The following is a 285,889-nucleotide window of genomic DNA, read 5'->3' as shown; positions in this document are numbered from 1 at the left end:
TACACATTGGCCACAATTATTGGTACCCTTTTATTCAATACTTTTTGATACCTCCATTTGCCATTTTAACGGCATTCCTATAATGCCTGATGAGGTTAGAAAATGCCTGACAAGAGATCATAGACCATTCCTTCATCCAGAATCAGTCCAGACTCCAGACCCTTTAGACTCCCAGCTCCATGTTGGTGCTAGGGATGTAACGATTAATCGTGTGTCCCATTAAAAATGCCTGTTGGAATTCGATTCTGAATCACAAGGCTGAGATTATGTATTTCATGCACAACTTGTGCGTGTACTATGGCATTTGGTCAGCAGGAAGTCCTTATCAATCTAAAATCATTATGAGTCTGAGTCGTTTATAATGTGCATTTAAAAAAGCAACACTCGTTAAACACAATCATTCAAAATATTCTTTATCTTAACAAGATGTCCAGGATCTGCAGCAGAAATATAGTACACATGGGGTACTTTTTTTTCTCTGTGTTCACCAAATCTTGAGTGTTTGCTGCTTAAAGCTCATTTTTTTGTTTCATCTGATCATAGAAGCCATTCCCAATTAAAGTTCCAGTCATGGCTGATAACTGAATATGCTTTAGTTTGTTTTTGAATGAGCTAGGAGAATTTTTCTTGTAACCCTCCCAAACAACATGTGTTGATGTTGGTGGGGAAAGAGTTAAAGTATTCCCACACTTTTGATCGCATTCTGGATGCTTAGTATAACACATGATTAGGGCTGTAACGATTAATTGTGTGTCCCATTAAAAATGCCTGTCTGAAATCGATTCTGAATCGCATTTGCACAGAAATCGTTACACCCCTGCACATGATTGTCAATCACTCGGAGCTGAAGTCACCATTGTTTTAAAATGTAAACAGTACAACACATTGGTGCGTTTCCAGCAAATTAATGAAAACGATTAGGTTGACGCATTGTTCCAGCCCTACTTTGAAGGATCCATTCGTTCTATCCTTAACAGCGCAGAGAAAAATGGTGCATTTTGAGGCTTCATTTTTAACATCCTTCGAATTTATATGGCCTTACTAGCCTTTAGTCGCGCAGCTGTGATGCAATCGGTCTTACGCCGGTTTCACACTGCAAGCGTGAGCAGCGCGTATGCGTAGCATGAGCAGCGCCTGAGGAGAACGTTGCTGCACGTGCCCATTGTGCTTTCATACCGGCTGCGTTTGCAGCGCATACTGTGCAGTTTAATAACACTATAAAAATCTCAAGTTCACATTACTCACATATTTTACATGCATTAATGAGCAAAACATATAACTGTGTTTATAAAACTGTGATTTGTTTAACCCACATTGATTTCGTGCTGTTCTGGTCCGTGTAATGACAGATATAGACACAATACACAATTATAGACATAAAAAGCCCATGGCACATTATTAAATCTGTTTAAAGCCTAAAGCAGTCGATTGTGTTTCCCTTCAACAGTTTAAGCATAGATTTATAGATGTATGTCTCTATTTCTCTGAAGATTATAGATGGGGAGTCATTTAGTGCTGGGCAGACAGTGAATGACAGCGCAGTCTTCTGGTGTTTTTAAATATTTCATTGCTTTCTTTTAAATTGCTCAAAGTCATGACTGTTTGAAACACACTTGGCGTCACATTTATTATTTTATGGTTAAATGACACTTTTTCGCGTCAATCCACGACCATTTAAAGCATAAACAATGCACTGTCACTTTAATTGAGCGTGAGCAGCGCAGCAAAAAACGAGCTGACGCCGAAACGATCACAGCACTGCTGCTTCAACGACGCTCCTGCCACGCGAGCACACGCTGCTCACGTGTGCAATGTACATGCTTTAACTTGTTAACATGGGCGTCGAAAAAATCACGAGCCGCTTATGCGCTGCTCACGCTTGCGGTGTGAAACCGGCGTTATGCTGAGTTTACACCAACCGGGTTTCGGGCGTCAAAATCGTGTCTACCACGCGTGGTTTGCCGCTTGAACAATTTGGATGCATTCGCGCATGTAGAGCGGAGTAGATGCGCGGAAAAAGAAAGCATTTGACGCGCGTCAGAGGCAAACTCCGCTTCTTGTGGGAGGGGCAAATGCTATGCGGTTGTCTGTTTGCAAAATGATTGATGTTGATTGTGCATTTATCGAGAGAGTTACCAGTTTGTATTTTGTAACCTTACTATAGGGGGAAAATAAACGGTGCGGGTCGATAAACGTCACGTGACTCAAAAGTAAAGTGTGTATTACAATTACCAGGTTGCCCTATGTCCTCACTGACACTCTTTCAAGCGAGGTCCTTTTTATTCCTGTCTCCTCTATAGAAATAAGAACTTGTGTCATATAGCTCCGGGTGACTGCTTATGAACAATATCAAGCGTTGGTTGAATGAGTGACTCCGGGCGGGGCTGCCACCACAGCAGCAAGCAGGCTCCTGATTGGTTAACGTGGCGCGAAAATTCCGCCAAAGTTAAAATTTTTCAACTCGGGCGTCAGCCGCAAATTTGCGTGAACCGCAAGATGCACAAAAAGCACCATTCGCGCTTACAGCGCACAACGCTCAATTTGCGCCTTGGGGGACCTCCTGACACGCGTCAACGTGTCTTCACATTGACTTAACATTGAAATCACTCGCGCTTCATGCCTCTACCGCGGTTGGTGTAAACGCAGTATTAGAATATGTCCTTAGAAGGTCGCAGCCTTCGAATTGGGACACAGATCAAGAGTGTGTCCCTGATTGTGTGTAGGACCTTGCACATGCTGGGTCAGATCAAGTGTGTTTAAAACATTTAACAGAATGCGTGGTCTACCTTTTTTAGAGCAGTACACAAATATTCAAAAGAATGGTAATCACCAAGTAATGCTTGCATTGAAAGGCATCTTTGAATAAAGCAGCTATTCCTCCACCTCTTTTAACAGCTCTACAGACACTTATAAAAGTAAAGTTGGGTGAGGCTGATTTATTGAGGACTGTAGCACTGCAGCTGTCATCTAACCAGGTTTCATTTAGAAACATGAAGTCCATGATGTTAGTGCTGATGAGATCATTAACTAAAAATGATTTGTTCTTTAGTGAATGGATGTTCAGTAGTGCTAGCTTAACAGTAACTGGTTTTGGCCCTTTATCAATCACAGAATGACACATAATAGGCAGTTGATTAGATAGAATTGCTTTGCGGCTGGAGAGGGCCTTCGTCTTTCTATCACATATCAGGACAGAGATAGGGAAAGCTAAAGGGGCATTGGGCTCCCGCTTGCTTTGTAAACATGTATGATTGTTACTAGGGCTGCACGATTAATCGGAAAAAGAATCACGATCTCGATTCATACATACACGCTTTTGTAAATGACAGCGATTCTCTTGCATGTACTGCGTTCACGTATTTACATTACAACAATCCAGATGTTATGTCATTTAAACTTGCTTACACTTGCCGTTTCTTGGTTGATATTTGGGGACTCGTAGCAATAGAGTGGGAGAGCTTTGTTCTAGCAAATACCATTTTCTCCATTTTCTCTGAAAAGCACAGAAGTGGTGATGTTGGAGAGAAGGGGAGAGAGTGTGACGACATCAACTGTGATTCTGGTTTCCTGGAGGCTGAAGGGTGTTCTCTTGCCTTTCCTGGTTGTTATCCATAGAAACGTCCTTGGGTGTTGATTCAAAATTCAGCTGTAGCGAGGTCTGTGGGCAGGACTCAGCCTGAGCTGTGAACAGTAGTTGTTGTGACTGTAGAGTTTTATCCTTGTCACCTGAATGTCCATCCAGGTGCTGGTGTGAAATCCTGTGGTCATTTAGGCATTCAGGAGTGGACTGGAACACTTAGCTGATAAATAATGAAGGATGAAAAAGATATTGTCTTTAAGCAACCTAGCACCTAGTTTGTTTGGTTGGATAACATCTTTGTTAACTCTTTCACCGCCAGCGTTTCAAAAAAAAGTTGCCAGCCAGCGCCAGCGTTTTTCATGATTTTCACCAAAGTTTAATGCCTTCCAGAAAATGTTCTTTTTTAAATATATAAACATACAATATACCAAATGAAAGAACAGACCCTCTGCTTTCAAACAAAAAAAAAACCGTTTCATCCTACCTTTAGTGGTTCTTTTGCAATCAGCTTTTGAATATGGGTAGGTTTTTGCAAAAACACCATATTTTGAGCAAAAAGCAGAGATAATTCAATTTTTATGACGGACTTTTCATAGAGATCCCATTCAGAGCGATCTTTAAAACAGACACGGACATGCAGCAGCTTGTCATAGGGCAATACTTCCGGTTTTAAAAAGTTGCGGAAGGGCGCCACCTGGTGGATAATAGCGGTATTGCGGAAAGACTGAAAATCTCGTCATTGGCGGGGAAGCGTTTTCTCTTAATTGACGAGATATCTCGTCAATGGCGGGGAAAGAGTTAAAAAGTTGCCTTTGACTCCAGAAGTTATTGAAATTGTCAATGTAATTCAGTCCTCTCATGGTGCAGGTTTTTTAGTAGTCGAGAAAACATATTTGTTCAAAAGATGTCCACTGATGAATGATTGAACTTTCAGTCTTCCAAGTGTTTCAGAAAGTTCATTATAATCCCTCTTTAAGATAATCTATAATATAATATAATTTACTACTAATAATAAACTCTCCAACACTCTGCTTCTACTACTCCTGACACCTATTACACCTAAAAAGCCACAACACCCACAAGGTGGCGCAAGTTTTCTTTGTCATTCATTGGTCACATGATTTCTACATTAACAACACAAGCCCTGAATCAAGGCTTCATCTGATTTATTCTTGACACGCTCTCCGAACCCTTGCTTCAAATATCCCATCACTAACAGTGACCCAGCTGCAATAAGACTGACACCTTCAACTGTCTATATGTGTGAATCTAGAAAAAGATACAGAATCTCAATTCGTCATCCTTATTTGTGTTAATAAGAGTGAAAAGACAATTTAATTGTTTCATGTTTCTTTCAGATGTGAAGAGTGATTCATGTTTGGATATAGAAATAACGTCCTCAACATCAAAAGAGCGACTGACAGCACAAACTCTTTCCTGCATCACCTGTGGAAAGACATTCAGCTCACAGAGACATTTAGAGAGACATGAGAGAAAACACACAGAACAGAAACTCTTCACCAGATTTGAGATCAGCTTTACTACCTTACAAGAGAAGAAACGTCATTCAGAAGACCACAGAGAGAAGAAAAAGAAGCAGTTTCACTGTGAGCAGTGTGGGAAGATTTGTGTCTCTTCCTCTGATCTAAATGTTCACATGAGGACACACAGTGATGAAAAGCCTTTCTACTGCACTGAATGTGGAAAATACTTCAGAACCAAAGACAATCTTAAAATTCATCAGAGAGTTCACACAGGTGTAAAACCTTACGAGTGTCCTCACTGTGAGAAGAGATTTAGCCATAAATGTGTTTTGAAGACGCATATGCTTTTGCACACCAATGAGAGACCGTATCAGTGCAGTGAATGTGACAAAACCTTTAGGGATTCACGTTCATTAAAAAAACACCAGATTACTCACATTAAAGAGAAACTCCATCAGTGTTCACACTGTGAGAAACGTTTCTGCCATAAATATCAGCTGATAGTCCATGAAAGAATTCACACTAAAGAAAAAGCTCATCACTGTAATGTCTGTGGGAAGAGTTTTAATCGACATGGTAGTTTAGTGACACACCTGAGGATTCATACAGATGAAAAACCTTACAAATGCTCTCAGTGTGACAAGACGTTTGCTTCTTCAGGTCACTTCAAATACCATCAGAGACTTCATACTGGAGAGAAACCTCATCACTGTAGTGTCTGTGGGAAGAGTTTTTCCAATTCATCTCATTTAAGAGTTCATCAAAGAGTTCATACTGGAGAGAAACCTTATCAATGTAGTGTCTGTGGGAAGAGTTTTTCTGATTCATCTCAAGTCAAAGCCCATCAAAGAGTTCATACTGGAGAGAAACCTCATCTCTGTAGTCTCTGTGGGAAGAGTTTTACTCAAGGGTCTACATTACTATATCACATGAGAATACATACAGGTGAAAAACCTTACAAATGCTCTCAGTGTGACAAGACCTTTGCTCAGTCACGTTACTTAAAAGACCATCAGAGAGTTCACACTGGAGAGAAACCTTAACACTGTAATGTTTTTGGGAAGAGTTAATAAACAGTCAAACTTTGTAAGCATAAGTGACCTTACTAAGGATATGACACCAAAAACTTGTAACGTATAAAGTTTTAAATATTGTTAAAAACAAGTTGATAGTAAAATAAGAACAAATAATCAAATGATAAGCAATATTGTTGATAAATACAACAGAACAAACATACAAAAAAAATAAACAGTGCTGTTCATGTTTTTCAGATTGATCTCAGATTGATCTAACAGTACTGTATTATGGAGGATGAAAAATGACATAAAGGTCTAATATTTCAAAGCTTTCTAGATTTCTTTATTTTAGGTTATGATGTCCTTACCGTGGGTTCACAACAGCCGCGTTTGAGGCGTCAAATTCGCATCTACCGTCTAGTTTCCCCCTTGAACATTCTGAGTTTACTTGCTTCATTCACGCGTGAAATTCTAGTTAACGAGACATTCACGCGAAAATTCACGTCATGGGAGGGGCTTCTGCGACTCAGCTCGCTTTCTGTAATCACGTCACTACTAGAGCAAGCCCCTGATTGTTAACGTAGCACATTTATCTGCCAAAGTTCAAATTTTCAACTATCGCCATTCGCGCGAACGAGGCGGAATTGCATCTACCGCGCCGCACTACACGCGTCATTTGGGCCGCAAGACCTCCAGAAACGTGTCTTTACATTGACTTAACATTGAAATCACTAGTGTGAAATCACCTCAACAGCGGCTGGTGTGAATGCAGCATAAAAGGGATAGTTAACGCAAAAATGAAATTTCTGTCATCATTTACTCACTCTCATGTTGTTACAAACCTGTATAAATGTCTTTGTTCTGATGAACATGAAGGAAGATATTTTAAGAAAAGTTTTAAATCAAGCCACTTGTGAGCCCCATTCACTTCCATAGTATTCTTTTTTTTCATACTTTTATGAGTGAAATACACAGTTGACATAATGTTACTCATAGAAGTACACTAAATGTTAGTTTCTGTACACTAAATGTTAGGTTAGTAAACCAAGAGACACAGAGACTAAAAGATTTTAATCTTACCATGTTTAACTCAATTAAAACAACAGCAGCCGGTGTCTATAACTTAAGAAAACAAACAATGTCTGGTTTCCAACAAATATTTTATCAAAACATGTGGCTACCAAAGACTTTAGTGTTACAAAACAACACCTTAGCATCACATAACCTTTTACAATATATAATTTCAGTTTTCTTAGTTCATAATGTAACTTAAAATGAGAGCTGCACGATAAATCGCATGCGATTGTCTCGCGCATCTCGTCAGTAAAGCCGCCTCCTTGATTAGTAGGAAATCACCATCACCTGCTTTCAGAAGTGGCAGTTTTGGGAAGGTGCTTTACTATTATCTATAGTGGGTTATCTGTGTATGGCGGATAAATCGTGCAAATAATAAACGTCCGACCGACTGACGAATGGCTACTCAAACATCTGACCGAACGTCTTGAACTTTTAACACCTAGCAGCGTGTGCGACCCACGTGGCAACTTAACATAACATAAACGCCTTAAAATGAACGATTTAATGTTTTTTTAAAGGCTCTCTAAGCGAATCTGCGAGACGTTAGTTATTGTTGACGTTTGAACTGTTTTCAAACAGACGGAGCGTAGCTAACTCCTCCCCCTCCCTTCCGTGCTTTCATGAACGCGCCCAACCCCCACCCCCAAATCCTTTTTGTCGTTTATTGGCTGGAATACTTTGTTTTGTTTTGTGATGCTAGGTTTGGCCACTATGTTGATATTGCCGTTTGTGGAGCCTGGGCTGTCTACAGAGATCGCGTTTTTTTACAGTTTGATCAGCAGACAGGCAGCAAGCAGATAGTGAGGAGATGTTTCCGGTATGTAACAAAAAATGTTTTATGGTCTAAAACGCGTCAATTCGCTTGGAGAACCTTTAAATGAGGTAAGATGCCAAGCTGTTAAAGAGTGTGTGTGTGTGTATGTTTCCAGGAGCAAACACTGTTCATAACTATATACAAGTGTTAATTAATGTTGTTTTTCATATTTTATTTACACATTAATCAATTTTTATATAATCTCTTTTATAAAGTCTTTTGTTATGTGTCAAACTTGTTTATTTTATATTGTGTGGTGGGATGTGATTTTACGAATTGGTTTCAAGTGTTTATGTAATGGGACCAAAATGTAATTTAATTGTTCATTAACTTTGCTTGTTTTAGGACTTTGAGGATTATGATGATTAATTGCCTGTTTCATTGCTTTGACATTTGATTCTCATAATTTTTTGTTAGTTCATGAAATAATTTTCACATTATTTAAATTAAATATTTTGCAAGGTTTACCTGGCACTAAATATTAATACACATAACACACATTTAAAAGTAATTATTGAATGAATATATCTTTCAAAAACTGAAAATTCTTAATAAGAAATGCACAATAAAGTTCATATAAAATGCAATCAAAATAAACTGACTATACCCGAACAGGCCTTAAATAGTAGCCAATACTACTTAGGTGATATATTAATACTGGACTACATGTCTGTAGTGTCTGCAAAATATCAATTCCTTACAGATCCTTAAGAATATGATCCATCACTTCCCTAAATTTGGATTTGCTGTTTTGTTTTATTTTGCAGTTCATACTGCTTATCAGTTTTGCAGCATTTTTTTAAAGCTGTTTTTTTCCACTGTATTAAGTGGCTTTGCAATGTATCGCGTTACACTGTCAGTTAAGGAGCGGCATCTGATACCGTCTCATTTATACAGGCGCTGCAGCTTCCCCTTGTGAGACAGATATGCAATCACTGCGGTGATCTAAAATCATCGCGATAAGGCCAAACAATTGCGATGAGACGATTAATCGTTGTGACAGCCCTAGGACAAGCTTGTCACACTTCACTGCACAGACACCAGATATAGTATAACAGGTTTCTTTTTACTTTATTATTATGACTATCACAGTTTAATTTAATGTGGTAATAAAATAGGAAGTCATTGTACATGCATCTATATAGATGAAAATAAAAGCTTTAAACTTAAACTGCACTTTTCATTTGCATATTCAAGAGAGAATAATTTATGTAATTTCTTAAAAAAAAAAATATTTTATCTTAGCGGAGAAAAGGAAACCGTAGAATTCATAATCTTAAAACGTAAGTAAAGCAATGATAGAAAAGAAACTGCTGTGCTACTGTATTTGTATATAGCCATGTACTTGTAGTAAATCAATCACCTCCATGTTTATTTTTCATAAGGAAGATTTTTAAATTTTTAAAAAGATAAATTTAGGTCCTATAAATAAAGCTCCTGACTATAGTTCTCGCAGAACTTTGTCATCAACTGTATCAAGACGAACACATTTGGTTTGCCTGCGTCTGTAAAGCACGGTGCTCTGAATGTGACCGATGCAAACCAACTATGCATGTTACAGTATCCACTTCAAATTCAGGGAGAAAAGGTTGCTGTGGAGTTTAGTAATCAATAATAAATCTCTATTAAATGTTCCCACTATTTATACTATCATTTTTGTGTGTCATATTATCACTATTCATATACAGTGAGGAAAATAAGTATTTGAACACCCTGCTATTTTGCAAGTCCTTATAAATCATGGAGGGGTCTGAAATTGTCATCATGGATGCATGTCCACTGTGAGCGACATAATCTAAAAAAAATCCAGAAATCACAATGTATGATTTTTTTAACAATTTGCAGCTGTATCATACAAATAAATAAGTATTTTAACACCTGAGAAAGTCAATGGTAATATTTGGTACAGCATCCTTTGTTTGCAATTACAGAGGTCAAACGTTTCCTGTAGTTTTTTACCAGGTTTGCACACACTGCAGGATGGATTTTGGCCCACTCCTCCACACAGATCTTCTCTAGATCAGTCAGGTTTCTGGCCTGTCACTGAGAAAAACAGAGTTTGAGCTCCCTCCAAAGATTCTCTATTGGGTTTAGGTTTGGAGACTGGCTAGGCCACGCCAGTGTGGTTTAGATCATTGTCATGTTGGACGACCTGACCTCGACCCATCTTTAATGCTCTAAATGAGGGAAGGAGATTGTTCCCCAAAATCTTGAGCAATACATGGTCATCCTCTCCTTAATACAGCGCAGTCACCCTGTCCCATGTGCAGAAAAACACCCCCAAAGCATAATGCTACCCTCATGCTTCACAGTAGGGATGGTGTTATTGGGATGGTACTCATCATTCTTCTTCCTCCAAACACGTTTAGTGGAATTATGACCAAAAAGTTCTATTTTGGTCTCACCACATGACTTTCTCCCATGACTCCTCTGGATCATCCAAATGGTCAATGGCAAACTTAAGATGGGCCTGGGCATGTGCTGGTTTAAGCAGGGGAATGCATGATTTCAAACCATGACGTCTTGGTGTGTTACCAACAGTTACCTTGGAAACTGTGGTCCCAGCTCTTTTCAGGTCATTGAACAGCTCCTCCCTTGTAGTTCTGGGCTGATTTCTCACCTTTCTTAGGATCATTGAGACCCCACGAGGTGAGATCTTGCATGGAGCCCCAGTCCGAGGGAGATTGACAGTCATGTTTAGCTTCTTCCATTTTTAATGATTGCTCCAACAGTAGACCTTTTTTCACCAAGCTGCTAAGCAATTTTCTCGTAGCCCTTTCCAGCCTTGTTGAGGTGTACAATTTTGTCTCTAGTGTCTTTGGACAGCTCTTTGGTCTTGGCCATGTTAGTAGTTGTAATCTTACTGATTGTATGGGGTGGACAGTTGTCTTTATGCAGCTAACGACTTCAAACAGATGCATCTAATTTAGGATAATAAATGGAGTGGAGGTGGACATTTTAAAGGCAGACTAACAGGTCTTTGAGGGTCAGAATTCTAGCTGATAGACAGGTGTGCAGCCGTATCATACAAATAAATAGTTTAAAAAAATCATATATTGTGATTTCTGGATTTTTTTTTATTATGTCTCTCACAGTGGACATGAACCTACGATGACAATTTCAGACCCCTCCATGATTTCTAAGTGGGAGAACTTGCTAAATAGTAGGGTGTTCAAATACTTATTTTTCTCACTGTATGCAACCACGGAGTTAACTAATAGAGCACAACATTGTTTACAAGAACATAAAATTCCTCATAAATCTAGTGACTTATTTTTTACTTTCAAAATGTACCACATTGATGTATTTATATTTAAATGCACAAAGTGACTGAATTTGTTCAGTCTGATGGTTTACTTTGTGGCATATAATAAATTATTTTTATCAAAAAAAATGTTTAACAAAAATATTAGTATATATTTGTAATTTTGCAAATTAACAAGTACGGTATGATTAATCTGAAATAGTAGGGCCTACAGGTTTTTTTACATTTAAGTACACATTAAATCAAGTAGACATTCCGTAAAACTACTCAGAATTTGCTATTAATCACTGATCTTGCTTTCCATTATTCATTGTCAGATCTACAGTTTATTGTATTTTGAAATCTAACTTTGTTATTGTTAAATCATTTTTATTGTTGTTACACAGGCCTGCATGTTGTTTTGTTCATTTATTGTAATGCTTTATTATGCTCAATGATTCATATTTGAAATACACTGATGCACTTGAGAAATAGACATTGTGACTCTGGCGTTTTACTGTGCTCCTGGTCCCTGGGCATTAATTGGGTTATTTGCCCTCTAAGGTGGTTATTACAGGAATATTAAACAGTGAATTATAAAGTCTGCCAAACACGTTTTTTATATTAATTTATAATTAAATCACTGTAGTATTCTAAAGTGATAATCATGGTAACTCACTAGTTACTACAACCATAATTTGGATCAATATACTAAAGTGAAGATCATAGTAACCCACTATTAATTCATTTAGAAGGATGTAGTAACACTTGAATTATATTCATAGGTTTTCATATTTAGAATTTCTCTCTCTCGCTCTCTCTCTCGCTCTCTCTCTCGCTCGCTCTCTCTCTCTATGGAGCTAGAAGAGTCTCAATAAAGATAAATGTACACACTACATTCACATATGCACACACAGGATTCATAAATACACACGCAGGATACACAAATGCACACAAAATTCACAAATGCACACACAAAATTTAAGAAGCACAGAAGATTCAGAAATGCACACAAAATTCAGAAATGCACACAAAATTTATAAATACACAACCAATTCAGAAATGCAAACAACATTTACAAATGCACTCAAGATTCACAAATGCACAGGACAAGATTCAGAAATGTATTTCTGATGCACACACAAATATATCTTGATTTACAAACTGTTTTTGGTCTGTGAACTTTACTGCATTTGTGTGTGAATTTTGAGACTCCCCTGACTTGGCTTGACACACAAATGCCTTTTTTAAAACAGGGAATGATCTGCAACCAATTAGATATCTCACTTGTTTTAGCCAATCACAAGAACGCACCCCACGTGGGGGATTGTTTACTTATAAGCCAATCACATGACCTTTAAGCTGGTTTGCCAACCGCCAATAAAACCGATAAAGAAGTAGTTTACACAGCGTGATATGCACGTGGTGCGGGCGCGAGCTAACGTTAGCGCGGTGAAGTTCTGCCTGTCAGTTGGTTGGTTGAGAATAATTGCAGATTATTCACATTGATATTGTAATCACGATTATCTGTATTTGGTGTCCAAACATACGTCCGAAACGCACAAAAATAAGCACAAATGGATAGTTGTAATTGAGGCTTTTGGCGATCATAACAAGGAGATAACTAGCTAAACACTTTAAGTTCTACATACCGCTCCCCTGTGGTTGCCAGAAGCCATGTTGAGGTCTCAACCAACCAACTGACAGACAGAACTCCACCGCGCTAACGTTAGCTCGCGCCCGCACCACGTGCATATTACGCTGTGTAAACTTCTTCTTCTTCGGTTTTATTGGCGGTTGGCAAACCAGCTTAAAGGTCATGTGATTGGCTTATAAGTAAGGAATCCCCCACGTGGGGTGCGTTCTTGTGATTGGCTAAAACAAGGGAGATATCTAATTGGTTGCAGATCATTCCCTGTTTAAAAAAAGGCATTTGAAATGCAAATGAAAATGCAGTAAAGTTCACAGACCAAAAACAGTTTGTAAATCAAGATATATTTGTGTGTGTATCAGAAATACATTTCTGAATCTTGTCCTGTGCATTTGTGAATCTTGAGTGCATTTGTAAATGTTGTTTGCATTTCTGAATTGGTTGTGTATTTATGAATTTTGTGTGCATTTCTGAATTTTGTGTGCATTTCTGAATCTTCTGTGCTTCTTAAATTTTGTGTGTGCATTTGTGAATTTTGTGTGCATTTGTGTATCCTGCGTGTGTATTTATGAATCCTGTGTGTGCATATGTGAATGTAGTGTGTGCATTTATCTTTATTGAGACTCTTCTAGCTCCATATCTCTCGCTCTCTCTCTCTCTCGCTCTCTATACAGAGATACACAGAGGTGACAGTAATTTTAAATATTATTATGAAAACCTTTAATGAATATAGCTCAGCCCTTACAAAAATTAACCATGGTTTTACTACAAAAAAAAAAAAAAACATGGTTACTGTAGTAAAACATTTTGAAAGTTAAACCTTGGCTAGTGTAGTAAAACCATGGTTTTCACTACACAAAAAACATGGTTACACTTTTACCACAATAAAACTGTGGTTATTTTTATAAGGGAGCTACCGTAATGTGTGTTATTAGTTGTTCAATTCACAAAATTCCATTGCAGTTCAATCGTCTCATGTAGGCAGTGTTTGAATCAACAGTGACTATCTACATATATTTTAATATTTGGTGCAAATCATTACACTGTTTATTTTATATCGTGTACACTCTCACTCACTGTACACCCTACTGACACACAAGAAACAACCGAGCCGTAAATCTGCCTCCAGATCTGCAGCCTCCTCATACTCACTTGTAAAGCAGTGAGGCACCTCAGAAAATGAACATAAGCATTGTAGAGACTGAGAAAGATCCAATGCAGATTGACAAAAGTCTCTTTTGTATCATTTATAGTTGAAGTGGTTAACTGTTCAGCACAAACAGTATACGACCAAGTTGTGCTCCATACTCCAATCCAGTAGGTGCCTTCAGTTGGTTTGCCACCCGCCATTTAAACATCAGAAGACGAAGAAGAGCTAAAGCAGTGAGCGTTTTCTGTCTCCAGTACAGCAGGAGGCGCTGCAGCTCTTTAGTCCGCAGATAAACTCACTAAAGAAAGAAAGAAAGAAAGAGCGCGCGTGTGATGTGTTTGTGTATCCTCAGTGTTTTTCTCTCTTGCGTGTTTCGTCGAGTTTTAATAGAGTCTTGTTTCTGTGTACCGTATTTTGGACTGTTATACTTAGTCAAAGCTCACAGACACTCAGGACACTACAGTGTGTGACAGTAAACAGAGCTTACAGGAGGATCAAACCTCCACAGAGTCTCTGGATTCTGTCTGTAACGCTGGAGAACAGCAGCAGATCCTGCAGACCAAACTGAAGATTTGTTCAGTTAAACTCATCGAATTCACGAACCTGGTGATGAAGATTAAAACTGAACCCACGGAAATCAAAACTGAACCCACGGAAATCAAAACTGAACCCACGGAAATCAAAACTGACCCCACGGAAATCAAAACTGAACCCACGGAAATCAAAACTGAAACCACAGATCGCATTGATGATGATGATTTTAGTCCATCAGGTATGTCTCCTTAATTATTGTGTTTTTTTAACATTTTTAACTGTCATGTGAGCACCTATTTTGGGTTTTCAGTCTCAAACTCACTAATCAAAAGAACAAGAAATATAAGTGTTTCCAATTCATTGGTTTATCTGTGGCGGGCCGCCACAAATAGATTTTTGATGATTCCCATTTACATTTTAATTTTACTATTTAAAAAATCTTAATTCATTGTAGGGATCGCTCAGCGCGCCTCCCTCTCTCTCTCTCGTTGCTTGCAGCACCTCATCTAGTGATGGGCGATTTCGAAGCACGCTTCATGAGGCTTCGAAATATTTACGAATCTTTTGTTTCGAGTCATTGGTTCGGAGCTTGTTTCAAACTGGCCAAAGTCACGTGATTTTAGCAAACGAGACTTCATGTCGTCATAACTGTTTCTAAACGTTTCGAAAATCTGACGATACACCACTAGGGGGAGTTGATCACAAATTACCAGTGTAGATAAACTTGGGTCAGTTTTATTGTAAAAGTTTATAAAAACATTCATCCTTCTGACTAATAACACTACCATTTTCTCTACTTTTTGTTTATAGACAGATTTAATTACAAAAATCTACATAATTAAAAAGGGAGTTCGTTTTAATGATTTGTTTGCCATAAATAAAACTAAAACACAGCATACACTTTTAATCATGTCTTAATTAAATAAAATAATTAATTTTTCTTATAGAAACATATTTTTTAGAACAATCGTGCTGTTGTAAAAAGTGTAAAATGTTTGGATAGATCTTGCTGCTTTTACACGGTTTTGACCAGCAGGTGTCGCCAGCGTGTACGGGTGTTTCGAATGCTTCGAAAAACTGAATCAATTTACGAAGCAATTGGTTCAATTGATTCAAAGCTTCGAAAGCTTCGTTTCTCCCATCACTAGCCTCAACAGACCTTTCTCACAGTAACCGGAAATACGTAATCGTCGTGTAAGCAGAGTTCCTGTCAATCGTCAACACACTAGAAAAACATAAACCCGGGCAAGTTTAAAATGGATCAAAAAGTCTACACAACTTCGTTAACGGATTTGCCAAATATTACATTTGCTGATGTGACATGATGAATGGAGGAAAACTTTTTCCATGAAGAATTTGTCCATAAATTTCTAGGTAAGTAGAGAGCGAGTCTAACTGTTACTGAACTGTTAACTAAAACGACACATTATAAGTCTCGCTGAATAGCCTGAATCCACTTCTGTCTAACTTCAACATCAACAGGGAATTGATGGAACAGATACGGCTTTTTACATTGCCTTGACTGCGGAGGAAGTAAATTTCCGCGACGATTGCGTATTTCCGGTCATAAATACGGAAGTTGTGAGAAAGGTCTACAGCGCGCACCCCCTCCTCTCTCTCATGTGACGTGCAGCGCCAGCGCGTCTCTCTCACATAACAGTGAAAAGTATTTTAACTCCGCATACTTTCTTTTTTTTTCTCTTAAAAATCAACAGTCACAGATGTTACTGACAGAAAAGACTGCTTATCGAATTCATCATGAGTGACTTAAAGGAACACGCCCAGATTTTGGGAATTTAGCTTATTCACTAAATCCCCCAGAGTTAGATAAGTCTATACATACCTTTCTCATCTCTGTGCGTGCTATAACTCTGTCTGACGCAGCCCCCGCTAGCTTAGCTTAGCACAAAGACTGGAAGTGAATGGCTCCAGCTGGCATACTGCTCCCAATAAGTGACAAAATAACGCAAACATTTTCCTATTTATGTGTTGTGATTTGTATAATTACACCGTGTACAAATAACAAGGTGATATGAGACACAGCGATCTTTTAACAGTATACAAACTGGAAACTATATTCTCAGAAGGCGAAGCACTGCTACTTGGGCGGAGTGATTTGCACAACTCTGACCGAACTCTCTGCTCCTCACCGGGGGGCTTCTCGGTGCTGCGAGCAAATCACTCTGCCCATGTAGCAGTGCTTTGTCTTCAGAGAATATAGTTTTCAGTATGTGTAATGTTAATAGATTGCTGTGTTAAAAGATAGTCTTACTGTTTATTAACTATTTTGAGAAGTACAATGACTGTCTTTGGATGTTAAAGGCGATCAGTGTTCCGCCACGGAATCAACACTGGCCGCCACGAATAGATTTTTCATGATTCCCATTTTTATTTTACTATTTTAAACGGCTCAATTCATTGTTGCGAGTGCTCAGCGCGTCTCTCTCTCGCTCATGTTGCTTGCAGCGCCTCGACAGCACGCGTCTCTCTCTCAACTTGACCGTGAGATGGTGGCAGTGTTTTTAATGTACGTTCCGCCGTATACTTTCTTTTTTGCGTAAACGTCAACATTCACGGATGTTACTGACAAAGACGACTTATGGAGTTAACATGACTTGAATAAAGATTAGCAGTAGTGTGAGTCTGTGTGCGAGCTTTCTCCCTCCCTATGATGCTGTATGCCTGTGCACGTGTTCTGTAGTCTGTGTAACAACAACAACAGTGTATTCTCTCATATTTCTGAATTTTTACCGAATTGTCTGTGCTATCACTGGCATTTAAAATAAAACAATGTCTCAAAACACAACAATTATGAGAAGAGAAACAGCAGTAAAGCTACAATGTAAATGTATAGACGTCTTCACCTTTTGAATCGCGCTCAGGCGCGATTGCGCTCACACCACAGCCTTCCGCCCCTGAGCCCAAGTGAACTGCTCCGGCCCACCTCTGCAACCTGGCCGCGGCGCGATTAACCAATCAGCCCGGGCGCGGAACAGAGCGATCACACTAGTTGACTAGTCGGTCTGTTCTGTGCCTGGGCGGATTGGTTAATCGCGCCGCGGCCGCGTTGCAGAGATGGGCCGGAGCGCGGTTCACTTGGGCTCAGGGGCGGAAGGCTGTGGTGTGAGCGCAATCGCGCCTGAGCGCGATTCAAAAGGTGAAGACTTCAGCCTTGTTTATGGTCGAGCTTTGGTCCGCAACGCAAGCCTCCGCGGATCGCGCGCGCGTCTCATCAAACGGACGAGGCGTTTATAGTTGACGCGCTCGCTGTTGCACTATTTTTTGAACCACCAGGGGGCGACGCGAGCAATAAAGTCAAAAACAAACACAAAGAAGAGGATAGAAGAAGTCGTCCGCTGGAACAACCCTGGTGCTTTTAACATTAGAGTTTGATATATATAAATATGAGAACATGAATAAAACAACAATATTTTAAATATGTCTTTATTAAACATTATCATTTCATTAACGTTTTTACTAAGCAAACAGTACAGACATCTTAAGGTTTGTATTTTATTCCTCGTCCAGTAGTTCTTTCAATACAAATATAAGCCAAACATTCTGAATCATGTAAAAGAATTCGTATTTAAAACTGCAAAGTGTCAGATAAATATATACATTGTTTTGCTTGGATTGATCAAAGAGATACGTCACAGGCTTGCCTGCTCGGACAGAATCGCCGCGAGTTCGGTCATTTTTGGATGCGGAGCCGCGCGGAAAGTTACAAAAAATGCCGTGCACAGCGCCACGCGAAATGGGGTCTCGCGCACCCAACGCCCGCCACCGCCCACTCCGCGTTGACGTCTTTTTTGCCGCGCGCACCAACGCGCCCGTGCGGACGCGTCGAGTATAAACAATACTTTCAGTTGCGCGACCACTCACCTTCATCTGCCTCTGTAAAAACCTTTTGATGCGCGCAGCGGGGTGACGTGAATGTCCGAGCTGCACACGTGACAGATCAACTAAGCAATATGATGACATGTGAGAGGGCTGTCTGTAATCGCGCACCTAACGACTTTGAATAAAAAACACAGACTTATCATTACGGTGGGTTCCAGTGTTAAGAGAAAGCTTTACTTCCTGCTTTTTTCAAAACAATCGTATCTTAATGACGAAAGCACGCCCGGACTCGGATCGATACAAGTACAGTGTGAGTGCGTGCATCTGTGGGAGTAGGGAGGGGTGACAATCGCGCTGGGGCTTGGTTTGGTTTGGTTTGGATAATGTGAGTGCGCCCTAAGCCTGATCTCCTGTTTTAATGTTACAACAAATGCGCAACTTGCTTGACACAAACAATGTCAACTTGTCTGCTGTTAGAGAATGTTTCCCATAATCAGCAGCATCAGTTTTTCATGAGTGTCTGTAACTTAGCCAACAGTTTTACAGACTGTTCACTGACAACACCTGCTCAAAACATGTAGACTAGGCCTAGTTATATTTTCGTTATCACACTATGACTGACATTTTGTCACATTAAACATCTCTCTACAAATAGGCTTAATAACTTGATAAGCAACTGCTTTGCAACCAAATTAAGTTGTAGCTTACCTGAAACTAGGAAACTGTTGATGATTTCAAGATCTTTTAAATAATAATTATTACACTTTATATTTCTTGTTGTTGTGTAGTCATTTTATTGTAATTTTAGATTTCAGCATTTGCTTATTTACTGGGAACCATTTTCTTTCTTTTTTTTTACCACGGAGGGCTGGTGGTCTACGAAATTTCCCGGTAGATTTTTTTGGTCCCACTCTGCCCCTGGTCATGCTACTTTCAAAAGTGCATCCGAACCGATACAAAAGTTGCTGTATCGATGCGCACATCATCAGGCGGTAGACCGAACTGAGGCCTCGTTTGTCATTGGTTTCGGGATTTCTACATAAACAACACAAGCCCTTAATCAAGGCTTTATTTGGCACCCCCATTTATTCTCGACATGCGCTCTGAACCCTCTGGTGTTGGGCGATATGCCCCATTATGAGATCGTCCTATCGTCAGCCTGTGAGATCGGCGATACACGATAGTATCGGGGGGCGGGGCAGTAGTTTACTCATTTATTTATTTGTTCATTTATGACAAGACTTGATTGGTGGAAAAAAGAACAAGAGCAACACCGTCATGAATGCATCTTTCTTAAAACTAATGCCATTAATCTGAGTGCGTCATTAAAGCCCAGACGCTCTTTGCGTGCCAGAGAGCGAGAACAGGACACGCGCTGGTTTTAACCCTCTGCGCGCTAACAACCTCTCTAGTGCAAGGAAATGTCAGAGATAGGGCTGCTCAATTATGGGAAAAATCATAATCCTGATTTTTAACACGATTACTTAATGACTGTAAAAACATGCACCTGCGCAGACACACGCAGCGCACATAAAAATTATTAAATGCATTTGTTTAGTGCTGTTGCAGAAGGTTACACGTGTCAAGCAGTGGTGCTCTCAGAGGTGCCTTTTTAAACACACTGGTCCAGCGGAACACAATCATATTTTAAACACGAGGGATGTATTGCTAAAACTCCTTGAAAAGCATATCATAAACAGGATTACTATCTGACTTCAAGTTCAGACAGAGCGCAGCTCTCTGCACGTACGCGAGAGTGGCGCCAATATGCAGCGGGTTATATTTTAAACAAAAGGAATAGTTTGCCTCAGCTCGCATGAAACGCATTAAACCGCACAAATACATAAGGATTACTACTTCAGTTTATGTTTAGACTTCGGACAGATGCGAGAGCGCGTGCATGTGAGACAGAGGGAAGCGTAGCTTCTCATCCACGCGCGTGATTTTGGTGCTAGAACGAGTCCGAGACGCGCGTATTAAGTGCATCTGCGTGCAAGAAGGAACTCTCTCTCTACAAGCTCTCCGCGTAAAGTGAAGCACAAACCCTCATGCGAGGAAAAGCATGCAAAACTATGATGATGATGATAATAACAACCATTCGCAACCTATCGTCATGACTATCGCCATGAACGCCTGCCATTGGCGATATGTCGGACGATCGTCGATACACGATACTATCGTCTATCGGCACAACACTAGAACCCTCACTTCAAATATCATATCACTAAGAATGACCCAGCTGTAATAACAGGATTGACACCTGTCTTCTGTCTATATCTAGAAAAAGATACAGAATCTCAATTCTTCATCCTCTGTGTAAATAAGAGTGAAAAGACAATTTAATTGTTTCATGTTTCTTTCAGATGTGAAGAGTGATTCATGTTTGGATATAGAAATAACGTCCTCAACATCAAAAGAGCGACTGACAGCACAAACTCTTTCCTGCATCACCTGTGGAAAGACATTCAGCTCACAGAGACATTTAGAGAGACATGAAAGAAAACACACAGAACAGAAACTCTTCACCAGATCTGAGATCAGCTTTACTACCTTACAAGAGAAGAAACTTCATTCAGAAGACCACAGAGAGCAGAAGAAGCAGTTTCACTGTGAGCAGTGTGGGAAGATTTGTGTCTCTTCCTTTAATCTAAATCTTCACATGAGGACACACAGTGATGAAAAGACTTTCAACTGCACTGAATGTGGAAATTACTTCAAAACCAAACAAAATCTTAAAGTCCATCAGAGACTTCATTCTGGAGAGAAACCTTATCACTGTAGTGTCTGTGGGAAGAGTTTTAGTCAATGGGGTTCATTACGAAATCACAAGAGAATTCATACAGGTGAAAAACCTTTCAAATGCTCTCAGTGTGACAAGACGTTTGCTCAGTCAAGTTCCTTAAAATACCATCAGAGAGTTCATACAGGAGAGAAACCTTTCGTTTGCGCTCAATGTGGAAAGAACTTCACTATTTCATCTCAATTAATAGTCCATCAGAGAGTTCATACTGGAGAGAAACCTCATCACTGTATAGTCTGTGGGAAGAGTTATAGTCAATGGGCTTCATTACGAAATCACAAGAGACTTCATACAGGTGAAAAACCTTTCAAATGCTCTCAGTGTGACAAGACGTTTACTCAGTCAGGTCACTTGAAAGGCCATCAGAGAGTTCACACTGGAAAGAAACCTTAACACTGTAGCGGTACATTCACACTGGGCGAAATCGTTACCGCTTGACGGCAACGTCTGTAGCGTGGCCAACGGCCAATCACAGTGGCCGCAACACGTGCTCCGGTCTTCCATAAATGTAATTGGCTGGCTCTGCCTAGGTTATTTGCATAAGGCGATCTGATTGGCTGACGCATGCGTTGCTGCTTGAAATATTGAGAATTGTTCAACTTCTGCCGTGAGCAACAGCACTGGAGCGGCGCCGACGGTTCCACAAGTCAGTTCAGCAACGCATGACATCACCCATTAATGAATGGGAAGCATTAACGCTTACGCACCGTGTGAATGTACCGTAATGTTTGTGGGAAAAGTTAATCAACAGTCAAACTTTATAAAGCATCCACGACCTTAATAAGGTTATGACATCACAAACTTGTATAAAGTTTTAAATTTTGTTAAAAAAAACAATAAATTAAATAATAAACCAACAATTTGCAAAATAAATGGAAAAATATGAACAAATAATTAAATTATGAGCAATATTACAGATTAATACAACAGAACAAACATAAAAATGAAATGAAACAGTGCTGTTCAGGTTTTTCAGATTGATGTAATAGTAGTTCTGTATTATGGAGGACGAAAAATGACTTTAAGCTCTTATATTTCAAACTTTCTAGAGTTTTATTTTAGGTTATGATGTCCTTAAAGGGATAGTTCACACAAAAAAGAAATTTCTGTCATCATTTACTCACTCTCATGTTGTTACAAACATGTATACATTTCTTTGTTCTGATAAACAGAAGGAAGATATTTTGAGGAAAGTTTGAAATCAAGCCACTTGTGAGTCCCATTCGCTTCCATAGTATTCTTTATTCCTACTATGAAAGTGTTGTTTTTTGACTGTTGTTTTATGAGTGAAATAAACAGTTGAAATAACGTTACCCATGAAAGTACACTGAACGTTAGATTCTGTACACTACTGTAAATGTTAGTTTAGTAAACCAAGAGACACAGAGACTAAAAGTTTTTTACCTCACCATGTGTAAGAGCCCTATTTCATAGTTTTATTGTTAATTCAATCTTATATATGTGTTTAAATCTGCGATTAATGAGCAAAATAAATGTGTAATTTGATATTTTGGAAAACTTTTATCTTGAAGCTCCAGAAGATAATTGGTCGAGTTGACCCAAGTTTTGAGAAAGAAAGAGCTCATCAGCTAAAAGGGTGTTTGGAAACTTATAGCAGAACACAGATAACAACATGTTTGCTTGAGACCGCGCAAGCTAGCAGTAAGCTAAAGCTAATATTTACATTATAGAGATGACGCTTCTCTCAGACCAATCAGTGACCTACAGTGTTTTCGCGTCACGTTTGGTATCAGCTCGGGTTGCTTTGAACCCCAACCGATGTGGTACGAAAAAAGTATCGGGTACTACGTACTGCACCCAATGGAAAAGCTCCCAAAAGTAAGCTGACCCAAACTAAACCAAACCAAACCGTGGGGTACTATGCAATGGAAAAGTGCCATAAGATGTCATAAAAGTGTGGACTCTGAGGAGGAGGACCACAAGTCCGGAGTGTGCCATTTGGGACAGGGCCTCTCTCGCTGAAGGGGAGTTGGCCCTTCTTGTTCGCTACAAAGAATCGGCTTTTAGAGCCGGTTCGTTTGCGAACAACCCATCACTAGACGTAACGTCAATGCCGTAAAATTTGAATTTTTTAACCAGGTTAGGTGCCAAGCTTATGTCAAACTCTATACATCTTAATGGTACAACCTAGAAATTGAAGGTAAATTCCAGACAGGCATGTTATGCCTACTCTTAATCACAGTCAAGTTTAATACACAAAATAAACGATAAGGCAAAATATCATCCAATACCGTTTACTAGTGTTTCCTGGGATGATAAACTCCCATGTTCATCATCACAGTATTTTAATGACAATCACAGTTGAATTTAATGTGGTAGTGAAAAGGAAAGTAATTGTACTTGTATCTATAAACGGGTTTCCTGTTTACAAACATAACAGGGTGCACGTGCATCCTGGAGGCAGAAAGCTAGCCCAATTGGTGAGCTGGTCCGCTACCGCAACAACCTTAAGCTTTGAAGCTTTCTTTATTGTTTGTATATAACTGCTGACTAAATAAAACTTCCTGAGTTCCTGTCTCATCTTAATATGAAAGAAAATAGCCAGGTATCTGTGGCCCTGGTACCTTTTGTTTCATTGTTTTGAGTTGATGGCATATTGTTTATGCATGGGCCAAGGGTCTGAGTCAAATGTGAATGGTAAGCCTAAGGTCTGAACACATTTCTATGATAATGAAATGGTCCGAGTGAGACAGTGGGTAAAAGGGTAATGTTGATGGGATTAAGGGTTGGTGAAACTGAGGGATTGGGAGTGGCAGGGTTACTTCCTTTCAATGTCTCAATGTTCAATCGCTTAAGAGCGATTCGGGACTGATCTGAGAGCAACTCTGAGTAAGGAAAAGACAAAAACTTTAATCTTAGTGAGGAGGTGGGGTTGACCCTGGTGCTACGTGTGACACAATCTTTGAAGACTGTGATTGGTTGGTTGTCCAAGAAGGAAGAGATGAAAAGTTTCATCAATTTGAAATTACAGGTATACTTTTAACTATTATATATATATATATATATATATATATATATATATATATATATATATATATATATATATATATATATATGTGTGCGTGTGTGTGTGTATATATATATATATATATATATATATACACACACACAGAATAAAAAATTGAGTAAATATACAATATAGAATTAATATATAATTAATATTTATTATAAAATAAATAAAGTAAAAACTTATATATAAGTGCTGTTAATGTCAAACTTAACGTATTAGATAGAAAAAATTCACTGAGACACATTGGTGTAACAGACCTAAATCATCTTTGCTGCATAGTTGCATTTTTTCTAGTTACCGAATCTGTTATTGTAGTTAGTGATTTCTTTATCTTGCACTATATTATATTATATGTCTCTAATAAGATCGGTCACAAACATGATTTCTATACGATCTAATGTGTTGCATGTTATTAACTTACTGTCATGCACTGTGCAACATTTTATGTCTCCCTCTTCGTGTTTTGTCCACTTTCCCAGTTGCTAAAAAACTCTTAAGCCTCTTAAAAGTCCTCATCCGTACTCCTATCAATTTTGACCTTAAGACCTCTTTTAAGGGTTAAGATGCTTTCTGAATTACTTTTTTCTTTACTAGGATTTTTTCTTTAATTTTAAGAGTAAACGCCCACAATTCTAAAAATTGTCTTAGAATTGCGTCAGGAGCTACTCTTTGCATTAAGATTCTTTATGAATACGGGCCCTGGTTGTATATGGTCAATTGGTCATCATGATGTTCTTTAAAATTCTTATTTGAAGTTTTAACAGCTAAACAACCCTGCTAAAAAACCAATAGACACCGAAATTCTATTGGTTTTATTGGGAATTGTATTGGTTCTAATGGAATATGGCCCAAAACACACTACAGTGTAGTGGTTTTAATGGTAAAAGCTAATGGTTCCTATTGGTATTTTAATGGAAACCATTAGAATCTTCTGTAATGGTTTTGTTGTTTTTTTTCAGCAGGGAAAAAAATATCACAAATGTTGCATTTTGGTCTGGTTTTATTTTTGTAGTGAACAGATGTGATTTACGTTTTTTTACTACCTAAAGAAAACGTGGCAATTAGGTATTTTACAACGTTTATAGGGTGTGGTTTTTAAAACGTTTTTAAAATGTTGTGCTGCAACATTACCTAATTGAAAATACAACGTTGTGAAAACTTAAGTTTGTGATTGTATTTTTAATCTGATAATAATATATTTTGTCCTACGGTGTATATCTTTATTACATTTAAAGCTTGATGTTTTGTTTTTATTCTTCAGCAATTATTTTCCCACCCTTTCTTTTCATTAAGTCATTACTTTATACAATAGTTCGTGATGATTTCTGGCCATAAAAGAGACGCATACTTGTTTTGCTAAATCCATTGTAAAGCAGTGAGCGTCTTCTGTCTCCAGTACAGCAGGAGGCGCTGCAGCTCTTTAGTCCGCAAATAAACTCACTAAAGAAAGAAAGAGCGCGAGTGTGATGTGTTTGCGTATCCTCAGTGTTTTGCTCTCTTGCGTGTTTCATTTAGTTTAAACAGACTCTTGTTTCTGTGTATTTTAATGTTAAGATGTACTGTGCTGTAAATCCGTCGGAAGTGATCTGTCCATGCTGGATATATTGATGATTTCATCACAAAAAACTCTCAGGTGAAGAAAGAGGTGGCGTTACTGGAGACAAAGCTGAGGTCAAGAGGAGATTTAACAATGAATCGAGAGGTTTGTACAGCTTAAACATCATTTACCTGAATCAGACAACATCAAATCATTTCTAATTTTACTTTCTGTGTTGTGTTGTCAGAATGTGGATTGTTGTGAATCTTCAGTGTATGTGACTGATGATGGAAGGCTGGATTCAGTGTGGATGAGCAGAGATCAGAGCCGCACACCACAGCCACTGCTGGACTCTAAACTCTCTGAAGAGAAATCCAGACACACACAGGACTCCGATCTCAGTCTGACTTTACTCTGTTATACTGAGTCAAAGCCCACAGACACTCAGGACACTACAGTGTGTGACAGTAAACAGAGCTTACAGGAGGATCAAACCTCCACAGAGTCTCTGGATTCTGTCTGTAACGCTGGAAAACAGCAGCAGATCCTGCAGACCAAACTGAAGATGTGTTCAGTTAAACTCATCGACTGCACGAACCTCATGATGAAGATTAAAACTGAACCCACAGAAATCAAAACTGAACCCACAGAAATCAAAACTGAACCCACAGAAATCAAAACTGAACCCACAGAAATCAAAACTGAACCCACAGAAGTCAAAACTGAACCCACAGAAGAGAAAGATCGCACTGAGGAAGATGATGTTTTTATTTCATCAGGTATGTCTCCTCAATTATTTTCAAACATTTTTAACGGTTATGAGAGCACCTATTTTGGGGTTTCAGTCAAAAACTCACTAATCAAAAGACCAAAAAAGTGCTAAAATGTTAAAGGAGTTTATGATATCTTTAATACTTATTGTGGAACATGCATGTAGGCTTAATTGTTTAGTTCACCGATTCTCTTCAGAACACATTTTTAGATATTTTTGATGAAAACTGGGAGCCCAGCCAGATATAATAGTATAATAGATATAATAGTTATGATGACCAAATTTTCACATATATTGTACGTTAACATTCTCAACAAACAAAGCACATTAATTAAAATAAATAACTATAAGACAGATAAAAAATAAAATAATAAAACAAAAATTCAGTCCTTCAACATGTTAAGTTATCTAATTCCACTTTTCAGTTTTACTCTTTTTAAAGATTTGCAGTCAATTTCAAAATTATTTTTGAAAAACAGAAAAAAATGGCTTCATTTTCATATATTTACATTTATGAATATAAAATTTTCCCATGATAAACAAAATTGTTCAATAAAATTTAATTTGTTTATCTCTCATAAGTGTACCAAAAATAATATCATTTTTAGAGAAATCTAAAACAAATGTACTGTTGTTTCAATCTCAAAATCACAGAAAGTACAATTATTGTGATCAATATTAAATCTATATTTCAGCAATTCTAAGGAAGGGTAAATATCATTAAAGATTTTAAAATGTACTTCCTTGGCTTTAGGATATAAGGGAAAAGAAAGATACATAGCCCTTAGCTGCTAACAGAGCTCTTGGAAACAATTTGAAATACATTGTTTTGATTATCTTGAATCGGGAATTTCTCTTGGGTTTGCAATTTACATATAAATTTATTTGATATCTTATTCCTAATAAAATCCTGGTCATTTATTTTCAATGTGGGTAGATGAGGGACCACAGATAAATTGGGCAGTGCATTTCTGACCAACATAACAAAACACTTAGGAATACTGTTCAAAAGCATATCATACTTCTTGCACTCACATTGAAAATTATATTTTTCACAAAAGGTCCTTTGACTCATAAACAGGCCGCCTTCATTTAGCAGGTGAACCTGCAGGCATTTGTTATAATACATAATGCTGGTTTTCATTACGAAGCCTACTTATTACTGTAATGTGTTTTCTTGTTTTGATACTTTATTTGAATAAATTATTATTGCATCATCATTATTATGTCATTTTATGGTATTTGCTAAATTGGGTCTATTTGGGAAACTGCACAACTGACAGACTTTGAGCGCACCAGCGCGTGTGTGTGTGTGTGTGTGTGTGTGTGTGTGTGTGTGTGTGTGTGTGTCCATGTCTGGGTTCCCTGAAACCTTCTTAGCTTTACATAATTCTTAAGTTGTACCTTATCGTTAATACGTGTTTTCCCCGAAACGTTCTTAGTTACGCATCCCTTCTGTAAGTCAGTCATTCGGAAGGTTGGTCTGGAGCACTCTAGACTCCACTAGGGGCCTTTCTTATGATAAAAGGTTGTGTAGATTGTCTATATAACTAAATATCTGTAAAAAAAAGTTGAAGTACACTCCGTGTTCAATTAGGCTAATTTTTTTATTTAAAGAACAAAACATTCACATAATTAGACATCATTACATTGATGGTTGTTAGTTTTTTAATTATGTTTTCCAAAGGAACATCAGCTGCAAACTATTATTACAGGCTTAAGAAACTATTTAAAAAACAAGGATTTTGGGTGGAGGAGTTGGTGAAACTATGGCAGGCAGCTATACAGTGAATCTTACTATTTCATTTGTGCATTTCATATCCATTAAATCTTTAGTTTACCGGCTATTTTAGCTGCAAATAAAAATCAACATCATAATTGTTGATTTTCCTTATTATTATATAATTATACAATAATATTATTATTGATGTTTTATTCGACTGTGCATCAAAGTTTTTAAGTTTTTTTCTAACTTAAAGGCAACAGCATATTCTTTATAAACATTCCAAAGAAATTGCTCTACTTGATTACTGTTTATATAAACGGTTTCATCGGACGCACGTGATACACGTCTGGATCCGAACCTTACTTCCGGTTGTTTTTTTAATGGTCTGACTAGTTGCTAAACTGATCTCCTGAACAAATGCCTCGTCGAATATAACAAATGTTTTGGTTTCCTAGGTTATCTATGTGTTGTTTTTTGCTTCTTATATAAATGAACTACGTTTAAAGAACTTTGTTGTTATTTATTTTTAGCGGAGTTTACCGGAAGTTACGTGCGGACCGCGACAGCTGCTTGTTTGTTGTTAATGCTGAAACCGTCTATAGCATAGACATTATATACGTAGACACCTCGTAGACTGAGGTGCCTATTGGAGCTGACGTATCGGGCGGCCGCCATCTTGGATGGGTCTCCAGTGCGCTTCCTTGCATTCATTTCTAATGAGGAATAATCATAACTCCCCTAGTTTTACCGGATTTTCACACGGTTTGAGTTGTTATAAGCGGCAGAGATTTAGTTATGAAACAGGACGCTGCCACACATTGAAAAATACTGTTTTCATCCTAAAATACTTTGTATTATGCTCTTTAAGTATGGCATATTGACAGAGGCAGACACTACTTAAGTGTTTTACTTTCTACATAAAAGTAAATTTTCAAGTATCTATATTTAATCAGTGTTTATTTTGGAAAACTTATATTCCAAAGCATATTTTCATAATTTTTACTCCACTACATTTCATAATTTCAATTTTTTGGTTTATATTTAATATTTCAGTACATTAAACATCTACTTTTTTACTTAAACATTTTGTACTAAAGTATATTTTACTTAAGTAATTTTTACGTATTTAGGTATTTTATGTAATTAGGTATTAAATTAATTTTAATATGAATGAATTGAGAATGAATTGGCTGTGAGAATTTTCATTCCTATGGCGGTCGCGCTACTGAAGCGCCATCTAGTGGCTGTTTCCAAAAACGAATCAGAGTTTCCCCTCTTGTTCTTCTATGAGCTTTGACGACTCTGTTACAACAAAACCCTCCCGTTTTATAGCAACTTCCCATTGCCTCCTCATGCCTGTATCACTGGTAAACCTTCAAATGTGAAGAAAAAACAGCGAGAGATCATGAGAGAGAGTACCAGTTCCTGCTGAACATTGACATAATATTATAAATAATAACGTAAAATAACCAAAATGATTGTTCAAACTTACTTGTGAAATGTAATCCCATGTGATCTGGAATCAATACTGCGCCGGTTAATGCAACCGTAAGCTGCACAAAATACGGCCATAGTATGGCTTTCTTACCATTAACTCCCATTGACTCTGATGCTAGCTTACAGTGAGGAGACCCATCCAATATGGCGCCGGCGCTTGATGCGTTCCAGCACGTCATGAGGTGTCTACGTATATAATGTCTATGGTCTATAGACCGTTTCAGCAGTAACAACGTAAACACGCGGCTGTCGCGGTCCGCACGTAACTTCCGGTAAACTCTGCTAAGAATAAATAACAACAAAGTTCTTTAAACGTAGTTTATTTATATAACAAGCAAAACAACGACACGTAGATTACCTAGGAAACCAAAACATTTGTTATTTTCGAAGAGGCATTTGTTTAAGAGATCAGTTTAGCAACTAGTCAGACAATTAAAAAAACGAAACCGGAAGTAAGGTTCGGATCCAGACGTGTATCACGTGAGTCCGATGAAACTGTCTATAGTCTCCTAAGGTCAACAAATGTTCCACATTAAAACTAATCAAAGCTTAAATCTAAAGCAATCATAATATATATTTATATATTATATAAAATATATTTTTATTTTATATTTAAGGTAAACAGACAGGCGCGGCTCCAGAAATGCGTCCATTAAGATTTATCTGCATTGTAAATGCGCTGCTTGCGCATCCAGTTTCCAAGCACAATAAACGCGTGAACTAATGAACAGCAGTTTGTTTTTATATAGTTTTACAGTGTAATGTACAGCCAAGCCAGGTGACTTAGATGACCCACCTTATTCCCCTGTGCAAGGCACTTATTGGGAACCCCTAATATAAATGAGTATACATTGGAGCAGTTTATGCATTCTAGAAAAAGATACAGAATCTCAATTCTTCATCCTTATTGTTGTGTTAATAAGAGTGAAAAAGACAATTAAATTATTTCATGTTTCTTTCAGATGTGAAGAGTGATTCATGTTTGGATATAGAAATAACGTCCTCAACATCAAAAGAGCGACTGACAGCACAAACTCTTTCCTGCATCACCTGTGGAAAGACATTCAGCTCACAGAGACATTTAGAGAGACATGAGAGAAAACACACAGAACAGAAACTCTTCACCAGATCTGAGATCAGCTTTACTACCTTACAAGAGAAGAAACTTCATTCAGAAGACCACAGAGAGAAGAAGAAGAAAAAGAAGAAGAAGCAGCAGCAGTTTCACTGTGAGCAGTGTGGGAGGATTTGTGTCTCTTCCTATAAACTAAATCTTCACATGAGGACACACAGTGATGAAAAGCCTTTCAAATGCACTGAATGTGGAAAATACTTCAGAACCAAATCCAATCTTCAAGTCCATCAGACAGTTCACACAGGAGAAAAACCTTACAAATGCTCTCAGTGTGACAAGACTTTTTCTCAGTCATATCACTTCACAGCCCATCAGAGAGTTCATACTGGAGAGAAACCTTACGTCTGCACTCAATGTGGAAAGAGCTTCTGTACTTCATCTCAATTCAGAGATCATCAGAGAGTTCATACTGGAGAGAAACCTTACGTCTGCTCTCAATGTGGAAAGAGCTTCTCCAAGTCATCTCAATTAAAAGTCCATGAGAGAGTTCATACTGGAGAGAAACCTTTTCACTGTAGTGTCTGTGGGAAGAGTTTTAGTCTAAAGCATAACTTACTTAATCACCAGAGAATTCATACAGGTGAAAAACCTTACAAATGCTCTCAGTGTGACAAGACGTTTGCTCAGTTAAGTTACTTACAAGCCCATCAGAGAGTTCATATTGAAGAGAAACTTCATCACTGTAATGTTTGTGGGATGAGTTTTAATCAACATGACAATTTAGTGATGCACCTGACAATTCATACAGGTGATAAACCTTTCAAATGCTCTCAATGTGACATGAAGTTTACTCATTCACGTAACTTAAAAGTCCATAAGAGAATTCATACTGGATAAAAACCTCATCACTGTATTGTTAATCAACAGTCAGTTTTTGTAAAGCACCAGTGACCTTAATAAAGTTATGACAACAAAAATGTTTAAATATTGTTAAAAAACAAGTTAATGGTAAAATAAGAACAAATAATCAAATTATGATCAATATCACAAGTAACCAGGCTTGGGAGGGTTACTTTAAAAGTGTATTCCGTTACAGTTACAAATGACTTCATAACAAAGTATTTAGTAAGCACAATATAAAAGTAATGTAACTGATAACTTTTCGATTACTTAAAACAACAACTTTTATTATTTAAAGGACTATACAGGCATCGGCTACAGTGTGGTATTACAGATTAGAAGGAAATAATAAAAACACAACATTAAAAAAATTCTACACAATCTATATATTAGTTTATTTTAATATAGGCCTACTATACATGTTGACTAAAGCCGTAATTTTTCTTAATTTGCCTGACTGAACTTGAACTATTGGCAGTGGGAGTTCCCCTGCGTTACCTAGCAGTGAAAAATGCGTCAAGTGAGAAGAGATTATGAACGGAAATTTAGGTACTAAAAAAGGTACTCTCCTAATTTCTACAGATTTCAGCATCACTAGAAGACTTACAATTGCGATCATACAAACCACTACATTTTAAAGCAGTAATAAACACATACTAGGGTCATTCTACAGAAATGTCCACTTTTGGTATGTCAAGATGTTTTTTTTTCTAACATTTAAACTTGGACCACATTATTAGATTACTCTTTGACTATATGAGTACAAATGACAGCTTAATGATTTTTTATTTTTTGTGTGCATGTACTTAAAGACTGCATACACCATTTTTTTGTCACTTATGTTACCTTAATTCTTTAGCAATATTAAAGGTGTTAATGAAATATTATTTATAATTTTTCAGCTTTAAAGCTTAATTCTTAAGTGTAGCAGAATTCAATGCATTTAAGATTATCATCATGTCACATGTGAAAGATTTTATTTAATGTGAAAGAAAACAAACACAGTAACACCAGTGACACAACAAATCACCAGTGACAGTAACACCAGTGACAATTTTCATGAAAACTGCATTTAACAAAATTGCCTCTTCAAAGTATAAAACCACATGTTGTCAATTATGTTATACTCAATAAATTAAATAGTTTAATCCATTTTGTATTCTAGTTTTTTTGCAATTCCCAAACAATAAAGGAGTCATACCAGTGACTTAAACTAAAAGCTTCATATGAAATCATGAGATGAATGAGAAGATTTCTGAAAACTGAAAAGAGACAGTGGACTTACCATGGACTTCTCTTCAAAGATCTCCAGGAAAGTGAAAGAAGGAAGTCAAGTGATGTTATCAGTGTGATTTTGATTTAAAAATAAAAGCTTTTTTGTTAAACGGTAACACCAGTGACACAACTCCAGGGGACCACTACTTTCATTATATATTTTATAATATTTAGCCTATATAGCATTTTGTTTTTAAAGTAATTTACATCATGTATTTGATAGTTTTGGACACATTATTGTATTTTAAATGGAAGAAAACACTATTTTTGATCTCAAAATAAAGCATTTTCCCTCTGTATACATAGACCCTTTTACTGTTTGTACACAATGATGACGTGGCAGCGTATGCGCGCGCATTTAGGCAACGGAAGTATCGTAAGAATCAACAGTGAAGCAACACAAACAGTAAGTTATTTTAAAAAAAATGACTTTATCAACATTTTCACTACAGCTACCAGATCCGTGTACTATAGTGGAGTGGATAAAAGACGTTAGCAGATGGCCAAAAATAAAGTTGCCAGATACATATACGTATATTAGTATATTATATTAGTGCAACCAAACGCAACAACGGGACATTTTGATGTTGAGAAACCGTTTTAATAAACTTTCTGAGTTGCTACCACGTTAGAACCAATGGGGAATAACACCACTTCTGTTGCCCAAATGCGCGCGCAGGCTATTTGATCACGTGAGCTGTAAAAGGGTCTATATGAGCACTTCTGTGGTGCTTGGAATTCTAATTAATTAATAAAAATCAAATATTACATTGATGGCTCAAGAAAGTGTAATTGTTCAAATAACATATTGTTTCATTTTAAAATATAAAAAATTTTAACCCTAAAGTGTTATATTTCTGTAAAGGCTAGGGACAGAAAAAATGACATTTTCGTAAAATTATAGAAAGTATCTGTCAACGACTCAGCAGTGATGAATTTATGAATTTTACTTCAAAATTAGTAATGTTAGAGAAAAAAATAAAATCATGCAACCGCCTTCTACGCTATGGCATTAGATTGCACTAGTTAACCCAAAGATCAACTCCTATTTATTACAATAACTAAACAAGATTGCTCAAAAATCATCTAAAACAACATGCTTGATCCTAATCCTACCAATCTATTAAAAGAGAAGATTGTGTTCATTTTACAAGATTTTTGGATATGCTGTTTGATTTATAATTATTAGATTATTTTCACAAATTTCATTTACTCTTCTGTGCATGAACAAAGCTGTTCCTCAATTTGTGTTTTTTCAATTTGAAAGCTGCTGCTTGCACTGGGACCTATAGACTTTCTCTTAAATTTTGATTCAATTATTTAATCGGCTGCATATTATGTTGTGAATATATTTCTTAAATGTATACTGCAGTCCCTTTGGTCTTGCTATTTCACCTGTTCACCAAAAATTACCAATTATTTCCTTGGGAATGTCTGACCCCGGTGCAAACATACTGTAATTGGCAATTTGTTGATGCTTCAGTTATTATAAGGTGTGAACCCATTTCTATGATAATGAAATGGTCCGAGTGAGACAGTGGGTGAGATGGTAATGTTGATGGGATTAAGGGTTGGTGAAACTGAAGGATTGGGAGTGGCAGGGTTACTTCCTTTCAATGTTTTCATGTTAAATGCTTTCAAATTTGAGTGCTTTGTTTTCCATTGAAGGGTCTGCCTGACCCCTAAAATGTGTATGAATGCAATGTAGGGCTGTGAGTCAGACTTGGGCTTGGGCTCTATGCTCTGATTTGAAGATCGCTTCTGCAATAAAGACTACAGCTCGAGGAAATTCAAGTCTCTTGGTCTTCGCTAAAAAGATTTACAACACAAGAGAACGCAAAAATTTTGCTAGAGAATGCAAAAGCTGTTCAAATAAAATGTCCTCTCATCCCAAATATTTACCACTACCATGTCCTCTAGGGGCTCTGTACAAGTATGGCCAGAAATCATCACAAGCTATTTTATAAAGTAATGACTAAATAAAAAGAAGGGGTGAGAAAATGTGCTGAAAAAAGAAAATAAAGAGAAAACATCAGACTTTTAAAGTTATAAAGAAAGGAACATAAAAAATACAATTATGATCAGATTAAGAATACCAGCACAAAATGTTTTTACAACTTTACACAATGTTGTATTTTGGTTTTAATTAGGTAAACATAAAAACCACACCCTTAATTTAAAAACGTTGTAAAAACATCTAATTGGCTCATTTTCTTTAAGCGGTCAATAAACTTTATCACATCTGTTCACTACAAAAACAAAACCAGACTAAAATGCAACATTTGTTTGACCTTTTGTTTAGGTGTTAAAATAACGTAATCACAATGTTGGAATAAGACGTTTAAAGAACATCATGAACATACCAAAATACAACCAGTGTAGACGGTTTCAGCAGTAACATAAACACGCGGCTGTCGCGGTCCGCACGTAACTTCCAGTAAACTCCGCTTAGAATAAAAACAACAAAGTTCTTTAAACGTAGTTTATTTATATAACAAGCAAAACAACAACACGTAGATTACCTAGGAAACCAAAACATTTGTTATTTTCGACGAGGCATTTGTTCAAGAGATCAGTTTAGCAACTAGACCATTAAAAAAAACGAAACTGGAAGTAAGGTTCGGATCCAGACGTGTATCACGTGCGTCCGATGAAACCGATTGGTTTAAAAAAAAAAAATTTTTTTATAATGGTAGGCAGGGCTGGATTGGTAATACTGGGCATTTTCTTGGTGGGCCGACATACATTTATACCAAAGTAACATAAACACCTGGCTGTATTTTGGTCATGATGTTCTTTAAACGTCTTATTCTAAGATGGTTAGTTTCACACCTGAACAAAACGTCTCAGAAATGTTGCATTGCGGTCTGGTCTTGTTTTCGTAGTGAACAAATGTGATTTACGTTTTTTATTACCTAAGGAAAACCAATCCAATTAGGTATTTTACGTTTTTAAAACGTCCTTTTTGTTTTTATTTAGGGTGTGGTTTTTAAAACGTTTTTTAAATGTTATGCTGCAACATTACCTAATTACCATGAAATACAATGTTGTAAAAACTTCTGTGTTTGTTTTTTTAATCTGATCATAATCTTTTTGTCCTACGATGTCCTATCTTTATGACTTTTAAAGCTTGATGTTTTGTATTTATTCTTCAGCAATTATTTTCCCACCCCTTCTTTTCATTTAGTCATTAGTTTATACAATAGTTTGTGATGATTTCTGTCCATAATTGAGACGCATTCTTGTTTTATTAAATCCATTGTAAAGCAGTGAGCGTCTTCTGTCTCCAGTACAGCAGGAGGCGCTGCAGCTCTGTAGTCCGCAGATAAACTCACTAAAGAAAGAAAGAAAGAAAGAGCGCGTGTGATGTGTTTGTGTATCCTCAGTGTTTTTCTCTCTTGCGTGTTTCATTGAGTTTAAACAGAGTCTTGTCTCTGTGTATTTAAGTGCTGAGACGATGATGTTGAGATGTGCTGTAAATGAGTAGGAACTGATCTGTCCATGCTGGATATATTGATGATTTCATCACAGAAAGCTGAGGTCAAGAGGATATTTAGCAATGAAACGAGAGGTTTGTACAGCTTAAACATCATTTATCTGAATCAGACAACATAAAATAATTTCTAATCTTACTGTCTGTGTTTGTTGTGTTGTCAGGATGTGGATTGTTGTGAATCTTCAGTGTATGTGTATGTAGGATTCACAGAAATCAAAACTGAACCCACAGAAATCAAAACTGAACCCACAGAAATCAAAACTGAACCCACAGAAATCAAAACTGAACCCACAGAAATCAAAACTGAACCCACAGAAGAGGAAGATCTCACTGAGGAAGAAGATGATTTTATTCCATCAGGTATGTCTCCTTAATTATTGTTGTATTTTTAAAGGGGCGGTGAATTTGTCGATTTTATTGTTTTATACTGTTGTCTGATGTCTACTTATGATGTTCGCGTGGTTTTTACATTCAAAAACATCAAAAGCAATAAGTAATACGCTATTTTGTAACATGGATTGGTGGCTCTCTGGAGAAATGGTTCGTTTGAAGGGGCGGGCCGCATTGAAAACCTGGACGTAAACGCCCACTGCTATGATTGGATGGGGCTTCATTTCCCGTCATTACATGTGGGCAAATGTTTTAAAAAACATTAATGATTAAAAATTGCAGCAGAACACATATGTTTGACCCACAAAAGATTCTGGGTGCTAAAGATGATACACATAAATTACAATACGTATAGTAAAGTAGAAACAAAACTTTACACTCGACGTGACTAAATTACCGTAAACAACACCGTAAGCGCGCATCAGAATCTAAACTGCGGCTGATAAATCCTTATCAATAACTTTGTATATTTCTATTGTGTTTGTGAGTTTGCTCTTAGATACACGTAACGTTACATACCACAGTTATATGATAAAAAAGCTTTGTTGAGTGTTGGACCATTCAAACGCAACGTGCCTAAAATTACCGTATACAACACAGTAAACGGGCATCAGAATCTAAATTGCGGCTGGTAAGTTCTTCCTTATCACTAACTTTGTATACTTCTATCGTTATATTACAGTCGTATTGTTAAGTGTTGTACCTTTTATTAATAGTTTAATGGTTTAAGTAAATTAAAACAGTCAAACATACGTGTTGGCATCGAGCATCGTTGTGATCATAGCTAGTAGTTTAACTTTTGCGCTCGCTTAATTTTCTTTTCTCCGACTGTATGTGTTTTGCGCAGGCGCCGAACACACGTGCATGATCTTGTTTTTCAACAATCGTTAAGTTTTATCGAGTAAATTCTAATTAACATCCCTAAACAGGACATATCAAGTGATCTCTTCTAACAAAGCAATAGTGAAAAGCAGTAACTTAAATAAAGTAAAATGTCTTACTTGCTGTGTCATTTTCGTCAGATCCAATATTAGTGGTGCTTTTAATCACAGTCTCTCTGCAAATCCAGCATCGACTTGCTTCTTTACAAGGGAATCCGCACAGTACACAAGGTAATCAAACACTCCCCATGCGAGCTGGAACTTCTTCAAAAACAACCTTTATCCACGCATTCCTAATGTTATGTTCTGAGCCTCCGAATTAAAGTATTCAGCTTCTGTATTGTTCCCATGTGGTTCTTCCACAACCCAAGACTTTTGTTTCAATGGTTACTCTATCATAACAGATAACCGCGTCAAAATAAAAGTCTCTCAGAAAAAATTTATTTAAAAGTCATTTTGGTTACATTTGGCAATCTTAAGACATGTTTACTGTTTGTTGAGACACACGTGTGTCACGCGAAGCTGTGGGCGGGGATACAAAAGTGATCGTTGTATATGGCTTGTGGGAGGTGCTTCAATTCTGCTTTGACATCATATTCCTCCGAATTCCACGCCTGGTTGTAATACTGGCTTGGTGCCAAAAACTGTTATATTTCAGTGGCACGGACGTTTTCAGTTCTGAAACTTGCAGGATGTTCATTTAAGTATGATGACCTCTTATATAACAAATTATCAAGTTAAAATTGAGTATTTGATTCACCGCTCCTTTAACATTTTTAACTGGCATTTGAGCACATATTTTGGGTTTTCTCATCAAAAGAACAAGAAATGTAAATATTAAAATGTTAAAGGAGTTTAGGATATCTTTAATACTTATTGAGCAACAGGCATGTAGACTTAAGGTTAGTTCACCCCAAAATGTTAATTTAATCGGCACTTGTGTCGTCCTTTACCCCCAAGTGCTCCGATTGTCTTCAGAACACATTTTTAGATATTTTTAATGAAATTTGGGAGGCTTCTGTCTGTCCCATTGACTTTAGTAAGTTTACAATTCTTTTCCCCAGAAAATAATGAAGGACATCACCAAAAAGGTCCATCACTCATTCAATAATAATATTATGAAGTGACAAGAACACTTTTGTACACAGAGACACCAAATTGAATTATTTTATTCAATAATTTGTTTTCCTCTTTAGTTGTTCTTAAGCAGACTATGACACCTCACCTGCTGACATAGTTTATCCGCTTTTTTATTTAAGCAATTATGCAAACATTGTAAACAATACTTCAAAAAGCCTGTATAAATGCACAAATTACTTGCCAGTGTATTCTGTGTCTGTATGCTGGCAACTCCGTCATCAGGAGACGTCATCAGCATGCGCTGTAGTCTGGTTGTGAACGCACACTGAACAACCAAGGAGGAGAACAAATTGTGGAATAAAATTATTTGTTTTCTTTGAGCACAGAAATTTTTATATTATTCCTAATATATTATTGAACGAATTATGGACCTTTTTGGTGATGTCTTTCATTGTTTTCGGGGGGAAAATAATTATGAAACTAACTGAGGCCAATGGGAACGACAGAAGCTTCTCGGTTTTTATCAAAAATATCTAAAAATGTGTTCTGAAGACAATCTGAGCACTTGGGGTTAGAACGACACAGGGGTCAGTTGTGATTTATGATAAAATTAACATTTTGGTGTGAACTAACCCTTTAAAAAACACTTAATCTCATTCTAGAAGTGTCACCATATAATGCAACAAGAATTCAAAGTCTCTGTACAAAAAATATTGCTCTATTTGACTCCAACAAAATTGTGGATTAATCACAAATTATCATGCATTACTTTATATGTTTCTTTGTCTTTGTCGATAACTTATCAAACTAGTTAGAAAATTATTATTATTGAATTATCGCCCAGCACTACAATATATACAGGTGCTGTCATATCATTAGAATATCATCAAAATGTTGATTTATTTCACTAATTCCATTCAAAAAGTGAAACTTGTATATTATATTCCAGGGATGGAAATTAAATTTTTTGTCCACCGGCACTGTGACTGGTGGATTTCAAAATCTGCCAGCGACTCAATGTTTTTACCAGCCACTTTCTTCCAACAATGTGTAACTGCATGTGAAAATTAATACTACAAGATCTACCATACTGTTCATTTAATCTCAAGTCTCAATGAAATACTGATTTTCTCTTATAAACACACAAACCAAGAACTGATATACATTTCATTAAATGAGTAGGGCAGATAAAGTTAAACCAACACCTTTAAGATGTTGTCTTTATATGTGAAATATAAGAGCAGAACATTGTCAGACTTGTCTCATTGGCCTCGTACACACTGCAAACTACTTTCGGGAGTGACAACTGCATTTAAATGTATCGCTTCTCATCACTCACAGCTTTGACCAAAATAATTTAACAGCGTTATGTTTTGCAATTAACCTCCGTCTTAAGCCGAAAGTATACTAGGGACTTCTGCGTATGCACGCCGTCCGCATGACGTTTTAATGTACTGTAAATGTCGCCAAATCAGTGCTGCCCTGACGGCCTGTTAGACTAATAATTTGAATAAGAAATAATTTGTATTGCGTATAGTGTCAAACGCAGCCATCCGCGTTGGGGGTAAAACTATGGGGTATGAGTTCCAGGGAACCAGCATGGGGCAGCCTCATCTCGGCAAGTCATTCAGAAATTTGCCGCTATCTCAACATGAAATATTCCCTTTGGATATATCAAACTGGCATTTTTTTTTGTCTCAAAAAATAAAGTTAAAGTTAAGTTTCATAATTTAAATGACATATTTTCTGTATTTCATTAAAAATACATTAAAATAAGAATAGTCAGCCCAGGACTGCACGTATTGGGAAAGACTGGTACTCTGCTGTTCCATTTGCAGTATAACCGCATCCTTCCGTCCTTGGGAGTTCGTTCTTCTGAGTCTGAACTTGCAAGTCCCAACTACAAAGGACGCAAGTCCGAACTTTGCATACTTGGTATTGAGAAACACCCTAGTTCTGTAGGCTACACAATCATGGGGAAGACCATTGACACCTTGCATAAGGAGGGCAAGGCCAAAAAGGTCATTGCAAAAGAGGCTGGCTGTTCACAGAGCTCATTAATAGAGAGGCGAAGGAAAGGAAAAGATGTGGTAAAAAAAGTGTACAAGCAATAGAGCTGCACAATTAATCATTAAAAGATCGTGATCTCGATTCAACCCCCCCCAAACGATCTTAATCCAGCATTTCGAGGATTCAGGTAATTATATTTTCAAGGAGGAAAGACGCAGTTTCGTCAGTTCTCTCGACAACACGCAATCACACCGGCCGCGATCACGTCTTGACATCGCATTTATTATTGCGCAAGCCAGATGTGCTCGGTTTCAATCCACTGGTACAGCAGATGGTTTCGCCGAGAAGTAAGACAGAAAGAAACAAAAACTTAAGAGAATAAGTGAGGCAGAGCAATGCGCAGGAACGGCCGACAAGAACCTTTACGTTGTTTAAGTACCAAAAAGGGATCTTATTCCAGATCTTATCCCTTCAGAAAGGGTTTTTTGGCCCAAGTCTTCTAGTGGGCGTGAAGATTAAGCGTGCATGTAGATTTTTTCATCCAATGGACGTTCACGCCGCCAGCGAGCGCGTCAAAACGATCTGACGCTCAAATGCATTCTCTGGAATCCTCTGAAGCAGAGGTTTCCACCTTCCGATTGGTTGCTGATGAACGTTTCCGCCTTGCGATTGGTTGCCGCCGAACCGCTTCATAGTTCATTACCATAAAGTAATGTCAATCCATTTGGCAGTAGTGTGCACCAAAACATATTCGTTTTTTTTATTTAGGCTACTTCAAATTTATATTTTCATTTTTCTCTTTAAATAAAATGAATCAAGAACCACTACGCACAGACGTATGCAAGACATGGGTTTCAGCTGTCGCATTCCTTGTGTCAAGCCACTATTGAATAGGGCTGGGTATCGATTCAGATTTTTCAGATCAATTCGATTTCGATTCACGAGCTACCAAATCGATTCGATTTCGATTCTCGATTCAATTTTCGATTCTGGCTCTCAGACCAGTTTTTATACTCTATTCAACTCTATGAATATAGATTTAATACAAATACTATATTAATAAAAAGAACAGCGAACAGCAGGTTACAAGTGGGTAATTAATAAAATCGACGAAGCACCTAAAACCGCCATTTTAAGCACTGAATGAATGAAAGACAGGCTTGCCTCTTGCTCCTTGGTAACATGCGCTAGGCAAAAAAGAGGGTGACATCTAGTGAAGAAGACTAGTAATTCGATTAATGTTAATCTTTCGTTCAATGTTTGCAGAAATTAATATGAAAGAAAAAAATCGATTCTGCTCTTTGAGAATCGATTCTGAATCGACCACGTTTTAAAAAACGATTAATCGAAAAATCGATTTTTTTGCCCAGCCCTACTATTGAACAACAGACAGAGTCAGAAGCGTCTCACCTGGGTTAAAGACAAAAAGGACTGGACTGCTGCTGAGTGGTCCAAAGTTATGTTCTCCATGAAAGTAAATTTTGCATTTGGAAATCAAGGTCCCAAAGTCTGGAGGAAGAGAGGAGAGACAAACAATCCACATGGCTTGAGGTCCAATGTAAAGTTTTCACAGTCAATGATGGTTTGGGGTTCCATGTCATCTGCTGGTGTTGGTCCACTGTGTTTGATGAGGTCCAAGGTCAATGCAGCCATATACCAGTAAGTTTTAGGCTACGTTCATACTGCAGGGCATAATGGTCAATTCCGATTTTTTGAAAAAATTAGATTTTTTGCAAGGCCGTTCACATTTCCAATTAAATGCGACCTTTTGTGATCTCCTGTGTGAACGTGAAATGACCCAGAAGTGACCCGCATGCGCATAAGAGTACTCAATGGTCAAGGATGTCACTTGTAAGCTAACGTTAAACATGGAAGTCAACAACGGTGTAGTCAACAGCAGAGCTCTTTTTGCAATATTAAAGTTATTTTCCCAACGGAGCCAGCACAATTACAATCTTTTAGGGGTGTCCTCGACTAAGCATTTACATATTCGAATCAGAATTGTCGAATCTTTCCATAGTCTTTTCCATAGCCAAACCAGGTACAAATTGGCAACTTTTATTTTCTTTCACAAGCAGCACACAGAAACAACTTTCTGATAAAGTGACCAAAACTGTCTTTCAAGTGATGAACGAATTCAAAACTGACGATGCATATATATATATATAAGGTAAAATTTGTTTAATTATTCCTCATAACATAACAAGCCACGATCTACAGAACATCACACAAAAAACATTTTGATCACTAAACCTAAAAAAATAACAAAGGTGATCCTGCCTGGGAAACTCCGGCTATAATTCAGTGTTTTTATTTAATTTGGAGAATTAGCGCGTCAAAGCAGTCATGACCAAAAAAAAAAAAAAGACAAATGAGAAATTACAAATATTTAGTGATTGTTACTGTAAATGATAAAAACTAAGCTTTATATACAATTCATTAAAAGTTAATTTATAACAAGAAAAACACTGAAATTAATGATTTTATAGACACTTCGCGTTATTATTTAGCACAGAAATACCTGCTTGCTTGCTTTGACTTTGATCATCTCTGTATTCACTTTAGATACAGAAAGACCTGATGATATTATTTATTTCAGGAATCTCTTTGCTATCATTTGAAAGTGAACACCGACCATAATATTGAATCACAAGAAAGACAGTTGTGTCAGGCATAAATATAGGTTTGGTGCAGATATTTTCCGTTTCAGCACCGAAATTTAAAGAAACGGCTTACTTGTTTTGTAGTTTAAGTTTTGACAAGATAACCAGTCTGTTTTAATTACATTTTAAAAACTTATACCCGTCGAAAAACATCCGGTTTTTGTATGTTTAGTTTGATGAACTTCTAAATGTGAAACGCAGAGTACCTAGCCCGTTCGGCTAAATTGCATGCGCAAGCATGGCCAGCACGCAATAACGCAACATCGATACAACAAAAAGCAATCCAAAATTTACATACTTAAATTAGATCAGAATTTACGTTTATAATAAATTCATTTTTTTAATAAAATAAGCTCAGAGGTAACAAAGTGCAGAACAATTGTGCAAAATGCCTCAAGTGCACGGAAAGAAAAAACAAGCCAAATAGATAAATCAGATAACCCAGAGTGGTTTATAAATAAAATAAAGAAATTATTAAAAGAACGAAAGTATAGTCAGAATTGCCAGCTTTGTCTTTTAATGTAGAAACAAAAAGGCAATGGTTTATAAACATAGAAACCTCTTATGGACGTGTAGACAGGTCACAGGGGTTGTTGGATTTATAAACGCATTTTAAAAAATATTTATTGAAAGCTGCTACTTCACATATTATTTGCGGCATTATAATAATATGCTATATATTAATATATTGGGAGAAAGCTGTTATATGTGAAATCATATAACGTGTGCACCCATATGGCCAAAATTTAATGATGTGGAGCAGTCAGTGTTAGCAACGTCCGCCATGGCTGTTGTTTATCTTCTCGTTCCCATCTACTTCAATGCAGAATTATGAAGTTTGTAGCGTGTCAATGACGTACGGGTCGGATCCATGTGGCCTGGCCATTCAGACTGAGGTCGCATTTCAAAAGATCGGATTCAGGACCACATACCCAAGTGGCCTGGGTCACATTTGAAAAGTTTGGATCTGTGTCGTTCAGACTGTCATGAAAAGATCAGATACAGGTCGCATAGGGGCAAAATTGGGTCGTTTCAGCCTACAATGTGAACGTACACTGTTAGATGTCGCTGTAGATTTAGCAGCACTGTACTGTAAAAATCCACAGTACTATACTGTATGTGTACATTACAGTACAGTACTGCAGTTCATAATGCATTCTGGGTAAATTTGTTTGAGCGGGAAAATTTTACAGTATATTTTGGTCTTGATGTAACCTTGCTGTAGCCATTGCTGTAATGTGCCAGGTGTACTTGCAATAATCAGTGAAAGTGCGCCAACGTCAAATCACACAGACAGAGGGAGAGCACAACTCTTGGCTGCAGCTGAAGGAGGACGATTGATTTCTGTCAGTTCGGTAAGTTTGAAATATTTCTGTTTCATGAAAACTTAATTTTTAGTTTAAGAATGTTGTCAATAGTTTGTCACAATATTGTTTTAAACGTGCAATGAGAGAGAAAAACGGTCGCCAACAAAGTTTCAATCTCCCTCAGAAAGTAAGCTAACGTAAACGTTACACACAGATGTCTACCGCTGCTTTAACTCGCTTTACACCTTTTTTAATGAATATAGGGTTGTTTTAACTAAATTATGACGGTTTGGTGAGTTTATATTGTGTTGAAAGTGTGGTGACAATGAAACTATTTTTAACGAAATGGACAAAGACAACCCGCCAGCGCGGTCTTGCGGTCCCAGCATAACGGTCGTTGACGGCGTTTCATCCGTTCAGTTAGCGTCAGAGAAAAGTATGAAGTTCGACTGTTTGGTAAGGCTGACTCGTGGTTGTAAACAGATAGGACTTGACACGCCGTACACAGCATACTGTAGTACCGAACTCCTCCACAGAAGTGAAAACAAGAAACCTCATATTTAACTGGATACATGCATCGAACTCATCGCAGCTTTAACTTCGACCAAATATAATTCAGACCTGGGCTCATCTTAATATCGGATGAACGAAAGGGATTGCCGCGCTTATTGTTGTTGTTATTATATTACGGTAACTTATATCAGCAAAAGCAGAGAATATCTTCTCTTAAGCGTTTTACACGCCCAGTAAGTTGTCCAATACATTTTTATGGCATATTGTTTCCACCACTTCAGATGCATTACACGCTGTATATATAAGTTTCCAAAACACATCAAATCAATGCACGAAAAGAGAATGGGCTCCGCATTTACGTACCTTTGTCTTCTCGTCTCTGTCATCTGATCCTTCATCTCTTGATGTAAAAATAGTCCATTATAACATCGTGTAGGAAACTGGCATCACCAGGATTGCTCAGATTTAGGCGATCATGTTTATCTTTAAAGTGAGCAGCTAGCTACTAACTTGTTAAAAAACTTTGCGTGAAATAGTGTTACACCGCAGCCGTCCGGGTAAAACATTAAAGGGACAGTCTTTTTACCTTGTCACTATAAATCGCTATTTTCTGCACTAAACGAGACATTTTCAGAGATTTTCTGTAGACAAGATGTTATAGAATAATAATTTAAAAAAGACTTATTTAGATATTTATATATAATATATAATATAACAACTTATATATATATATATATATATATATATATATATATATATATATATATATATATATATATATATATATATATATATATATATATATATATATATATATATATATATTTGTTTTACAACTGACTTAACACTTACAGTAATGTTTTATTTGTTAGCATAGCATGATATTAGATTTAAACACTTAATACATTTTTAAATCAATCACTTTGTCTCTGCACAATGAACATTATCAAATATTATTAATGTTGTAAAATATATTGTTCATTGTTAGTTCATATTAGCTAAGGCATTACCAAATGTTAAGGAATAAACTCTTATAGTAAAGTGTTACTAAATTTTCTTTTACCATTTCCTTCACAATGTCTACTTATTTCTATGGCTAACAGATTTTGTAACATTTGTCTTTTTTACAGTCTTACCATTGCTTGTAAGCTGGATTGGGTAAGATGGATCATCTTTAAAGGCACCAGGCAAGTACATGATGTACAGTTACAAGTCATGTATTTTTTCGACTGCAATATTAAATGCTTTCACGTCACATGTAAAAGTACACAGGAATGTGCTGATCACTTTTTATTTGTAGTTTACATGAGTGTCATTGCACTTTTCAGGAGTTAAGGCAGATGTGGAGGCACAATGGGTGACACCAGACACACACCAAGCACATTATGTTCGGTAAGTTTGCACTTTACCACTACAGTTTCTTTAAATACCCATGTATACACTCATTCACAATTCCCACACACAACACTGTAACACGACCATACACAACATGTACACAATTGTCTTAGTTTGCCATGTAGAAATATACAAACAGAAATATTCAGACTTTGGTTATAAGAAATTTAATTTAATAATTGTATTTATTTAGCAGAGGTGTCCCTGGACTTTATTGACAAAAGATTTTGTTTTCAGAATAAAAAGTTGTGTCCAAATCAGTAACAATTTTACTTTCTGTTCAGGACATTCAATCATGACAGGATCCAGGTGGATGCTGTCCATTGATGAAAGAGTTTGTTCCGAGGTAAGTGAATCTTCTGTATTTTAATGTAATTAGGTGTGGAACAGTAGAATAAGAGCAAAGGTTTCAGAATAGGGGTAAATTCAAGGCTGAGTTAAATTTTTTAAGAATCTTTTTCTATCTTATATTTGTTGACTTAATGTTTATGATATTTCTAACAGGTTTCTGGATAGAATTAATTCCAAAGATGGGAAAAAATGCACATCCAGACAAGGAGCAAGCAAAAAGACAAGGAACTTGGTGCAGAGAAAAGCTGTGGCCATTAACCCCCATGTGAACAGCTTCATGCAGTCCCTGATTGAGTTCGAATGGACGACTTCAAAGTAAAGGCCACTGTGGTCTGTCTGCCAGTTTAATGCATTTATTTTTAGTGTTAAATGAAATTCAAGTAGAATATTTAAAACTATGGGCCAGTGTTCTTTTTACCACAGTGAAATGTTACCTTTTAGTCGATGATGGACTTTAAACTGAAAACTTCAAACTATGCAACAGTGTTCTATTTGCCAGAGTTAAATATGTTACAGCAGGGGTCTCCAAACTTGTTTATACTTGTTGATTTTATTTTATGTTACTTGATTATATGTTTATTATTGTTTAAAATCTTGTTTTAAATGTTTTGTTTCAATTAAATGTTTTTTTAAATAAAATTTTGATACAAACATTGCTTGGATTGCCTTTTAATTCATTATGTCATGTCAAGGATAGCATTTTTACCATATTAATAACTATAGATTTAAACCTAAATCTCTATCTATTTTATATAATATTATTGTATTAACTGTAATAAGTAATAAATAGTATTTATGGGTCAATATAGACATTACAGTAAATTACTGTAAAAATAGACTACTGTAATAATAAATTACAGTACAGTACTGCTTTGTAACTATACAGTACTAGTTTGTGTACTGTAAAATGGTATTACAGTACAGTACTGTAAACCCAAAATACAGTAACTTACTGGCAACCGTGCTGCCAGTACCGTACTGTAAAAATACAGGGAAATCGTTAACAGTGTAGCCTTAGAGTACTTCATGCTTCCTGCTGCTGACCAACTTTATGGAGATGCAGATTTCATTTTCCAACATGACTTGGCACCTGCAAACGGTGCCGAAACTACCAGTACCTGGTTTAAGTACCATGGTATCCCTGTTCTTAATTGGCCAACAAACTCACCTGACCTTAATCCCATAGAAAATCTATGGGGTATTGTGAAGAGGAAGATGCGATATGCCAGACCCAACAATGCAGAAGAGCTGAAGGTCACTATCAGAGCAACCTGGGCTCTCATAACACCTGAGCAGTGCAACAGACTGATGGACTCCATGCCAAGCCGCATTGCTGCAGTAATTTAGGCAAAAGGAGCCCCAACTAAGTATTGAAGCTGTACATGCTCATACTTTTCATGTTTATACTTTTCAGTTTGCCAATATTTCTAAAAATCCTTTCTTTGTATTGTTTTTATGTAATATTCAATTTTTCTGAGATACTGATTTTGGGATTTTCCTTAGTTGTCAGTTATAATTATCAAAATTAAAGAAACAAACATTTAAAAAATATCTGTCTGTGTGTAATGAATGAATACAATATACACATTTCACTTTTTGAATGTAATTAGTTAAATAAATCAACTCATTGTTGATATTCTAATTATATGAACACTCTGCTTTAGTACTCCTGACACCTATCAAACACCCACAAGGTGGCACGAGTTTCAAAACTCCTTTATCCAGGTTCGATACTTAGACCGAACCGAGGCCTCGTTTGTCATTGGTTATGTAATTTCTACATAAACAACACAAGCCCTGAATCAAGGTTTTATTTGGCACCACATTTATTCTCGACACGCGCTCTGAACCCTCGCTTCAAATATCCCATCACTAGCAGTGACCCAGCTGTAATAACAGGACTGACACCTGTCTTCTGTCTATATGTGTGAATCTAGAAAAAGATACAGAATCTCAATTCTTCATCCTTCTTTGTGTAAATAAGAGTGAAAAGACAATTTAATTGTTTCATGTTTCTTTCAGATGTGAAGAGTGATTCATGTTTGGATATAGAAATAACGTCCTCAACATCAAAAGAGCGACTGACAGCACAAACTCTTTCCTGCATCACCTGTGGAAAGACATTCAGCTCACAGAGACTTTTAGAGAGACATGAGAGAAAACACACAGAACAGAAACTCTTCACCAGATCTGAGATCAGCTTTACTACCTTACAAGAGAAGAAACTTCATTCAGAAGACCACAGAGAGAAGAAGAAGAAGTTTCACTGTGAGCAATGTGGGAAGATTTGTGTCTCTTCCTCTAATCTAAATGTTCACATGAGGACACATAGTGATGAAAAGCCTTTCAACTGCACTGAATGTGGAAAATACTTCAAAACCAAAGACAATCTTAAAATTCATCAGAGAATTCACACTGGAGAAAAACCTGTCAAATGCTCTCAGTGTGACAAGACTTTTTCTCACTCAGGTTACTTAAAAGCCCATCAGAGTGTTCACACTGGAGAGAAACCTCATCACTGTAATGTTTGTGGGAAGAGTTTTAATCAACATGAAAGTTTAGTGACACACCTAACAATTCATACAGGTGAGAAACCTTACAAATGCTCTCAGTGTGACAAGACGTTTACTTTTTCGAGTAACTTAAAAGTCCATCAGAGACTTCATACTGGAGAGAAACCTTATCACTGTAGTGTCTGTGGGAAGAATTTTAGTCAAGGGTCTTCATTACGAAATCACAAGAGAATTCATACAGGTGAAAAACCTTACAAATGCTCTCAGTGTGACAAGACGTTTGCTCAGTCAAGTTCCTTAAAATACCATCAGAGAGTTCACACTGGAGAGAAACCTTTCGTCTGCGCTCAATGTGGAAAGAACTTCATTAATTCATCTCAACTAATAGTCCATCAGAGAGTTCATACTGGAGAAAAACTTCATCACTGTAGTATCTGTGGGAAGAGTTTTAGACAAGCGGCTACATTACTAAATCACAAGAGACTTCATACAGGTGAAAAACCTTTTAAATGCTCTCAGTGTGGCAAGACCTATTCTCAGTCAGGTTCCTTAAAAGCCCATCAGAGAGGTCACACTGGAAAGAAACCTTAACACTGTAGCGGTACATTAACGCTTTACTGATAACCTATGGCGAATTATCCATATGGTGGGAAAAACGTGGAAATAATAAACGTTGATCAATCGACCGAACATCTTAATCTTTTAGCCCTTAGCAGCTTGTGTGACCCATGTGATGACCTGTCGTGATGGGCAGTCTGGCTTTTTCATAGATTCGGCTCTTCTGGCTTGGCTCTTCATTTAGCAATTGTGAAGGGTTTTTGTGTTGGGATGCAATTTTTGTATTAATTGTTTTTATAAAAGCCGGCCCTTTTTTTGTATGAGTTTTTTTTTCTTTAGAAAAAAATACAGTTAGTAAATAAAACTTTTATTCTCTCTATCGCTCTGTGTACCTGGCCTCACTAATTTAGACCGTCTATCACCCTTTCTTCTTTCACATAACTGTATAATCCTATAATACATTTGTTAAAAAGTCCACATGCATTGATTACATATGACAGACAATCAGACTACATTTTGGGTTCCAGTCGTCCGGCAGTGTTGGAGAAAGTTACTTTTAAAAGTATTCCATTACAACAGTGCTTCCCAATCCTGGTTCTCGCGCACCCCCTCCCAGAAAGTTTTAGATGTTACCTTATTTAAAACACCTGATTCATCTCATCAGCCTCCTTCCAGAATGGTGAACGTGTCTCCCTAATGAGCTGATGAATTGAATCAGGTGTTTTAAATAAGGTAAGGTCTGAAACTTTCTGGGAGGGGATGCGCAAGGACCAGGATTGGGAAGCACTGTTGTAATGGAATATTTTTAAAAGTAACTTTCCCCAACACTGTCGACTGGTGCACACTTTATTGACTTTGCTGCTATAAAACTTGAGTCTAATGAAGGACCAGAAGATTTGTATCAAAGATTAATGGCTTTTTTGAGGATAATCTACTCTGGCATTAATCATGGTGGCGAACCCATTGCAGAGGATGAAGTGTGCACAGCGGTGGCGTGCACTTCACAAACTATAAAAATATAAAGTACAGTCTCACCCAGCGAGATGTCTTCAAGTTCGCGTGAATGCAAACGGCCATAAGACTCTAGATTTAGTGCGCTATAAACCGATATCAGTGTGACCCGCTGGCTTGGAGGCGGAACAATGAGGTAAGATGTTCTCTCTTGGTCAAGGTTTGCTTTGATGTTGTGACGAGCAACCTCCGGCGGAAAAGAAATGGGCGCATATGAACACACATGTTTGTTAAGAAACGTATATCTGATCCTCATTTACATTTTTATATTTCAAAATATATGTATGCATTATATATAAACCTATATGCATCAATGACAGCATGCACATACAAAAACTATTACTTGTACCGCAGCCTTTGCAGGATATATGACAAAACACTTGGTCCAGCATACATAAATATCAAATCATATGTTTGAGAACTACTGCTTCTTACATGTCCACTTTACCAGATCTTACAAGGACTACTTCAACAAGAATAAATTGTATAGTGACTGAAAATATTAATTCACTTTACATTTTAAAATATTTTGACAGTGATTAATAAACACAGATTAAATTAATTAAGTATTGTGCATTATTTTTATTATATGGAATTGGAACCGGAAAATTTCTTACGATACCCAACTCTACCTTTCACGGGCACAAGCTCTTTTTCGACACACTTGTGGTGGATAACCTGGATTCAGACATTCTTGTCGGCATCCCCTTAATGGAATGTAATGACACTTTTATCCACCCTGCTAAACGTAAGGTCTGTGTGGGGTCAAACACTTATGAGTATGGCGACAATCGGATATACGGAGACGGACATGCTATTCTACGTGCTCATGTACTACGTGCCACTTCATCTCAAACTGTGTGGCCAGGGGACTTTGTCGAACTGGAGTTTCCGGAAGAACTAGTGTACGTTAGGGAGCTGCTCGCTGTCGAGCCACATGAGGTCTGTACGCACTGGCTTGCCCCATCGTTGTCTGTGGGGATTTCGAGTAAAATCAGTATTCCCCAACTTAAGTCTAGCACAGTATACATAGCCATTTTTTGTAAGAATGTATAGTTAGAGACCAGGAAAAAGAAAAAGATAGTTAGTCTTATATTAGGAAGTGAGGTAATGGTGGAAGAGATGGGTTTTTAGCTGGTTCTTAAAGACAGCTACAGAGTCAGCAGATCGTGTCGCGACCGGCAGATCTCTCCTATTGCTATCTAGAAAGTTATTTTGTGTGAAGAAAGAGGAGAGCTGGTCGAACACCACGCGTTCAAGAGTCTTGGCAACGAAGGGAAGAAGAGAAACGGTTCTGTGGTTCTTTAGCATAGCAGGATTGAGTGTGGGTTTCTTCAGCAGCAGGGTTATTCGAGCCTCTTTAAATGCTGCGGGGAAGGTACCAGTGGAAAGAGATAAATTGATAATGTGGTTGAGAGCAGGGATAACCGACGGAAAGATGGCCTGAAAGAGATGGATGGGTATGGGATCTAGTGAGCAGGTAGTCGGATGGTTAGAAGCAAAGACCTTGGAAACATCCGCTTCAGATAGAAGAGAGAAGGAGAGGAGCGAGCATGCCACAGAGGTTTGAGTGTGTGCAAGCAGCGGCTGGAGAACTGCTGATAGTATTTGTTTTCTTCACAAAGAAGGAAGCAAAATCATCAGCCATTAAGTCAGATGAAGGTGGGGGGGCAGGTGGCCAAAGAAGAGTGGAGAAGGTCTTGAAGAGAGTGTGAGAGTCATGTGAGTTGTTGATCTTTGAATAATAGTTTTGGGTCTTAGCAGAGGAGACATCCGTGGAGAAGGAGGTAAGAAGAGACTGCTAAAGACAGAGGTCAGCAGGATCTTTCTATTTGTGCCAATTCCTCTCTGCAGCCCTGAGTCTAGGCGATGCTCACGGAGAACCTCAGATAGCCAAGGGGCAGATGGTGTGGCAGTCAGGGTGTTGAAGTCAGCTGCCTGTGCTTTCTCAAGGTGGACCACCAAGTATTGCGTAAGGAGTACCATCCTCTGGGAATGAATACAGAATACATCCAACTCCTCCAAGAGGTGTCCAAGTTGACGCATTCGTATGACCTACATTCCATACTCACAACCCATGCAGACCATAGCAGAAGCTCTTCAGGCTTCCAGTGTTAGAAACTCCTGAAGATCGTTCTCCATCGCAAAGATTTATGTGGTGTTTAATCATATTGAAGTTTGTTTTATAATTCTTAAATTATAGTAGTTATATATCTACAAACAGCAGACATCCATGATGCCATTGCCTAATGAACTGCCTCAGGTGATGCTGTGAAGTGCTGTGGTTACTCGCAAAAACAAATGGTTTGGAATAAAAATACAGCAGGCTCTTTTTATGAGGGAACGCAATATCTTTGCAATTGTTGAAATATAATTTTAAGTCATTGTCTTTATCTTATTGTATATATATATATATATATATGTGTGTTCATCATGTTTGAGAGCAAAACCAAGCTACACTGTCCTGTAGATGATAATGTAAGTGTGTTCCTACAAGTTCCTGTCTCATCTTAATTTGAAAGAAATTAGCCAGGTAACTGTGACCCTGGTACCTTTTGTTTCATTGTTTGAGTTGATGGCCATTTGTTTATGCTTGGGGCCAAGGGTCTGAGTCAAAGGTGAATGGTAAGCCTAAGGTGTTAACCCATTTTTATGATAATTAAATGGTCCGAGTGAGACAGTGGGTAAAATGATAATGTTGATGGGATTAAGAGTTGGTGAAACTGAAGGATTGGGAGTGGCAGGGTTACTTCCTTTTAATGTTTTGATGTTCAATGCTTTCAAAGTTGAGTGCCTTGTTTTCCATTTACGGGACTGACCCCTGTATGAATGCAATGTAGGGCTGTAAGTCAGACTTGGTGACTGCAGCGCCTGGACTATGCTCTGATTTAAGGATGGCTTTCTGCAATAAAGACTACAGCTTGAGGAAATCCAAGTCTCCTGGTCTTCACTAAAAAGGTTTCCAACACAAGAGAACGCAAAGTTTTGCTAGAGAACACAAAAGCTGTTAAAAAGAAATGTCCTCTCATCCCCAATTATTGTCCACGACCATGTCCTCTAGGGGCTCCGTACTAGTATAAACAGAAATTGTTACAAACTATTGTATAAAGTAATGACTAAATAAAAAGAAGGGGTGGGAAAATGTGCTGAAGAAAGAAAACATCAAGTTTTTAATGTCATAAAGAAAGAAACAGGAAAAAGACAATTATTAAGAATACAAGCACAAAACCTTTTTTACAACTTTACACAATTTTGGTTGTTATTAGGTAATATTTCAGCACAACATAAAAACCACACCCTAAATTTAAAAACGTCATAATACCTAATTGGTACATTTTATTTAAGCAGTCAAAAAACGTAAATATCACATCTATTCACCACGAAAACAAACCAGACTAAAATGCAACATTTGTGAGCTCTTTTGTTTAGGTGTTAAAATAACGTAATCATAATGTTGGAATAAGACGTTTAAATAACCTCATGACAATATACGATTTTACTGTTTGTACACAATGATGACCTGGCAACGTATGCGCGTGCAGTTTGGCAATGGAAGTATGGAAAGAATCAGCAGTGAAGCAACACAGACAGCGAACTTTATCGACTTTATTGACGTATCAAATTTTTCAAGACAGCTACCAGATTCATGTACTATAGTGGAGTGGATAGAAGATGTTAGCAGATGGTCAAATAGTGGCCAGATACATATATACGTATATTTGTATATTATATTAGTGCAACCAAACGCAACAACCAGACATTCGACGCTGGGAAACCGTTTTAATAAACTTTCTGAGTTGCTAACACATTAGAACCAATGGGGAATAACACCACTTCTGATGCCAATACGCGCGCACAGGCAATTCGATCACGTGGGCTGTAAAAGGGTCAATACCAAAATACAACCGGTGTATGCATTGGTTTAAATGTATCTCAGCTTTATTAATAGTATAGTGTATATAGTGTTTTGTTTTAAATGTTAGGCAGGGCTGGATTGGTAATCATCAGGCATACCGGACATCTTCTTGGTGGGTCGACAAACATTTAAACCAAAGTGACATAAACACCTGGCTGTATTTTGGTCATGATGTTCTTTAAACGTATTCTTCCAAGCTGGTTAGTTTAACACCTGAACAAAACATCTCACAAATGTTGTATTTTGGTCTGGTTTTGTTTTCCTAGTGAACAGATGTGATTTCCCTGCTAAAAGAATAATTAAACCATTACAAAAATTCTAATGGTTTCCATTAAAATACCAATAGGAACCATTAGCTTTTACAATTAAAACCACTACACTGTAGTGTGTTTTGGGTCATATTCCATTAGAACCAATGAAATTCCCAATAAAACCAATAGAATTTCTGTGATGGTGTCTATTGTTTTTTTTAGCAGGGTTACATTTTTTTACCTAAGGAAACCGTGCCAATTAGGTATTTTACAACGTTTTTAAAATGTTATGCTGCATCATTACAATGAAAATAAAATGTTGTGTTTCTACTTTTAATCTGATCATAATCTCTTTGTCCTACGATGTCATATCTTTATGACTTTAAAAGTTTGATGTTTTGTTTTATTGTTCATCAATTATTTTCCCACCCTTTCTTTTCATTTAGTCATTACTTTATAGAATAGTTTGTGATGATTTGTTTGGCCAAATCCATTGTAAATCAGTGAGCGTCTTCTCTCTCCAGTACAGCAGGAGGCGCTGCAGCTCTTTAGTCCGCAGATAAACTCACTAAAGAAAGAAAGAAAGAGCGCGAGTGTGATGTGTTTGTGTATCCTCAGTGTTTTTCTCTCTTGCGTGTTTCATTGAGTGTAAACAGAGTTTTGTTTAAGTGTTAAGACGTTGATGATGAGGTGTGCTGTGCTGTAAATCAGTAGGAACTGATCTGTTCATGCTAGATATATTGATGATTTCATCACAGAAATCTCTCAGCTGAAGAAAGAGGTGGCGTTACTGGAGACAAAGCTGAGGTCAAGAGGAGATTTAACAATGAATCGAGAGGTTTGTACAGCTTAAACATCATTTACCTGAATCATACAACATCAAATCATTTCCAGTGTTGGGGGTAAGTTAACGCATTACAAAATATACAGTAAAATACAGTGGCGAACCGTGGGTACTTCAGCTGGGCCTTCAAAATATGCAATGAAGTGCAAATGCCTCTCCATCCATAATACTAGGCTATTCGTATTTCGTTAAATCATACAGTGAACGTGTAAAAATTCTGAGCACGCAAAGTTAAATTACAGAATGGGCATTGTCTGCCTTTAAATGCAGTTTTAAAGTTTAAAATGACTTTAACTGATAAACACAAATACAGACTCTGCTGCTCTGTAATGACAGGGGCTCTGTAAATTTGCATTTAACATGCTTAAATGATGTTCTTTAATTTATTTTTTATTTTTTGGAAATATATATTTAGCTGTAGGATACCTTGTTAGTCTTTTTCCTAAGGGGACATATAGCACCCTGCGTTCTCAGTGCACCTCCTTGTGGCTTATAACTGTTGTTATAATATATCCAGGGCTCGCAAAATCTCTAGCCCGAGCCCCGAGGGCTACCAAAATGTATCTCCGCCCTGCCCATTGGGTATAGCGGGGAAAAAAGATATTTGAATGTTTTCGCATTCTCTCAGATTTAGTTAGGAAATTATATTGTATGTAATTCGGCGTCGTCTGTCAGTCATTACTATCCTCACGTAACAAGTGAAACTGTCAGGAAGTAAAAGTGTAATTAAACCCATTATTTTTCTCGCTCGTGTTCGCGTCATATGCACAGGCTCCTCTGCACGCGCTTCTACAGGCTGTGCTCTTCACGAGTACGCGCTTAAGTAATTTCGTTTTTACCTCAAGCTAACCACAACGTCAATCACGTTTTCCGCCATTTACCTCAACCACTCTCACCGCAGAGATTCGGGCCATTAGACTGTATTAATATTAACGGTCTATGATCTTCGTCTTTGGTGTTTCACGGCAGCTCGCATCCAGTTTGTTGCATGATTAGGACTTCATGAAGGCTTACAATGTTTTGTTTTTTACCCGCCCACTTGAAATCAAAACGTGATTGGTCGATTTGCCCGTCACTCTCCACACCAAAACACATAGCTTGGCCTTCCCTCGGATTCATGAGGTCCTAACCAATGAATGAGCCAGATAACCGGGCCTTAATAGAGACAGACGATTCTGATTGGATTAGATGTTTTCATGACATGAATCTGACAGTAAGCTTAACGTTAGAACATAGATGAGAGAAAATATATAACATGTATTGTATTAAATTGAATTAAATAGAAATGTAAAAAAATAAAAACATATTTTTATTGAATACTATATTATTTATTTGTATTATTATTATTATTATAAAAAAATTTTTTTTAAGGCCTTCTCTGAAGGCGTAGAAGGCCCTGAAGGTTCCCCACTGGTAAAATATTAGTTTTCGCCGTAACGCAGTGAAATAACGCATTACTAATAAAATTTTGGTAATATTGTACTCGTTACAGTCTTAATAACGCGCGTTACAATAATGCATTTCAAAATTAGACCCTGTTATTTTTATTTTTGACCAATGCTGCGCGACCAGCATCCACAGAGGAAAAAGCTGCGGCTAAAATAGTATCTGTTTCCGGGTGCTGTATGCAGCATGTTCATTTTTACTAAGATTTTGTATTTGAACTGCGATTTGGACGCGATTCGCGTCAAATATAGAGCGTATCTTAAAGAGCATTTTCTGGGAAGTCCGCGGCTGTATAAGCATTGAATAAAGTGGTCGCAATCGGGTCCGGTAGCGCGGCAGACGCATGCAGTGAAAAAAAAAAATAATTCTGCGAACGAGCGCACTAAGTAAAAGCAACAGAAAGTTTATATCGATCTCCCATGCTGCTCAAACCCCAGAAGTAGAGACTTAAAAAAAGGTTGTCAGTAAAATCCATATCAACACCAGCAATGACAACGTTGCTATGGTTACAGTCCATATATATAATAGATTGCTAGGTTGTTCCTATGCTATCTACAGTTTTATTACAAACAGCAACCTAAACTACAACGTAATGTAGACTTAAAGGTGCTCTAAGCGAATTGAAGCGTTTTAGACCATAAAACATTTTTTGTTACATACCGGAAACATCTCCTCACTATCTGCTTGCTGCCTGTCCGCTGATCAAACTGTAAAAAAACGCGATCTCTGTAGACAGCCCAGGCTTCACAAACGGCAATATCAACAAATGGCCAAACCTAGCCAGCACAAAACAAAACAAAGTATTCCAGCCAATAAACGGCAAGAAGGATTTGGGGGTGGGGGTTGGGCGCGTTCATGAAAGCACGGAAGGGAGGGGGAGGGGGAGGAGTTAGCTACGCTCTGTCTGTTTGAAAACAGTTCAAACATCAACAGGAAGTGACGTCGCACATTATTCGCTTAGAGCGCCTTTAAACATGGTTATCTAAATATAATTTAGTACCGTTTTTACCAGCCTTTGTATGGTAGCCTATATGCATTGTTTGGCAAAAAGCAGTGTTCCTCTGTTTGTTTGTGTTTTATTAAGCAATTATTTGTTAGCCTACATGTAATCCGATTCCTTATTGTACTGAAATGAGCTGTATATATTCCTTGAGGCCTGATCCTCCAATAGCACTTTTTGATATGTGTCAACTAGGGGTGTCACGATTCTCCAAATCCTCAATTCGATTACATTTTCGATTCTAAGGTCACGGTTCGATTCGATTCTCGATTTTTTTTATGATTATTATTTTTGAAAAAAGACAAAAAATGATATGCCTTTATTATTATTATTATAGTTTCACATTAACATGCACATTGCATGTTTTTCCTCACATGGGGGTTTGTGGGCTTCACTTTACTCGAGAGAGCTTGTAGAGAGAGGATTCCTTCTTGCACGCACATGGACTTAATGCGCGCGTCTTGGACTCCTTCTAACATCTGAAATAAAACCGGTGCGTCATAAGCAGCTGCGCTTCTCTCTGTCTCACGTGCACGCGCTCTCGCATCTGTCCAAAGTCTAAACATAAACTAAAGTAGTAATCATTACGTATTTATTCAGTTTTATGCGTTTCATGCGAAGGCAAACTATCCCATTTGTTTAAATATAACCCGCTGCATCTTGGCGGCTCTCTCGCACACGTGCAGAGAGCTGCGCTCGCTCTGTCCGAAGGCAGATCACTAGGTAGTAATCCTGTTTATGATATGCATTACAAGGAGTTGTAGCAATACATCCCTCGTGTTTAAAATACAAATCGCATTCCGCTGGACCCATGTTTTTAAAGGCACCTCTGAGAGGTTTAATTTTCCCCGCTTGAGAAGCCGACCGGACGTGACATGGGAGCGTGGCAGCATCGACGATCCCATTTTTTAAGTCGAAGTTCGAGGTTGTGACTTAATTTCGATCGATTTCGATTTAAAATCGAAATCGTGACACCCTTAGTGTCAACCCAGTGCATGCCAGGTTTGTGCTGTGAGTCTGAATTAAAAGTGAATTAAAGAATAGAAATGAAAAGAGGTTGTGTGTCTTGCCATGTTATTAGGCTATAGGTTGCATTATAGTGGGCTCTAGCTCTAGTGTTTGGTATGTGTACCATAATTTACCAGACTTTTACCAGATCATTTGTCTATGTTTATGATTCTGACAGTGATCAGGGTTCCCATGGGTCCTTGAAATCCTTGAAAGTTTTTGAATCTGGGGGGAAAAATTCAAGGCCCTGGGAAGTTTTTGAAAAAATACATACATAGATACAGTTCATTGAACGTGCTTGAATCTATTTTATGCAAAAAGTTTTCTGGAAAAAATTCCATATTATTCTCTATGTAGTGTAGGATAATATAATACAAATAGACTTTTTAAGCACACGTGCTAAACTGTTTGCTTTAAATGCTTATATCTTCTGTATGCGAATGTTGATTCATTCTAGGGATATAACGATTCAATTGCGTGTCCCCTTAAAAATGCCTGTCTGAAATCGATTCTGAATCGCAAGGCTGCGATTCTTTGTCTCATGCACAGCTTGTGCGTGTACTACGGCTCTGTGATCAGTAGGAAGTCCTTATCAATCTAAAATCATTATGAGTCTGAGTCATTTATAACGTGAAATAAAAAAAAGCAACACTCGTTAAATAAAAATCATTCAAAATATTCTTTATTATCATTAAATACCTGAAACAATTTGAAGAACAGCGTATAAATATTCCTGTAGACATTTCCTGGAATAGCGTTTGTAATGCTACTTCTTCTGTGGCACAAAGGGAGTTTCTGCACAAGAGCGCCCCCTGGCGTTCGGATGTGCTGGGATTTCACCGTATTTCATTCAGATTCATTCATTGAGAAAACGTGCATTTGCACGGTTAATCAATACACCCCTAATTCATTCCAAAATGGTTTTTTGCATAGTTGTGTTTGACACATGAAAACGTCTCGGGTTACGTATGTAACTGTTGTTCCCTGAGAAGTGAGAAGTTGTTTCCTGCGTCCCTGTAACGCAGTCTTTGGCAATATTTCAGATAGCGATATACTTCCTGTCCCGCATCACCCTGTCTTTGTCATTAAACCTCACCATTGGTTGAATTTAATATACACATTCAGACACACTTACCACTGGAGGCGTCCCCAAAGTGTCACCACAGTGATGCAGCACGAGTTCCCTCGAAAGGGAACTGTAACAATGTATCTTAAAAGGTAACACGATGTAATCTTGCTCTCACTTAAAATGTGTCCGCACATTTAGTCCTTGCATTTGAGGGTTTTGGATCTGGAAAGTCCTTAGAAAGGTCTTTGAATTTGAGGTTAACTAAGGTGTCGGAACCCTGAGTGATTGTTACTGTATTTTACCATAAGTCTTTACTGTGCCTATTCAAAGCTCTAGGGCCAACACATAACTTCTAGATTTATAAGCAGCAATAAACTATATTTTATCATGCCTAGTCATAATTCTGCTATTTTGATGAAAGTAACTCAAAAGTAAGGCAAAAGTAGTGTAACTCATTACAGTTCATAGACAATAATATTGTAATGTAACTAATTACTTTTAAATGACAGTAATTTGTAATATATAATGTATTACACTTTGGAAGTAACTTGCCCAACACTGATTAATATTACTGTCTGTGTGTGTTGTGTTGTCAGTATGTGGATTGTTGTGAATCTTCAGTGTATGTGACTGATGATGGGAGTCTGGATTCAGTGTGGATGAGCAGAGATCAGAGCCGCACACCACAGCCACTGCTGGACTCTAAACTCTCTGAAGAGAAATCCAGACACACACAGGACTCCGAGCTCAGTCTGATTTTACTCTGTTATACTGAGTCAAAGCCCACAGACACTCAGAGCACTACAGTGTGTGACAGTAAACAGAGCTTACAGGAGGATCAAACCTCCACAGAGTCTCTGGATTCTGTCTGTAACGCTGGAGAACAGCAGCAGATCCTGCAGACCAAACTGAAGATGTGTTCAGTTAAAATCATCGACTGCACGAACCTCATGATGAAGATTAAAACTGAACCCACAGAAATCAAAACTGAACCCACAGAAATCAAAACTGAACCCACAGAAATCAAAACTGAACCCACAGAAATCAAAACTGAATCCACAGAAATCAAAACTGAACACACAGAAGAGGAAGATCGCACTGAGGAAGATGATGATTTCATTACATCAGGTATGTCTCCTCAATTATTGTTGTATTTTTTACATTTTTTAACTGTGTAAGCACCTGTTTTGGGTTTTCAGTCACAAACTCACTGATCAAAAGACCAAAAAATTTGAGTACAAAAATTTTAAATGAAGTTTAGGATATCTATAATACTTAGCGCAATATGCGTCATAATCTGAAAACCACGCACACCGGGAGGAAAAAATCCATCCGTCTGCATTGACTTTGTATTGCGTGAGGCTGCCTCCTTGTCATTTCTCTGGCTTATAGCAAAAATGTAAGATGACATAATTTTCAAAAACCCTAAAGCTCAAAATGTATCACATGACTAGACAGAGCAGACATTTCCTTACCTGGATTGTAAAAATCCATTGAGTATTGAGAAAGTTATGATATTTTTAAGATTAGAAATCAGAGAAAAAGGTTATGCAGTTCGGAAAATAAGTATTTGAACACCCTGCTATTTTGCAAGTTCTCTCACTTAGAAAAAACATCACTTTACTCGTCTCCGTTTTTATATGTGAACTTACCCTGTACATTATTACAACACAAACGTCCAAAGCATGTAAATAGTTATTTACTGAAAGTTGTACATTTTGCGTTTTAATCAGTTATTATACATTCATCTTTATTACAGTATCAGATCAGCAGACAGACCGCAGCATATTTAGTATTAATGACAATAAACATGCTCATTCTGAAATCAATAATTAGCTTACAAGTTACCTAAACTTATTTAAAGAAATAACGCTGACCGTCACAGTGTAGCTGAATGTCAAAAAAAACTTTATTTATACCTGTGTCATTAACAAATGCAACAGACACACTCACCTTAACGTTTTTTTATAAATCCATTATCCTGCCCGATTAAAACATAAACATTGCAAATAACACCAGAATTAACAAATAATTAACGTACACATATCCTAAAAATTAACCTTGTGTAACTGATACAATGTAAAGGGGAGTAAATTTTGATCATGATTTTCTCATGGAAGTCAATGACGCTCTCTGCCGGTTAGGTATACCAAGATGGCGGCTCGAACTCTGCGCTGGCTTCACCTCACGCAGTTACGTCAAGCGTTCTATGCGCAATCCAGTCATTTATATAGATCAGTGCACAGAACCCGCCAGTCCCAAGCAGAGCAACCGGCTACTTCTCCATAAAGCGCTGCTTGAATGATGGGCACAACAACAAAACGATCCCGCTTATATTAAACTTCATATATGTGTATTATAACAAAACGAGTAAGCACGTGGCTTCTGCTATCATCTGGTCAGTCAGATCGTCTCGCACACTCTGATAAGAATAAATTAAATCTGACACCTGCTGCTCTGTGACGTGACTCGCGTTCAGCTCCGCTGAATTCAGGCAGCAGACACATTCAGTTGTTTGTTTGCTCTCTCTAACGAAACTAAATGATTTAATTACACGAAAATATCAAAACGACGATGAAAGAGGGTGTCGCGGTGGGCAAGTGATCTAACTGGTGAGAGGTTGAAGCACAGGTTATCACTGTTTCACCGACTATTGTGGCAAGCCAATGTTCAGGAAGCACACCATAGTGTGTGATACATTTTGAATGTAGTTGCCGCGATGAGATGTCCATAAATGGCAGAGAATGTCTATAGTTTGGTATTATTACATTCTTTTCATTAAATTACATTCAGCATCTGAATCGAAAACTTCCACTCCTGTTTCAGCAAGCGTCGATGAAGCAAGGTAACGTAGCCTAAGCCTATTGATGTTCGCTGAATTTAATCCCATACTGATTTGTAGCCATGTCGTTATGCGGTTTGACTAGATATGATGTTTAGATTTTATGTTTTTAAGTAGTAAACATATTCACGTTCCATTGCAAAAAAAAGAACCATTTCTCACAGACACACACACACACACGCATGCACCCTCGTCTCTCTCACGCACCAGTCAGACCAATTGCGGTAATGCATCACATATGCTTAAACTTTTATGTAGCCACGCAACAATAATTTCCGCATGCATTCACTGTATACACCGGGACGTGATGTTGTGATGCAATTTTTCAAACGGATGCTTCACCTAAAATGCACCGCAATGCAAGTGATGCAAGCCTAATGCAGTGTTCTATTGAAAATAAATGTATTTCTGCTGAACCAAACTGCAATGAAGCAACTTCCTCATGCACAGCACGCGTGTGCCTGCACACACACACAAAAATTGTTAAATGTGTATAGTGCTTTCTGCTACATCTAGTATAATTTTAAAAGTAAAAACCAATAATTTAAAATGAGTTACAAGGACATTTATTAATAGTAATTATTAATCATGGCGGTGTTAAGGAGAACATATAATAGGTACGTTTGATCAAATAAGTATGCTAAATATATTTTCCTTAATTGTGTAAAACTGTCCTAGTAAAAAGGCTTTAGTGTGCAGATGGTTATTTTGGGAATTATGCGCTTAACCGGACCTTTAATGCACATCCCGGGTGCATGACAGGTTAAAAAGACTTTGAATATAGTGCATAAAAATGTTTATGGTGCTTTTATAATACTTTTTCCTTTTAATAGCTTGTCAGTTACCGCCACGGCTAAAGCACAGTGTAGTGGCAATCTGTCCACAAAAAAAAAGCCACTACAGGTATTTTGAAGCCATTTCCAACTCTTGCTGTTGCAAATAAATGAGGTCCTCCATCGTTGTACAATTAACTCTTCTTTATTATGTAAATTTAAAAACATATACAAACGACTGACTTAAACGTTTAAAGACGAACAGACTAAAAACCATCACCATCGCACAGCTGAGGTTGAAAAACTGTGTGGCTTCCTCAGCTAACTTACCCCTCTGGCTTCCCAGTGATTCCCTTACTACCCTGGCTGATTAGCACATACAGGTGCGCAGGTGACGTAACGGACAAATCATTCACGCCAACCTAACGCCCACCCACACACACACACACTATACATGCACACACATTCACATTGGCCACAACACACCGGCCCCTAATTGTTACTGTATATTAACACAACAATTCATCAAATTAATAATGGAGCCAATGACAAATCATTCAATAATGTTCATGGTGCAAGTGTGCATTTTCAATCAATAATGTTCATAGTGCAAGTGAATGTCCATGGAGTAGATAACCTCAAAATTGAGGTTACAGCATTACAAAAGTCTTAATCAGCCTCCAACAAAAGACAGATCTTTGTGATTGGTCTCAAGTATGTTGCATTTAGTCAGGACTTTGACAGAACGTACCAGTCCCTGTGTGTCTGGAAAGGTCTGCAACACCTTTCCTAACAGCCAGGATCCACGAGGGGCAGTAGAATCTGCCACAAGAACAATGTCCCCTACAACAAAGCTTCTCTTGTCCTTTGACCACCGTTGCCATTCCTGTAGTAGTGGAATGTACTCCCGAACCCATCTGTGCCAGAAAAGATCAGCAAGAAACTGAACTTGCCTCCATCGCCGTCTGGTGTACAGATCACTTGTGTCAAAAAGTCCTGGTGGTAAAGCAGGTTTGCCCTATAACAAGATAATGTGATTGAGAGTCAGGGGTTCCAAATCATTAGGATCATCTGAACTTTTTGTGAGTGGACGGTCATTAAGAATAGCTTCCACCTCACACAGAAGAGTTTGCAATCCTTCATCATCTGTAGTTTGCTGATGAAGTACGGAATTCAGCACCTTCCTGACCATACAAATGATTCTCTCCCATACCCCTCCATGATGTGAAGCACTAGGGGTGTTGAAAGTCCATTTTACTCCAGATTGAAGTAATGTGTTTTGAATTTGCTTGTGATTCAGAGCAGATAGAGCTTGTCGCAGTTCACGTTCTGCTCCGACAAAGTTGGTTCCATTATCAGATCTAATGTGTGACACTTGGCCTCGTCTTGAAATGAATCTACGCAATGCATGGATGCATGAACTGGTGTCCAGTGAGTACGCCATTTCCAAATGTACTGCCCTGCTGGCCATACAAGTGAAGATAACTCCATATCTTTTGATGCGGCTACGGCCTGCCTTCACCTCGAAAGGACCAAAATAATCGACACCCGAATTTGTAAATGGTGGAAGATCTGGTTGGAGTCTTTCCTTTGGCAAATTAGCCATCTTTTGCTCACCCAAATTTCCCCTATAGCGTCTACAAATAACACAGGAAGAAATTATCTTTCTGGCTGCAGAATTAGCACTGGTGATCCAATACTGTTGGCGGAGTCTGGAAAGCAGATGATTTCTTCCACAATGTCCCAATTGCTCATGAATGTGGCGCAAAATGAGAGTTGAGATGTGCTGATCTTTAGCAAGAATGACTGGGTGTTTCATGTCATCAGGCATGGCCGCTTTACTGAGTCGTCCCCCCACTCTCAAAAGCCTATTTTCCAGCACTGGATCAAGTTTGTAAATTGGACTATTTTTCTTAACTCCAGATATTCCACTTTTCAATGCAGTTATTTCATTGCTGAACTTTTCCATTTGGCAATACTGAATAATGGCACTTTCAGCAGTGTTAATATCATCCAATGCCAAAGTCTGACCACCCAATGTGGCTTTGAAGCCTTGCATCTCCTTTTCCACTTTGTTCTTCTGTTCAGATAGGTCAAGTCCACTACCAGACACACACTCTTGTATTTCCTGTCTTTTGTGACACAACAACTGCAACACCTTTCTCCACCGATGAAACCAAGCAACTGAGGTCTTCAACCTTTTCCATGACGAGAAGTTTGTAATCAGCTGGGTCATTGCATTTTGTGACTCTTTGAGGATTATAGTATTCACAACAGCCTGTCCTTTGACCTCAGGGTCATCACAGCTAAAAGAAGAAGTAGGTTCCACAATATTTATAGGCCAGTCACCTTCATTCTTGAAAAGGAAGTCTGGACCATGGATCCATCTGCAACATGTATGTAATGAGTTCTTCAGCTTTTAAACCCCGGGAGGCTTCGTCTGCTGGATTCTGGTTTGTGTCAACATACCTCCATTGGGAGACAACATTGGCTTCTCTGATTATGGAGATCCTATTTGAAACAAAAATTTCGTTTCATTCCTGATGTACTTTAGCACAGTTGTGCTGTCCGTCCAGAAAATTGAACTTTCCAGCTCTAATTGTAGCTCTGCTTTCAGCATTCTGTCAACTCTGACAGCAAGCACAGCAGCTGTTAGTTCCATCCTTGGGATTGTCACCTTCTTGACTGGAGCAACTCGTGCCTTTCCTAAAATGAAGGCTAGATGAACTTTGTCCTGATCATTTTTTAACCTCAGGTATGAAACCGTGCCGTAGCCATCCTCGCAAGCATCAGAGAAGTGATGCAGTTGGACACTTTTGAGCTGTCCAAAATCTTTTGGTTTGATGCATCTTGGCATGCTGAATGCGCTAAGCCCTTTTAGGTCTTCCAGCCACCTGACCCACTGCTGCTGGTATTGTTGAGGAATGAGGTCATCCCAACTGTAGCTCAACCTACAAAGGTTTTGCAGCATCAACTTGGCAGGTAAGGTAAAAGGTGCCAGGAATCCAATGGGGTCGTATACAGAACTCACAACAGACAAGATGCCTCTTCTTGTAAATGGTCTTTCCTGGACTACCATCTTGAATCTGAAGGTGTCAGTTTCTGCACACCATTGCAAACCCAATGTTCTCTCTACAGGGAGATCGTCTCTGTCGAAATCCAGACCTTTGATTTCTTTAGCTCTTTTCTCTACATCAATGGACTCCAACACTGATCTGTTGTTACTGACCCATTTCAACAACTGAAATCCTCCCAATTGGCATAGAGCTGTCAGGTCTTTCACCAAGACCATTGCTTCTGCCTCTGAAGGCATTGACTTCAAGCAGTCATCTACATAAAAGTTCTGCTTGATGGTGTTGATCACATGTGCTGGAAATTTTTCTGTGTTGTCATCAGCAGTCTTTCTTAGGGCAAAACTAGCACAGCTGGGTGATGATATTGCACCAAACAAATGAACAGTCATTCTGTATTCAGTGAGATGTTGTGTCAGTTCACCATTTGGCCACCAGAGGAAACGAAGAAAATCTGCATCTAGTTTTGCCACTTTGACTTGGTGATACATTGCCTGTATATCCGCCATCACTGCTATAGGTTCTTGACGAAACCTTATGAGAACTCCAAGCAAAGAATTTGTCAAGTCAGGTCCCTGGAGTAGTTGATTGTTGAGGGAAGTCCCTTTGAAACTTGCACCGCAGTCAAACACCACTCTCTCAGGGTTCCTTTTTTGGGATGATGCACGCCATGGTGCGGGATGTACCAGACCTTTCCTTCTTTTCCTTTCAATTGATGTTCTGGCACCCTCTTTGCATAGCCCTTGTCTATGACATCACCAAGGAACTGAACATATTCCTCCTTAAATGTTGCATTTTTCTCAAGTTTTCTTTTCAGGCAGAGAGCCCTTTGCTCAACAACATGGCGGTTATTGGGCATAACAACATTATCCTCTCTAAAAGGTAATCTCATGCAGTAATGTCCACTGTTGAGTTCAGCTGAACTGTTCATGATTGCCATAAAATTGAGATCTTCTCTAGACATTTCTAGCTTGTCATCTGCCGATTTATCATTGAAATCATGATTGTATTGCTTCACCAGTAGTTCCTCTATATGAGCAATAGTTATTCTATTGGCTGTAATAGTGGGACAGCTAATCTCAGTCTCATTGCCTCCTCTCACTGGTCCATTGATAACCCAGCCGAGTAGGGTTTTAACAGCATAAGGTCCTTCGTTGTCGCTGTGTAACACTTTCCATGGTTCCAATGCCTTTGGAACATTGGTCCCAATTAACAGCTCCACATCAGCATCAATTACAGGAATTTCCACAGAGCTTAAGTATGGCCATGCACTTAACTCTTCCTGTCGTGGGATGTTGTCACGAGTCACAGGCATTTTACACTGTGTGTAAACTTCTGGCAATTCAAAGTAGGTGTTACCATTGAGTGCAGCTATCTCCAATCCTGAGATAACATGACTGTCAACAAACTTTTCTTGATTCATAGTCCTTAACAAAATTTTGGCACTCCTTCCTCTGACTTTTAGCTCCCTCATGAGTCGTTCAGAGCAGAAAGTGGCTGTGCTGCCAGGATCTAAAAATGCATATGTAGTTAACACTTGGTTACCTTTCTTAGCCTTAACCTGAACAGGCACAATTGCCAATACACTGTCCTGTGCTCCGGCCCCTATATGGCCACATGTCTTGGGAGAAACCTTATGACTGTTTCCTGATATTTCCTGCTGTGTGTCCTCTGAATTGGTTTTCTTCTCCTTTGAATGGATGTGAAGGATGGTAGGATGTTTCAGATTACACAATTTACAAGACAGACGCCTATGACAGTCCCTGCTCATGTGTCCAACAGATAAACACCCAAAACAAACACCTTTCTCCTTCAAGAAGTTAATTTTTTCATTGTGTAACTTCTTTTCCATTTTGGGACACAACTCCAATTTGTGACCCTCTTCACACAGCAGACAAATTACCTTATTTGGTTTATCAGTTAAGTTTCTCTCATTTTGCTTTTGAGTCACAGGTTGACAATTGACAGCTGCCACAGAAGTAGCAAAACTGCTTCCTTTTCCTTTAAAGCATACTCGTGAGACTTTGTTTCTCTCCTTACACTTAGTCGTTGAAGTAAATGTATCCTGAATGTTTCCAAAGAGTGGACTGGAAGCAATAGACACTTGCCTTTCAATTAAGTTGACCATATCACTGAAACGTGCTTGACGACTATGCTTTTCCTGCAGCTCATAAGCAGTGCTTCTCCACTTTTCCCTCAATTTATATGGTAACTTCAAAACAATAGCACGCATGTTGGATGGCATATTCATCTCTGACATATAGCTGATGTTCTCCATAGCGTTACAACAGACACGTAAATACAAAGCAAAGGCTTGCAAAGCTTCAATGTCTTCAGATTTTACTGATGGCCATCCAAGAGCTTTTTCCATGTATGCAGTGGCTATTTTTTGTTCATTTCCAAAACGTTCTTGTAAGAGGGCCTTTGCTCTTTTGATATCCTCTGTCTGGTGGCATGTGCTGACAGCTCTTAACCAGCTCCCTAGGTTGTCCTTTAGTATACTGCTCCAAAAAGTATAAACAGTCAATGCTGCTACCAGCCTTTCCCTCCACTCCATGCTCGAATGCTCTAATAAAGGTGCTGTTCTCTAGCGGATCTCCATCAAAGCATGGTATATCCCTTGGAGGTAATGATAATGAAGAATGTTGTTGCACTAATAAAGCTGTTATGTCATTTTGTTGTTTCATAATGGAAAGAAGATTGCCCTGGTCCACATTAGTTTGCATCAGGTCAACATGTTGAATGGGTTCCTTTGTATGATGTGTTGCATGATATGTTTCCTGACATATTTGAGGTATGCTTGGTTGGGGATTCAGAGCATGAGCTTTTGGTACAACATACTCTGAAAATATTTCCTTGCGTCTTCCTCCCATTGATATGACAGTTTTGTCACCTCTTATTGATGGAAGATTGAACTGAGAATTAGAATACTTAGGCTGAGCCTCTGTTATCCCTGCTGCATTGCTGCCTCCTGTTGGTGGAAGATTAAACTGAGGATTGGAATACGTAGGTTGAACCTCTGTTTGCACTGCCGCATTGCTGCCTCCTGTTGGTGGATGATTGAATTGAGGCTTTGAACTTTGTGGAACAAATTCCGTAGCAGAGAGTCTGAGAGAAGATTTTCGTTTAGATCTTCGCAAATACGAATTCATTCCATCTGAATGAGCTTGTGAGCTCTCCACATCAGATCCTCTGTAAACATTAACCTTTGCAGTTTGTACAGCAATTTGACTTTGCAATTCCAGCAATTCCCTTTTTTGCCTGAGTTGCTCCTCCTGAGCGTCCAGCTCATGTTTTTGTTTAAGGGCAGCTGCCTTGGCAAGAAGAGCGTCTTTTTCCGCCTCTGCTTTTAAGCATGCAGAGGAAATTGAAGACCTTGAAGACCTATTGCTGTAACGGCCAGTTGATGAGCCTGATTTACCACCAACATTAGAAACGCTGTCCCCTGGACTAATGTCATCAGTGACCACAGTGGTGGCTGGTGCAGCTTCATTTAATGCAGCATCATCATCATTGTCCCTTTTATCAATCAAACACTTTTCCATGTTTTGCATTATTGCTTTATTGTTGTGCATTTGAGTTTCAACCTATTCATTTTGCTTTGACATTTCATCATCAGGCAGTTTTTGTTTCAATGCGTCGTGAAACTGTTCAATTTCCACACAAAGTTTCAAACACATTTCATACTTTGTTTGTACATCAGACACATTTCCCTTTAAAAGCATCAGTTGCTTAACATCCTTTGTTGGTTTGTATAATTTCTTTAACCTGGAATTCCTTTCCTTTTGATTTGATATGATTTGTAATTGCAATGCTTTGACCGTTAATTTGACCGATCTTTTACCACTTTCATTTTCGGTTTCATTTCGATTGACAGCTGCAGACACATCACTCATTTTCATATTGATATAGCAGAACTGCTGAAGGCTTTATTAAGAATTGTAGCAGGACGTACCTGTATCCCTTTTGTGAGAAGGCCAATCTCTTCCACCCCCGCATGTAACAATCCTTATTTTGTACTACCGTGATTCCCCTGCGAAGCTCTTTCCCAGCCTGTGTCTGCATTCAGTTGAGTGGATTCAGCTGGCACTCAATCAATGAAGCGCGGCGCTGTCCTTCGCGTGGCAAATCCAATCTTTCAGTCCTTTGAAGCTAAGTTTTTCAACAAAATGTAGTGGCAATCTGTCCACAAAAAAAAGCCACTACAGGTATTTTGAAGCCATTTCCAACTCTTGCTGTTGCAAATAAATGAGGTCCTCCATCGTTGTACAATTAACTCTTCTTTATTATGTAAATTTAAAAACATATACAAACGACTGACTTAAACTTTTAAAGACGAACAGACTAAAAACCATCACCATCGCACAGCTGAGGTTGAAAAACTGTGTGGCTTCCTCAGCTAACTTACCCCTCTGGCTTCCCAGTGATTCCCTTACTCGCCTGGCTGATTAGCACATACAGGTGCGCAGGTGACGTAACGGACAAATCATTCACGCCAACCTAACGCCCACCCACCCACACACACACACACACACTATACATGCACACACATTCACATTGGCCACAACACACAGTATTGGAATTGGATCCGTCCTGTTAACATCCCAGATACCGATCAAAAAATGGGTCGGGACATCTCTACTAGTGATCAATATGTTGCCCGGCCAATATATCGGACTGATTTTTGATGGTTTTACGTTTATCGGCAACGGCCAATACGCGGCTGCTGCATTTGCCGATAGTTTTTCCCCAGCATTATTTACAGACAGGTGTCCACAGACAGCTCTGTGTTGTTGGAGATGCTGCAGTTCATGTGCAGCCCATTTACTGCCTCTCCCCAACTAGCAGAGTGCTGGAAGCTTTTAAACTTTCAAAGCATCTTTTAACTGTTTGACTTTGCTGAAATATTGCCATACACTTTGAAAATGTAAACACATTGCTCTATATGTGCGTCCAACTAAAGCTAAGAAAGTTTGGGGGTCCAAATAAAATAACGCGAGTGCTGAACACTTTTACTTGTTCTACGTCAAGAAAATCGGCAGCCTGTATTAGTCATCGGCTAAGGCTGATGAAAAAAATCGGCATTCGGCACAAAAAAATCCATATCAGTCGATCCCTAATTTTGGCGCTCCCTCTTGCGCACAGACTTTCGCACAATTTGGCTCTCGCTCGCGGCATTCACTTCACATTTGTCCACAACAGCGGCTCATATTTATGAGGGAGAAGAAGGGAGGTGGACGCCCTTCACTATCGCTGATTGGATTAGACCACAATGTATGTGTGTCTGTTGTTGAACCTAAAGGAGACTTACAGAGTTGTGGAGACACTTTGTCCTTTGAACAGCTGGTTGCACTCTAGATCCCTAAATTACTTTTTTTTTCTTCATATGATTACAAATTTTGGTTTATTTGATGTGCAATGACCCAGCTGTATTAACAGGACTGACTGTCTTCTGTCTATATGTGTGAATCTAGAAAAAGATACAGAATCTTACTTTATTCTTGTTTGTGGAAATAAGAGTTAAGAATTGTTTCATGTTTCTTTCAGATGTGAAGAGTGATTCATGTTTGGATATAGAAATAACGTCCTCAACATCAAAAGAGCGACTGACAGCACAAACTCTTTCCTGCATCACCTGTGGAAAGACATTCAGCTCACAGAGACATTTAGAGAGACATGAGAGAAAACACACAGAACAGAAACTCTTCACCAGATCTGAGATCAGCTTTACTACCTTACAAGAGAAGAAACTTCATTCAGAAGACTACAGAGAGAAGAAGAAGTTTCACTGTGAGCACTGTGGGAGGATTTGTGCCTCTTCCTATAAACTAAATGTTCACATGAGGATACACAGTGATGAAAAGCCTTTCAACTGCACTGAATGTGGAAAATACTTCAAAACCAAACAAAATCTTAAAATTCATCAGAGACTTCATACAGGAGAAAAACCTTTCAAATGCTCTCAGTGTGACAAGACGTTTTCCTGTTCAGGTCACTTCAAAGTCCATCAGAGAGTTCATACTGTAGAGAAACCTTATCACTGTATTGTCTGTGAGAAGAGTTTTAATCAACAGGTTATCTTAATAAATCACATAAGAATTCATACAGGTGAAAAACCTTACAAATGCTCTCAGTGTGACATGACGTTTGCTCAGTCAGGTCACTTAAAAACCCATCAAAGAGTTCATACTGGAGAGAAACCTCATCACTGTAGTGTCTGTGGGAAGAGTTTTAGTCATCGGCCTAATTTACTTATTCACCAGAGACTTCATACAGGTGAAAAACCTTTCAAATGCTCTCAGTGTGACAAGATGTATACTTATTCATCTGCCTTAAAAATCCATCAGAGACTTCATACTGGAGAGAAACCTTACATCTGCGCTCACTGTGGAAAGAGCTTCTATCATTCATCCCAAATAATAGTTCATGAAAGAGTTCACACTGGAGAGAAACCTTATCACTGTAGTGTCTGTGGGAAGAGTTTTAGTCAAGGGTCAAACTTACTTAAGCACCAGAGACTTCATACAGGTGAAAAACCTTACAAATGCTCTCAGTGTGACAAGACGTTTGCTCAGTCAGGTTCCTTAAAATCCCATCAAAGAGTTCATACAGGAAAGAAACCTTAACACTGTAATGTTTGTGGGAAGAGTTACAAGGATAGTTTGGCCAAAAATTATATTAAACCCATGATTTACTCACCCCCAAGCTGTCCGAGTTGCATATGTCCATCGTTTTTCAGACAAACACATTTTCGGATATTTAAGAAAATGTTTTAGATCTTTCAGTTGATTAAATGTAATGTTACGGGGTCCACGACATTCAAGTCCAAAGAAAGTGTGTCCATCCTTCACAAAAACAAATCCAAACGGCTCCAGGATGATAAACAAAGGTCTTCTGAGGGTAATCCGCGCGGTGTTGTTGTAGAAATATCCATATTTAAAACTTTATTAACGTAAATAACTACTTTCCGGTAGTGCCGCCATCTTAGTCGCGTCCGCATTCAGGATGAGAGCTTACGCAGCCTACGGAGGCTACTCTGCTGCTGCTCTGTGCCCCCACCTTCCGAATTTGTCATACGTCACTAAGAAAAGTGTGTACACTACGCTAATACTCTCTCCTGAATACAGAGGAGTCTAAGATGGCGGCGCTACCGGAAGGTAGTTATTTACGTTAATACATTTTTAATATGGATATTTCTACAACAACACCGTGCGGATTACCCTCAGAAGACCTTTATTTATCATCCTGGAGCCGTTTGGTTTTATTTTGTGAAGGATGGACGAACTTTTTTGGACTTGAAGGTCGTGGACCTCATAACATTACATTTAATCAACTGAAAGATCTAAAACATTTTCTAAAATATCCGAAAATGTGTTTGTCTGAAAAACGATGGACATATGCAGCTCGGACAGCTTGGGGGTGAGTAAATCATGGGTTTAATATAATTTTTGGCTGAACTATCCCTTTAATCCACAGGAAAACTTTGTAAAGCACCAGTGACCTTTACAAATAGAAAAAGTACAAATAAAAAATTAAACAGTGCTGTTCAGGTTTTTCAGATTGATTTTACAGTACTGTATTATGGAGGACAAAAATGACTTAAATGTCTCAAATTTCAAAGCTTACTAGAGTTTTATTTTAGGTTATGATGTCCTTACAGGGATAGTTAATGCAAAAAAGAAAATTCTGTCATTATTTACTCTCATGTTGTTACAAACCTGTAACAAACTTTATTTGTTCAGATGAGCACAAAGGAAGATATTTTGAGGAATGTTCAACAGTGAAATGTTTCTGTACACTACATGCTAGGTTAGTAAATGTCTCAAGTTAAGTATGTAACCCTGGTTCCCTAAGAAGGGAACGAGACACTGCGTCGCCATAGCAACGTTTTTTCTAGAATGCCTCGGCGTGACTGATTTGAAACATGTGTAACACACAATCAATGATTCGATGATTGGATATAGGCTGGATGCTGTGCGTACTAGGCGTATAAGAAGGCATCCCATAAATACGGGCTCGCTATCAAGTGCCGAAGCAAGTGCCTACAGGGATGCAGGGAGTATGGCATGGAGAAGCAGAACTGCGTATGTATGGGATGCCTTCTAGGCGTATGTATGGAATGCCGCCTTATATGTATGGGATGCCTTCCCATACGTAACCTGAGACATTCCCTTTCAAGGAATTCGAGCTGCGTCGCCATAGCAACACTTTGGGGAACGAGATGCCCACGCTTTCATATTACCAAATGCCTGTAGTGTGTATAACTGAACCCAGTCAAGGCCAAAGAACCTGGGACCCTAAAGACGGTTTAAGTCTAAATAATAAAATCTGACGAAGGTGAGCGATGAAGACCAACCGGCCGCATCACATACTAACTGTAGAAGAAGCAAATGAAAATAAGTGAACGGTTTCGGAAACTGATGTAATCACCATGCGTCGTAGAGCTGAGAGATTCGTCATAAACCCTTACACCTGTGTGGCTTTATTGATTGTACTGTAAAACACTAAAGTCTGATTTCTTACTGTTTCTTACTTTGTCATGTTTATTGTATTAGTTGATAATAAAGAGAACAAAACAGCTTTAATTACTGTTGTTAATTACGGTTACTGTTTTATTAAAAGTATTATTTTTTAAATAAAAGATAACGCATTTATTTTGTTTATTTTTAAAAAGTGGAAAATAACTGATAACAAGAACTAACAAAAGTGTATAAACATCAATTTTTGGTGTTTACCGTCAGTGTCTTTTAGCTGATTCCAGTTACGCGTTCGTCTCCCGTTGATTCATGGAAACAGTGAGTGAGCGAGTGTACATCAAATGTACCCTCAAAATCATTGAAGTGCATTGTGGGTAAAAAGTAGTGAACAAATGTATGGAATGAAGTTGTTCACTCAGGTTTTGGACCCCACTACAAAATGGCCAACACCCAATATAGTGCACTATATAGTGGATAGGGAGCGGTTTCAGACACAGCTAGAGAGTAAAAGATTTTAACCTCACCATATTTTAACTCAATAAAGTTTGTAAGAAAACAAACATCTGGTTTCCAACAGATATTTTAACAAAACTTGTGGCTACCAAAGACTTTGGTGTTACAAAACATCACGTTAGCATCACATAACCATTTACAATATAATTATTATTATTATTATATAATTTTAGTTTTCTCTGGCTCCATAATGTAACTTAAAATTAGCGCTGCATGTAGGGTTGCCCGACATTGTGACACTGCTGTTTACTGTCCTCCTGGTCTCTGGGCATTAATTGGGTACCTCTCTAAGGTGGTTATTACAGGAATATTAAACAGTGCATTATACAGTCTGCCAAACATGTTTTTTTAAATAATTTTATAATTAAATCACTGTAGTATTCTAAAGTGATAATCATGGTAACTTACTAGTAATCACTCAAGTGTTACTACATCCTTCTAAAGTAATTACTCATAATTTAAATTAATATTCTTAAGGGATGATCATAGTTACCCAACCAGTAATTCCTTTAGAAGGATGTATTAACACTTGAATTATATTAATAGATTTTCATATTTAAAATTACTGTCACCTCTCTCTCCATGTATGCATGTATACAGAGATACACAGAGGTGACAGTAATTTTAAATATAATTATGAAAACCTATAATGATGAATATAGGTCCTGTACCTCCCTTATGAAAAGTAACCATGTTTTTTTTTTTTAGTAAAACACAATTTAAAATATATTTAAACTTTGGCTATAGTAAAACCATGGTTTTGCGGATAGTAATCACTACACAAAAACATGGTTACACTTTTACCACAATAAAACCATGGTTAATTTTCATAAGGGAGGTACAGTGGATCAAAATGTGTGTTATTAATTGTTCAGTTCACTAAATTCCATTGCAGTTTAATTGTCTCCTCTATGCAGTGTTTGAATTAACAGTCATACATATATTTTAATATTTGGTGCAGATCATTACACTGTTTATCTTATTTCGTGTACACTCTCACACACTTTACACCCTACTGACACACCAGAAACAACAGAGCCGTAAATCAGTCTCCAGGGCTGCGTTCAGCCCCGACAAAACGTTGCACAACGTTTATAAAACTGAATCGGTGATGTATTGAACACCCTGTTGTGATGACACAAGAGTTGCAACTACGGTAGCTGAGAGGACATTCTTTGTGTACTTTTTTAAATGTTTCTAAAGCCTGATGAAATCGTTATAAATGTGTGTTTAATACTGTAAAATACCCTCGATGTTACAATCACTGACCTTGCTGTCCAAAATGAAAGACAACATTCCAACTTGAACCCATTGAGAGAGCTGTCTCTTTACTATCGCGTGGTTTTATACATCTTGCCGCTGATTGGGCTGACATTTCTGACACACCCACCAAACAAGAGAAAACGCTTCTAAAACCTGTTGCATTCCGTTGCACACCGTTTCCAGGAAACATGTCGTTCAACCCGGAAACCGTAGCAAAACGTTGCGCACCGGTGTGAGATTGAACATGCCCCAGATCTGCAGCCTCTTCATACTCACTTGTAAAGCAGTGAGCGTCTTCTGTCTCCAGTACAGCAGGAGGCGCTGCAGCTCTTTAGTCCGCAGATAAACTCCCAACTGAAGATGTGTTCAGTTAAACTCATCGACTGCACGAACCTCATGATGAAGATTAAAACTGAACCCACAGAAATCAAAACTGAACCCACAGAAGAGGAAGATTGCACTGATGAAGATGACGATTTTATTCCATCAGGCATGTCTCCTTAATTATTGTTGAATTATTTTTAAAAATTTTAACTGTGATGTGAGCACCTGTTTTGGATTTTCAGTCACAAACATATATACTAATCAAAAGATCCAAAAATGTAAGTACTAAAATTTTAAAGGAGTTTAGGATATCTTTAATACTTATTGAGGAACAGGCATAGGCTTATAGTTCACCACAAAATTACATTTATTCATTTAGCTGACGCTTTTATCCAAAGCGACTTACAATTACTATGTCAGAGGTCGCACGCCTCTGGGGCAACTAGTTACATCAGGAATATCATGATATAGAGTTTAAGGGAATGTTATCAGAACGTTGAGGCAACGTTAGCAGATAGTTAGCACAATGTTCGCACAAGGTTATGTGGACGTTCCCTAAACTTAGAAGGAACATTCTATTGACGTTAAGAAAACGTCTTTCCAGGGGAACCAGCTGGGAACGTTAGGGTATCTCTTCTTGGAACCAAAAATTGCTAGGAGGAAGGCTTCAGTTTGTCTCATTGACTTTAGTTAATTTCACAATTCCTTTCCCCAATGAAAGACATTGCCAAAAACGTCCATCAGTCATTCAATAATAATATTATGAAGCGACGAGAACACTTTTGTGCGCAATGAAAACAAAACAAATGGTTTTATACAACAATTTGTTTCTTCCTTGGTTGTTCAGAGCACATTCATGAACAGACTACAGCGCACGAGTCTCCATGACTCAAAGTTTTCCTGTGGTTCAACAACAGACACACATTAGGTCCATGTCCTGGTATAAACCAATCAGAGATAGTGAAGGGTGGACCCCTCCCGTTGATTGGCCATGGTCCAGATATTCTTGTCAGTGTTGCCAACTTGGCAGACCCCTTTAGCGACAAAACAAAATAAACATGCAGGTTGCCTTATCTTACACATTCGCTTTGCATCAAATAAAATTTAAAGCTTTACCATAGAACATGGCTATTCGTGTATCAAACAGTTAAACAAAGAAAAAAAGTCTATTCTCAACCGTTAACGTTACAGGAAGAAGTCTTTTAAAGATTATTCGCAGTATTTAAGGTTTTAATCTAGTTCTCCATTTTTCCTGATGCGCTGAAGGTCCTGCTGCTGGCGGAGACGATAAACACTGTTGCAACAGGTGCATTGTGAATGTGCGTTGCGGACTCGTGCAATATGTTAAACATCTTTCTTTTACAATTATCTAAATTAGTGCTGCGCAAAGATTAATCGCGATTAATCACATACAAAATAAAAGTGATTTTTGGCATAATGTATGAGTATGTGCTGTGTGTAATTATTATGTATAAATAAATACACAAACATTCATGTATGTATTTAAGAAACAATAAATGTTTATATATATTTATTTATATTTTTATGTATTCTATATTAAAAATACATTTTAAAAAATTATGTATAAGTAAAACAATTCTGAAATGAATATATGAATGTGTGTGTGGTTAAATATACACAATTATTAGACACAGTACACGCACATATATTATGCCAAAAATCACTTTTATTTTGTATGCGATTAATCGCGATTAATCTTTGCCCAGCACTAAATTAAATTAAAATATAAAAAGATGGAGATGCCTAAAAAATCCAGAGGCCTGGCCAACGTATCAACTGTGAAGTTAAAATTGTCCCAAAACCCGACCCGAGGGGCGTAAAGGGTGAAATGCAGCGCTCTAATATATATTTATATCAAATTAGAATTCAACTGAAATAAAAACAAAACATTTTTGGAATAAAAAGTTAATTCTTTTTTGCTAGCATATGATATGCATTTTATGTGGCAATCATTTTTAAACCCTTGCTGCTCACGGTGCTTATTGGACACATATCCTTGGCTAACTTACATAATAGGCGATCCGTTATTGTTGTCTGTGTCGTGGATGGTCCGAGATTTTTATGGCTGCGGTTTGTGTCTTCAGCTTTTGAAACTCTTGATATTGCACGTTTGGACGGAACAGGAGCACGTTTGCACAAGACTCGTAACTTACCTGATCAACATCACTTTCCTCAAATCCGAAATATACAAACAATGAAGTAGTTAATGTTCGTTCAAGGGGAATGACTGTAAATTTTGTGATGCTAACGTACTTCTACCATAACACAGACTGCGCTTTCAAATAACCACTTCATATACACTGACTCCGCCCATAACAATGGTCTTTACACATTAATCGTGATGATTGTCATTAATTAATCGCAGGGCACAAATATTGTTATAATGATAAAATTATGATTAATCGTGCAGCCCTACTAGAAGCTGTAATCACCAACAAAGGCTTATTAAATAAAGTGTGTTCAATACTTATTCTCTGTCTCATTTTACTTTATTTATTATGACTTAACTTGAATATTTAAAGGTTCTGATTTCTTTGTATGAATTCAATATTTGGCTTGATGGCTACATCTGGTAAAAAACTTTGTGTCAATGCCACTTAGAAATCCTCTTACTGACAAAAATGCTGATTTGTCAAATACTTATTTTCCCCCGCTGTATGATCTCAATCGTGACCACATATTTAAAGTTTATTCATCTATGTTCTAGACTAAATAGCTCTTAAAACTACATTTTTTGACACAGAACAAGTAATATTATATTTTGAATATTTTGAATTCATTGCCATTGACGCGAAATGCATTCTGGGAAACTTGACTGTCAGAAGTCCGCACAAGTCACCTCCTGATGCATCCTCCATAAAATGGGTGGATCAAGAACACATCCGAGGATGTTATGTGAACTTGGCTTGATGCGAACTTTGATTTGGAACAGTACTTGGGCCGCGACTGATGATGTTTTACAAGTCCACAAGAACGCATATTGAGAAACGAGCCTAATCTTTGACACTACTTTTTCATTGAATTATGAGTGTCATATGAGACTGTGTGGCACAAGAGCGCCCTCTGGCTTCACGTATGAATGAAATGAACAGAGTGTAAATGGCTGTAGCCTCCAGTACTGCTCATATTGTCATTTTTGGAATAAATATGGATTAAATATTACCCTTCCCTGAAGAAATTTGACGTTAACATATAAAATGAAAGCAATATTTATCCAAATATGCACATTTTGAATTAAAAGCCCCAAATGACTTTCATGACAACCATGCAGGAGTATTTATCTCAATGACTGTGACTGAGGGTTATATTTTAAATTAAATACTCAAATTAAATACAAATTCATAACTCCTAACAAAAATTAAGACATTACTGTCACAATAGAACTTTTTGTAAAAATAAAGCTCAAAAACTGAATCTTATGTCTCAACCCTTTTTAATGATGTATAGTTTTTTTAGGTAAGTATTTAAACTAACAGTAACATTGATTTAATGTGAATAAAGAAATCTTCAGGATGCCAGCAACCTTGCGCAGGTTAACAGGTTTAGGTGCTTGTAAAACTACAGTGTTAGTCTAGAGCCCTGCTGCTGCCGTTGTTTTTGGTTTTTATCCACTTTTTATTTAAGCCATTATGTAAACATTGTAAACAATACTTAAATAGTCTCTATGAATGCGCAAATTACTTGCCAGTGTGTTCGGTGTCTGTATGCTGGTAACTCCATCAGCAGGAGACATCAGCAGCATAAGCCATAGTCTGGTCGTGAACACGCTTTGAACAACCAAGGAGGAGAACAAATTGAATAAAATATTTGTTTTGTTTTCTTTTAGCACAAAAGTGTTATTTTCTCTTCATAATATTATTATTGAATGACTGGTATGGCGTGTGGTCCTTTTTGGCGATATCTTTGATTGTTTTCTAGGTAAGAATTGTGAAACTAATTGAAGCCTCCCCGTTTTCATCAAAAATATTTAAAAATGTGTACCTGAAATTAACATTTTCGGATGAACTTTCCCTTAATCTCAAATGACTTAATCTCATTCTAGAAGTGTCACCATAATGCAACAAGTCTCTTTACATATTAAAGATATTGGTCTATTTGACGACTCCTACAAATAATGGATTCATCACAAATAATCATGCATTACATTATATGTTTTGTCTTTGATCACTAGTTACATTGTCTTTATTTTAATAAAATATTAACAAAAATAATTTGATTTTTTTTGCTGCATATGCTGCATAACAATTTTTGGTTTATTTGATGTGCAATGACCCAGTTGTAATAACAGGACTGACATCTGTCTTCTGTCAATAGACCATTTCAAATGATGTAAACAATACTGGTCCAGAAACACTTCCTGTTACAGTTTGTGACCGTTTTTTTTATTTTTACATATATCATTATCTTTAAGATGTTTGTTTAGCTTCAGTTAATTCAGGTTTATATGTTCTGTTGGTTTATTTTATCCCAACGTTTATCTAGTGTTAAAAAACGGAAACAGGAAGTGCTTCTATACCAGTGTTGTTTACATCTTTTGAAATGGTCTATAGATACAGAAGATACAGAATCTCAATTCTTCATCCTTCTTTGTGTAAATAAGAGTGAAAAGACAATTTAATTGTTTCATGTTTCTTTCAGATGTGAAGAGTGATTCATGTTTGGATATAGAAATAACGTCCTCAACATCAAAAGAGCGACTGACAGCACAAACTCTTTCCTGCATCACCTGTGGAAAGACATTCAGCTCACAGAGACATTTAGAGAGTCATGAGAGAAAACACACAGAACACAAACTCTTCACCAGATCTGAGATCAGCTTTACTACCTTACAAGAGAAGAAACTTCATTCAGAAGAGCACAGAGAGAAGAAAAAGAAGAAGAAGAAGAAGAAGAAGAAGAAGCAGCAGCAGCAGCAGTTTCACTGTAAGCAGTGTGGGAGGATTTCCTCTAATCTAAATGTTCACATGAGGACACACAGTGATGAAAAGCCTTTCTACTGCACTGAATGTGGAAAATACTTCAGAACCAAAGAAAATTTTAAATCTCATCAGAGAGTTCATACTGGAGAGAAACCTCATCACTGTAGTATCTGTGGGAAGAGTTTTAGTGTAAAGCATACATTACTAAAGCACCAGAGGCTTCATACAGGTGAAAAACCTTTCAAATGCTCTCAGTGTGGCAAGATGTTTATTTGTTCAAGTAATTTAAGAGTCCATCAGAGAGTTCATACTGGAGAGAAACCTCATCACTGTAGTGTCTGTGGGAAGAGTTTTAGTCAAGGGTCTACATTACTATATCACATGAGAATACATACAGGTGAAAAACCTTTCAAATGCTCTCAGTGTCACAAGACGTTTACTCAGTCAGTTCACTTAAAATCCCATCAGAGAGTTCATACTGGAGAGAAACTTTAACACTGTAATGTTTTTGGGAAGAGTTAATCAACAGTCAAACTTTGTAAAGCACCAGTGACCTTAATAAGGTTATGACACCAAAAATGTGTATAAAGTTTAAATATTTTTAAAAGTTAATAGTAAAATAAGAACAAATAATCAAATTATGAGCAATATCACAGATAACTACAACCGAACAAACATACACATGAAATAAAACATTGTTGTTCCTATTTTCAGATTGATCTACAGTACTGTATTTTCCTACTATGAAAGTGTTGTTTTTTGACTGTTGTTTTATTAGTGAAATACAGTTGAAATAACGTTACCCATGTAAGTACACTAAATGTTAGTTTCTGAACACTAAGAGGTGGTTTCCCGGACAGGGATTAGCTTAAGACAGGACTAGGCCTTAGTTTAATTATGAAATATAACAGAACTTCTCAAACTTCAGAGTGGTAAGGCCCCCCTAAAACATACCAACAGCTCCACAACCCCCCCCCCCCCAATAGGTATATTACATATATTTTAATAAAGCAGATTGTCTCTGTGTATAAAATTATCAACATTTATTAACCAGTTTTTAAGAATATGATGGGAATTATGAGAACTACGAGAAATATTTTTATATTATGGTGAGAGCTGATGTAAAAATTTTTTACAAATATATTTAAATCCGTAAAAATACATACTTTCTGCATACTATTTACAATTATAATGCAAAAGTGTGTAACAGGAGCTACATAGTTCACAAATAGTTCATAAATCGATTGCAATAAATTACATAATTATGTTTTAAAAAAAATCTTAAGCTATTTACAAGCAATGTATCTTCCCTTATTATAATTGATTTTTTAATATATGGCTAATGTTTATGTAAAAGGGGGGGATCACATTTCAGAACATTTAGAATAATTATTTTAATATTTTGATTTAGCATAGCCAAGGCCCCCCTGCACTACCGCTACGGCCCACAGTTTGGGAAGCACTGGCTGAAATAATTTTTTTATTAAAAACATGCCATAGTAAAAACATTACATTTTGAGGCAAAACAAATGGCACTGGTGTATTTTAAGATATGTCAGTTCAAGTTGTTTTCAGTTTGGACAGCTTTTATATTTATTTTATATAACCTGTCTGGGAAACCGACCCTTAAAGGGGACATTCCATGAAAATCAGACTTTTTCCATGTTTAAGTGCTATAATCGGGTCTCCAGTGCTTCTACCAACCCAGAAAACATGAAAAATAGCAACCCTGTAACTTTGTTTTGGTATGGCTCTCTCTGCAAGCATGTGAATATATAGGTCATTCGGATTTCGCTCCCCACATGACGTAGGTAGGGGATCTTATTATAATGATACCACCCCTTTAACTTTGCTATCCAACCATGAACGGCCTCACGAGTGCGATAGACAGAGAGAAAGAATGACTGACAGCACGAAGCGTTTGTATTCCCTCAAACACAAACAGGAGCCTACAATCTTATAACTGGTAGTTTTAATAATCTTTCTAAAGGTTGAATTAACATTCTAACAGATTAACGTTATCTTAGTGCAAGAGAGAGAGAGATATAGAGAGTGAGGGAGAGAGAGAGCGAATGAGTGATCGAACGAATGAGAGAGAGCAACGCGACGGTTCAATTTCATCAATACAACAAGTAGGCCTATGTTGTTTAATATGTTTCTCTGAAGTTTATATGAATGAACATGAGAATTAATCAAGGGGCAACCTTCCGATCTCTCTTATGAAGCCAACACGGAAGTGACTTAAACTGCAATTCATCGACTGGCTGCTTGAGGCTAGCTCCAAAAGGGAGTCAATTCCCATAGACTCCCATGTTAAAAGTGGCCAACTTTACAGTAGAAAATAATATGTTTACAGCCTGGTACAAAAAGTGTTTTTGGCCTATATAGCTAATTTTGCCCTTCATGACAACTGTGAGGGGGGTGAATTTTTTTGTAACTCATCCGTTTAAATTATATTAAAGGTGCAGTGTGTAATTTTTAGAAGGATCTCTTGACAGAAATGCAAAATAATATACAAAACCAAATTATCAGGGGTGTATGAAGACCTTTGATAATGAACCATTATGTGTTTATTGCCTTAGAATGAGACGTTTTATCTACATACACAGAGGGTCCCCTTACATGGAAGCCGCTATTTGTACAGCCATGTTTCTACAGAAGCCCTTAATGGACAAACTTTTTTACTAGTCGTCTCCAACAATGACGTGTTTGTCCGGTGGCGTCTACCGTAGCTTCTCTTATGTGTTTTTTAAAAGCAAGAGGTGAGCAGTGGACTGAGCCGTTGGTTGCAATTCGCAACCTCACCACTAGATGCCGCTAAAATGTACACACTGCACTTTTAAGCCTTAAACTTCAGCATAATTAAAGGCGTGGCCGCTTGAGTGTCGGTTGAACAGCCACTGCTGTCACTAGACTCGCGCTAGGCGGGCGTGGTTTCACCTCAGCTTCACCCATGTCCCGCCTCTTTACCCATTTTCAGTTTTCCGCGAGTAATTCGCTGGGACGCGCGACCAAGATGGCAACGGCAGGCAACGCCTACTTTAAGCTTCAAAAGCGATCTTCACAAACCAATGGGTGACGTCACGGACCCTACGTCCATATTTTTTTACGGTCTGTGGAATTAATGCACTGCACGAGACAGAGTGAGAGAACAACGCCTATTCACTATCATACACAATAAGCATAAATATGTTTTTTAATGTTTCTCTGAAGTTTGAAATGAATACGAGGAGTTACAAGATAGAGAGTGAGAGACTGACAGAAAGATGAATGTGTTTAATCACAATAAACTTAAACATGTCATTTGATCTGTTTCTCTAAAGTTTAAGGATTAAATGTGTTGTTTTATTACAGATCATTTAAATGTGCTCGTGTGGTTTGGTCAAAAAGTAAACTACTGAGTGTTTGTGGACGTGTATTTTATTGTAACATGCTGAAAATCATTGTGCCTGTTTAAAACACTGGCAGCATGTAAAGTCTTTATTTTTATTCCACAATGTTCCCCATTTGCTGATAAACATGTATTTAGTATGCATAAAACAGATGATTGACTTTTTAAACTTTTTCAAATATATAATGCTTAACATCGCTTACTAACTTCTTTCGTGAGAATATCTCCCTTATGCTCTGTCATGTCTACAGCGCCAGCGCTTGAGACTCCGCCCACCTGAGCAGCTCATTTGGATTTAAAGGGATACACACAAAAACGGTGCATTTTTGCTCAGACCCATTAAGTGCCTATTTTAACATGCCACAATAAATTACCTATAGGCTATTTTGAGCTAAAACTTCACATATGTACTCTGGGGACATCAAAGATTTATTTAATATCTTAAAAACGTCTTGTGGAATGTCCCCTTTAATGCTAGGTTAGTAAACCAATAGACAGAGAAATGTTAACCTGTTTTAACTCAATTAAAAAATTTTAAATTTAAAATTTTAACCATGTTTAACTCAATTAAAAAAGCAGACACCAACGGGACCAGTGTCTGTAACTTAAGAAAACAAACAGATTTCCAACAGATATTTTATCAAAACTTGTGGTTACCAAAGACTTTAGCGTTACAAAACAACACATAACCATGTACAATATATAATTTTAGTTTTCTCTGGCTTCATAATGTAACTTAAAATTAGGGCTGCATGAAAAATCTCATGTGATTGTCTCGCGGATTTTGGTCAGTAAACCGCTTAATAGTAAATCACCATCACCTGTTTTCGGCAGCAGCAACGGGAGATGGCGCGTTACTACTAATCTTTGCCGGGTTATCCGTGTTTGGTGGGAAAAACGTGCAAATAATAAACGTCCGATTGACCGATCCGGCTGATCGACCATCTGACCGCTGAACTTTTAGCGCCCAGCAGTGTGTGCGACCCAAGTGACGACATAACATCTCGTCAACGCCTTAAAAACACTGCAACAACCCTTTCAGACCCTTTGCCTCCCACAGCTGTTTCAGTTCCACTCTGTATTGCTGGGCTTTTTATGAGCCTGCTTACCTCAAGCGCGTCTGAGGTACATATGTTCAACTCTACACGTGAGGATTTCCACCTTACCGAGGTCAACACCATGGGTTACATCAAGTAGACATTCCCTGAAATTAATGTGACTTTGCTATTAAAATAATCACTGATCTTGCTTTCCATTATTCATTGTCAGATCTCCAGTTTATTGTTTTTGGAATATAACTTTGTTATTACTGTATTATTTTTATTGTTGTTACACAGGCCTGCATGTTGTTTTGTTCATTTATTTGAATGCCTTATTATGGTCAATGATTCATATTTGAAATAGACATTGTGACTCTGGCTCTTTACTGTCCTCCTGGTCCCTGGGCATTAATTGGGTTATTTGCCCTCTAAGGTGGTTATTACAGGAATATTAAACAGTGCATTATACAATCTGCCTAACACGTTTTTTTTTTTATAATAATTTTATAATTAAATCACTGTAGTATTCTAAAGTGATAATCATGGCTCACTAGTAATTCCTTAGAAGAATGTAGTAACACTTGAACCATATTCATAAATTTTCATATTTAAAATTACTGTCACCTAAACAGCTAAATAAATCACTATATAAAAAGAAAACACAAATATCACCACCTTGAATCTTTAAATAATAATCATTTATTAATTGGTAATCTTATTAATTTTAGCATTTACTTTTTTTTTAATCAAAGTTGAAACTGTTAACATTAGTGAATGCACCATGAACTACCATGAGTACTGACATAAACAAGAATTAATGAATGCTTATATACTCTATATTTTTCATTGTTTGTTCATGTTATATAATGCATTAACTAATGTGAACAAATATAACTTTTTCATATCATATTATTCAGTACACATTAACGAATAATCCAGGGTCTGTTCTGTTCACAAAACCGCTTACAGTCATAGCTCCAATACAGTAATACAGCACAGTGTGATGAATATGAACCCTGAATGAGTAACTCGAGTCAAACTCGTGTACAATTCGCACAGGATGTCTGTAATCATAGTGACAGTTGTAAATTGAATGACTGTACCTTTATCAACAAAATATTATGTTACAATAGAGGCAGCGCTGAGGTGCTATTTTATGCAAGCTCAATGAGAAGCGAATGCGCGGCTTGCGTGCTCCTCTGACACAGAAACAGCGGGCGTAGCACTGTTGTTTGTGTTTAAATGGCTTAAAACCCTTGTTTTTTAAACTGTGCTTAAATACAGGTACAAATGTTAAGTTTTATGTGACCACGCGTAAATGCAACTGTAAGAACCGACAGGTGGATGACAAGTACCGCGAACGCTTTTCGGAAGCAGTCTCCTCTTATGATTTCTCGAATTGGTCTTACAGGATTTGTTTTTCTTAGCCCACGAACTGAAAGGCTTGCCAATCTTCATCATTTCGCTAAGCCAAATCAATCTTTATTGGTCTTTACACCTTTATCGATCTTCAAAACATCAGATTCCTGCATTAGAAGTTTGTCCATGCTACCTAAAATAAAGTTTTACCTCAGCTTAACGTGGTAGGCTACAGCCAGAACCCGGAGTGGATCCGGTGCGTAGTGATTACAGAACGCTTACAGTGAAGAGAGGAACGTGTTTTGGCTCCACTCCAGGCTTTGATCACATCCCACTTAACAAGGTCGTCTTAATGAAAGTGAATTTAATAATTTTCCAGTTGACTGAAATCCGTCTAGCGACTAAAAACTTTAATTTGTGAACATGGTTACACTTTTACCACATTAAAACCATGGTTAATTTTACCATAATGCGTTATTAATTGTTCAATTCATTAAAATACATTGCAGTTCAATTGTGTATGCAGTGTTTGAATCAACAGTGAATATCTACATATATTTTAATATTTGGTGCAGATCATTACACTGTTTATCTTATATCGTGTACACCCTCACTCACTGTACACCCTAAATCTGCCTCTAGATCTGTAAAGCAGTGATCGTCTTCTGTCTCCAGTACAGCAGGAGGCGCTGCAGCTCTTTAGTCCGCAGATAAACTCACTAAAGAAAGAAGGGAAGAGCGAGGAGGATGTTGAATTGCATATCAAATTAGCTAAATCAGAAGGTAAGAGTATAGTTTGGAGTGAAACGATGGAGAAATGGCAGCAGCAATGGAGTAATGAAATAAAGGGAAGACATTGTTGTTCCATACAAAGTAGTGTAGGTGGCATTAGAGGTAAGGGGAGAAACAGGAAAGAGCAAGTCATTTTAAGTAGATTAAGATTGGGACATAGCAACCTAAATAGCACTCTTCATATTATAGGAAAGCATCCAACAGGTTTGTGTGATTATTGTCAGGAAAAGGAGACTGTGGAGCATATCCTTATATCATGTGGGAAATATAATCAGGAAAGGCAAGAAGTGATGGCACAGCTACAGAGTATTGAGCAAATAGATGTAAGTGTTAAAAATATCTTATATTTAGCGGGAAAGGGACAAGGAGCAAGTTATTTTTTTGACTATTTAAAAGAAACTGGACTGGATAAGAGAATATAGGAGGAGACAAATATGAGCAGAAGATGGCAGTAGTGCAACAAACTGGATGCAAGCTGCCGCTAAACACCAAAGAAGAAGAAGAAGGGAAGAGCGCGCGTGTGATGTGTTTGTGTATCCTCTGTGTTTTTCTCTCTTGCGTGTTTCATTGAGTGTAAACAGAGTCTTGTCTCTGTGTATTTAAGTGTTGAGACGTTGATGTTGAGATGTGCTGTGAATGAGTAGGAAGTGATATGTCCATGCTGGATGTATTGATGATTTCATCACAGAAATCTCTCAGCTGAAGAAAGAGGTGGCGTTACTGGAGACAAAGCTGACGTTAAGAGGAGATTTAGCAATGAAACAAGAGGTTTGTACAGCTTAAACATCATTTACCTGAATCAGACAACATCAAATCATTTTTAATCTTACTGTCTGTGTGTGTTGTGTTGTCAGGATGTGGATTGTTGTGAATCTTCAGTGTATGTGACTGATGATGGGAGTCTGGATTCAGTGTGGATGAGCAGAGATCAGAGCCGCACACCACAGCCACTGCTGGACTCTAAACTCTCTGAAGAGAAATCCAGACACACACAGGACTCCGAGCTCAGTCTGACTTTACTCTGTTATACTGAGTCAAAGCCCACAGACACTCAGGACACTACAGTGTGTGACAGTAAACAGAGCTTACAGGAAGATCAAACCTCCACAGAGTCTCTGGATTCTGTCTGTAACGCTGGAGAACAGCAGCAGATCCTGCAGACCAAACTGAAGATGTGTTCAGTTAAAATCATCGACTGCACGAACCTCATGATGAAGATTAAAACTGAACCCACAGAAATCAAAACTGAACCCACAGAAATCAAAACTGAACCCACAGAAATCAAAACTGAACCCACAGAAATCAAAACTGAACCCACAGAAATCAAAACTGAACCCACAGAAATCAAAACTGAACCCACAGTAGAGGAAGATCCCACTGAGGAAGATGATGATTTTATTCCATCAGGTATGTCACCTCAATTATTGTTGTATTTTTAACTGTCATGTGAGCACCTGTTTTGGGTTTTCAATCACAAACTCACAATTCAAAAGACAAAAAAATGTAAGTACTACAATTTTAGGTTATATTTAATACTTATTATACCACGGGTCTGTTGAATGCTTCATTCTGATTGGCTGATAAATGTTCCATGGGTGTTGATTATTTGTCTGTAAAATACACACATAACCTGTAAAATGTCATAAAAATAGGCACAAGAGTAGTGGTGCATGATATATCGGCCGCCGATATAATATCGGCCGATATGGTCCTTTTTTTACACATCAGCATCGTTCCGATGTCAAAATAAGGCCGATGTGAACAGGCCGATAATTATTCCAGTGTATTTCAGGTGTGTGTAGGAGACGTGAGTGTGGGGGCGAGTATGTTTGTTTATGCACAAGCGCAAGTTACACGTGTGCTGAAGCAGGTTCTGTCGTCTGCCTGGTCTTTCTTCAAAGTGTCTGAAGAAGATCCTCGCTATGCTGTGTGACAGGGGTGTCCAATACGTCGATCGCGATCGCAAAGGCAATGCAGGTAGATCGCATAAGTTAACGTGTATCCTCATGCTGCTCCATGCCTCCAAGAGTAATTGTGAAACACGTAAGTCTTTTTGAGTTGCTGTGCCTTTCTTCTCAAATGTGTTTTTATAAATCTTATGCCTGCCCGCTGCAGCTCAGTCGTGTAAACTTCCGAAATGTACCAGAATGCAATTGCATCGCATTCTTGCAGTCACACGCGCCCAGGGTTTGTGCCCGCGCGCGAACGAGGGAGAGAGAGCGGCAGCGTTGTGCTGATTTATATGCTTCTAATACTAGTTTGTTTCACTAAACCGTATCTCCGCTATTTTAAATAGTACTCGACATGTACTCCAGGATTATTCTTAAACTCCTCAAAAAAATAGAGTAATGGTGACAGCCCTTAATCCAATGTGGAGATATATGCAGTATAGTCCACGCATTTAAAGTGTTTTTAGCATGTAGTAGAAATAGTAGTAGACCACTGTCTTAGAGTAATTGTGAAACACGTAAGTCTTTTTGAGTTGCTGTGCCTTTCTTCTCAAATGTGTTTTTATAAATTTTATGCCTGCCCGCTGCAGCTTAGTCGTGTAAACTTCCGAAATTTACTAGGATGCAATCTCATTCTTGCCTCCATGCAGCTGATGCACGCCCCCGGTGTGTGTGACGTGTGTGTGTGCGTGCGCGCGCGCGCGTGTGAGCGAACGACCGAGGGAGGGAGGGAGGGAGGGAGAGAGAGCGTGAGAGAGAGCGTGAGATAGACCCCTCGTTCAGACAGCCAGCGACGTTACGCCGCATTCAGACAGCCAGCGATGTTATCGCTGCTCATCGCCTGCCGCTGGTGGTTGATGTCGCTTGTGGGCGTTCCCACTTCTGGTTGCGTAGTAGTGTGACGTTACCCCATGTTGTAAACAACAAATCAGTGCTCCACTTACTTCACTCCCATTGGTAGTCGCTCGTAAAACTCGCTGCTAATTTGCATAAAGTTAAACTTTTCTCAACTTTTGTCGCGCAACTCCGTCGCTAATCGCACCTACATTCTGTCGCCAACGGTCACGTTCGCTCGTGTCGCCGGAAGTTGCCAGGTTTCCATTGATATGAATGATATCGCGTCGCTCTGCTACTGCTTGTCGTTGGCTGTCTGAATGGGGCGAGAGAAGCACTGTGCTGATTAATATGCTTCTGATACTATTGTCATTTTCGTTTTACTAAACCGTATCTCCGCTATTTTAAACAGTACTCGACATGAACTCCGGGATTTTTTTAACTCCTCAAAAAATAGAGTAATGGTGACAGCCCTAAATCCAATGTAGAGATATATGCAGTGTAGTCCACTCATTTAAAGGGTTTTTTAGCATGTAGATCTTGTCGGCTTTATCATTTTAAAAGTAGATCACCACACAAAAAAAGTCTGGACACCCCTGCTGCTGTATGCAACGAGAGTGAGGGCCGGGTGATGCAAGGGGGAGTTCGGGCCAAATTGTTCAACACAACCAATTTGATCACCCACTTAAAAAATAAGCACCCCGAAGCTTACAAAGAATATGTGAAATCAGCTAATTGATGACATTTTGCACATGGGTAAAGGTGCCCAATCAGTCATTTCTGGAAATAAATTACAAAAGTAAAAAAAGTGTTTTGGAAAATAGCTCTTTATTTGATTATCATTAAAATGTGTTTTCTATACAGATGTATCGGCCAAAATTTTCACATCGGTGCATCACTACACAAGAGCAATGTTTGTGGTGGTATTAGTGGAATGATTGACTCCGGTCCTTTGAATTATTTGAAAATTGTATTCAACAATTTGTTCTCCTTTTAGAGCACGTTTATGAGCAGACTACATGACAATTCACACTGGTTAGACACAGACTCCAACAGATGCTGTTTTTGGATCAAAGTAAATGAGACTTTAGAATGTTGGTGTCTATTGGAGTTGGTAGTTGTCTGCTGACCAGTGTGAATTGGCCTTACAGCACAATGTTGCTGACGTCACCTGCCAATGTTTTTAGTTTTGTCCTCTTTTTTTTAAGCCATTATGCAAACATTGTAAACAATACCTAAACAGCCCATATAAATTCACAAAATACTTGCCAGCATATTCTGTGTCTGTACGCTGGCAACTACGTCAGCAGGAGACGTCAGCAACGTGCCACAGTCTGGTCATGAACACACACTGAACAACGAAGAAGGAGAACAAATTGTTGAATAAAATGGTTGTTCATGTTGTTGCCTCAATTCTTCCTCCTCCTCCTTTGTGTAAATAAGAGTGAAAAGACAATTTAATTGTTTCATGTTTCTTTCAGATGTGAAGAGTGATTCATGTTTGGATATAGAAATAACATCCTCAACATCAAAAGAGCGACTGACAGCACAAACTCTTTCCTGCATCACCTGTGGAAAGACATTCAGCTCACAGAGACATTTAGAGAGACATGAGAGAAAACACACAGAACAGAAACTCTTCACCAGATCTGAGATCAGCTTTACTACCTTACAAGAGAAGAAAATTCATTCAGAAGACAACAGGAAGAAGAAGAAGAAGAAGAAGAAGAAGAAGAAGAAGAAGAAGTTTCACTGTGAGCAGTGTGGGAAGATTTGTGTCTCTTCCTCTAATCTAAATGTTCACATGAGGACACACAGTGGTGAAAAGCCTTTCAACTGCACTGAATGTGGAAAATACTTCAGAACCAAAGACAATCTTCAAATTCATCAGAGAATTCATACAGGAGAAAAACCATACGAGTGTCCTCACTGTGAGAAGAGATTTAGGCATAAATGTGGTTTGAAGACACATGTGCTTTTACACACCAATGAGAGACCGTATCAGTGCAGTGAATGTAAATAAACCTTTAGGGATTCACGTTCATTAAAAAAACACCAGAATATTCACATTAAAGAGAAACTCTATCAGTGTTCACACTGTGATAAACGCTTCTGTTATAAATATCAGCTGATAGTCCATGAGAGAGTTCACACTAAAGAAAAAACTAATCATTGTAGTGTCTATGGGAAGATTTTTAGTCAACATGAAAGTTTAGTGACACACCTGAGGACTCATACAGATGAAAAATCTTTCAAATGCTCTCAGTGTGACAAGACGTTTAATTTTTTAAGTAACTTTAAAGCGCATCAGAGAGTTCATACTGGAGAGAAACCTTACGTCTGCGCTCACTGTGGAAAGAGCTTCTATCATTCATCTCATTTAAGAGTTCATCAAAGAGTTCATACTGGAAAGAAACCTTATCACTGTAGTGTCTGTGGGAAGAGTTTTAGTCAACGGTCACCCTTAATAAGGCACCAGCGAATTCATACAGGTGAAAAAACTTACAAATGCTCTCAGTGTGACATAACGTTTCAATATTCAGGTCACTTGAAAGCCCATCAGAAAGTTCATACTGGAGAGAAACCTTTCATCTGCACACATTGTGGAAAGAACTTCACTTATTCATCTCATTTAAGAATTCATGAGAGAGTTCATACTGGAGAGAAACCTTATCACTGTAGTGTCTGTGGGAAGAGTTTTAGTCAAAAAACTACATTACTAAGTCACAAGAGACTTCATACAGGTGAAAAACCTTTCAAATGCTCTCAGTGTGACATGACGTTTGCTCAGTCAAGTTCCTTAAAATCTCATCAGAGAGTTCAAACTGGAGAGAAACCTCATCACTGTAGTCTCTGTGGGAAGAGTTTTAGTCAACGGTCAAGCTTACTTAAGCACCAGAGACTTCATACAGGTGAAAAACCTTACAAATGCTCTTAGTGTGATAAGACGTTTGCTCAGTCAGGTTCCTTAAAATTCAATTCAATTCAATTCAATTTTATTTATATAGCGCTTTTCACAATTTGGTAATTGTATCAAAGCAGCTTTACATAATAGATGTAGTGAAAAGCACAGAAAATCGACAGATAGCATAACATAATACACGATAGCACAAGCAGCTAAATTTGCTGCAGCTATAAATCAACATTATAAGCAAACGTATTACTAATGTAACGTATAGAAGTTAAGCCCAAAAAGGCTGCCTCCCCGGGTTGAAAAACCCCCTAGGAGAAAAAAACCCCGGAATTTTAGCCGGGGAAGTAAAAAAAAGTCCTAGGAGGAAAAAACCCTTGGGAGATATATATATATATACACATTGAAACGGAAGGAGATTAAGCGGAGATTAAGCGGGTTCTGCCGGTGGTCTTTGGTCAGGCATCAGCTGGACATCACGTTGAAGAACAGCCAGTAGATCAGAGGTGTGCCGACTTTCACATGTACCGGAACTGGATCTGTTTGTCTTATTGTCCTCGTGATCGAGGACGAGACAGGGAGAGAGAAACAAAATCTTATTAGCGTAGGGGCCGTTCACATAAAAAGCAAGTGTCACACAGTAATGTGGATTTTAGTCAGCTCGGTTCCGGGCAGGCTAACTATTGCTGGTTAAGTGTATTACATATAGTTGATGATTTTAGAAACAGAAACAGAACTCGTTTGACTAAGGCCAGAGGCCCCACTGCCGTCGTTAATTCTAACGTACAGTGGCAAGCGGTTCTGTATGACATACTATTTAAGGCCAGGGAAAAGGCCAAAAATTGCAAACCGACCATATTTGGCAATTAAGACTGAATCGACAACCAATGCAAAGTTTCAGCATATTACTAAAGAGTATTAATGACATTTACCATGTTTTGGAATGTTGACGAAAAAAAAGGTTTTAGTTTATTCATTAATTTATTAATTTATTAGGTTGTACAAGCTAGCTATTGGGAAATAAGTGTATTACATATAGTTGATGATTTTAGAAACAGAACTCGTTTGACTAAGGCCAGAGGCCCCACTGCCGTCGTTAATACTAACGTACAGTGGCAAGCGGTTCTGTATAACATACTATTTTAAGGCCATGGGAAAAGGCCAAAAATTGCAAACCGACCATATTTGGCAATTAAGACTCAATCGACAACCAATGCAAAGTTTCAGCATATTACTAAAGAGTATTAATGACATTTACCATGTTTTGGAATGTTGGCGAAAAAAAGGTTTTAGTTTATTCATTAATTTATTTATTTATTAGGTTGTACAAGCTAGCTATTGGGAAATAAGTGTATTACATATAGTTGATGATTTTAGAAACAGAAACAGAACTCGTTTGACTAAGGCCAGAGGCCCCACTGCCGTCGTTAATACTAACGTACAGTGGCAAACGGTTCTATATGACATACTATTTTAAGGCCATGGGAAAAAGGCCAAAATTGCAAACCGACCATATTTGGCAATTAAGACTCAATCGACAACCAATTCAAAGTTTCAGCATATTACTAAAGAGTATTAATGTCATTTACCATGCTTTGGAGTGTTGAAAATCCCATCAGAGAGTTCATACGGGAAAAAAACTTAAGGGTGACAGAGAATGAAAAATCTTTTTTACCTTGTGTTAATTGAATAAACAGTAATTACCTGCATTTACGAACATAGGAAAAGTGCTAGACAATCTGAACATCTCTGTTTCATTGAAAATCCTCCTTTAGAAATGTCCACCAGAAAATGACCCAATCTGAACAATGGATACATGTTACGTAAAATGCAGCTCACTGCCCCCCACTCTCATTCAATTCCTTCCCCTTCAAAATAATTTTGTACAATTTTGGTCTGTCCTTGTTCTGAAAACAGTGAAGTTTACATTCTTTGGAGTGGCAGCAAAGGCAGTTAAGACCGAAGGGAAGCCAAATAGGTGCAAACCACGCATTTAAAATCCTCCGCCCTAATATAGCTATCCGACAGAGTTTTTTAGGAAGCTTATAAGGCATTAAAGACCCGACCAAAATTTTGTTGTCTACATGTCACAGAACAAGAATAAATACCCCCTTCAATCATTCAACGTCACCTTTAAAGGAATACCTTAGATCAGGGGTCTCAAACTCAAATTAGCTTTGGGCCATTTCTGAGATTATCATTTAATCGGAGGGCCGCAGAGCTATTTTAAGGTTAAAAAAGTAAAATATTTCTGTAAATTGACTGATAAAATTATATTATTTAATGTATAATAAAAGCAGTGGCTTTTATACATTATTTTATATAAGTAAATCATTTCTTAACCCTCTCTTTAATAACTAAGGCCTATTAAAACCTTGCACTAAACTAACAAATAAAATTTCTGTATACATTTATAAACTATTATAAAAAATACCATCAGTAAGTGTGTGTATTTTGATTTATTTTGGATTGTTTACAGTCATAGTATTGACTTTATTATGTTCCATCTTTGTTATTCCACAGTTTTAATGAATTTGCTATTATATGTGGAAAAATATGAGTAAGTGAAAGTGATCCTAAAACTTCTGAATGGGTAGTCAATGTTACATAAGCTAGTTAAACAGAAAAAATTATAATACTGCTAGGTGTAATTGCATAGCAAGCTACATAATAATATATTATACTTCATTAATATATAGCAGTATACATACTTTTATCCTCTGTATGTTTCTCCTCATCTTTCCTCTTTTAACCTGGGCACTTTGATGGCAATTTTCCTAATCTGTAGTTTATGTGTTGCATTACATCTACGGCTCTGCCTCATATTATGCGGTGTCTCCATTAGAAGCTGTGACTTGTTGATGTGAGCCCCACCGCAGCTCTTCTTTGAGAAACAGCTGATATTCACCTGGAAGTAACAAGTCTTCTCTGGACAAACACTACAAAGTCCCGACCAGATTAACTGATGGCATGGTGACAATGATATGATTGACGCGAGGTTCAGTTGAGGAATTAAAGTCCGATCACGTATTCCGTTATCCTCGCAATCACGGAGCGCGCGCGGCTCATGGCTGCGTAGCAACGGGTGACGCGACCCACACGGAACACAACTTCCGCTCCCGAGCACTTTAGAAAGTAAGAAACGCCTTAACTCGTTTTAACGCGCGTTGTTAGACGCGACATGTGGACGAACCCATAAACGTTTAAATTAAAAATTACATAAATATGAAACAAAGTGAATAAAAATCTTTCTGCGGGCCAGATTATGTTATATTGTTAAACGATGCCGCGGGCCGCAGAGAGGGGGAGGGCGGGCCGTAAATGGCCCGCGGGCCGGGAGTTTGAGACCACTGCCTTAGATAATTTACTCACCATGTCATCCAAAATGTTGATGTCTTCTTTTGTTCTGTCGAGAAGAAAAAAGTTTTTTGAGGAAAAACATTGCAGGATTTTTCTCATTTTAATAGACTTTATTGGACCCCAACAGTTTACAGTTTCAATGCAGTTTCAAAGCACACTAAATGATCCCAAACGAGGAATAAAGGCAGGGCTCGAAATTGACATTTGAGAGGGGTGGCACTGCCACCAACAAGTTGGACAGCTGGTGGCGCTGGGCCTCAATTTGGTGGCACCAGTCACTGAATGGTGTAAAAACAAAAAAGAAACACTAAAACTAAGTCCAAACATGTTTAATGCATTAATACATTTCTTTACAAATACAGATAATTTTCTTTAAACGTAAAATCAACTTTTTCTTTGTTTTGAGCTTAAGGCTACTTTATCACAGACTTGAGTAAAGAAATCACATTCTTGTGCAGTAATCATTGTAAATGTATGTCTCCATGCACTCTGAAGATATCATATGGCAAGGACGTGTGTTAGGTCTTTTACATATACATTTAAAAAACACAGTGCAGCATGTTTATTTACAACACAAGCAGCAGAGTCTTGACATAATATAGTTTGCTGCTATTAAAACCCGTCATTATACAAAAATGTCCTGTGGTATTTCATGTGATAAAACATCACAATTACACAAAACTGATGTGGTAATTGTGTAGTATTGTGTGTTTTTTGGGCGACAAATTACCACAGGATTTCGTTGTAAAGTATGTAATATTCCTGCAGTACTCTTGTGGTATTAGTTTCATATTTTTGTAGTATTTACCACAGGATTTTGTTGTCAAGTATGTAATATTACTGCAGTATTTCTGTAATATTCTTGTTATATTACTTACATATTTCTGTTGTATTTCATCTTTTACCCTGTCTGTCAATAAATGTAAGTAAAATACAAGAAATTAGTGCAAAACTGAGTCTGTGGATTTTATTAAACAAACCAGTAAAACCACTTAGTGAAACAGAGGAAACTGTTTCTTTGGTGAATATCATCTTCTGGTCCTTCTGCTCAGGCCCGGATTAAGAATTCGGAGGCCCCTGGGCACAATTTCTTGTAGGCCCCCCACGCACACAATCAAACTATATATATATATATATATATATATATATATATATATATATATATATATATATATATATATATATATATTGTTAGAAACATCTCTACTTTTACAGGATTTACACTGACACATTACAGCCGGTGATCACTACCTGTAGGACAATATCAATACATGTAGATATTTTTGTTGCAAGCATGCAGGGACCAGAGACCTGCACAGGGGGCAGATACTCAAGTGAAAAAGGGCACTTCTCTTAGGCCTAATTCTTTTTTAAACAAAAGATTAAATATATATTCACAACTTCCTTATTTTAATTCCTTCACACACACCCAACTGTTTCATATTCTACAGATTTCTACAAAATACAAAATAATCAGTTCACACAAAGTTTTATCACAAGAACAGAAGACAGCAAATGATACTGCCAACAATGTGCATGTTTTCTGTTCTACTAGTTTCAAATATATTTAGAATAAATGACCAAGGCCAATGCGCCAAGGAGAGGGTACAGTTTCACTAATAATGTGTTTGTTTATTTTGCACGTGGTAGTAAATCTTTTTAATTCTTTTGGTGTTAAAATAACACACTAAACTAAAAAGGAGGGTTGCTGCTATTTTGTTAATTTCACAGGAAAAATGCTGCAAAAAAGTGGGGGAAAAACTACAGATAGAATGACAAAATAAAAAATAAAGCAACTGAAACTGTTTCAAAAAGTATTGAACTTTAAACTAAAACCTGTTACTATTGGCTTATCTACACTTTAGAAAACCTATTATGAGTCATGTTAGCAAGACAACAATTGTCTTTTGGATAATGAGCTGTAAAACTGAGGTACTGGTGTCATTTGATCTCCACTGACTTTCCCACAAGTCAAGAAAAACACCGCTGGAATACGACCTGTGTGAAGAGCTCCTGCCTACCTGTCTGTCTGTTGGCGATGTGTGTTGCGCACAGATGCAGAGGAGGAAGGGCAATCTGGGCAAGTACGACAAACTTTCCCCCGTCTGTCTTTGTCGCGCGCGCGTTCCCGCGCAGCTTCCAAACCACGGACAAGCGCGGACGGCTCCGTTCGACACATACGCAGTAGGGGTGGCACGGTTCACAAAACCCTCGGTTCGGTTCGTATCACGGTTCTATGGTCACGGTTCACGGTTCAGTACGGTTCTTGTTGTTATTTTTTCTTTACATTTTTAACACTCCAGAAATGTAATATCTTATTAATGTATTAATTATCCATAATTTAGGATACAGTATTAAAAAAAGTTATATCATGTAATCATGCACAAACTGAATTTGACTTTAAGCACATTATTGGGACCATCTCTGAGGAAAGCCAGATGAGATTTTGATAGAGCAAGAGGGAAGACATTGATGATTTCAACATGCTTTTCATTTATTTGGCAAAAAAGAGAATGTGTATTGCCATCTACATGAACTTTATGTGCATTTTTAGCACACAAAGTTAACTTGCATTTATTAAAATGCCAACTTCAGTGTAGCTCTTAGATTTATCACTGAGAGGCTGCTTTAATACTGAGAGTTTATGTGGACGAGAGAGAAACATAACCTTTGCACCTGTAATATTAAAATCTCTTTAAGTCTCTTTTGTCCACTTTTGACCACTTCTGATTACTTTGAGGAGCAATTTCTGAAATAAGATCGCGCAACTTTCACACGCTAGCAAAATGAAACTACGCGGAAATCAGCCGCTTTAATTTTATCAATGAAAGGCTAAAAATAGCGCTGAATATGAAAAGACGTAAAACATTGTTGTCAGTACCTCAGATTAGATAAATGGTCGGAGAGAAGGCGGTCTCCTGTGGCTGTTGGAGCATATTCAACCCATAGACTGCAGTTCTATCTATTGTTTTATTTCCGCTGTCATCATAAGTAACATGAAATAAAAATATGTTTCCACACACCAAACTTATACGACGCTGGCGCATCCTCCAATTGCGGGCAGACTTCCTTTTTTCTCCCACTTGCCATTTCTACACGTAACATAACCCGCAGTACTTATACTCCAAACCAGTCACCTCTTCTTTCGCGCGAAAGGGAAACGCGCTATCTGAGGTCACATACAGGGCATGAGACTACATTGCGCATGCCATGGACCGTTGAACCGTGCGGTACACACGCGCTCCGAACCGAGACAAGCGAACCGAACGGTTCGGATTTTTTTCATGGACCGTGCCACCCCTAATACGCAGTACAAATGATTTCTTTACCAGGCGGTCAGAGCAGCACTGATTCGCGTCATTTACAGGACATTCACATATTCAGGATAAATGAAGAAAAGTAATGGATTGTCCGATTAATCAACTGTGCACTGCTGCTTTTCTCACTGATTCTGAACTTAAACTATGAAGACTACTGCCACCCACAGTCCGCTCGATTCAGCGCGGGATTATTTGCGCTTAAATAGTTAATCTAAATAATTAACAATTAGATTTTACATTTTATTTTCTCCCGTCGCTTGGGCCCTGACTGCGCGTGGGCCCCTGGGCACGTGCCCATAATGCCCATTGGATAATCCGGCCCTGCTTCTGCTTCTTTCTGTTCTCCGCCAGGTAGATGCTGATGCTGGTTGCCTTTTGTCAAAGCATCTAAGTGAAAAAGTACATAAAAATCAAAATGCTAACAATAAAAATCAAGGGTTGTTCTTAAAACTTCAATCACATAGGAATGTTTTTATTTTAACCTTGATTGATCTTTAGTCCCAATTACTTGATGCTATAAATAAAGTGCTAAGATAGATAATTTATATGTATACTGCACTGTAGCTGTTTTTTCTTACCATAGTCATAATAATAATTATATATGTTTTTAAATGTTCAAGGTGTAAAGATCACTGAACTGCCAGCGCTCAAGCTACACCAAATCAACGGATAACGTTAAAGTTTACCATATATTAGTCATATCAAATTATGCTTACAACTGAATTAACATCAGTGTAAATTAATTTCAGTAAATTCAGTAAACCCTCTCGCCTGAAGAGAAATTCAGTTATCCAGAACGCTTGCGACGACACACACTGTACACCCTACTGACACACCAGAAACAACAGGGGTGTAAATCTGCCTCCAGATCTGCAGCCTCCTCATCCTCACTTATAAAGCAGTGAGCGTCTTCTGTCTCCAGTACAGCAGGAGGCGCTGCAGCTCTTTTGTCCGCAGATAAACTCACTAAAGAAAGAAAGAAAGAAAGAGCGCCCGTGTGATGTGTTTGTGTATCCTCGGTGTTTTCTCTCTTGCATGTTTCATTGACTGTGAACTAAGTATTGTCTCGGTGTATTTTAATGTTGAGACGTTGATGATGAGATGTGTTGTGCTGTAAATGAGTAGGAACTGATCTGTCCATGCTGGATATATTGATGATTTCATCACAGAAATCTCTCAGGTGAAGAAAGAGGTGGCGTTACTGGAGACAAAGCTGAGGTCAAGAGGAGATTTAGCAATGAATCGAGAGGTTTGTACAGCTTAAACATCATTTACCTGAATCAGACAACATAAAATCATTTCTAATCTTACTGTCTGTGTGTGTTGTGTTGTCAGGATGTGGATTGTTGTGAATCTTCAGTGTATGTGACTGATGATGGGAGTCCGGATTCAGTGTGGATGAGCAGAGATCAGAGCCGCACACCACAGCCACTGCTGGACTCTAAACTCTCTGAAGAGAAATCCAGACACACACAGGACTCAGAGCTCAGTCTGACTTTACTTTGTTATACTGAGTCAAAGCCCACAGACACTCAGGACACTACAGTGTGTGACAGTAAACAGAGCTTACAGGAGGATCAAACCTCCACAGAGTCTCTGGATTCTGTCTGTAACGCTGGAGAACAGCAGCAGATCCTGCAGACCAAACTGAAGATGTGTTCAGTTAAACTCATCGACTGCAGAAATCTCATGATGAAGATTAAAACTGAACCCATAGAAATCAAAACTGAACCCACAGAAATCAAAACTGAACCCACAGAAATCAAAACTGAACCCACAAACATCAAAACTGAAACCACAGAAGAGGAAGATCCCACTGAGGAAGATGATGATTATATTCCATCAGGTATGTCACCTTAATTGTTGTTGTATTTTTAACTGTCATGTGAGCACCTGTTTTGGGTTTTCAATCACAAACTCACAAATCAAAAGACAAAAAATGTAAGTACTATAATTTTAGGTTATATTTAATACTTATTATACCACGGGTCTGTTGAATGCTTTATTCTGATTGGCTGATAAATGTTTCATGGGTGTTGATTATTTTTCTGTAAAATACACACCTTACCTGTAAAATGTCATAAAAATAGGCACAAGAGCAATGTTTGTGGTGCTATAAGTGGAATAATTGACTTTGTTCCTTTGAATTATTTGAAAATTTTATTCAACAATTTGTTCTCCTTTCAGAGCACGTTCATGAGCAGACTACATGCCAATTCACACTGGTTAGACACAGACTCCAACAGACCCCTGCTGTTTTTGGATCAAAGTAAATGAGACTTTAGAATGTTGGTGTCTATTAGAGTTGGTAGTTGTCTGCTGACCAGTGTGAATTGGCCTTACAGCGTTGCTGACGTCACCTGCCAATGTTTTTATCCTTTTTTTATTTAAGCCATCATGCAAACATTGTAAATAATACCTCATCAGCCTGTTTAAATTCACAAAGTATTTGCCAGCATATTCTGTGTCTGTACGCAGGCAACTACGTCAGCAGGAGACGTCAGCAACATGCGCCACAGTCTGGTCATGAACACACACTGAACAACGAAAGAAGAGAACAAATTGTTTTATAAAATCGATGTTCATGTTGTTGCCTCAATTCTTTCTCCTCCTCCTTTGTGTCAATAAGAGTGAAAAGACAATTTAATTGTTTCATGTTTCTTTCAGATGTGAAGAGGGATTCATGTTTGGATATAGAAATAACGTCCTCAACATCAAAAGAGCGACTGACAGCACAAACTCTTTCCTGCATCACCTGTGGAAAGACATTCAGCTCACAGAGACATTTAGAGAGACATGAGAGAAAACACACAGAACAGAAACTCTTCACCAGATCTGAGATCAGCTTTACTACCTTACAAGAGAAGAAACTTCATTCAGAAGACCACAGAGAGAAGAAGAAGAAGAAGCAGCAGTTTCACTGTGAGCAGTGTGGGACGATTTGTGTCTCTTCCTCTGATCTAAATGTTCACATGAGGACACACAGTGATGAAAAGCCTTTCAACTGCACTGAATGTGGAAAATACTTCAGAACCAAAGACAATCTTCAAGTTCATCAGAGAATTCATACAGGAGAAAAACCTTACGAGTGTCCTCACTGTGAGAAGAGATTTAGGCATAAATGTGGTTTGAAGAGACATGTGCTTTTACACACCAATGAGAGACCGTATCAGTGCAGTGAATGTGACAAAACCTTTAGGGATTCATGTTCATTAAAATCACACCAGAATATTCACATTAAAGAGAAACTCTATCAGTGTTTACACTATGATAAACGTTACAGTCATAAATATCAGCAGATTGTCCATGAGAGAGTTCACACTGGAGAAAAACCTCATTACTGTAGTCTCTGTGGGAAGAGTTTTAGTCAACATGAAAGTTTAGTGACACACCTGAGCGCTCATACAGATAAAAAACTTTTCAAATGCTCTCAGTGTGACAAGATGTTTACTTATTCATGTAACTTAAAAGTCCATCAGAGAGTTCATACTGGAGAGAAACCTTACGTCTGCGCTCACTGTGGAAAGAGCTTCTATGATTCATCTCATTTAAGAGTTCATCAGAGAATTCACACTGGAGAGAAACCTTATCACTGTAGTGTCTGTGGGAAGAGTTTTAGACAAGTGTCTGCATTACTAAATCACAAGAGTAGACACACAGGTGAAAAAACTTACAAATGCTCTCAGTGTGACATGACATTTCAATATTCAGGTCACTTGAAAGCCCATCAGAGAGTTCACACAGGTGGGAAACTTAACATCTGCTCTCACTGTGGAAAGAGCTTCACTAATTTATCTAATTTAAGAATTCATCAGAGAGTTCATACTGGAGAGAAACCTTATCACTGTAGTGTCTGTGGGAAGAGTTTTAGTCAAGGGTCTTCATTACTAAATCACAAGAGACTTCATACAGGTGAAAAACCTTACAAATGCTCTCAGTGTGACAAGACGTTTGCTCAGTCAGGTTCCTTAAAATCCCATCAGAGAGTTCATATGGGAAAAAAAATCTTAAGGGTGACAGAGAATGAAAAATCATTTTTACCTTGTGTTAATTGAATAAACAGTAATTACCTGCATTTACGAACATAGGAAGAGTGCTAGACAATCTGAAAATCTCTGTTTCATAGAAATTCCTACTCTAGAAATATCTGCCAAAAAATGACCCAATCTGAACAATGGATACATGTTACGTAAAATGGATCTCACTGCTCCCCCACTCTCATTATTTCCCCCCTCCCTTCAAAATAATTTTGTACAATTTTTTTCTGTCCTTGTTCTGAAGACTGTGAAGTTTACATTCTTTTGAGTGGCAGCAAAGGCAGCCAATCAGCATCAAGTGCTTGCATTTCATAATAAGGTTGCCAGTTAAGCCAGAAGGGAAGCCAAACAGGTGCAAAACCACACATTTAAAATCCTCCGCCATAATATAGCTATCTGACAGATAGGAAGCTTACCCAAACAAAATGTTGTTGTCTACATGTCACATCACAGAACAAGAATAAATACCCCATTCAATCATTCTATGTCAACTTTGAAAGGAATGATTTAGATAATTTACTCAGCCCCATGTCATCCAAAATGTTGATGTCTTTCTTTGTTCTGTAGAGAAGAAAAAAGGTTTTTCAGAAAAACATTGCAGGATTTTTCTCATTTTAATAGACATTATTGGACCCCAACTGTTTACAGTTTCAACGCAGTTTCAAAGCTGGTGGCTTTGTAGTATTTACCACAGGACTTTGTTGTCACGTATGTAATATTACTGCAGTATTCCTGTAATATTCTTGTGGTATTACTTTCATATTTCTGTTGTATTTCATCTTTTACCCTGTCTGTCAATAAATGTAAGTAAAATACAAGAAATTAGTGCAAAACTGAGTCTGTGGATTTTATTAAACAAACCAGTAAAACCACTTTATTGAATCTTCTAGTCCTTCTGCTTCTTCCTGCTCTCTGTCAGGTAGATGCTGTATCGTGGTTGCTTTTTGTCAAAGCATCTAATTGAAAAAGTACATAATAATCAAAATGCTAACAATAAAAATCAAGGGTTGTCCTGACAAAACTTCAATCACATAGGAATGTTTTTATTTTAACCTTGATTGATCTTTAGTCCCAACTTGATGCTATAAATAAAGTGCCACAGAGAGAAGAAGAAGAAGAAGAAGTTTCACTGTGAGCAGTGTGGGAGGATTTTTGTCTCTTCCTCTAAACTAAATGTTCACATGAGGATACACAGTGGTGAAAAGCCTTTCAACTGCACTGAATGTGGAAAATACTAAAGAAACAAACAAAATCTTGATATTCATCAGAGAGTTCACACAGGAGAAAAACCTTTCAAATGCTCTCAGTGTGACAAGACGTTTACTTATTCAAGTCACTTCAAAGTCCATCACACTGGAGAGAAACCTTAACACTGTAATGTTTGTGGGAAGAGTTCATCAACAGTCAAACTTTGTAAAACAAGTTAAAATAAGAAAAAAAAAAACTAAGACTATGTGCCTGCCCTATTGTAACTTTAACCATTCCCAAATCATTTCACCTACCTCTGCATTCTGGGATGCGCTTGACCATTTGGCCCTATGGTGGAAACCAACCGGTATCATTAGTCGGTGGATTAATGTCAAGATTTTACAAACTGTTATTCCTTTGTCTCATGTTGATACGCTAGATGATGTAGTGATTGTGTGCGCTGCACTAACAAACCTCTGTAAAAGTTTGGTTCCCAAAAGCCGAGTTTCCAAATAAGTAATTCATTTGAAATGTTTAATGATTAATGCTATTTTACTTTTGTATATTGTCAAAATATGTAACATTGTTTCTGGTTATGTTCCATTAAAGAAAATCATATTATGAAAGAGTGTAACAATCACTGTCACCTGTGATGGATCTTACCTGATGGAAGTTTCACAAGCTGTTTTGTCGGTATAAACAGAGATAGATAAGGAGAATGCTTATAGAACCCAAGGTTGAATGGGATGTTGCTATCCAGCAGCCATATCACCCTGTAGTCCAAGACAGCTTGTCCACTGAAGCTAAGTAGGGTTGAGCCTGGTCAGTACTTGGATGCGAGACCACCTGGGAAAATCAGGTTGATGCGGGTAGAGGTGTTAGTGAGACCAGCAGGGGGTGCTCACTCTGTGGTCTGTGTGGGTAATAACACCCCAGTGTAGTGACGGGGACACTATACTGTCAAAAAAGCACTGTCCTTCAGGCATTTAAAGGGACAGTATGAGACGTTAAATTGAGGTCCTGACTCTCTGTGGTCATTAAAAATCCCAGGATGTCCTTTGATAAAAGAGTAGGGGTGTGCCCCGGCATCCTGGCCAAACTTACCAGTTGACCTACTAATCATCCCCTCATAGTAATTGGCTGTATCACTCTGTCTCCTCTACACTAATAAGCTGGTGCGTGTGTGTGTGAAGAAGTTCTTCAGATACGGAGCAGTCAGAAATTAAGCTAGATGATGTAATTAAATGCTAACACAACAGCTAAAGAGCACTTTAAGATCAAACAAGCAGAAAAACTGAGTTGCTAAATTTAACATCAAAGTACAAAGGGTGCATGGTCTTCAGGTTCCTAAGACAAAAGTAAAGACACATCTAAAGAAAGACATCAAAAAAGTATGGAAATTGTAAAATTCAAAGAATGAAAACCCGAGAATTGAGACAAACAAATCCCTTGGATTTTTGCCACTTTATCTAAATGTGGAAATTGGGAAATGAAAATGCAATTAGATGATCATAAAAGAGAGAAAGAAGTTATGGACAGAAGGCTGATGGGGTTACAAGAAAGATGTTAAAAGAGATGTTCAAGCTCAGCTTGAAAATGAACAAAAACATAAAATGGCTAATGTTCAATTTACACAAAAAGTTGATCAAAAGCAAATCATGCCAGATTTACCAGATTTTAATGCATGTGACCCTGGTAGTGACACTGATATGACTACAGATTCAGATTCTGACATTTTTTTCCTTCGACTTTTGAAAGTTAACATCAAAAAGGGTCAAATAAAAACTAAAGAAGGAGATGTGTTTGGAACATGAGGTTAGGGATTCAGATGTTGTGCAGTATAAAGACTCAGTCTCTAAGTTTGGTCAGTTTCTGTTTGAAAAACTCAGGGAAGGTTGCTTGGCGCTGGAAAAGGAGCCACCCATCGGACCAATGGCGTGGGTGAAGTGATCTCGTGTTCTTTCGTGTCTTGGTGCTTCTAAAAGAATAATTCCATTTATCAGGATTATATTACTCTCTTTGACCTCTGTGTTTACATTATAATCTGACTTCAATTTAATATAGTAAGAATTTAGTGCATTATATAAAGTATCTGTTGGTCTTACATTAAATCATTGTTTTTAGTTATTCGTTCATTAGGGACCCGATATCGCACAGAGTGTACGTCGGTGTCATGAGCAATTCGGTCCCCCCTGGCAATTCGGTCTCCCCTAGGACCCCGCGTGATTCCATTGGCTGAAAAACGGCTCATGGGTAGTTTTCTTAGCGCCTTATCACAATTCCTACAAAATCGCGTTACGATTTATGTAGTTAGAACGTTGTTAAAATTACAATTGATGTCTTTTAAATGATATGTTTCATATAGTAGTATATAAATAAGGCTATAGGTGGGAGATCTACACATTGCTTGTGTCATTTTATTATTTAAATTATTATACTGTACCCTTTCCACTTTTGTACTGTGTAAAGTTAATAAATTACTTAACAAAACACCATTACTACATAGCTGAATCACACATTAAAATTATAATTTATAAGCCATGATTACTACACTTTTACTATTTAAAAAAAATGTAAGGTTTGTTAATAATTTACCAAAAAAAAGTATTGTTTTTGTAAAGCAGATGATGACACAAAAGTACTGACGTGTCTGCAAGATGAATATTAGTTTATTATATAATTTTTTGTTAACTTTTATTTTAAAAAATTTGTATGCTTCTATTTTGTACAACACAATTAACTTGCTAGTCCGCTAACGCAGACGAGATATCGCAATGACACATTTTTGAACAGGCATTAGTGCTAGGCACCAATCGGGGTCCTAGGGGAGACCGAATTGCCTGGGGGGACCGAATTGCTCATGACACCGCGCCGGCCGTTGCATATATCTCACAGACACAAAATTGTCAGTCTGATCTTAGTCAGAGGTTGCCGGGTAAACTAATATTTTTACATCCGGCCGCCCCATGCTTGCTCCGATCATAAAAATAGGAGACTGTCCTCCAAAAAATAACAATCTCATAAGTCGTTTGTGCAAGCACCTTATTACGACGTAAAGTGACGAATTAAGGCATTAGTGTCCTCTAGCGGCAGTAGCTTATAAATACAACCTGTTGTTACGTTTTAAGTTTTTTGCCTTAAACATCAGATAAGACACATTTAATTTTATGAATTTGTAAATGTAGAAACGGTTTTTATAAACATTTATGGTTTTAAAGATATTTTGAAGCATCTAACCCCACGCTCACCCTTAGCCTAAACCCAACCACTTCTCAACCATATTAAACACAACACGCAAGTAAAAGTAAAGTCAGGTATTTATTGCATAAAATAGTATAAAAGTATTACAAACCATTCGCGTTGCAAACCTTGTGAACTGAAGACATACGATCACTTTAAGAACTCAGTGATCAAAACGCACAGTCTGATCTCAGTAGTTGTATGGGGACACCATTCGTCAAACTTTTATGACCCCCTCCCCCACCCGCTGACAGGTCGTGTTTTATGACCCCCTTGACAGATGGCGTTTTATGACCCCCTTGACAGATGGCGTTTTATGACCCCATGACAGATGGTGTTTTGACAGGTTGTGTTTTATGACCCTTAACAGATGGCTTTATGACAGTTTGTGTTTTATGACTCCTTAACAGATGGTGTTTTGACAGTTTGTGTTTAATGACTTCTTTGACAGCTCATGTTTGGCAGGGGGCGGGACCATCAATCAAAATCTGTACAAGTTGTCAACTTTAGACAGAAAGTATTTAATGGTTTTATGACGGGTCATTTAGTGGTTTGTTTATTCTTGAGTGTGTTTTATGTCAAGCGTATGGTGTCATGTTTAATGACGGCTCGTGTTTCGACATTTGCTGTTTATTGACATTTGATGTCAGATCTCAACCATCCTTTGCTCGCCCCGTGCGCTTCTCAATACTGACTGTCACACCGCGGGTGTGTTGTTGAATCTAAAGTTTTGCAACAGCATAAGTTTATTTAAAGGCAATCACTAATCATATATATATATATATATATATATATATATATATATATATTAGATGTACCTGGCTACGCTTAAAGCCGATGTTTTCTATCGAGCTATAGTTTCTGATCAGACACAAAGTCTGAACTAAATAAAATTTTAAACGGTTCACGAAGTCCGGGAATCTTTTCATGACCTGGTCTACAGTTTCACGCGTATTAAAGATCCGGCGGTGTCTGACAAAGCGTCGGGTGATTGTTCATATCTGTCATTTAAAATAAAGTTAATAAATGTAATTCTGTCCACTATGGCAAAATAGGAATTTATTTTAGATTTAGGGGAATCTTTAACCATGTCTCTGATTAAAACTTTTGATTGTAACATCACAAGTTATTTAATTAAATATTCCGTATACGGGTATAGTTAAGCAATGACCTGAGCCATTACCTTCGGAGCCGTCAATACTACAATCTTTAGATGATAGTCTAAACTAAATAAATTTTTAAACGGTTCAGGAATTCCGTGAATCTTTTCATAACCTGCACTATAGTTTCACGCGTATTAAAGATCCGGCGGTGCCTGACAAAGTACCGGGTGAGCGTTCATATCTGCCATTTTAAAATAATGTTAATAAATGTAATTCTGTCCACTATGGCAAAATAGGATTTTATTTTAGATTTAGGGGAGTCTTTAACCAAGTCTCTGACTAAGACATGTGTATACGTGCACAGATGGTGACAGAGAAACTTATATATGACGTTAATAAACTTTTAAATGTTTTTAAGACGTATTCACCCCATTTTGGGGTTTTATTTTTAATTAAAGGCTTCTTAAAACATGTGTGAATATGTGTATATTATACAAAGAGTCTTATATTGTCTGCTCTGACAAAAATAAAGTATTTTTTTAGATTTAGGGGAATTGACTGCGTGTGTCTTATAAATACAACTTGATAATACGTTTGTTTTGTAAAGAGACTTCTTTAAAGTCACGCAAGAATAAAATATTTTAGTTGTAACTGGTTAAACTTAAATCTGTTATTATCTATTTAACTATAAGCTGTATTTTTCTGATAAGACACAAAGTTTTTGATGCTGAACTTATGACCGTGTGTGATAGATATTTCACAGCAGGGTCGGTTTGTAATCTAGGTAGAGTCTTTTAAAACTGTAGTGGTAAAATGTAATATGGTAACTCTGTCAAAAAAAGTAAAAGGTTTATTTTAGATCATAATCTATTTATGGCAAACATTACTGTATCTAAAAGTTTTTAACAACACAATTTATTTAATGAAATACGCAGTACGTGTATAGCAAGGAATTGTACCAAAACCCCCGTAGGTCGACATTTCTTTAGACTAAATCCTATTTATTTTAAACTATATAAAAGCTGATTCGCTTCACGAGATCTGTGAAGCATTTCAAGCAGGGGGTTCTGTTCAAGCCATTAAAGATCGGGGGGCTCCGGTGTTTACAATAGAACATACACGGATGCGGGGACATATGGGCCATTAAGAAACTTTTAAACGATTAAAAACATATTCATATCATCTTCTGGGTTTTGTTTTAAATTAATGACATCTTAAAACCAACTGGGAATATGTGTTTATTACACAATAAAATGTAATTATGGCCGCTCTGACAAAATGAGGGTTAATATAGATTTAGGGAATTCTTTAACCAGTCTCTGATTAAAATACGGGAATGCGTGCACCAAAGTTGTCAGATAACGTAGGATGATGCGCACATATATCTGGTGTTAAGAACCTTTTAAACGTTTTAAGACATTTCACACCTCTTATGAGTTGACTTCATTAATGTCATCTAACATACGCGTGTGTATGTGTATTTACGATAAATGTAACACGCTACGTATTGTCAAAATAAAAGGTTTCTTGAACATGTTATTCCAGTGTGTGTTTCTTGTCTTGCGAGTGTTCGACATATTTAGTGATGTGGAAAAAGGCCCCATTGACAAAAAGTATTAGGTTTATTTTAGATTTCAGGCTTCATTACTCAGATACAGATTAAAGCATGTTATTTCTTATTCGTAATTTAAAGAAACTTAGAAGTTTTAAGACATTTCATCACACATCCTATGATGACATAAACCCTTGTGTTAGCCCTTAGAGGACAACAAAACGGGTGCAAATATTATTTATCAACGTTTGATGTCGTTATAAACCAGGTTGTCACATACGTGACAACAATCATTGCTTTAAAGACAAAACATTTAACAAATTTGACATTTTGTTAAACATGGTTGTGCGTCCATAAACACAACAACAGTTAACAGTTAGGACATGGCTCTACATAATATTAAAATCACGGGCTTACGTTAAATAGGTAAACCTTAATTTTTACTAAATAAAATAAAAATAAACTATTTGAACATATTATCTGATATTAGGTAAGGTTTAAGATGAATTAGTGTCTATAGATTTACGAATTACATCGTAAAACCCCCAGCGGATATGGTGCGTGTGTGTGTGTGTGTGTGTGTGTGTGTGTGTGTGTGTGTGTGTGTGTGTGTGTGCAATGGCTGTTATCACGTGGTGCGGACCAAACGACCAACGCTGCGGGGGTTGTGAAGCGAAGAATGTTCTGTACAGATGAGAAGTTTTTCCTTCTGAACACAGAACCTTTACCAAAAACGTAACCCCGGATTAACACATCACAGAACAATTTGAACAACCGTGTCGGATTCGTACACACCAGAGGTCTGTTTTATGTTTTGCAGAAACTGTGGAAACTTTTGATGCTGCAAAGGTGTCCGAATTCGCAAACAAACTATCAAACGCAACGCGGCGGAAACAGTGGACACGAGCCTTTTGTTGCTGAGAAGGCGATTGAACTCAGAAACAAACAAGCAAGCAAAGTTGTCTACGAAACTACAGATTCTTGAAAAAGATGGCACAAAGATCATTCGAACGACTACGCAATGGCCAGATGGGGTATGTGTACGGGACCGACCTTTTTAAAGATATGCTTAAAAAGAACTACAAGCGCGAGATGTCCAATCTACTATGTACTGTGATATACAAAGAGGCCAATGTGTGCATGCCTCCAAACTATTGCGAAGCTAACGCCGAGTGTGTAACCAGACTCAAGGAAAAAACAGATGTTGTGAAAAGTATAGATGACACGCTCAATAGCATGGTGCAGACGGTGGTACAGGCCCAAGAGGAACCCAGTGTGATTATTAGAAAGGCCCTAGAGATATTTTATGAATGTGACGAGGTCGAGTTTTACGTTGTCAATATCATAATAATGATAGCATTTGTAATTGATGTATGCATTGATATGCTTGTAAAGAAACGAGAAATTAATGTGTGGGAAATCATAGAAAATGCCGTAGATTTCATGTTTTGAAAAGGGTCTTGGTTCATGCATGCACGTTCTATGGTATCTAGACAATATCATAACGTTTAATAATGATGATGCCTAAAAACCAATCGTGTGAGCCAGTGGCATATCTTACGCAAGTTTTTACAGTTGTTTTTTAGTTTTACCAAAAGTTTTAATCTGATTTTATTTTTTACTCAACATTATGATTGATAATCCATGTCCGTCAACAAATGTATACTTTAACAAAAACTACGTTCTAGTAGTTTCAATGTATGGTAACTGTTGTTTTTTCATCATTGATTTTGTATACTGCTTATGTTTTTGTATGTTTTGCTGTACCGGTTTCATAAAAACAAAATATACAAGGATTTTTTGGTCTTAATGTCTGTTGCTACCATAAGATACAAACATTAGAACATTTAGACATCTTGTTCAGACAATGTGTGACATTGCTCATTCTTCATATGTTATTGCAACACCACACAGAGAAACGTGAAAGATTAATAGAAATTACATGTGACTACATCACATGTCTTTCAGAGGCGTAAAATAAAGTCACCAATGTTAGTATGGGATGCTAAAACAGCACAGGCACAAGCTGATCCTAATTTTGATACCTGACGTCTGTCACATAGTCAAAGCTCATATACTTCATGTCTCTACGAATCCTGACAGAGTTTTAGTTTCATATACACAACACATCAAATGTAAACCACTGTAAACTAAATACATTTGACAGCAAAGATCTCTAATTTTCTGACAACCCCAAAAAAGATGATGGGGTCATCATCAAACATCACTCACTTTTTAGGTAGCGAAAGGTTTTTGTTTATTTTAGTTTAACTCAACACTGAAATTTTAGTTAAGCACACAGAAATGCACAGATTTTACGTTTTAAGTATACATGTGTACATCACATTGCGATTTCAGTCTCAACTAGATCGATGATCTATCAATATTAGCTACAAATGTTGTTAGTATGCTTGCTCTGATTTCACAAAACATCCATATACATTCAAAACCTAGGGGTTCAACGCCTTAAAGTCATCAATTTTATTTCGTACACATCAACCACACCAAAATTTTTAGAATGTGCAACGTTTTACTTCGTTTTAAACATGTTTGTGCGGTTTCGGTCTAGATTTTATAGAGAACTTCAGAACATGACACCGTTTTAACATTTACAAAATGATGAAATATTTTACTTTTAAATGGCTCCCATGAGTATGTGTTGCTGTGACAAATACTTTTGATTGTTTGGAAATTATATGAATGCAGAGAAACAACGCAAAAGTTTTGAACTTTAACATAATTTTATATGGGTCCTGATTTTTAAAAACAGTAAGCTGTAATGTTTCTTACACACAAATCTAAACACATCACAAGTCTGAATGTTTATTAGTATGCAAAGGGTTGTTGGCGTATTTTAAGCACAAGCTGTTTATCTTAATCTTTAAACAAATGTGTATGACAAAAGTTGTTCTGCCTGAACTGACACTAAGGATCGATGCCGAAATGTTAAATCTAAGTATTTGCAAAACAACCTTGACCACCATATAGATGTTTTCAATCTAATGGTACCGTTTTAAATGTGACCAAACTATTTCAAACATTACAAAGTTGTAGTTGGTTGCGTTTTACTTTACAAGGTTTTAACACACATTACTGTTTAGTCACGGTGTGTTTCATTGCATTGCTGCTGCATACAACAGACTCTCTAGTTTATGGTAAAAGGCTTACTAAATAAAAACCTAAGTACTCTGTATTATGTTGCCACTGATGATTTTACAAGTTTACAGTTTCAAACATTTTTGCTATCTTAGCTGTGAAAGATTTAGTAAATAACTCTAAAACATAAACAGTGCTGAAGCATTCTCTTAATCTTCTAGCAACGATTTTCAAGAGATTACCAACATGTATGATGTACTAGCTGTCAAGGGGTCTGTGATATTATTTTTGAAGTAATTAGCTATCTAATGGCTACTGCACAATAACTTAAGCGATAAAGAGGTTGCCAAATGTTACATAACCTATAGAAACGAAACAAGATCAATTACAAAGCCACTGGCATAAGGTTTACACTTAAACAAATCACGCAGATGTTTAAAGTGGTACATGTTTTTTTATTTCTCATCAAGTAAAAGAAATACATCATATGTTATCATTGTAGTGTAGAAATATCACAACGTTTTTCACAAGAATGTGATCATCCATCGGTTCAATAATTTCACAAATAGCAATTTGATCATTATTTGATATTGTAAACAACACAAACACACAGTAATAGTCTCTAAATATTCTACAGAATACCATTAGCTTTTTGTCATCAAGTTTGTAACAGATGTATAACGAAGCCTGTTTCATGATCTTGAAACCAAACAGTCTGTGGAATCGATACACACAATGTGTATTGATTCATCAGGCATTGTCGGATCCTTCTTGGGGACACAGGTCCATTGGAACATCATCAGACATTACTTGAGCCGTACAAAGGGTGGTGTTGTTGTAGGGTGATGGTCCAATGGACCTGTGTCCCCAAGAAGGATCCGACAATGCCTGATGAATCAATACACATTGTGTGTATCGATTCCACAGACTGTTTGGTTTCAAGATCATGAAACAGGCTTCGTTATACATCTGTTACAAACTTGATGACAAAAAGCTAATGGTATTCTGTAGAATATTTAGAGACTATTACTGTGTGTTTGTGTTGTTTACAATATCAAATAATGATCAAATTGCTATTTGTGAAATTATTGAACCGATGGATGATCACATTCTTGTGAAAAACGTTGTGATATTTCTACACTACAATGATAACATATGATGTATTTCTTTTACTTGATGAGAAATAAAAAAACATGTACCACTTTAAACATCTGCGTGATTTGTTTAAGTGTAAACCTTATGCCAGTGGCTTTGTAATTGATCTTGTTTCGTTTCTATAGGTTATGTAACATTTGGCAACCTCTTTATCGCTTAAGTTATTGTGCAGTAGCCATTAGATAGCTAATTACTTCAAAAATAATATCACAGACCCCTTGACAGCTAGTACATCATACATGTTGGTAATCTCTTGAAAATCGTTGCTAGAAGATTAAGAGAATGCTTCAGCACTGTTTATGTTTTAGAGTTATTTACTAAATCTTTCACAGCTAAGATAGCAAAAATGTTTGAAACTGTAAACTTGTAAAATCATCAGTGGCAACATAATACAGAGTACTTAGGTTTTTATTTAGTAAGCCTTTTACCATAAACTAGAGAGTCTGTTGTATGCAGCAGCAATGCAATGAAACACACCGTGACTAAACAGTAATGTGTGTTAAAACCTTGTAAAGTAAAACGCAACCAACTACAACTTTGTAATGTTTGAAATAGTTTGGTCACATTTAAAACGGTACCATTAGATTGAAAACATCTATATGGTGGTCAAGGTTGTTTTGCAAATACTTAGATTTAACATTTCGGCATCGATCCTTAGTGTCAGTTCAGGCAGAACAACTTTTGTCATACACATTTGTTTAAAGATTAAGATAAACAGCTTGTGCTTAAAATACGCCAACAACCCTTTGCATACTAATAAACATTCAGACTTGTGATGTGTTTAGATTTGTGTGTAAGAAACATTACAGCTTACTGTTTTTAAAAATCAGGACCCATATAAAATTATGTTAAAGTTCAAAACTTTTGCGTTGTTTCTCTGCATTCATATAATTTCCAAACAATCAAAAGTATTTGTCACAGCAACACATACTCATGGGAGCCATTTAAAAGTAAAATATTTCATCATTTTGTAAATGTTAAAACGGTGTCATGTTCTGAAGTTCTCTATAAAATCTAGACCGAAACCGCACAAACATGTTTAAAACGAAGTAAAACAGTTTGCACATTCTAAAAATTTTGGTGTGGTTGATGTGTACGAAATAAAATTGATGACTTTAAGGCGTTGAACCCCTAGGTTTTGAATGTATATGGATGTTTTGTGAAATCAGAGCAAGCATACTAACAACATTTGTAGCTAATATTGATAGATCATCGATCTAGTTGAGACTGAAATCGCAATGTGATGTACACATGTATACTTAAAACGTAAAATCTGTGCATTTCTGTGTGCTTAACTAAAATTTCAGTGTTGAGTTAAACTAAAATAAACAAAAACCTTTCGCTACCTAAAAAGTGAGTGATGTTTGATGATGACCCCATCATCTTTTTTGGGGTTGTCAGAAAATTAGAGATCTTTGCTGTCAAATGTATTTAGTTTACAGTGGTTTACATTTGATGTGTTGTGTATATGAAACTAAAACTCTGTCAGGATTCGTAGAGACATGAAGTATATGAGCTTTGACTATGTGACAGACGTCAGGTATCAAAATTAGGATCAGCTTGTGCCTGTGCTGTTTTAGCATCCCATACTAACATTGGTGACTTTATTTTACGCCTCTGAAAGACATGTGATGTAGTCACATGTAATTTCTATTAATCTTTCACGTTTCTCTGTGTGGTGTTGCAATAACATATGAAGAATGAGCAATGTCACACATTGTCTGAACAAGATGTCTAAATGTTCTAATGTTTGTATCTTATGGTAGCAACAGACATTAAGACCAAAAAATCCTTGTATATTTTGTTTTTATGAAACCGGTACAGCAAAACATACAAAAACATAAGCAGTATACAAAATCAATGATGAAAAAACAACAGTTACCATACATTGAAACTACTAGAACGTAGTTTTTGTTAAAGTATACATTTGTTGACGGACATGGATTATCAATCATAATGTTGAGTAAAAAATAAAATCAGATTAAAACTTTTGGTAAAACTAAAAAACAACTGTAAAAACTTGCGTAAGATATGCCACTGGCTCACACGATTGGTTTTTAGGCATCATCATTATTAAACGTTATGATATTGTCTAGATACCATAGAACGTGCATGCATGAACCAAGACCCTTTTCAAAACATGAAATCTACGGCATTTTCTATGATTTCCCACACATTAATTTCTCGTTTCTTTACAAGCATATCAATGCATACATCAATTACAAATGCTATCATTATTATGATATTGACAACGTAAAACTCGACCTCGTCACATTCATAAAATATCTCTAGGGCCTTTCTAATAATCACACTGGGTTCCTCTTGGGCCTGTACCACCGTCTGCACCATGCTATTGAGCGTGTCATCTATACTTTTCACAACATCTGTTTTTTCCTTGAGTCTGGTTACACACTCGGCGTTAGCTTCGCAATAGTTTGGAGGCATGCACACATTGGCCTCTTTGTATATCACAGTACATAGTAGATTGGACATCTCGCGCTTGTAGTTCTTTTTAAGCATATCTTTAAAAAGGTCGGTCCCGTACACATACCCCATCTGGCCATTGCGTAGTCGTTCGAATGATCTTTGTGCCATCTTTTTCAAGAATCTGTAGTTTCGTAGACAACTTTGCTTGCTTGTTTGTTTCTGAGTTCAATCGCCTTCTCAGCAACAAAAGGCTCGTGTCCACTGTTTCCGCCGCGTTGCGTTTGATAGTTTGTTTGCGAATTCGGACACCTTTGCAGCATCAAAAGTTTCCACAGTTTCTGCAAAACATAAAACAGACCTCTGGTGTGTACGAATCCGACACGGTTGTTCAAATTGTTCTGTGATGTGTTAATCCGGGGTTACGTTTTTGGTAAAGGTTCTGTGTTCAGAAGGAAAAACTTCTCATCTGTACAGAACATTCTTCGCTTCACAACCCCCGCAGCGTTGGTCGTTTGGTCCGCACCACGTGATAACAGCCATTGCACACACACACACACACACACACACACACACACACACACACACACACGCACCATATCCGCTGGGGGTTTTACGATGTAATTCGTAAATCTATAGACACTAATTCATCTTAAACCTTACCTAATATCAGATAATATGTTCAAATAGTTTATTTTTATTTTATTTAGTAAAAATTAAGGTTTACCTATTTAACGTAAGCCCGTGATTTTAATATTATGTAGAGCCATGTCCTAACTGTTAACTGTTGTTGTGTTTATGGACGCACAACCATGTTTAACAAAATGTCAAATTTGTTAAATGTTTTGTCTTTAAAGCAATGATTGTTGTCACGTATGTGACAACCTGGTTTATAACGACATCAAACGTTGATAAATAATATTTGCACCCGTTTTGTTGTCCTCTAAGGGCTAACACAAGGGTTTATGTCATCATAGGATGTGTGATGAAATGTCTTAAAACTTCTAAGTTTCTTTAAATTACGAATAAGAAATAACATGCTTTAATCTGTATCTGAGTAATGAAGCCTGAAATCTAAAATAAACCTAATACTTTTTGTCAATGGGGCCTTTTTCCACATCACTAAATATGTCGAACACTCGCAAGACAAGAAACACACACTGGAATAACATGTTCAAGAAACCTTTTATTTTGACAATACGTAGCGTGTTACATTTATCGTAAATACACATACACACGCGTATGTTAGATGACATTAATGAAGTCAACTCATAAGAGGTGTGAAATGTCTTAAAACGTTTAAAAGGTTCTTAACACCAGATATATGTGCGCATCATCCTACGTTATCTGACAACTTTGGTGCACGCATTCCCGTATTTTAATCAGAGACTGGTTAAAGAATTCCCTAAATCTATATTAACCCTCATTTTGTCAGAGCGGCCATAATTACATTTTATTGTGTAATAAACACATATTCCCAGTTGGTTTTAAGATGTCATTAATTTAAAACAAAACCCAGAAGATGATATGAATATGTTTTTAATCGTTTAAAAGTTTCTTAATGGCCCATATGTCCCCGCATCCGTGTATGTTCTATTGTAAACACCGGAGCCCCCCGATCTTTAATGGCTTGAACAGAACCCCCTGCTTGAAATGCTTCACAGATCTCGTGAAGCGAATCAGCTTTTATATAGTTTAAAATAAATAGGATTTAGTCTAAAGAAATGTCGACCTACGGGGGTTTTGGTACAATTCCTTGCTATACACGTACTGCGTATTTCATTAAATAAATTGTGTTGTTAAAAACTTTTAGATACAGTAATGTTTGCCATAAATAGATTATGATCTAAAATAAACCTTTTACTTTTTTTGACAGAGTTACCATATTACATTTTACCACTACAGTTTTAAAAGACTCTACCTAGATTACAAACCGACCCTGCTGTGAAATATCTATCACACACGGTCATAAGTTCAGCATCAAAAACTTTGTGTCTTATCAGAAAAATACAGCTTATAGTTAAATAGATAATAACAGATTTAAGTTTAACCAGTTACAACTAAAATATTTTATTCTTGCGTGACTTTAAAGAAGTCTCTTTACAAAACAAACGTATTATCAAGTTGTATTTATAAGACACACGCAGTCAATTCCCCTAAATCTAAAAAAATACTTTATTTTTGTCAGAGCAGACAATATAAGACTCTTTGTATAATATACACATATTCACACATGTTTTAAGAAGCCTTTAATTAAAAATAAAACCCCAAAATGGGGTGAATACGTCTTAAAAACATTTAAAAGTTTATTAACGTCATATATAAGTTTCTCTGTCACCATCTGTGCACGTATACACATGTCTTAGTCAGAGACTTGGTTAAAGACTCCCCTAAATCTAAAATAAAATCCTATTTTGCCATAGTGGACAGAATTACATTTATTAACATTATTTTAAAATGGCAGATATGAACGCTCACCCGGTACTTTGTCAGGCACCGCCGGATCTTTAATACGCGTGAAACTATAGTGCAGGTTATGAAAAGATTCACGGAATTCCTGAACCGTTTAAAAATTTATTTAGTTTAGACTATCATCTAAAGATTGTAGTATTGACGGCTCCGAAGGTAATGGCTCAGGTCATTGCTTAACTATACCCGTATACGGAATATTTAATTAAATAACTTGTGATGTTACAATCAAAAGTTTTAATCAGAGACATGGTTAAAGATTCCCCTAAATCTAAAATAAATTCCTATTTTGCCATAGTGGACAGAATTACATTTATTAACTTTATTTTAAATGACAGATATGAACAATCACCCGACGCTTTGTCAGACACCGCCGGATCTTTAATACGCGTGAAACTGTAGACCAGGTCATGAAAAGATTCCCGGACTTCGTGAACCGTTTAAAATTTTATTTAGTTCAGACTTTGTGTCTGATCAGAAACTATAGCTCGATAGAAAACATCGGCTTTAAGCGTAGCCAGGTACATCTAATATATATATATATATATATATATATATATATATATATATGATTAGTGATTGCCTTTAAATAAACTTATGCTGTTGCAAAACTTTAGATTCAACAACACACCCGCGGTGTGACAGTCAGTATTGAGAAGCGCACGGGGCGAGCAAAGGATGGTTGAGATCTGACATCAAATGTCAATAAACAGCAAATGTCGAAACACGAGCCGTCATTAAACATGACACCATACGCTTGACATAAAACACACTCAAGAATAAACAAACCACTAAATGACCCGTCATAAAACCATTAAATACTTTCTGTCTAAAGTTGACAACTTGTACAGATTTTGATTGATGGTCCCGCCCCCTGCCAAACATGAGCTGTCAAAGAAGTCATTAAACACAAACTGTCAAAACACCATCTGTTAAGGAGTCATAAAACACAAACTGTCATAAAGCCATCTGTTAAGGGTCATAAAACACAACCTGTCAAAACACCATCTGTCATGGGGTCATAAAACGCCATCTGTCAAGGGGGTCATAAAACGCCATCTGTCAAGGGGGTCATAAAACACGACCTGTCAGCGGGTGGGGGAGGGGGTCATAAAAGTTTGACGAATGGTGTCCCCATACAACTACTGATCTCATTCAAACGTAAACTAGCATGACGTAGTCGGTCACAAGACACACGAAAGCCAATGCCTTTTCACAATCATAGATGACGTATCATCGCTTCTTCTGGTAGCAGTTTTTGAATCAGTGTACACTGGATCTGATATTTACAGTGAATTGTCATCACTTTTGCATCTTTACCTCAAATAAATCGATCGTTTGACCTCGGTACACTTGAAATATTTTAATTACATTTTTAAAAAATTGTGACTGTTTTGTATGATGTGTTTATATCATTTAATAAATAAATGTGTTTTTTATTTGCTTTAAATGCCTGAATATTGTAATGTGTATTAAAATACAATTAATCCTGGCGGTTTAAATTGAAAATCTTATTCCAGTCATCATAGCAAAATTATACCCCCAAAATATCATTTTATACCCTAATATATTAAGTTTCAACTGCTGCCGGTAGAGGCACTAATTTAGTAAATGCATCTATTGGTCGTATTTGGTGAAATGGACAAACGACCAAAGCAATCGTATGGGTTGGAGGATATGTTGGAGAGAAAATAGTTACTTTAGTCACGATCATGCAACTTGCTAAGGTGATAGACATAAATCTGAGAGTCCTGGTGAATGTGTCCCATGCATCATTCAACATCAAAACATCAGTATGATCATATCCTGACATACTTATTTTGCGTTAACAACAGACTCCTACTAATCTACCGGAAATAACAATTTCTGAAGAATTAACATGAATCAATAATAACAATGTATTTTGCCAGACAGGTTACACTTAAATCAATCATTTGGTTATTTAAATTCATCAATCAGAAATATCAATATTTACATTAAAAGTAACATTTAACTAAAAAGACCAACACAGAAAATAAAAAGTCACAAAGTCAAAATCCTTCCTGGCAATCAAAGACACACGGCAGTGTTGAAAGTTCTGAATACAGATGCTTCCATAATGTTTAAATACACAGACAGACTGTGAGAGAGCTTCTTGCTAAAGAATTGCTTCATGATGTTTTAATACACACACACACAAAGTATGGGGAAGATTCTTGCTAAAGAATGCTTTCCCGAATATTTTTCCAGGTCACCTTATATACACAGCTTTACACTTAGGAGATAAAGTCCCACATCAGGATTTGGTTGGTCAGGATCTTGTGACCTGGGGCACCAAATGGGATTGTTAGCCATATCTCCTTAGGAAGACAGGAGTGCAGATTATGCTCAAAGTTCTTAGCTTTGGAACACTTTATCTTAGAATAACAGAAATTAGACCTTATTATGCATCGCACCATGACCTTTAAAATTAGGGATGTCCCAATCAGGTTTTTTTTGCCTCCGAGTCATTTGATTTTTAGCATCTACAGATACAGAGTCCCAATCCGATACTTCTATAAAAAAGAATAAAGAAAAGCAAAAAAACAGATCCAGGATGTTCCTTATTTTTTATTTAATTCATCTTATTTTCACATTCAACAACTCTGTAAACAAACAGAGCACTTCTGTAGCATCTCTGCAACAAAGTGATGTCATACTGCACGCTTTGCGGTTTCTGTGTGGAGTCAAAAGGGTCTAACTCTGTGCCAGCGCATAACTACATGTTGACCCAAACTTTAAAACCTGAACTTTAAAATATGCAAATCTATGAGTCTCACACTCTACATGAATTTGTTGCACATGTCATTATGCACAATTGATCAAACTTTAAAGGAAGTTATAAGAATCAACCTCATTGACTAATTCTAGCCATAAGATGGGCTTTCCAAAAAGACTAAATTAACAAGAAAAACAACATACTGATTAAGGAACATGTCTTATAAATTAGCCACAGAGATTCCCTAAGCTGGTCAGCAGTTTTTTCTTCTATGCAATATTTAAAATAATTACCCAGATAGCAGACGGAGTCGGCCCGAATGTAGCCTCATGATGGCACTGCTGGCGTGCTGCCGGCAACGGCATGCAACATGTCAGCCAAGTATGGGCCAGGTGTGGCAATGATGGCACTGGATCCATGATGGCAGATACCATTTGGGCCAGTTGTGGGTGGGAGGTATGTGGCCCAGATCAGTGTAGTGATTCTGGCCCAGATCAGTCTAGTGATTGTAAGCCACATTTGAAATACTGTTATTAACAATAAATAATTATAAGAATTGAAGGATTTTCAGGCTATCTTAATCTTAATGTTCATTTAAACTTTATTAAATAAAATGTTAGTTTTGTATTAAAAGAAGCTAATATATTTGGACATGTTTGTCTACATTTTAATCACATAAACATGCCTTCAGATCATGTCAAGATTATTTTGTTCAAATGACCCTGAACTTCCAGAATATTTTTTTTCTGAATTTAAAATGTTTGATAACGTTGCTTTGAGAAGCACGCCATGGATCGATTCGATTTAAACTTGCTTTTGCGCGAATTTCATTGTAGCAGGAGTTTATTCCTGCTGAAGATTTCTGACTTCAATGACTGAGTAAAACTACCATTGTGTACAATCAGATGTTAGAAATACACGATATGTTTCACTGTGCTTTTGCCTGCCGAAGTGTTAAAAAATATCAAATCATTGTGTCAGTTAAACTTCGCGTTACGTTAAGGATGCGCAGTTTATTTATGCAGTGCAACAAGAACCTACACGCGGATGACATCAAAGTACTGCGAGAGCGACTCGAATGATCATGGGCAGGATTCTGATTTCAAATCGCTCTCGCGGTATTTTAAGGTCATCGGTTTGTCAGTTCCTCCAACGCAGCATTACGTCGAACACCTTGTCAAAAATGATTGAGATGGCCAATCAAATCAAAAAAGGCGAGTGCCACTGGCCAATCACATAACAGAAGACGAGCTTTCCTGTTAACGCAAGCAAAGCGGCGGCCAATCAAATTAACCAATAGGCGGGGTTAACCCCAGGAGCAGCAGTTACACCGCGTCAATCAATCATAACGCACAGATTTCAAAGGCAGAAGGATGAAAGATAACCAGTAAGTACCAGAACTTAAATATTTAAACTTTTTCAATCATAAAAATGTTTTTGTTTAAATGTCTAACAAACGTATTAAGGGATGCAAACGTTTACGTGATTCATGTGTAATGTAATGCGTTATATTGTCCGTGTGACATAAATTGATATTAAATTAGCTATTTTCTATAAGGTTAAGAATTACTGTGACCATATTATAATGAAGTAATCGAACTTGGTTATCTGGTCTTCCTGATGTTAGAAGAACATTTATTTAAAAAATATAAATATTTAAAATGTATTTCTGTAATGTTTAATTGTATTTTTTTGTGAAAGTGTATCAGGTCTGTGTTTATCAAGACATGAAGACTATGGAGTGGGACAAGAGAAGGATGATGGGGTGTATATTCCAATAGACACATTAAGGTAAATTAAATATTGAGGCTCATGTTTGCATCTTTGTGTTTATATATCAAAAGATTGCTCTATATGCCTAAATAGTCACATTGTGATTTCAGTGAAAGCTGATAAATACAGAGGGCTGGACAGTGGTTTCATTCATTAGGTGAGTAAGAACTGACCATAGCCTAACATTACTTTAGTTACCCGAATTGCATTGTTGAATACAAAGGAAAATGGTAAAAATACAAATATTTTGAATATGGAATACTGTGAAATTATTTTCTGTTAATTATCTGCTGTGTTTGCTTCAGGTAAAGAGGTGGGACAATAATGCTGACTGGACAGGAGGAGGTGACATTCAGGTTAGTGACAGTACATCAGGGCCACCATTTAATTTAATGTTAATTTGTTTGCTTCCAAAATCAATACTTGACAAATCTTTACAATTATATTTGCAAAGCTGAATTTCTCATAGGTGGGTAAAGTATGACAGCAATTGTGAAGACCTTAGACGTCGTGCAGTATATGGTTCTTCTCATAAATTGATGTTTACTCACTCCTCTTTCATTTATATTGATTTGACTTAATTTTCTTGGTAAATAATAATGGGGATATTATTTATATAATATATATTAAGTACATGCTTAGAACATATCTCATTTGCTCATTTGCTTTGTATCTAAATGAAAAGTACGTCTTTAAGGTCTAAGCTATGTTTCATTTTATTTAGACATTCAGCGCAGACATTTTCATCCAAAGCAACTTGAGGAAGATAACAGAAGCAGTTCACCCTAAAAGGTTCATCTTCTAATTCTCTATCTAAATGTTTGTTTTAAAGTATATCATTATGCTTTTAATTACTTTATTATATGGCTTTTGCTTCATAACATTTATTGATTTGCATCTGTTTTCTTTTATATAACAGTGGGCTGCTGTAATGTTTACATCTATGGAAAGAGGAGCTGGGAAGAAGCAGTACTTCTTGTTGAGGACAATCCTGAATAGGAACACTTTCTCATATACACATAGATTATTAGTAGTGTTTGATTAACTGGAACTTGTATCTTTGCGTGAAGCTGGCTGTAGAGTTGGTTTCACATACACATTAAGTTTCTAATTAACTAACTTTTAAGTTCAGTTTGGTTTAAACTTGTATTTACCCATGGTAATTCATTTAAATTTCAATTCATGCTAATATATTAATTTCAATGAAAACTTCTGTATTTGTGTATAGCTGGTAATTTGGGCAAACTACATTTCACACACCAATGTAACTGTCACAAAGTTTTTTTTATTATCAGTTTGTTCTAAACTTTTGTATGTTTACTAAGGATGAAATTGCTTTGTAATTTAAGTTGTTGGTGTTAGATTCATGCCAATAATGTATTTGAACAAACTAGTATTTTTGTTTATTGCTGGCAGTTTATACTAGAAGAGTTTTAACACGTACAATATTGTAGTGTTATTGACTTGTGTGTTATTGATTAATAAAAGGCAAACAATTTGAAAGTAATTTTTCGTGTGATTTATTTATTAATATAATTTGGGCAAGATTAGGCTGAGTTATGGCTCAGTTTTGGAAGTTCTGGTTAAATGCTGGTTTTAATATGGTTGACCTATGGGCTGAGAACTGGTACCGATGTTAGAACCTGTTCTGGCCCAGGTTTGGGCCGATTATGGGCAATTATCTTGCAGAGACATGGGCCAGTTATGGCCCATGTGTGGCCCTTGTCTGTAATTCAGAACTGGGCCACTGTAGGGCCGTCATTCTTCGTTGTATGTGGGCCGAGGAAAAACTGGTTGTGTGGGCCGGAGCTGGGCCGGAACAAAATTGCTATCTGGGTACAGCAAAACACAACATAAATTCACAAAAGATGTAAATTTTATAGTAAAACAATCACTATATTTAGATCGTAATTGATTTGTATAATCAAAATACAATATTTTATTAAACTATACAATAAGTTGTATCCAGTTATCTAGTTAACATATTGTAATAAGATGAATGGCATGGCTATACATACTTTAATACTTTGTTTCTAGACTTCTATTAAGTTTTTCGACGTGGGCATGATTCTTGCCTCTCTCTCTCTCTATCTCTCATCTCTACAATGTAATGTCATGATCCTGCACGAATGCGCATTTGATAGTGATGGGATTTATGGCTCTTTCAGGGGATCCGGATCTTGGCGATCCGTTCCTTTCAAAGAGCCGTTCAAAAGAACGGCTCATTTGGCTCTTTTTAAATATTTAGTCAGTTTTAAGAAGCCAGCTTGGGGGCATCTCAGTTTATCCTGTAAAACTGTAAATAATCACTGGGAGGAATGATGAGGTTAGATTTGTAGTCAAATCATTAAAACTCAGATATCACACACCAATATCTGAGTTTGAATTATTCTGAAATATTGATCATTACCTCATTTGTCGTGTGTAGACTATATTCCATAGGGTTTCACAACATTAGACAGTGACATCACTATTTTGGATTTATCTTTAGTACAAAGTGTAAAGCTACGTTGTCTTATGTTATTCATACAATACCTGCTCACAAATAAATATCAAAACAAAGCCTGCTGCAATGAATTTCTGTGCAAAATAGCTTTTACTACAAACACTTCCACAATTTAGAATAAATAAAATGGAAATGTCTACATACAGTCCAATATTACTACTATTACTAATGTAAACTTTGCAAATAGGACATCAGCCCCTTCAAGTCTTAAATGAACAACCCCTCCGCTGGGTGCGCCCCTCCCCCTATAACTGTTCTGTCTCGCGGAGGAGCTAATTTGTGTGCATCTGTGTGAAACACGCATAGGAAAAAAGAACGACATAAAGAACGGCTCCCCTCCAGCCGCGACTCGGCTCCCATCGTTCATGTTTGTGAGCCGTTCAAAAGAATCGGTTCGTTCGCGAACGTCACAACTCTAGCATTTGAGGTTCTGAATCAGACGCGGGGCTGCGTACCGATGTAGATTAAATGAGCACATGGTGACAAAAATGATCGACACGTCGTTTAAATGAGCAGTAAAAACCCTGTTGCGCAATCCGTTTTTGTCATGGTTGCGCCACACGCCCCGGACGGCCCTGGCCCAAATTAAACCCAGTTTGCCGGCATTTTGATACTGATGTGTGAATGATGTTTGACTAGTGAAAAGACGGAACGTCACTGCATGTGTGAACACATTTTTGTATTAACTGGTAAATTTATTTTGGTAAATTCATGGTAATTACCAGAATTGCTGTGTGAAAGAGGCTATTATCTCCAGCTGTTAAATTTTTTTGTGATTAATTTTTTATAATTTTCATCTGTTAAATTATTGATATCTGATGCAGTAGTTCAGACAAATCACTGAAGCCTAACAGGGTCATGATTGGTTTATTCTGACATCATTAAACAAGACACATTAAAACTAGTGTGTAAAATGGCGAGAGGTTAAAAACCACACCTGTTTATGACTAAAAGCAGAGTCCAAAGTCCAGAGCATGTAGAATATTGACAGTCGGGGGTGGGGAATGGCATACTTGAAATTAAACTTTTGCTGTAATAATGCAGGTCTGTAATGCTGGTCTGTAAACCGTTTATCAGATGATGAATATCATTACTGCTTAGCTAAAATGCTGTAAATGTTACTGTTGAAGTCAAATAAATCATGACATAAATTTACTATGAATGTATACTGTATGTGGGTTTATTATCAGTATGAACTAAGGTACAGTAATCATTAAACTGAAATTTAAATTTCTCCTTTTTTCTTCCACTAAAGGAGTAAAGTCATATGGGTTTGTTATAATGTAAGTGATTTTTCATTATTTTTGTGAACTACATTTACATTCATTTATTTATCATAGTGTGAGGAAGTTCTCATTAAACTGCACAGTTGAGCTGATAGAGACACATTTAGTGATTTATTATAGAGAGATCTTTAAGATGTTTTTACTGTCTAATGAAGGTTTGTGATAGCCTGGTTAGCCAGACCTACATCAAGATATAAGGTCTGGCAACTCTTCACACAAACGGCTCAATGCAAGGGGCGGGATATAAGGTTGTCCCTCAAAATGCCTCTGCACGCAATAGGATAGCGCTATGACCAATCAGAGCAACGAAGAAGGTGACGTAGTTACCGTAACCAGTCGGCAAAACTCCAAACACATCTTTCTTGCTTAAAAAGGACTTCAGTAGGGTTATTTGCTCTTCTCTCAAAGAAAAACATAAGTCTAATTCCTCCAGAGTCGCGGCCAAAGCCGCTTCAAAAGAAAGCTGTTCGCCAGCAGCAGCAGCCATTCTTTGTTTTCAAGTAGGAACCGTTGCAGCTCTGTCGTCATCATGTTAAGCCCGCCCCACAGACGCTACACACGATGTGATTGGCCTGACCAAATTTTGGTTTTTGGAGCTGTTAAGTGTATAGACCCTTTTACTGTTTGTACACAATGATGACGTGGCAGCGTATGCGCGCGCATTTAGGCAACGGAAGTATCGTAAGAATCAGCAGTGAAGCAACACAAACAGTAAGTTATTTTAAAAAAGTTGACTTTATCAACATTTTCAACACAGCTACCATCCGTGTACTATAGTGGAGTGGATAGAAGACGTTAGCAGATGGCCAAAAATAAAGTTGCCAGATACATATATACGTATATTAGTATATTATATTTGAGCAACCAAACGCAACAACCAGACAATTTGATGCTGGGAAACCGTTTTAATAAACGTTCTGAGTTGCTACCACGTTAAAACCAATGGGGAACAACACTTCTTCCGTTGCCCAAATGCGCGCGCATGCTATTGATCACGTGAGCTGTGAAAGGGTCTATTGTGAGTGCCTAGACTAAACCCTGGCAGCAAATATATTTTGCGGCCGCTAGGGTGCGTCTAGATTTCTAGGCTAGGTTTGTGACAGAACAGAGAAATGTTTCACAAGATAAAATAACTGTGTACAACTTCACATCACAAACTCACAACCATCACAAAACACAAACACACTTTCATACTTGAGTAAGAGAAACACAGATAGAAAAAATGGAGTTGATCTATTTAGCCTATTTTAGTCCATACAGTAGATTGACCTGTTTTACCCATCATGTATTAATTTAATTTAATTTAATTGACAGGGACAGTGTAGATTAATTGACATTACTGTAAATGCACAAAAATTAGTCAAAAGGCTATTTTTCATCCGTTGTCCCTGGAATTTTTTTTTAAGAGATCTTAAAATTGTCTAACTAAAAACACAATGTAGAATTTACAAACAACAATAAAACAGCTAAAATTCTTCAAATCCTAATACTAAATTCAATATACAATTGACTATAAAATAAACAGCAGGTAGGGTTGAGGGAAAATTCCTGTTCTTATTAATTACAGTAAGTATCATTTAAGTGCTGTTATAGGAGGATTTGTTTACTGTCAGGTTTGTCTGTTAAGTGTTGAGGTCTATGGTGGCCTTCATATTAAAAGCAAGAAGTTTTACTGAATATTAAATGAAACTATGAACAATCAAGCCAACCTGATAATTAAACCTGAAATCAGAAGTCAATCATTAAACCCTGAAAACAACAACAAACAATCAAATGCAGTCAAATATTAAATCAAGTATGATTTATCAAGTATGAGTTTCCTCTCAGTGTTAATGTGTGAGGTTTTCTCCTTCATGAAAGAGCACAAAACACTTTAAGTTGAACTAAACTTATATCCACTGTATGTAAGAGTCATTTATTGTAAGGTTTGTTTTTGTTCACTAGATGGCGCAGTTTTACTCTGCCGTTCAGAAAGCTTTTGGCAGATAATCAGTTTGTATTTTCAATAAGTTCTGCAAACCAAAGCGATAGACCAAAGCTAAAATGTCAAGTTCATCATTTTATTAAGCGTTGTGTAACTGTATTAAAACTGTAAATTACTCTCATTTCATCTTTACGATCATCAGTGACTGTAATCAGGGCGACATACAAGAGTAAACTGCATATCTGTACATCAAGCTCAACCTCATACTTCTCATAATAGAGATCTCAGTCTTATGAGACTGAGTCTGGATTGTAATCCACTTTAATATCATTTCAATGATATAACATTTATAAGAGCATTTGTGCTTTTGACAATAAAACAGCTTGTATTTTCTTGAAGAGTTTATCACAGGACAACCTAGAGAATTGATTGAGAGTCGTCAGCATTGAGCTCCAGAAGTAAGATATTCATGAGTCAAATGTCTTCTAAAGAAACAATTTTATGACGACTGCTGCATATATGGAGAAAGCTTTAGGATGACAGTCGATAAAGACTGAGGATACACAAGGTTTACATGCAGATTTATTGTTTTTGTCTTCATGCTGTAACATTATTGATGAAATGTTTTATATGCAAGAACTTAACACATCAAGTAATATAAGAGCTGTGCTGATGAAGAAACCTTTAAAGCTGAGAGATCATTGAAGAGAAAGCTCATGTGAGATCATCGAACTGAAAAAACACAAAGACAAATTCTCAGATATTCTGGATTTTACTGAATGATGATCAAAAATGGCTTCTGATCCTGAATTTGGATCAATGAATTTTTGAACTTAAACTACAAGTAGCAATTTAAACTATAAGACACTTAAAGGAGCAGTTTCACTACAAATGTTGTAAGACGTATAATGATTTGAAGAAGAAATGAAAGGTTTGATGAGAAATACACAAGTTTTCTTTCTGATGTCCTAAAGAAAAGTTATGCTGGTGCTATCAGATTATTTAAATCATGATGTCATCTGATATCTTCCTTATCACAGAGAACAAAATCACATTCAAAGAAAGAAACATTGAGAGTCGCTTGTTGTTCAGTAAAGATACAGAGACACAGACATGACACTCGTCTGATTTATTTATTCACACTAGAGAGAGATCAAGAGTGAAACATGGATATCTTTGGAGAAGTTTTGTTTTCAGTGCATTTCTGGAGTTTGCCACAGAAAGATAAAGTGCCAGCAAAGACTCGAGCCTGTTGAGCCGACACGAACCTCATACAAGAAAATATACGACACACTCGGACTAAAACCACCGCTGACATTGATGCTGGATTCAAACAACCTAACAAAGACATGGGAAGTCTGGAAAGAGGAATTTCAGCTGTATCTTGATCTGACATTGAGAGAGGCGTATGAGAACACAAAGGTGAAACTTTTCAACCTGCTGGAGATTTATGTGAAACTTTATTAGGATCAGCAGCGGAGGACAGAACAGTAAAGACGTTAATTGAGGCTTATGATCAGCACTGCAACCCTAAACTAAATGAAACTGTGGAGAGATATCTGTGTAGGAAATGTGTGAAAGATAATAATTTCACTGCATTGTGTAAGTAATGTAAAAGCTGTGAAGAACAGAGACAGAGAGTGAACTGTATGAGGAGATTTAAACACAACAACAGAGACTGTAAACAAAGTAACTCATGGTCAGTAAAGTCAGTTGTTTGCTGTCATACTGATTAATGATAACCTGGTCAATCCGGATTGTTGGGGCATCGTGTAACATAATTTCCATAAAACTAATAAATCCAGACCAGGGGCCCGTTCTTCGTACGTCGCTTAATACATCCGAGATCAAATGAGACATCCGAGAAGTTTAGATCTGGCTAATTATAATCTCGCTTATTTGGTTCTTTGAACACCACTGCTGTTGATGATAATTATGGCAGGATTGAATTATCTGAGATCACTGCGCATTCGTGCACTGCAAGAAAAGTCAATACATATCGATAGTAGAAACACTGATCAGCCACGCTGTGATTGGCCAGTTGTTACAATGGCCAAGAACACGCCCATTTTTAACCCCTGCAGTCTGAGAGCTATTGATGGAAGCTTGTGAACTTTTTATGTGACTGAATTTAAAAACCCAGTTAAAGCTACTTTAGTACATAAATCACCATAAATAATTCAAAATTTTCTGTAAAAATATAATCTTGATATCTTTACTATGCTTGTCAAAGATTGAAATTAATGATTGTAATTAAAATTTGATGCTCCTAAAGTACTTTAAGTCTCTTTTAAAAACAGTTAAATGCTATTTTGTCTGTTTGTAACAGCAACTTAAAAAGCAGAATAAAAAAAACACAGGTGGTGGCCCTCCATCTTCATGTGATGTGCTGGCAGGAGTGATGTCTCTAAACTGGCTGATTGTACAGATAATCTCTGGAGCAGTTGCTCTTTCTTAAACCGACAGCCAATGCAACAATTTAATTCCTGATAAATAAAATTTTAATTGTAGTGTATTATAAGATAGTGTTTTCCTCTCTTTTGTGCAGTTGTAGATAATACACCAACACTTTTAGCAGTTTCCAATAATGTGGTTAATAAAGTATGATGTGCAGTAAGGGAATGGTAATGTTATTCTACATCAAAAGATTATAAAATACAACCGTTTCTGATAGCAATGCACATGACAGTAAAGAAATCCTCTCAGATGGTAGTCCTTTAGAGAAACTATATGCAAGTGGTTAAATAAGTTTACTTCAATTGCATTATTCTTAACTGATTTCTGACTATATTAGCAGTATTCCACGTTAACTGAAAGTCCTGCATCTGCTGAGTCTGCACAGAAAAGTGTAGTAAAGAAGATAAAGATATGTGAAAATATGTGCAAAAAACTTATTTGGTTATTTTGGTCATTTTTGTCACAGAACAGGGACAGGGTAACATATTTGTAGACAACGTTTTAAAGATAGAACAGATAGAAATTACTAAACGAAAACCCTTTTTATGCATGACATTGTAAGCTACTTGACAATCTAAAGACAAAACTAAAATAGGAGATTAGTTTATTCAAATGAAAATTATTTCACACTGAGTAATAGTCTTTATTGTACATAACATCTATTAGTGCTGGGTATGATTAATTGCTGTTTTTATTAAGGAAAATTCAAACAAATTTAAAATGAATGTGATCAGCATGTCATTCGTTTAAGAATAATAATCAAACACCTGTTACACAAAAACAAGTCGCACAAGTACAGAAAAAATATATTTGTTATATTATATATTTTTTAAATAACATCGCTAAAAGATTTAATTAATATATTCTTTTTTATTACGTGTTGAATTTGAAAAGCTCTTTATATTAATCATGCATCTTACGCAGATTGCGCTCGTATAATGAAGAATACGCGACTGCGTCAGACTTTCCGTATCACATCCGCTTAAAAAGGTACAAACTAATCTTGTTTACATGAAATAAGCCTGCTCCCGAGCAGGTTTGAGCTTAGGGACCTGTTGCTATGACACCAAGTTTAGAATGAGCTTCGAAGAACCAAATAATCCAAGATCATGCCAAATCATCAACAATCAAATCCAGCTAACTGAGTTAGCGACGTACGAAGAACGGGCCCCTGGTACTCGTCATGTACAACAAAAGTAAACTAAAACCAATAGGAAAGTTTAGATAAAACAGAAATCCACGAAACAAGAAACTGCACTGGCTGAAGTTTATGCTTGTGGATGCACATTCAGCTCCAGCGTTACTAAGAGCAAAGCAGTCAAGGCCATGAAACTGATAAGAGTGCAGACAGAAAATATCCTGGTGGACAATGACATGATGGAGACCGACAGCAAGAAAACACAGAGTCAGAGCAAATAATAAGTGAATACACGCATGTGTTTACAGTTGATGGATGTCTATAGTCGATACAGAATAGAGATCAACCAGCGAGTGGAGACAATAAAACTGACCAAACAGAGAGATGATCCTGCTAAAAGACTAGCTGAACAACCTCCAATAATGAGCTATAATAACACCTGTGGAGAAAAGCACAGAAGTTTAGTTGTAGTAAAGAAACCTGCAATTTGCATAGACCCTAAGTCATTAAACAAAGCCTTTTAAAATGAGCCCACAATCAAAAAGATCTTACCTGAACTGTAAAAGGCAAGAGTATTCACGGTTTGTGATGTAAAAAACGACATCATATGCATTTCATACAAATTAACACAGCAGATGATTGAGAAAACCCATGGGTATAAACCCAGCACCTGAGGTTTATCAGTGAATTATAAAGCAGACATTAGAAGGACTTCAGGGCAAATACAAAATAACAGAAACACATGGAAATGACAAACAAGGACCATGATCGAAAATTGAAAAAAATATAAAATTGAATATAGAAAAACTCAGACTTAGACAAAGATAATTGTCATATATTGTACATCTACTACATCTGAAGGATTAAAAGTTGATCCAAAGAAAGTGCAGCATTAAATGATATGCGAAGAGCCACTGATGTGAAAGGAGCTTTTGGGAGCCGTGCCTTATCACAGATTAAACAGGGTTATGCACAAATAGAAAAACATTGCCTAGCCATAATATTAGAATAATCTTTCATCTTCTTGTACTGATACAAAGAAAGGGAATGTTTTTTTCTCTCAAATGTTCAGACATTCACAGTGTTTATAGATACAGATTATAATGCAATATATTGAGATGCTGTTAAAAAACAAAATGGTAAATGGACTGCATTTATATAGCGCTTTCATAGACCAATGGCCATCCAAAGCGCTTTACACTTTTGCATCACATTCAACCATTCTCCTCAACACTTGGTCAGGTGGAGGCAGGGATTGAACCACCAACCTTCTTATTTGTAGACAACCTACATGAACCACTGAGCCACTGCCGCCCCACAGGAAGGATGTATCAATGTTATTGTTATCTGCCTGCTGTTTTTGTTAAGAGTTGCTTGTTGTTCAGTAAAGTTACAGAGACACGGACATGACACTCGTCTGATTTATTTCTTCACTCTAAAGAGAGATCAAGAGTGAAACAACTCCTGTCATCAATGCAACAATTTATTGTGATGTCATAATACTGCAAATGTGTCAGCCAATGGGTTTCTCTGGATTAGTTACATGATATACACTCATAGACTCCTATAGCAATAGCAAACGCGTGTGAAGAGAGAAACACACACAGATTGACTTGATTCTGATACAACTGTGCGGAGAAAAATATCATTGAGCAGAAGAAAATCTCACCTGGTTTATGATGATCAGAAAACTTTTACAAATAATTTAAAAATGAATAATCATATTTATAATGATGAAATGAATATGAAGTGATGAATGTGAAATTAAGTGAATATTTCATAGAAGTGTTAGAAATTATATTTTTGTTTTTAAAATAGTAAGAAATGTGTCTTAGTTATTGAAAGAAATAATTGACTTTTTGTGAAAGAAGTTTTACTGTCACTTTAGCAAGATGTAATGTTTTGTTATGTGTTCTGGTTGTGTTTTGGACTTTAATTTTGATACTATGTTCTGTTCCGGCTTTTATTTTGAAATATATCATCATGTCACGCTTCACACTTCCTGTCTGTTTTTGTATTTAAGCACTTCCTGTCTACCTGTTCACTGCTGATTAATACTTAGCCTTATCTAGCCATACTCTGTCTGTTAACCTGTAATCTGTTTTGTTTTGTATCTGCCTGTTTCTGACCCGTGCCTGACTTTTTGGATATTGTTTGTAGTGATGGGTAAATGAAGCATCGAAATCAAGCACCGATACTTCCCTTACTGTTTCGAACCATGATTCGAAGCCTCAACGAGGGTGTCGAAAACAGCGCCATCTTTTGGTTAATAAAACATATAGCACTTGCTTCTGGAAAAAGCTCCGTCAGTGAAGCAACAAGCTGATGAATTTCAGATGAATATTAATATTATGTGTACAAATAAAGCTTAGACAACATGTGTGTGAATGGTCAATATAATAAATGTATTTACTCATTAAAGGGTGGCAATAAATTCCAGTTTGAGTTAACATTCACATGATTCAATACTGTATTGTACAGAATAATGTTCACACGCACATAATAACACACGCGCACACAAGTATAAGTAAATACAATACTATATATACAATAGTATGTGGGACCAAAATGTGAATAAGGCAAATAACTCATAAAAAACCTCTAGAGTTCGAACCTTCTGACACTCAAAGCGAAGCGCGCACGTGACTGAGCAGAAAGTGAAGCTTCGTTTGTCATTGGTCACGTGATTTCAACGTTAACAACACAAGCTTCGAATCAAAGCTTCATCTGACACGCCCACTTTTGCTCGACACAAGCTCCGAAGCCTCGCTTCAAATGTAACATCACTAATTGTTTGTTCTGCTGCCTGCCCTGAACTTTTGCCTGTCTATTGGAATACAATTTTGGATTTTCCCTTACTGGATATGTTTGCTGGCCCTTTCGGGATTTTTCTAATAAATACCTTTTTTGCAAATTGATTAATTTCTACTTCGCTTTCTTTAAAGCAGCCTCGTTACAGATTAATCAGCCAAACCGGAATCCAGCGGAGGTTTGAAAAGTCCAACCAGCAGCATGACTCCAGCAGATCGACTTGTTTGTCTTCGCCAAGGTAATAGGCCTATAGAGAACTATGTAGAGGATTTCTGTGAACTCTCATGTCAGGTAAAATTCAATGATTCATTTTTGAAAGACATCTTTTATTGTGGATTAAACCGCAACATATCCTGTTCCATGCCACTCCATACACCACACTGGACTGTAGAAATGTACAATGATCATACTCTATTATTGTGTGGTTCTCCTTTCACTGTGGGTGTTGTGGATACACCTCCAGTGATTATTCACAAAACACCAAGCCATGTCACACCTGTTCTGCCCAAACCTGTAAATGTCATGCCTGATCATAAAATGGCCGCCACCATGCCTGTCCCTAAAATGGCTGCCCCCCTGCCTGTTCCCAAAATGGCCGCCACATGCCTGTCTCTGCACCTGCACTTGTTTATGAGAGAGCGACCACCATTCTTGCACCTGAGTTTCAGAGAGCCATCGTCACCACCACACCTGCACTAATGAGGGCTATTGTTCACCCTGCACCTGCCATCAAGATGGCCGTCATGCCTGAACCGACTACCACAGAGGTATGTCTCATTGACTGTCTACTTCCTGAATTTGCCATGGCCCTGTGGTGCATGTGGTCTGCCTTCTGCTCTTTTGTTCCCTATGTTCATCAAGACCCTGAATCCCCTGGCTTGCCTGAACCACCTGAATCCTCTGACTTGCCTGAACCGCCTGAATCCTCTGGCTTACCTGAACCACCTGGTTCGCCTGGTTCACCTAGTTCACCTGAGTCGTCTGATTCACCTGGTTCACCTGAATCGTCTGGTTCATCGTCAAGACCATCGCCACCCTGGTCAATGGAAACTTCCCCAAGTTTTTTTTTTGGGGGGCGTAGTACCCGGACACAGGAAGGAGGCAGAGGACCCCGAGGTGGAGGCCGAGGTGGACTCTGATCCTTACCCGCCCCACGACCCAGGTCCAAGCCCGCCCCACGACCCAGGTCCTTCTCTGAACTGCCCTGCTGTTGCCAAGAGGTCTTGGCCCATACCCACCCACCCACCATTGGACTTTGTTATGGGTTGTTTGTTGGGCTCCGGGAGTCGCCCTTAAGAGGGGGGGTTCTGTAATGTATTGTTATGTGTTCTGGTTGTGTTTTGGACTTTTATTATGATACTATGTTCTGTTTCGGCTTTTGTTTTGAAATATATCATGTCACGCTTCACACTTCCTGTCTGTTTTTGTATTTAAGCACTTCCTGTCTACCTGTTCACTGCTGATTAATACTTAGCCTTATCTAGCCATACTCTGTCTGTTAACCTGTTAGCCTGTAATCTGTTTTGTTTTGTATCTGCCTGTTTCTGACCTGTGCCTGACTTTTTGGATATTTTTTGTTCTGCTGCATGCCCTGAACTTTTGCCTGTCTATTGGAATACGATTTTGGATTTGCCCTTACTGGATATGTCTGCTGGCCCTTTTGGGATTTTTCTTATAAATACCTTTTTGCAAATGGATTAATTCCTACTTCGCTTTTTAAAGCAGCCCTGTTACACAAGATTGTCATTTATATTAACATTTATTTAATTTAGCAGACACTTTTATTTAAAGCAACTTACAAATGTTTTAACAGCCAACAATTAACTTAATCCTACAATAATAATAAAACTAATAATAATAATAATAATAATAATGTGATATTTATCATATATAATAATGTGATCTCAAGGTCACTTTACATTGCAATGAAATAAAGAAGGGGAGGGTACAAACAGTAGTCAAAAGAATGTCAGACAAACACAGGCAAAAATATTTAGTACTATAATATTTAAGTTAAGCAAAAAAGAAAGAAAAACAATAATACACACACAATAGAACAAACAAAACTGAAAACAGCCAATAGATTATAACATTCAGAGAACAAATGAGTCTTGAGTAAAAATGTTGTTGACACTGCGAAGAAGTAGAGAATTCCACAGCTTTGGTTCAAAGACAGTAAACAATCTACCCCCCACTGAAGCAATGCGATTTCAAGGGATACTGAGAAGGCCAGAATCAGAGGAACGCAATGAGTGAGCCGGAGTGTAAGGGAGAAGCATATCACAGAGGTATCGAGGAGTCATGTTGTGAAAACATTTAAAAGTAGTAGAATTTTATTTGATATGATACATAACTGAAAGCCAATGGAGTTAATAAAATATGAGACGAACGTTCAGTGTGAGTAAATATTCTAGCGGCAGAGTTTTGAATATACTGTAATCTAGATATAGAGCTGGCAAATAGACCCATGAAAAGGGCATTACAGTAATCAAAGCATGGTTTTTAACAAAAGCATAGATAATGGTTACATCGCCATAGGATTTACATTTTTTTTAAAACAGTGTTATCAGTTTGAGGTGCATTGTGTTTAAAGTCTGTGTTGATTTTGTGTTGTGATGTCACTACTGTGTCTTCTTATTCACCATCAGATGATAATAAAGATCAGACAGACATCTTTACATCTTTATTTTCTTCTGTCCTGAAGTCCTGAATAAAAATAAACCAGAAAGACAATCAGATATCAGATCATCATCAGTGTCAGATGAAAAGATAGAAAAACGGAGGGCTTATTTGAGTGTAACCTTGTTCCCTGAAAAAGCGGAACGAGATGCTGCACTGCTAAGCACTATGGGGAAACGTCTTCATTGTTGACCAGCTAAATATAGTGTGCAAACACGTCAAGGGAATTGACCCGGAGGTATATAGCATCGGTTGATGACGACATCACAATGCACCGGATGCGAAGCTATAAAATAGATGAGCACCAGCTGTGTCATCAGATCTTTTGTTTGAAGACCAGTCCTGGGACACTACTGTACGGCAAGACAGTGCAGCATCTCGTTCCGCTTTTTCAGGGAACAAGGTTACACTCAAGTAACCCCTCCGTTCCCTATCAAAAGCTTTACTCGCTTAGCGCTATAGGGAATGACAATACCCACACTGCCGTGCTTGGAGATGTCTGGACCCCTTACGGATGTGTAAGTGTGCGCACAAGGACCACAAGGAAATCTCAGACATGAAAACAACCAAGCTAAAAATACTGGATGTTTGCGGAAAGAATGCTCCTGCCGCCTCACAAACACCTATAAGAAGGCACCCCTTACTAACAGTAGCAGCGGGGGATACCCCCTCTTGGAAATGGTTTAGACAGCAGCTTGATATGTTGACTCGAGATCATGAGATCTTGGAGTGACATGAGCATCCAAGCTATAAAATCTTATGAACGTATGCGGAGAGGACCAGCCCGTCGCATCACAAATGCTCTGCAAGGAGGCCCATTTTACTAAAGCAGTAAGAGAGGCTACTCCCCTGGTAGAGTGAGCTCTCAGACCTGCTGGCGAGACTTGACCGCGCGCCTCATAGACAAGAGCAATGGCATCCCTAACCCAATGTGATATGGACTGTTTGGTGGCCGAAGCACCTCTGTTGCGGCACCCAAAACAGACAAACAATTGCTCTGACTTACGCCACTGACTAGTGCGGTGGACATAAGTCTGAAGAGCACGGACTGGACACAATCTGTGGGAAAAAACTCCTGCTCCGGCGTGGTGAACGGCCGAGGGCAGAAAGTCTCAAGAATGACCGGATGTGCAGTCAAAATGTAACCTTAGGCAGGTAATCAGGATAAGGATGCAAAACCACCTTCACCATTCCTGGGGCAAAATCTAGACCGGATGGCAAGACCGCCAGAGCCTGCATATTCCCAATTCTTTTTAAAAAAGTTATCGCCATTAGAAAAACCATCTTTAGTGTCAAAAGTCTATCAGACGCTGACTCTAGAGGTTCAAAAGGGGGTCTGAACCAGACCATCAAGGACTATAGCTAGGTCCCACAAAGGAATCTTAGTTCTTGCTGGAGGCCTCAATCGTTTTGCAGTTGATGACCTAACAATATGTTTTTGTGTTGGAGCGCCACGTCTCGCGATTTTGCTAGTATTCAACATAATAAAAATCTTCAACATAATAAACATGTCAACAATACAAAATCACATATCATCTATTTCCTCTGAATATTTGCTGTCAATGTAAGAGATGAATGTATTGATATGTATGTAGTATAATATAATGACACACTGACAGTTTTATGAGTTCACACACAAACAGCAAGAAAATGAAGGTTATGCTTTATTTTAGTTAGGGATGCACCGAATCCAGGATTCGGATTCGGCCGAATACTGGGCTTTTTGACGGGGTTCGGGTTCAGTCGAATCCTAGATTTTTTTTCCACCGAACCAAACCCTAGGCTTGCGCTTCGCTGGTCGACGTCACGCGGCCGTTGATTACACACATCGGGTGCTGACGTGGAGATGAGCTTTTTCTTTCGGTGAGCCTTAGGGGCTGGAAACACACCAAAACTTCTAAACACGGCTGAAAACGCCTTGAGGACGCCAAATGCCAGCTGTTTTTCAGCCGAGCGCTTGGTAGCTGTAATGCTTAAGCTGTGAGCCGGTTGGTTGCTGTGGTAATGTCCCGCCCCTCCTCCACTGTAATTGGACGGCCGTGTGAAAACTGACATTGACGAGCGGAGCTTCTCACTCAAAGTTAAATATAGTTTTCAGCGCGAAGCTGCTTGCTTATTGGAAAAACAAGCGTGTTGCAACGCATCGCTTTCATTATGCATAGGCTTATGGTTATTGTCAAAATAGTTTTTCCAACTTGTCATCCTGGCATAATGTACAGTTAAAATTAAATAAAATGACAAATACACGGCGGACGTTGTTTACTTCATTAATGTGCTTTACTGTGTAAATGGAATAAGGATGCGAGTAGGATTCGGTATTCGGTTTCGGCCGAATCTTAAACGGTGGATTCGGGATTCGGCCGAACCTAAAAAATCAGGATTCGGTGCATCCCTAATTTTAGTGATGCACCGATGTGAAAATTTTGGCCGATATCGATAACCGATATGACCCTTGTCTGTTATGGCCCATACAGATATTTGCTGATGCCGATATCTCTGTATAGAAAACACATTTTAATGATAATCAAATAAAGAGCTATTATCCAAAACACTTTTTTTAATTTAGCAATTTATTTCCAGAAATTACTGATTACTGATTTACATGTGCAAAATGTCATCCATTAGCTGATTTCCCATATTCTTTGTAAGCTTATTTTTTAAGTGGGTGATCAAATTGGTTGTGTTGAACAATTTGGCCCGAACTCCCCCTCGCATCACCCGGCCCACACTCTCATAGCATACAGCAGCAGGGGTGTCCAGACTTTTTTGTGTGGTGATCTACTTTTTAAATTATAAAGCCGACAAGATCTACATGCTAAAACACTTTAAATGCGTGGACTATACTGCATATATCTCTACATTGAATTTAGGGCTGTCACCATTACTCTATTTTTTTGAGGAGTTAAAAAAATCCCGGAGTTCATGTCGATGTCACAGGTCGGGCGAACCCCTTCCAAGTTCCCACCTCGAGGAGGTCCCAAAGCCACCCCAATGACCAGATACACGAGAGAAAAGTTATAATTAAAAATAATCTTTATTAATTTACTTAAAATATTAATAGGGGAAAGGGGAAGGGCAACTTAAAACAGGAATCTCTTCGCCTCCAGGCGGGGCTTCACGGGGGCAGGGGAGCCAAGCTTTCAGGTTTTTCCTTCTTGATCCCGTGGCGCGCTCCCCTTCTCCTGGAGGCAGATCAGACAGAGTGTTTACTGTGTTGGATGCGTATTGTAATGCGGTCTTTCTGCTTCCTTCCACAGGCCCGCGTGGTGAGCAGAGGTGTGTGGCACACAGGACTGGACATCTCCTTCCTTTTTCTAGGTATGTGCTACAAGCAAAGGTAAGTGTTACACAGGACTAGACTTTTCTTCCTCTTCCAGGTATGTGTTGTAAGCAAAGGTAAGTGTTACACAGGACTGGACTTTTCCTCCTCTTCCAGGTATGTGCTGTAAGGAAAGGTAAGTGTTACACAGGACTGGACTTTTCTTCCTCTTCAAGGTATTTGCTGTAAGCAAAGGTAAGTGTTACACAGGACTGGACTTTTCTCCTTCTTCTAGGTATATGCTATGAACAAAGGTAAGTGATACACAAGGCTGGACTTCTCTTCCTTTTTCTAGGTACGGGCTGTAAGCAAAGGTGAGTGTTACACAAAACTGGACTTTTCCTCCCGGTTTACTCGAAGGCAGTGGACTTATCAACAAGGAGGTTGTACACAAAGTGTTTCGACTTACAGTCTCCAAGGGCAGGGGAAAAGATGTAGAGAACAGCAGTGCAGAGCCGAACGCTTCCCTGATTCTTCCTCCACTCACAGCGTCGGACTTACAGAACAGGGGCAAACCTTTGAAGTGGCTCCACACAAAGGTAGTTATCTTCCCGCAGCCGTCAGCCCAATCGCCCCTTGGTACAAGTATTAGTCGTAAATCAGTCTACTCACTTCAACCTTCCAAATGCTTCACCACTGCTCATCCACTCTTCAAGGGAAAAGTATACTCGCTGCACACTCAAGAAAGTCCCACGTTATAGGATGCCTCGGTCCACACTCCACCGTTTCCCAACAGCTGACTCTCCTCACAACTCCACTGGCCTCGAATGGCTTCTATCAAGATAAACACAGCACGACACTGCAAGCTGTAAAGTGTACACACACAAATGAAGACAAGACTCACCCACAGCACTGCACACACACTCAGTGAATTATGGACAAAGCCAAACACGGCCCGGGCCGCCGTGGGGTGGTTTAGACGATTTTTCCTGGCGAAGGGGACGAGATGAAAGGAAAAACGAACGCGTGACTTTCTCCGGCGGCGATCCAGATATCCTACGGCTCGCCCACACTTCCCTCTCTGGTGGGGCCGAAATGCTACGTAGCAACTCACAACACAGGGTCAGAGGATACCTTTTTGTATTCACAATATACACCACCGGCTGTGAGCTTACTCACGTGTGTCTCTACTTCCAAGACAGTTCCCCGGCTCGCCCACGCTTCCTTCTTCGATGGGGCCGCAAAACTTCGTAACACTCAGGACACAAAATCAGATAATACTTCAACATCCACAATACACATCACCAACTGGATTGCTACTCACGTGTATCTCTGCTTATAGTAACGCTTTCCGACTCGCCCACGTTTCTCTCTTAAATGGGGCCGCTACACTTTGTAACACTCAGGACACAAGATCAGGTAATACTTCAATGTCCACAATACACAACATAGGCTGAAATGTTACTCACGTATATCTTCTACTTCCAGAATGGATTCCCGGCTCGCCCACGTTTTCTCTCTCTCTCTCCAGTGGGGCCGTAATGCTACGGAGCTTCTCACAACACAGTATTAGGTAATACTTCAATGTCCACAATACACAACATAGGCTGAAATGTTACTCACGTATATCTTCTACTTCCAGAATGGATTCCCGGATCGCCCACGTTTTCTCTCTCTCTCCAGTGGGGCCGTAATACTACGGAGCTTCTCACAACACAGTATCAGGTAATACTTTGCTTAGTCGTTCCCCATGGGCAGAATTCGGTCTACTCACACTTAATGTGGCTTCCGGCTATCCGCATTGAAGACCGCAACCGTCCTCAACTTAGCTGTCTTAGCAATTTGCTTAGCGATCCTCCTTCACTCCGTTTATCCAACTCCAATTCCTTCGTAGTAGTCACAGCATAGCAGCCCAACAGCACAACACAACACAGCAGCACAGACAAAGCACAGCGCAAAAAAAACCTCTCCTCTTTCTGTGGTGCTCCGCTATATAATAAACCACAACTCCTTCCTTTAGCTTCTCTCGGGCCCGCACTCTTTCCGTTCACTTATAAAGTGATCCCCGGATCAACGGCGCCCTCGGCGCTTCGCAGGAAGTCTGGGATTATGGTCCGCCTTAGGCGGAGCGGAGCTCACCCCGGAAATCTCTCTTCTCAACCTCACCCGCCCTCTATCCTGTGTTTCTCAAGTTCCTTTTATTCTCCTCTCCTCCTTCTCTTCAGCCAATCAATAATCGCTGTGTTGATTCCCCACACCTGTGCCTCATCAGGCTACATTCGTCCCTAGAAAACTACAGGAAGTAAAAGGGTGTTTTTAAGATGTTTTTAAGACTGGGTCTGGACATGCGTGTTTGACGCGTCTCGAGATACGCTGAACTGCATATGACATCAATAACATTACCATGCGTGATTCAAAAACAAACAGATAATTCTGCGCCAAACCGCCGATCCGCGCAATGAACGACATCCCGCCGATCCCGTGAACCCGGCCACACCTCACATCACTGAGGCACTATGGTTTGAAAGGATGACGTGATTTTCGGAAATACAGTCGGTCAAGGGCAAAATCTACATCGCCGTCAAAAGTTCAATGGGTTATCATCTCATATTTAAACATCAAAGAAATACCAGAGAGCCATACGAGAATAACATTACATCTTGACTGAGAACAGGTAAGGGGACGACACGACGCAGCTAATCGCTAAAATGATAGCAAAAGACTTAAAGCTGCTTAATGTTATGAAGCTTGAGCTTTGACTGGACGTGTTTAAAAGTGCGCTGTTTATGATGCACATCCACAAAGGGAGTTAAACTTTCTGTACATAACTTAGTTAAAAACGTAACTTAGTTGAAGTCTTGCATTTTATGCAGATAGATGCACGTTGTACATTTATGTTGTATAAAGGCTTAATATTATGTAAAGTGCGTCATAGAGAAAGTGCTTCAGTTTGTGTTACTTAACCCTTTAGTTTCACTTCATCACGCAGCTATTCATATAAGAGGTTTCTGTTTAAAACATTTAATTCATTAATATTCTAGTATGTGTTCATTGTTCTGTCATAGTTTCTTCAAAATTAAGTTTTATTTGAGTGTTCTTAATAAAAATATTTTCATTTTCACCATGACGTATACGCCCCGCCCCCAGTTAATCGAGTACTCGTTCTTCAGACCTATGGATTAATCGAAATGAAAAAATTACATAAATGCACATCCCTAATATTGATGTCTCTGCTCGTTCACTTCAATTGCGAGGGTATGGCGATCTCAGCTCATTATAGATAATGAAGTAACAGGAGAAAGACTGTACCAATTTGGTCGCACATGCGCCCTAATTTCTCAATGGTGTGCACCAGCCGTTCAACGGATTAAAAGTCTCTACAACTCTGTTTTTGAAAGTCTCCCTTTGGTTCAATAACAAGCACACATTTGGTCCATGTCGTGGTATAACTCAATCAGACAGAGTGGATGTAGCCGCAGATGTCAAGCCCCGGTCCCGGCATTAGGTAATGAACCACATACAATCGAGTCCAAGCCGGAGCATAATTCTTATAAAGAAAAACGTCTTGAACGTAAACCCAAAGTACAGCAATGTTAAATTGACAAAAAGTTTATTCTTTTATTATACTCACAAATTTCTATTCAGGGTTTTAATCCCTAATTTCTTTGTATCAAACACCTTTCTTTCAAAAGGAAGCTTAAGGTAACCTAAAAATAAGCTTTACCAGTCGAAATTATTCCAAAAACATATCTCATATCCCCAGAGCATCACTGTAAAAAAATTCCGTAGAAATTACAATGTTATTGCAGCTGGGTTGCCGGTAATTTACCGTAGATTTACATTTATGTTATTTACTGGCAAGAGATTGTTCAAAGTGAAATAAATTTTAAATATTAACAAGTCTTTATCTTTACAGAATAAAACTATACAATAACAGCCTCATGCAAAGCATTCTGGGAACCAGAAATCATCATCAACCTTTTTCTGTTTTTTGCTTCAGATTTTGTTTCCCAGAATGTTTTGCTTGATGCTGTTTTTTAGTTTTACTCTGTAAAGACAAAGACTTGTAAATGTTTAATGTTCATTTAACTTTGAACAAACTCTTGCCAGTAAATAACATCAATGTAAATCTACGGTAAATTACCGGCAACCCAGCTGCAATTTCTACGGAATTTTTTTACAGTGATGTTAACAACACGTGAAACATTAATGTTATACAGAAGAGCAAGTAACATGTTAGATTAGCCCACCATTAAAACACAACTAATAAAGGGATTTATTATAAAAGTTACTTTAAAACATCAAAAGTCGAGTGCTTTAAACAACCTTGCGTTATCTGGTGTGTCTTCTGATCACAAAATGAGATTTTTTACAGAATGAGACTATTTTACACAACTATTTTATAGGGGTGTCCTCGACTAAGGATTTACATATTCGAATCAGAATTGTCGAATCTTTCCATAGTCGACCGATAGTCGAATCATCTATTTGTGTGCATGGGTTGGGAGGGGGCCAGACCAGGAACAAATTGGTAACTTTTATTTTCTTTCACAAGCAGCACACATAAACAACTTTCTGATAAAGTGACCAAAACTGTCTTTCAAGTAATAAACGAAGACAAAACTGACGATGCATTTATATATATATATATATATATATATATATATATATATATATATATATATATATATATATATATATATATATATTATAAGGTCAAATGTAAGGCAACATTTGTTTAATTATTCCTCATAACATTTTAAAGCCACGATCTACAGAGCATCACACAAAAATACATTTTGATAACTAAACCTAAAAAAAATAACAAAGGTGATCCTGCCTTGGAAACTCCGGCTACAATTAAGTGTTTTTATTTAATTTGGAGATAGCGCGTCAAAGCAGTCATGACCACAAAAAAACCCGACAAATGAGAAATGACAAATAATTTGTGATTGTGACTGTAAATGATAAAAACTAATCTTTATATACAATTCATTAAACTTTAATTTATAACAAGAAAAACACTGAAATTAATGATTTTATAGACACTACGCGTTATTATTTAGCACAGAAATACCTGCTTGCTTGCTTTGACTTTGATCATCTCTGTATTCACTTTAGATACAAAAAGACCGGATGATATTATTTATTTCAGGAATCTCTTTGCTATCATTTGAAAGTGAACACCGACCGACCATATTATTAAATCACAAGAAAGACATTCGTGTCAGGCAGAAATAGGTTCGGTGCAGATACTAGTTTCCGTTTCATCACCGAAAAAAAAAAAAACGGCTTACCCGTTTTGACAAGATAACCACTATGTTTTAAATACATTTTAAAAACGTATACTCGTCGAAAAACATCCGGTTTTTAATGTTTAGTTTGATGAACTCCTAAATATGAGATGCAGAGCACCTAGCCCGTTCAGCTAAATTACATGCGCAAGCATGGCCAGCACGCAATAGCGCAACATCGATACAACGAAAAGCTATCCAAAATTTACATACTTAAATTAGATCAGAATTTACTTTTATAATAAATAATTTTTTAAAAATAAAATAAGGTCAGAAGTAACAAAGTGCAGAACAAATATGCAAAATGCCTCAAGTGCACGGAAACAAAACGCAAGCCAAATAGTTAAATCAGATAACCCAAAGTGATTTATAAATAAAATAAAATATCGAAATTATTAAAAGAACGAAAGGCATAATATAATTTGCCAGCTTTGTCTTTTAAATGTAGAAACAAAGAGGCAATGGTTTATTAAAAACCTCTTATGGACGTGTAGCCCGGTCACAGGGGTTGTTGGATTTATTAACGCATTTTAAAAATATTTATTGAAAGCTGCTACTTCACATATTATTTGCAGCATTATCATAATATGCTGTATATTAATATATTGTGAGAAAGCTGTTATATGTGAAATCAGATCATGTGTGCAGCCATATACGGCCAAAATTGAATTATCCTCATTTCATAACACATCTGCGACGATTCGACTGTGAGATTGGTAGTCGAATCAGGCTTCTCCTATCGATGCATCGAATCTTCGACTATTCGGGGTCACCCCTACTATTTTATGCTATTTATGCTTGATTAGCATAGCATTATAAATATACAGTATTGTTATAAAATACCCGACATAGATAATCCCTATATCATCTCAAATGTGTTTATTGTCTCCATGCTTTAAAAAATTACAACATCTTCCTTTGCGTGTTATTGAATAATACGGCTATCTCCACGGTACACTACGGCTGCGTCCGAAAACTCGTAATTGCTGCCTTCTGAGGCAGCTTTCCAAGGCAGGAAGGCATCAAGGCATGTCCGAATTCAATGTTAGGTTTACTTCCTGTCTCCTGAGATACCTATGCGTGGGCTTCCAATAAGAATGTGATTGGTCGAGCCTGGTCGATTTCGGAAAAATAAAATGGCGGCCAAGGAAGCGACACAAATTTAGTGTAAATAAAGGTAGATTTTCACTTTTTACACCTTTTAATTGCATTTCTAGCGAGAAATTAGTATTGTACTTTTCAAATATGTGATTAGATATCACAAAGGCGCTCTCTGTTTATATTTCAAACACGTTGCCTTTGAAGTGTGTCCGAAAGCCTTTCTCTGAACTGCCTTCATGCCTCCGAAGTCATTTCCTCATGAGGCAGCGAGGCAACGAGTCACTGCCTTGAGTTTTCGGACGCAGCCTACGTCTTCTTCATTAAGTTGTCATAATGAGACAACCAGCAAATTGCAATCCTGCAATGACGATAATGTAATGTTTTAAATGTATATTTATTAATTGGGTTCTTCTTTGTTTATTTGTTTAAATTACTTTAATATAATACAGTTCAAAGAAAAAGTATGTGAGCCCTTTGGGTTTACTTGGATTTCTTCATAAATTGGTCATAAAATGATCTTCATCTAAGTCACAACAATAGAGAAACACAGTCTGCTTAAACTAATACCGCACAAACATTATATGTTTTCATGTTTTTATTGAACACAACATGTTAACATTCATAGTGCAGGGTGGAAAAAGTATGTGAAACCCTAGGCTAATGACTTCTCCAAGAGCTAATTGGAGCCAGGAGTCAGCCAACCTGGGGTCCAATCAATGTGATGAGATTGGATGTGTTGATTAAAGCTGCCCTGTCCAATAAAAATCACACACCAGTTTTGAGTTTGCTGTTCTGAAGAAGCATTGTCTGATATAATAATAATAATAATAATATGTTTATTTTCTATAGCACCTTTTCAATGCTCAAGGACGCTTTACAAAGAAAGTTAGAATACAACAGACATTCAACACTTAAATAGAACATAGAAATAGGTACAGTAGTAGTCATTTGCTACAGACCAAAACATCAGCAATTGCAGTTGCACATTGCAAAGTATTATATACAAGACAAAAAGCAGAAGAATTAGAAGACATACATTATGACTGGTAGGACTGAGCAAAGAGATGCGTTTTAAGATTTGACTTGAATTCTTGAAGTGATGTTATTGTTCTAAGGGCCAGGGGCAGTGAGTTCCATAGCTTGGGAGCAAAAACAGAGAAAGACATGCCACCCATAGGTAAAAGTCGGAATCTGGGTACACACAGAAGCTCGCCATCTGAAGATCGAAGAGAAAGAGGAGGAGTATAGGGAGAGAGTAATTCAGAAAGGTAGGGTGGAGCAAGACCATTGAGGGCTTTAAAGGTAAGGAGGAGTATTTTGAATGTAATACGAGAGAGCACAGGTAGCCAGTGAAGATGGTAAAGGACAGGGGTGATATGAGAAGAGCGTTTAGTGAAAGTAAGCATTCTTGCAGCAGAGTTTTGAATATACTGCAAGCGGGAGATAGACTGTGCTGTTAAACCATAAAATAGTGAGTTGCAATAATCAATGCGTGATGTGTCAAAGGCATGAACCAGTGTCTCGGCATCTTTTTGAGCGAATGTTATAAATTCAGCAAAGTTGGAAAAATGCAGCTTTAGTGAGGCTACTAATGTAGGGGGGTGATTCTCACGAAACCATTGAAACACCACGGCACTAATGATTTTAGATATAAAATGTGTAATATAGTAATATTAAAAAGCCTCAGAATTAACACAATACTGTGTTCTACCTTGCACAATGTGTGATTTCAACATAAGAATTTATAATTTGTCAATTTTATCTCATTTTCTGCTGAAATTCTCATTACCGCAATGCGTCCGGCTGTGTTTGAACATGCGTTATGCTGTAATTTAAACATATTAAAACAAAAATATTTAGAAAAAAAATAAATTGATGTTTTTCTTGACTACTTTAGATGACAGAAAAATAATTTACTGAATATTCATGTATAATAATAATGAAGAAAAATTAGGAAATTGATGTGTCCATGCCTGATGTTCTCATCCTCCGAAACACTTTTTGAGAACAGTTTAAGCACACATACAGAATTTTAATAAAGTTTGATTTTGAGTGACCAAGCACATGGACCAGTTACTTCAAGATGGCTACCAGGTAAGATCATCTCTTTATATCTTTCCAGTTAAATTTGAAATATTCTCTTGTCAGAATGCTTACACGACATTTTGATTATCATTACCGAAACAGGTAGTTTTCTACATTTCGAAAATTGTTTGATTTACAATTTTTTATGAAAATGTTCTTTATTAAAGTCTAATTATGTGCACTGAATAAAAAATGAGCAAAGCCTACGTGGCTTCTCTATTTTTAGCAAAACATACTGGGGTACCTCATCCTCCGCAACACCATTCTCATATACCGCAACCATTTAATAGCAGTTGCGGTAAAGATAACTTCTGTTTCGGAAATGAGAATTTAAGCATATTGTGTATTACATTTAAATATCTCTTATGAATTTAATATAAATTTAAAATGTGATAACTGTTGATATTGTGCTTTATGATGCTTCATTGTAGACAGTCAGCAAGTGAGAAAAAAAGCTTTAGCAAAGGCCATGTTGACAAAGTTCAGGGAGAAACTTAACAGCAACCCAGAATGGCTCAAGGAGTACAGAAGGAAGGAGAGAGAGAGGTTAGGTTTGGAGATGTTACTAGCAGGTGTAATTAGCAAAAAACACACTACAGTTTTAGGAAATGTACATGACACACACACACAACACAACACAACAAGTCTATACTATATGATGATGTGTACATTAATTTTTTTCTCCCATGTTGTGAGACTAATTTAATGTTATTTCCACTTTCAGGTATCAAAAACAACCTAGCGATGGCACGCCACACATCTAGGCGCTGCAACAGCAGTTGGATCACAAGATCCACAAAGTTGGATCCCATGCGTGCCAGCATCTCAGCTACCTGCGACCGCACAACGCGCGCTGTCTGCAGGGTCAGATTGCTGCCTGGGGGCAAGGGACAAAGGGAGACTAAAGGCAGCACCTCCTTTCTGCGCAGTGCGTGAGTCACAGACACCAGAGAGGATGGCCTAAAAGAGCCCGGCGCTGTGACAAAGCGGGTTGCTGCGCAATTCATTAGGACTGTGCGTTAACCCTTTCCGCCTCTGCTGTCTTCGCAGCATGTGGGTCGTGTTCGAGAGTGGGGGGGGGGCGTGTTGTAGACGCTTATGTGAGGACGGGCCCTGGGGCGAGCAACACAAAACCAACTGAGGAGAAAAATGCTCTGTTTTTGAGCGGCTTCGTCCCGGACGGCAGTCCCCCAGGACCCAGTTTCTGCATCATATACTGGAGGATTTGTGCCAGGGATTCTTGTGATGCACCACTGGTTCTGGTCCATGAGACACAGGGCGGTGAGGTAGGAAGTGGCTCATAGCCTTAGAGCTCTTCACCGCTTCCGAGAAATGCTCCGTGATTGTGCCCACCGTGTCGCCAAACAGGCCGGATGGAGAAACAGACGTGACTGTGCATGACCACCATGAGTGGTCTTCGTGGCCCTTAGCGTGAAATCCGTAGCCCTTCTCAGATCCCTGAAGGTATTTAGATCCATTCTGCCCTCATCCAGAGCCTTAAGCACCTGCGCCTAAAAGATCTGTAGGACCACCATAGTGTGCAATGCAGACAGAGCCTCTCTCGGCGCGGGTATGCTTTCTCGGACAGGTGTGCTGTCACGAGGCTTCACTACCCACAAAGCTGTGCCACACCATCCAAGGAAGTGGACAAGGGGCAGAGGTGAGCAGCCACAGCGTCCTTGATGGGGGGAATACACAGGTAGCCTACCTAAGAAAAAAAATGGGGGGAGGGGTAGCCCACGCTTTGGTGACTTTCCTCCGAGCATCAGCGGGGCAGCCTGAGTGAAGAAAACAAAAGTCAAGCTTGCTTCTCTGTGGTTCTTGTGGGGTGCTCCACCCAATCTCCAAGTCCTGCACGGCTTTGAAGAGAATGCGCACCAGTTCCTTTTAGAAGGATGGCTGTGTGTCTGATGCACCACGTGGAGCCTGGTCCCAGTCTCCGTCCAATGCTGTCAGAGACATCTCATCTTCCTCCGCCGGAAACCCAAAGGAAACAGACCTGGTGGCTCCCGGTTCAGGACACAGGCTCTCGGCGACAAACTGAACCGGTTGAGCGAGGGGAGGACGACCACCAGCGGCTCTTTGCCGGCAGTGGGACACTGCAGTAAGAAACCTCCAAGGGCGATGTTGAGCCGGGTCCTGAGCACCTTCATAGGGAGATCCTCACAATAAGGGACACCCTGAGCCAACAATTGCCGCCTTTGAGTGTAGAAGCCCCAAGCAGAGCACACAGAGCTCCTGTGAATTGGGTGGGTCGATCAGACCTCCGCACCACAAGCAGATTTGCGACATCCCGGAACAGAGAGAGGGCTGCTTACATTTCAACCTGAATTCAATTTTGCTGCCTATGAAGTCTGTCCTAAAGCATTTCTCGGAACTGCCATTATGCAGCCAAAGTCATTGTCTCATAAGGCAGCGAGGGAACAAGTCAGCTGTCTAAACTTTCGGATACAGCCTCTCTCTCTCTCTCTCTCTCTCTCTCTCTCTCTCTCTCTCATCAAAACAGATACAGAATGGTCAAATGTCAGAAGACCAAATCATATCCAGCAAGGAAATATTTTTCATCTTATTTACACAAATGTTTTGTGATATCCAGCTGACATTAGCTGGCCATTTCTCAATCCGATGGCTGCAGCCTTCAGAGCTCGCATTTGTAGGCAGCATTATGTCATCAAGACCATCTTATTTCAGTATGTTAAATGCATAAATGGGGACTTAAATATGACACAAAGGAATATTAATATAAGCCTTCCTTGTTAGGGTGGGGGAAAACAGGCAAATGGATCCCAGTGCGGATAACAGAAAATGTTTATTTAACAGATAATGAATGTAAACAGACAATGGCACGTCTGGGCGCAAAGGCCACTCCGAGGCAGACGGCTGGGGCGAGGAGCACACACAGACACTGGGGAGACAAGCCACACACGTTCGGGCTCCGGCCAGACAAACGAACGGTGGGAGAGAGTATAGTACAACAGTTAATTAAATCCACAACACCACAAAATGTTCCACTGCTTACTGACGGGGTAAATGATCCTCTGAGGGAAGACAGGGTGAGATGAAGATGGAGAAAACAGTCTCTATAACAGTCAGCGATCACAGAAACAGTATCTAGAGAATGATTCCTGGGCAGCAGAGAGCACAGAATAAGGGAAACAATAAATGAACAAACTAGACGTATCAAAAGCACACAACAAGACAGGACTAGAAACTAGCAAAGCTAGTAGCTGGCGAGTACATACACAGTACTGACTTTGACAATACCAAAACCACGTTCTCCCACACAAAACATTGTACTGTTAGAACCCTGCCATACAAAACTAAATATAATTACCAACAAGATTATGGCAGAGTCCTAACATTCCTGTTCTCATGTTTTGTCTTTAATATTTTTTTCAAAGACTACACAATAAAACAGTTTTGAACTTGAACGCATGATGCTGTAAATATTATCAGACTTTCTACTTTAAATTTTTTTTTTTAACAAAATCTCAGGCTAGTATACGTATTCTCATTACCGAAATAATTAACCTCATTTCCGAAACCTATGTATCATTACCGCAACAGATGCTTATTAAATGTTAATTTCATTAATAGAAGCATAATACTTTGATTTTAAATGCTTGTGCAGAATCTCCAAATTATGTTCTTTCAGGTTTGCCATGTCATTTTGAAAATGTGTCAGGTTTCTTCGAAATATAAAAAAAAAAATAGTTGTAAATTGTGGAAGGTGTTGCGGTATATGAGCTAAATAAAACAAAATAAAAAAACCGTTAAATTTAAAATAAATATTATTTCAGAATTTCAATTTACTGTGCATGACTATTAATAAATCAATTTTTAAAAAATGTGAAAATATATTAGCTTTTCTAACAGTGTTGATGTTTTCTGACTGTTGCGGTAATTTTTTAGGACTTATTTTTGAAATTATGTTACAAAAAGTGTTAAATGATAAGTATCCCATATACTTCAGACTTTGTTTCTAATGTCTGGTGGAAAAAAAAGTAAATTTAAGCAATTTTTACATTTTCATGCTTGACATTTTTACAACCAAGTTTTCGTGAGAATCACCCAGGGATCTAAGGAGAGGGAGGGGTCTAGTGATACCTAGATTTTTGATAGTGACAGATGGGGTAATAGATGTAGCACCGAGATCAAAGCTAGGAGAAACTGTTATGTTTTTTGTTAGGGTTGTGGGGCCGGTTATTAAGATTTCAGTTTTGGTCAGGTTTAGACTTAAAAAATTTGAAGTTAGCCAGGTCTTTAGCTCACTGACACATGCTGAGAGTGATGTGATCTGGTTAATGCAGTCCGGTTGGCAGGCAGTGTAGATCTGAATATCATCAGCATAGCAGTGGTACTGAAAACCCTGATAATTTGGCCAATAGGCAAGATATAAATGATGAATAGTAATGGTCCAACAACTGACCCTTGAGGAACACCTTTTCTGAGTATGACAGTTGGTGATTTGTATTTGTGCATAGAAATAAAAATAAATATTGATGTGAACCATGCCTCGCACAAAAGAGCTCTCGGAAGACCTACGATCAAGAATTGTTGACTTACATAAAGCTGGAAAGGGCTACAAAAGTATATCTAAAAGCCTTGATGTCCATGTGTCCACGGTAAGACAGATTGTCTACAAATGGAGAAAGTTCAGCACTGTTGCTACACTCCCTAGGCGTGGTCGTCCTGTAAAGATGACTGCAAGAGCACAGCGCAGAATGCTCAATGAGGTGAAGAAGAATCCTAGAGGGTCAGCTAAAGACTTACAGAAATCTCTGGCACATGCTAACATTTTTGTTGACAAATCTACAATAAGGAAAACATTAAACAAGAATGGACTTCATGGGAGGACACCACGGAGGAAGCCACTGCTGTCCAAAAAAACATTGCAGCACGTTTGAAGTTTTCAAAAGAGCACCTGGATGTTCCACAGCACTACTGGCAAAACATTCTGTGGACAGATGAAAAGAAAATTGAGTTGTTTGGAAAGAACATACAACGCTATGTGTGGAGCACAAAAGGCACAGCACACCAACATCAAAACCTCATCCCAACTGTGAAATATGGTGGAGGGGGCATCATGGTTTGGGGCTGCTTTGCTGCCTCAGGCCCTGGACAGATTACTGTCATCGATGGAAAAATGAATTCCAAAGTTTAGACTATCTGTCCGCGAACTGAAGCTTAACAGAGGATGGACGATGCAACAGGACAACGACCCAAACCATAGAAGTAAATCAACAACAGAATGGCTTCAACAGAACAAAATACGCCTTCTGGAGTGGCCCAGTCAGAGTCCTGACCTCAACCCGATTGAGATGCTGTGGCATGACCTCAAGAGAGCGATTCACACAAGACATCCCAAGAATATTGCTGAACTGAAACACTTTTGTAAAGAGGAATGGTCCAAAATTTCTCCTGACCGTTGTGCAGGTCTGATCTGCAACTACAGGAAACGTTTGGTTGAGGTTATTGCTGCCAAAGGAGGGTTAACCAGTTATTAAACCCAAAGGTTCACATACTTTTTCCACCCTGCACTATGAATGTTTACATGTTGTGTTCAATAAAAACGTATAATGTTTGTGCGGTATTAGTTTAAGCAGACTGTGTTTCTCTATTGTTGTGACTTAGATGAAGATCAGAACACATTTTATGACCAATTTATGAAGAAATCCAAGTAAGCCCAAAGGGTTCACATACTTTTTCTTTCAACTGTATATTTAAAATTTTAATGGGAAATCAAATTTAAATGACTAATCATAAATTAATAAAAAAGAAAAACATATTTGGTACAAGTTGGTAAAAGTTGGTACTATCAAATTGATAAATGGTTCCTACAAATTGCTGCTATAATTAATCTAAAAATAGTTTGAAGGGAAATGGCATCTGATTAAAGAAACCAAATAAATATATACGGTACAATGCAATAATCCATAATAATAAATAAACAGAGATAATAAACAACAAATAATAATAATCTAAACTATAATATAAAATGCAGAAGGCATTTCCGAGTGGGACGAGTCCTAACTAAATATGAAAAATAATATGTCATTATGCACAAATTATTAAAACATTAAAAAAGTAATTGAACAATAATGTAAAATATTATAAAAAATATTAGTGCACATCAGCTTAAGATCATTAGCCTAAACAAGCTTCTGCTACAAATGCGAGTCAAACTATTGGTGACATTTCAGCACTTGACAAACGGATAGCGACTCGTAAGTAGCACTTAAAACCCAACTGCAAGCGACTGTTTTCCTTGCATCTTTGGGAAATGCATGTAAATGAACAACGAATGTTCGTTAAGTAGCTCGTAGAAAGCGCTCTTAAGTGCAAAGTTCAATCGTTATCAGGAAACCCAGGCCAGGAGGATTTTTCTCAATGACAGTGACTGAGGGTTATACTTAATTAAATACAAATTCATAACTCCTGACAAAAATGAAGACATTACTGTCACTATAGGATTTCCAAAATACAATAAAGGTCAAAAACTGAATCTTAAGTCTGAACGCTTTTTAATGCCGTATAGTTTTTTGAGGTAAGTACATTTAAACTAACAGTAACTTTGAATTAATGTAAATAAGAACTCTTTAGGATGCCAGCGTCCTTGTGTGGGTTAGGTACAGAGTTGGGTGCTTGTAAAACTGGGGTGTTAAATGCGATGTGGTCAATGTGGCACCTACCTTTTGTTCTGGTGCACCTAATGCAACCAGTGAAAAAAGTTAGTCTCCAGCCCTAATAGACATTCCAAGCATTATGTAGACATTTATCTTTTGTTTGTATGACAAGTATTTGTTAAGTTAAAGTTAATTTTTCTGACACATTTCTGAAAGGACATAATTTTGCGAAAAGCAACATTCTGTTTTTATTGGGAGTGGAAAGAAGAAAACTAGACACTTTAACGTTTTAAATGATATATAAATTATAACTGTCCGTGCCGCACACGACCCCAGAGAGTTAAATTAGCTCTACTCACCATATTCTCTCTAGTTTATAATGTGGATCATCTATTAGATCAGAGATCAGCTTAACTCCTGAATCTGTGAGTTTATTCAGCGACAGATCCAGAAATCTCAGGTGTGATGGGTTTGATCTCAGAGCTGAAGTCAGAGCAACACAACCTTCATCTGTGATATCACACCTCATCAACCTGTAGAGAACAGAGACTATGTAAATTATGCAAAATTACAAAGTTTGAACACAAATCTCTAACCTCCATCTCTTCATTTAATGTTCCTCTTTCAATCCCTCAGTAACTGAGACACTGTGTGTTTAAATGTCAAATAAATCCATCACACAGCTGACTATTAGTGTTAGATGTCCTAAACTGAATGAACATTTCTTCATAAATCTGTATTGAGTTCATGACTCACACTTGTAATTCTCATCAGGTACACTGAAAAAAATGGACTTAGTGGGTCTTTGAATTTACATAAAATAAACATGTATATGCAACACAAAATATTTATATTCCTTGTGCAAACATAATTTAATTGATTAGGATTCAAATGTTTTGTTTGAATGTAAAATGAACACATTATTCTCACATTGATTAAAATTGATTGAATTGAATACTTAAAGCAATAAAATTGAGTTTGCACACAAAACGGCACCTCCTGAGCAGCAGATGGCAGTAGAGCTCAATGAAAAGGACGTCAATTGCCATAAAAGAAGAATAAAGATCCTTTGTTTTGGGTGCCAAAATGAAGATTCAACACAGCAGTCAGTCAGAAGAACTCTCTCAGACGGACACCACGTTATTAAAGTAAGTTTTATTATTTATTTATGTTCGCTTTATACGTGATACATCTTCACTAGATAGACTGTTTTTTTACAATATGTAGCCATTGCAATGACTTGTAGTAAAAATTAGTTTGGAGGAGCTTGGTGGAGTAAGTTAACGTTACAGTCAGTCAGGCTCATAAAGAAAAACACAGCGTTTTAAAAACGTCAGATGTTTAACGTTATTTCACGTTTGGTAGTTTTATCTGAGTTGAAAACTATCAGCTTTGAGTTGACTTTTGAGGCACTTTTTACTCAGCTGTTCTGTGGAAATGTGTCAGGGCAAATAAAACGCTAACCAAAAGTTATTCTGTCCAGAGTAACGTTATCCATGTAAGTAATTTACCAGATGATATCAATTGACTACATTAATAATAAGGGCCGGATTAACCATACGGGCAACTGGGCAATTGCCCAGGGGCCCAAGACCTCTAGAGGGTCCAGGGCAGCAAGGGCACGAGCAAAATACTGTATCTGGTAATCTCCCGCTGGCCGCTTCATATTAAAACTGTCAACACGGGTTTTTGCGCTCTACAGAGAAACGCTGCGCTGCCTATGACTTTGAACGTGAGTTGAGAGCGGTTGATTGTCAGTCTCATGTGGACTAACCAATGAAGAGAGGGCCTCAAGTTAAGACCCTCTCCTCATTGGTCAGTCCGCATGAGGTGGGTCAAAGGTTCGCAGAGCGTACGTGATGCAGGCGATGCTACAACAGAAAAAAAGAGACATGGAGAAGCCAAGTAGGAGCGCGAAGCCGAAATTAAAAAAAGGAAAAGGACATCAGAAACGCAGAAAATGTCAAGTATAAACAGTGGTGTAGTCTACGTTATACGCAGGTATCTCCGCGATCCTATCGGCGTATCAAATCAAATTACTTTAGCGGCGCGAAAGTGACTGGGGAGCAGACTGCTGTGGCGCAACAAGAGCCCACTGGCGAGTGACAGCAAAGTACCGCGAGAGCGATTCCAGTTATCACAAGGAGAAATCTGCTTTGAATCGCTCTCGCGGTACTTTGACATCACCAAGAGGTCTGCTTAGCGCCAAATGAAGTCAAACCTGCAGTGAGTGTAGCTGCTCACGCGACACTGTAAACAAAAACAGTCCATGTGGAGAATTGAACGAGTGGATGAGTGCTGTAACATAAAATCCGGAGAGTTAACAACGCACATGTGAGTAAACAACATTTAAATCATCAGTCCAGTTTAATACTTTATCTGGAGGTAAGGATCCAAAATGCAATAAAATAAGCCAGTGTTTATGCCCTGATGTTTTTTTAGCTTCCTTCAGTTCCTCTTCAGCATGTTTGCTTGTGCTTCACAGTGTTAAACTTCCCTTCTCTGTGTTCATTTATATATCTACGTTCAAGATGTATATGATCTTAAACTTCTGTGAGGAAATTCATGTCTGCGTTGTTCAGTTCAGTTCAGTCTTGCAAATTATCATTTCCTTCACTTTGGTTTGGGTTTCTAATGTTAGGCTACATGATGGTCTTGTAATAATACTTGTAAACAGTTTATTTAATTTAAATTAACAGTTGAGTAACTTTTGGCCTTGAGTTAGATGTTGATTAACACTAAACCAGTCTAAAAATCAGTCCAGTTTCCCCAGCTGTAAACCTGTTGGCTGTTAAAGTCTTTTTTTTCTTATAATAAACTGACATGTTGATAACACATTCAGTTTATGTGTTTATGAGTACACTTCGGAAATTATATTGATGCTGCTGTGTTTTGTTTTCATAGTGTAAGATTAAAAATAAATATAGGAATTTATTACTTGGTCACAACTTGTCACAGCCCCCTAGGCTGATAGTGATCAAAGACTATTGTCACTGTAACTGTTTATCCAATACAGTGGGGGTTTTAGGTGGTTTTCTGATTGGTCAGTTTGAATGTATTATGTTGGGTTTGTTCAAGTACATTGGGGGTTAAAGGGGATCTTCTGATTGGTCAATTTGAATGTATCAAGTTAGGTTTAGTCACATGGTCAAGAGATAGAGGATAAAGGTCAATGTTTTTATGAGCTCTGGGCTTTTTGCTTTGGCTTTTTGGCTTTTGCATTGGCCTTTTCCCTTTCCTTTCTTCTTCACTGGGGTTCAGGCCATTAGGCCTAGGTTCCAGTTCTCTTTCTTCTAAACTTTCTTTCTTTCTCTGTTCTCTATCTTATCAGGTAATATCTCACATACATTGGAAACAGTCAATTGTTTGTATTATTTACCATTTCATGCATTTATAGAGTAACCATTTCAACTGTAACTTTAAGTCAGTACTGTAATTAAACCTTTTCATTTACAAATCTGTTGTTTAGTGTGGATTTAGCGTTAACACTTAAACGCTCCATATTGCAATACAATATATTCGTACTCTAGCAACACTCTCAGACATATTGTGTCAGAAACCAGGGAACGATTGCAGTTTTGTTCCCCTTCCGAAACCTGAGATCCCTTACAATAGCATCATATGTAAGTGAATGTCTTTGATAGGGGACAAAATAGTGCATTTGTATGAGCATTTAAATATTTGTAAATCAAAATACACCCGATGACAGTTAGAATTTGAAGTATTGAGTATATTAACTGTATATTACAGTAATATATTCTGTATATGACCATATTATGGTGATCCTGGAGTCATGATGATGGGGCCCTCGAATATTGTTGCCCAGGGTATAACAAAGTGTTAATCTGGCCCTGTTAATAATGACATTGCGTATGAAACAAACTGTCTGCTTAATCAGATGAACAGACCCGCGTCAGTTATTCGTGACTTCGCTACGTCACGAGCAACACTTGATTCTATTAGAAAAAGCTTTTTTAAATGTCTTGCGTGACGTCTGGTATATTAACTGAAAAAAATCGCTTTGAAGTGACCACACCTTAAAGCTGACGTTTTCAGAAGAGCACCTTGTTTTAAGATCTCATTTTGTTCAACATTGCATCCTATGACAGATATAATACTTATTTCATTATTGCTCTGTGTGTATGTGTGATCATTTGAGGTTATGTGTTGATTTCACCTCTGAAAATTTCCTCTTATAGGTCCATCATCCTTTCATGCACTCACTACACACTCAAAAGCATTGGTAAGTCATTTCTTTCACTTTTGTACTGCTGTTAGGAGTTATATCTTATTTTTGTAACTAATATACATGTATTATTCTTTGACTCGCAGTACTCAAATATACAATGGTTGGTTAATCTGTTTTCAGATAAATGCTGAATTTAAAAGAATCACTACTGTCTTATGTTCCTGCATGTCACCTGGACCTCCAATCCAAAAACCTGATGAAACTCTTCTATCAGAAAGGAGGACAGCTAGCAAACAGACTTCGAGCAATCAATGATCAAATAACAGAAGTAAGTAATATAGATTCATAGACATAAAAATGTGTAAACATTGTTGGAAGTACAGAATATTTAGTATGTTTTAGTTACAACATCTTTTGGCATACTGGTCATTAAAACACCTGGGAAGATTTAAAGGGGTAGTTCACCCAAAAATAAAAATTCTCATCACTTACTCCCTATCATGTTGTTACAAACCTTTATAAATGTCTTTGTTCTGATGAACACTAAGGAAGATATTTTGAGGAATGTTTGTAACCAAACCAATCATGAGCCCCAATAACTTCCATAGTGGGGAAAAATAATACTATGGAAGTGAATGGTGCTCAAGAACAGTTTGGTTGCAAACATTCCTCAAAATAAATATTTTCCTTTGTGTTCATCAGAAAAAAAAAACATTTATACAGGTTTATAACAACATGAGAGTGAGAAAATGAGAACATTTACTTTTGATGTGATTGTCAGGTATGGTAGCCCACACTCGAAATGTGGCCTCTTCATTTAACCCATTCCAGTGTAGTGAACGCGCACACACACCTGGAACAGTAGACAACCAGTTTCTTTCAGTGAAAGGATCAGAAAGACTGTGCTGCTCGTTTTTGACTTTGTTTATCTGTTTTAAGTTTAATTAACAGTTTGCTGCTCAGAGTCGATTTTGGAAATGGTTGTTGTATTTTGTTTTTGTTGAATCTTTGATTAACAGTTTATACAAATGCTGTAGCTCTGACTTTCTGAAGGATTGATATTTTCCAGTTTGTAAATCCATTTTAAAAATAATAGTACTTACTGTTTTGCATGTCTCTTTAGAATGCAGTGTTTGTGCTTTAGCACTTCTAAATCTACTGTGATAGTAACTATTTTAAACATTTCGGTCAGTTTCACAGATGGGGCTTTTCTTACTCCCAGACTTTTGCAATGCCTTAATTTGAAAACATATTGCACTGACATATCTTGACAGACATCAGTGCCATTGTTTTGTCTCAAGATGTAATCCAGTGTTGTTTTTGTAAGGTAGGTTTGTTTGTAAACTTTTTTTTGTAAAAAATATTCTAATATAACTAGGGCCTAGTCATGGATTAATCTACAACCTGTCTGGGAAATTGCCCCTTTATGTATGTACTGCATGTGCTGATTGTTGTAATAGTTATTGACTGTTATTGAATTAATGTGTAGTGATTTAAATTAATTGATGACCTGAAAGCAGTGGTTTGCCTCAATATCACTAAACTTTTGTACAAAACTCTTTGCTTTTTATGCCAATGCAAATGTATTTTGTATTTTTTTTTAATAAATAACATTTGGATAATTATGGGTGATTATTCTGGTGCCAGAGACATAATGAAATTGCTTTAGAGTTACATAATCCCATAATATAAGTGTTTAAAGATCAATTTCACTCAATCTATAAAAACATTATTAATGTGTGTGTCAGTGTCAATGATGGATCAATGTTTTTAATCATCTTTATAAAAACAACAACTAGAGGAGAAAAACTTTTCATACACAGATGGCTCGGAGTCAGATCGAGGCCATTTGGCATCTGGATCGTAACAGCTCTAAAACTGTGACTTTAGATAACCAGGTCTCTGAACAACACACTCACCCGAGATCTCTATCACCTATCAGGGTTGTAAAATGGGTGACCATTAACTCTCCATTATCACCGCCATTGATGAGATATCTCGTCAATTAAGAGAAAACGCTTCCTCGCCAATGACGAGATTTTCCGTCTTTCCGCAATACCGCTTTTATCCACCAGGTGGCGCATAACTTCCGCAACTTTTTAAACCCGGAAGTATTGCCCTATGGCAAGCGGGTGCATGTCCGTGTCTGTTTTAAAGATCGCTCTGAATGGGATCTCTATGAAAAGTCCGTCACAAAAATGGAATTATCTCTGCTTTTTGCTCAAAATGTGGTGTTTTTGATGAAACCTACACATATTCAAAAGCTGATTACAAAAGAACCACTGAAGGTAGGATGAAACGTTTTTTTTTGAAAGCAGAGGGTCTGTTCTTTCATTTGGTATATTGTATGTTTATATATTTAAAGAAGAACATTTTCTGGAAGGCATTAAACTTTGGTGAAAATCATGAAAAACGCTGGCGCTGGCTGGCAACTTTTTTTTAAAACGCTGGCGGTGAAAGAGTTAAAACAAATGCAGTCTTCAAAATAGCTTCAAAGGAATGTCCCCAGAGAAACCTATGATCTGATCGAATGACGATCACCAGAGACATAGCAGGGTGGCACAGACTATATGTCTCGGCTGAAACCACGTTTAAAGATCACACTGAGCTCTTTATGTATATATTATATATCCCTTTACTGCATGATTGTGTATATGTGATGTAACTGTGTGTTAACACTTTAGTTATGTTTTGTTCACTGTAGCATGATTCATATCTTAGGTATGAAATTATTAATTAATGGGATCTTAGACCCATGTCTTGTCTAGTCTCAAATTAATCTACTTTTCTAATCATTGCTATGTATCATATTACCATAAGCCGCATCAATTTAATTTAATATTGATTCAAAGATTTATTGAAACAAACTTTTATAATTAGGCAAACACGCAAATGTGGTGCCTGGAAAGAACAAAGGCTTGTTTCGCAAGCGATCGACCACTTGGCACATTGGTCATGCACCTAAAATGGGCTGGCCGTGTGAAAGGTCAAAATGGCCTATCCCCCAACCAGTGGCGGTTCTACACGGAGGCCAAGGGTGGCCCGTGCCTCTGTAGACTTGTCCCTGGCCACCCCTGTGGCCACCCCGTTCTGACCAAATAAAAAAGTATACATTTATTTTGATTTTACACGCAAGCGCCAAAAGCGGAAATAATGCGACGCAACGTTCTAAACGGGCAAATTAGAGCGGCGCACCCAACCACTGTAGCTGGCTGCAGGTGCTGCTCAGCGAGTGTCTCAATTCGTTCTCAATCGCCCGATGTTAAGAATGTGTATGCAGGTTTGGGCACTGGTAAGGACTCTAGCTCACTTCACATTGGGACACAGTTCACTTGTTCTCCTGTGACGTGGCTGCTTAAGCGCGTTGTGATCATTCACAGCTGTTACTCATCAACAACCGGCAAAACCAACATCTCGCTAACTTTTTAAAGTTTACACAATGTAAAAAGCGCTGTAATTATGCTCTTACATATACGTGCATACAATTGGAGGACTATAATTAAATGTTACATATAAAAATGTTTACAATTTAAAATAAATATTATTTTAAATACTGATTAGATTGTGGTCCCTAACTGTCTAGCAATGTGTGTTTATATGTTAACTAAAACAAACGTTTGTCTTTATAAAAGTTTGCATTTCATAAAATCATGCGAGTAGGCTCGCATGATTTTCAGTCGGGGGACTTTAGAAAAGAGCCCAGCTCCCCTTTTGCACCTGCACTCACTCTTTTATTAAATAAATATTTATATGATTGTAAAGTAAAATAAAGTTTACGGGGCAGTTTCCCAGAAAGGGATTAGACTAGTCCTAGACTAAAATAAATGTAAGAGCTGTCCAAACGGAAAACAACTTGCAATGCCATATCTTAAAACCTTGCTGAAAAAACAGCATCAAACCAGCATGGACCAGCATGGGAATTATGCTGGTCTATGCTGGTTTGATGCTGGTTTAACTGGTGGTCACCAGCATGCTGTTTTTTTCAGCAGGGAATACACCAGTGCCCTTTGTTTTGCTTCAAAATGCACACAAGTAATGTATTTAGTAAGGCATGTTTGTTAAAACTAGTTATATTTCCTAATTAAACTAAGGCCTAGTCCTGTCTTAAACTAATTCCTGTAACCACCCCTAAAATCTTTAAATATAATTTCTTGCCATTTTTTATGTGCCCCTCTGGTAAAACACTGGCCCCTCCTTGGCCCCCCTAGTAAAATTTGTCTAGAACCGCCACTGCCCCAAACTCATCTTTGCTCAGTTGCTCAGGTAACCCATCAGCGCAGTTTGGAAACTTGCTGAGACTCACACAAAGTCCCTCGGATTCTCTATATTTTCTCTGAGCCCTGCCTTGAGACAGTTTTCCTGGCTTTTGCACTTCTGCCGAATTCGGACAATCTACGCGGACCATTTCGCCCTACGGATCAACTTAACGGACTCTGTCATCTTAAGAACACATCTGGATTCTCCCTCCTCGCACCCGCGCACATCAGAAACTTCGCACTGCATCACAAAGAGCCAAATGCAAGTATCCGCTTGTTTTCTTGTTGATGTATAAGCTTATGACCCCTTATTCGATTTAGGCGATCCTTAGAGATTTTCTGATGGTTTGTGCAGATGTTAAGCAATAGTGCTACTGCCAATCTTTTACTCTCTCTAGCTATTTTCCATCTTTGCTTTCTCATCTATGTTTTATGTTATTGTGTGTGTATGTTTAGTTAGTTGTTGTGTGTACTTCATTTGTAGTTAATAAACCGGTTTTGCATTTTCATAATTGAATTGTTTCTGTGTTTAACCCCCTGAGGTCCAAAAACGCGGTGCGGCGTTTTGACGTGTTTTCTCCTTATCATGGCAGAATCAACTTAAAATACTCCATCATTAACCCTCTGGGGTCTAATGGGTTTTTATGGCCCTGGGGAAGTTTTGACATGCACTGACATTTGTGCTTTTTTCAGTTGCTTTAAAACATTTATATGGCAAAAGTCTCATAACACTGCGTTCAGCACAAACTGGGCTACAATATTATATGATCAACATGTATGTACATGTTTGTATTTTTGAGAGAAAAATGTTTATGCGTGGTTTTTGAAAAAGCTAAATTTTTAAGTCACTGATATAACTCCACAAAACTCATTCTAAACATGTTTTCCCAAGACTTTTCAAAACATGATCTAGTAGTCTAGAGTTTTTTCTTCAAAATGATGTGAAAATCATCATGCCTGCTCATTCACATAAAACAATATATTGATTTACAATTTCTAAGACACATTTGCTTGGAAAAGGCCGTATGCGTGGAGCAGGGAAAGCTCCTGAATAATCTGTGATTGACAGGTGAGGAAACAAAAGACTGTCATAATGAGCCAACATAATGAGCCTTGTAGGAATGTTCAACAGGAATGTAACATTCTCTTTAGTCAAACCATGATAAGGTTTACTTGGGAATTTATAACAAAATTTATATATATATAATGTGTGTGTATATGTAGAAATATATTGAAATATGTTCTATTAATTTCACAAGTATACCTTTAAAAACCATAGTAATCATAGTAAAGGTACTGTTTGGCCATCGTAAAAATGAACACAGGGTTAGTGTTTGGTTGGCCAGTGAGAGGTTACTTTTGTGCAGTAAAAAGCTCAAAAGAACTGCCTGGACTCTTGTTTGTGTTTTTGTAATCATTATAGTAGAAACACAACAAGGGACAAGCGTGATAAACTTATCAATGTTTGTTTACAGCCGACGCCATTACTCCCTCACGTGTTGATCATGAAAGCAGTATGTGTGCACACGAGAGTGATCCTGTGTTTAATAAACTTGCTGTACGGAGATATGTGCAACTAAATAAGGATTTACTGTTTGCAATCGCGTATTTTATAAAAATAACAAAAAGTGTGTCAAATTTCCTGACTCATGTGTTTGTGTATGTGTGTTCCCCTCGCGTGAAATGTTTGATGGAAGACAAAGAAAACACTTGCGTCTGGAGATACTGACACACACACGCAAGTAAATAAGAAATTAAATGTCATGTTTGGTGCACTCGGATGAAACAACAAGGAATGGAGAGACTGGATTGTGGATTCATTGACTGCAGGAGACACGAGTTATGCATATGGATGTCTCTGCTCATTCACTTCAATGACGCGGGGGTGTGGCGATCTCATCTCATTACAGATAAACAGGTAACAGGAGAAAGACGTACCTCTCCTCCTTCTCATACAGTTTACACCGAATGACAATATCTGTTTTCGATCTCACATCATCACATCAAGGAGACATTCAAAAGCATTATGTAGACATTTATCTTTTGTTTCTATGACATGTATTCGTTACGTTACAGTTAATTTTTCTAACGCATTTCTGTAAGGACTTCACTGAGGGAGAGAGAACAAAACGCGCATTGTGTTTATTTTCTTAATTTTGCGAAAAGCATAACATTCTGTTTTTATTGGGAGTGGACAGAAAAAAATACCGCAAACTCTTTATTTTTCAATCACTTGGCAAAGAGACTTGGATAACTCTGCTGATTTTGGACATACAGATATGATTTATACATCATTTAAAACGTTAAAGTGTCTATTTTTTCTGTCCACTCCCAATAAAAACAGAATGTTATGAGTGTTAATAATCATACACTTACATGTTTGACATCATTTGAAACTGTAAAGGGTCTTCTTTAATATGTGTACATTCACAATATCAAGATATCTTTGTGTTTTTGTCAAATAAAGAAAATAAACAGGGTGTGCATCCAGACAATTCTGTCTCCGCCAGCTGTCTCTCAAAACACGTTACAAAATTAATTGAAACTCCGCGAATAACATGATACACATATCCAAAGAAAGCCTGAAATATCTACTTTTAAACAAGCTAATTATAATCGAAAACAAATATTTACTGTTTATATAATCTGCATTCAAGTACAGAGAGTACCGTTTTCCTGGCTGAGCTCATTATCTCTAAAGCGGTCACGGCCACAGGCGGTACACGCTGTTGACATGGTAATGAACAGAGGAGCAGTTCAAACCATAACGAACAAAGCGTAAAGTTTTATCAAATTTAAAGACTTTACTGCATTTTTTGGATGATAAACTTTATACGCACATGTGAGAAGTGTTTATCTTTAACGTTACCTAAGAAGAACAACAATAGAAGACGCATTGGAGGAGGATATATTTCTAAAGTGAGTAACTTATTTATCCTCATTTATATTTGCTCTCATGTAAAATGCGTTAGCTTGTGCAGTTCAGCCTACATAAGTGACCTCAGCAGACTGCACACTTCGATTGAAAAGCTTTGTAATACAAACGAGGACGCGTAATCGCACGTAATGGCAGATATCTGTTACATGCTATACAGTGTTAGACACAATAATTTACTTTCGTATCCTTCATGGAAGCTTTCCGTGAGCCTGCACTGCGGGCTCTTTTAAGTGTGTGCTGTAATATGATTCCATATATTGTTAACATGCAATTAGATACAATGCGCTTTACACTCAACACCGTTTTTTTTTTTTTTGAGAGCCGCTAGGGATGGGAATTGATAAGAATGTAACGATTCCGATTACATTATCGATGTTGCTTATCGATCCAATTCCTTATCGATTCTCTAATCGATTCTCATTGGGTGAGGGAATAAGCACAAATTTGTTTGTTTGTATTAACTCGCTTTTATATCTGTTCAGAAGACACAGAACAGAGTATACACAAATTATGTGTAGCAACCTCAGAACAAACTTAAAAGTAGGCGAGCTACTTCTTAAAGTAAAGTCCAGGGGCCTCATTTATCAAGCGTGCGTACGAACAGAAGTGTGCGTAAAGTGTGCGTAGGAACAGTTTTACGCAAAGTGTGGAATTTATCAAATTGTACTTATAAGTAGAAATGTGTGTAAATATACGCACACCTCGGAGTATGCGTACGCAGAGCATCTAGTGGTAGAATAGCGATACTACACAGGACCGTCCATCCCCAGCGTTAAAAGAACACTTTGCCTATTATCCACCCCCAGGTGTTAAAAATGATTACTGTTAATAAAGTAACTGCAAATCAGTATTGAAGTTAATTAATGAAATAAGTGTCTAACCCTATAAGAAAGCTCCGTCAAATACTTAAAACAGTGGCTTATCTTGCATTATTGGCAAATCATCCATTTTCAGAGATCGCGCCGATGATGCTGGTTATGCGGCTGTCCAAGGAAAGTTCTGTCATTGTCTGTCCTCCTACAGATTTCACGTTGGTGTGCTGTGACGCGTTTTTTTTCTTTTTTTTTTGGCTGATAATTATAATAATAATAAAACACTTTTTTATTTCTAGAAGTGTTCTCATACCCAACGGAATTAAACTCACTGGTAACATGTTCCCATGCAGATTTGTTTTCTTTTGTAAGTCATTTCTCCCGTACTAAGTGAACCAAACAGATGTGTTTTTAACCTCATCCACCAGTAACTCAATTTCTGTGTCTGTAAAGTTCCTCTTTTTCGCTCTCTTTGCCATTATTGCGATGAGGGAAAAAACACAACCACGTGACGGGAGGTGTTGTCACCATATACATGTATGGTTCATTGGAGGCGTTTCGGAATGCAAATGACCATGAACGTGCACGAGCATGATGCTTAAGAACAAGTGGGATTTATCATCAAGGATTACTTACTGATGTGCGTACGAACCACGTGCGCACGTTTGATAAATCCAGATTTTTTTGTACTTAGGCACATTCTAAATGCATGCATCGGAATGCATTTGTTATTTTCTTTTGAAAAGACATGATGCTGGAAAAAATACAGCAAATTAACCTACCGAAATGCAGAGGCATCTACTGTGGCAAACGGATGCAAACCCTTTACCACAAACTTAGTCACTGCTCGGCAGAGGTGGACACTACTTGAGTATTTTAGTTTCATTTTCCAAGCATCTATGCTTTATTAGTGTGTTGTCTTGAGAAAAAATTTACTTTACAAAAAAATGTTCGCTACATTCTAAAGCATAAAATCATAATGTGTATTCCTTTTATATTGCATATTAAAATTGATTTAATACATAATTACATAAAAATTGTGTACTTTTACTTTACTTAAGTAAAAGTTAAAAACATTACTAGATTTTTAATGTACTTAAATATTAAATATATACCAAAAACTTGAAATTATGCATGAGAGATACTTTCTTCAGCCTCTGAGCCAGTGTGAGAGCCAGTCAGACTCAATTTGATGGACAATGACAACGGAGATTATCCGTATAGTAAAAGTTTACATAATGAAATGGCGCTCACATTAACATTAACATATACCTTCGGCATCAATAACAGATTGCGTCCCGTTAGCTACGCTGGTGCATGACTCGCTGATGTTGTTTTGTAATAGTGTATCAAACACGCAACAGTCCTGCAACCTCCTGCAACGTGACCGTATTGTCGTATTTTCGCGTGAAATATAAGTTATTGATTCAACTGTTTCAGTGTTTCACGAAGCCTCGCTCTGCCCACCACTATATGTAATTGTGAAAAAAGAAAAATGTAATTGTAAGAGTTGTTCAGGCGTGAATGTATGTGCTTAAAGTTTAAATATGCGGTCCGTTTAAGATAGCATCTATTTAAAAATATTCTCTGACACTTTCGGATGGAGATGAGCTCCAGTCCAGATGAGCTCCAGAGGATCACCGGAGCTCAAGTGCTCACACCCCGCCCAGCGCAGCCTCACCTCGGCAAGCCCATCAGAAATCGACTGCTGGCTCTGATATCTCTGTGGCGTTTAAACATGGGACTTAATTCATTTAAATTTCTTCTACTTGAAAATGAAAGGGTAATGTTTTAAATCATATTTTAGGATTGCACTTAATTGACATCGCTGTTGAGTGATGTTTCATATCTTTCACATTAGTTATAACCGGACTGCGTCCTGCCTGCGAATTTGAACTTCAGAGCTGAAGGAGCGGGTGGAGAAATAGTCCCAATATCATTACAATCTTAAATAAAACTTCTAAATATACCCGTGTGTGTGTACCCGTGTGCGTGCGTGTGTGTGCGCGCCCCGTGCGCTTGCGTGTGTGTGTATGTATGTATGTGCACGTGTGTTTTGAATTTAAAATGTCTTAACTCGGAAGGATCTGGATCACAGGCCATGTAATCTGAGATCACTCCGCACGTAACAGCCGGAATCACTCACTGTTTTACACAATGAAACAAGTCATCAGCCGGTTCCTCAAGTTCACGTCAGGTAAGTGGTTGTAAATAAATGTTAATTGTACACTATTTTTATTGCCAAAGATGCAAATACTCAAGGTTTTTTTAAAGATATATATAAAGTTGAAAGAAAAAGTATGTGAACCCTTTGAGCTTACTTGGATTTCTTCATAAATTGGTCATAAAATGTGTTCTGATCTTCATCTAAGTCACAACAATAGAGAAACACAGTCTGCTTAAACTAATACCGCACAAACATTATACGTTTTTCATGTTTTTATTGAACACAACATGTAAACATTCATAGTGCAGGGTGGAAAAAGTATGTGAACCTTTGGGTTTAATAACTGGTTAACCCTCCTTTGGCAGCAATAACCTCAACCAAACGTTTCCTGTAGTTGCAGATCAGACCTGCACAAGGAGAAATTTTGGACCATTCCTCTTTACAAAAGTGTTTCAGTTCAGCAATATTCTTGGGATGTCTGGTGTGAATCGCTCTCTTGAGGTCATGCCACAGCATCTCAATCGGGTTGAGGTCAGGACTCTGACTGGGCCACTCCAGAAGGCGTATTTTCTTCTGTTGAAGCCATTCTGTTGTTGATTTACTTCTTTGGTTTGGGTCGTTGTCCTGTTGCATCGTCCATCCTCTGTTAAGCTTCAGTTGGCGTACAGATGGTCTTAAGTTTTCCTGCAAAATGTCTTGATAAACTTTGGAATTCATTTTTCCATCGATGACAGTAATCCGTCCAGGGCCTGAGGCAGCAAAGCAGCCCCAAACCATGATGGCCCCTCCACCTGTGGGATTTTAATGTTGTTTTATTAATCAGTATGTTATGTTATAATTCATATGTGCCATTAGGTTTTCTGTGCTGAGATATGTGAGTAAATGTCTGTGTGTAAAGTTGAGAGGCTGTGGTTTCGGTTGGGGGAGAGACCAGCAAACGCTGATAACAAAGCCCTGAAGAGAAAACACGCAGAACAGATGGTTTCAATAAACAAGTTGTTTGCTTTATAACTATGTTATATTTAGAGAAAGTGAAAATTAGTATGTTTAACTAATGAATGCATTTAACCAATTCATGAACAATGGAGTACTGTTGTGTTGTTGAATAATTATGTTTTACATATTTACTGCCTACATTTCATGCTGATTGCTAAAAGTGTTAAAGTTACAAAGATGTCCAAATAAGGACTGTGGAAATTGATTTTGTTCCATGTTATATTTCTTTAATTAATCATTTTATTCTATAAACATTGTGTGTTTTATATATGCACTGAGCTATTATGTAAAAATGAGGTGTTTGTGTTTGAGAGTGGAAAGTTACCAGCTTTTGTGTGTGTGCTGCAAGGAGGATTAACTAGGAATTTACATCTGGCATGGATCAAGATAAGAGAGAGGTCTGAGGGGGAAAAGTATTTAATGATGTTATTAACTAATGCTTTAATATTCACAGGATGAAATATGCAATGTATTTCTTACTTAATCAGTATTAATCATTGAATAATTGATGTAGTAAATATAAGATGTTGTCTTTGATAAATGTGTATTAACCAATGAAATGAAGGTTGCATACAGAATAACTTAATGGGGGCAGGGCAGCTCAACCTTGAAGAACAGAATCTCCTGTGTGTGTGTGTGTGTGTGTGTGTATGTGTGTGTGTGTGTGCTTTCTTTCCTAACAGATGGTTTTTAATAATGATTAAAGTGTTTGCTTAGAAGTAGTATTGCAGTAAAAGATTTAATATGTGTTTATCTATCTAAAGAAGTTAATGTGTGCCATATTCATATAACCAATTTTACAAATAATGAAATGATGTCATGATATTGAAATATGTTTTACATAATAATCACTTTCATCTTACAGCTTATGTTTTTTATAAATGAATGTTTTATTAATGATTTGTTTCTAAGAAAGCATTATAACATGCTATTCAAAGTGGAGGAGTACTGGAGAAGAACTGCAGGGCTCCCAGGGATGAGAGGAGAACAGATTGTTTTTTCTTTGTCTATGTGTGTCCATCTTTGCCTACAGGCTAAAATTGGGTGTGGTGATGGAGTCAGATGGACGAGGGGAACGGCCTTTGTGGGTGGAGATTTTCTGAAGAAAGATCGACGTCACATATTTTATAAATAAGCATGTTACTTCCTGAGCTGGTTGTTCGCTACTTGAGAGGACCCAGCGCTGTTAAACTTTTTCAATCTGATCAATAAATATTTGAACTTAGATATTCGTATCTTGTGCCTTTCCTCTAAATTACACGCAATGGACGCCTTAAAGTCCAACAATATTTCACAGTTGGGATGAGGTTTTGATGTTGGTGTGCTGTGCCTTTTGTTCTCCACACATAGCGGTGTGTGTTCTTTCCAAACAATGCAATTTTGGTTTCATCTGTCCACAGAATGTTTTGCCAGTAGTGCTGTGGAACATCCAGGTGCTCTTTTGCAAACTTCAAACGTGCTGCAATGTTTTTTTTTGTTGGACAACAGTGGCTTCCACGACCACGCCTAGGGAGTGTAGCAACAGTGCTGAACTTTCTCCATTTGTAGACAATCTGTCTTACCGTGGACACATGGACATCAAGGCTTTTAGATATACTTTTGTAGCCCTTTTCAGCTTTATGTAAGTCAACAATTCTTGATCGTAGGTCTTCTGAGAGCTCTTTTGTGCGAGGCATGGTTCACATCAGACAATGCTTCTTCAGAACAGCAAACTCAAAACTGGTGTGTGTTTTTTATTGGACAGGGCAGCTTTAATCAACACATCCAATCTCATCACATTGATTGGACCCCAGGTTGGCTGACTCCTGGCTCCAATTAGCTCTTGGAGAAGTCATTAGCCTAGGGTTTCACATACTTTTTTCACCCTGCACTATGAATGTTTACATGTTGTGTTCAATAAAAACATGAAAACGTATAATGTTTGTGCGGTATTAGTTTAAGCAGACTGTGTTTCTCTATTGTTGTGACTTAGATGAAGATCAGAACACATTTTATGACCAATTTATGAAGAAATCCAAGTAAGCCCAAAGGGTTCACATACTTTTTCTTTGAACTGTAAAGGTGTGCTATGTTATGTGTCCGAGGTAAAGTGGAGCTATTTTGGTTAAGATAACCTGTATATAGTGTTGGTTTACCGGACAGGCCTTAGGACTCTGTCTTAATTATAATTGGGACATTTTTACAAACAAACCTTATAAAATACAATAGTGGCGTGCATTTTAGTGATAAGCCCTGTCCAAGAAAACCGCCCAATAGTGTTTAATTATGTGTGATGTCTGAGGAAAATTTGGCCTAACGTTAACGTTATTTTAGGGAATAAAGTCTTTCACTGTCAAGCTTTATTATATTAAACATGTATTTATGTATGTGTGTGTATTTATATTCCTCTGTTTATCAAACCAGAGCGGAGATGTTGTGAGAGACAGACAAGAGGGATACATGGCGAGACTGTCTCCTCTTGTATGGGCTGAAGAAAGTCTTCTAAATGGCCCTGCAGATGTTCTGACTGACTTTGGAGTGCTTTTTGGACTGTTTTATGCCCTCTATTTAGAGAAGACTTAATTCTGTATGTTCAGTCTGTATGATAAGTGAATAAGTTAATTAAAAGCTTTTGTTTTTATGTGACTGAAGTAAATACATCTGTTAACAACACCAGCATAAATTATTTTGATGAATAATTGTAAAAAGTTTATTAAAAATGCCCAAATAATAAATATTAATTGAAGTAACACATAAAACATTGAGTAAATACTTAAATTTTAATTGACAGAGTCTTTGCTGTAAGTTTTTAAAGATTCAACTGATTAAAATATTTTAGTTGAATGAACTATAAATCTAGTTGAGCAAACATACTTTTTTATATTCGAGTCAAGTTTGGGCAACTAAAAAACAACAATCCAGGTAACAATTTGGAAACAGAAATTGAGTGAACGTAAAATTTCTGTGGAACTAGTTACTAAAAAATAATTCATTGAGCCAACAATTTATTTTTTACAGTGTAGCTTTTAATTGTATCATGTTGCGCTGTTTGTACTAGTACATGCAATTAAGCCGAATGTGCAAGATGTCATATTTTAGATCTGAGTTTATCAAACCAAACCATTTTTTTTCGACAGGTATCAGTTTCAAAATGTACTTTGGTAACACTTTACAATAAGGTTCATTAGTTAACATTAGTTATTGTATTACCTAACATGAACAAACCATGAGCAATACATTTGTTACAATATTTATTAATCTTTGTTAATGTTAGTTAATAGAAATAAAGCTTTTAGTTGTTTGTTCATGTTAGTTCACTGTGCATTAACTAACGTTAACAAGATTTTAAAAAAGTATTAGTAATTGTTCAAAGTAACATTAACAAAGATTAAAGAATGCTGTATAAGTGCCGTTCATTATCAGTGCATGTTAACTAATGTTGTTAACTATTGTTAACTAACGAACCTTATTGTAAAGTGTTACAGGTACTTTTGTTTGGTTGCTAGGGAGTTAATTGGCATTCACCAGTGATTATACTCCAAGTCACAAGTAAAACATTCCAACCCCCATGTCTCTATGATGTTTTGATGCAGAAATATAAGGCTTTGTTTATTCTGTTGCTAGGGTACTGTTTTTGGTTGCTAGGTAATGACTTGGCAGTGAACCAACCCCCATGTCGCCATTAAATTCAGATTTGAAGAAATAACTGTTTGATTTTTTTGCTAGGGTGCTCATATTTGGTTTCTATAAATGTGGCTTAATATCTCTGGAAGGATCCTGAGAGACTGAATGGATGCCTGAGTAAAATGAGCCCACCCTCATCTCTCTATGACACTGTGCTGCAAAGATATCCATCTGGGCATTTTTTATGGCAGTCTATGAGATCAGTTGCTAAGGTACTGTCTTTGGTTGCTAGGGCAAGGCTTGGGAGTGGCCAGTGATGATGCTCCACAGCCTACTTGCCAACATGAATGATATAAACCAACCCCTATTTCGCCATGACATTTAGATTTGAAGATATATTCTTTATAATTTCTATGGGTGTGGCTTAATACCTCTGAAAGGATCCTGAGAGACAGATTGGATGCCTGAGTAAAATGAGCCCACCCTCATGTCTCCATGACACTATAACATGCCCGGATGGATATCTTTGCAGCACAATGGCAGTCTATGGGATTTAAACCCCATTGTTTGTCTATGGGAAATTTTGGGAGGTACAATGTACACCACATTGTGATGTATGTTCTAACAGAACCTACCACCCTCCCCAAAAGTTGCAACCCACATGTTTCTACAAAATCCTCGAGGGGGGATATGACCCGTCAAATTTCGGGGCAATGCTAAGTCAATAGGATTTTTCAGGTGGTTTTCACCTCCCTTTTGGAAATCCTGCACCCGATCGCTTATAAAAGTCATAACACACCTCAATAAGCCGGTCGATTTGAGCCCTCTTTCATGGGTCTATGACAAACCATCTCTCAATCCAACATGACGTCAATTGTTGTTTTTTGTTGACTGCCTGACGCGCTAAATCTCAAAATTAAATAAGATCGCTGAACTTTAGCTGGGGCTTCCCAGGCAGGATCACATTTGTTATTTTTTATGTGTAGTTATCGAAAAAGGTTTTTTATGTGATGTTCTGTACATCGTTCTGTGTGCTGCTTATGAAAGAAAATGAAAGTTACCCATTTTTTGAGTACCTGGTCAGGTCCCCCTCCCAACCCATTGCCACACACACACACGCACGCACGCACGCACACGCACACACACACACACACACACACACATTCTGGTTTCCATGTTTTGTGGGGACATTCCATAGACGTAATGCATTTTATACCATACAAACTGTATATTCTATTCCCCTTACCTGCCCCATTCCCTAACCCCAACCATCACAAAAACCTTTCTTGTACCTTAGATTTTCAATAAACATCATCTTGTTTGATTTATAAGCTTGTTTCCTCATGGGGACATCAAAATGTCCCCACAAGGTCACAAAAACACTGGTATTCCTATCTTTGTGGGGACAATTGCCACAACGTGATAATTACCAGGTACACACACACACACACACACACACACACACACACACACACACACACACACACACACACACACACACACACACACACACACACACACACACACACACACACACACACACACACACACACACACACATAAATACACACACACACACAGATAATTTGACTATCGGTCGACTATAGGCAAGATTCGAAAATTCTTATTAGAATATGTAAATGCTTAGTTGGGGATGCCCCTAGTATCAATGTCTTATCATTATTCATGAGACTGCTGATGTATCTTCTGATTGATCAGATCTCTCATTGACTTTATACAGTCATAGCCAAAAGTGTTGACATCCCTGAAATATTTCCATAAAATAAGTATTTATCACAGAAAAATATTGCAATTACACATGTTTATTTCCTTTGTGTGTATTGAAAAACAAAAGAAAAAAGCTAATTTCACATAATTTCACACAAAACTCCAAGATTGGGCCAAAATTAGTGCCATCTTTTCAAAATTTTGGATAAATAAGTTTGCTTCAAGCATGTGATGCTCCTTTAAACTCACCTGGGGCAAGTAACACCTGTAAGCAGATAAAAAGAAGAGACGCTGACTCAGTCATTGCATTATGTCTGTGTGTGCCACACTAAGAATGGAGAACAGAAAAGAGAAGAGAACTGTCTGAGGACTTGAGATTCAAATTTGTCTCAACAGTCTCAAAGTTACATGTCCATCTCCAGATCTAGGTGTTCCTTTGTCCACAGTGCGCAACATGATCAAGAAGTTAGCAACCCATGGCACAAAGCGCAAACTATCCATCGACATTTGAATGAAATGAAACGCTATGCCAGGAGACCCAGAAGGACACCACTGCTGACACAGAGACATAAAAAAGCAAGACTACAAGTTTATCAAAATGTACGTGAGTAAGCCAAAATCCTTCTTGGAAAACTTCTTGTGGACAGATGAGATTAAGATAGAGCTTTTTGCCAAAGCACATCATTCTATTGTTGCACCTGCATTCAAATATGGTGGAGGTTCAAAGATGTTTTGGGGTTGTTTTCATGAATCCTTGCCTGTGCGATGTATTATGAAATCTGAGAATTACCAAAGGATTTTGGGTTGCAATGTAGGGCCCAGTGTCAGAAAACTGGGTTTGCGTCCGAGATCATGGGTCGTCCAGCAGAACAATGACCCCAAACATACTTCAAAAGTACCCAGAAATGGATGCCAACAAAGCACTGGAGAGTTCTGAACAGTCCAGATCCAAATCCCATTGAACACCTGTATAGAAATCTTAAAATTGCTGTTAGGAAAATGCACCCTTCCAATATGAGAGACCTGAAGCAGTTTCCAAATAAAAAATGGTCCAATATTCTGGGTGAGAGGTGGAAAAAGCCTATTGATGATTTCAGTTATTTTTTCCGAAGGGTGTGCAACCAAATATTAAATTAAGGGTGCCAATAATTTTGTCGGCCCATTTTGGACTTTTGAATGAAATTATGTCATTTGCTTTCTTCCTCTGTTGTTGTTCCAATACACACAAAAGAAATAAATATGTGTATAGCATAACATGTGTAACTGCAATACTTTTCTGTGAGAAATTCTTCATTTTCTGGAGAAATTTCAGGGGTGCCAAAACTTTTGGCCATGACTGTATATCTTTTACATTGTAGTGTGTGTTTCTTTTTTATACAGTTTATGTTTAACTAAACCTCAGTACATGTGGGACTATCAAGAGAGATGATCTTACTCCAGTATCTCCAGGATACAGTAAGGATTCTTCAGTACATCAGAGATCAGCTTCACTCCTGAATCTCCAAATTTATTCCCAGTCAGATTCAGATGTGTCAGGTGTGATGGGTTTGATCTCAGAGCTGAAGTCAGAGCAACACAACCTTCAGCTGTGATATTACAATCACTTAACCTGTAGGAAAATAAAGAAAATCAATACGTGAGTAGAGGTCAACCAGTGTTTTTTTCTCTGGCTTTAACACTTCTACTTTAACATGTTACCAAAAAGTTAAATATATAGTGCAAATAATACAAAATAAAATAATTTAGTTGTACTATTTTCACTGTTAGTCATGTTATCATTTATAAAAAAAAGTTTTCATTGTGTGTGTGTCATATGTGTCTGAGGCGGCACCCAAACGAGTGTGTATGTAGGTTAGTAAACTTGTTAAAAGCATGTGACATTATGCTGAGCTCTAATTGGCTGATTTCAGATTAGGGGTTGGAATCGCAGGGTACCTCATGATACGATTCGATACACGATACATGGCTCCCGATAACGATGGTATCAAGACTGATCGATTCTCTGATTATCTATGTATTGCTTGCAAATTCTATGCCGATACATTAGGGCTGTGATGTTTTTTTTCTTACCGTGGTGAAGCATCAACATATCACGCGGTTATGCGGTTAACCGCACAACAGTAACCCCCTAAAGCCCCCCCCCCCACCGGAAAGCATTTTTGTATTACTATTGTCATAGTTTCTAACCTATTTTTATACAATAAATTATAGAATAGCAACCTGAAAAAACTAGAAAGAACATGCCGAGCTTAACATTGTTTCTGGTAAGTTGTGCAAAACCTTGTTTCCAATTTCTTTAGACATTTTTAGAGTGTTTTTCGGGGGGTAACACTCCGTGCATATAACGCACTCCTCCAAACGCAACTGGTTGAAACGTTGAATAATTTATTGTACAATAAAATGGGTTACAAACAATGACAAAAACTGTTCCATAATTCATATTAAACTCAAAGAAACATCTAAAATAAATACTATTTCATGTTACTATAGTTAAAAATGTTTGATATGATACGAAACAAAATAGCCTATTTCATCATCCAGTAAATAACTGCACAAAACTTATGGATACTCCAATCAATGCTTTCAATTTCTGCTGTCCATTTACATAAACAAGATGATATTAAGACTTTTTTGATCACGAGCTGGAGAAATTAGCTTACAGCATTAGCGAGTCACGCTGTCAGTAAGCGCTCACCTGCCTGACTGCTGTCACTTTGGTACTTTGCTCCTCTTGCAAAAGTCTTGGAGATTCCCAACTGTCACTGCTGGGCTGAAGTTTTATGCTTTACTAAGTTATGTGTGGTGCTCCCAAGTCCGACAAACGCCACATGATAGTTGATTTTAAGATGCTATTTTAGGTAGTGGCGTTTCCTTGCTATGATAGTCAGACATATAGGTCTACAGCCGATTGCGCATAATGATATTTGGCATGTTTGCCCATTATTGTTTTAAATAATTATTATGCTATTATTATCATCAGCGTGGCTCTGAGATTTCCTTACACTTGAGATTTTGTTATTCGGGCAGTGAGTGAGTTGGTACCGTTCCATGGAATGCAAAAAAATATCAGAGCACCTGGACATGACGCGCTTAAATTAATGGCTTCATGTTTAAGAAGGTTGCGGCCGTGACAGTATTTGTGTGTATTTAATTTAACATTTTTTGTAGACACCAAGAATTGAAACTTAGTAATTAAGTAACAATAATCAGACACACGCACAAAATAAACCCCTATATATGTTTAATGGACCGTTCCTCCCCCTTGTGCGGAAAGTTGTTTTTTCTCTAGAAGCCCTGAACACAGGATGGAAGACAGTAAATTATGACTAACAATGACTTTTGTGTATAGTTCATATCATACACCATATGCACTTCTGTAACTTTCACCAGCACAATAAATAAATAATGAAAATATAAAAAAGTGCGGTGATGACGATGAAGATCTCAGCACTGCGGTAGGCATCATATTACTGCGGTGACGCGGTTATCGTCACATATTGTCCCACCCCTACCCCAAACCCTCCCACTTTTGTTGTTAGCATATCAATATAGTTATTTGGCCTAAAATAAAAATCCCAGATTTTTTCACAAAAAAATACGATTTACGATTTAAATAGATTTTTTTTATTTTATGTTACATAACACAAAATGATCTGAGCTTTTTTTTAAGTCATATAGGGCTGCATCATTCGGCTGGAACATAAATCTGTTGTGGCAGAGAAAATGACACTCCTTCCACCATCTATTTTAACTTGTTTCTATGACAAACATAGAAATAATGAAATTTGACAAGATATTGGCGCATCCAATGCACAGGATACGCAAGCTTTGTGTTTTCATGCATAGCAGAGTGAGAGACCACCATTCTATATATATATATTTATCATAAAATACTAACTGCTGGTGTGCTTGTGTTGCCGCTGTATTTTTCATTTCGTATAGCACAACCCAATCATCTCTCCCACTCAACAGCATGCCTGTTTAAGGTGCTACCGTAAATTGGTCACTATTAAGGGCGATTTATAGTCGTGCGTAGGTCCTACGGCGTAGCTACGGGGTAGGCTATCCGTAGCCTGTGCGTAGCTCTGCGTAGCCTGACGCGCACCTCACAAAATTTCTAACAGCGCGTCGGCTCTACTCAGACCGCAAGCTCTGTGAATGGTCCACCAGAACCCCTTCCGTCAGGTAAAAAAACTGCGTCATAGATATTTCCGTTTGAGACGGTGAAAACAAAGAGGAGCCAAGTTGAGGAGTGATTTAACTCAAACTGCAACATAAGTCGCTGTTTATTTACTTCCATCATTGCTGGTCTTCTCAAATTATACACAACAAGTTGTTATTTCTTCTTCGTTTGTGGGTTAACTTGCTTAGCTTCTTCTTCTGTGACGACTTCTGCTGCTACTGTGGTCACACGCGTGATTACTGCCAACCAGCGGTTTCGCGTGTGTTTGCACGTCGACGCGGACGGCGACGCACAAGTATAAATGAAAACCGATGCGGAACCTACGCCGTCGCTGCTAAGCCGTAGGACCTACGCACGACTATAAATCGCCCTTTACTGCTACCTTTGCTAGCAACAGACTTCAAACATACTTTGCAGCGGGGTGTTGTTTGTTCTGCATCTGATGCCGCAAAACCGAACCAATTCTTAATTACAAATGACACTTTGTGTTTGTTGGGAACAAGTTCTTCCCTGCTTTCTGCCATGTTGTTTGTAAATTTCTATGGCAAACGCACAGGGTAGGGTTGTCACCATATAAGCTGGTTTGCCAACCGCCATAAAAATCCATAAGAAGAAGAAAAAGAATGTGAGGGGGGAGCCCATTCGAAACTACGGGAGCCCAGAAGGGAGCGTCAGCGGATGTAAAAGAGAAAAATTATTTTCATGCAAACAAATCGATGTAAACTACACATCCGAGCTAATCGATAAAATCGATTTATCGCCCAGCCCTAAGTCACGTTAACTGAAAAGTCTTTGACAGAATATTTTTGATTTTGACAGATTGCACTTACAACTTGTCTAAAGGTAATTCCTAGTCATGTTCAGTTGGTGGCAGTGCATGACCTAATGCAGCACTGTCCCTACACTCTTTCGCGTTAGATGTCATACCCTGGTTTCTATACGTATCACTTTTTTTATGGGCACTTCCCCCGGAAAACCCGCCCACCCGTCAATCAGCGGGAGACGCTACAACTTACAAACATCACATCACGCGACAGCTTTGTTTAATTTCAAAACTCAACAATGGCACGAAAGAAGAAGTGTGTTTTTGGATGCAAGAAGAAGAAAGTCAGCCTTTTATTTTATTTTAATTTTTCGTTATTTTTCGTTTAATATATAATTATTATTCATTATTTTACTTTATTACTTCCACTTGAGAAGATTTGTGCCCTTTTAATTTTAATATATCTCTTTACATAAATACTTTTTTGTTCTTAAAAGCTATAATTTCGTTATTTTACTAACCCAACTAATGACTCCTGCCGGCTTAGGTTGCACGTTAATATCTATGCATATGTCCCAGACAACAGACGACTCCGGACCGGATCCACACCGGAGCTGCTGACTAGAGCCCGACCGATTTATCGTTTTGCCAATTTTATCGGCCGATATGAGCATGTCACAGATATATCTGTATTGGTATATAAGCTGCAGATATGCCACCGATATTAATGTTTCTTACAAAACACATTAAGTGCTTTTGAAAGATGTATGTACTTGTTTGTCCAGCAGAGCGTGCTCTATTGATTGTTAATGGCGACCCAGGTCACTCACTGTAGTGACACCAGACAACCCCCTTCACGCGGTGTCTTCACAACATTTTTACACCTGGTATTAAGACGCACTTTGATCGATTGTATTATAAGTGGACGAGAGAGACACATTCCCGTTTATATTTGGTGTTTTTAATCAGTCTCTTTTGTCCACTTGCGAGTTGTTTAAAACACAAGTGGGAGAAATGACGCTAGGCCACGCTTAAACTGACGCGCAGTCTGTGGGAGAACAGCTGCTTGTGTTGTTACTGAACATGCTCATTTCAAAGCAATTGATTAAACAAGCTTGCACAACTTTACACCCTCGCTAAATAAAAGTGGCGGAGAGCAGACGCTTTAGTTTTATAAAAGTTAAAATTCCCGACAGAACACTGTGGGTTCGCGTCATAATGGGGTATAAATTTGTATAAAAAAAACCTGTGGAAAGTCTTTGTTCTGATGAACAAAAAGGACGATATTTTGATGGAATGTTTGTAACCAAACGTTTGTGAGCCCCATTGACTCCCACAGTAGGATAAAAGAATACTATGATAGTGAATGGGGGTTGCAAATGGTTTGGTCACAAATATTCTTAAAATGATCTTCCTACATGTTCATCAGAACAAAGAAATGTATACAAGTTTATAACAACATGAAAGTAAGTTTTTGGGAGAACTATCCATTTTTAGTTATTGTAAAAATTTAAACCTGGATCAAATAAAATGTAACTTTTTTGTGCAACAGCATTATTGAATTTGAACCAATAATAAAATAGTAAAGCGGAAAAGCGGAAGAATGTCGGCATGATTTTTTCAACTAGTGATTTGTTTCAATGCTTGACGAAGTCTTATTGTGTGAATAAATAAACTCAGATAACATCAAACACTGACCACTAAACTCTGTATGACATCTGCAGTACTGAAGATTTGTGAGGTTTTTCTTCATTAATAAAGTTTTAAGAGTAAAGTTCACACTTACTGAACTGATCTGAATTCACAAACCACAGGCAGCAGCTTCTTAAAAACTTTCAGTCTTTCAGCTTTGTTTTTTCCTCTAATAAAATCATCCAAATTAAACTCATCCATTTTCTGTTCTGATGTTAACAACACAAAAACTACAGCTGACCACTGAGATGAAGAGAGTTTGGCTTCACTTAATGTTCCAGACTTCAGATGATGTTGGATTTCCTCCACTAGTGAATGATCACCTAGTTCATTCAGACAGTGAAACAGATTGATGGATTTCTCATGAGATCGAGTGCTCCTGATCTTCTTCTTGATATACTCAACAGTTTTTTCATTGCTGTGAGAGTTTTGATCTGTCTGTGTCATCAAACCTCGTAAGAGATTCTGATTCAAATCCACTGACAAACCCAGAAGAAAACGAAGAAAAAGATCAAAATGTCCATTTTTACTCTTTAGAGCCTCATCTACAGCTCTCTGATACAGAACAGACACTGAAATCTTCTCTCTTTCAGTTTGTTTCTTCATTTTATTCAACACATTTATGTTGTTGTTTTTGCAGGAGATGTGAGCATAAAGAGCTGCTAGATGTTCCTGGATGCTGAGATGAACAAAGCAGTAAATTTTCCTCTGATACAAACCAAACTCCTCTCTGAAGATCTGAGTACACAATCCTGAGTACACTGATGCTTCTGCTACATCAATGCCACACTCTCTCAGGTCTTCATCATAGAAGATTAGATTGCCTTTCTCAAGCTGCTCAAAAGCCAGTTTCCCCAGTTTGAAGATCATGTCTTTATCTCTCTTCTCATAGTCCTTCTGATGTTTGATGTTTGTCTGAATGATCAGGAAGTGTGTGTACATTTGAGTGAGAGTCTTGGGGATCTCTCTTCTCTCTGCTTCACTCAACATTCTCTCTAGAACAGTGACTGAAATCCAGCAGAACACTGGGATGTGACACATGATGTAGAGACTCCTGGATGACTTCAGGTGTGAGATGATTTGATCAGACAGACTCTCATCACTGATTCTCTTCCTGAAGTATTCCTCCTTCTGTGGATCAGTGAAGCCTCGTACCTCTGTGACTCGATCAACACACTCAGAGGGGATGAGATCAGCTGCTGCTGGTCTGGAGGTGATCCAGATGAGAGCAGAGGGAAACAGATTCCCCTTGATGAGGTTTGTCAGCATCACGTCCACTGAGGTTGATTCACTTACATCACACAACCTCACACTGCTGTGAAAATCCAGAGACAGACGACACTCATCCAAACCATCAAAGATAAACAACACTTTATATTCATCACTGAAGATTTCCATTTCTTTTGTTTGTGGGAAGAAAAGATGAAGAAGATCTAAAAGACTGAGTGTTTTGTCCTTCATCAAATTGATCTCTCTGAAAGGAAGTGGAAATATGAGGTGGACGTCCTGATTCTCTTTCTTTTCAGCCCAGTCCAGAATGAACTTCTGTACAGAGACTGTTTTTCCAATGCCAGCGACTCCCTTTGTCAGCACACTTCTGATGTGTTTGTGTTGTTCAGGTAAAGGTTTAAAGATGTCATTACATTTGATTGGGGTCTCCTCTGTTGTTGTTCTTCTGGATTGTGTCTCAATCTGTCTCACCTCATGTTCATTACTGATCTCTCCACTTTCACTCTCTGTGATGTAGAGCTCTGTGTAGATCTCATTCAGTAGTGTTGGGTTTCTCTTATTTGATGTTACCTCATATAAACACTCAAACTTCTTCCCCAGATTTGATCTGAATGTGTTCAGGACTTCAGCAAGATTAGACTCATGGCTGTAAATTAAAAATTAATATATCAGATTATCACACAAGTTTGCGTTAAAATACAGCAAAATGTTGTTTTTGCACCATAAGACAAAGGACAAATTGAAATGGTTTGTAAAATGTGAAGTTTTATTCAAAATCTTGTGGTCAACATTTTCTAGCATCTACTACTGAATAAAATCAAATCAAATGATACCTGAAACAAGGACTCATGTTTTCATTAAAGTCTTGTGGTTTATTCTTAGATTGCTCAATCTTCCTCCTCTTACAGTCAGGTTCTGTTCTGATTCGCCTGGATGACAAGAACGAGAATCATGAATCAGTTTACACACAGTGACACTTTTTACATTACTTTATTAAGTCTAAAGTTTTTACACTGCTATGAAATAAGAAAATTATACAGGTTTGTAACAACAGAGTGTAACGTAGAAGCACTCAGAGGAGTGGTAGAATCCATATGCAGAGGTTTATTGAGATACACACAGTATAAACAATGGGAAAGGCAGAGAATCGTGGTCGATAAGGCAGGCAGGGAATCGATAACAAATAAGCAGTCCGTATATCAAACAAGTCCAAAACACAATCCAAGAGAACAAGGTCAAAAACAGGCAGTAATCATACACGTAGCAAACAATGAAGGCAATGACAAAAACGTTTGGTAGAGACAGTGGTGAGCTGGCAATACTTTGCGCCATCATAGTCTCAAACGGAGGCTTAAGACAGTGAAACTTAGGAAGTATGGAGAGAGTGAGGGCGCACTCACACTGTCCAAACCAAACCGCGCTCGGGCGCGTTTGACCCCCAAAGCCTGGTTTGTTTGACTAGTGTGATCGCTCTGTTCCGTGCCCGGGCGCGGATTGGTTATTCGCGCCACGGCCGGGTTGCAGAGGTGGGCCGGAGCGCGGTTCACTTGGGCAAAACGTTTGGATTCAAAAGGTGAAGACGTCAGCTGCGCGACCACTCACCTTCATCTGCCTCCGTAAAAACCTTTTGATTCGCGCAGCGGGGTTACGTGAATGTCCGAGCTGCGCACGTGACAGATGAACTAAGCAATATGATGACATGTGAGAGGGCTGTCTGTAATCGCGCACCAAACGACTCCGAATGAAAAACACAGACTTATCATTACGGTGGGTTCCAGTGTTAAGAGAGAGCTTTACTTCCTGCTTTTTTCAAAACAATCGCATCTTAATGACGAAAGCGCGCCCGGACTCGGATCGATAAGAAGTACAGTGTGAGTGCGTGCATCTGGGGGAGTAGGGAGGGGTGACAATCGCGCTGGGGCTTGGTTTGGTTTGGTTTGGATAATGTGAGTGCGCCCTAAGAGCACAGTCAATATTCGGGCGATGGCGCCCTCTGGGCGTTGCATGAATGAGTGGCGGGTGTTACAGAATCCCCTCCCCTAGGAACACCTCCAGGTGTTCCTCGCGGTCGTCCCCTTGGTAGTGGTGCTGGACGATTGGGATGAGCACGGTGGAAGTCCCAGGTCAAAGATGGGTCCAAAATGTTCCTAGCGGCTACCCAAGATTTTTCTTCAGGACCGTAGCCCTCCCAGTCCACTAAGTATTGTAGCCGGCCACCCCGCCTTCTGGAATCCATGATATCTCTTACCAGGTAAGCCTGAGCTCCATTAACATCCAGTGGCGGGGGGGTTCCCTCTCCTCAGTGGCAGTCTCAGGAGCCGGGTGAGCAGGTTTCAACAATGACACATGGAAAGAAGGAGAAATGCGATAATGAGCAGGCAACTCCAATCTGTATGTAACTGGATTTATTTGTTGTAAAATATGAAAGGGGCCTACATACCGTGGACTGAGATTTTGCTGGGTAGCCGCAACTCTAGATTTCTTGTGAATAGCCATACTTTCTGACCCGGTTGATAGTTGGGGTGGGGACGCCTCCTGCGATCGGCTTTAATCTTCTGAGTTCTGATTGCTCTCTGTAACCTCACATGGGCACTCTCCCACACCCTCTTGCTTCTTCTGACCCAATCGTCCACCGCAGGAACTTCAGATGGTTCAGCAAACCAAGGGAACATGGGTGGTTGGAATCCTAGTACACACTGAAAGGGGGTGAGACCTGTAGATTAATGCGTTAATGAGTTCCTAGCGTATTCCGCCCAAGGAAGGAATTCAGCCCAACGTTCCTGTTCTTGGCTACAGTATGACCTCAGATAGCGTCCTAATTCCTGGTTAACTCTCTCCACTTGGCCATTGGCTTGGGGGTGATAACCTGATGTTAAGCTCACATTAATGTCCAAGTGTTTGCAAAATGCTTGCCACACACGAGATGTAAATTGTGGGCCCCTGTCAGAGACTATATCCTCTGGTATACGATAATTTCGAAAAACATGCTGAAATAATGCTTGTGCAGTTTCCATGGCTGTAGGTAGGCCCTTTAACGGTACAGAACGACAGGCTTTAGAGAATCGGTCACAGATTACCAGAATAGTAGTGTAGCCCTCAGAACAAGGAAGATCTGTGACAAAATCCACTGCCACATGAGACCATGGCCGCTGCGGGATGGGTAGTGGTTCCAGAAGACCAGCTGGAAGTTTTCGTGGTGTTTTGGATCGGGCCCATACACTGCAAGCCTGAATATACATAGAGATGTCATTAGATAAATTTGGCCACCAAAAGGAATTACGCACCAGTTCCTCCGTTCTTTGAATACCCTGATGTCCAGAGCTCAAAGATGTGTGTACCCACTGCATGACACGTTGGCGAAGGGCCTTAGGAACATATTGACGTGATGGAGGGCATCCAGGCAATGTTGGTTTATTCTGTTGTTGTCTTTGAATCTCCTCAATGATGTCCCAATGGATCGGTGCCACAATCACTGACGGTGGTAATATAGGCCCCTGACAGGTGACATTTTCCTCAGACTCATATCTTCTTGATAGGGCGTCCGCTTTCCCATTCTTGCTTCCTGGACGATATGTTACTGTGAACTGAAATCTTATAAAAAATAATGACCATCTGGCTTGCCTTTGATTTAAACGTTTTGCACTCTTAATGTGCTCCAGATTTTTATGTTCCGTGATCACCTGAAATGGACAGCGGGCTCCCTCCAACCACTGTCTCCATTCAGCCAAGGCCTCTTTAATGGAAAGTAGTTCCATGTACCCCACATCATAGTTCTTTTCTGCTGTTGTTAATTTTCTGGAAAAGAAAGCACATGGATAAGTTTTACCTGGCGTGCCATGCCTCTGAGATAATACTGCTCCGATGCCCACATCCGAAGCGTCCACCTCCACAATAAATGGCTTTTCAGGGTCTGGATGTTTTAGTATTGGAGCAGTGGTGAAGCTAGTCTTTAATCTGTCAAATGCTGACTGGGCTTGGGGTGTCCACAGTATTGTCTTTGGGTTACCCTTTAGTAATGATGTGAGCGGGGCTGCAATGGAGCTATAGTTCCTGATGAACCTTCTGTAGAAATTGGCGAATCCCAGAAATCTTTGTAGTTCTTTGATTGTGTTAGGACGTGGCCATTCGGTAACGGCCTCAACTTTTTTTATATCCATTTCTACTCCATGGTGGCTAATCTTGTAACCTAGAAAATTAGCGTTGGATACATGAAATTCACACTTCTTAGCCATCACATATAATTGGTTTGACAATAAACGAGATTCAACATGTGAAGGATATTCTATGTGTTGCTCACGTGTCTTCAATGTATGCTAAAAAATCTAAATGTCATCAATGTATGCTATGACATGGTGATTAAGAATGTCTCTGAAGATTTCATTTATGAATGACTGGAATACAGACGGTGCATTACAAAGGCCATACGGCATCACAGAGTATTCATAGTGCCCTCTAGTGGTCACAAATGCCGTCTTCCACTCGTCCCCTTCCCTGATCCTGATTAAATTATATGCACTACGGAGGTCAAGTTTGGTGAAGATTGTGGCTTCACGTAGTTGTTCCAATGCAGAGGGGACTAATGGCAGTGGATAACGGTTCTTGATTGTTACAGAGTACAGACCACGATAATCTATGCAGGGACGGAGGCCTCCATCCTTTTGTTCTACAAAAAAGAATCCCGAGGCTGCTGGTTATTTGGATGGTTGGATAAAACCTGATGCAAGAGCCTCTTCGATGTATTGTTCCATTGCCTGAGTTTCTGGTATGGTTAATGGGTAAACCTTACTTTTAGGTGGTGAAGTGTTGGGTAGAAGGTCTATGGCACAGTCCCAGGGGTGATGTGGAGGTAGTTTAGTGGCCTTAGTTTTGCTGAAGACTTCACTGAATCCCTGGTATTCTCTGGGAATATAGACTGACTCATTGGTTACAGGACTTTCAACACTTGTGGTGAGACATGAATAGTGAATTTGACCTTGTAAACAATTATTCTGACAGTAAGACGACCACCTAGTCAGCTCTCTGGAGGTCCATGAGATTTGTGGGTCGTGGATAACAAGCCATGGATTTCCTAGAACAACTGGATTTTGAGGTATGTTAGTGACATAAAACGAGATGGTTTCAGTGTGGAACAGACCAATCTTGACTGTAATAGGAATTGTCTGATGGGTAATACCGTCTCCAATGGGTTGGCTATTAATAGCAGTGATATTAATGGGTGGTATACAAGGCACTAGAGGGATTTGAAGTTGATGAACCAATTCATGGTGAAGCAGGTTTAATGCAGATCCAGAATCCATTAACGCTGAAACACATTGGGTAGAGCTTGCGTAAGAGATGGTTAGCAGTAGGGTAAAGCATCAATGAAGCAGATTAGTGAAATTAATACTCACTTTGCTTGAAGAGGGTTTATTTGGGCAGAAACGGCACTGATGTCCAGCCTGACCGCAGTAATAACAAAGCCTGTTAATGCGTCGCCGTTCCCGTTCCTCCATGGATGGTTTTGTGAATCCAATTTGCATAGGTTCAGCGGCTTCAGATGGACTCAAAGCAGATGCAGATGTTAACATGGTCAGAGGGCTTGTGGGGCTGTTACAAAGCAGGTTATCAATGCGGATGGCCATAGAAATTAGTTGATGCAAATCCATGTCAATATCCTTACACGCAATCTCTGACTGAATCCTTGGGTGAAGACCCAGCTTAAACATCGGCTTTAACGCCGTCTCATTCCATTCACTCTGTGCTGCGATCGTGCGAAAGTCAACAGCATATTTATAAGCAGTGCGGTTACCTTGGCTGATATCCACTAGCTGCATGGATACGTCGCGTCCACCAGCTGGATACTCAAAAACTTCACGGAGTTGTTTACAGAAGTAAGTAAATGATGTACGTAGCGTCTCATCCTGGTCCCATACGGCCGCAGCCCACTCTAAAGCCTTTCCAGTAAATAATGACATCATGAAAGAGCATTTGGTATTATCACGTTCAAAGGCCTCTGGTTGGTTATCAAAATATAACGTTCGTATGAACCCTTTGCATTTCTCCGCTTTTCCATCAAACTTATCCGGTAAGGATAATCTTACCGTCTCAGTTTGGTTGGTGGGTAGAGATTGGATGTACCGCATGAGATGGTCGTTCACGCCCCGTAGTGACGAGAGCTGGGTTTGAAAATTGGCAATCATCTCATTCTGGTAAGCGAACGCGGCCTGTAATTGTGACATCTCCGCTGGATTCTGGCCAGGCGAAGTATTCTGTAACGTAGAAGGACTCGGAGGAGTGGTAGAATCCATATGCAGAGGTTTATTGAGACACACAGTATAAACAATGGGAAAGGCAGAGAATCGTGGTCGCTAAGGCAGGCAGGGGATCGATAACAAATAAGCAGTCCGTATATCAAACAAGTCCAAAACAGAATCCAAGAGAACAAGGTCAAAAACAGGGAGTAATCATACACGTAGCAAACAATGAAGGCAATGACAAAAACGCTTGGTAGAGACAGTGGTGAGCTGGCAATACTTCGCACCATCATAGTCTCAAATGTGGGCTTAAGACAGTGAAACACAGGAAGTATGGAGAGAGTAAGAGCACAGTCAATATTCGGCCCTCTGGGCGTTGGATGAATGAGTGGCGGGTGTTACACAGAGTGAGAAAATTATTTTGGGTAAACTATCCCTTTAAGCAAATGCTGTTTTTTTTGAGGAAATTAAATCCTATGATGACTTCATTTTATAATCAATAATTGAATCATTTTTTCCTTTTGTATTGGAGCATGGTTTGGGTTTTTGACAAATCAAAATAAAAACTACCCTGGTGAAGGTTGCGGAGAAAATAACTGTAATCCAGACTGGGCCTAATAAATGTTTTCAAAACTACGTTCTTAAGAATCTTGATTTGTTCTCTTTTCTCATCGACATCCCTCGAAGGACTGTTCCAATGTCGAGGATCCTCAGAATTTCAACCAATGAGTGAGTCCTTCATTCGAGAAATATCCCATATACAGGAAATGATGCATATGTGTAGCCTTCACACTCCCCACACTCTAAAATCACCCACAATCCTATGCGTGCAGCGCCGAAAGCACACCTTTTCACTGACGTAATGACGTGCACTTGCTAGTCTGTTCCATTTACATGTTCTTTGAATGCTAAAGAGAAGCCTCGCCTAGCCTCTGAAGGTAGTGACTTGTAAGGACCAGTCCTATGGAAGCAGAATGATCTCAATAATCATTCATGCAAAAAACATGATGCACACACGTGTAGCAAAATTACACGCATGGAAACTAATTCACATACACGAAAAAATATATATATATTCACAAAAAACGATTCACATACACAAAATAAACATACATATTCATAAAATACGTTTCACAAATGAAATAACAATTCACAAATATACAACTGTGTACGAAAAGTTTAACATTTTGAGTTTATCATGACGATAATCATGATCATGTACAAATCGTCTTTTTCGTGTGTGAATTGCTTTGGATTTGTGTGTGTGTTTTTTGAGACATTGATGGCAGCGCACTTCTCCAACGTGGATCACTCGTACTCTTTAGCCAATCAGATGCGAGCTCACCATTTAACCGATCATAACCTGTCAAGAGCGCAGCACTCAAGGAGCTCAGCATTGCACACCTTTTGCGCAATCAACTGAAATGAAGCTTCACGTCATCAACCAAGCATGCGGGATATACGTGTAAGTTATTACTTTATTTCATATTGTTTCATAAATTAATATTGCTAAAATAACACACATTACACTCGCTGTTTACAAGAGATTACCGCGATTAACGTGAATCACGTTAACGCGAATGACGTTAATCGTATTGCAAGACAGACTGTCTTACCTAACAGTAAGAAGCAGAAGTGTTTTTTTAAAGTTAAATCAACAACTTTGAGAGTACGTTAAGTATTCTCATCTCATGCTAAATCCTCATCTCTGTTTCTGACCAGTTCATATTGATCTTTGTATTATTTATCTATTTAGTTAAATAGTAAACACTTACAGTATAGTCTTTATCTTATGCCTAAAGTGTTTGTTTTTGCAATGTAGGCACAGGAATACGATTGTTACTGACTATGAGTAGTTTTTTGGTAAGGATCAGGTCACTTCATGAGAGATCATGGTGAGGGCGACTTGTTTCAGGTCGAAGAGAAAGTCAAACAACATAAACTGAGTGTATATGAAAACACAAAAGACAGCTAAAATGCATTTTAAGCAGACGTTTTTGTGGGTTCTACATCTGTGCATAAGTGCTTCAGTTTAATGACAGTAGCCTAGTAAATAGAGTTTACATGTGTCATATTAAGAATCAGTTTACAAATAACATTGATTCTTTATTCTTGATATTGTTTAATGTCATTTATTCACAGATTGTATTAAAGGACTCTCGTTGTGTAATACTGTCACAGAGCAGTTGTTCTTGTGTTGCTGGGACAGCACATTGTTGCACTACTCAGAGCTTGACATTAGTGAAGTTCACAGCTGTACTGAAACGGAGGAGAGCTGACACAGACCTAGAACAATGGTGATTTTATTTAATTTACATATAAAAATAAAAACATAAGTACTGGATATATGCAATCAATTAATAAATACATTATTTGAGTTGAATTTTATTAGGATAGTGATTTTTGAATACTGTAATGAAGTATTCCAAACTTTGCAAAATTATATATATATATATACCAATATATATAGTATTCCAAAAGTATATATATATATATACTTCACAAAAGACATACTGCATGAGATCAGGCTCATTTCACTGAAAATGTTTATGTAACAGATAAAGTCCATACGAGTGGTTATTACAGAACAATCCATTACAATGTACAAAACAATAGTCCTTTCCAGATTGAGGCTGCGGTGTGACATTCAGGACATCAGACAATTAGAAGTATTGCAAATTGTCATGTAATAAGAAGCAGTATTTGATAAAAAATATGAAAGATTATACAGACTAAAATAATAGGAAATGCACTTTTTTCATTTCAGGAGTACCTCTTAAAAGAGTGTCACCTGTAAGCTGCCTGACCTCACAGTCCTCCAAGTAGCAGAGGCGTTTAAGGACTTTGCCAGTGCTGTAGCCCCTAGGGTCACCACTGTAAGGATGTCACATGTCAATTCTTTGGTGGATTCTGGATTTGGCAGAGTTTAGTATGGAAGTGTGCAAAAACATGCAACCTTAATCGCTATCAAGATGCCCCATAACTACAACCTCTGCAACTATTTGGCTACAGTCTTGACACATCTGTTTGCTTGTTAGTTATTTATATTTACATGTTTACATTTCTGAAGTGCGGGCAGTTATTTACAGTATATTACATACATTACTGCAATGTAAATGTTCAAAGTAATTTATATTTACATTTTTACATTCATGCTGTGCAGGCAACCCTGTATTAAAGTTATTTACAGTATATTTAAATACATTACTGCATTGCAAATGTGTAAAGTCATTTATATTTCCATTCCTGTAGTGCAGGCAACACTAAATAAAAGTTGATTATATACATGTCAATATTATTTATACCTGAACAAAATTAAATGCAATGCACCTTGTTTACTGGATAAGGCAGCGTCCTTTCTCAGCCAGCGACGCCCTTTAAGGGTCAATAGCACGATCAAATCATCACTTTTAAAATGACTGCAGATCCTTGTATGAGATGTGATGTTAAATAGCTCATGTCGAATGTTGTGAATCCATTTTCAGTGTGTTTTTCGTCCCCAAAAACGTTTGGAAACTCATACAGAGTTGAACTTTGAGGAGTCCTCACATAACTGGACACAGCAATGTTCAATTAACTACTTTCTTTCCGCTGTTGATATTTAAACTTTCTGGAAGCCATTTCTATAATGTTTAACTATATAATGCTATAAATATACGTAAGTTATAAATTGCTCTCAAATGAATTATATGAAAGCATTTTGCTGCAAGTACACTAAGATACGAAATGCATATCTGGAAGTAAAGACGCTGAGATTCTTCCGGAAATACGTCAGGAGAGCCAGATTGCGCAAAAGGTGTGCAATGCTGAGCTCCTTGAGTGCTGCGCTCTTGGCGGGTTATGATTGGTTGAATGGTGAGCTTGCATCTGATTGGCTAAAGAGTACGAGTGACCCACGTTGGAGAAGCACGCTGCCATCAAAGTCTCAAAAAACACACACACACGAATCCAAAGCAATTCACACACGAAAAAGACAATTCTTAAATGCACAGTCATGATAAACTTAAAATTTTTAACTTTTAACTTGAGAAAACCTTGTTTGTCTTCCCCTGATTTGTTGGTCATTGTTTATGCTGCTGTTCTATGTTGATGTGAAAAGTATTCATTAAAAGGTATTGTTCTTACTGATCGCCTTAGCATTATTGCTTTCCAATAAAATTGTGTCAAAAATGGTTCATTACACGAAGCTTCATTCCAACAAATAATGCACATGCACAATCTACTGGTGAAGTAAATGTAATGCAATAAAGCTGACAACCATAAAATGCAAGTAGGCTAATTTTATAGAATGCTAATGAGATTTGATGGTGTTCATGGTTTCAAACCCCTTTAACCCACAGGGGTCCAAAAACGCGGCGCCGCGTTTTGACGTGTTTTCTCCTTATCATAGCAGAATCAACTTAAAATACTCCATCATTAATAATCATACACTTAAGTGTTTGACATCATTTGAAACTGTGAAGGGTCCTCTTTAATTTGTGTACATTCACAATAACAACAGATCTTTGCGTTTTTGTCAAATAAAGAAAATAAACAGGGTGCGCATTTAGACATTTCTGTCTCCGCCAGCTGTCTCTCAAAACATGTTACAAAGCTCAGTTGAAACTCCGCAAATACTTGTCACACAAACCTGATACACATATCCAAAGAAAGCCTGAAATGTCTACTTATAAGCTAATTATAATCGAAAACAAATATTGCCTGTTTATATAATCTGCATTGAAGTAAAGAAAGTACGGTTTTTCCTGGCTGACTTCATTATCTTTAATGCGGTCACGCCCACAGCCTACATAAGCGACCTCAGCAGACTGCACGCTTCGGATGGAAAACCTTTCGCATTGTTTACAAACGAGGACGCGTGATCACGTAATGGCGGATGACTGTTGTTACATGTCATACAGTGTTAGACACAGTTATTCACTTTTGTATCCTTCATGGCAACTTTGAGTAATGCTGCACTGCAAGATCTTTTAAGTGTGTGCTGTAATATGATTGTTTACATGCAATGCGATACTTTACGCTTTACACGCCACACCGTTTTTATATGAGCGCAGTGTTGTTTAGGCGGAGACGCGAGTACTCAGGCACAAGGTTGCCATATGCGATGTGTTTTTAAAGTTCATAGGCGCTTACAGAAACGCGTTATAAACAGAAGCTACACGATCGATGGGCATCTGAAAAAACATTCATCTGAAAACAGCTTTTTATAAAACTAATCACTGCAGATGTTTATTTGAGAGGTTCTAAATTTAGTTTATGTACATGATAGTTTATCTGAATGTTGTGCTATCAGTGATATTTACCCATCAGTTATGTATGTAAGGGTATTTCTGTAGACAATTTTTAACAGCTGTTTATAACTCTTTTACAGGTCTGCATTCCTCTTATCAGTACATAACTATGAAGTGAAAAAACATTTTAACACTTTTTGGACATAAAGTTATATGGTAACATGAGCCACATGAAGTTTACAGCTCTGTTGTTTATCAGTTTCTTAGTTTATACAAGTTAAGTTTTTGAATAGGGTTTGTTTTCAAATAAACTGAAAATGTCCTACTGACCTTCATTTCTATTTTGATTATATTAACCTGATTATATAATTTGAATAACCTCAAACAAATATGTATACATTTGTCCGCACATTCTTTACTGTAGTTCCCTCTCAGATTCCTGCCTAAAGGTTCATTATGCAGCTCATTATGCTAGTCTTTGTTTGCTCAGCTGTCAATCAATCCTTCTCGCATATGGCCCCTCTAAACAAAAAGTGTCTTACAATTTCTAAATCAATATATTGGTTTATGTGAATGAGTAGGCAGGATGATTTTCACATAATTTTAAAGAAAAAACTCTAGACTACTAGATTCTGTTTAGAAAAGTATTGTTAAAACATGTTTAGTATGGGTTTTGTGGACTTATATCAGTGTCAAAAATACAAACATGTACATACATGTAGCTCATATAATATTTTAGCCCAGTTTGTGCTGAACACAGTGGTATGAGACACTTGCCATTATTATGTTTTAAAGCAACTGAAAAAAGACCAAATGTAAGAGCATGTCAGAACCTCTGCCAGTGTCCTAAAATGGTCCGACCCCAGAGGGTTAGGTAGTAGGTGAATTTCACAGATACTGATGAAACATTGAGCTTGTGTGTGTATGTGTGTTTGTGTGTGAATATTTAGTGGTAGGAAGCAACACTCTGCAACTTAGTAAATGGACTTGGTGGGCTGGACATTTATCTATTTAAAAAGGTTGGGTAATGGGGCAACTGGACAGGGATTGGACAATGTGGAGGAGGGTATTTTTATAACCAGTGTTGGGAGTAACGCATTACAAAATATAATATATTACAGTAATATATTAGTTTTTGCTGTAACGCAGTAATATAACGCATTACTAATAAAATTTTGGTAATATTTTACTCGTTACAGTCTTAGTAACGAGCGCGTTACAACAATGCATTTCAAAAATAGACGTGTTATTTTATTTTTTTATTTTTTTGACCAATGCGCACGACCAGCATCCACACAGAAAAAGCTGCGGGTAACATAGTAATGGCTGCGTCCCAAACAGCATACTTCTATACTATATAGTAGGCGTAAAGCACTACTTCTCGTACTCTTTGCCTACTATATAGTATGGAAGTAGGCGGTTTGGGACGCAGCATATGTCTGTTTCCAGGTGCTGTATGCAGCGTGTTCATTTTTACTTTAATTTTGTATTTGACGCGTTTCTTAAATAGCCAAATCTGGGAAGTATAAGCATTGACTAAAGTGGTCGCAATCAGGTCCGGTAGCGCCGCACACGCAAAATACTGCGAATGAGAGCACTAAGTAAAAGCAACAGAAAGTTTCAATCGGTCTCCTGTGCTGCTTGAACCTCAGAAGTAAAGAGACTTTTAGAAATCTTGCCAGTAAAATCCATTTCACCACACCCGCAATCACAAGGTAAGCTAACGTTGCTATGGTTACAGTCCATATACATAATAGATTGCTAGGCTATTTCTATGCTATCTACAGTTTTATTAATAAACAGCAACCTAAACTACAACATAACATTAATATAGACTTAAACATGGTTATTTAAATAGTACATTTGAACATCACTGTTTAAAGTTTTACCAGCCTTTGTATGGGAGCCTATATTCATTCATTGTTTGGCAAAATGCAGTGTTCTTCTGTTTGTCTGTGTTTTATATGTTAGTCTACATGTAATCCTTATATTGTACTGAAATGAGCTGTTTTCCTTGAGGCCTGATCCTCCAATAGCACTTTTTGATAAGTTGTGTCAACCCAGTGCATGCCAACCCAGTGCATGCCAGGTTTGTGCTGCGAATCTGAATTAAAAGTGAATTAAAGAATAGAAATGAAAAGAGGTTGTGTGTCTTGCCATGTTATTAGTCTATAGGTTGCATTATAGTGGGCTCTAGCTTTATTGTGTTTGGTATGTCTACCATCATTTACCAGACTTTTACCAGATCATTTGTCCATGTTTATGATTCTGACAGTCATTGTTACTGTTTTTTTGCCATAAGTCTTCACTGTGCCTATTCAAAGCTCGAGGGCCAACACATAACTTCTAGATTTATAACCATCAATAAACTACATTTTAACATTTTATAATGCCTAGTCATACTTCTGTTATTTTGATGAAAGTAACTCAAAAGTAACGCAAAAGTAGTGTAACTCATTACAGTTCAGAGTCAGTAATATTGTAATGTAACTAATTACTTTCAAATGACAGTAATTTGTTATATATAATGTATTACACTTTGGAAGTAACTTGCCCAACACTGTTTATAACCGTGACTTTTTTACGCGGTTCGACCGGCCGTCCACACAGAAACGCAGTATCACGTCACTGAAACGGAACATTTTTGACAAAACCCTGCCAGGGTAAAGATTTAGAAATGCCAGTTGCAGTGTTGTTGAGTGAACAGTACAACCAGGGTTTTTGCTTCTGATTGGCCAACATGGCTTTACGATTAGGGTTATATCACCGCCTGCTGGTGTGGCATGCTCTTGTATTGAAATTGTTATTTTTTTATTAAAACCTTTAAAACCCGTTTTCTTTTAGTCATGGAAGTAAAAAAGCAGGCTTTTAATTGCTTTAAATGTATGGCTATCCAATATCATCACAAAATAATTTACAAGTATGTAAGAAAATGTTTGTACTCTAAAAATACTTTATTTGTAACAAACAGGAGATAAAGAATTTACAAACGGCTTTCAGCAAGTTTCAGCACTTGGACAGCGTCACATTATACAGCATTACTTAAAAATGTTTCATTTTACCATATCCACAGGTACAGAGTCATCATATACAATAAATCTGTGAGGTAGCATTTAAAAAAAACATTTAAAAACAGATGTATTTGTTTAAAGCAAAGCATTTATTTACTCACCAGGCCACAGGTGAAGCAGCTCTTTGCGCCTTCTAACGTCTCATAATTAGTACTCATTTATGTCCAAGAGACTCAATAATAATCATTTACATTCAATCCTTAATCTTTCATATTTAAAAAACGTTTTTGTGTTGCTGCGCATTCATGTATGTGATAAGCAAGCCCGCGTTGTCGTCCTGTTTATAGGCGCATATTACTAAATAACCAAAACCATATTACAGGTTTTTGTTGGTCAATGGCGTAGTCTATTTTAGTTGCCTCAAAATAGCAACACGCCAACAATGCGCCTGAACACACCTCGTTTTCAGACCAGAACGCCCATGGGCGCAAAAGGGGGCGCAAATGCATTTGCTATTTAAACAACGTGGCGCTAAACGTGAAAATGATAATTGCGCAGGGTGGAAACTAGCAAAAGACACTTGTGTCGCGCATTGCGCTGCATTGCGCCGGGTATAAGATAGGGCCCCTTGTGAGCTGGGGTGAGCATATGCTGAATGCATGTTTTCGGATGGGGCTGGATGATCATTTATTTATGATAATTTCTCTAACTCAAGATTTATTTATCCCTTACGGATTTTTTTTAATTAATGTCCTCCAATTGATGGGCTCTAATGTCGAGGTTGATATTGTTTAAGAGGACAAATTTAAACATTATCCAGTCCCATCCCGAAATGAGTTGAGTGCCTCAGCTCACCTGAAATCAGTCTCTGTATTCTTCACTCCACCTGACTGTCGTGAGTGCCTGGGTCGCTCACATGTTCATCAAGTGCCCAGCTTGCTCACATATTCCCCGCAAATGCTTGGCTTGCTCTCCTGTTCCTCACGAGTGCCAAGCTTGCCCAGCTGATCATCACGAGTTCCCAGCTCACTCGGCTATCCGCCGTAAGAGTGACATTCACTCTCACCATCCTCAGGAGGTGCACACCTCCTTTTTCGGGTCTCCCTGAGGTGCATGCTCTCTCACAAGACTCTGGTGATGAACTTTTTATTGTGTTTGATCGTTGTCAAGTGGTTTTGACACTAGTGCTGGGAAGCATTTGGGCTGCTTACACTACCCAAAGCTTTCCAAAGAATTTTTGGGAGGGCTGTATCCCCACTGCCACAGTGTCTGTGAGCCCCTTACGCACTCTTGTCTCCATTGTGGCCGTCTGAATTCTGGCCAAGCCGGCACCTCCATTGCTTCCATCCAGGCTGGCATATCCATAATCTTCTGCCAAGCCGGCATCTCCAAGGTCTTCTGCCAAGATGGCACCTCCATGGCCTCCTGCCCTGCCAGCACCTCCATGGCCTCCTGCCCTGCCAGCACCTCCATGGCCTCCTGCCCTGCCAGCACCTCCATGGCCTCCTGCTCTGCTGGCGCCTTCATGGCCTCCTTTCCTGCCGCCACCTCAATGGCCTCCTCTCTTACCTGCACCTCCGTGGCCACCTGAACTGCCTGCACCTCCCTGGCTACCAGTGCAGGCTCTGCTGCCTTGACACCTGGTGCCATGTACACATCTAGGAGGCTTCTCCGACTTTTCCTGTCTGTTCTTGTTTATCTTCCAGGACACTCACCAAGTAATACTTTGTTCCTGTTGTAGGCGCAAGGGAGGGGGGATGTCATGGTACTGTCTGTTTGCCCTATTGTTTCCCTCAGTCATCACTCTCCGGACTACATTTCTTAACATCATCCCACCCACATATACACCCACCTAAAGGATTATTAGGAACACCATACTAATACTGTGTTTGACCCCCTTTCACCTTCAGAAATGCCTTAACTCTATGTGGCATTGATTCAACAAGGTGTTGAAAGCATTCCTTAGAAATGTTGGCCCATATTGATAGGATAGCATCTTACAGTGGATGGAGATTTGTAGGATGCACATCCAGGGCACGAAGCTCCCGTTCGACAACATCCCAAAGATGATCATTGGGTTGAGATCTGGTGACTGTGGGGGCCATTTTAGTACAGTGAACTCATTTTCATGTTCAAGAAACCAATTTAAAATGATTCAAACTTTGTGACATGGTGCATTTTTCTGCTGGAAGTAGACATCAGAGCAGGGGTAGGCAACGTCAGTCCTGGAGTGCCGATGTCCTGCAGATTTTAGCTCCAACCCTGATAAAACCTTGGCTACATGTAGGTTTCAGGTGACTTTTTAGACCTTGATTAGCTTGTTCAGGTGTGCTTGATTAGAGCTGGAGCTAAACTCTGCAGGACATCGGCACTCCAGGACCGACGTTGCCTACCCCTGCATCAGAGGATGGGTACATGGTGGTCATAAAGGGATGGACATGGTCAGAAACAATGCTCAGGTAGGTTGTTGTCATGACAACATGGGATGCAGGAGTGAGGAAGTGAGGATGCAAGTGCAGAGTTTGTGTGAATAAATAACATTTAATAAATAAACCAGAAATAAAACACGGGAATCAAAACATGGAAGGTACGTAAAACACAGAAATAGATAAACGTTAACTGGAACAGACATGGTAGAAATGACAATGATCCGGCAGTGAGTATGGCACAAACAAAGGTATAAATCAGTGGCGGAGTGGCAATCGGGAGAGTCGGGACTTTTCCCAGTGGGCCGGTAGTGTTTTAAAGCCGCGAAGGACGGTCTGATAATAGCCGTGCTTTCAGTCTTTTGTCATGCACTCCGGCCACACTAGAAACTATTTAATATGCTTCAGCGCTCAAAATGTATCTGGCCGCACCGCTCTCTCTATCAAGCCTGTCTCCCCTGGAGTTCTATTAGCCAATCAAAAAAAAAGAAAGAGGCTACACAATAGCCAATCAGAAAATAGCACTGTTGTATCTGGGTAAGATTTAACGCAACAACCAATAATAAAGCATAGCCTCGCACACCCTCAGAGGAATGGAGCTGTAGTCCGAGCATCACTTTGAGCAGCACAGAGTAAGTCTGATCTTCTGTTTTAATGTTACAACAAATGCACAACTTTGACACAAACAATGACAACTTGACTGCTGTTAGAGAATGTTTCCCAGACAATCAGCATCAGTTATTCACGAGTGTCTGTAACTTAGCCAACAGTTTACAGCCTGTTCACTGACAACACCTGCTCAGAACATGTAAGTTAGTCTAATGCTGCGTTCCAGGCAACCGGTAACCCGTGAATCACGACTTCAAAACCACGACTCACGACTCTGAACTGGGAGTACATCGATCTAGTACAGGTTCACGGGTGGGAAGTCACGAGTTTGACTGCCGTTCCAGTGCACTTTCACAGGTAGAAGGATGTAAAAACACGGGTTACAGGCTGCCTGGAACGCATAGAGTCGTGGTTTTGAAGTCGTAATTCACGGGTTTACAAATCTGCCTTGAACGCAGCATAAGCATAGTTATATTTTCGTTATCACACGATGACTGACATTGTCACGTAAAACATCTCTCTCCAAACAGGCTTAATAATTTTATAAGCAACTGCTTTGCAACCATAGTAAGCTTAAGCTTACCTAAAACTAGGGAACTGTTGTTGACTTTAAGATCTTTTAAATAATAATTATTACACATGGTATTTCATGTTGTTGTGCAGTCATTTTATTGTAATTTTAGATTTCAGCATTTGCTTATTTACAGGGAACCATTTTCTTTTTTTGACCACGGAGGGCTGGTGTTTTATGAAATTTCCCAGTAGATTTTTGGGTCCCACTCCGCCCCTGGTATAAATACACACAGACTAAATGACAAACAGGTGGAATGAATCAGGTGATTAATTAATTAATGTCCAGGTGATAATAATTAGAACAGACACAAAACATGACACGGACTAACCGTGACAGTTGTGGAATTTAAACAATGCCCAATTGGCACTAAGGGGCTCTAAAGTATGCCAAGAAAACATCCCCCACACCATTACACCACCACCAGCAGCCTGCACAGTGGTAACTGTTAAAGCCAAATTCTGATACCATCTGAATGTTTCAACAGAAATTGAGACTCCTCCGACCAGGCAACATTTTTCCAATCTTCAACTGTCAAATTTTGGTAAGCTTGTGCAAATTGTGGCCTCTTTTTCCTATATGTAGTGGAGATGAGTGGTACCCGGTGGGGTCTTCTGCTGTTGTAGCCCATCCGCCTCAAGGTTTTGTGTGTTGTGGATTCACAAATGCTTTGCTGCATACCTCGGTTGTAATGAGTGTGTCACGGTAGGAAATCCACTGTTTCCTTCGTGTCGTGTGTGTGTGTGTTTGTTTGTCACTCACCCACTGCCATGTGCTGTGTGTTGATTGTCTCGCTCCAGCTGTTCATCATTACATCACCTCCATAAATACTCACCTGACTTTCTGTTCCCTGCCAGATTCTTTCATTGTGTTTCGGCTCTGTGTTGGTTGGTTGTCTCGTTTTGTTTGGATTACAGTTTCAGTTGGATGTGTATTGTCGTCGTCTTCGTGTGGATGTTCCCGTGTTCAGCCTGGATTTCACCACTGCTCACCACTCCACCAACGTCGCACTCAATACCTTCATCACCAACTTCCACCGTAGTCTTCGCCACCATTGCCAACAACAACAACACCGGACTGTGTTTACTTCCGCATTGACTCTCATACTCTCTCTGTGTTTATTTTTAATAAACATTGTTCAATTATTCCCCTGCAGTTGTTTCCACTCCTTACGTGTTATTACAGAAGAATCTGGCCAACATGGAAGCAGCGGGGGAACAACCCATTTCCGCGTTGGAGGAGTTTCTCCAGCGATCGTTGGCTAGGATGGATCATCAGGACAAAGCAATCGACGATATGCGAAAGGCCGTCCATGCAATGGTGGCGAAAGTGTCCGAGCTCTCCCAGCGATCTCCACACACCACGCTACCCACTGCGCCACCCACACCACCCGCATCATCTTCACCTCCAGGGGGTAGTTCTTTTCCAGAACCCCGGTTACCCATCCCAGAAAAATACTCTGGTGAGCCCAAGTACTGCCGTACATTTCTCTCTTATTGCTCTCTCCACTTTGCCCAACAGCCCCGGTCATTTTTCATCGAGGAAACTAAGGTCGCGTTCACGCTCTCACTCCTGACCGGCAAGGCTGCCCTCTGGGGGACGGCGGTGTGGGAGAACAAGGACATCTGCTGCTCCTCGTTCACCCTGCTATCCCAGGAGATGAAGAGGGTCTTCGATCGCTCCGTCGCTGGGAAGGAAGCTGCCCGTCTCCTCACGGAGCTTCGGCAGGGGGAGCGGTCGGTTTCGGACTATGCCATCGAGTTCCGGACCCTGGCGGCGGAGTGCAGGTGGAACGAGGAGGCGCAGTGGGATCAGTTCCTGCATGGGTTGGCGGATCGGATCCAGCGAGAGATCGTCACGGCGGAGCTACCCACGACGCTCAACGGGCTGGTGGATTTGGCGATCCGGGTCGACGCTCGACTATCCATTACCGCCCGTAGGAAGTCATCCGCCACATCCCAGTCACGTACTGAGATTTCCTGTCTGCCCAGCGAAATCTCCGCCGGCGGTCTCTCAGATCCGGAACCCATGCAGGTGGGTCGAGCTCGGTTACCCCGGGAGGAGAGGAATCGGCAGAGATCCCGTGGATTATGCATGTATTGCGGTGAGCCGGGCCATCAGTGTCAGCAATGCCCGGTAAAAGACCAAGCCCGGTAGTAAGACGGAGGCTACTACCGGGCGGGATCTCTGCCAGCAAGACCTCGACAACATCTACTCTCCTTCCGGTGAGGCTACGGTGGTCCACCAAGTCTCACACTGGTCACGCACTTCTGGATTCGGGGGCGGAGGGCAACTTCATCGACAGCTCACTTGCACGTAAGCTTCAGATACCCGTCATTCCTCTCACCCACCAGATTGCGCCCTTCGCCCTCAACGGACAGCAACTTCCCACTATCAAGCACACCACCGCACCCATCACTCTCATCACTTCTGGCAATCACACAGAGACAATTTCATTTTTTATCACTGACACTGCTCTCTCCCCCATTGTTCTCGGACATCCTTGGCTCCAGGGACGTGCACAGGGGGGTTGCTCAGGTTGCCCGGGCAACTGCCCATATGCCCTTCTCGACTCAAGTTGCCCTTCCGAGGTGGAAGAAATTTTACTTTTACTTCGTTTACATTGTGCAGCGTTCCTTCGTTACTGTATTTTAATTAATTACGAAATTTATATTTTATTTTTAAATTGCTGTCTCGTGTTTCTGAGGCATTCGCAAATTAATGACTCGTTTAAGTCGACTCCTCACAAAGTGTTGCAAATAAATGAGTCTTTTGAATCGATTCTTTACAAAACATTGTTTTTAAATTGGTTCGTGAATCAGTTTGAATGAATTGTTCAGATCGCTGCAAACACGGAATCGTCTGATGCTGTTTTACTCGTAGCCTATGTAGAAACACGCAGAATATAAACAGTTTTGGGTGACGTGGATATGAATTTACCAATCTTTTAACTAAAAGCAAAACTTCACACATGTACCCGCCATTACATACGCGTGACCTGTTCGTCGCGCAGCCTCCAGAAGTCCAGAAGCATTGTAGCACAGACTGAAGAAAATCCATCGATGATTGACGTCTGATTCGCTGTATACTGTACTGATGTAAGTGATTCTCACAAAACACACGTGACATGACAACATAAGAAAACATGAGTTTTGTCTAAAATCAGTTTGTATCATGTAAGTGTAAACTGTGAATGTCCTCAGACCATCTTAGGAGATTCTAACTTTATACATAATGAATGCAAAACTCTTTGTCAGTTTACTTGTCTGATATTTCAGCTATAAGCTACATCAACATTGAGACTAGAGTTCATTTGTTATGCTTGTCTATTCTGTGTTTGTATTCTTTTTCTGTACTGTTTGTGTATGTTGCAGTTTTACACATAATGTATAAGTGCCCTTCATAAGTATTCTTCTGTTTGTTGTGGAGTCAAGAAATGTCTAAACATAAAACATTCAAATATAAACATTATACAAAAGTACAGAATCTGTCACATTATTTTTGTTTAATGGGCACTGAGCTGTGTCCTGATTGTTTACACATGAAAAGCATAAAATGTGTAGGATCAGTTTGATTCACTTGTGTGCATTTGGGTAAAACACATAAGTCAGCATTTAATGCTGTTGTTCTTTGTTGTTAAAGCATGTATGTGTTGAAACATAAACAAAGATTAATAAAATGTGACATTCTAAACTTCTGACATACTGATATTTATCTTACCAATATCTGGTCTCCACAGCAAAAAGAAAAATGTTGTCTTTACTGTTCTGATACTTATGGAGGGCACTGTATTGTGGGTGGGTGTGCGCGTGCATGTATGTATCTAGATTTATTTTTTCATCAGTAACTAGTAACTCGCTACTTGAGTATTATTTTCATTGCATACTTTTTACTTTACATTTACATTTACATTTACATTTAGTCATTTAGCAGACGCTTTTGTCCAAAGCGACTTACAAGTGAGGTAAACAATAGAAGCAATTATGGCAACATAAGAACAGCAATACATAAGTGCACTGGAAATAGTCTCATCAAGTCCAACACAGTATACATAGCCAAGGGTATGTTAGTAATTTTTTATTTTTTTTTTCTTCTACTTGAGTAATTATTTCTTTACTCACTTGTACTTTTCTTAAGTAAAGTTATTGGCTACTCTTTCCACATCTGTTAAAATCTTCATAAATCCAGGCTGAGTTTGCCACGTTTAAGCCTAAATAATCAGACAGATAGCACCTAGCTATCATAGCTTGCAGACAAGCAGCCTAGGCTATTTTTTGGTAGGCATAAGGCAAACATGTTTGGTGATTTTAATAAAGACCCTGTTATTCTCAGTCCTTCATATAGGCCGTAAGTTTTTTTCGGGGGTGGGGGGGTGCCCTTTTTTTTTAGGACAGAGCAACTGCCCCTAAAAATTCCTGTGCACGTCCCTGCTTGGCTCCATTCCCATAACCCCACTGTTGACTGGAAACTGGGTTCTGTTACCAGCTGGAGCGAGGAGTGTCATAAGTCCTGTCTTGTGTCTGCCTGTTTAACTGTTTCTGAGTCTGTGTTTCAGGGGGAAGCAGTGGATTTGTCTAACGTGCCCGCGGAGTACCACGACCTGAAGGCGGTGTTCAGTAAGTCTCGGGCTGATTCTCTTCCTCCGCATCGTCCCTATGACTGTGCGATAGAGTTATTGCCAGGTACGTTTCCGCCTAAGGGCAAGTTATACTCTCTGTCAGTTCCTGAGATGGAGGCCATGGAGAAATATATTTCTGATTCTCTGGCAACGGGGTTCATTCGCCCTTCCTCTTCTCCAGCGGGGGCGGGGTTTTTTTTGTGGGTAAGAAGGACGGATCCTTGCGACCTTGTATTGACTACCGAGGGTTGAACAACATTACGGTAAAGAATACCTATCCTTTGCCGTTAATGTCTTCTGCCTTCGAGAGGTTGCAGGGAGCGTCCGTCTTCACTAAATTGGACTTACGTAATGCATATCATTCGGTCCGTATTAGGAAGGGGGATGAATGGAAGACTGCTTTTAACACCCCTCGTGGCCATTTTGAGTACTGCGTGATGCCTTTCGGGCTCACGAACTCGCCAGTGGTCTTCCAAGCACTCGTTAATGACGTGTTGCGAGATATGATTGATCAGTTTATATATGTTTACCTGGATGACATACTGATTTTTTCCTCGTCTCTCTAGGAACATTTGCAACACGTACGACGAGTGCTTCTGCGGTTGCTAGAGAATGGGCTTTTTGTCAAGGCGGAAAAATGCGTTTTTCATAAACAGTCTGTTTCTTTTCTAGGACACATCATTTCGACTGAGGGTGTGCGCATGGATCCTGAGAAGGTTAAGGCTGTGGTGGATTGGCCATCCCCAGAGTCTCGCAAGGCCCTGCAGAGATTTCTGGGGTTCGCCAATTTTTACCGGCGCTTCATTCGCAATTTCAGCCAACTAGCCGCACCTCTGACCGCCTTGACTTCCCCTAGTTTGACGTTCAGGTGGTCAGACGCAGCCGAGGCTGCGTTTGCCAAACTGAAAAGCTGCTTTGTTTCAGCTCCCATTCTCGTCACCCCTGATCGCTCACGTCAATTCATAGTGGAGGTCGACGCGTCAAGGGTGGGGGTAGGAGCAGTGCTTTCCCAGCGCGCATCCTCAGACAGAAAGGTGCATCCTTGCGCGTATTATTCTCACCGTTTATCTCCTGCGGAAGTTAATTATGACATTGGCAATCGAGAGTTGTTGGCTGTCAAGCTAGCACTGGAGGAATGGCGTCACTGGCTTGAGGGGTCGGGTGTACCTTTCATTGTTTGGACGGACCACAAGAATCTTGAGTACATTAGAACCGCCAAAAGACTTAACTCCAGGCAGGCTCGGTGGGCACTTTTTTTCGGACGTTTCGATTTTACATTATCTTACCGGACGGGTTCCAAAAACATCAAACCCGATGCTTTATCCCGTCTTTTTGAGCGCTCCGATCGCACTGCTACTCCCGAGCCCATTTTACCGGAGACCATCATTATCTCCGCGCTCAGATGGAAGGTCGAATCGAAGGTTTTGACAGCCTTAGAAGAGGTAACGCCCCCGGCTCGGTGCCCACCGAATCGTTTGTTTGTGCCGGAGAAGTTACGGTCTGACGTCCTCCAGTGGGGTCATTCTTCCAGTGTTGCTTGTCACCCAGGGGTTAGTAGAACTAGGTTCCTAGTCAAGCAACGATTTTGGTGGCCTGGTATGGCTCGTGGCGTCCACGACTTCGTCTTGGCTTGTTCGGTTTGTGCCACTGGTAAGACTTCCAATCGACCTCCTGATGGGTTACTCTTACCGCTGTCTGTCCCTTCGAGACCCTGGTCCCATATATCGCTAGATTTCATTACCGCCCTCCCACCCTCTAAGGGTAATACGGTGATTTTAACCGTAGTGGACCGGTTCTCGAAGGCGACTCATTTCATTCCCTTGCCCAAATTACCATCAGCCAAGGAAACAGCGGTAGCTGTCATTGACCACGTCTTCCGGATACATGGCCTCCCGACAGACGTGGTCTCTGACAGGGGTCCCCAATTTGTGGCCAAATTTTGGCGAGAATTTTGTAAACTGCTAGGTGCGACTGTAAGTCTTTCATCCGCGTTCCATCCCCAGAGCAATGGTCAAACCGAACGAGCCAACCAGGATGTCGAAAGGGTGTTACGATGTTTGGTTTCCAAGAATCCTTCGTCCTGGTGTCAGCAGCTCTCAATTGTGGAGTACGCACACAATTCTCTGCCAGTGTCATCTACGGGCATGTCTCCATTTAAGTGTAGTTTAGGGTACCAACCACCTAATTTTGTCAGTACGGAATCCGAGGTGTCGGTCCCCTCCGCACACGCACTAGTCCGTAGAGCTCGTAGAGCTTTGCTCCAGGCAAGGTCGCGCACCAAGGCCAAGGCCGATCGCCACCGGTCAAAGCCTCCCCGTTACGTCGTCGGTCAAAGAGTGTGGCTTTTTAACCCAGAATATTCCGATACGTTCCGTTTCGAATAAGCTTGCTCCCAAATTAATCCGGTAACAGTGCGTCTGAGCCTTCCACCGGCGTACAGGAGGGTTCTTCCCGTCTTTCATGTTTCCAAAATTAAACCGGTGATTTCATCCCGTCTTAATCCGCCTGCCCCGGTCCCCCCCCGCCTCGTATCATTAATGGGGAGACCACTTATTCGGTTAACCGTATTCTGGACTCTAGACGGAGGGGACGCGGATTTCAGTATTTGGTGGATTGGGAAGGTTACGGTCCGGAGGAGAGAAGGTGGATTCCTGCTCGAGACATACTGGATCACCGCCTTATAGATGAATTCAATCTACAGGTAAAGCAGGCTGGGAACGTCAAGGGGCGTTCCTAGGGGAGGGGGTACTGTCACGGTAGGAAATCCACTGTTTCCTCCGTGTCATGTGTGTGTGTGTGTGTGTGTGTTTGTTTGTCACTCACCCTCTGCCATGTGCTCGTTAGAGCGATTCCCTCCACCTGTGTGTTGATTGTCTCGCTCCAGCTGTTCATCATTACATCACCTCCATAAATACTCACCTGACTTTCTGTTCCCTGCCAGCATATTTCATTGTGTTTCGGCTCTGTGTTGGTTGGTTGTCTCGTGTTGTTTGGATTACAGTTTCAGTTGGATGTGTATTGTCGTCGTCTTCGTGTGGATGTTCCTGTGTTCAGCCTGGATTTCACCACTGCTCACCACTCCACCAACGTCGCACTCAATACCTTCATCACCAACTTCCACCGTAGTCTTCGCCACCATTGCCAACAACAACAACACCGGACTGTGTTTACTTCCGCATTGACTCTCATACTCTCTCTGTGTTTATTTTTAATAAACATTGTTCAATTATTCCCCTGCAGTTGTTTCCACTCCTTACGTGTCATTACAGAGTGGTTATTTCAGTCAAAGTTGTTCTTCTATCAGCTTGAATCAGTTGACCCATTCTCCTCTGACCTCTAGCATCAACAAGGCATTTTTGCCCACAGGACTGCCGCATACTGTATTTTTTTCCCTTTTCACACCATTCTTTGCAAATCCCAGTAACTAAGCAGATTGTAAAATACTCAGACCGGCCCTTCTGGCACCAACAACCATGCTTAAATCACCTTTCTTTCCCATTCTGACATTCAGTTTGGAGTTCAGGAGATTATATTGACCAGGACCACACCCCTAAATGTATCGAAGCAACTGCCATGCACACAGATGATTGTAACCATTGACTTCCATAGTAGGAATAAAAACAACATGATGGAATTTAATGGATATACCATTAATTGTGTGCTTACCATCATTTATCAAAATATCTTCTTTTGTGTTTATCAAAATAAAATAAACTTATGAAGGTTAAGAACATAATGGTGAGTAAATGATGACAGAATTTTTTTTGGGGGTGTATCCCTTCAACAGAAATACAGCAGAAATGTTTAAAATTCACCCTTATTATGTTTACATCTTATAATGCATTCATTCATGCTTTCTTAATACATAGTTACACATCGTTTTCTTTCATGGACTTTGGACCCCCTAAAGTACATTTGGCCACCCCCTGGCCTGAAATCGCTGATACAGCGTTTGATTTTATTAATCAAGCAACAGAAACTAATCATTAGATTAATCGTCCAATTAGTCGTTAGATTAGTCGACTAATCAGAAAAAGTCGCCTGATTAATCGTTTAATAAACAGTCGTTTCCCAGCCCTAACATATATGGTTAATATGTTGTACTTACAGACAAATGTGTGGTACTTACTTTTGAGTATCTACATGGTAATTAAATGGTATCATTACTGTACTTACCAGTGGTACATACTTGGTAGTTATTATGTAACTCTAGATAAGTATTGGGTAATACCAGATACAGCAGGAAAAATAAGACTTTGACACATCAGCATATTTATCAGTAAGGGTATTTCTAAGTGGGCTATTGACACAAAATTTCCACCAGATGTAGCCAGCAAGCCAAATATTATATTCATACAAAGAAATCTGAACATTTAAATATACAAGTTGAGTCATAATAAATAAAGTGAAATGACACAGGGAATAAATACTGACCACACTTTGTTAAATACTTTGTAGAAAAGTCTTTGGTGATTACAGCTTCTAGATGCCTCTTGTATGGAGGGACCAGTCTTCTGCATTGCTCAGGAGTGATTCTGGCCATTCTTCCACACAAATGGTTTTAAAATCCTAAAAAGGTTCCTTGGGCCTCTTTTATGAACTTTGATCTTCAGTTCTCTCCATAGATTTGTCATTTCACTTTATATATTATGACTCAACTTGTATACTTAAATGTTCTGCCTTACTGATAAAAATGCTGATGTGTCAAATACTTATTTTCCCCGCTGTACATACTTATAGGTAACGAGGAGTCATTGGATTTTGTCTGTAACAATGACTACTTCTGAATCTTCAACCTCTAAAGCCGACTAAAGATCAAAGTATCATCTGATCATCTAATGGCGCCCAACGCAACGAGGTACGTGTAGCGCTAGTACTCTTTTTAAATGGCCATTAAAATTGTGTGCACACAAGATTTAAAGATGATTAAATGATCGGAGTGATGCGGGAGGACAATCAGAGGTGTCAAGTAACGAAGTACAAATACTTCGTTACCTTACTTAAGTAGATATTTTGGGTATCTATACTTAACTGGAGTAAATATTTTTCAGACGACTTTTTACTTCTACTCCTTACATTTTCACGCAATTATCTGTACTTTCTACTCCTTACATTTTAAAAATCGCCTCGTTACTTCTATTATTTCGGCTTGGCTGTTTTTTTTCATTCCGGCTTGTCATCGTTAAAAAAAAACTATCTTGATAAATTGCAATGGATGATGAAATGGATGATGAATGCGATTGTGGTTGGATGAGAAGTATAAACATACACCATTCCGACACCCTATTGGTTTGTACACAATCCCCGCCCCCCCCAGCTGACTGCAGATGATCAAAAGTTTGTTCGATGCTGCTGCACAGAGAAACATAAAAGAACCGCGAGAGCAATTAGAAAGCATGCAGAGCAGTTTGCTCTCGCGATGCATTGATATCATCCGCCATCCGTTTGTACAGTAACAGAATGCGGCATTCTGTCTTCAAATGGAAAAGTACGAAATAAAACTTGCGCATCACTTTCAGGTCAGTTCACATTCACAAGCCTGTGTAAATGTATAGCTGGCTGCTGACACCAACTCATCTGTGTGATTTAAATAGTGTAACAATACCAATTTATATCATGTAACTTCAGTTGTTCAACTTAAATGACATTGTGCTGCGTTGCGTTTTGAAGCATGGCAAAGATATCTATGCTAAAGACATCTGTTGTTTTGTATATGCTTATAACTACCCTAAATTTTATTTGCATTAACAAAACCTACTTAGCTGAATGCTTGAGTGTTAAATCAATCAAACACATAACCATACATACCAACTTTTGCTTTTGTTAATAGACATCAGCTGTTTCCTTAAACCTGACAAGAAAGACATTTAGTAATTCTCCAAAATTGCTTGGATTTATACTGACTAAAGTAAAGTATACTGAAGTCCATTAGCTACACAAGTACAGATACAGGAATATAGGCTATAATATATAATATCATATTTGTATAATTGTAGTTTGTGTTGCTGTCAAAATACAATTATAAATGATAACAATAGCATATTTCTATTCTCACACATACTATAGTTGTGTGTGATTTTGTTGTTTTTTAACTAAAGAGGGCACCACTGTAAAAGTTTTGCCAGCAGCGGCCCTGCTCTGAAGTTTGACTTTTTGCACCATTACAATATTTATAGGCAACTAGTCATCATATCTTCCTCTCTATGGAACACATGTTAATGCTCAGTAGTACACATATTTGGTTCTTTAATGCAGTGGTTATCAAACCTTTTTTTTTCGCCTCCATTGTGTACAGTGGATTCCTTCACGACCCCCCAAAGAAAATGTATGACATTAACATTCTAAAACTTACAATTTGAATTAAACAAAACATATTAAATTATACAATGTATTGCTTTTGTTTAGTAGCCATGAAAGCGTCAGCGTAAGTTCTACCAGGAAGACTCTAATACCACGTCATTCATTCATAAAATCGGCTTACCAATCACAGCTCAATGCCGACTATTTAAACGCTGAACTAACACTCTCTCCTGCTGCCCGTAGGTGTCGTAGCTGAAGTTCGATTGCTCGATGCTTAGTGCAAACCAAACGTTTTCGAAGCGATTGTTACTCGTACGTACAGGGAACTACACTAACCTTTTCCACTGGTGGCACTTGCGCTACCAACTTTTTCAGTTACTGGCGCAAAATATGATTTGGTCGCACATATTTTTTTTAAGTTATATTAAGGCGCTCTGGATAATAATGAACAATAATGAAACTGTATTGCATACAGATATGCTTTTTATTTTACTTGCCATCTTTTAAACCACATGCCGCCTTGTTTTCTTAAACGTTGCAGTGTTTCCCACAGATCTGAAATGTACTTGGTGGTGGTAGCCGGTGAAAAGGGCAATTATTACCCCCTGACAAATAATGGTCTACTATACATGTGATGTAGAACTAATAATGTGTGACACAACACAATACTTTGATTCATTGAAAATTAATATTAATTTCACATTATATTTCATCAATCTAACCACCCCAAACTTTCTTTGCCATTAACAAAGCTGACACTGTTTGTCAAAGCACCACGAAAACACTTACTGTTTTTGCACTGATATATGAAGCAATTAGACCCCTTTTATCAAAGTCAATATAATACAATACTATGTATAGTATATTAATAGACAGTGCAGGTCTATAGATTATAAATGTGACTGATGTTATGACTGATGTTATAATGGTAATAATTTCTATTAGATAGGCACTTTTACTGCTTTTGCTCTATCTTTCTATTTCTCTCTTGCCGATTTAAAAAGCTTAATCCACTCATTATTTCAGATTTAAAAGTCTACTTGCTGTCCCGGTGACAAACTTTACATTGCTTTGCTCGTTCAGTGCAATTGGCTTGACATTAGCATTGCTTTTTGCTACAATCTCTGTCCAAACTTAATATGGATATGGTTTTAGAAAAGATATGGTTTATTAATAATAAGATCATAAAAAAAAATGTGAGAAAGCAAATGCAGCGCGTGGTCGTAACAAGAACCATCGCCATAGAAACCGGAGGCACGCTGAATCTGCACTCGAGCTTTAGCGCGGTAGCGCTCATGGCCGTTTTCCGATCGACTCGGGTTATAAACACAACATTAATCAGACTTGGGACCCAAAGTAATTAAACTAGGACCTAACCGGACCCGACAGACCATTTAAAATATAAACCCGGAACCATACGGGTCCCGCGTCCTCAGTGAAGAAAGACCTCTGCTCAAGTTCAGATACATGGAAGACACTGCGCTTGCGTCGCACCCAATTCATTGAGAAACAGCTGAGCACGCAAACGCACACTGATAGGGAGAGACACGACGTGCTTTCACGCAAAATGAAGCCAACGTGTTGATGGCTTAGAGCACGTTATAAAACGTATTCTTAAAATCCACATTTCTGTTTTAATAAATGCTCATAGTAAATCATAGCATATTGTCTAAAACATTAGGTAGCACATTTGCGACCCATTAAAAATTAGGGTCGCAACGGCAGTTCAAAAGGTCGCATATGCGACCATTTTGGTCGCAGTGTAGCTCCCTGCGTACGTACCACGCAGAATCGGATGTCAAACCGCTCGCCCTTCCTCTGCTTATTTGTGAATTCGGTATATGTTTACTCGGCCCGCAACTCGTGCCAATTTAACCTTTTCCCAGGATCTTTCATTCACGAAATGCTACTCGGTTTCATCTGCCACTCGTTCTCACAGACTGCAACACAAGGTTACGGTAGGCGTTGTTTGACCAGCCCCTTCGAACGCAACTCATCTTTGCCAAAGTCCCTTATTTAGGGAAGCTCGCAAATTTGGCACAAAAACGCAATGAATGAGGCCGTTTCATTTCAATGAACAGATTAATACAATGCAGTCCTGTTTAACCTAAACTGTAATCGACCAAAGCAACTCACTGGACGCTTGCACAGGTGTCACTGATGATTGCCTGAGCTTCGGCCGCAGCAGGTGTCACTGATCATATTGATTGCCTGAGGAGTTACGGTTCATGGTAAACACCGAAGGGTGATGTCTTCCTAACTAAAATATCTCTGTCTTCTCAACTAAACGAGACTCACCACGCGAAGGCTCCGTAAAGCAAACATGTGTATATATATATATTTTTTTTTTAATGGCATTATTCATCCTGAAAGGCGATCGCGTTTTAACAGCACGGCATTAACGCGTGAGTAAGTTAACGTCAAAGACCCGAACGCAACGGTCTAAGTGAATTACGTGTTTGTTGTAAACAAATTGTGTAAAATGCGTAAACGACAAAATGGTGTAAATTTTTCATATGTGTCTGCCTAAAAACCAAGGTAAGGTCTCTGCTTTACATAATTTTCCTGAATATGTCTAATTTATACAACCTTCCCGATATGTGCCTACCTGTTCCGACCAATTTAAGGGACTTAAATGTTACCTATTGTATTTGTCAGTTATTACAGTCTTTGACCAAATATACGGGATGTCTTATTTTAGTTGTGAATGTCATTGTTAATGTCACTGTTAACATCTCTATGCAGGCTGCTCAACACTGACGATAGGCCACATTGGCATACTAACAGAGGAATAAGCACGCAGTCGTAACGCTCAACTTGCATTTCTTGCGCAAATCGCGAGTGTTTGTCTGGTTATGTTGGTCAAATGTACAATTATCACTGTTTCATCCGACGGCCGTTCGAAACGCCGTTGTCACTTATACAGTTTAAATCAATTTATTGCATTTCATAAGAATTGTGGCATTAAATGCACTGTCATTTTAATTTGGTGTGAGGTAAGTTACATCATTAAAATTATTTTTCTGATCTAGTGTTGGGCGATATTATCCAGAGATCTCATCATAACGCAGCCCGTGAGATTGCCGACACGATAGTACTGGGAATGTGACAATTTATTTCCTCTTATTTAATATAGCAATGCTGACATCGCGGGCACGCGCCTAAAATCTGCTTCTGCCCGCGCGGTACTTTTACAATGCGTCTCATGCAATATCCAGTCCTCGTCGCAAGGTTCTATGTTTTCACTAAATACGACAATAAATACGTCAAGTCCGACCACCGGAAGCGTTTGATATGTTTAATTTTCAACTCGGAGGTGTTTTTAGTTCACAGCAACGGTTTATAAATGAGTGTCACTTTCAACCGGTCGGTGTGCTTCCACTAAACTCTGGACACTAATGAAACGTTGATGGACCACAATATATCTTTTATCTTGGTGCTGAAACATGGTAATATGGAGGAGATTGTATTTAAATAAATCGCGACAATTTGCATATTACGTTTCTTGTAATAGACTACAGTGAACGTCATGTCAGAATGTCCACTGCAGGCATCGTTCTAAAAATAATGGTTACCACGGGTCCGATGCCCATTCCAACTAAAGTCTGATGCCCATTCTGACTAAAACAGTAAATGTTTATAACTTAATTTGAAAGTACTAACAAGGTTCTACCTTCTGTTAAAATTTCATGAAAATATCTGATCAAATGAGAAAGTTATAAGCAAAAACATGTGAATAAGCAGCATTTTGGTCACACAGGTAATTTTTCTGCCATTATTATGCTTGCAATTCAAAGCCATAGCCAAAATCCCATCTTTTACTAGATAAATACTTGGAAAAGTTAATACACTTGAAATGCAAAGTTTCATCAGTTTTCTATAGCTTTAAGCTGCATAATGATCACGGTATGATCAAGCATATACTGGTGGTGGTGTAGGTTACTCAACCATGTCTCAATTCTCCCTAAATTAATCTGTGGCATAGCGTGCTTTATCGGAATATTGTTGCTTTTCATCACAGCCTCCGACATGGCATTCGCAGCCTTTCTCACTATAGGGTATATTGTTGCCCCATTGCATGGCTCTCGTGACCTCCTTGCTGCATGGCATATCATTGCCCTGTATCCAGCATTCACAGTCGTCTGCTATACTGCAAACTGTTGACTTGTATCATGGCCTTCTCGCTAATCAGCATATCATTGCCTTATCATGGGCTCCCGCTCGTTTTTCGCCATGTAACTTATGGTTTATCTGTATCACGGCCTCCTCGTTACTTTGCATATGGTTACATTGCGTCATGAATACCACAACCGACTTATTACATTGCATATGTTGCCCCGCATCTATCCTCCGCAGCCTTTATAATGAGTCGGCATATCGTTGCCCCGCATCATTGCCTTCGCGGTCTTCACGCTACATGGGAAGTCGTTGCCCTGTAACAGGCTTTGTCGCATACAGCATATCATTGTCCCGCATTTACCCTCCGCTGCCTTTATCGCTATTTGGCATATCATTGCCCCGTATCTGTGCCTTCACGGTCTTCACACTAAATTGCAAAACGTTGCCCTGTAAGTGTTCTCCACGGCCTTCTCGCCTATCGGGGCTATTGATCAACATGGCCCATCGTGGCTTTACACATCGCCTATCGGGGCTATCGATCAACGTGGCCTATCGTGGCTTTACACATCGCCTATCGGGGCTATCGATCGACGTGGCCTATCGTGGCTTTACACATCGCCTATCGGGGCTATCGATCGACGTGGCCTATCGTGGCTTTACACATCGCCTATCGGGGCTATCGATCGACGTGGCCTATCGTGGCTTTACCCATCGCCTATCGGGGCTATCGATCGACGTGGCTTTACATATCGCCTATCGATCGACGTGGCTTAACACATCGCCTATCGAGGCTATCGATCGACGTGGCCAATCGTGGCTTTACACATCGCCTATCGGGGCTATCGATCGACGTGGCCAATGGTGGCTTTACACATCGCCTATCGGGGCTATCGATTGACGTGGCCAATCGTGGCTTTACACATCGCCTATTGGGGCTATCGATCGACGTGGCCAATCGTGGCTTTACACATCGCCTATCGGGGCTATAGATCGACGTGGCCTATCGTGGCTTTACACATCGCCTATCGGGGCTATCGATCGACGTGGCCTATCGTGGCTTTACACATCGCCTATCGGGGCTATCGATCGACGTGGCCTATCGTGGCTTTACACATCGCCTATCGGGGCTATCGATCGACGTGGCTTTACATATCGCCTATCGATCGACGTGGCCAATGATGGCTTTACACATCGCCTATCGAGGCTATCGATCGACGTGGCCAATCGTGGTTTTACACATCGCCTATCGGGGCTATCGATCGACGTGGCCAATCGTGGCTTTACACATCGCCTATCGGGGCTATCGATCGATGTGGCTTTACACATCGCCTATCGGGGCTATCGATTGACGTGGCCTATCGTGGCGTTACATATATTGCCTATCGGGGCTACCTATCCACGTATAGCCTACCGTGGCACTTTACAACGAAGCATTTTGTAATTCTTATCCTATTCCTTTTGTGTGAATCAGACATTAAAGTGAATGCCTATGCCTATCGTGGCTTTATTTTTGGGGGGGTTCCAATAAATAGCTTTTATAGCTTAAGAAGTCTGATTCCTCCTTAACATTTTCTCTTGTTTCAGGATTGACATCGCTTCGATTTCCTAGCAATCAAGCCAGTTGATCTATTTCACTTTTGGGGGTAGGCTCCGCCCCTGCCTTCAACATCAGGCAGGATCTGCCGGACTACAGCTAGACCCGGACGAAAGGTGGGGGCATACGCCAAAAGAATCTATACGAGACTCAAGCATCCATTTAATTGAGTCTGATTTGAATTTCTGTCTTTTAATTCAACATGGAATAAATGTCATTCAAACGTTCACTTGCCTTCTGAGTCTTTATGGTAGAATTATTTTTCTGAGGTTTAATTACACAGAATTTATAATAAAGTAATGTATTTCATAAAATATTATAAAACTGGGGCCCCTGGCACCATCTCGCGGCCCCCAGTTTGAAAACCACTGCTTTAATGTATTTGTTTGCATTGTATTGAAATGTGTTCATTTTTAATGGGCATATACCGTATGTGGTTGAAACAGATAGCTTAGTGCAGGGGTAGGCAACATGGACTGCCGATGTCCTGCAGTGTTTAGCTCCAGGTCTAATCAAGCAGACCTGAACAAACTAATAAAGGTTTATAAAGTCACCTGAAACTACAGGTAGCCAAGGTTTTATAAGGGTTGGAGCTAAAATCTGTAGGACATCGGCACTCCAGGACTGATGTTGCCTACCCCTGGCCCTAGTGCATCCCAAATTTTTCAACATTAACATTTTTAATATAACACTATAGTTATTATGGCCTTTAGAAACATGTAGGGTAGTGGACAAAAGGCCCCTGTGGCACAGCCTAGGCTTTTTTCTGTAATGACATTTTTTTCCTTACATTACTTTTACTTTTATACTTTAAGTAGTTTTGAAACCAGTACTTTTTCACTTTTACTTGAGTAAAAAGCTTGAGTTGATACTTCAACTTCTACAAAAGTCTTTTTAAACCCTAGTATCTATACTTCTACTTGAGTAATGAATATGAATACTTTTGACACCACCAAGGAAGATAGACTTTAATATTGACTGTCGGTTGTTACAAACTATTAAAAACAACCGACTTATTACATTGCATATGTTGCCCCGCATCTATCCTCCGCAGCCTTTATAATGAGTCGGCATATCGTTGCCCCGCATCATTGCCTTCGCGGTCTTCACGCTACATGGGAAGTCGTTGCCCTGTAACAGGCTTTGTCGCATACAGCATATCATTGTCCCGCATTTACCCTCCGCTGCCTTTATCGCTATTTGGCATATTTGACGCATCATCTGATAAAACTGTGGCGTCTAGTGTCTCAGCTGTTATTAAATAAAAGAGTGTTGTTAGCAATGTGGAAGTACAAACTGAGAAACATGTGGTTAAACTTTCATTTAAAGCATTAGCTGATAAATTGGATAAGTTTCAAACTGGCAGAAAAATCAAACTAAATAGGACAAATAATATAAGAAATTCCTTGCAAGGATTAATTCAAAGAGGTGACAAATTACAGGCACAAAGAGCACTTAAAGGGCAAAAACTATCCATAAATATTTATTGAGTTTATTGCCACCTAATGAAATTGAAGAACATAAAACATGGTTTAAGGCAAAAATGTTGTTAAATGATGAGTATATTGATTATCCAAATCAATGGGTTTTGTCTACTGAAAGTAATGTAATTGAAAGGGAATGTGATGTTGATGATGATGGTATTAATCCAAATAATAGTGTGTCTAATGTTGAAAGTAAACGTTCAAACAAAAGCAGTAGGAGCAGTGGCAGAAGCACTACATCCTCTGCAAGGGTTAAAGCAGAAGCAGAAAAAGCAGACCTGCCAACCTGTATGCATTTTGCGCAGCAGGTACTCATTTTGACCTCAAAGTACGGTGGTACGATTTGTCACTCTAAACTACGCAAAAACCTGATGACGCCATTTGCGGCGCGAAGGACTCAAAAGAAGCAACAGAAAAAGTCCAATCATAGCACTGGGCTCATCCAACATAGAATATGATTGGGCTCATCCAACAGTGCTATGATTGGCCATATGATTGACAAGTCATATGGCCAATCGGTAACAAGATCGACGGAATCACAAAATCCTGCGTGATCTCCTTCATCCATCCGCAGTTTCTGACCATCTTTTCAACGGAGAGTCGAGACGTCTGACCCGCTAAGGTAAACTGGTCAGGGTGGATGTGCAAATAATGAAATAATGCATTAGCTTAATCCTATGAAGTCGACGGTCGCGCGGGCTCCATTTCATAATGTGCACTTGACCGCAAGATGCGCTAACATTACTTCTGATTTGTAAATGGGCATCATTTATAATTGAGCGCTTACGAAAAAGTACAATGATTTTACCATGGGGCAGATCATCCAGTTTAAGTCAAATAAAAACGGAAAGTTCACTCTCAGTGAAGGGAATCCACCTGACATCCGAGTGAAGCGGATTAAATGCGTTCTGAAATAACGCGCTCTTGATAAATGTCAATAAAATAAAATGTCATATACAAACCACATCAAATAAAGTTTTATAAATGGGGAATATCTCGTGTCTCGAGCGCCCACGTGATAGGTGCCTATGCCGTACTGTACTGTAAACAAAGCTACAATAAATTACAGACAGACATACAATTAACAGCACTACTGTCACAGTTATGGTTGAATTTAAAGCAGTGTTAACTCTAAAATGCAGGGGTGTGATTCTTCCGGATAAATTCGGAATTCCGGCTTTTCCGACCTGAAAATGAGGCTTTCGTGAATCATGCAAATCCAATTTTTTGTGTGTGTGGGGGATGACCGCATATCACTCCGCAAGTAGTCTATTTATTTGTCACGATGGAACTTCGTTCAAAGCTGAGCTCACTAAAGAGCTTGCAGTCGGATCTCCGGCGTGTGGTGTTCGCTGCGAATAAAAAAAAAATCATGCGTTCGCCTACAAATAGAATGAGAGGAACACATCTTTCACTCTCAACCAAACTAGCAAACTAGCCAATAAGAAGTAGAATAGGGAGGGGTCTTTGAGGTGTGGCTGAGATCCAGCTGCAGATGCCGTGGGGCCGTGGCGCGGAGAAGTCATAACAAGTTAACTTTGTCAGCAGGATGAAAAGTATATGAAGCCTAGGCTAGGTAAGACGACCTAATTGATAAAGGACCTAAATCAGTGGCACTGGGCATGGATAGAAGGAATAGGCAGAGACAAACAGCAAAATTAAGAGAACCAGCCAGGTGTTTGCTGCTTTGACAAAACTTTCCGTTTCAAATCAGGCTATGCCAGAGATGTAAATATCAGATTTCTCATCGAGGTGAAATGTAGTCTCGCGATATCAAAATAAAGTTGCGTTTGTGTCAAAAAGTTTGCTTGCATTATATTATACTGTAATCACATATATTAACGTACGCATCCACGTAAATCAGATCCAACGTCATCCTGACGAACACACGCATACGTTTGCTCCTCTTAATGGTTTGTGAATCTGGCAGTAATGCTTGTTACAGAATAATATAATGACAAACACACACATTCATGGATCTGGTTTGCCTGTGTGTGCGTGTGTGTGTGAAACGCGTAGCTCGACTGTGCCAAAAGAACTATGCAAAAAACAAATGCACTTGACTGCCTTTCCAGAAAGTCACAACATTTGAATTAAGTAACTGTTAGAATCTAATTCTAAGCAGGTCTAGGAGTATGAGATTTTCTTTCAAGTTCAGTACCTAGGTTGTTAGGTGAGGATCTGAGGTGAGCAGCAGAGAAATCTGATATCAGAGGACCATGAAAGACACTGACACCGAGATGCAGTTTCAATCATAGACCAAATTTTATTAGACATCCTTCACATTATATAGGATGCAAAAAGGAAACGTTAGTCACCTGGGTTATGTCTGGCACAATCTTGTGATCAAAACATTGACGAATCCGTCTAGCCAATAATTGTATGATTAATTTACCAAACAAACATAAGGGGAAGTGATACCAAAAACAGGGAAGTAGGGTCTGACACATATTCCCAAAATATCATCCTTGCCCCGACCACAATTAACCAAAGGATATTCTCCAAACATAGCAAATGTAAGATCATTAATCACTGGGGAAAACTTTAACTGAACAGGCCAGAAAACAAACAGTGTGTTATACAATGGAAAAACCAGACACATTGCATTTCTATAATATGCATTGTATATATTTAACCTTAAAGACAGGATGAGCTTGTCATCAAAATATATGATTAGAGAAGATGCCACTATGAAAAGGATTATCAAAACCATGTGAACATATAATGTGAATTAAACAGGATATATAGATATATATTTGGTTTGCTTACAAGTTAACTAGTGGGTGTGGGAAAGGTACATCTTTTAGATTCTTACAGTAACAAATGTTGTAATCAATAATTAATATGTATTAAATGCCCCCACTAATTATTCTATAAACATTAAACATGTTTTGACTAATGGTGAATCTAATTTATCAAGTTGTGTATGTGGCTTGGGTGCCTTATTATCATTACCATATGCAACCAAAGATTTTACTAAAAGGGCACAAATTTGTTTACAAGAACATAAAAATCCTAGATCTAGTCACTTATTTGTACTCTCAAAATGCACCGCATTGATGTATTTACCTTTAAATGCACAAAATGATTTTGTTCAGTCTGATGCAGTGGCAAGGCTACATAATGGTCAGGGTGGCACTTGCCCAAGCAGATTGACGATTGGCCACTCAGATCAATCAATTTTGAGCACAAATTATATTTCAACTGTATTTCATTTTATATATGTGTGTGTGTGTGTGTGTGTGTGTGTGTGCGTGTGTGCGTGTGTGTGTGTGTGTGTGTGTGTGTGTGTTTTGTGGGGACATTCCATAGACGTAATGCATTTTATAACATACAAACTGTATATTCTATTCCCCTTACCTGCCCCATTCCCTAACCCCAACCATCACACAAAACTTTCTTGTACCTTAGATTTTCAATAAACATCATCTTGTTTGATTTATAAGCTTGTTTCCTCATGGGGACATCAAAATGTCACAATTGGTCCCCACAACGTGATAATTACCAGGTACACACACACACACACACACACACACACACACACACACACACACACACACACACACACACACACACACACACACACACACACATGGAAACCCGTGTGTGTGTGTGTGTGTGTGTGTGTGTGTGTGTTTGTGTGTGTGCATGCGTGTGTATGTATGTCGCCACATCATGGTAGGTGTGCCGTATATTTTCCTGCTTTTTTGTCCTTTTCCAATCACACCTATGAAAATGCTGCCTTAAAGGGATAGTTAACTTAAAACATGTAATTCAGTCATAGTTTACATAACAGAACGGACCATCCAAACATTTGAGTTTCTTTATTGTGTGATACACAAGTTATTTTAAAGAGTGTTGATAACCACAGTGTCTGGTCCCCACTCCATTGTATTTTTGGCGAGTCAGGGAAAAACTAAAATATTTTTTTTCTCAATTTTTGTGTGTGTGTTTCACTCAAGAAAGAAATCATGAAGGTTAGACACAATATGAGGTTGAGTAAATGATAACAGAATGTCATTTGTGGGTTAACCATCTCCTATTTCGGCCATTCCCAAACTGTGGTCCGTGTAAAGGCAAAATAAGAATATGTATATTTTAATATACAAACTCGTTCATATTTTGGGCAAAACGTAAACTGAACGCACTGTATTACTGCCTAATGAACGTTACTGTAAACTCATTTATTCTGGTGCCTGTGAACGGGACGCTCTCTCAGTTTAACGTCGTTCAATAGGGTAACTGTGAACTAAACTAGTTCATGTAGAAAGTGAACTTTCCCAACACTGAGAATATGTATATAAATAATACTGATATAAGGTTAAGAAACCTGTTGTACTGATGTGATGACCAGTTATAGTTTTAGTGCTAGTAAGACTATTTAGATGTGCAGATTAATTCAGGACTTTGTGTAGACATATTTTATAATAAGTATTATGAGGTGGTCCGCGAAAATTCTTGATTACAAATAGTGGTCCACACACACAAAAAGTTTGAAAACCCCTGCTCTATTTAACAGTAATATAACTTTTAACAGTGTTTGTGCAGACATGCTAAACTTTGGAGAATACAGTATTTAACATTAATAATGTTATTAATCACCATGTATGGCAAATTTAGTTAAACATGATTTTATTCACATTTATAATTATTTTTAAAGCAGATTATGGCAGGATGGGGGAAAAAATGAGTGCAATGTGCAGCATGTTACCTTGAAAGTTACCAAGAGGTGTGTGTGCGTGCATGTGCGCGTGCATGTGTTAAATTATATGTTAAAAACCCGTGTTCTGTCCTTTCGGCCGATGCTACTGTACTCAAAAAATATTTCCAAGGTTGGCAGGTCTGAAAAAGCTGCACTTGCTGCTCGTGTAACAGCTTTAAAGGAAAGAGATGCTCTTGAAGAACAGGAACAACAATTAAGGAGAAGCAGCTTGATTTAGAGGCTGAACTAGCTGCATCTACTGCTAAGCTGGCAGTATTAAATGCTTTTGAACAAAAAAGGCCCGTCTCAAGGATCTGTACGTGTTCTGAATTACAATGTTGGAAATGGAAGGAAAACTGGCAATGGGTTAAACGCAATGGCAAAGGAATACAATCCTGGAGCAAGGAAAAATGTTCAGCAACCAGACTGGTTATTTCCGCCTGGTCAAAAAGTTGATGTGCAACCTAAACCAAAGTGGAGTCTGATTAACACTGCTACAAGTGAACACCATGCTTTCAATTTACAACAGCAAGCAACAGCGGTACAAGGAACACCACAGCATACAAGTGCTAAATTAATTGAAAAGCAACATGGAACTGGCAAAAATCTAATCTGATGTCATACTTACCATCATGGATAAGCAAAATGAGATCACAACTGCATTGCCTTAACAGCAGCAATCAATGTTACTGCCACCAAGGGAAATTCCAATATTCAACGGGGAATCTCTTCAATATGAGACCAAAATTGCCATTTATGCTGAGGGATCAGTGTAGAGTGACAGCTTATGACATAATGGAAACATGTAAACGCAGAGCTTGTTTTATTGATCTGGTCACATTCATAGAACAAATTCTTTCTGACCCTTTGTTTGGTGATATTCAGGAGTCTTCATTTGGTGTTACTGGAATAAAGACATTGACCAGATTTAAATCTCAACCAAAGCAAAGATCAGGAAATACTTTCGCTACCACAGCAATATCTCAAAAATACGCCATATGCTGTCTGCATCAGATGCAGAGAAGCTTATCCACGCTTTTATGACCTCTAGAATAGACTATTGTAACTCATTACTCAGGGGATGCCATGTAAATCAGGTAAATAAGCTTCAGCTAGCTCAAAACGCTTCTGCAAGGGTGCTTACTCGATCTAAGAAGTATGACCACATAAGCCCAATTCTGGCATCTTTACACTGGGTACCAGTTAAATATCGCATACAATTTAAAATATCACTAATGGAATGATTTACCAACCGATGTCCGAGAATCAGACACAGTCGATAACTTTAAATCTAGACTTAAATCTTTTCTCTTCAACAAAGCATTCACATAATTTGTCTAGTAAAGGTACTTAACTCGCAATAGTTATTTTTATGGAACAAAGCACTCATGGTCATAACACAGACCAACCTAATAAATAAATAAATAAAAATCTTATTAGCATGAACACTTCAAAATTAATTACGGTAAATAGTTTGCCACCGTTTGCACCTGAACCTGCATTAACGACGACAGTGAGGCCTCGGGCCTTAGTCAAATGGGTTGGCACGTATGGTTGGGTTATGATTTTGATTTTGTTTTCTTGTGGTCTTGAATTGAACCACATTAGCAAACATTGAAGTTTCAAACAGTGGGAATTCAACATCAGACTTATGGAAGGCTGATAAAGCTGATTGCCTATGCTGTGCTAATAATCATTCATTGGAGGAGTGTGATCAATTCAATTCAAAGAAGCATAAGGAAAAGCTATGCTTTCTCAGGGAAAAGGGAGTTTGCTTTGCATGCTTATGTATTGGACAAATGAGCAAAGATTGTAAAGGGCGATTGAATTGCAAGGTTTGTCCTCAAACTCATGCTATTGTGCTTCACATTAAAAGGCAATCAGCAATCTTTATCTGGTAACAAGTTAGTTTCTTCTAAGACGTGGTCATACAGGGGTCGGTGAGGATTGATGTGAACTATCCATTCTCCCTGTAAAAGTTAAATCTGTTAAAGGAAACAAGGTCATACAAACATATGCATTTTTGGATCCGGGTAGCTCTGCAACATTCTGCTCAGATGAACTTATGAAGAAGCTTAATATTTCAGGTAAACAGGTCAAGTTCCTTCTTAGTACCATGGGGCAGCAAGCTATAGTTCAAGCGTATTCCTTGACTGGCTTGGAAGTATCTAGTCAGGATGGCAATCATTTCTATCATCTCCCAGAGGTTTTCACGCAGCAGAAAATGCCAGTTGGCATTGACAGTTTGATAACATCTGAAGATTTGGCTGAATTTCCTTATCTATCAAAAGGTGCACATTCCTAAGATAAAGGCAAAAGTCGATTTACTGATTCGCACTAATGCTCCCAAGATACTGAAACCTTGGGAAATAGTTAATAGCTGTGGGACTGGCCCATATGCTGTTAGGACTGTATTGGGATGGTTTGTCAATGGCCCACTGAATGGAAACAGTGGTGCATATGAAATGCAGCTTCCTACTGTTACAGTAAACCATATTGCTGTGTGAAAATTGGAGGAAATGTTAATCAACCAGTACAATCATGACTTCAACAAAAGCATTGTGAAGAAAGAAATGTCAAGGGAGGACGTCAAGTTAATGGAAATTATGGAGCAGTCAGCAGTACTGCAAGATGGGAAATATTGTTTAAAGTTGCCATTTAAGACTAAAGAAGTCCATCTGAAGTCCAACAACTTTGCTGTGGTAAAGCAATGGGTCCTTGGTTAAAAGAAAAGATTTCTTAAGGACCATGGTTTCTACCAGGAATATGCAGGATACATGAATGACATTATCAGCAAGGGTTATGCAGAACAAGTACCTCAAGAAGAGCTGCACTGTGAAACTGGGAAAGTATGGTATATCCCTCATCATGGTGTTCACCATCCAAGAAAGGGATCTATTCGTGTAGTGTTTGACTGTGGAGCTACGTTTCAGGGAATATTGTTGAACACCTGCAGGGTCCTAATCTTACCAGCTCCTTGCTTGGAGTTCTTAGTCACCTTAGACAGGAACCCGTAGCCTTTATGGGTGATATTCAGGCTATGTTCCATCAAGTAAAGGTGGCTAAAGAAGACCGGAATTGTCTTCGCTTTCTCTGGTGGCCAGATGGAAACTGTTCTGAGAGACTTGTGGAATATAGGATGACTTTACATTTATTTGGTGCAGTTTCCTCTCCGAGCTGTGCAAGTTATGCATTGAGGAAAACTGCAGAAGACAATCATCTTGAATTTCCAGCTCATGTGATTTAATCTGTCAAGCAGAATTTCTATGTTAATGACTGCTTGAAGAGCTCGGCTACGGAAAGAGAGGCTATGAAGACGATCAGGGCTCTTATTGATCTTTGTCAGAAAGGGGGATTCATTTTGGAAAAATGGATTAGCAATAGCCGTGCATCTCAGTGGAACAAAGGGCCAAAGATCTGAAGTAGTTGGATTTAGACCGAGATAAACTGCCACTTGAAAGAGCATTGGGCCTACAATGGTGTGTGGAAACAGATTCCTTTAAATTCAAGTTGGAGGTAAAACAGCAGTCCCTAACTATATGTGGCATGCTGTTGGTCACCAGCTCTATGTACGATCCTCTGGGGTTTGTGGTGCCAGTCACATTATCTGCTAAGATGATGCAGGAAGAACTCTGCAGTAGAGGTAGTGGATGGGATGATGCCATACCACAGGACATCTTAAGCCAGTGGAAAAGATGATTGGAGGATCTGGGATCATTAGCAAAAATCAAGAATGCTCAATTACACCATTTTACTGATGCCAGTGAAACTGGATATGGCATAGTATCATACATCAGCATGTTAAATCATGAGAACCGTATTCACATTGCCTTTCTACTTGGGAAAGTCAGAGTGACACCACTGAAGGCCGTAACCATTCCTCGCTTGGAGTTGACAGCAGCTGTGCTTACTACCAAGGTGGATGCAATGTTAAAGGAGGAACTGAATATACAGTTAGATAATTCTGTATTCTGGACTGATAGTACTGCAGTACTGAAGTACCTCAACAATGAAGATAAACATTTTCATACTTTTATAGCTAATCGGATTGCAACCATTAGAGAAACAGCTGAACCCTCTCAATGGAGACATGTCAGTTCTAAAGACAATCCAGCTGATGACACATCACGAGGAATGAAGGTTAAAGACTTTCTGAAGAGCATCAGATGGCTTGGAGGTCCAACCTTCTTGTGGTCACATGAGCAGGATTGGCCTGTAAGCAAAGTAAAGGTCTCAATAGATGCTGAGGATGTAGAAATCAAACGAGAAACCACAGTAAATGCCATTTGTGTGAATGAAGTGTCTAATCCTCCTGAACAACTAATCATTTACTTTTCTGAGTGGAGGAGGCTTTAAATAACAGTGGCCTGGTTTCTCAGGTTGAATATGAATTTGTTGGAAAAAAATTCGCTTGAGAAAGAATCAGAACCCCACTAATGCTAATCATGTAAAAAACAGTGGTTTACAGTCTAAAGCATCAAAAGTCACTGCAACACCGACAAGTCTTGGTTTGACACTGGATGATTTACTGGGAGCAGCAGAAGCAATCATTCGCTATTGCCAACGAAGGAAATTCAAAGAGGAAATTTCAGCTCAGTGAATTTCAGCTCACAAATTAACAGTGAATTGACAAAGTCCTATTTATTGTCTGAATCCAATTTTGGACAATGGACTCTTACGAGTAGGAGAAGGACTGACTAAAGCAGCTATGCCAGAAGATGTTAAGCATCTGCTTATACTTGGAAAAGATCAGCATATTTTTTGCTTATACTAAAGCAGGAGTGGGGAACCCTGGGTCCTGGAGGGCCACTGTCCTGCAGAGTTTAGTTCCGACCCTAATCAAACACACCTGAATTTCATTTCCAAGTAATCTTGAAGAATTTAATTAGATTTTTCAGGTGTGTTTAATTAGGGTTGAAACTAAAGTCTGCAGGACAATGGCCCTCCAGGACCAGGGTTCCCCACCCCTGTTCTAAAGCATGTACATGAAAGTTTGGGTCATAGTGGACGAACTCATACATTATCTACAGTTCGGAGGAAATTTTGGATTACCAACTCCAACTCCGCTGTTAGAAAGATCATAAATGGATGTGGTTTTTGTAGACGCCATAATAGAAGACCAGTTGAACAACAGATGGCAGATATTCCAAAGGAGAGGATTCTTCCTGATCTACCACCATTTACCAACACTGGTGTAGATTATTTTTGACCTTTGGAAGTAATGAATGGAAGAGTTACCTCTAAAAGATCTGGAGTAGTATTCATCTGTATGGCAAGCAGGGCAATCCATCTTGAGGTAGAACGCTTACTGGAAACGGATGCATGTATCAATGCATTACGTTGGTTTATTAGCAGGAGAGGACAAGTAAAACATCTAAGATCAAATGAAGAGCTCTTTTCCAAAACGCTATAAATCCATTTCAATAGTTTTCAGAAAAAGTACATTTTTTACCTAGACCCACACATTTTGTGAATATTCAATTTTTGCTGTTATAATAGATTTTTTGCTCAATCTAAACATGTTGAATAATGATTATTAAATCAAACAACAATATTGTTGATTATAAATTCAAAGTTAATTTTATTTTTTTTCAAAACGCTATAAATCCATATATTTTTCCCATAAATGTATGTTTTTTCTTTAAAAAACAAAACAAAACAAATAACAGAATATGCAACATGTACTCAGGGACTCTTCATACTATAAATGAATAAGTAAATTATTCAGATTGTGATATACATTGGAGCCAGTATGAAATAAACAGAATTACACATAACTAACTTGCTATTACTCCCTCCACCATTTCAGTTTTCTCCTTAGCAGGGCATTAGGAACCCCTTTTGCTTGATATATTTCACCTATCTCTCTCTCTCTCTCTCTCTCTCTCTCTCTCTCTCTCTCTCTCTCTCTCTCTCTCTCTCTCTCTCTCTCTCTCTCTCTCTCTCTCTCTCTCACACACACAGTTGTATTAACCTCACACGCACACACAGCGAGCTCCCCTCGATCTGCTCTCAATGACATACCATGTAACAACGTGCTCATAATGTCCAATCCAAAAAGCAAAACTTTACAGATGTCCCTGCATTGTTCACTACCCACATTTTGTACTTTTGCACGACATTGGTCAATGTATCAAACGCCATGTCTGTCTATCAGCAGGCTATCGAACTATTCAGTACTTTTCATGTTACGTTAGCAGGCTTCTTCACAGGAAAAAAACTTTATCGCAAACGTACCAAACGGTATTAAACGAGCCAGTTCTGAAACGAAAGTTGTACATACCAAACACTTTGATGAAGATCGCCTTGCAAACGGGTACCTTCTCCGGGTGATGTATTAACATGACATTAATCCTCATTTGAGTAATGAATGAACATAAACAAACATCTGTTCAGAGCGCCGCCATTGGATTGCGTCGAACGCTCATCGAGTTCTGATTGGTCGAGAGGATAAATCGCGTTTAGGCTAAAAATAGGCTCGGCGCTTATCGCGTTTTGGAAAAAAACGGCATCTTGTACCTACATTTTAACAAGGAAATGTAATGATTTGACATAAAACATTCATGGAGCAGTGAATAGGTTCAGTACACAGCCAAATGACATGACAAACTCATTTTTTTTTAAATGGCGTTTATCGCGTTTTGGAAAAGAGCTCTTCAATAATGGTACAAACTATGTTGAGGCACGAAGAGAACTGAAGGACGCCCTTGTTGCATTAAATCATGAGTGTTGTCACAGTAGAGCTTAAAATAAAGATCATGATTCTCTCATGATTCTCAAGAACTTTGGTAATTTTAAAGATGTACAACCCCTGAACATTAGTTTAACATTAGTTTTTACAGGTGCAAAGAATTATGCTTCTGAAAGTTTCAGATAAGTGTACATAATCTTTAAATTCAGTTAATGTTAATTGTAGAGTGATTATGTATTCATTTTATTTAAGGAAAAATATATATATATATACATTTTAAGTAGACATGGATTAACATTTCTTTATAGTAATGAGCTATGACGCGGTTCGGCGGACACCAATCGCAAGGCGTAAACGTTCGGCAGCAACCAATCGGAAGGCATAAAATGCATTCAAGCGTTTTTTGACGCTTTCGCTGGCGGCGTGAACGTCCATCGGGTGAATAAATCTAAATGCATGCTTAATCTTCATGCCCACTACACTTGGGCCAAATACAGGAAAACGTAATGTAAGTAGTCAAGTGTTCAAGTGCAAAGACAGCAAGTGTGGTTATTTGGATGCAGCCAATGTTTTCCCCTGTGCTAAAAACTTTTTAGAAGGGATAAGATCCTCTTTTTGGTACTAAAACAACTCACGGTTCTTGTCGTATGTACCTGCGCATTGCTCTGCATTCTTTTTAGTTTCTGTTTCTTTCTGTCTAACTTCTCAGCGAAAGCATCTGCTGTATCAGTGGCGCGAACACGAGCATATCTGGCTTGCGCAATAATAAATGGTACGTCAAGACGTCATCGTGCCACTGTGATTGTGTGTTGTCAAGAGAACTGATGAGACTGCGTCTTTCTTCCTTAACCCCCAGGGGTCCAAAAACGCGTCGACGCGTTTTGACATGTTTTCTCCTTATCATAGCAGAATCAACTTAAAATACAAGTAAAGTTTGATCAGATTTAAATATTTTACCGCAAGTTTGGATTATATACTTTATACACACACGTGAGGAATATCTTCATTTATGTCTGGACATTGAGGAAGAGAAGCATTTATCTTTAACGTTACCTAAGAAGAAGAACAATGGAGAACGCACAGGAGGAGGATATATTCCTGAAGAAACTGTAAGTCATTTGTCTTCATTTATATTTGCTATCATGTAATATGTTATGGCTTGTGCAGTTTAGCCTACATAAGCAACCTCAGCAGACTGCACGCTTCGGATTGAAAAACTTTCGCATTGTTTACAAACGAGGACGCGTGATCACGTTATGGCGGATTTCATTGTTACATGCTGTACAGTGTTAGACACCGTTATTCACTTTCGTATCCTACATACATTGCGCTTTACACGCGACACCGTTTTATTATGAGCGCCGCGTTGTTTCCACAGAGACGCGAGCTCGCGCACATGGACGCCATATGCGATGTGTTTTTAAAGTTCATACTTGCTTACAATAACGCGTTTAAAACAGAAGCTAGACGATAAGGGGATGGGAATCTGAAAACAGTCATCTGAAAACAGCTTTTTACAACTAATCACAGCAGATGTTTATCTGAGATACTAATTTAGTTTATGTACATGATAGTTTAGTTTATCTGAATGTAGTGCTATCATTTACCCATCAGTTTTCTATGTAAGGGTATTTCTGTGGACAATTTATGCTAACAGCTGTTTATAACTCTCTTACAGGTCTGCATCCCTCTCATCAGTACAAAACTATGAAGTGGAAAAACATATTCACACTTTTTGGACAAAGTTATATGGTAACATGAGCCACATGAAGTTTACAGCTCTGTTGTTTATCAGTTTCTTATACAAGTTAAGTTTTTATATAGGGTTTGTTTCCAAATAAACTGAAAATGTCCTACTGACCTTTATTTCTATTTTGATTATATTGTTAACTTCTTAATAAACCTCAAACAAACATGTATAGATTTGTCCTCACATTCTTTACTGTAGTTCCCTCTCACATTACTGCCTCATTATGCAGCTCATTAGCTCATTATGCAAGGCTTTGTTTGCTAGCTGTCAATCAATCCTTCTCGCATACGGCCCCTCTAAACAAAAAGTGTCTTACAATTTCTAAATCAATATATTGGTTTATGTGAATGAGTAGGCAGGATGATTTTCACATCATTTTAAAGAAAAAACTCTAGACTACTAGATTCTGTTTAGAAAAGTCTTGTTAAAACATGTTTAGTATGGGTTTTGTGGACTTATATCAGTGACTTAAAAATTTCGCTTTTTTAAAAACCATGCATAAATATTTTTCTCTCAAAAATACAAACATGTACATACATGTAGCTCATATAATATTTTAGCCCAGTTTGTGCTGAACACAGTGGCATGAGACACTTGCCATTATTATGTTTGAAAGAAACTGAAAAAAGACCAAATGTAAGAGCATGTCAGAACCTCTGACAGTGTCCCAAAATGGTCGGACCCCAGAGGGTTAAAAATACAATTACCTGAATTGTCGAAATGCTGGAAAAGGAACGTTTGGGGGTCGAATCGAGATCACGATCTTTTAACGATTAATCGTGCAGATCTATGTCACAGGTTGGAATTCATTGGAGTTTTAATCCACCAGCAGGTTCACACCATGGTGGTATATGGAAAAGATGCTAAGCTCTGTCCTGCAGCAACAAAGATTGGACAATGATGGACTTCACACAGTTCTCTGTGAAGTGGAATCCATTTTGAATGATCGACCTAGTACTAAGCTATCGGACTATCCTAATGATCTGGAGCCGCTTACACCTAATCATGTTCTTCTCTTGAAAGGGAAACCAGCTCTACCACCTGGTGTGTTTGAACCATATGACCAGTATGCGAGAAAACGATGGAGACAGGGGGCAATATCTTTCTGATCTGTTCTGGAAAAGATGGCAACGAGAATATCTACCTTTGCTTCAAGAAAGACAAAAATGGAATCAGAAAACAGGATTTTGGTAGCTGGGGATATTATAGTTATTATGGATTCTTCAGCTCCTTATGGTTCCTGGGCTCTTGGCAAGGTCCTAGAGGTTTTTCCAGATAAGCATGGTCTTGTACGTTCAGTAAAAATGCAGACCAAAACTAGCACTATTGAAAGACCAACAACTAAACTTTGTCTTTTGAGGTGGTATCTAAACTTCATGAAGTTTAGATACCACTGTTTGTTTTGGGTGTGTTGTAATGTCTGGCTCCTTTTAATTATTCATTGTGTTTGAATTGTTATGTTTGTTCACCATTAACAATTAGGGGTCCGCATGTAGGAGCCAAAATGTGTTATAATATGTGACCATTGTGTGGCGCTGTGACCATTTCATTTAGTATAAAGGCTGCCTTCCTACTGTGATGGTCAGGTGGTTTGACGCGGAAGGGCAAAATATTTTTAATCGTAACAGCGCGAAATGATGGACTGTATATGTTTGCCTCGCTGTATTTATATTTAATACTAAATTGGATATTATATGTGTTGGTATTATGTGGAGCAATTAAATAACGTATGATGATGCAACAAAATAATGGACTTCTCGTATTTCATGGGGACTATAATGAGAGGTGAACAATGTACCATTAAAGCAAGAATGCGTGTCAACCTAATTATTCCGGGATCTAATAACCCAGTAGCTTAAAGTAATCGATTTAGCTCCTGCAGTAATGATACCATTTAATTACCATGTAGATACTCAAAAGTAAGTATCACACATTTATCTGCAAGTACAACATATTTATGGTGTATGTACAAGGTAAGTACACATACTGTAAAATAAAGTGCTATCCAGTGGATGCTCAAGTGTTTTATAAGTTTTAACTTATAGGGCCCTATTTTAACGATCTGAAACGCAAGTGCGAAGCGCAACGCGCAAGTGAGTTTGTGGGCGGATCTTGGGCGCTGTTGCTATTTTCCCGGCGGGAGAAATAACTCTTGCGCTGGGCGCAAATCAATAAGGGGTTGGTCTGAAGTAGGTTCATTATTCATAGGTGTGGTTTGGGCGTAACGTCAAATAAACCAATCAGAACGCTATCCAACATTCCCTTTAAACGCAAGGGCACAAGTTCCATGGCGGGTTGCCAGGGGCGTCAGTTTGTGTTGAAAAGTGGTGGGGACAAAAAATCAGATGAAAAAACATTACAGCAGGACGGGAAAAATATTGAATAACGGCAAAAATGGGCATAGTGTAGGCCGGTCAACAACACAAAAGTACTCCGCATAAAGCCCTCAACAATGTCGACTGCACATGTAACAGTCCCTACAACACTAGCTCAACCGAACAGTGCCAAAGCACCATACTGTAGAAAACAGCAGCACGTTAAGTCAGTGATTACAATGAAATTCATTATATATGTAAAAAAAAACACACTATAAGCACCAGGGACATGCACAGACATTTTGAGGGGCAGGGGCTCAAGTGAAATAAAGGGCACTTCTCTTCTTTTTTTTTTTTAAACAAAAAGTATATATATTAACGCGATTCTGACTTTCTTTTTTTTTTTTTATATTAAAAAGGTTAATTAATTTTATCTTCCTCAAACTCACGCAATTGTTTAATTTTCAAAAGATGTCTACAAAATAATCAGTTCACACAGACACCATAGTCTCCCATAGCAGCAAAGGAAGCCATTACACAATGTGCATGTTTTGAAAACATTAAATTACATTACAATAACATTAATTACAAATTTGTTAAAATGCTAAAAACAAAGTTGTGACTGCTGAGTTAGCGCTGCATGCCAATAAATGCTATATCATATGCTAGCGTTTAGCTGATTAGTTGTTACGTAGTTGTTACTCAAAATGTATTTTTGTCTGAGAAGGGCTCAAAATATAAGGTCTGTTTACTAATTTGAGCTGGCATGAGCCTCAGAGCAGAGCTCAACATTATTATTCATGACCCTTTCAAATAGGGCAAAAATAGACCATTTAATTAAAATGTCAAAATCTATGGGTTGTAAATGGACATGTAAAAACGTTTCTGGATAATTTTTGCACTTAATAAAGCAACATACATTCTATGTAATGGTCAAAGAACAATTTAACATATTATGACAACACATCCTATGGCAACACACATGTCAGAAACATCAAATATAGATTAGGCCTATTTTATTTGTATTTTATATTTTACTTTTTTGTGATGTCAGTGAAAATTCAGACTGGGCAAGTAAAATACTGAACCATCAGATTTCTTCCCAATCTACTCCAGCACTCCAGTATAACACATTATACTTATTTAACAGCCATTACAAAAAACGCAAACAAAAAAGCTTACTACTGCAGTTAGCAATTATTTTATTGTTTGTGCTTTATTATTTTATGAGCAGTCTATTTAAACTACATACACTACACTGTTACAAGTTTGCAACTCTTCAGGTTAATATGGGGGATTGCCATGGAAAAAAATGTCCCTGAATCGTTATGTGTAACAACGTGTCCCATATTTTGTGCATAAAACTGTTAATATAAGAATGCTTTCTTCCTCACACACTTACCGGTAGCCTGCCTGCATAATCATCCACATGATCGCGTCTGGGTCGGGCTGAGCTTTGGCGCTTGAAGCGCGAATGATGCACCACGAGTGTTGACAAACCAATCATAAAGCGCAGTAAGTTAGAGAGGCGGGACTAAGGAAAGGTAAAGCCAAACATATTAGCGATGTGAATTTTGGAGGCGGGACTCATCTGTTAACCGTTTGTGTGCCACAAATAGCGCTATTTTTCTTTATATAAGAGTTTAAATCTCATTTAAATGATTTCTGAATAAATTCATGTTAAATTAAATAAGCAACAAGTAAAAAACACAAGAAACAGACAGACATCAGTTGTTATATGAATAAAGATCATATTATTATTTTTTTTTTAAAGCACCCCAGAAAAAAAGGGCACTTTCTCTCCAGGAATAAAAAGGGCAGGTGCTCAAGCCCCCTTTGATGTCTATGTGTGCACGTGCCTGATCAGCACACAACACATGTGACCCTGGACCACAAAACCAGATGTACACTGCACAAATTATTTTCAAGAAAAAATGTTCTTTGTATTTTTGCCTTGTTTTCGGTAAAAATATCTAAAAATTCTTAAATTAAGATGCTTTTTCTTGATGAGCAAAATGACCTAAGAAAATAAGTCTAGTTTTTAGACCAAAAATACCAAATTTAAGTGATTTTGTGCATAAAACAAGCAAAAAAAATCTGCCAATGGGGTAAGCAAAAAAATCTTGAGAATTTTTCTTAAACACTAAATTCAAGAAAAGTTCAAGAAAAAATTGCTTACCCCATTGGCAGATTTATGCACAAAATCACTTAAATTTGATATTTTTGGTCTAAAAACTAGATTTTTTCACATCAAGAAAAAGCATCTTAATTTAAGAATTTTTAGATATTTTACTAAGAAATTTTTTCTTGAAAATCTGACTTTCTTACTTACTTTCTTTCTTACTTGTCTTGTTTTCAGTATATCAAAAATTTTTTAAATTAAGATGTATTTTCTTGATGAGCAAAATTACCTAAGAAAATAAGTCTTATAGTTATAAATAGTTTTTAGACAAAAAATATACAATTTAAGTGAATTTGTGCTGAAAACAAGCAAAAATATCTGCCAATGAGGTGAGAAAATTTTGCTTAAACTAAGTGTTTAAGAAAAAAATAAATCTTATTTTAAGATTTTTTTCTCACCCCATTGGCAGATATTTTTGCTTGTTTTCAGCACAAATTCACTTAAATTGAATATTTTTTGTCAAAAAACTAGACTTATTTTCTTAGGTCATTTTGCTCATCAAGAAAAAGCATCTTGATTTAAGAATTTTTAGATATTTTTACTGAAAACAAGACAAAAATACTAAGTAAGAAAGTCATTTTTGCAGAGTAAGTCGCACATGTATTGTTTGATTTTTCAGAACATTTGAACCAAATGCTTTCAAAAAGTGGTGGGGACAAAATCAGCCATTTCAAAAAGTGGTGGGGACATGTCCCCAGCGTCCCCAGTGTAAATGACACCTATGCGGGTTGCTATTATTATGACGGATTTACCAGGTGCACGCCAGGAGCGGTTCACAGCCGAGGAGACCGACGTTCTTGTAAATTCCAAGCTTGCCAGCATAAATCGGGCACGCCGTGTAACGGGAGGTGGATCTGCCTACACATGACCTGACGCCAGCAGAGGACATTGCTGCGTCCACCCTCACCGCTGAAAGGGTTTGGGGGCTTTGAAATCGGACCCAAGAAACGCAACCAAGGTCCAACCCCAAAGTACTCTTACAAATCAAGTTCATATACATTAAGGTTTCTTATGAAAACATTTTAATTATTATTTACATAAAATAAACGTAATACAGCCACACAACAAACTTATTATTATTAACTTATGAAAATATTTTAATCGTTATTTGCATGAGAATTTTTTAACGCAGCCACACAATAAATAAAAACTACCACCACAATGCTCACCACTATGATTTCCCTTATCTCGTGTATTAATATTTTTTAGTGTAACAATTTATGATTTGCAAAAATAACTGTTGCATCTGTGTAGATTAGATGCAAAGTGTATGCGCGTTGTGCACGCTATACATTATGGTCAAGCATGCGCCCTTAAAATAGCATAATGAACCACGCGCAACGCGCCACTGACTTTAAACTTTTTTTCTGGTCAGTGGCGCAATTGTTTTTTGAAACTGCAAAATAGCACCAGGGATGGTTTGCGCCGGAACACGCCTCCTTTTTTGCGCTGAACCGCCCAGGGAGCGCAGGTTCATTCCCTAGTTTGCCGACGTGCATCTGTGGAGGGAAAAACCTGCTGTGCGCCGGTGCAAAATACGAATGATACATGCGTCACTGACAAAGTCAATTGCGCTGGCTGCAAGATAGGGCCCATAATGTATATAACCTATAGGTAAAAGCGGAAATATAGATTGCCATAAAAACTCATCAGGAAAGCTTCATTTCCCAGACTCATAAAGTTAAGTCTGAGTAAATTTAACTGGGAGTTTGCACAGATGTGTCTCTCCGATATATGTCTGATAACAAAGAATAATTTCTCATCTCTTTAACAAAATACACAATTGTAAAAAATGTCAAACTACAATCATAGTTTTCAAAGATATTTTATACCTGTGTGCAGGCTGTGTCTCTTCACTCTTAAAGTTTTTTGGTGGATTCATAGACCAATCACTCTTCATAGACACACAGCTGAACTCTGGATCTGATCTCTTCTGATGATCTGAACTATAACAGACAACAGATTATAGTTAACCCTCTGATCTGATGTACAAAACAAGTCTAAATGAGTGTATGTGTAGTATACATATACTTTTATATAAACTCATTTGTTATTACAGTTTTTTGTATTGCTTAACTATAACCAGGTTTTTGAACATTTCAAACCATAATGCCATTTCTCAAAAAGCAATAGCAATGCTGTATTTGATCTATCCTGTACACTGTGCCGGGTTAAGCCTTTGTGAGGCCCTGGGCTAACGCTGGTTTGAGCCCCCCCCCCCCCCCCCCAATATACACTGAAAAAAATAAAGGCTGGATTTAAGTGCCCCATTGCAAAAAAATTTTTTGTAAAACTTAGAAACAGTCAGAAACAGCCCAGAAAATAACATTTGTAGTACGGCTGGTAAATAATCAACTTTAAGTTTATTTATGAAGAGACACTATAAAACAATTAAACCTGAGGTGGTGTTGCTAACCCAGATTTGACTCTTAGGTGAAACTCTTTACATACATGCAACTCTCTGTTCTCCTAATCTCTTCATCACAAAGGCTTTGGTACTGTTAGCCTTAAGGCTCACATCCCTGAGTATCTGCTGAAATATATGATGTAATGTATACATATTATGTGGTTCTAAGATTGTAATTTAATATTAATGTTTAGTATTATTTTAAAGGTCATGGTGCGATGAGTAAAAAGGTCTAAATTCTATAAGTCTAAGATATGATGGATTAAGGTTTTAGAACTTTGGATAGAAGATGCATTTCTTGTAGAGGTGGGGTTTTTGCCTTGATATTTCTGGCTAGTTTGACCAGTTGCCAAGATACTCCTGGCTAGTTTGACCAGGTGCTCTTTAGAATCACTTGGCACAGGTCAAACTGGATTTTGACCAGGTGTTCTTTAGTATCACTTGGTACAGGTCAAACCAGATTTTGGTAGTTTTTCTCAACCTGTGTATAAAAGGTGGCCTGGCAAAACATTCTAGGAGGCATCCTGTAACCAGGAGCTCCCACACTTTGTGTGTAGCCTATACAAACCTTATGGAGGCATCCTGTAACCAGGAGCTCCCACACTTTGTGTGTAGCCTATACAAACCTTATGGAGGCATCCTGTAACCAGGAGCTCCCACACTCTGTGTGTATTCAAACCTTATGGAGGCATCCTGTAACCAGGAGCTCCCACACTTTGTGTGTAGCCTATACAAACCTTATGGAGGCATCCTGTAACCAGGAGCTCCCACACTTTGTGTGTGTACTAAAACATCATGGAAGAAATCTTTAACAAGAATCTTCCTACACCATTTTAGGTGTATTATATCCACGATGGAAGTACTCTATAGCCAGAGTGTCTATTGCCAGGCATGACTTTGTAACTTTTGCAACTGTTGATCATTTTAATTAATTGAAATTGAATCATATTCTGTATGATATTCTTTAATTGATGTTTGAAGCTGGAACCTGCCTGGTATAATAAATTGTTACATTTGATTCATTTTAATTCTTCGGAAATTGTATTGATTTATTTTAATTCTTTCAGAAATTATTATGACTAGTAGATTAGAAGGAGTCTGGTATTACCGCAAGATTATTCTGTCAGGATATGATCACACTGGTGTTTTGATGGTTGAATGGAGCATGGGGCACATTCATTAAAACTCTAAGATTTATGTATATCACCTGCCTTAGCAAGTTGCATGAGCGCTAAACTAAAGTAACTATTTTTATGATCGGAGCAAGCATGGAGCAGCCAGACATAAAAATATTAGTTTTCCCGGCAACCTCTGACTAAGATCAGACTGACAATTTTGTGTCCGTGAGATATACGCAACGGCCGGCGTGTACTCTGTGCGATACCGGGTCCCTAATGAACGAATAACTAAGACTATGGGAATTTATAAATAATCAAACATATAAATTATGATCAACAGATAATAATAATACACTTAATTCTTACTATATTAAATTGGAGTCAGATTATAATTTAACCACAGAGATCAGAGAAATAAATTAAATAAATGGAATTATTCTTCTAGAAGCGCTACGGATGGCAAGAACACGTGGTCCCTTCACCACGCATTGGATACCTTCGTTGGGCCAAATGGGTGGCGTCTTACAGCTTGGTGATCCCGACGTGATGACGTATACCACAGGTGACGTAATTCTGGTGACGTAGTACACCCGAACAAGTGACGTGGTACTCCAGGAAGCTTGCCAGCGCGACATTTCAACCATAACAGAGGATTTCATTAATCGCAAAATAGGAGGTTTAATCGTCTACTTTTTTGTCTGCAGATGTGTTGGTAAGTTGATTTTATTTGTCTATTAGAAATGTTGAGGGTGAGCATAAACGCGCCCGCGTATGTTGTAGAATGGGCGGTAACGGTAAACTCAGTGAAAGTCCGGAGAGATCCGGTTATGCATGTTTTTATCACGGTACGTTACGAAAAGTCGTAAATTTGAGTCTAAATGTGTCTACATGTATGTAAACAAAGCTGCGCAAAACAGGCGATAATAACTCTGTTAATGGAAATAAAGTTACACAGCATGACAACAGCAGTGTAGATGAGGATAAATTCCCTTTGTTAGGAAATCAAATTTCTTTTGTTTTGTAAAGCAACAAAAGATAAACTTAAAATGGATTAACATCTTCCAAATTTTATGCTGGTTCTCAAATAAGGGTAAACATTGAATTACAGTAATTACTAAATGTATAGTTGTTTATGATGTTCACAGCAAATGTGCAACATTTAAAGGAACAATCTTCTGAATAAGAATTAACTAAAATAAAGGGATGTCATATACATTTAAACTGTAGTGTAATTAATGTGTTTGCAAGTGAGAAGTAAATTTTGGGTTTACATGATTGATATGACAAGAGCAAAGGTTCATATTAGTCTTTTTAAGATCATTAAATGCTGCAAACGTCAGTATATTAACTATGCCTGATGAGTTAAGGAGATAAGTAAATTTGTGAGTGAATCTCCTAAAGAACACTCAGGATTGGAATGGAATAAGTAAATCTTAAAACTCCTAAATTAATGCAGAATTCTCATTGTGAAATAAGGTAAATTGAGCTAAAGCTTTAACTGATGCACAGAAAAATAATGATGAAACTGTTCTTACAATTGTCAATAAATCACATGTGATCTTATCTCACTGAGAAAGATTCATCACTGAGATCAAAGGGCTTAACCCCCTCTCAGAAAGTATGTGCTGTTTCTCCTTGTTTCAAGGGGAATATGTTTAGCTTTGTTGTAACAAATAAAATACATCATTATTTTCTGTGAATCAATCAAAGTGATTTAATGCTATGATTAACATCATGATATACAGTACAGTTTAGTCAGCACTGTTAAAAGTTCTAGGCTTAGTCCTTCTTTATGAGATTATGAGAATTGTCAAATAAACAATTTAGTCCAGTTGTCTAGAGATTGTTGAAGCTGAGTCTTTGTTCTCTATGAGATTGTGGAAATTGTTAATGAGCAATTTGTTGTGTAATTGTCTAAAGATTGTGAAAGTCATAAAAATAGAGCTTATAGCTGAGTCTTGAAATCACAGCAGAAATACAGAATTCCTGTTTAAATTGTATCAGTCAGAGCTAAAAGTATTTTTACACTTCTGTATGTCTTCAGGTTGAAAGTTTAGGACTTTAAAATTTAAAGCAAAAGTTTGTGTTTTACATCCTATTCCTTGATTACTTTTTATATTCACAACAGAGAACTGTTGTTGTTAGTGGAAATGTTAATGCACAGGAACATGTTCTCAATTTTGCAAATTTACTATCATTCTAGAAGCCCTTGAGACCAGTAATAAAATTATTTTAATAAATATTATTTTTAATTTAATGTAATTTATATTATAATCATATTATAATATACATTATATTATAATGGCCAGACAGGCCTAATATGGTGAAAGATTATGCATTAGATGCATTTCAAACTTACATGATTTAAGATCCACAAAAAGGCCCAGGGAATATTTAGATTCAAATTTATTTGGTCCACTATCTCATGCCAAAACGGGGGTATGTGTAAGCTTTTGCTTGCTTGTTGCTTTGTTTTTTGTTTTTGTTTTTTGCTTTGCAGGAACACAGAAAATATTATGGCACAAGATAGTAAACCAAACAACTCTTTTATAAGTTTAAAACATCAACTTAAAATTGAATCTGATCAGTCGATGTACTTTTATAGTTGGTTAAAACTATGGGAAATGTTAAATCATCAAAAATTACAGTCCTACAGGTCACAGAGATGTGAAAAGTTTAAAAGTGTGTACCATAAATAGACATCACAGCAGTTAAACATGTGAACAACTCAGAGTAAAGTCAGTTAAGTTTAAGATTAAAATTAAAGTTAATCCAGAAATTTCCATAGCAAAAATGGGATTTTTTTTTATGCTCACAGTTTAAATGCAAGTGCAGTTTATGGTGCTATACACTCAGACTATACTGAAACAACATAGACAAATATAACAGAAAATTCCCAATTTAATCTGGCCTCTGAAATTAATTTGCAAAAAGCAATGATAAAAATCTTCTTAACAGGAAGAATTTACAACCTAATGCATTGCTGTCATTGACATTGGTAGTGACATCAGTAGAAACTAAAGATAATGCCATGTCTTAATGCAAATTGACCAAAGTTTAGAAATGCATGTTTCTTTGTCTGTTATTTTAACATTTTCCCTTTCAGGTGGATCTCTATGACTCCTTAAGATACTAGAGATGTGTCTGAGCCCAAATACAGGCACAAACCTGAAATGCAGGAGGTGGGTGTGATAATACTTTAAGGGGTCATACACATCTCACAGTAATAAACTACTATATTCGTTATATGACCTCCCGATGTAGCATCGGAACTAAAATTGTGCAACACAAATTGTTTTAGGTTAGAATCCACCCACTCTCAGGCATGAACTTATAATGCACATATTTTCACCATTGAAACAACATAACACTGTTACCTGGTATAAGTTTTAAAACTATCCAGGCTGAAAACACCACACATATGTATGATTAATGACTAAGAATCCAAACTCTAGAGTTTGTCATACATGCAAAACCATTTAGCATCTCACACATAGGAAATCAAAGAACTACTCATGATGCTAATTTTATTTTAATATAAAAACTATGTTTGCATTTTTCTTTTGAACTTCGTGAAATGTTACAGTGTACGTAGGACATATGCATGGTTATAGTCACAAATTAAGGTTTTTGTCTCTGATTGAATAAATAAAAAGTAGAAACTCTACCTGAAAACTCTAAATAAGACATATTTGAGAATAAGATAAGTGAAGAATTAAGCCATTTGATGTGGTTGCAAACATGTCTAATGACATTCCAAACTTTAAAAAATGGTTGGATCTGAAGTGCTGGCATTTCTATTGATCAACCAAATGATTCTCAATCAGACTTCTAACCATTGAATGTGACTTTGCCAACGTATATGTATAGAATTTGTAAACAATGGTTAAATAAGAAATTTAGAATCTGTTAGTGTAAGTTTTTCAAGGTATGTTTTAATTTGCTTTACTGAAGTTTTAGATCTACATGGTTAACTTGCATTTCAGCAGGGACGTGCACAGGGGGGTTGCTCAGGTTGCCCGGGCAACTGCCCATATGCCCTTCTCGACTCAAGTTGCCCTTCCGAGGTGGAAAAAAATAAATTGTACTTTTACTTCGTTTACACTATGCAGCGTTCCTTAGTTACTGTATTTTAATTAATTACGAAATGTGTATTTTATTTTTAAATTGCTATCTTGTGTTTCTGGCGCATTCGCGAATTAATGACTCGTTTGAGTCGATTCCTTACAAAGTGTTGAAAATAAATGAGTCTTTTGAGTCGGAATTTTACAAAGCGAATGGGCCAAACGTTTAAATTGATTCGCGAATCAGTTTGAATGAATTGTTCAGATCGCTGCAAAAACGGAATCGTCTCCGAAGCTGTTTTACCCATAACCTATAGAGACAGAGCGCCGATATGCAAATTTGAAAACCACGCCCACCGGGGGGGAAACAATCTAACCGTCTCCATTGACTTTGTATTGCGAGAGGCTGCCTCCTTGTAATTTCTGGCTTATAACAAAAAACAGAATAATGCCTAAAAGCTGCTGTGTGACAATATGTACAGCTAACAAGCCAAAGAACCCAGAAATAAGTTTTTATAAGCTGTCGAGCCGTAAAACCCAGCTTTTAAGGAGAATAAAGTGGATCGCCGACTACGTTTCCCCCTAGTGGACGCAGTTCTACTAATAGAAGTACTATGAAAAGTTGCCTGTTTCCCCTTTTGTTTCTTTAAACGCTCGTTTTATGAGGTCGACAGCTTAAAAAAAAACTTATTTCTGGGTTTTTTGGCTTTTTAGCTGTACACCTTGCCACACAGCAGCTTTTATGTATTATTCTGTTTTTAATTTTATTCTGTAAATAAGTTTTTATAAGCTGTCGACCCCAAAAACGAGCGTTTAAAGACACAAAAATGGAAACAGGCAACTTTTCATAGTAATACTATTAGTAGAACTGCGTCCAATAGGGGGAAACGTAGTCGGCGATCCACTTTATTCTCCTTAAAGACAGGGTTTTACGGCTCGACAGCTTATAAAAACTTATTTCTGGGTTCTTTGGCTTGTTAGCTGTACATATTGTCACACAGCAGTTTTTAGGCATTATTCTGTTTTTTGTTATAAGCCAGAAATGACAAGGAGGCAGCCTCTCGCAATACAAAGTCAATGGAGACGGTTGGATTGTTTTCCCCCCCGGTGGGCGTGGTTTTCAGGTTATGACGCGCGGCGCTCTGTCTCTATGTAGAAACACGCAAAATATAACCAGTGTTGGGTGACGTGGAAATGAATTTACCAATCTTTTAACTAAAAGCAAAACTTCACACATGTACCCGCCATTACATACACGCGACCTGTTCGTCCATCGTCAGACACAGTTAAACGCGTGCAACCTCCAGAAGCATTGTAGCACAGATTGAAGAAAATCCATCGATGATTGACGTCTGATTCGCTGTATACTGTACTGTATGATGTAAGTGATTCTCACAAAACACACGTGACATGACAACGTAAGAAAACATGAGTTTTGTCTAAAATCATTTTTATGTAAGTGTAAACTGTCAATCTCCTCACCATCTTAGGAGATTTCTAACTTTATACATATGCAAAACTGTTGTCAGTTTACTTGTCTGATATTTCAGCTATAAGCTACATCAACATTGACTAGAGTTAATTTGTTAATTTGAAATGCTTGTCTATTCTGTGTTTGTATTCTTTTTTCTGTACTGTTTGTGTATGTTGCAGTTTTACACATACTGTACAAGTGCCCTTCATAAGTATTCTTCTGTTTGTTGTGGAGTCAAGAAATGTCTAAATATTAAAAGATGAACATGAGATAAAAGTACAGAATCTGTCACATTATTTTTTTTTAATGGTCACTGAGCTGTGTCCTGATTGTTTACACATGAAAAGCATAAAATGTGTAGGATCAGTTTGATTCACTTATGTGCATTTGTGTACAACAACATAAGTCAGCATTTAATGCTGTTGTTCTTTGTTGTTAAAGCATACGTATGTGTTGAAACATAAACAAAGGTTAATAAAATGTTACATTCTAAACTTCTGACATACTGATATTTATCTTACCAATTTCTGGTCTCCACAGCAAACAGAAAAATCTTGTCTTTACAGTTCTGATACTTATGGAGGGCACTGTATTGTGTGTGTGTGTGTGTGTGTGTGTGTGTGTGTGTGTGTGTGTGTGTGTGTGTGTGTGTGTGTGTGTGTGCGTGTGCGTGTGCGTGTGCGTGTGCGTGTGCGTGTGTGCGTGTATTTGCGTGTGTATATCTAGATTTATTTTTTCATGAGTAACTGATAACTCGCTACTTGAGTAATATTTTCATTGCATACTTTTTACTTCTACTTGAGTAATTATTTATTTAGTTACTTGTACTTTTACTTGAGTAAAGTTTTTGGCTACTCTTTCCACCTCTGTTAAAATCTTCATGAATCTAGGCTGAGTTTGCCTCGTTTAAGCCTAAATAATCAGACAGATAGCAGCTAGCTATCATAGCTTGCAGACAAGCAGCCTAGGCTACAATTTTTTTGGAAGGCATTAGGCAAACATGTTTGCTGATTTTAATAAAGACCTTGTTATTCTCAGTCCTTCATATAGGCCGTGAATTTAAAAAAAAAAAATTAGGGGGGGGGGTGCCCTTTATATAAGTCAGAGCAACTGCCCCTAAAAAATCCTGTGCACGTCCCTGCATTTCAGTGTTCTGAACTAGTAATATGGTTATTAAAATATAATCATATATCATATAGACATATCATATTATATATACCTTAGTATAAATATCTGTATTTTATATACATATAATTAAATGTATTTGTATTATATTTGAAAAGTATTGTTATTATATGCTTTAATGATGTATACCACTGGTAAATATGTCAGTTAAAAACTTTTGCCACTCTTCCTTTAAAATACACAGATTATATCAAAATTCCACTCTATACAAGAGATGCATAATAGTGAAGAATTTGGTAATTAAAGGGGATCACTTTATGGGATAATTACTTTGAAAAGAGAAATAAGACCTTTTACCATTCGCACCTATTATTATGAAACTTCTAATAATGTCATTTGTTTTTGTAATTTTTCACAACCATTTTCTTCCAATGAAAGTCAAGTTCTTCAGTGTTCAGCCATTGCATGATCATGTGTTTGATGTTCTTCAGATGTCCCACATACAGTGGTGCATTGTCAGCGTGAGGAATTCCTTCACCTATGGAGGTCTGACTATTCTACAAAAAATACCTTCTGTCAATAGGTGACAGAGGACTTTTCAAAAATGTCAGAGAAATATCCAGGGGAGGATCCCACTAGACACACGTCTCTCCGTGGTGGGGAGACACTTTCAACGAGCACAGCACACAGTCATTGACTGACACCATGGATTTGGTGCAATAGATGATTCTACAGACTGAGTATCATCTCAACCAGGCTCAGGTAGAAACAAACCTGGCCAAAGGAACAGAAAAGATTTTGTCAAGTTCATCTATTCGCTCTGCACAGTATGTGTACATTTGGTGGGATTGGATGTTTTGTGGGTGTGTGATTGGCAGTGGACTTGTGTTTATGTTTTCTTTGCTTCAATGCTGGTATTTCAGGTCCACAATTCACTCCTTACGGACATCTGCCAACACTGCTTTCACCCTAAGTCCTCTACAGGTGCCCGACATACAGAGACTGTTGCAATAACAAAAAACACACAAGGATTTGAATATGACCAGCAATGGCCCTTATGGACTATTTTTCAATTGCCCCAAAAAGGCCAGGGGAGGAATTGTAGTACGGCTGGTAAATAATCAACTTTAAGTTTATTTATGAAGAGACACTATAAAACAATTAAACCTCAGGTGGTGTTGCTAACCCAGATTTGACTCTTAGGTGAAACTCTTTACATACATGCAACTCTCTGTTCTCCTAATCTCTTCATCACAAAGGCTTTGGTACTGTTAGCCTTAAGGCTCACATCCCTGAATATCTGCTGAAATATATGATGTAATGTATACATATTATGTGGTTCTAAGATTGTAATTTAATATTAATGTTTAGTATTATTTTAAAGGTCATGGTGCGATGAGTAAAAAGGTTTAATTTCTATAAGTCTAAGATATGATGGATTAAGGTTTTAGAACTTTGGATAGAAGATGCATTTCTTGTAGAGGTGGGGTTTTTGCCTTGATATTTCTGGCTAGTTTGACCAGTTGCCAAGATATTCCTGGCTAGTTTGACCAGGTGCTCTTTAGTATCACTTGGCACAGGTCAAACTGGATTTTGACCAGGTGTTCTTTAGTATCACTTGGTACAGGTTAACCAGATTTTGGTAGTTTTTCTCAAGCTGTGTATAAAAGGTGGCCTGGCAAAACATTCTAGGAGACATCCTGTAACCAGGAGCTCCCACACTTTGTGTGTAGCCTATACAAACCTTATGGAGGCATCCTGTAACCAGGAGCTCCCACACTTTGTGTGTAGCCTATACAAACCTTATGGGGGCATCCTGTAACCAGGAGCTCCCACACTTTGTGTGTGTACTAAAACATCATGGAAGAAATCTTTAACAAGAATCTTCCTACACCATTTTAGGTGTATTATATCCACGATGGAAGTACTCTATAGCCAGAGTGTCTATTGCCAGGCATGACTTTGTAACTTTTGCAACTGTTGATCATTTTAATTAATTGAAATTGAATCATATTCTGTATGATATTCTTTAATTGATGTTTGAAGCTGGAACCTGCCTGGTATAATAAATTGTTACAGTTGTATTCATTTTAATTCTTCGGAAATTGTATTGATTTATTTTAATTCTTTCAGAAATTATTATGACTAGTAGATTAGAAGGAGTCTGGTATTACCGCAAGATTATTCTGTCAGGATATGATCACACTGGTGTTTTGATGGTCGAATGGAGCATGAGGCACATTCATTAAAACTCTAAGATTTATGTCTATCACCTGCCTTAGCAAGTTGCATGAGCGCTAAACTAAAGTAACTATTTTTATGATCGGAGCAAGCATGGAGCGGCCAGACATAAAAATATTAGTTTTCCCGGCAACCTCTGACTAAGATCAGACTGACAATTTTGTGTCCGTGAGATATACGCAACGGCCGGCGTGTACTCTGTGCGATACCGGGTCCCTAATGAACGAATAACTAAGACTATGGGAATTTATAAATAATCAAACATATAAATTATGATCAACAGATAATAATAATACACTTAATTCTTACTATATTAAATTGGAGTCAGATTATAATTTAACCACAGAGATCAGAGAAATAAATTAAATAAATGGAATTATTCTTCTAGAAGCGCTACGGATGGCAAGAACACGTGGTCCCTTCACCACGCATTGGATACCTTCGTTGGGCCAAATGGGTGGCGTCTTACACATTTATTAAATGCAACTCACAACTAAAAGTGCTTCTGACTGTTCTTCTTTAAATATAATTCCTCATTTAAATTATTCAAATCAAGTTGACGCAAAAGTAGTAGAGCCCAGAATTCTCAGCCCGAGTCCGACCCGAGTCCGAACTTTTTAATTCTCCCCATTAGGAATCTGTTTCCGCAGATATAGTTACTGCATCGCGTATGTTTGTGAGTAGAAGTCTGTTCTGTCTGCAGTGAGGTTTTTATGAGAGCAGCACAAACTTTTTAATAGTCTATTTAATATGTAAAACTTGAATTTGAAATAAAACTTACTGCGGAGAAGTTAATGAGATCTCTATCGTCTCTCTTGCTACGTGACGCGACAATTATTTATTATTTCAAATCCGTTTACAAGATAAATATATATACATTGTGTTGTTAAACTGATGAAATTATCTTGCTATATACGCTACATTTATTATGAGAAGCCTTTTCTTTTTACTGTTACACTGTAGACCAGGGGTCTCAAACTCAAACTGGCTTGGGGCCATTTCTAAGACAGACATTTCATCGGGGGGCCGCAAAGCTATTTTAACGTTAAAAAAGTCCTATATTTCTGTAAATGTCATGTTTATTTTCTATTATTTAATGTATAATAATAGTTGAAAATATATAAGCAGTGGTTTTATCTTTTTAATATACATTATTTTATAAAAGTAAGTAAATCTTATCTTAACCTTATCTTAAATAACTAAGACCTTTTAAAACCTTGCACTAAACTAATAAATTTAATTCCTGTATACATGTATAAACTATTATAAAAAAATTACCACCAGTAAGTGTTTCTGTTTTGATTTATTTTGGATTGTTTTCAGTCATAATATTGACTTCATTATGTTCTTTGTTATTTCAGTTTTAATAAATTTTCTATTATATGTGGAAAAATATGAATAAGTGAAAGTGATCCTAAAACTTTTGAATGACTAGTCAATGTTACATAAGCTAGTTGGACAGAAAAAAGAATAATACTACTCTATGTGTAATTGAAAAGTAAGCTACATAATATACTTCATTATTAGGGGTGTAACGGTACGCAAAAATCACGGTTCGGTGCGAACCCCGGTTTTGAAGCCACGGTTCGGTTCATTTTCGGTACAGTAAGGGAGAAATGCAAACATTAAACTGCAGGTTGTTTATTACTATAAACTTTTTTTTTACAATTTGTTTACACTTTTTTAAACACTTTTTATTAAAATATAACATATAAAATATATATAAAATGAAAAAATAATAAATAAAAGACTACTGCAAAGTTCTTTTTTACATTATTTTATAACAGTAGGTAACTCTTTTCTTAACCTTCTCTTAAACTTTTTCTACTAAAACCTTGAACTAACAAATTCAATTCCTGAATACATTTATGAACTATTAGCCTACATTTTTGCCACCAAAAATTTTCTGTTTTGATTTATTTTGGATTGTTTAACCTCACAGTATTGAACCATCTCTGTATAAAAATAATATTACTGCTCTATGTGTAACTGCATAGCAAGCAACATGATGATATACTTATTATACACTCATTTTGAGATTAGTGAGCTGCATACATAGCCATCTTTGATCTTTTGCACGTTTCTCCTAATCTTTGCTTGTGTTGTCAATGTAAGCTGTGACTTTACTTACGAACCCCTCCGCAGCTGAGTAACAGCTGAGTAAGCCCGGGTTACAGCTCTTCTCTGTCCCGACCAGCTGATCGCATTGTGACAATGATATGATTGACGTGAGGTGCAGATGAAAAATCTGATCACGCATGCCTTATTCTCGCTGTCACAGAAAGCGCATCTCATGAATGCGTAGCAACGAAAGACGCGCATCCTCTCACGCATTTTGAAAGAACAAAGCAGCGCGTTGACACGCGTTTAACATGCGCTTTTAGATACGACACGTAAACATTTACATCAATAATCAAACGGATATACAACTAAGTAAATAAAAATCTTTCTGCGGGCCGAACTATGTTATATGTTTGACAGAAGACTTGCGCTGAACGCGGAGACTTCCGCCACTTAATATGTTCGTGCGGAAACCCACGTATTATGTTCCGCACAGGCGCACACAAAATGCATTCGGCCATTCGGTGCACGTGTGCACCGTGCCGAAAGCCCTGAACCGAAACGGTCCGGTTCGAATACACGTACCGTTACACCCCTATTCATTATATATAGCAATATACATACTTTTATCTTCTGTAGCCTACATTTCTCCTCATCTTTTCTCTTTTCTTAACCTGAGCACTTTGATGAATCTTTTTCTTATCTGTAGTTTAAAATGTGTTGCATTACATCTACCCCTCTGCCTCTCTATGCGGTGTCTCCATAAGATGCTGTGACTTGAGGAGAACTAACCCCACCGAAACTCTGAGTAACAGCTGATATCCACCCGGAAGTAACAAATCTTCTCTGGACAAACGCTGCAAAGTCCCGACCAGATTAACTGATCGCATGGTTACAATGATATAACGCGAGGTTCAGTTGAGGAATTAAAATCCGATCACGCATTCCGGTATCCTCGCATTCACGGAGTGCGTGGCTCACGAGTCACGGCTGCGTAGCAACGGGTGACGCGACCCACGCCACGGAGCGCAACTTCCGCTCCCGAGCACTTTGGAAAGTTACACTTTGACTCGTTTTAACGCGTTGTTAGACGCGACATGTGAACGAACCCTTAAATGTTTAAATCAAAAATCTAACGAAAATAAAACAAAGTGAATAAAAATCTTTCTGCAGGCCAGATTATGTTATATTTTTGAGAGGTGACGCGGGCCGCAGAGAGTGGGAGGGCGGGCCGCAAATGTCCCGCGGGCCGGGAGTTTGAGACCACTGCTGTAGACAGTAATATATGTATATTATATAAAACTCTATGGTCGTGAAAGCACATTATCCATTATCTGTTGGTTCATGTTGGTCTAGTTTAATTCAGTTGCAGTTGCAACGGGTGCAGAAATAAAAAAATAAAAAGGGCTATACAAAACGAAACGAAACAAACATGAAACAGAATAAACATGCATGTTGCCTTATCTTACAACTTCGCTTCAAATCAAAATGTTTTTAAAAACTCAAAATAGAATTGTCTCGGAGGCCCCCTAGTGTTCGGGGCCCTGGGCTGCAGCCCATGTTGCGGCCTTGTGTCTGGGTAGTTTGTGATTTATATTCCCTTGTCGTTTTTGAACTATACTAGAATCCTCCACCTCTCTGCGCTGTAAAAAAAGTAACTTTTACTTACTTTTTACTTTAACTTGAGTAGATTTTTAGACCAGTAACTTTACTTTTACTTAAGTAAAATATTATTAAAGTAACTTTACTTTTACTTGAGTACAATATTGTATTACTCTTTCCACCTCTGGTCGGGTTACATCAGGTCCGGGCTTTAAAAGCCACAGGCCGGGTCAGGTTGGGTTGTAATTTTCAGGCCCGTTGAGAACTCTTACGGAGACGTCACATTCCGTCGCCACAGATGCTGTTCCACTGCCGATACTGGCCAGGCACTGGATGCTCAGCTTACTATATGCAAATTATGCAATTTGGATAGGGCCCGCACCACTAGGGGGCCCCCTTGATCTCAAAATAATTTAAAACCATTATACCAAATCAAAATGATTATGATCTTTAATGAAAACAAGACGCTATAATTTAAATAATTTGCAAACATGCGGATTTATGCGGGTTTTTAAAAATACGTCATGATTTCTTTAATCACTAATATGTACTCGGACAACATGGAGGCCGTTTCTCAATCCGAAGGCTGCACCCTTCAGAGGTCACATTTGTAGGCTGCATCCGTCATAAAAACGTATTTCAGAATATTAACAATTATAAAGTTAACTGTTATTCTTAGTTAATGGTTAATTGTTATAATATGCTTATGACTTGCTTATTTAACTTAAATAAACCAAGCTTAACTCTTTCCCTGCCATTGACGAGATATCTCGTCAATTAAGAGAAAACGCTTCCCCGCCTATGGCAAGCGGCTGCATGTCCGTGTCTGTTTTAAAGATCGCTCTAAATATGATCTCTATGAATAGTCCGTCACAAATATGGAATTATTTTTGCTTTTTGCTCAAAATATGGTGTTTTTGCAAAAACCTACCCATATTCAAAAGCTGATTGCAAAAGAACCACTAAAGGTAGGATGAAACGTTTTTTTTTGTTTGAAAGCAGAGGGTCTGTTCTTTCATTTGGTATATTGTATGTTTATTTATTTAAAGAAGAACATTTTCTGGAAGGCATTAAACTTTGTTGAAAATCATGAAAAACGCTGGCGCTGGCTGGCAACTTTTTTTAAAAACGCTGGCGGTGAAAGAGTTAATGATGTATGCAGCGTGCATATGCGACCTCCGGAGGTTGCAACCTTTGCATTGAGAAACGGACGCGTGCATGACGCAGGAGAGTGATGTGCTAACGATGCGCATATTATATGCCCACCATGCTTTAAAACAAAGCTATCCATCTGGAGCAGAATAAAGGAAAAAAACGTGAAGCAAGGAAACAAGAGAAAGGTATGTGTTTGTAATATTTTAAAGTCTGGTTAGTATTGCCAAACAAAGTAGTGTAATATTGGCAAAATAACAATCCAGTAAAGATTTCAAAATTTAAATTTCAAAATTGTTGCATTTGCCCTTTATAGGTAATTCAGTACTTAATAATTTATGTCAGTAAATAAAGTTAACCACATTTATGCACTTTAATGTGTTTGTCTTTCAGTTTGGTTAGGTTTAGTAAATGGTTAACGTTTTAAATTGTTTTTTTTTTTACTGTATTAACAGTATGTATTTATATTTCATTTGATTCATTAAATTAATAAAAATGTAAATTAGGTTTATTTTTAGTGCTTCTAACACATTTTAAATCAAAACAGCTTTACAGCAAATACATGTTTCATGTTATAATCAGCAAGTTTATCAGTCAGGGTTTCAAAGTAATGTGCATATGGGAATAATATACAGCTGTAAGATATTACACTGGTTAGTTAACAAATAACTAACAGCAACATTGAATGGGTTTTATGAATGCACTGACAGAGGGCCCCTCACAAAGGTTTGCTCAGGGCCCCCCAGCATCTAGGACCGGCACTGCTCAGCTTTCTCAGCAAAAATAGCAGATTTGGTAATGCACCTGCCTCTCGTTAAATACCCTAGCCGCGGGGCGGTGCCAGCAGATGCAAATACCTGCATGCCAAGTTCATTCTCGAAGCAGATTGGTCTCTCTTAGCGAGTTTCCAATTCATCTGTCATGACGTGAAGTCTCCATTCCCTTCCTTCAGGGAACGAGAGTTACATGCGTAACCGAGACGTTTCATAGCCGTTCACGTGTCGCGTCTAAAACGTGTGTTAAAGCTTTTCTTTTTCCTTCCAACGCGCATGAGAGGTGGCGCGTCTTTCGTTGCTACGCAACCATGAGCCGCGCAAGGATAATGGAATGATTGATCTTTGCTCATCTGCACCTCACGTCAATCATATCATTGTCACCATGCGATCAGTTAATCTTGTCGGGACTTTAGAGTTTTTGTCCAGTGAAGATCTGTTACTCTATGGGGTTTCTCTGCTGTTACTCAAAGAGCTGCGGCAGGGTTAGTTCATGCCAAGTCACAGCTTCAATGGGAGTGAGAGGTGGAGATGCAACACATACTGAACTATGGATGAGATTAAGAGTCATCAATTGACCAGGTTAAGAAAAGAGGAAAGATGAGGAAAAAATTTGCAAAAGATTAAAGACTGTATGCTATGAAGCATACTCATCTCAATATAAGAATTGTATGAAGTAGCCTATATATAATTATGTTGCTTCCTATGCAGTTATACATAGAGCAGTAGCCTTATATTAATTTTTACAGAGATGGAACATAATCAAGTCAAGTCTGTGACTTAAAAAATCCTAAATAAATCAAAACATAAACACTACCTGGTTGCAGAAAATGTGTAATAATTAATAAATTCATATTCTGGATTTAAATTTGTTAGTTAAGTACAAGGTTTTTAATATAAACTTATATAAGATAAGGTTAAGAAAAGATTTAAACTGTTGGGGGGGCGCTAGTGCGCACGAGTAGGATGTAGACGTGTTTGGCTTGTGCTCCTCACCGCAACTTTTGCAAATTCACTGAAAACCATAATAAAACTGTCCAAAAGTTGACACTTTTTGCTCGTTCGCCTATCTCATCTGCTTAACTTTGCTAATCTGAAAATGTCGCGGCAAAGAAACCCTCCTGGGAAGTCCAAGACTATGGATGGATACATCAGCGGTGCTAATGCTAGCGGGGCTAGTGCTAATGACAGTCGCCCCAACGAGGCTTCCGCTAAACCTCCAGCTATCACGTCAGATATCACGTCCATCGACAAAACCCACATGTACGTGATATGCAAGGAAATATGTAAAGAGATGTCAGAGACGATTCTGGAGAGGCTTGATGAGCGTTTTGATGCATTCGACACCAAGTTTCAGTCTGTACTCTCCGTGCAAACTGACCTGCAAAACCGCATGGTTAGTCAAGAGCAAATGACGAGTGCGCTCGAAGAGCGTGTGGAAATGCTTGGAACTAAATGTGAAGATTTAGCAAAGCACGCCAGTCAGCTTCAAACCAAATTACTAGATTTAGAAGCACGGTCCCGCAGACACAACATCAAAATCGTTGGTATAAAAGAGGATGCAGAAGAAGGAAAACCAACTGACTTTGTTTCCAAACTTATCCCTGAACTGCTAGGTAAGCAGCACTTTCCACATCCAGTGAAAGTTGATGGTGCGCATCGCTCTCTGCATCCAAAACCAGCGGCGGGCGGTAAGCCGCGCACCATTATGGCTCGTGTACATCACTTTCAAGAGAAAGAGCAAATTCTACGCCTCAGCAGGACACAATCAATGGAGTACAAGGGAAACAAAGTTCTGATCTTCCCTGATTATACCAGTGAAGTGATGGGTCAACGCTGTGCCTTCCGAGACATAATGAAAGCCCTGACAGACGGAGGAATTAAACATCACCTGCGCTACCCGGCCAAGCTTCACGTTTACTGGGATGAGCATAATACTCCGGAGATCTTCAGCGATCCAATGGCAGCTGCGGCGGCTCGTTCACTGAATGAACGTAGCACTGCGGCAGATGGCTAAAAATGTGAACACATTTTATTTTTTATTATTATTCAAGGTGAGCGTGTTCGCTTTTTTGTGCTAAGACGCCACATTGTTTACCACTTTTCCTATTGCGTGTCATTAAGTGACTGCCCAGATATATAACAATTATTAGGGCGCAAGACAATTTTCTTCAAAGGCGTATTTTATTTTGTTTTTCAAGAGTGTTAACTTTTACCAGTTTTATCATTTTCAAAATTGTATTACGTTGTGGTGAGGGGCGTTACCTGGATCGGCCTACTATTTGTCCAGCAGCTCCTGTTTTGAACAATTGGGGGAGATGCCTGCCAAGTTCGGGGAGCGCGGAATTGAGGAAGGGGGGCGGTTATGGGTCTGTATTGATGTTATTGATGTTTTTGTTTGGCTCAGATGCATATGTTTTATTTACTTGTATTCAGTATTGCAACGGCATTTGTACTTGTTCGCATTTTTTTCAAAATGACTCAAATACAAGGTAATATGGACGTAGGAGGTAGAGATTTGCAACTACTTTCATGGAACGTGAAAGGGCTTGGCAGTCTAGTCAAAAGGGGGAAAGTTTTTAAACACTTGAAATCTCTCTCTGCAGATATAATCTTTTTACAAGAGACCCATATCAAAGCAGCTATGCAACATAGGTTGAAATGTAATTGGGTATCTCAGATATATCAATCGTCATTTACCTTACATGCCCGTGGTGTGGCAATATTTCTTCGGAAAAATATCCCATTCCAGGTAACCTCTGTCCTCAATGACCCTCTTGGTAGATACTTATTGGTCTCTGGCACGATAAACTCATTCTCATTAACCCTGCTTAATATATATGGGCCGAACACGGATGAGCCAAATTTTTTCAGAAAGGTTTTTGATCTGCTCCCAGACGATAGTGACTCAAACATTATAATAGCCGGGGATTTTAATTGCTATCTGGATCCTTTCCTAGATAGATCATCGACACGACCAGCACCTGAAATTACATCTGTAAAGCTTCTAAACAGCCTTTTGAAAACTAGAAATCTGGTAGATATTTGGAGGATTCAGCATCCTACAAATAAAGAATACTCGTTCTACTCACATGTGCATAAATCCTACAGTAGGATTGATTATTTTTTTTGCTAGCTCCAACCTTATCTCTCAAATTGCCGATTCCAAATACCATAATATTTTGATTTCTGACCACAGCCCCTTAACAATATCATTAAATATTTCCCTCCCAAAACGGACTTATTCCTGGCGTTTTAACCCAAACCTTCTAAGCGATGACAACTTTGTCAAGAATATAACCTCTAAATTGAAAGACTTCCTAGAATTGAATGATAACGGTGAAGTGTCTGACGAGACCCTATGGGAAACATTAAAAGTCGTTTTGCGTGGTGATATAATCTCCTATACCTCAGCCATTAAAAAAGAAAGGGAGAGGAGACTGCTTGAAATTAACAACGCTCTTCTTATTTCGGAAAAAACTTACCAAAATTCTAAATCACCGGATCATTACAAAGAGATATTGAAGCTTAAATATGAATATAATGACATTATGAGTGGCCAAGTTAAGAATCTACTTTTGAAATTGAAGCAAAAACACTTTGAGCTCCGGGATAAACCAGGTAAACTGTTAGCACAACAGCTTAAAGGTGCAATTTGTAAGATATTTGCAGTAAAATCTCCAAAAACCACTAGGCCAGTGTTATATATTTTGTCCAGCTGATTACTATCAATATCTGTAATGTTTTCAACTACTTGTAAATCATGAGAAAATTGCCATTCAAAACATTGACACGGGGCAGTGCAGTCTCCTGTCAATGACGTTAATATCCATGTGACCCTTTGTCACCGCCTTTACTGACGTAAACCACATGACAACAGTGGTCGAGCTCGAAAAAATAAAATGGCGGCCAAGGAAGCAGCTGGAGCACAAATTTAGTGAAAATAAACGTATATTTTCACTTTTTTAGCATTTTAATTGCATTTCTAGCGAGAAATTAGTATTGTAGTTTTCAAATATGTGATTAGTTATCACAAAGGCGCTCTCTGTTTATATTTCAAACACGCTGCCTTTGAAGTGCGTCGGAAAGCCTTTCTCTGAGCGGCCTTCAGGCCTCCGAGTCCGAAGTCATGTCCTCAAGAGGCAGCGAGGCAACAAGTCCTCACTGCCTTGAGTTTTCCGACGCAGCGAGGCAACAAGTCCTCACTGCCTTGAGTTTTCGGACGCAGCGAGCCAGTGTTGTGGACAAATGCGAAACTATGCGATAGCGCTTGCTTATGAACTTATGGATATCTCTGTACCGTCTGCCGCTGGTTGTGTCAGCTCCTGTAAGCGTACGGGCCAACCAAACGACCCAAGAAGAGTTTGGAACAAAACGAGAGAGGATCAATTTGTTGTTGCATTATCTGGATGGAGAGAGCTTCACGACAACATTTAACTAGACCGAGATTCTGATCCTGCTTGTGTTTTACGCGATGGGTGAGTTGTTTTGATTCGTAACCCTTCAAAAAACGTATGCTATTATATTGATCACAACATTAGTGTGTAGATTGTAATCAGCTCGTCTTCCCGCGGACGACATGCACATCAAAAGGTATTGTACAGCAATATAAATGGTCATTTTAAGACACTTCACAATAAGATTTGTACTGTCACTACATTATGTGAAAAATCATTGTAGATTGTAAGTTGAAAACTTAATTCTGTGCTGTGTTTACCATCGAATTTGGACTAATACTGTAATACCAATATGACTAACAATTTCGTTTTGAACATCACATATAAACTTACATAATGAAATAAACGATGTCACCAAACGCAACATTTATAAGACTTGATTACCTTACGTGATTTCACGTTCGCGTCTGATTGATGGCCATCAGTGGTTGAGTTAAAGACTACAAATCCCATAATTCCACGCTGCTTCAGAGCGTCAGTAAACAACATCATTGTTATTGTTTGATCTGGCGCCATCTAGCGGCGAAAATAATACAAACTGCATCTTTAAAAGTGCCCAGGCTTCAAGAGCAATTCGTAGTATTAAGTCTAAAACAGGCATTCTCCTAACCAATCCTTCTGACATAAACCGTCGTTTTAGTGAATTCTATTCTGAGCTTTATTCCTCCAAACACAATGTTTCGCAATCCAATTTGAATGATTTCTTTGACTCCATGTCATTGCCCAAATTGAGCGATGACGCTGCTAAGTGTCTTGATTCAGATTTTACACTGCAGGAAGTCATCAACGCTATAAAGTCATTTCCATCAGGCAAAGCAGCTTGACCTGATGGTTATGCGCAGAATTCTATAAGAGATTTTGCAATACTCTTGCGCCACTTTTGCTAAGGATGATATATAATTCTAAAAACAGTGGGAAGCTGCCAAGAACCCTTTATGAAGCAAATATCTCTTTAATTTAAAAAAAGGGCAGAGACGAGACTTATCCTGCAAATTTTAGGCCAATTGCACTTCAAAATTTTGATCGCAAAGTAATAACTAAAATCCTGGCTACTAGATTGAACAACTATCTGGCTTCTATTATCCACCTTGACCAGACAGGGTTTATTCCTGGCAGACTCTCCTTTTCTAATACCAGACGGCTGCTCAATACTATTTACACTGATTTTAGTGGCACTAATGGAGCTTCTATTTTGTCCCTTGATGCACACAAAGCTTTTGATCAGGTCGAGTGGCCTTATATGTTTGAGTCACTACGCAGGTTCGGATTTGGGGAAACCTTTATCTCTTGGGTGAAATTGATATATGCAAAACCGTGCTGTTCTGTTCTGACGAATGGCGATCGATCAATTGCACTGGAGCCCCTTGCTGTAACAATAAGAGAGAGCATCCACAAGTGGAGGGGCTTCAGGTTGGAGGTGTGGAAACACTTATCAGTCTGTATGCTGATGACGTAATACTGCACAGCAAAATCACTGGTGTTAAAATAACACCCACAGTGTCAAATTTAACACTGGCAAAGTGTGTATATGTGTCCACACTACACTGTGTTAATTTAGTCAAAAGTGTAGTGTTAATTTAACAACACCCATTATATGTTAATTTAACACTCAATATTGTTAAATTTTACACTTTGTTCAACACTATTCATTGTTGTTTCCACACTACACTGGTGTTGGCACAGAAATACAGTGTTAAAAATTAACACTCCTAATTTAAGGTCAACACCAGTGTAATGTAAATTCAACAATGTTAAGTGTTAAAATACTGATCAATAGCCACTTTTGTTGCTAATGGGTTGTTTCTATAAAAGACAAATGACAAGAAATATTGCAAAACCTCTTTTTATTAAAGTACATCACATTTAATATTTACATTGATACACACAACACTTTGCATTTAACACTGCTTATTTAAATACCTCAGCTACAATTAGAAACAGAATACAGTATGGAATAATGAAAGTTATCTTATACCACAGCGCAGTGACATGAAAACCACTTATTATAAGGTCTTTAATAAATCAAATGAGAGTTAAAATAAATTAGCCACCCTACTCAAAACTTGAACATTAAAATACACTGCAATTACCTTACTGGCAGGCAGAAATGCTTATCCTTCACAATACTAAAGATTTATCCATAACAAAACAGACATTTCAATTCAAAAGACGTTTCATTTTTCTTAAATACGTTCCAACCTGGTATTTAGTTCTGTAGTTGTTTTACTCATGATGTAGTGGAAGGCTGCATCAGTGGTCTTCATCATGGAGGGAATGGCTTTTTGGTCCAGAATGATGCAAAAATTCTGGATGCAACTTCTGTTCCCAACGCAGAGCAGGCAGGGCTGTGCTGATCCATCCACCACAAAGCATGGATTGATTCTCATCACCTAAGTGTTTTAAAAGAGTGTATTTGATGAATGTATTTGATGTGTGTTTATGAACTTGTATGCATTTACATGGGGTGAACAATGCAAGCAAACTAACTGCTGAATAAATAACTAGAACAAAATACCAAAAAACTTACACAGCACAATCAGTAGCTTCAGTTGCACATTGACCCTCTTTCTTCTTTCTTCCTTTCACAAATGAAAGGCAAGAGGTGAATGAGCCAGGGAAGAGCTGCCACATCACTGTCCCGTCCTAGCAAAACAGAATTTAAACACCATGAGTATACAGTTAAACTTTAAAACTGTAAAAGTAGCAAACCCATGTACACTTACCATATTTAAACTCCTGTTGACCAGACAGAGGGTCATCCATATCTTCATCAGGATGTAGTCTGCAATTATCCTTTAATTGTTGTATGTTGGCCATTTTGCAATACATCGCCTCAGCATATTTCTGCAGATTTTCAAAGACAAAAAAGTCAAGAAAATACCAAAAAGGGTGCAGTTTTAACCGTTATTTGAATCAAAATAATCTCAGTATAATAAATCATGTTAGAGACAATGTACAGTACTAATGTACTGTGTGTACTCACATAACTAGTTGGTAAGCTCTTATCCTCCAAACTGGGTTAAGGAATAACAGTTCCAGAATTCATGGGTATGCCGTATTCAAATATAGTCTGGTAGGGTCCTATCACAAAAAAATGACAATGAAGATTCTGAAAACTCAACATTCTTTTTATATTAAAAACCACACTCAAGACAAAATATGAATCTTCATTTATACATTTTCAAAATAGTAATCAATTTGATTGCTATTTAATATGATATCAATAGCAAAACGATGTATGAGAAGATAATATCTTTATTAAAGTTGGCAGCAGGTCATGTGACTTTCTTTCCAGATTAATAACCATAATATGTACAAAACTACATATACTAAAAAGATTGGTTAACTGTTCAGTTATGTCAAATAAAATGATTTATATGTATAAATATATAAACTTACCTTCTGTAATGAATGTATATAAGTATTAGCAGTCGTTTCTCATTGGAAGTCATCCATGTCAGGTCTTCTTTAATAAACTGCCCTAAAACAGCATCTCGTCTGAATGATTTGAAGCACTCAGTGTGAACTTTCACCAAACTAGCATCTATAATGACAGAAAAACAAATGTTCGCCATACACGTTTTACACTTTCGTATGTATTTGCCATTTGCATCTGTCTGACATCTAGCACCACGAAAAGCTTACAACACACAATGCATCCAATCCAGCAATATGTGCATTCAAATGATGTAGTGATGGGTTGTTCGCGAACGAGCGGCTCTAAGAGCTGATTCTTTGTAGCGAACGAGCAGAGCCGAATCTTCAGACGCAGGTAGGGGAGCCGGTGTCATGAGCAATCCAGTCCCCCCGAGCAATTCTGCCCCCCTAGGACCCCGCGTAATTCCATTGGCTGAAAAAACTCCTCATGGGTAGCCTTTGTAGCGCCTTATTACAATTCCTTCAAAATTTCGTGATGATTTATATCGTTAGAATGTTGTTAAAATTACAATTGGTCTATTTTAAATTATCCGTTTAATATAGTAGTATATAACTGATGCTCTAGGTGGTGAGATCTACCAAATCTCGTTCTTAGATTTTTTTTAATTAGCTTAATGTGACGTACCAGCTTAGCATACAGCTATCGGGTAAAATAGCTTAACACAAACACCAGTTGCACTCACCGTAATAACGTAATGTCATTTTTTTTAATCCTGAGGTTTAAAAAAATATGTTTCACGTTCAGATAACTTAGTAATCAATAACATAAAATTGAAATGTGTTTTTGTTGTGTAAGGCAATTAATTGGGTTTTTAGGCGATTACGTGTGTCATTACGTGCTGCTCACGTGTTTGCAACATGAATATTAGTTCATTAATTATATTATTTTTGTAAGCTTTTATTTTAAAAATATTTTGTATGCTTCTATTTTGTAAAAAGTACCTAGCTTGCTACACCACTAACGCAGCTTCGATTAGCCATTAGCATCAAGATATCGCGATGACAAGTTTTTGACCAGGCATTACTGCTAGGTACCAATTGGGGTCCTAGGGGGGCAGAATTGCTCGGGGGGACTGGATTGCTCACGACACCGGCTCTTCTAAGGGAGCCGAGCCAGAAGAGCCGAATCTATGAAAAGAGCCGGACTGCCATCACTAAAATGTAGAGCCGGAGCTTGAGCCGAAAGAGCCGAATCAATGGAAAGAGCCGGACTGCCCATCACTAAAATGATGATATATTGTGAGGTTTTGGTCAAATGAATTGTTGGTTTGGCGATATTTCCCCTGTTTGCATACATCTTAGAAAAACACATGACGATGCGGTTGCGGTTTTCTCCGTGTTTCAGTAATTTGAATAATTAACCGATATCCGTGCACTCACGTGCATGTAAACGACCTCGTTAACTCACGGTATCTAGCCTATATGATTACCTCATAACGAGCATCATATGGTGAATAAACGAGCTTTCATTCAACTTAATTTCATACCTTCAATTTGTAGTGCATGTCGCGATTTATCATGGTTCAATTCGTTCATATCTCCTGTTAATATTATCCTTCTTGGTTAAAACTTTTAGCTAGCAGTTTAACTTTATACTAAACTAACAAGGGAACAACATAACACAAGGTAGCTCTGATTAAACTGAACCAAATAACGAATAAAGGGGAAATAAAATGGGAAAAATACCTTATTTGGGTTTTTTGGCATATGGCTGCGTAGAGTCAGACAGAGAAATAACAGTTTAATTTAGCCAAACCATGTGAATATTATGAGACTGATTTACCTGATCTCTTCAGTTCTCCTCTGAAAGAAAATGGCGGTAAAATCCCTGACAGGATATGTTTAGTGGAGGCGTGGCTTGATTTACACCGCTCAGAGTGAAATCTGATAACACCCTTGTTTAACACTGACACTGTTGTGGATATAACACTGGCCTATCAATGGCAGTGTTATTTTATTACCAGATAGTGTTAAAACAACATCAACACTGTGTATTTAACACCATCCCTGAAAATTTAACACTGGTGATTTTGCTGTGTGTATTTGCACAATGCTGAAAAATCAGTTCCCCCTCTTCTTGAGCTGATCAAGTCTTTTGGTAAAATATCGGGGTTCATCAATTGGTCAAAAAGTGAGTTTGTGCCTCTTTCCAATATTTATTCACCAGAGTTTCTACAAAGTATCCTATTTAAAATAGTTAATGATCATTTCACCTACCTTGGCTTAACCATACCTAAGGATCCAAAACTGATATTTAAATTAAATTTTGCAGAATTTATTTCAAAATTAAAGCAAAATATTGAACGTTGGAAAATTCTTCCTTTATCAATGATCGGACGTATAAACTCAATTAAAATGATCTCCCTTCCAAAATTTTTATACTTATGTCAAAATCTCCCAATCTACCTCACCGCAGCCTTTTTCAAGGACCTGGACTCAATTGTCCTGTCCTATATTTGGAATGGCAAATTAGCCAGAATTTCCAAGGTATTCTTGCAGAAGTCTAGATCAGAGGGAGGGTTGGGCCTTCCTGTATTTAAACACTATTACTGGGCTGCCAATGTTAGGGCATTAATGTTCTGGCAACAAGGATCCTTGGATAGTCAGACGCCTGTAACCCCCTTGTGGCTCAAGATGGAGGCCAACTCTGTGAATAGCTCTTCATTGCCAGCCATGTTATTCTCCAAGTTCAAAAATGCACAGCCCTATAAGAATTTATGCTTTGTGGTAAAACAGTCAGTAAGAATTTTAAACCAGGTGAGGTGTTTTCTAAAACTACCAAATACATCAGTACAAACACCTTTATGCTTAAACCATGGTTTTCTACCTCCCTGGCATGACATCAAAATCTACCCCTGGAGCATGACATTTATGATATTTGTAAGAGCCCTCCTTTCTCCAAGCACCTCATATCATAAATTGTATGTCTATTTGATGATTGTATAACTGCGCACACTGTGAGAACTAGGGATGTTTGGGAAGAAGAGCTAGGTGTGGAACTACTGGAATCTATGTGGGACACCTGCTTGTCTAATATCCATTCCTGCTCTATAAACAGCAGACATCTACTAATATAATTTAAGATTGTCCACCGTTTGCACTATTCCAAAGTCAGACTACATAGAATATTTCCATCAGTTTCCCCAGTGTGTCACAGATGTAATATGTCAGAGGGAACACTTTCTCATGCTTTTTGGTTTTGCTCTTCACTGACAAACTTTTGGTTTAAAATATTTGACTGGTATTCTAAAGCATATCAGAGGCCCCTTCAGCCTGAACCCGGACTTGCTATTTTCGGCTGTTCACAATCAACAAGGGCTATTCCAACTTCAATGCGGCAACCATTGGAACTAGGATTGATAGTTGCCAAGAGACTGATATTGAAGGAATGGAAGTCCCCCTCTCCTCCCTCCTTTAAGGTATGGATAGTTGATATGCTATCCATAATCCAAATGGAAAGACTTCGCATTACTCAAATGGACACGTTCTCACGTTCTTGGGATCCGTTTCTAACTCATTTTGAAAAAACAAACTGTAGCAACTAATTGTGTTCTTCTATCAATAACTTTTCCTTCTACTGCTGTACTAAATGTGACTGTAAAAACTGGCAATTACTGCATCTGAGCCCTGTTTTGTTTTGTTTGTTTGTTTTTTGTTGAAATTGAAATGTAAATAAATAAAATATTATAAAAAAAGAAAAGATTTAAACGGTTAAAATAGTGTATAAAAAGACATAATAATACTTATAAAAATATAAACAGTGCTTTCTATGGTAAATAATAGAAAACTTTTTATACAGAAATATTGTGTTCTTATGTTAAAATAGCTTTGTGGCCCTCCAACGAGATGTAAATCTCAGAAATGGCCCCAAGCCGGTTTGAGTTTGAGACCCCTCCTATATAGGCTTCTGTAACTTGTTGCTTGCATTATGTTTTGCACAGCAGGGCACACAGACGCACATAATATGAACTGTTTGGCATTAGAGCTACAATCCAATAAACAAATAGTTAATATTGCGTGACTTACATACAATGCAGAGCAAATGATGATTATTTTGCTCGGATAACAAGCCCCTAACCAAGTCCTTAACAAATCCAGTGGGACATTTTTAGTTTAATAAGCACAATTAAAAAATGAATCTAGCAAAAATAAAACCATTTAAAAATGTGTATTTGCATTTGTGACACATGCGTGGATGTCCCTGGGCTAAGCCCCGAATATCCCCTGACCCTAGAACCGCCCCCGTCTGTAGTCTATCGCACCAAGCAAACCCACAACCCCCCCCCCCCCCCCCAGGTCTTACAGCAAACCTCCCAACCCTACCACCTGCGGGAAACCCTGAAGTACCATGTGGTCAACCTTTTTTAGTTTTTAAAACAAAATAAAATAATATGCTATGATTTACCTGAAATGAGGACTCATGTTTTCATTAAAGTCTTGTAGTTGATCCTCAGATTGCTCAATCTTCCTCTGACAGTCAGATTCTGTTATGATTTGTCTGGATGGGAAGAATAAGAATCAAGAATCAATTAAACATATAAATATGTTTATAAATGTATATAAATATAACTATAAAATATAGTTTTAAAAATCTTTTAATTTTCAAAAGAATAGCGGAGTTCACAACTATAACGATAAAGATACAAGTAAAGGTATAGTTGGGATCACTTGCTGAACGTGTTTTTTTCCAACTTAAAAATGATAAACCAATGACAGCCCATCAAATCTACTTGAATCTAAAGTGCATGCGTACAGTGGAGAACCTCATTGCTGAGGTCCATTACATAAAATTACTTCAGGTGTTCAGCGCTGTTGCAGTGAATTTGAATTCATAATGTTTTTATTCTACTACACACTATTAAACCAAAAGGTAAGATATTAGATTACACAAACTAGATTCACTGTTTAGAGATACACGAAACGCAGCAAGTTGAGGACATCTGCTGGTTATAGCTGCTGTAAAAGCAACAAGAACAGCATATTTATACATTTAATTGTCAAACCCGTACTTGAGTAAAGTAGGACGGTTGCTTTCACACGCAGTTCAGTTATTTATGGGTTTGACAAGCGCATTCCAAAACCGACCTCACACCCGTAATTTTCAGGTTTCACAACCGCATTTACGGAGAAGCTGTGCTATGTGAATGGAAACGCACTGGACAACTAGTTGTCTGTCATGTGGCTTGTCATTTTTTGCTCTCTGTGTTAAAGAGCCCAGTCTCTGTAGACAGCCCAGGCAACTGTAATGATACGAAATGCGCGGAAGCAAATGCAGGTGAAATATAAACAATGTTTATTAAGAATAAACAAAGAGAGAGAGAGAGTCAATGCTGGGTCAGAAGTGTCCAGTGATAGTGGCAATGGTGGCGAGGACTACGGTGGTGAGTTGGTGTTGATGTCTTGAGTGCGGCGTTGGTGGAGTGGTGAGCAGTGGTGAAGATCCAAAACTGAACACAGGAACATCCACGCGGAGACGACGACGACAATAGACAATCCAACTGAAAACACGTAATCCAAACAGAACGCCACAGAGAACCACACGACACAAGAGCAGACACAAAGTAATCCTCTGGCACTGGAACAGAGAGAGAAGTGAGTATATATGGAGTGGCAGTAATGATGAACAGCTGGAGCAAGACAATCAACACACAGGTGAGCGGCATCAGACTGATTAGCACATGGCAGAGCGGTGAGTGAACAAACAAACACACACACACACGACACGGAGGAAACAATGGATTTCCCTACCGTGACAGTACCCCCTCCCCTAGGACGTCACCTGACGTTCCCAGCCTGCCTTACCTGTAGATTGTAATCATCTATAAGGCGGTGATCCAGTATGTCCCGAGCAGGAACCCACCTTCTCTCCTCCGGACCGTAACCTTCCCAATCCACCAAATACTGAAATCCGCGTCCCCTCCGTCTGGAGTCCAGAATACGGTTAACCGAATATGTGGTCTCCCCATTAACGATATGAGGCGGGGGGGGAACCGGGGCAGGCGGATTAAGACGTGAGAAAATCACTGGTTTAATCTTGGATACGTGGAACACGGGATGAACCCTCCTGTACGCCGGAGGAAGGCTCAGACGCACTGTTACCGGATTAATGATTTTGGTAACAGAAAAAGGGCCAATAAATTTGGGAGCAAGTTTGTTCGAAACGGAACGCATCGGAATATTCTGGGTAGAAAGCCACACTCTTTGACCGACGACGTAACTGGGAGGCTTCGACCGGTGGCGATCGGCCTTAGCCTTGGTGCGTGACCTTGCCTGGAGCAGAGCTCTACGAGCTCTGGTCCAGGTGCGGTGGCACCTCTGGACTAGTGCGTGTGCGGAGGGGACCGACACCTCGGATTCCGTACTGACAAAATTAGGTGGTTGGTACCCTAAGCTACACTTAAAAGGAGACATGCCCGTAGATGACACTGGCAGAGAATTGTGTGCGTACTCCACAATTGAGAGTTGCTGACACCAGGAGGAAGGATTCTTGGAAGCCAAACATCGCAACACCCTTTCGACGTCCTGATTGGCTCGTTCGGTTTGACCATTGCTCTGGGGATGGAACCCAGATGAAAGACTAACAGTCGCTCCTAGTAATTTACAAAACTCTCGCCAAAATTTGGACACAAATTGGGGACCCCTGTCAGAGACCACGTCTGTCGGGAGGCCATGTATACGGAAGACGTGGTCAATGACAGCTACTGCTGTTTCCTTGGCTGACGGTAATTTGGGCAAGGGAATGAAATGAGTCGCCTTCGAGAACCGGTCCACTACGGTTAAAATCACCGTATTACCCTTAGAGGGTGGGAGGGCGGTAATGAAATCTAGCAATATATGGGACCAGGTTCTCGAAGGGACTGACAGCGGTAATAGTAACCCATCAGGAGGTCGATTGGAAGTCTTACCAGTGGCGCAAACCGAACAAGCCAAGACGAAGTCGTGGACGTCACGAGCCATACCAGGCCACCAAAATCGTTGCTTAACTAGGAACCTAGTTCTACTAACCCCTGGGTGACAAGCAACACTGGAGGAATGACCCCATTGAAGAACGTCTGACCGTAACTTCTCCGGCACAAACAATCGGTTCGGTGGGCAGCGAGCCGGGGGCGTTACCCCTTCTAAGGCTGTTAAAACCTTCGATTCGACCTTCCATCTGAGCGCGGAGATAATGATGGTCTCCGGTAAAATGTGCTCGGGAGTAGCAACGCGATAGGAACGCTCAAAAAGACGGGATAAAGCATCGGGTTTGATGTTTTTGGAACCCGGCCGGTAAGAGAGTGTAAAATCGAAACGACCGAAAAAAGAGCCCACCGAGCCTGCCTGGAGTTAAGTCTTTTGGCAGTTCTAATGTATTCGAGATTCTTATGGTCCGTCCATACAATGAAAGGTACCCCTGACCCTTCAAGCCAATGACGCCATTCCTCCAGTGCTAGTTTGACTGCTAACAACTCTCGATTGCCAATGTCATAGTTAACTTCCGCAGGAGATAAACGATGAGAATAATACGCGCAAGGATGAATCTTTCCGTCTGAGGATGCGCGCTGGGAAAGCACTGCTCCTACCCCGACCTCTGACACGTCGACCTCCACTATGAATTGACGTGAGCGATCAGGGGTGACGAGAATAGGAGCTGAAACAAAGCAGCTTTTCAGTTTGGCAAACGCAGCCCCGTTGCTAGAGAATCAGAAATGTATTTCTCCATGGCCTCCATCTCAGGAACAGATAGAGAGTAAAGTTTGCCTTTAGGCGGAAACGTACCTGGCAATAAATCTATAGCACAGTCATAGGGACAGTGCGGAGGGAGAGAATCAGCCCGAGACTTACTGAACACCTCCTTCAGGTCGAGGTACTCCGTGGGCACGTTAGACAAATCCACTGCTTCCCCCTGAAACACAGACTCAGAAACGTTAGTACAGGCAGAGACAAGACAGGACTTACGACACTCCTCGCTCCAGCTGGTGACAGAACCCAGTTTCCAGTCAATTTTGGGATTATGGGAGTGAAGCCAGGGATGTCCAAGAACGATGGGTGAGAGGGATATGTCAGTGATGAAGAATGAAATAGTTTCAGTGTGGTTGCCAGAGGTGATGAGTGTGACCGGAGCGGTGGTGTGCTTGATGGTGGGAAGCTGTAATCCGTTGAGAGCGAAGGGAGCGATCTGGTGAGTGAGAGGGATGAATGGTATCTGGAGCTTACGTGCAAGAGTGCTGTCAATAAAGTTCCCCTCGGCCCCGGAGTCCAAAAGTGCATCCCCCGTGTGTGTCTTGGTGGACCACCGTAGTCGCACCGGAAGGAGAGTGGATGTAGTCGAGGTCTTGTGTACAGAGATCCCGCCCGATAGTAGCCACCTTCTTACTACCGGGCTTGGTCTTTTACGGGGCACCTCTGGCAATGATGACCCGGTCCTACATGGGCTCCGAATCTGAGAGATTGCCGACGGAGACATCGCAGGGGGGACTGGTAGACTCGGGTCTGCGCTGGGACGAGGTGGTGGTCTTCCTTCTAGTCGCCAGGGTGAGACGTGCATCGACCCGGATGGCTAGGTCTACCAGCCCGTTGAGAGAGGTGGGTAGCTCCGCCGTGACGATCTCTCGCTGGATCCGATCCGCCAGCCCATGCAGGAAATGATCCCACTGCGCCTCCTCATTCCACCTGCACTCCGCCGCCAGGGTCCGGAACTCAATCGCATAGTCCGACACCGAGCGGTCATCCTGACGGAGCTCGGTGAGGAGTCGGGCTGCTTCTCTCCCGGCGACGGAGCGGTCGAAAACCCTCTTCATCTCCTCGGATAGCAGGGAGAACGAGGAGCAGCAGATGTCTCTATTCTCCCACACCGCCGTCCCCCAGAGGGCAGCCTTGCCCGTCAGAAGTGACAAAGTGAATGCAACCTTAGTCTCTTCGAGACAGAAGGAACGGGGCTGTTGAGCGAAATGTAAGGAGCAGTGAGATAGGAAAGTACGGCAAAAATTGGGCTCACCGGAGTATTTTTCGGGAATGGGTAGCCGAGGCTCCGGAAGAAAACTGCCCCCTGGAGGTGAAGATGATGCGGGCGGCGTGGGTTGCGCAGTAGGTGGCGTGGGATGTGGAGATCGCTGAGAGAGCTAGGACACTTTCGCCACCATTGCATGGACTGCCTTCCGCAAGTCTTCGATAGCTTTGTCTTGATGATCCATACGCGCCAGCGATCGCTGAAGAAATTCCTCGAGCGTCGCGGTGGGCTGATCGCCTGCTGCTTCCATGTTGGCCAGAGGATTCTGTAATGATACGAAATGCCCGGAAGCAAATGCAGGTGAAATATAAACAATGTTTATTAAGAATAAACAAAGAGAGAGAGAGAGTCAATTCTGGGTCAGAAGTGTCCAGTGATAGTGGCAATGGTGGCGAGGACTACGGTGGTGAGTTGGTGTTGATGTCTTGAGTGCGGCGTTGGTGGAGTGGTGAGCAGTGGTGAAGATCCAAAACTGAACACAGGAACATCCACACGGAGACGACGACGACAATAGACAATCCAACTGAAAACACGTAATCCAAACAGAACGTGACAGAGAACCACACGACACGAGAGCAGACACAAAGTAATCCTCTGGCACTGGAACAGAGAGAGAAGTGAGTATATATGGAGTGGCAGTAATGATGAACAGCTGGAGCCAGACAATCAACACACAGGTGAGCGGCATCAGACTGATTAGCACATGGCAGAGCGTCGAGTGAACAAACAAACACACACACACATGACACGGAGGAAACAATGGATTTCCCTACCGTGACAGTAACAAAACGGCAACAAATCAGCAACCAGTATCACTGTGTGGGAGGGGCTTAACCGGCTCTTTCTCCATTTAAAACGCTTCTTGAATAAAGGGTTTATTAAATCGATTAATCGTGCAAATGTGCATTTGCTCAATTCATGAATTTTAATGAATTACGGTAAAATGCCACCAGATACAAAAGCCAGAGGGCGCTCTCGTACAGAAACTCCATTTGTGCCACAGACGAAATACCAGTACAAATGCTATTCCAGGAAATGTCTACAGGAATATTTATATTGCTGTTCTTCAAACTGTATCAGGTATTTTTATGATAATAAATAATATTTTGAATGATTATGTTTGACGTGTGTTGCTTTTTTAAATGCACGTTATAAACAATTTAAAGTCTAAGTGATTTAAGATTGATAAGGACTTTCTACTGATCACTATTTTGTGTCTTTTCTGACTGGGTGGGCCAGGCATCAATCTGAGAGTAGCCTCACCAATGTTTTGTCCTGCTGTTGTCAAACCATCCTCTCAGCGCCACCTATAGAGCGGGAGTGTAAAGCGCACTTCCTATGTGGCTGAGAATCTGCATTTACGCTAATAATGTTGTATCGATTTGCTTCACAAGACGTTAATATGTCACCAGAAGTCATGGGGATTACTTTTGTATTAGATATATCTGATTTGGTAAAATGTGCAGTTGTTTACACTGATTTTATGTCATTTTTAAGATTAAAACTTTAAATATGGAACCACCCTTGTTTATTCTTCTCTGCACAATGGGAAGCATTACACACACCAGCTGTTTTTGTTAATTACAAAAAAACGTTTTGTCCATTGCATGAATAATACCTTTTTTTATATTTAAATCTGTCACTATGGTTAAAGGCTAGTGATGGGTTGTTCGCAAACGAGCCGGCTCTAAGAGCCAATTCTTTGTAGCGAAAAAGAAGAGCCGACTGCCGTCAGCAAGAGAGCCGAATCTTCTGCCGCAGTTAGGGGCGGGACCTATTTGTTTGTGGCACACGATGGGTCCAATCAAATGAGAAGACAGACTAAGATTATACCATTATGTGAAAGAAGAAAGCGGGGATAGACGCTCAAAAAAGCCAGTGTGGTACAGGCCATGTACACAGAGCAATAGAGAGAGAGAGGCGGGGGAGCCGGATTTAAATGTAAGTGCATTGGGAGAAAGTTAAGGCATTTATAAAAAGAAGAAGAAAGTTCATGAGTGAAAACTGAAAAATGTCGTCATTATTTATTTGGTTTGTTTGCTGTGTTCATCGTTTAATTGTTTAATAAAAGTTTTATTATAATGCTTAATAATAGTAACTGTGTATTTTGTTCTAAAAATATGGCTTTTATAAAAAAATGATAAAAAATTATATACCAACACACAAACCATTCACAATTGCTAAATTGGGCTAAAAAAAGAAGTCTCCCAGTGATTCTAAGAGCCGGAGCCATAAGAGCCGAATCTATGAAAAGAGCCTGACTGTCAATCACTATTACATACACAAATAGCATATGGGTCTGAGGTCGGTTGCTTGTTCATACAGACAGTGTTTTATTTGTGTCTGTGATTTGCTGTCTGAACAGGACACTTCCAGACTCACACCTGAAAGTAAATACGGTTGTCACTCCCGAAATGTTGCCGTGTGAATATGTCTGATAATGAAGAATAATTTCTCATCTCTTCGACAAAATACACGATTGCAAAAAAATGTTAAACTACAATCATAGTTTTCAAATATATTTTATACCTGTGTGCAGGTCTTGTCTCTTCAGTCTTAAACTCTATTGGCTTCATCATAGACACATCACTCTTCGTAGACACACAGCTGAACTCTGAATCTGATCTCTTCTGATGATCTGAACTATAACACACAACAGATTACAGTTAATCCTCTGAACTGATGTACAAAACAACTTGCACAGTGCTTGTAGTGCTTGCACAGATGTGTATCTCTGTGTGAACATGTACTTTATAATAATGAAGATAACATTTACTACACACAATCACAAGAACAATTTCACATCTCATTTACTAAACAAATCACCATATAAAAGCTATAATAATCACATGTTTGAGAGTGTTTTATACCTGAGATCAGGCCTTGTCATCATAGACGCATCACTCTTCATAGACACACAGCTGAACTCTGAATCTGATCTCTTCTGATGATCTGATCTATAACACACAACAGATTTAATACTTTAATTTACATTACTGATATTTCCTTCAAAGATTGTGATAAAAATAACACACAAGTAGCCTACTTTCCTATAATATAAATGTTGTTTAATAAAGTGTTTATATAAAGTACCTGCATCCTGGAGAAAAATCTTCATGTGTTGATGTTTGTGTTTGATCCATGATGGAGCTGCAGAGGTGAATCTGATCAATCTGATCTCCACAACTGATACTGAATGAAAATAACATTCAGACACAAAATAAACTTTAAGACCAAGTGAATAAACAGACATTATAATTCAGATGAATCAATCCTGAGTTGTGAAGAAACAACTGCATCAACACAACTACACAACAACACCTCACATTAACACAACATTAACACAAATTAAATTAAGAATTATGTTAAGAAAACTTTCAATAAATAATTAAAATATTAAGATAAGTAACAATCAAATATAAATTAATAAATCTTTAAAAAAACTACGAATGAGGAAGTAGAAAGTGTCTGATCTCACCTGAACAACAACGTAAAAGACTGAGCTTATAGAAAGAATCTCAGTTATTCCATCAAATGTTCATCTTTAAACTCTTCCTGAAATACAAGTGAAAACACTACTATTGTGTTGATTAAAAATAAATCTCATCTTGATTTCTTTGTATTTAAAAACATTTGGTTCCAAAACGCAATAAATCCATTTGACTAATTTTGGTAAAAACTTGTTTTCTATACCAGGAAAGTGACAAGATGAAAACCAATATTTTCTGTTACAAACTTTCACATAGCATCTTTAGGTTATAAAAACATTAAAAGTTCAAATCCATAATTTTATTTTCAAAGATTTATTATAAAAACTTTTATTCTTTCCACAAAATGCAATAAATCTGTTGAATCAATATATAAATGTGCATTCATCTTTGCCATGTTATATTCAATTAGTTGATTAGTTGTATACACTGATAAAAAAATAAACATAAATGGCATTAATCAAAACACTTACTTTGTGATATTAAGATCACTGTCATTGCTGCGGTTATACTTGAGACGTCGTCGCTGAACTTTTTTGAAAGCTGTAAAATGTTTTTGTCCTGCTCGATTTTTGTTGGCTTCGCGTGAAATAATGTAAAGTTTTTCATAAGATCCCCTGGGATCAATGTGATAGCATGAGATAAGCTTGATGCTGTCTGGAGAACAAGCAACAGGCATTTTTCCATCTCCCTAGTGCCTCTCGCGTTTAGATTTTGATTTACGTTTCTTTTCCGTCACAAAAAAACACCACATGTTTATCAATTCCATCAAAGTATTATTTTGTTTTTGTTTATTTGTTGATCACGAAGTACAAGATGAGGAAAACTAGGATTCCGTGAGTAACACGCTGCCGTTTGTTTACAATGCGTGGTTTGGTGCGCCGTAATTTGTTGAGCGGATTTATTGCATTCTTCAGAAAAGGTGTTTATTTCATTTTGGGAAAAATTGAGAAAAGATGACACAATAACACGATATAGGATTTTGCCTAAATTTAGTGTTTAGCCTACTTTTAAATACTGACCTCATACAATACTGATTTTGCAAATAACAATTTTTTTTTAATGGCGTTTATGGTTTTTTGGAACCAAACTCTTTAATCTTTTTGTTATTTTGACCATTTTGTTTACACTTTCCCAAATAAATGCTTACCATTATTGAAACATAGCCCAAATAATGATTTTAATTAAACACAAACCTATAAACAGTAAATTCAGAAAACAATAATGAACAAAATGAAAATAATGTTGAAGTCTCTTAATGTTTTTGACGACTGTAAATATTGATAGGCAAACTTGTTGAGAGTAATTTTAAGATAAGAAATGATTGAATTTAAAAGAGTGAATTTGTCCTTTAAAGAAACTATGAATGAGGAAGTGAAAAGCGTCTCATCTCACCTGAACACACCTGAACACTCGCTGTCATCACAATCTGACTGGATTCACTTTCTCAAAATACTACAACTTTTAAATCAACTACACACACAAAAATACATTATACATGTTATATTAATCACCTGTATCGTCGATATGTTAAGAAATCAACTCAACCTGTTCAAAATGCGGAAGGTAAACACGAACAAATTTACTTTCACTATCATCTGTGACGTCACTATTATATAAGGAAGACTTGAGGTGTTTCTCCCTCTGCTGGCGGTAAACAAACATTAAACATCTGATTACAAATAATTTAACAGATTTAATTTACAAACGAGACTTAATCAATAATGTGCGTCAATATGTTTGCATTCACTGCATGAAACAAAGAGCACATCAGCATTAACAATAATTCAACTCAAATCATAATTAGTCCTCTTTTGTTTAACTAATGTAAGCCTAATAAAGTCAGATGGATTTAATATAACGTAAACTAAGTGATATTTTATTATTTGTGTGAACACCATTAATGTATTTATCATAGTGTGAATGAGACAGCACCTAATGTTTGGTTTAATAAACATCAGCAATTAAATCAACACTAACAGAAATGTTTTACATCAGCAGGGCTAAAATCATCAGTTTATAAATGTATTAAATATTACTTTTGAGTTAGGGTTTGGTCCAGAATGACTTATTTGATGCAATACAATCAAAGTCCACGAGATGTCGCTCGTGTGCAGACTGTACTGACATGAATGAGTGAAGAATGAAAGCACCATGAGATGAATTTTCCTTAAGAAAACTATAGACTTAACTATAGTTAGCATAGTTTTATGTTTGTTTTATTTGCAGTAGATCTTACCATAGTAAACATGGTATTTTATTTATAGTAAAACTATGGTAATACAACTATCAACAAATCTGATAAAAACATACTACACTAATAAAACCATGGTTAATTGTCTTTATGGTGATAAGTGTAAATATTGCTCATAATGGATATGAAATGAGAGTTGTGTCTTATTATATATGCTAAATATATTACTCAGATTGTAATACTATGGTGTTTTGTTGAGAACTGTATATTAAATATAGATAACTGTATGTCTACTGATATGAAGAAGAGCAAAATATGAAAGTGTGTTTATAAAAGCAGGGTAAATATGAATGTCCATGTATACCTATAGTACAGTAGTAACATCTGAAATATCAGTATGATTGAAAACTTTACTTTTCAGGATAATTATCAGACATTAAACATTAAAAGATCAAAAGAAAACTCTGCCTCCACTGCCACCTACAGGACATTTGTGTTTTTACAGTTATTCTGCAGTGTGTCATAGACAATAGAAACATTATTCACAGTTTCTTTATTTTCTCCACTGAAATCTAAAGTGTGTGTTGAATGTGCAGATGAATGAAATGTATAAGATAACTGATGGTGCTGTTCTCAGATCAGATGCAGGGACACTGAGAAACATCAGCACCAGCACATCCGGCCTGTATCAGTGCACTGTGTCAAACATCATAGGAAAGAGCACCTGTGTCCTTAACCTGCAGGTTATAGCACGTAAGTGTGTACAGAGAGACATGTCCGCTTTATTTATTTCATGTTTATATGAATGAATTAATAAAGCAGTTAGGCTGCATGGTTGTGAATACTATTACCAATCATTGGTGGTGGTTGAGGAGATTTCCCCCGTTCATATGTAAAGCGCTTTGAGTACTGAGAAAAGCGCTATATAAATGTAAGGAGTTATTATAATTATTATAATTTAATGTATGCAGATGATTTGGTGATTTTTAGTCCATATAGTTTTTGGTCTTCTTCAATATTTATGGCACTATATAACTGATGACCTGTCTGATGATAGAGATATTTACAGACAGTGTTGTGCACTCAGGCTAATACATTGATTTGTAAACTTGTTATGTGCTCAGGATCTGTGAAGACCACACTTTTTAGAGTATATTGTACCCCTATGTATACTGCCCATCTGTGTTGACGTTACAGTAAAAGAATGTCTCATATAATGATTGAATGTGTTTGCTGCTGAAGGTGTCATGATGGAGGAGTGCAAGACAAATGTTTGTCAGTGCTGGTGTGCCAACCTGCACTGCAGTGATATGAAATCTCATGTATAAATGTATGTGTAGGTTAATGAATTTTATAAATGGGGTGGGCAAGGCTTCTTTATATCGCATGAAAGAAAACTTGGCTCTTGTGCTTTGAGTCTTTTAAAATGTAATGTGTCTTCAGAAGTAGATTTGAAATGAATCTCTTTTTAAACGTTAAATTAAGAGGAAGATGGTCTAGTTGTGCTCGACATGCATTATTAGATGTGTTCGTGCGAACATGAAGGATGTTTCAGCAGAAGATCTTCTAGTAAATCACTTTACACTTCTGTTGAATTCAATCTGGCAAACGCCTGCAGTTCTCTCATTCACCCTTAGAGGCGCAAAAACCCGTTTGAGAAAACAAACAACAAATGATTGACAGCCTGATGAAAGATTAAATCAGAATTAATGTCACTGTAACATCAGCTGTAATATTACATCACTATCAAAATATGATTATCACATAAGAAATAATCCAAAGCCACACACACTGTATGATCAGTCTCTGTACATTATGTTGACTGACGTCTCTCTTCATCATTTTCTCCATTAACAGAAGATCAGATTGACATCTAAAAGCTGTTCAAACACAAAAACTGTTCTCAGATCTGTTCATAAGATTCATCTCCGAGCAAAATGAAGCACAAAGATTCAAACACTGAGATATGACACACAACTGTATACAGTAGATACAACATAAACTTTTATTATCTTAACAAATACAACAGAGTACAAAGGAGATAAAACAGCAGATTCAGCTCATCATCTTGTTGATGTTTTCATTATGGAGACATTTCAATCATTCTGGAAGGAGTCTGATGAGTTGAATCAGGTGTTTTAAAACATTATGAAGGGAGGACACTGATCTACTAATAATATCATCAAAATATTCAAGCAATCTCTGTGTGTGAGGGAGTAAAATCAACATTAGATGTCTGTGATGTCCTCATTGAATTAAAGACAGACCTGATTCAGTCCTGAAAATCACTGCATGAGATCAGAAACACCTCCAGAAATCACTGTCTGTTAACACAATTCACTTTATCATCCACAAATGATGCTTAAAGGTTTATCATGCAAAGAAGAAGCCCATGGAAACAAGATCCAGAAATGCTCTTCTGTCTGATTTCAAATGGACTGAGACAAAACTGTTCTGTGATCAGACAAATCAAAGTTTGGAAACTAAAGAGGAGAGAGATCATCTGTATTGTTATCAGTGCTCACATCAAAAGCCTTCATCTCTGTTGGTATGGAGGAGGATTAGCGATAAATGAGCAGCTTTCACATCTGGAAAGACCTCATCAATACTGAAAGAGCAACATCTGCTTTCATCTGTCTTTGTCTATTTCAGTAAGACATTGATAAACTTCATACTGCATCTATTACAACAGCATGAGTTTATAGTAGAAGAGTCCTGAGCACAGTCCAGATCTGAAAACCATCTGACAAACATTTGAAGTGAAAAATACAACAAAGAAAACTGAAAACAACTAGAATCCAGTATCAGACATGAATGGGACAACATTCCTCTCCTAAAAGTTCATTAATGGGTCTCCTCAGTTCACAGATATATGCAGACTGTTGTTAAAAGAAGAGGAGATAAACATGACCCTGTCACAACTTAATTCACATGTCTTCATCACATCACATTTAAATTTACCTGATTTTTTTCTTATAAAGTTTTGGTTCCTTAGATGAAACATTTGTTTTCTCTGTTCTGGGTTTATAAGATTACAAATTATTGCATTTTATTTACATTTCATTCAGTGTCTCAACTTTTTTGTAATTGATCACATAATCATCAAAAA

General features: G+C 38.3%; 6 protein-coding genes, 3 long non-coding RNA genes and 1 pseudogene across 16 annotated transcripts; 8 read left to right on the top strand and 2 right to left on the bottom strand.

The window, feature by feature from the left end:
• The first annotated feature begins 4,925 nt into the window (after window positions 1-4,925).
• LOC135770659 (uncharacterized) lies at window positions 4,926-22,052 on the top strand. Its single transcript, XM_065280345.2, has 3 exons — window positions 4,926-6,104; window positions 14,449-14,788; window positions 20,754-22,052. Exons 1-3 carry the CDS (start codon window positions 4,926-4,928, stop codon window positions 21,581-21,583), a joined length of 2,349 nt encoding a protein of 782 aa, XP_065136417.2. The 3' UTR covers window positions 21,584-22,052.
• Window positions 22,053-25,672: 3,620 nt separating this feature from the next.
• Window positions 25,673-50,806, top strand: LOC135770658 (uncharacterized; annotated as a pseudogene).
• LOC135770661 (uncharacterized) lies at window positions 44,569-47,921 on the top strand. Its single transcript, XR_010542736.2, has 5 exons — window positions 44,569-44,878; window positions 46,474-46,530; window positions 46,672-46,735; window positions 47,023-47,084; window positions 47,243-47,921. It is a non-coding gene; the product is annotated as an uncharacterized lncRNA (long non-coding RNA).
• Window positions 50,807-55,926: 5,120 nt separating the features above from the next.
• LOC135770657 (uncharacterized) lies at window positions 55,927-74,098 on the top strand. The gene is made up of 3 exons (XM_065280343.2): window positions 55,927-56,176; window positions 61,302-61,833; window positions 72,939-74,098. Exons 1-3 carry the CDS (start codon window positions 56,165-56,167, stop codon window positions 74,015-74,017), a joined length of 1,623 nt encoding a protein of 540 aa, XP_065136415.1. The 5' UTR covers window positions 55,927-56,164; the 3' UTR covers window positions 74,018-74,098.
• Window positions 74,099-88,993: 14,895 nt separating this feature from the next.
• On the top strand, window positions 88,994-94,297 carry LOC135770656 (uncharacterized). The gene is made up of 3 exons (XM_065280342.2): window positions 88,994-90,258; window positions 90,345-90,897; window positions 93,755-94,297. Exons 1-3 carry the CDS (start codon window positions 90,247-90,249, stop codon window positions 94,294-94,296), a joined length of 1,107 nt encoding a protein of 368 aa, XP_065136414.1. The 5' UTR covers window positions 88,994-90,246; the 3' UTR covers window position 94,297.
• On the top strand, window positions 94,297-99,631 carry LOC141282452 (uncharacterized; the record flags this gene model as incomplete). Its single annotated transcript, XM_073815427.1, has 1 exon — window positions 94,297-99,631. A coding segment is annotated over one exon (915 nt), but the record flags the coding sequence as incomplete, so codon positions are not given.
• A 3,344-nt stretch (window positions 99,632-102,975) lies between these two features.
• On the top strand, window positions 102,976-106,721 carry LOC141279799 (uncharacterized). 2 transcript variants are annotated; one of them, XM_073815406.1, is made up of 4 exons: window positions 102,976-103,113; window positions 103,200-103,710; window positions 104,052-104,133; window positions 104,532-104,803. In XM_073815406.1, the coding sequence occupies exons 1-4, from the start codon at window positions 103,102-103,104 to the stop codon at window positions 104,662-104,664; spliced, it is 738 nt and encodes a 245-aa protein (XP_073671507.1). In that variant the 5' UTR covers window positions 102,976-103,101; the 3' UTR covers window positions 104,665-104,803. The 2 variants fall into 2 exon arrangements, with proteins under 2 accessions (XP_073671507.1, XP_065136413.1); XM_065280341.2 differs by lacking the exon at window positions 104,052-104,133 and having other exon boundaries at window positions 104,532-106,721.
• A 19,509-nt stretch (window positions 106,722-126,230) lies between these two features.
• Window positions 126,231-128,472, top strand: LOC135770261 (uncharacterized). 3 transcript variants are annotated; one of them, XR_012337149.1, is made up of 5 exons: window positions 126,231-126,656; window positions 126,732-126,795; window positions 126,944-126,994; window positions 127,363-127,430; window positions 127,558-128,472. It is a non-coding gene; the product is annotated as an uncharacterized lncRNA (long non-coding RNA). The 3 variants fall into 3 exon arrangements; XR_012337150.1 differs by having other exon boundaries at window positions 126,749-126,795; window positions 126,944-127,430; XR_012337148.1 differs by having other exon boundaries at window positions 126,231-126,795.
• A 12,204-nt stretch (window positions 128,473-140,676) lies between these two features.
• On the bottom strand, window positions 140,677-282,203 carry LOC135771664 (protein NLRC3-like). 5 transcript variants are annotated; one of them, XM_073815399.1, is made up of 13 exons: window positions 282,135-282,178; window positions 281,982-282,047; window positions 280,577-280,653; window positions 280,192-280,290; window positions 279,969-280,055; window positions 279,628-279,741; window positions 272,515-272,607; window positions 244,030-244,143; window positions 189,195-189,290; window positions 187,226-189,007; window positions 181,929-182,102; window positions 160,164-160,337; window positions 140,678-141,466 (listed from the first exon to the last, which is right to left on the bottom strand). In XM_073815399.1, the coding sequence occupies exons 4-13, from the start codon at window positions 280,239-280,241 to the stop codon at window positions 141,436-141,438; spliced, it is 2,715 nt and encodes a 904-aa protein (XP_073671500.1). In that variant the 5' UTR covers window positions 280,242-280,290; window positions 280,577-280,653; window positions 281,982-282,047; window positions 282,135-282,178; the 3' UTR covers window positions 140,678-141,435. The 5 variants fall into 5 exon arrangements, with proteins under 5 accessions (XP_065138066.1, XP_065138067.1, XP_073671500.1 ...); XM_065281992.2 differs by lacking the exon at window positions 279,969-280,055 and having other exon boundaries at window positions 140,680-141,466; window positions 281,982-282,203; XM_065281993.2 differs by lacking the exons at window positions 279,969-280,055; window positions 280,577-280,653 and having other exon boundaries at window positions 140,679-141,466; window positions 281,982-282,203.
• Window positions 266,434-268,310, bottom strand: LOC135771769 (uncharacterized). The gene is made up of 5 exons (XR_010543030.2): window positions 268,071-268,310; window positions 267,655-267,752; window positions 267,395-267,515; window positions 267,199-267,314; window positions 266,434-267,061 (listed from the first exon to the last, which is right to left on the bottom strand). It is a non-coding gene; the product is annotated as an uncharacterized lncRNA (long non-coding RNA).
• Window positions 282,204-285,889: the final 3,686 nt, after the last annotated feature.

This window comes from Paramisgurnus dabryanus, chromosome 8 (genome assembly GCF_030506205.2).
Source record: "Paramisgurnus dabryanus chromosome 8, PD_genome_1.1, whole genome shotgun sequence".
In the NCBI taxonomy this organism is placed as follows: Eukaryota; Metazoa; Chordata; class Actinopteri; order Cypriniformes; family Cobitidae; genus Paramisgurnus; species Paramisgurnus dabryanus.
The sequence above is the reverse complement of the archived record's forward strand: the minus strand, read 5'-3'. Positions and strand labels throughout refer to the sequence as shown.

Excerpts from the sequence above, each read along its gene's own strand:
- LOC135770659 (XM_065280345.2), top strand. The coding sequence starts at position 4,926 with ATGTTTCTTTCAGATGTGAAGAGTGATTCATGTTTGGATATAGAAATA. Across the intron at positions 6,105-14,448 it reads TTCACACTGGAGAGAAACCT|TCAAAGCTCACAGACACTCA; the intron begins TAACACTGTAAT and ends TGTTATACTTAG. Across the intron at positions 14,789-20,753 it reads TGATGATTTTAGTCCATCAG|ATGTGAAGAGTGATTCATGT; the intron begins GTATGTCTCCTT and ends TGTTTCTTTCAG.
- LOC135770657 (XM_065280343.2), top strand. Across the intron at positions 61,834-72,938 it reads TGATGATTTCATTACATCAG|ATGTGAAGAGTGATTCATGT; the intron begins GTATGTCTCCTC and ends TGTTTCTTTCAG.
- LOC135770656 (XM_065280342.2), top strand. Across the intron at positions 90,898-93,754 it reads TGATGATTTTATTCCATCAG|ATGTGAAGAGTGATTCATGT; the intron begins GTATGTCACCTC and ends TGTTTCTTTCAG.
- LOC141279799 (XM_065280341.2), top strand. Across the intron at positions 103,711-104,531 it reads TGATGATTATATTCCATCAG|ATGTGAAGAGGGATTCATGT; the intron begins GTATGTCACCTT and ends TGTTTCTTTCAG.
- LOC135771664 (XM_073815399.1), bottom strand. The coding sequence starts at position 280,241 with ATGGATCAAACACAAACATCAACACATGAAGATTTTTCTCCAGGATGC. Across the intron at positions 182,103-187,225 it reads TGTGAATTCAGATCAGTTCA|GTTAAGTGATTGTAATATCA; the intron begins GTAAGTGTGAAC and ends ATTTTCCTACAG. Across the intron at positions 160,338-181,928 it reads TGTATCCTGGAGATACTGGA|GTTGATGAGGTGTGATATCA; the intron begins GTAAGATCATCT and ends TGTTCTCTACAG.